Here is a 255,147-nt window from a genome sequence, read left to right on the forward strand (position 1 = left end):
TCTCCCAGTCCGTGTAGTTAGCTGCCCCGCAGCATTTAAACTGCAGGAGAGAAGAAATACGGAGTAGAAGGTTAGTATGTGCACCTCCACCTACAATACGAAGATAAGACTCTTCTTCCCCCTCTACCCCTGCTCCCAGCAACCTTCACTCACATCTTCCTGCATCTTGTCTAGGGCCAAAGTCGTGCGATTATCTTTCCGGTAATTCTGCATCTGCTGCCGGAAGTCCTTATTAAATTCTAACATCACCTGGGAATAAGAAGGGGCACTATTGAGGTCACACTCCAGGGCACACGCATCCCAGAGCAGCGAGACCTCTGAGGCAGGGCCCTCCCCCTTTTCCCCTGCTTACCTTGTCTCTAAACACATAGCCAGCAATGGCTGCGGCCACCTCCACCAGCATGATAAGAGACAGGAAGATGGCAAACTGCAGGCACAGTGGACAAGGGTCAGGCTGGAGTCTTGGTGAGAGTGGCCTGCTGTGGCCCAGCCAGCCTCTAGTTCACTCATGAAGGTTTTCCTCCCCCTCCGTAGGGTACCCTCCCCGCAGTCCCAGATACCCACCCTGGCCCCACACCCAGCTCACCGTGATCATAAGACAGTAGTTCTCCTTGCAGGCCCCACAGCAGCCCACAAAGGCCACCAGGAAGAGGAAGGCACCCACTGCGATGATGACCACAGGCAACAGGGAGCCAGGCGTGGCCCCCTGGATAATAGTCTGACTCAGGACCAGCTGGGCCCCTATACCCACAGCAATCAGTCCCACTGCACAGGCCTGTGAGGAGGGCAGGTCAGAATTAGGCCAGACCCACAACCCATCAGCCCTCAGAGCACAGTGGGTACCCCCAGGACACAGTCTTAGCCCCATCCCAGAGAGACGGATTCTCACACCTCCAGGAAACTTGACTGCAGGGGAAGAGGATGGCCCATATTTCCCCACAATTTGATCAAATGCCAAAGGAGAAGTTCCCAGAAAGCCTTGACCCCAGGGCACGTATTCCTCATCTAGAGTGGTGCTTCCTATGGGCCTCTAGGGCTCCCAGAACTGCCCTCTATCTTCTAGTGCCCACTCCATCCTCATCAGCTGTTCTAGGGCTCCTCAGGCCCACTAGGCCAGGGAGGAGAAGGGATCAGAAAAAGAGACAGGAGTGGGGTGCCCCTCCGTGAATAAAGGGCGGCCTCTAAAGCCAGGAGCCCAGGACAAGAACAGACTGTCGTGGGTAGAGAGAGAGTCCTTCCCCACCCCCAAGCAGCTGAGAGGAGTGAAGAGGGATGAGGAATAGAAAGCAAGGAGGAGTAAGGGAGAGAGTAGGGAAGGGTGGGGAGGAGAGGGAAGCCCCACGGCGATAGCTATCAGGCCGGCCGTTGGCTGGTTGCCCCACTGCCCGGTATCACAAGTGGTTGGGTCACCAGACAGGAAGGGCCAGAAGGGGCGAGGGGGAGGGTGCTACGCACCCACGCTGTCCATTCTTGGTCCAAACAAGCCTCAGAGGACCCGGAAAGCTGGAGGGGGTGGGGTGGTCATGCTGTCTTCGGCCTGTTCCCTGGGCTCTCCTTCCACATCTGGTCTCCAGCTGCCTTCATTCTCGGCCCCTAAGCCCTCACCACTCCGGATCTCCCCGCACCCTGCCAGCGCGCCCCCCACCGTCCTCCTTCCCACTCACGCAGAAGGCCAGCAGAAGAACGTAGAGCAAGAACTTGACACATTTCATTCCTCCTTCCACCGCCATGGCTGCCGGGCCTGGGGTAGAGGGGAGCGCAGGGGGATGAGAACCGGGCAAGGGGGACCTCGGTTTCCGTGCTCCCTGCCGGCCCTCGAGGCCTTCCCTGCGCGGCCCCCATTCCCGGCCCCTCCCACCCGGAAACCCGCGGTCAGATCCACGTCTCCCAGCCCCCTCCTCTCCCAGGCTGGAGAGGGGTGGGGGCGACCGCCGCGAAGCCCGGACCCGCCCCGCCGCCACCCCGGCCGGGGCCCGCCGACCACTCTCGGCCAGCCAACACCCCTCGCGTTCCAATATCCCCTCCCCACCTAGCCAGCCCCTACAAACGGCCCTCGGCCCAAGCGCGACCCCCAGCCGTCTTCCCCTGCGCTCTGACCTTTCCCAAAACACAAGCGCAGCCCGCCCCCCACCGAACCCTCCCGGGCCTCCGGAACTCCACAAAGTTGCAAAGTTGCGAGGGCCTCGGGAGCGCCCGGGAGCGCGGCGGATCTTCGGGGACCCGAGGCGAGCCGCAGCGGAGGAAGCTACCCGCGACCTCCCCGCACCCAAGACAGAGGCCGGCGGTGGACCCCGCGGCCTCACCTGGGCTCCCCGAGGCTGTGCGCTCTTCTCCCGCAGCGGCTCAGGGGCTCTCTAGCGACGCCCCCCAGCTGCGGCCCCGCCCGCCGCGCGGCCCCGCCCCGGCCTCCAGCCACAGCCCCCTCCCCCGCCGCCTCCTCCGCCCAGAGGCCGCCCGCCTCCCTCATGTGACGCGGGAACAGCTGCGGCCTGAGTCACCCGGCCCATGAGGGGAGGGCCGAGCCCCCCGTCCGGCCGGGGCCACGTGGCCCCTAGCCGGAAAGCAGCGCCCACCCCCGCGGAGGGAAAGCGGCGAGGGCAGGATCTCAGGGTGCCTGGGGTCCTTCTGGTGCCCTGGTCCCCGCGCCATCTCGGGCTGGGAGTGCGGGACCCAGCGTCGCCTAGTTCTGCCCGGTTCGGGCAAGCGGAGGAAGCGTGTGCGAGCCAAGGTGGGGATAGCGGCCCGGAGCTACACTCTTAGGGCCCGCGCCGGGAGACTGGGCCGTGAAGGTGACGAGGTGGTCTTCAAGAGGCCTCCTCGTCCTCCACCTGAAGTCCACTTCTTTCTCTGACTCCCATCTCTGTTGAAGCCCCCCACCCCCATCCCCGAGTCGGCAGAGGGCGCTGTTAGCTCCCTGGGATCGGGTGGGTTCAGAACACTTCCAGAAAGTCCCTGGCCTCACATTCTGGGAGTCCCCCAGCATTCTGGAGTGGGTGTTCCTGTTCCCCCCTCTGTTAGTCCCTTCTCCATTTTCTGGGGCTCCGGAGTAGTGGGCTGAGAACAGGAGGAAGCAGTCACACTCCAGTCCCTCCCTCCGGGGGAGGGTGGACAAGGTCTATGCTCCCACCACTCCTGGATCAGCCTCTTAACAGATGGAGGACTGGGGAAGAACGCTGAAGCAGGCACCGATAGATCTTCTGGATTTCCCCATCCCGGCCTAGCAAGCAGCACTTCACATCCCAGGGGGTAAAGCAAGGTGAAGGCTGGAAAGGGAGGTGGCGGCCTCAGGTTGCTTCCCTCCCATGTGTGCCCTGGTGGTTCCCAGAAGTTGTGTGAACAGGCCAAGGACAGAACCAGCCACTATTCCGGGCTACCCAGCCTGGGGCCCACCCCTCAGGTTCTTCTAGTCCTGACTTAAGAACCACTTCCTGAATCTTTGTATGTGTACACAAAGAAGGAAAGAAACTGTAAAAGCAAAAGGAAAGCGATCTGGACTGGGCTAAGAACCAGTTTCCAGGATCACAACCTTCCAGCAAGGGACACCAAGCCCATTCTGGACTTTGCTCCCCAGTTATCACGTAGGCAAGCCGTGGGAAGAGGAGCGAAGATGCTAAAAGGAGTATTCATCAGTTTTTTAATTGTGCTGCCACTAGAGGCCAGGCACGTGCCACCCAGAGGTGATTGGGGAAGGGGGGGACAGGCAAGGGAGACAGTGGCCCTGCCCTCTGCCCACACACGGAGCCAAGCCCACACTGTGAACAGACACACAGTCCCCTGGTGGAGGGTAGACACTCTCAGAGGGAGGGACAGGTGCTGCTTCTGCCCCAGAGGAAAAAGAACAGATTTGGTATCACAAAGGTGGGTGATACTTTCGGAGGTGACTTTATAGAATAAAGAAACAAGCTCTCAGTTCCAGAGACAAGGAAAGACCCAAGTATAAAAAACTTTAAAAAGTATTTAAAAAAGTAGTTTTCAAGGTTGATGGCAGGCTGGGATTGGCTAGCTCAAAGGGTTCAGGAAGGATGTGGTGAAAAATGGACGGGAAAGTGTTCTGAAGTCAAGATTGAGAAACTTTAGGGGCGCCTGGGTGGCTCAGTGGGTTAAAGCCTCTGCCTTCGGCTCAGGTCATGATCCCAGGGTCCTGGGATTGAGCCCCGCATTGGGCTCTCTGCTCAGTGGGGAGCCTGCTTTGCTTCCTCCTCTCTCTCTCTCTCTGCCTGCCTCTCCACCTACTTGTGATCTCTCTGTCAAATAAAAAAACAAAATCTTTACCAAAAAAAAAAAAAAAGATTGAGAAACTTTAGATACCTAATAACCGAGTGTAATGATTACATTTTGTCTGAACAAGCGAACTGGGAAAGACATTTTGGGAACAACGGGGGAAATTTGAATATGGACTGGTAATTAGACACGAGAAAATATAATTTTGTTAGCTATGATGATAGTATGATTATATAAGAAAATTATTTTTTAAAGATGCATACTAGGGGCGCCTGGGTGGCTCAGTGGGTTAAGCCGCTGCCTTTAGCTCAGGTCATGATCTCAGGGTCCTGGGATCGAGCCCCACATCGGGCTCCTTGCTCAGTGGGGAGCCTGCTTCTCTCTCTGCCTCTGCTGCCTCTCTGCCTGCTTGTGCTCTCACTCTCTCTCTCTATCTCTCTCTGTCAAATAAATAAATAAATAAATAAAATCTTTAAAAAATAAATAAATAAAATAAAGATGCATACTAAAAAAAGATGCATACTGAAATATTTAAGAGGAAATGTCATATCTGTACTTGCTTTGGAATACTTCACAAAATGATGAAGCAAAAAGCAGAGAGTCTTGGGGCGTCTGGGTGGCTCAGTCGGTTAAGCACCTCTTGATTTTGGCTCAGGTCATGATCTGAGTCGTTAGATTGAGCCTTGCATCTTGCATCAGTCTGCTGGACGTGGGTCCTGCTTAAGATTCTCTCTCTCCCTCTCCTTTTGTCCCTCCCCTGCTGCTAGTGTGTGCATGAACTCTTTCTCCCTAAAAAAATAAAAATAATAAAAATTTAAAAGTTTTTTAAAAAATAAAAAGCAAAGAGACTACGTAATAGGACTATTGAGGACCTAGAAAGCTATGTTGTATTTTGTTGCTGTTGTTGTTGTTGTTGTTGTTTTCAAGCAAACTGTGCCCAATGTGCAGCTCAAACCCATGACCCCAAGTTCAAGAGTTCCATGCTCTACCAACTCAGCCAGCTAGGTGCCCCAAGGTTGGGAATGTCCTAAAGGCAGTGGGGAGTGGTGGGGTGTTTTGGAAAGGGTGAAGGATCTTGGGGTTTGACCTACATTGAAATAAGGGGGTGGTGCCTGGCTGGCATGGGACTTTTTTTTTTTTTCTTGAAGATTTACTTATTTTAGAGAAAGAGAGAAAGCATGATTGGGAGGGGCAGAGGAAGAGAGAGAAAGAATCTCAAGCAGACTCCACACTGAGCATGGAGCCCAGTGCGGGGCTCAATGTCAAGACTCTGAGATCCTGACCTGAGCTGAGATGCTTACATGACTGAACGACCCAGGTGCCCAGACCATGTGACTCTTGATCTTGGGGTCATGAGTTCAACCCCTATGCTGGGTGTGGGGATTACTTAAAAAAAAAAAAAAAAAAAAAAAAACGTGAGGGGCAGCAGGGTGGCTCAGTCATTAAGCATCTGCCTTTAGCTCAGGTCATGATCTCAGGGTCCTTGCTCAACAGGAAGCATGCTTCTCTCTCTCCCACTCCCCCTGCTTGTGTTCCCTCTCTCACTGTCTCTCCCTCTCCTCAAATTAAAAAAAAAAAAAAAAAAACCTGGAAGGAAGGGAAGGGAGATAGGGAGGAAGAAAAAAAAGAAAGGGGAATGAGGGGTGTCTGGGTGGCTCAGCTGGTTAAACATCTGCTTTTGGCTCAGGTCATGATCCCAGGGTCCTGGGATCAAGTTCCTCACTGGGCCCCTTGCTCAGCGAGGAGCCTGCTTCTCCCTCTGCCTGCGACTCCCCCTGCTTCTGCACTCTCTCTCTGACAAATAAATAAATAAATTAAAAAAAAGAAAAAAAGAAAGAAAGGGAAGTGAAAAGCAGGTGGCCCAGAAGATAGTTGAGACATTACAGCTGCCATCCAAGGGAGAGGTAATGAAGGCTGGAACCATGGAAGACAGAGAAGTCTGAGTGGTAGTTCAGAGAGAAAATAAAGGACGAGATGACTGCTTACCTGTGGAGGGGAGAGGAAGTAAGAAAAACCCAAGATGACTCAGAGCTTCTGAACCTGGATGCCCAGAGGAGAAGGTGGCGGTCGCCCAAGGCAGGAGGCCCGAAAGGAGCATCCACGTGGAGATGTCCACCAGGAACTGCGGGTGTGAAACGCAGGAGAGAAGTAGTCAGACTAGAGAGAAAAAGTGCTATCTAAATTCTTAGACAGGTGAGAGCCAGAGCAAGAGAAGGAAACCCAAGAGCTTCAGGGAACACTTACATCTCAGGAACAGGCCGGAGGGGTCAGTAGCCAGGAAAGGAGCGGAAGAGAAAGGAAGGTGTGGAGCTGGCCCCCACACGCTGCTGGGCTGGGGCCGGCATTATACCCATTAGCTCACTTAACCCTTAGGACAATCCTTCAAGATCTGTATGACATGTCCTGTTTTAGAGATGAGGAAACTGAGACTCTGTGACAGGGACTGACAGGCCCAGAAGCCAAGCCAGTAAAGGGCGGTGTTAGAATTGGAACCCAGGTCTCTGAGGGTTCCAAAGCCTGGGTTCTTCCACTCTCTCCTGGGGGCCAAGAGAAAAGAGAACGTCACGACAGGAGGACGGGACAGTGGCCAGGAGCACTGAACAGTATAGAAAGGTCAACTTGAGTGAGAAACAAGAGAAGGTCATCAGATGGTGTGGCCTTCTCCAGGGCGGTGTCAGGGCAGGATCCAGACTCCCTGCTAGGTCCAGGAAGGAAGGAGAGGAAGGTGGAGACATCCAGGTGGGCAAGGGCAGAGCTGAGGTGAATGTCAGGAGCATGGGGGCCTGGGAGAGGAGCAGCAGGGAAAGAAGCTCAGAGCAAACAGCGGTGAGCACAGAGTGGCAGCAGCAGCTCCATCAAGGAAGGGGAAGAAGGAATGGTGCAGGGAAGATGGGAAAGGGTAGGGCCAAGGAGACCCCTGGAGAATAGCCAGTGTGGAGCCAGAAGGGGGAAAAGCCTGCGCCTAGTCAAATTCATAGAGACAGAAACTAGAAAGGTGGTTGCCAGGGGCTGGGTGGATTAGTGATCAGTGGGGTTCAGTTTGGGAAGATGAGAAAGTTCTGGAGATGGATGGCAGAGATAGTTGCCCACCACTGCAATGTACTCTTGAAAATGGTTCCATTGGTAGATTTTATGTCAAATGTATTTTCACACAAACACACACACAAATAGCTCACTCCCCTAGTCTGGAAAATCAGCATAGAGCCCTGTGTCCCTCTGAGCAGGGAAGCAGCTGGCTGGGACCCGGCCCCTCACACCATGTCCTTCAGAGACTCCAGCGCCTGCTCCAAGTGCTTGGCATCCAGATATGCCATCCAGCTGGGCACCTGCCCTGATTAGCTCCTACCCCTGTCCCTTGGGAGCCAGACACTGCCTGCTAGTTAGTGAGCTGGGGTGAGCACCCTTGCCCCTCCCCTGCACCCAAGGCCTTCTGAAGCCCACATCCACACAGGGAGCCCAGCACCTGCTGCATGCATACCTTCTCCCCTCCACCCAGTAGGCCCCTTGCGCCTGCCTCCACCCCACTAGAAGGGGCCGCCTCAGGGATAAGCCTGATAAGTGGATAAGGACCACCCTGGTAGGCTGGTAGGAGAGGGTCCATGACCTAGGAGCTGCCACCTGCAGAGGTTGGGTGGGGGTGGGGTTCAGGAGGAGAGAGAAGGGAAGGGAAGAGCTGAGGACAGCTGGAAGATGCAGGGGAGAATAAGGGAAGGCACAGAAGGGATAGAGAGGGGAAAACAGATGCCTGGGAAAAGGTGGGGAGGAGGAAGAGGGAGGGAGGGGCAGGAGATAGAAAAACCAAAGGGTGACTTAGCACCAAGGCCATCTCTTCACTAGGGAGGGTAGGAAGGGTGATGGCCGGGACTTAAGGTCAGAAGGTTGGGTCTGAATCAGGGAACTGAGATTTTGGGGCACCTGGCTGGCTCATTCGGTAGAGCATGTGACTCTTGACCTCAGGGTTGTAAGTTTGAGCCCCATGTTGGGTGTAGAGATTACTTAAATATAAGAAAAATCTTGGGGCGCCTGGGTGGCTCAGTTGGTTAAGTATCTGCCTAGGGCTCAGGCCCTGATCTCAGGGTCCTGGGATCAAGCCCCCGCTTTGGTTTCAGTGGTGGGCTCTCTGCTCAGCGGGGAGTCTGCTTCTCCAGTTCCCCCTTCCTGTTCTATCTTTCTCTGTCAAATAAATAAACTCTTTAAAAATAATATAAATAAATAGATAAATAAATGAATAAATATCTGGACTCCGCCTCAGTTGACAAGATGGCCAATAGACAGGTTAGGAGGGAGAGCAGTCCTTCCCACCTTGGCCTTGGCCCAGGGTCCCATTTTAAGCCCTAGGGCTCAGCTCTGGTTCCAACCCAACCCCACCCTACCCCTCACTGCTCAGGTTCCCTCCTCAGCACTCTGCCTCTGTCCTTGCCTATCCCTTTCCCTGCTCCTTGGGCCCCAGCCCCTGACTTCTGGCTCCTCATTCTCCCCAACCTTGTCTGGCTCCTGCCTCAGCCTCCTCACTATTGCCTGTGGGGTCAGTCCAGGTGTGCAGCTGGTGAGTGAGAAGGGCAGCAGCCCCATCCCATGGCATCTTTAAGCACAGCCTTGCCCAGGAGGTCAGCTGCTGTGTGGTTCTGATCCGAGCCAGCTCAGGAGGCGGTGGTCTCCTCCTGAGAATCACAGACCCGCACAACAAAGTTTTCCCCTGGGATGGAGCAGATAGGAACATGGCAGTGATGAGAAGAGGCAATATTAGGATGTGGTGGTTACTTCCAGCTCCTGCTCCTTGGGGCATCCATCCATCTGTCCACCCATGCTCCACTGAAAGCCCTAAACATGCTGGGCACTGGGACTCTATGGAGATGAGTGAGACAGGGTTCAACCTTCGAGGTGATTACAACCTTTGGGCACAGACAAAAGTACAGTGTGGGGAAGGCTGTGCCAAAGAGCAGTCCTGGATGCCAGGGGCCACCTGACATAGGTGGGGGAATGCAGCAGAGCACAGAAGGCCTTGGGGAGCACTCACTCAAGCTGTGCACACCGTAGACTCCTCCTTCTGCAAATCGCCTTGCAGTTCAGGGAACTAGAAGTGAGGAGACAGGCAAGGTCTGAGTGGCCCGGGAGGGGGCGGGGGTGAGGTCCTTGGCACTGCCAGTCAGAGTCCAGAGAAGTCTTTTCTGCTCTCACATTACTAATTTCTGGTTCCCATTCCCAGACCTCAGCCAAATCTTCTGGCCACCCACACACCCTCACCATTGCTACACAAATACACACACACACACACACACACACCCCTCACTTGGCAACAACCTTGATTTTCACTGCCCTGCACTCTCTCCTGGACATTAGCTTCCCTCTAGGCATTCCTGACTCCAGCTCCCTTCCCCTGGCAGCCCACATCAGACTTTGTCACCTCTGTGGTGCAGAGGCCTCCCAGCGTTTTGAAGTCCCTGGAGAATGAGAAGCAGGCTTTGGGCTCAGACCTGTCCTTTCCCTTGACCAGTAGGTGCCTCCTCCTGGCCAAACTGGGCATGGGGACAGCCTTGACGACCACCCCCAGCAGGACCCCATGTTGGGCCTGGGCCTGGAGAGGGAGCAATTGGTAAGAAAGAAAGAGGGGAGAGGCCTGGGGAGACTGAGTGAAGGTGGGAAACAAGGTACACCTGTGGAGTTCAAGGGCTGGGCCTGCCCTAAGAGGATAAGGGAAGCTGAGGGCGGCAGGCAGGGCAGTCTTCCGGAAGGCCCAGGGCAAAGGAAGGTGTGACCCCAAATGATTCTGAGTTCCCCCAGTTGTACTCCACCTCCACCACCTACCCCCCAGATACAAGCTCCTTGACGCCCTCTGTCTGACCTGCAACCCCTCTTCGAGAGCCTGGGGGTTAAGGAGTTTACCAGGCCTGCTAGGAAATCCAGCAGGATAATTATAGGATTTCCAGCGTGGTGTGCAAGAGGACGGTAATTACACAGTGAGGTCCTCTCTGGGGGCTTCAGGATTTGTGGGCAGAGACCTGGGAGGGGTCCATTCCACTAACATTCCAGCCTTAGCCCAGAATAGCCTCTCCATACCACATTCCCAAAGGCTCAGGCTGGGAGGGCAGAGGAAGGGTGAAGCAAGCCTGGTAGGGAAACCCCTCAGCAGCTTCTCAATGACCCCAGGCCCTCCCCTCCTTGGGAAGACCTGCAGTGCCAGGGAATGAGCCACTGATCCTAGAAATAGGGACTTCAGGAGGAAAAAGAGAAAAGATGCCATTAGGGATACCAAGTTGCAGCCCACTGGCCCAGTTCTGGACAGTGCAGTTTGGGTGTGCGGGGTGGTCTGCGGGGTGGGGATGCATGGTAACAGGAGCCCCTCCTCCGTACTGAGATTCCCCAGTTCTGGGGTCTGCTGCTCTGAGAGCAGCCCAGGTGTCTCTGGCCTTGAACCCTGACGACCAGTTCCCAAGACCTATAGTTCCTCTGCCTGAGGATGGAACTGACCCTTTACCCGAGGCTACACAAGCCTCTCTTCCTTCCAGTAGCTCCTGAAACCTCATTCCCTCTCCCTGGGACACCTCCTGCTTCTCTCCTGGCGACTCGAGGTCTTCCAACCCTAACGCCTTCTCTTAGGTCCAGACCCACATTTGCTATGAACCAGTCAGGACCTTGAAGGAGGCGGGCCTTGAAGGTTGCCTGGGTAACGCCGGGGGGGGGGCACCCCGGTGGAAGACAGTTGCCCGGGAGACCAGCACAGTGGGCGGGGCCCTAAACCCCAGTTAGCTTGTATTGGGATGAGAAAAGATCTAAAGGTCCAGATCTCTCCCAGCTCCTTTCTATGAAGCCTGCAGGGCACCCCCTTGGGAACTGGGTCTAGGGCAGCTGGAAGTCCGAAGCTCCCGAAAGAGACCTCCCAGGGATTAGTTCCAGCAACTCAGGGAAACCCAACAGTAACCAAACCTGAGGGAATTAAGGAAAGAAGCAAGATGTAGGAGGGGATGGAGAGAGGAGCAAGGCTTAATGCATTTTGATATAGAACTTCTTGGAGTAGAAATCTAAAGAAGTATGCAAAACCAGTTTTAGTCCCACCTCCAAGAAGCTAAAATTCCGGATTCTACCACCAGATGGCAGTCTTGCCCACTCAATGGATTAAGTCCAGTCCTGGAACTAGTGCGGACGAAGCGGGGAGGTGGAAATCCTCTGTCTCACAAGTTGTTCCTGACTCTTGCTCTCTGGCATTTGGCAGACACCCATAACTCTTCATGACCATAAATACCCAGTTTTCTCTCCCCAACCCAGCTCTCACCAGATCCAGTTAACAGGATTCATTCATTCTTCATTCAAAGGAGCTAAGGAACACTTTGGTGGAAAAATTTCCTGCTCTCTCGGGTCCCACTCACAGTGTAAGGGTGATAAGCTGGGGTAATAGTAATGACTAACTCATTTAGGGTTGCATGTCAGGAAAAAAAGGAATTGCATATCGGGCAGTTAATCCTCATAACCTTATGAAAAAGGTACTAGGTACTATATTGTTATCCCCTTCAAGGCATACAGAGCCAAGTTCGCACTGCCAGAAATGTGGGAGGGCTGGACCTTGAACCCAGACAGCCTTGTTCTGGTTTGGAAGCTAGAGTAACTTCCATACCACACAGAATGGTACAGATGTAGCTAGGAAGAAGATCTACTCCGGGCTTGGGAGTTAGCAACGGATTCCTGGAAGACACATGTCCAAAATCTCGTCTATACTGAGACCTGAAGAAAGAACAAATTTGGCCAAGATACTGGGGAATGGGGGCAATGGAGGTAGGAAGGGGTGTTGTTCTAGGAAGAGAAAACTTATGCGAAGATTCAGAGATGATCAAGAGAAAGAAGATGAAGTCTACCTCTAGGTTTCTGGTCTGGATGATTGTCATTCAGTAAAATGAAAATGTGCCTCAGCAAGATGGGGCACATTTTCGGGGGAGAGAAGGAGTTCTCGGATTATCATATTTAATCCATGATGTTTGAGGTGCCTTGGGACATCCAGATGGATATCAAAGAGGCATCTATCTGGCATGGAGTTTGTTTGCTTTGTTTGTTTGTTTTGTTTTGTTTTGTTTTTTAAGATTTTATTTATTTAGTTGACAGACACAGCAAGGGAACACAAGCAGGAGCGGGAGAGGGAGAAGCAGGCTTCCTGCTGAGCAGAGAGCCCCATTCAGGGCTCAATCCCAGGACCCTGGGTTCATAACCAAAGCCTAAGGTGGACACTTAACAACTGAACCACCCAGGAGCCCCTGGCTTGGAGTTTTGGCTTGTACACTGTTTATCTAGTGTTCTGTCCAGTCTAAATGTTTCCTGAGAAAATTTGTCTTTGCATCTATCATATCACCTACCATTAGACACACACTTGGTGAGGAAGTGAAGGCTGAGCCACTGACTCCATGGAAGGAGAAGGAGGTGACACCACCTCTGCTCTCAAGGAGTTTGCAATTTTGCTGAGGAAATGACATCAGAGAAATGTTTTGGAGAACAGGCTATGCCAGAATATGTGGTAAAGGCAGTTGTTACTCTAAGAAATCAGAAAGGAAAGAAAAGAATCATAAGAAAGAGCCCACGGGGGCGCCTGGGTGGCTCAGTGAGTTAAAGCCTCTGCTTTCGGCTCAGGTCAGGATCCTGGGGTTCTGGGATGGAGCCCCGCATCAGGCTCTCTGCTCAGTGGGGAGCCTGCCTCCCCCAGCAGCCTCCCATCTGCCTCTCTGCCTACTTGTGATCTCTGTCAAATAAATAAATAAAAATCTTAAAAAAAAAAAAAAGAAAGAAAGATCCCATGAAGGCCACTATTGATTGATTATTATGTAATCCTCACAATTAGTTGAGGGGGACAATGTGATGCTCATTTTATAGACGAAGAAAGGTGATGAAATGTTGAAAGACCCATGTCTTGGTCCAAAGCAAGGGAGAGAACCCGCTGTCTAAATTTATTGCATTGTGCTGTGGTCTTAGTTCCTGTACTCCACAGAGATGTTCATCTCTTCAAAGCTCCCCAGCTTGGTCTTCCTGATCCCTACCCAACCTTCCTTTCTCATACCCGAACCTCCAGTTTCTTTCCTCATTTCACTCCAGCTCCCCAACCCAACTTTGTCCTTTTTTTTTTTTTAAGATTTTATTTATTTATTTGACAGAAAGAGAGAGAAGCAGCACAAGCAGGGGGAGCAGCCAGCAGAGGGAGAATCAGGCTCCCTGCTGAGCAGAGAACCATGCCCTCCCCCCAATCCCAGGATCCCAGGACCCAAGCCAAAGGCAGACACCCAATCGACTGAGCCACCCAGGCACACACCCCCAAACATGTTCAATCTATTGGTTGTCTATTGATCTCCAAGGCTTTGGACTCCAGAAATCAGCCTAGAGAAACTGAGGACTGGGAAGAGGACTCCAGAACCAGAAGTCAAGTACCTCGGGAGCATTTTAACACTCTTCCACTCTGCCCTTTGGCTGTACCCAGGGTCACACCTGGAAACTAGAGCTGGTCCCACAAATAGGTTTCTCCCTTTGTAACTTGCTGTCTGCAACTCAGGCATCTGAGGGAAGACCTCTCTCTCATTTTCACCCCTACAATTACAAGAGCCTTCTCAGACTTCTAAGACCCTCCAGATGCAAAAGTATAACTAGGAATTCAGAGGTCCGCAAGCATAGTGGTCTCCAGCCTGCTTCCTCCTCCCACCACCCCCCTCAGTGGCCCCCAGTGGTCCCTTGTTCCTGCTTTTTCTCCTTTTCCAGCCTACTGGCTCCCTTATCCCTCAATTTCAGATCACGCTCTTCCCAGCTCTAAGACTTGCTCTTGTCTCAGGGCTTCCCACCACTTCCCCACATGCTCCGATTATCTCTGGCCTCCTTCTCTCCTTGTATTCCTTGCTAACCCCCATGTCCCATCCTTCCATCTGTTCTGAGCTCCCAATGAGCCCAGCCTGATGCTGCCCTCCAGGGCTTCTTTAAACATTTTCTTTGGGCTACCTCCAGTAGCTGGGGCTCCTCTGGGCTCAAATTCCCCACTTTCTCCCCCTCAGGCTCTCCATACTCCCACCAAGTGACCCTGTCACTGTGCTGTCTCTCCTCTCCTCAAAAGTCTGTCTTTTCATCTCTGCCTTCCCCTGATCTTCTGTGTCTGCCTCCTCAGGGGCTCCCTTGGCATCTCCCAAGCCTTCTCTTCTTGATTTCTCTCCCTCTCTTTCCCAGGACTCTGGTCTTTGTCCCATCAGTTTCTCTGTCCCTGTTCCCATATCTCTGCACTCCTGACCTCTTGTGATCAGGCTCTGTGGACCTCCATCCCTTCTCCTGTCTAGCCATACCTCTCTTCTCCCTCTGGTCTCTCTCCCCTGTCTTTGTCCCCGATTCTCTCCCTGTAACTCTCCCACTAGTTTATACCAGTCTTTTTCCTTCTCTGTCTCTGTCTCTCTCCAGCTAAGTCTCTCCTCTGTCTTCTCTCATCTGACTCTCTCTTATCCCCCCTTTGTCTCTCTCTCTCTCCTCTTCCTCCTGCTTTACCTATCTCTGTGTCTCATCTGTCTCTTGCCCCTTTATCTCTCTGTCTCTCCTTGGGCTCTCTGACTCTTACTTTCTCTCTCTATCTCTCCTTTCCTCTCCCTCACCCCGGTATCTCCCTCTTCATCTCTCTCTGGGCCCTCGCTCCCTCTCTCTCTCCCTCTCTCTCTCTCTCTTTTCCTCGGCTCTCTCCGGCTCCCTCTCTCGCCTCGGATGACAGCGCTGCCTCTTTTGTTGGCTCCGCAGCCAATCGCGGCCGCTGACGACACGGGGGCCGGGGCTATAAAGGGCCTGGCCCGGGCTCGGGCCCCCCCAGCCGCCCGCCCCGGCCGCCCGCCCGCCCCGCCCGCGCGCCCGCCGCCCCCGGCCCCCCCGGCCCCCCCTCGGCCGGGCAGCCCCCAATCCCGCGCCGCCCGGACCCCCTCCTCCTCCCTCCCTTCTCCCTCCGCCCCCTCCCTGCGGGACTCCGGCGTCCCCGCCCCCCAGTCCTCCCTCCCCTCCCCTCCAGCATGGTGCTCGCGGCCCCGCTGCTGCTGGGCTTCCTGCTCCTCGCCCTGGAGCTGCGGCCCCGGGGGGAGGCGGCCGAGGGCCCCGCGGCGGCGGCGGCGGCGGCGGCGGCGGCGGGGGCCGGGGGGGAGCGCTCTAGCCGGCCGGCCCCGTCCGTGGCGCCCGAGCCCGACGGTTGCCCCGTATGCGTGTGGCGGCAGCACAGCCGCGAGCTGCGCCTGGAGAGCATCAAGTCGCAGATCCTGAGCAAACTGCGGCTCAAGGAGGCTCCCAACATCAGCCGCGAGGTGGTGAAGCAGCTGCTGCCCAAGGCGCCGCCGCTGCAGCAAATCCTGGACCTACACGACTTCCAGGGAGACGCGCTGCAGCCCGAAGACTTCCTGGAGGAGGACGAGTACCACGCCACCACCGAGACTGTCATTAGCATGGCCCAGGAGAGTAAGTGGGCGGCGGGGCGCGAGTAGTGGGGTGCTGGCTCGGGGAAAGTGAGCGCCTCCCGCTCCGAAGCGGGGCGCTCCCGGCTGCTCCGGCCCAGAATCTTTTTCTGCGAAAACTTGACGGATTGGGGAGCGGGGGCTGCTCCATAGAAGTTTTTCGAGCTTGGAGATGGCCGCGGAGTTGTGTGCACCCTCCGTTCCCCGAGGTGGGACAGCAAACAGTGAGAGGGTTCCGAGATACCGCCTCCCACCCGGGTGTTCAAAAAAGACCCGTGTTGCGGGGAGTCTGGGGAGGCTAGAGCCCAGTCGCAGCGGAGTGGAAGGGGCAGCAACTCAGTCCTGAAGGGCCATGGAGGAGAGGCTGGAGCACAGAATCGGGACGCTTCGGGACCCCCACGGTCCCAGGCGGGCTGCAGAGCTGTCTGCTACCGGTGCCCTTGGCATCAACTCTCCGCCCCTTCCACCTCTGGCTCCGCAACGCGCCCACCGGGCTGCCTAGAACTGAGTGCTCTTCTCCCTCTAGCAGGAACGAGGTCCCTCCCAGAGCCCAGTGTCTCTCCTCGCAGCCCAGCTGGCACCCATTTCACCAGAGCCCTTCTGACACCCGGTCTCCCAGGGCTGGGAAAGCTGTACTTTCTTGGTACTGACCGGGCTCAGAGAACTCAACTCCATTGCACTGGGGTTGAGGGCACCCGTTCGGCTACACTAAGCTTATCATTCCTTTCCCTATTCGCCTGCCCCTACTCAAAACTGGACTTGAGGAGAGAGAGGGAGACCTAGGGAGAAAAAGAAATCGATAAGGAGGGAGGGGGAACCCAGGCATTCAAGCTCCTGGCCAAACGGAAGATGAACATGTTAATAGACTTGAGCTGCTTTGAAATTTTATGGCCTGGAAAATCCAGGCCAACACCCCCCCACCCCACCCCCAGCTCTCCCTAGGGTCAGATGACTCCCTTTCCCCTCCCCCACTGAGGTCCCTTCACCCCTTCCCTGCTCCAACTCCAGGGAACCAGGCCCTCTCTTACTCCCTAGTGGTTTGGCAAAGTCGCTCCCCCACTCCATAGTTCAGTTTTATGGCTCTGAACAGAAGAGGGGGGGACTGGTTTATTGGCACATGGGTCATAAAAAGCTGGGGGCTGAGGTGGACTCCTAGTGGCCCACTCCCATGGGAGAGGCACAGGAACCCAGGTGTGCATCTGTGAAGCTGAGTGCCTCATACTGCCAACCAGTTTCTCTGCAGACCCTAACTCCACAATACTTGGCTAGGCTGATAAAGAAAAGAAAACCCCAAGGACTAGAAAACTTGCTGAGGGTTGTGGTGGTGGTGAAAGCCTGGGATCTGTCTAGGTTCCTCAGTCTCCCTTGTGTTCTTTTTTTTTTTTAAGATTTTATTTATTTGACAGACAGAGATCCCAAGTAGGCAGAGAGGCAGACATAGAGAGAAGAGGAAGCAGGCTCCCCACTGAGCAGAGAGCCTGATGCGCGGCTCTATCCCAGGGTCTGGGATCATGACCTGAGCCGAAGGCAGAGGCTTTAACCCACTGAGCCACCCAGGCGCCCCTCCCTTGTGTTCTTAAGGTTTCTGCTTTATAGAAGCTAGGGTCAGTCTAAGATTGACTGAGTGCGGGGGGTGGGGGTGGAGATTCTATGAAACAGTTGTGGAGGAATTCTGAAGAAGAGTATGCTGGAAGAAGATGAAGGGTACAGAGGAAAAACACACTCTGGTCTGTGTGGTTTGGTGTGTATGTGGAGTTTCAGAATGGGTGATGGACTTATGGACTTCCCCTTGTCTCTTTCTATCCTTAGCATCCCTTAACCAAGTGGCTTGAGCCCAGAGTTAGCCCTCAGAATGGGGATGCAGGGAGTGAGCACACTCTGCGTGCATGGATCAGACTTTGCAGGTTAGGTTGGGGGGGACCAGGAAGGACACCAGTAGGTGGGGTTCTACCCCAACTTCCGCCCTCATTCTACTTCAGGACTTGGATAACTAGGGAACTGGGTCTCCAGCCAGGTATTGTACGTCCCCTTTAAGAGCCAAGCTGAGCTCTTTTGAGAGGGAGGGGGAGCGGAGGGGAAGGGAGGGAGAGAGGGGAAAAGGAAAAAGAGACTTTTATAGTCTAATCCCCAGGGACCCGCTTTAATAAGAGACTTGTGCTCTGCTAATCGGGGGAGGTGTTTGTCAGCAGAGATGGCCTCCGCTCCCCTCCCCCTTCCTCCCCTCCCCCAGCACTCAGCCCTGGACCCCAGCCCCCACCTCTCCTAGGCTGCAGTGCCTGCCCTAGTTCCCTCCACCCTCTCAGGCTCTCCCACCCCAGCCTTCATCCTGGGAACCCAGCCCCCTTGCCCTTCTGGGAGCCAAGCCCAGCCCCTCAGTTTCTCTCTCCTTTCCTACACCAAGAGGCCCCTGCCCTCTCAGCCCAACCTCCTGCCCCTAGGCCTTCCAGCCTGGGTATGGAGAGTATGTAGGGGGTTGAGGGGGGACGCCATAGAGGAGGAGGTGGTGAGCTGCGAGGGGGTTGGGCTTTTGCTGAAAATAGTGCAATGACCTCTCTCCAGACCAGCACCGCCTACTAAACCTGACCTGCTGCCTGCCACCAACCCGATCAATCCAACACAGATGTGGCTCCTTCCCCTCCCCTTGGGAGCTGGGCCTATATGTGTGTGTTGGGGACTCTCTCAAGCTTCTTGTTTCCCTCTGTGGCACTACCTGCTTCTTCTTTGTTCCTCTCTCTGTATCTTTCTATCCTTTCTCTTTACCCCACAAGGCTTAGCTACCTTCCTTCTTTCACTTTTTATCCCTGGTCTACTCCTTTCACATTGCCCCTTCTCTCCCAATATTCAACTCCCAAGCTTATTTCTTTCGCCCCACCATGACCTTTCTCTCTCCCTTCCTTCTCTCTTCCAGTTCTCTTGACTATCTCTTCCAACCTGCCTTCATCACTAACAGTCTCTTCTCTATTCTTACCTCTCTCACCACCTCCAGTCTCTATCCTGTCTCTTCCCCTTTCCCTTTCATTCTCCATCCATCTTGGCCTCTTGTAGTACCAACTGTCCGCACATTCCCTGGGAGAGAAGTGCATGCTGAGTCCCTGGGGTAGGGTTGAGGGACTCTGAAGAAACCAAAGACTTAGAGGGATGGGGCCTTAATGTCCAATCCCCTAGGTCAGCTTAGGTAGGGGAGTATGCTTAGAGCTTACAAAACTAACAATAATCCAGCATTTATTGAGAAGCTACTACTATTTTCATTCTTTGTTTAATGCTCAGCACTCCTATGAAACAAGAATTATCATCTGTATCACTGAGACTGTTGGGTTGGAAAGGTCAGATACATGTTAATGAGGAGTCGAGCAGTGACTGAACCCACTTTGTAGTCTAAGAACAGTGTTTAGATGCCAGGAAGAACTTTTAGGCATTTGCCTGTATATTTTAAGATTTGGAGGTAAGGGGTTTCATTCAGCATGCATTTACTAAACACTGCTTGGTAACATGGGAGACACTAAAGCTATAATGGTGAGTAAAACAGAGTATTGACAAGTGTCCACGCTTGTGGAGATTAGTAGCTAATAACGAATACAGGTGGGAAAATAAGACAACCCTATGAAATTAGGCACAATAGCCCCATCTCACCAGCAGTTTCCCTGCCCCAGCTACTCTCCTAATTCTCCTAATCTCTGAATCTCCACTCCCTGAATCCTCCCTCATTGTGCCAGCATTGCAGCTCCAGCAGGTGGATAACTGGGAGGACTACCAGTGCCCTGGAACCTCAGAGAAGAACCAAGGGAAAGGAAGCTACCAGAGGAAATGTGTGTCTCATTCCTGAATATATGAAGATCATTGAGCACTTGCCTCCTCATCTCACTTGGAGGATCCTCCTTCTCCTGGGGTGGGGGAGTGCTGATGGGAGACAACAGATGCTAAGTCCTCCATGATTACACAGAACTCAAGACCTGGAGTGATACATAAGGGCTGGACTTCCTGATCATACTTACATAGCTCTGGAAGCTCATTCCTGACTCTTGTTCTCTCAGTCTATTTAGAGCGAGAATGGATATTCCTGTCCAGTGGAAACATGATTTAGGGCATTTCCAACTGACTTAAGAGATTAGAAAGGGAAACCCAGAGGACCTGAAATGGAAGCAGTGGCAGATGCTGAGAATCAGCCTTTTGACCCAAGAAGGGTCAATTTCTGGTCTAGAACAAGATGTAATGGGCCAAAATGTAAAGTTGGGATGTTAAACCTTTGTAAAGACTTACTGGCACTGGACTGAGAAACCAAAGGAAGCTCAGGGGAGAAAAGAAGACATTGCAGTTGATCTGATGTGTTGAATATTATTTCTGAAGCTTTGGGCAATGGGCGTAAACAACATGGAGGTAGTTTTTCCCTTCCTTAAAAACTGAGGCAGTAACGGTGATAAGTTGGAGGAAACACCTGAGGAAACTTGTTCTCAGGATTAAAGGGACTGGGGAGTCAGATATACAAGAGTCAGCACTTGAGTTGATCCATTCTTCTGAGTGTATTGTTTCTGGCAGGAATGGTTTAAGAAGCCTAGATCTGGATTCTGGCTTACCTCATGAAATACATTTAGCCCCTGCTCCCTATCTGGACCCTGGTTACCCACTCTTGAGACATCTGGTTGGGGGTGGGGGTTGTACCAAGGCTTCACCTGGCCACCACACAAAACAGGGCAGAAATGGGGCAAGGCGACCTGAGAAGAGCAGGTGTGATGAGGTTTGGCTTCTATGAAGAGCATCAAAGTTCTGAAAAATTTGGAGCCCTACATGCTGGGGGAATGGAAGGCTGCAGGTGGGAGGGGATATCCCTAATAACTGTCTGTGCAGGTTATCTATAGACCGGGGCCTATGTATTAGGACAAATGGACTAAGGAATGGATGCATATCAGAAAGCCCTGATAGAAACATCATCCTATAGGGAAAGAGAGGAGGCGCTGTTCTGAGTACCAGTGACACAGTAGTCAACAAGACAACACGAGAGAAGGGTAAAGAACTGGAAAACTCAGGCTGAGTCGTTCAAGTTGCCAGTGCCACCCAGGGCTGCTGACGCCCTTCACAAACACCCTTTGCTGATGCTGTGCCCCCTTCTCTCTTATCAGCGGACCCTGCGGTGCAGACAGATGGCAGCCCCCTCTGCTGCCATTTCCACTTCAGCCCCAAGGTGATGTTCACAAAGGTACTGAAGGCCCAGCTGTGGGTGTATCTACGGCCGGTGCCCCGCCCAGCCACAGTCTACCTGCAGATCTTGCGACTGAAACCCCTAACTGGGGAAGGGACTGCAGGGGGAGGGGGCGGAGGACGGCGTCACATCCGAATCCGCTCACTCAAGATTGAGCTGCACTCACGCTCAGGCCACTGGCAGAGCATCGACTTCAAGCAAGTGCTACACAGCTGGTTCCGACAGCCACAGAGCAACTGGGGCATCGAGATCAACGCCTTTGATCCCAGTGGCACAGACCTGGCTGTTACCTCCCTGGGGCCGGGAGCTGAGGGGCTGGTGAGCAGGGAGCCTGAGATGGTGCCAGATATGTATAACCTGGCCCTGAGGAGGTGGGATGTTGGAAAAGGTAGACCAGGAATGAGAAGGGGCTGGGCACCAGCGTTATTTCTTTGGGGCCAGGAGCTGATTCTAGAGGAGCAGTTTTGGGGGTGCAGATAGGGTGGGGAGTGGCAGCTATCACTTTTCAGATACAAGCCAGGCAACAGGTGGAAACTGGATTTGGGGTCGTGTTAATGGGAGATCCAAGAAAACACAAAAATGGTCTGTTGATGAAGCCTGGGGCCAAGGGGGCGATCAGGGTGAGGTTGCCAGGAGAATATTAGGGGTGAGTTGAAGGAGACATAGCTAGCTTGTGAGAAAAGTGAGTAGAAGATAGGGCTGGAAATAGGAGCAGGGGAAAAGCTGAGAAGGCGACTGTCTCTGTTCTGATGCCCCTGTTCAGGGGCAGATGAGAAAGGAAAGGGAGTAGGTGCTCTTCGAGTCTCTTATCACATCTCTTTCTCCTCTCCCTCACCCCCAGCATCCTTTCATGGAGCTTCGGGTCCTAGAGAACACAAAACGGTCCCGGCGGAACCTGGGCCTGGACTGCGATGAGCACTCGAGTGAGTCCCGCTGCTGCCGATATCCCCTCACAGTGGACTTTGAGGCTTTTGGCTGGGACTGGATCATCGCGCCTAAACGATACAAGGCCAACTACTGCTCTGGCCAGTGCGAGTACATGTTCATGCAAAAGTATCCGCACACCCACTTGGTGCAACAGGCTAATCCAAGAGGCTCTGCTGGGCCCTGCTGTACTCCCACCAAGATGTCCCCAATCAACATGCTCTACTTCAATGACAAGCAGCAGATTATCTACGGCAAGATCCCTGGCATGGTGGTGGATCGCTGTGGCTGCTCCTAAGGTGGGGAACAGAGGATGCCTCCCCCATAGACCCTACCCCCAGACCCCCAGCCCTGACCCCCCAACCCCCAGACCCTAGAGCTCCCTCCACCTCTTTCCATGAACATCACACCTTGTTCCCTGCCCAAGCAGTGTGCAATACAACAGAGGGAGGCAGGTGGGGACTGACGGGTGAGGGGTTTGGGGAACAGGGGGAAGAGGGGGCATGGTCAGGTGGGGAGTGTTTGAGGTTTGCAGGTGAGAAGGTTTGGCAAGAAGACAGAGAGACGTAGAGACAGAGGTAGAGCAGAGGGATAGAGACAGAGGAACAAAAAGAGCAGCAATGAGAAGGCAAAGGGAGAGAGAGGCAGAAGAGACAAGAGATCAGGCAGAGGTAAATGATGAGAAAGAGGCTGAAATGGAGTAATAAGAGAAAGCCCCACACCCAGCCTCCTTTCTTCCACTGGCAAAGTGAGGGGCTTGGTATAGTTTGGGGAGATCCCCTGACTACCATTCTCATTAGGAGGAAATCAAAAATCCATTCTTAGCTTCTTCCCTTTCTCCCTCCAACAGTGGCCAGGGAAGGGAAGTGAGGGCAGGGGCAAAAGTAAGGATTTGGGAATTTTATTTATTTATTTATTGTGACTTTTCATTTTTTGGTATTTGGCTTTACTGAAATAGAAGGGCCCCTGCCCACTGTGCCCCATTTCTCCCTTATTCCCCAAAGCCCTGTTCTCCCTCAATGCCCACCTACTTAAGCACTTGTATAAAGCCTCCAGGGTTGGGAATGGGAGCAGAGGGCAAGAGGGCTAATACATGAAATTTTCCAACCCATAATTACCCAACTTGACCTTCCTGAGCCAAATGGGTTGAACTAAATTCCAGCAGTCACAGAAACAGTATGAGGTTAGGGTTTAGGAGCTGGGGGTGGGGGGGAAGGGGAGGGGAGAGCCCTCAACATCCAGGATCTATGAGAGCCACTAAACTTACCCTCAGATCCAACCTCATAGTCCTGAGTTATTTAGCCAGAGGGTGTGGCCCACATATGCCCGAATTCCCCCCAGCCAAGAGAGACCAAAGAGCCTGTGGAATACCCCTACTCCCAGCCTCTATCTTCAGGTCAATAGAGTATAGAGATCCCAGAGTCCCAGGTCTGGGAAGGGTTAGGAGGGGTCAAGAAAGGAGTAGTAAGGAGATTAAAGGTTACAGGGCATTTGAATCCAAATCACTGCTCTGGGCTAGGGAATAGAGCCAGCAGACCAAGATGGAAGGGATTCCAGAGGGGGGACATTTTAGTTCCCCCAACCCCAAAGCTCAGGGTGGAAGCGGGGAGAGCAAGGGAGCAGAGTGTCTATAATTATTTTTATCTTTTATTTTTGGAATCTAGCAGTACCTGGCAGCAGGGAGGGAACAATACAGTGGGGAAGGGAAAAGCATCTGACAAGGCCAGTTAGAGCAGAGGACTGGAAGGATGGAGACTCCCTGGTTTGGAAGGCTAGGAAGCAGGCAAGGACTGGTCACCACTCCCAGTCACTAGCTAGGCCTATTCATCCCCCCCACAATCCTGACCCACCATCCTCTGGACTCACTGTGCCTCAGTTTCTTCCCCTCGATGGAATGAGAAATAGCAGCACCCGCCACAGCCAAGAGATGAATTCTGAGCACTTACCACGGGCACTTTATGGACATAAAATACCTCTCGCTGTGGGACAGATAACCAGGGCACCAGAGCAGTGGTGAAGAGATGTGAGGCTTATAAGAGTCACAGGCTTCAGAGTACAAGTTCCCCTCTGCCTCCCAGATGGACAGTGCCTGAAGCTAAGGAGTTGAGATATCTCCTGATCCACACCCTACCCATACCTCACCACCAGACCTCTTGGCTCTGGGCAAGAGCCTAGAGGATGTCAAGAGAGGAGGTCCGGAACCTTCAGCAAAACTGCCACTCTTAAGTAGAGCCTGCAGTTATGGGTCTGATGCAAACAGTACTAAAGCCTGACCTGGAAGGCTTGTTCTTCCCAAGAGTATGACTCTCCTGTCTGGCCCAGATGGTGGAAGGGGCAAAGGTATGTGACCACCCTTGGGAAGGTGATGTTGGTGAGCTTTAGTATCTTATTCCCATTCCCATTGTGAAAAACTAAGATGAGGTATTTTGGTACAGGAATGGGCAGGGGCTGTTAAGCGTTTCAACTTGCCTCCCATGTAACAGCTAATGCTAGCCCCCAGCCCCTCCTCTCTGGCCCTGTTCTTCCATCCCTCCTTCTACCCCAACCTTGGAGAACAAGATACACCTGACCATCAACAAACACCATTCACATTCCCTTGGTTGAAGGAGAGGAACAGAGAACAGAAGATGCCTCCTCCAAGATCAAATGCTCATGTCTCTTGATCTTGGCACAGGGTGGGGGTTGGACAATAAACATCAGGTGACTTCTCTCTACAAATTCTAGAGAGCTGGAGCATTAGACTTGGGGGACACCTACAATATCCCCCTTTAACACCACCAAATAAAGACCTTTGTCGGGGTGGGGGAGGGTCTTTTTCTTCTGAACATAAATTATGAGTCAAAGTCTCATTCCATTGTCCTCCTCACCCCCAAGAGGCATGGGGTAAAGAGGCTTGGGTGCACAGTTCAGCAACCTAGTGGGAACTAGCAACCCCTCTCCCACTTTATGATGTGTGTGGACCTGGCCAGTGCCCCTCTGATCATTAGTAGTGTAATTATTATTTACTTTGTGTATTTGTTACACCATGTGTGTGATTGCCTTTGTTTGTTAAGGGTGACTGAGGAGTATGGGGGTGACAGGGGCATTGGAATGCCGGGAAAGGACTTCTTCACTGAGATCAAGGCTTCCTGGAGGGAACCATTGCAAAAAGGCCATCAGGCAGTTTTCAAGTTATGTGACAGAGGGCAAAGATGGCCATAGGGTGCTCTGAGTTTTGGGATGGTCACATGACACAATCCAGCACTTGAACCTGAAAAAAATAAATAAATAAAAGCAAAGAGTTTAGAATTCAGTGATGAAATCTTCTCCCTAACCAAGCGCTACATTTATACCTTGGAGACCAGGAACAAATGAGGATCTGAGAGGGGATGAAACCCTTTTGTTCAAAGAATAAGAACACGGGGTTCTGGAGCAAGAAAAAAACACTAAGTGTATTTGGGATGAGGGTGGGAACATACAGTCCAAGGGAGGAAGGGCAGACAATGGGAAAGGGAGGGGACCTAGAACAACTCTTCTCAGGAAAACTTGATCCAAAACAGTCTCAAAGATTACCAAAACCCTCTCCCAGCCTCCACATAACAGAATCTAAAAGTTCTCTTAAGATGATCTAGCTAATGTCAGTCCCATTCTTACAGAGTTCCCTTAACTAAGTTTCACCAAAATCCACAAACCAAACCAACATAGCCAATCAAATTGTAAATGTACCAACATGGTTAAGCATCTCAAATGGTCTGATTTCCCCATAAAAATGTCTTCTGTGTAAAACAAAAGAATCTTGCCTAACTCACATTTGGGGGGGGGGGGGGGAAAGCTTCTGTCACAGTGACCTGATCCACGATGGGGGCCAGGGTCACTGTGGGATCAGTGTGCCACCATATTTTCCCTGCCCTGTCAGTTCTGTCAGTAGACGGACACCACCTCAGGCCAACTACAAGAGTGAGGTTGAGAGATGATCAACGTGCTACATACGGTATCTTCCCAAGGAATTGTCTTATCTACACCTACTCTTAGCTTTTCGCTTGAGCTAAAAATAGGTTTTCTCCCTCACTGCTCATTGTTTCCTATGTTGAAAGGACACCCAGAAGAGATTGCCAGATGACTTTTATCCCTAAACAACCTCCAACTCAATGCACAAGTAGCTAGCTATCCTATACTGTTCCTTGGCCTCTTTTCTGGGTAGCAGAGCCCCAAGCTAAGAACCAGCAGGCAGTAGCATTTACAACTTCTCATCTGTAGTGAGGCAGAAGCCCCAGGCTACAAGGTCAGCTTTCCTGCCTGTGAGGTGGGGGTAAAGGAGCAACTGGGGCTCTCACCTCTTCCCACTCTCAGAAGCCCTAAATTCACCTATACATGCAGTCCCCTCCTCCCCCATGTTCAAATGAGTCCTCTCAGCACCCTCTCTACCCTCTAGCTAGAACCTACTCAGGGAAAAGAAATATTTCCCCTGCAAATCACCTAATAAAATTAAGAGCTTACTGAATGATTACTATGAAAACTATAGTAAGCACATTGTACTGAGTATGTAATCTATTATCTGTCCTCAGAGCAGCCTTCACAATAGGGTCACTTGCTATTGGTACAGTATGGAGAGTCATGGAATGAGGTGCCCAGTCTCAGAGCCAGCAGAGCTAGTACTGGAGAACAAATTACACCTAAATACTATATAATATTCCACTCTAATCTACTCTATTAATAGTAATCTGAGAAGTCAAAAAACTAAAGGCAGGGAGAGCAAGGGACAAGAAAAATAAAGAGAAAGCTGGGATCTACCTTGGGCACAAAGGGTCTGCAAAGGTATGAAACCTGTTATTATTTTTCAGTTCCTTTGAAAGGAAAAACAAGAATGTGGACATGGAACACGAAGGAGAGGTTAGAGTTTAGTGGATTTCAATAATCAGAGGGAACAACATTGTCAGAGGCCCACATGGAAGAAAATAGAGAAAAAGCTATTCTCCCTTATTTACAGAAGTTCCTTCCTTTCCCCTCATCTGTTTCTCATGTCAGACATGGCAATGGAACTCAACCCCAAGAAGTCCTGCTCTTATTCACATCTTCCTTCCTATAGCTCTCACCCCTGCAGAAGCTTCTAGTGTTGTAATTCAGAAGTTCCCAGGAGTTGGGGTGGGGGAAAGGGGCAGTTTAGAGTGATGGTGGAGAAAAAGGAAAAGATCCCATGGTTCTTAAGAGAACCATAAAAAGGTGCAGATTTACCACTGAGGAAACTTGTTCCCTCCACATCTTTTATAGACTCCCTCATTAAGAGCTCCCAGGTATGCAGAGAATGTCACAGCTTCAGGATAAGGAAAAGACTAGAGTCAGCTAACTGCATATGAATCCTCGATCAGCCATACCAGGGCTACTGGGGGATAGGAAGGAAGAGTACTTGGATCCCAGATAAAGAACTGCAAGCCTAGACTTCCTATTTTAAGACTGAATTAGTAAAAAGACATAGGCATCCTGAACTTTCATACTCAGAAAGTATGCATGGAATGACTACCATGAGACAGGAAGAGGAGGATATGGTGATCAGGCTTGCAGGGGAGAGACTTCTGACAGAAAAACAGCTGCTGGAATGGGATGAAAAAAGTTATTTAAAAATCCACAGAAACTGAGAAAAAACACAGTACCAAAGATCTGGGGAAGTGAGCTGAGTGGGGAAAAGAATGATTAAGCTTCAGAAAGAGAATCAGAAGATAGAGACAAAGTACAGAAAATTTCTGAAGAACCCAGTGCTCTATTCCTTTACCTATTTCTTATTTTCCCATTCTTGGGTAGAAAACCCTTACTGAATCTATAATCTCTCTTAAGCTATAAACAACTAATTTTCCGTGGCTCTGTTTTCAGACAGAAACAGAATAGAAAAGTCAGCCTCAAGATCAGGGTCTGGAGAAAAAAAAAAGGCAGGAAAAAGAAGAGGCCAGAGGGAAGGGAGGGAAGGAACTGTTTAATCAGTGCTCCCTTTTGTTCACCTCTCCAAAGTCAAATTGGGGCAAAATTCACAATAAATGGGCAAACTTTGCTTCTGCTCTCCAAGGCAGTTTTCCTAAAGCATCAAAACTTGGGTTCCTGCCCTACTCAGCAATCGAAGAGACTCTACTGAAAAGAGATTCTTGTTAGGAAGGGATCAAACTATTACTTTTCTATTAATAAAAAACCAGACAGGTTGTAGTAGAAATGGAAATAAGGAATTAAATTGCAACACAGGATCTGATCCCTATAAAGTTTTCAGGTAAGGTGCCAGGCTCTTAAGTTTTATTCTCAAAACAAATAAAAACTAACTTTATAGAGATGTGCAGAAACAAAGATTAGGAGGAGAAACCGTACACCAAAATACCCAAAAAGAAAAGTAGCATGTCTCAGATCTTGGTGAAACATCAAATGCAAACGAGCAGCCTGCCTGGAGAAAATCAAACCTTTCTAAGTAGAAGGCTCAGCAAGGAAAATGGATTTTAGTAATATTTAAGAAACGCTGCCACCACAACAGTATACTTCTGTAATTGAGGAAGACAAACTAGCACAGGACTTGATTAGAAAGTAGAAACCTCCAGGGGCACCTGGTTCAGTCGGAATAGCACGCAGCTTTTAATCTCTTGATCTTGGGGTCGTGAGTTTGAGTCCCACACTGGGTGTAGAGATTATAAACACACACACACACACACACACACACACACACACACACACACACAGAGGCCTCCAGTCCACTGCTCATGTTCCCGGGATCTAGACAACAATGCTTAACACCTCTAACATCCTGTCATGCTCTGAATCCTTCCACTTTCTTCTAGCTCTGAGGAGTACCCAACCCATTTCCTTTCCTGAAATGCATAACCAACAGGGTCCTACATATTGGCCTTGGCTGAAACTAGACAGTGTCTCATTAGGTCATTCTTGAAAACAGAGTCCTTCTAGACTCCAGTCCATAACAGACTACCAATCATCAGTCCTTATATTTATATTCTCTATACCTAAAACTCAGTGTTCCCCCTATTGTACCCCAATGGGTCATGCCAACCTGCTGAAGCAAAGGTGCAGGGTGAAACGTGGCCTCTTCATGAAGGATAAAGAGTAAAAGGATGCCGGTGAGTATGAGAGAAGGGAATAAATAGGCTTAAAGGAATAGACTCAAATCCTTTTCCTTCTTCTCTTTTCTAAAGGATAAAGGCAGTATGGCTAATTCCCTGTAGTAATTGTCCCTGAAGCTCCCCTTATCTGGTCTAGTCTGGCTCTAAAAACTCAAAGAAGCACCTAATAAAACACAGTTTTCTTTTCTATTTGTTTTTTATTAACAAGCAAAATAATAATTAAAAAACAACACCACAAGAACAACAACCTTAAAGTTGGAACAGCAATGAGTCAAACTGCTGCTGAAGTTCCTGGATGTACCCGGGGTACATGCTATCTCTTGTAAGGCAGGGCCTAGGCACATGACTGTGCATTTATGTATATATATGACCAAGAAAAGTCAGAGAGATGGAAACCACTGGAGAACAGAAAGCATTTAGAGCTTTTCATCAGGCAATCCCAAAGCGCTCTGCCCTTTTCCTCTTCTTTGCCTGTGAAAAAGAAGCAAGAAGAAAAAAATTAGATTGCAAGACAACAGTGGCATGGGTTCCTGGCGGCTTTAATCCAAACTCACATGAACTATCACAAGGTCCAAGAAGGAGGGAAGACCCAGGCTTAAGCTTGGCAGTCAGAGATTTCATTCTTGAATCTCTCTAGTTATCCAGTTAGACCTGGGGAAGTTTGGTGGGAACGAAGGGGAGAAGACTGTGGGGAGTAGGGGTGGGGGAAGAGGAGGAAGAGAACAGTAGTAGATTCCTGAAGGAGAGAAGGCAACTCAGCCTTATAGCAAGTTAGTCTGGAAACAATGGACTCTTAAAAGATTGGTGAATCTTCCAGTCAGCGGGGAGATGGGAGATCTCAGAGGTCAAAGGGCTGGTGACTGCTATCTTTTCATAGAGGTGAAGGGGATGCCCTTCTAGGCAGTAAGGCCCAAGCAGGAGCTATTCCTTGGGCCTCCAAATCCACAGAGAGGTATATAAATCTTCAGTGCCAAAAAAATAAATGGGAAGGAGGGGAGTCCCTAACATGGATCTCTTCATGGGAGTCAGCACTGGAGAGAAGCACAAACTGAGAAGTAGGGGAGGAGAGAAAGAACTTTTTGTTCCCGGGAGTGACTGAAAACAGCAGTAAGTCCCTCAGGCTGATTCAAACCACTGCCCCCAGCAAAGACGGAACTTTTTTTTCTCTAAGAGAGAGAGGTGGGGGGAGGGGCAGAGAGAAAAATAATCTTAAGCAGGTTCCACACACAGCGCAGAGCCTGAAGCAGGGCTTGATCTCACAACCCTGAGATCATGACCTGAGCCAAAATCAAGAGTTGGATGCTTAGCTGACTGAGCCACCCAGGTGCCCAGGGACTCCCCCCGCTCCCATTCCATTCACACAGGTTTAGAGTAAAAAGAAAAAAGTGTGTATAAGCCCAGCTCACTCTACCTGGATTACTGACATAATTCTTTGGAATCAAATAAATTAGTCATCTGTTTCATGTAAACTCCATCAACATCTAAAGTTACTACTCCCTCATATGCACTGACTCTCCCAACAAAAGCTACTATTCGTTGCCAACCAACAAAATCATCTGCATTATCCTGGAGAAGCCAAATGTACTACCTTAGTAAATATGGATGGTTCAACAGTTTCTTTGGCAAAGGGGGAGTAATTTTACTAGAATTGAAACAAGCCTTTAAGTTTACTTCTAGCTCATCCTGGCAAGTCAATAAGTAAGCTGATACAACAGGTAATGCTTTATTCTGATACTAACTCAAAGAATACGAAGTCTTTCAAGTTTCTTCCTAATGGAGATCTAAACTGATCAAGGTTTTATTTACAAGGGTTTATTTATAAGACTTACTCTGGTTATCTATTCATAAAAATACTTCATAAGATTCTGAGTGTGTGAGGTAATAGATTTTCAAAGTTCATCTCCAGGGCTGCCTGGCTGGCTCAGTTGGTATAGCATGCAACTTCTGAAATCAGGATCTTGAGTTCAAGCCCCATGCTGGGCATGGAGACTATTTTAAAACAAAACAAGCAAAAGCCATCTCCAGAGGTATATTTAAAGGAAGAAAGAATACAGCAAATTCTTCACCACTCAAGAAATTTTCAGAATTCTAAACATATTCACTATTTCTTTTTCTTTCTTTTTTTTTTTTTAAGATTTTATTTATTTATTTGACAGAGATCACAAGTAGGCAGAGAGGCAGGCAGAGAGAGAGGAAGGGAAGCAGGCTCCCTGCTGACCAGAGAGCCCAATGTGGGGCTCGATCCCAAGACCCTGAGATCATGACCTGAGCCGAAGGCAGAGGCTTTAACCCACTGAGCCACCCAGGCGCCCCTATTTCAACTCTTCTTTATGTACACCTTAGGTGACATCATAAATACTCACTGCCCCCGGCTCCAAGTAATCTCTATGCCCAACATGGGGCTAGAACTCTCAACCCCAAGATCAAGAGTCACATTCTCTACCGAATGAGCCAGCAGCCCCTATTATAGATATACTCTTAAATCACCAAATCAATATTGGAATCAATACTGTCTGTCAAACCTCTGAGTAGTCTTGCCAATGCTCAGGGTCTCAGTTAATGTGAGTTACTCCAGAGGAAGCTGGGATATAGACAAACACAAATCTTTTAAAAACAACAACAATAAAACAAAAAAACACAAAACAAACAACAAAAACAAAATAAAAAAAGCCACTCTTTCATTTAAGAAACGAGTTATAGATAAAGTGATAAGAATAAGAAATCTCTTTTGAATCCATTGAGGTATTCCAGAGGGGAGTTAGGCACAACTATACTTGTGTCTGAGTTGGACAAGCCTTCATTAAATGATCAAAGAAATATGGCTAGCAGATAATCAGAGACACTGCTACTTACCAAATGTAATAGACAGGCTTTGTGTCTAGCATTTTACATAGTATCATCCCTTTTTACATAGAATAATTTCATGTTTAAAATACCACTTTGGGGGCGCCTGGGTGGCTCAGTGGGTTAAGCCTCTGCCTTCGGCTCAAGTCATGATCTCGGGGTCCTGGGATCGAGCCCCGCATCGGGCTCTCTGCTCAGCAGGGAGCCTGCTTCCTCCTCTCTGCCTGCCTCTCTGCCTACTTATGATCGATCTCTCTCTCTCTCTCTCTCTCTCTGTCAAATAAATAAATAAATAAATAATCTTTAATAAAATAAAATAAAATACCACTTTGAGGTAGGTATTATCTCATATCCCAGATGATGAAACAGGCTCAGAGAACTGACATAACTTGTAAGTAATACGAAGTGGCAGAGTCACTTTTTAAACCCAAGCTTTTGTGATTCCAAATTTTGTGCTCATTTCCAGGCTAAATGGCTCTAACACCAAATTAAGTATACTGATGGAATTCAGTGTGGCTATTTTACCCAGAGAACAGATATAAAGCAAAGAACAAAAAGATCTTATTATCTGGGCACTTAAGAAGCAGGCCAGGAAAATAATGTTTCTTCACCCTCACTTCCTTTCAAGAAAGGGCTCTATGAAGCACTCTAGGTATATTTTACCTCTGTATCCTCTGTGGTTCCTGTTCCGGCTGAACTTGTAACAATCCCAAATCGCTCCTTCCTCTTTTTCAGCTTCTCATCATCTTCAGACTATTTGGGGACAAAGAAAAGAATTGAAACAAGCTAGCCTCCACTCACGAGATGAAATTATAACTTAATGGTTACAATATACCAGCCAACCTTGTGCCAAAAACTAAGGATCACCACACAAAAAAATAGACAGGAAACTGATTAAGGAAGCATACAGTATGCTGGCCCTCAGAACGACTAAAAACTTAATTTTAAGTAGGGCTTCAATAATCATAAGAGACACGGAGTCAAGAAAACATAAGAACTACCCACAACAAATACAACAAATTTCAGCAGAAATTCTAATAGTTCAGAGATATGGAACATTGAGGCTTAAATGGGTAACACGTGAAAATAAAATGTTGGTAGAAGGCACCCAAACTATTTTTGAACACTGCTTACACATTCCATTTACTTGCCAATAGATGGAAGACAAAGAGGCCAGAGTGGTATTTCTGAAGAATGTACAAAGAAAGCCAAACATTATGAATGCCCAGCAAAGTCACAGAAGGCTCTCAACAGTTTGAAACTGGGGGGACAGAGAGAGAGAGAGAGAGAGAGAGAGAATTCTAAAGCAGATTCCCCACTGAGTACATAACCCAATGCAGGACTCGATCCCAGGATCCCGAGATCGTGATCTGAGTCAAAAATCAAGAGTCGGGGGCTCAGTCAGTTAAGTGTCTGCCTTCACCTCAGGTCATGATCAGGGAGTACCAGGACAGAGCCCAAGTCAGGCTCCCTGCTCAGAGGAGAATCTGCTTCTCCCCCTGTTCCTCTCTCTCTCTCTCTGGCTCACTCTTCCAAATAAATAAAATCTTAAAGAAAAAAATCGGGGTGCCTGGGTGGCTCAATGGTTGGGCGTCTGCCTTTGGATCAGGTCATGACCCCAGGGTCCTGGAATTGAGCCCTGCATCGGGCTCCCTGCTTGGCAGGAAGTCTACTTCTCCCTTTCCCACTTCCCCTGTTTGAGTTCTCTCTCTTACTGTCTCATTCTGTCAAATAAATAAATAAAATCTTTAAAAAAAAAAAAAATCGAGAGTTGGACACTTCATCGACTGCGCCACCAAGGCACCCCCCCAAATGTATTCTTGTTTTTTATAATCAGAAATTAAAATAATGATGATAATATTATAGTCACTAACATCTGAGTGTCTGCTTTGTGCCAGGTACTGTATGAAGTTTTTTACATGAAATATCTCATTTACTTATTTAAGTTTATTCATTTGTTTATCTTTTTATTAATCTCTACACCCAATGTGGGGCTTGAACTCATGACCCCAAGATCAAGAGTCACACGCTTTTCCAACTGAGGCAACCAGATACTCCTCATTTACTTCTTCTAATAATCTCAAACATAGCAGGCACTATGACATATATAGTAGGTACTATGACTAAACTCATTTCACAGATAAGAAAATAGAAACTTGGAGAAATTAAGTAACCCGCTCAAAGTCTCACAAATAGTAAGTGGCAGAGAGCCAGGAATGGGACCCAGGACATTTTACTCAAGAATCCACTTTCTTAGCTCTACCATCTCCTCAGGTATCTCACACAACCCTTTCCTTGGAAAAATAAAAGCAGAATGGAAGAAGTGCTTAATTCCCAAAGGAAGAGGATCGCAAGGATCCTTAGCCAAAGGTAGCTGTAAAACTAGTTCAACAACTTCCGTATCACTCAAATAACCTGGGTCAATGCTAGGATCCCACCCCCTTTCTGTATACCTCCACTTTGTAACTATCTGGGATCTAGGGAAAAGACTCCAGTCTGTAATCTTACACTAAAGATTTCCTCTAATGAATTTGTTTCTAATTTTGCCAACTGGCTATTCCATCTGTTGAACTGTAATAAAAGAATTAGGAAGGTTTCCAATGAAACACAGCCCTCATATAGTAACTAGGAAAAGCTTTCTTTAGTTTGTCTACCACCATTAAGATAAAGTGAGTAAGAGATAAAAATGGAACACTCAAAATGAGAATCTCTAGAGCATATTCTAGGTGAAATATCTCCATTTCACTAAGTCTCCAGGCCAAGCACAGTGTTAGGAGTAATAAAAGGAGCATCCCATATCCTTCTTGAGGAAAGGCTGAACTAGACCTTTATATTGCTGAACTACTACTACATACTTATTTTCATTCAATTCAGAGGTAGTGTTATTTCAGCCAGTTCAAATCAGAGAGACGGAGATGGTACTTTCAAAACCCAGCTGGTTTCGTGTGTGTGTGTGTGTGTGTGTGTGTGTGTGTGTTTCAGCACAAACCCTGGGGCCACTCCCTACACAAATCTCATCACAAAGCTTATGTCTATTTAGAATGTGTGGGACAGCCTTTTCTCTGGTTCTTTATTTTGCTACAACCTGAAACAGGATTTTGACTTCCAAATTAAATTTTCTGTGCTTCTTTTTCAGCTCAAAGGTGAGGAAAGATAGAGGGAGGGAAGGAGAGACGGTACACGTCTCTAGCCACTAAGGCTAGGATCAGAGAGTTCTCCATGAGCTTTCCTTTTTAATCAGACCTTTGGTGTCTCTCCTGGACATCCAGGCAGAGCATCTGCTGCAAATCTACCAGGGTCTCTAGGGAAAAGAAAAGAAAAGAAAACAAAACAAAACAATACAGATCCTCCCACCCCCCTACAAACAGCCTACCCACCCTTCACACGCAGAGGCCAGTGAGGGTTTTATTTATTTTGTGCATGCCTGCCCTTCCCTCCCCACCCAGAGCCCCTCAGCTTCCCTCCTAAAGCTTCTTTCCCCCTTGCCCTGGAGGGAAAGTGCACAACAGGCCCAGTAAATCAACACAGTTCTAATGATCTCTCTCACTTGACCCTTCTAGCGTGACGGTGTCGCATGGAAACAAACGTACAATAAACTTCACTCCATCTTTAGCTCCTTGCTGACAGGTTTTGATTCATGGGATGGTGAGACCCATCTGAGGGAAATTACCTCGATCAAAACGCATCTCTCTCTGCATTCATCAGGCCAATGCTCCCTCAGGCCATGCTCAAGTGCACAAATGGGGTTGTGCATCTGCAGGCAGCACTGACCCCTCTAGCTCAGTGTCATGCATTTGCAAACCTTTCCCTTTTTCATTCCTCCTCCACTTCCCTCCTGCGATCCCTTAACCACCAGCAAATATTTTTTTTCTTCCCATGTATGCTCCTGTGTGGGAAGAACAGTGCTGGAATCTGAAGTGCCCTTATTTCCTATCAAGTGGAAACTCTTCAAAACATACAACCTGCATTTAAAACCAGAGGAGGAACCCGTCCTCACTGACTAAACCCAGGCCTTGGATGTTCAGATCGATCCATATACTTCACTTGTCCGTCCTCTCACTCAAGATCTAAATAGCAACCCAACTGACATCAGTAATTTCAGCATACATAATCCTCCTATCTCCCAATAGCTGCCTTGTTTTTCTTTTTAGAAGATCATTGGTAAAAATGAGAGAGTTGTGCAGAAGAGGAGAGTACCCATATTCAAAGCACAGGATGGAAAGCAGAACGTATATTTAATAAAGCCAAGTACCCCCCATGAATCCTATCACTGTATTTCCCATCTTGGAATAAGATCATTCTAAACTGAGCTCTTCAGACAACGTCTTCAACTTTCAAGTTCACTTTTCTCCTTGTTTCCCTTTCATATTTGGAAAAATCCTCAAGCAACATAAAGAAAACAGTGCTCGATGCAGGAAAAGACTGAGATGTTCAAGGCTGCCCCAAGACACAAATCACACGTGTGAAACTGCAGCTCAGAATAAAGGGGTTCTCACAAAGCTCCTCAATAAATGGCAGCGAGGATTTCTACTGCAACCTTCCTCCTGGTCTTTGAAACAGAGTATGAAACCACCAACAAAATTCTGAAGCTAAGCTTCTACATTAGAAGCAAAGGCATCAAGGGGCATCTAGGTGCACAGTCAGTTAAGTGTCCGCCTTCCGCTCAGGTCATGATCTCTGGATCCTGGGATTGAGCCCTGCATGGGGCTCCCTGCTCAGCGGGGAGTCTGCTCGGTCCCCTTCCCTCTCCATCTTTCCCCTTGTTTGTGCTGTCTCCCTCTGTTTCAACTGAATAAAATCTTTAAAAAAAAGAAAGAAAGAAAGAAAGAAAAGAATGGATGTGGTGTGCTTATCTATGAAGGAATATTACTCAACCATCAAAAGGAATGAAATCTTGCCATATGCAACAACACAGATAGAATTAGAGGATATAACACTACATGAAGTAAGTTAGAGAAAGACAAATACCATATAGTTTTACTCATGTGGAATTTAAGAAACAAAAGATGAACATAGGGGAAGGGAAGGAAAAATAAAACAAGATGAAAACTGAGAGGGACAAGGGACACAAATCCGAAGAAATGCTGAATCCTAGCAAACAAACTTGAGGGTTGCTGGAGGGAAGGTGGGTGTGGAAAGGGATAACTGGGTAATGGGCATTAACGAGGGCACTTGTAATAAAAGCACTGGTGTTATATGCAACTGATGAATCACTAAATTCTACCTCTGAAACACACACACACACAAAAAAAGTCATCAAAAGTAGGTAAGAATCTTGGGATGCCTGGCTGACTCAGTGGGAAGAGCATGCAACTCTTGATCTCAGGGTTGTGAAATCTGAGCCCCATGTTTTGTTAGCAATTACTTGAATGAATAAATAAATAAAAAGTTAAAAAAAAAAAGTAGGTAAGAATCAGACTCATTACCAATACAAGGAAATTCCCATTAGCGGAAAGGCAAATAAGTATTTGGACTGATGAGCAGATTTAGGGGTAAAGTGTGGCAGAATAAGAAACCAGCCAAAACCATAATCATCTCCACCAGTGGTACTATTAAACCACCTTCTGCTTATGAAACTGTAAAAAAAAAAAAAATATGCTGCTAGGCTTTACTGATTTCATCAAACTAATAATGACAAAAAAAAAAAAAAAATCTAGGTAATATTCAAGGGAACAGAGCAAGGATCCAAACTCTAACTCTGCAGATCCAATTTAAGGTACTCTAAAGGCCCCTGAAGAATTGCTTTCAATGAGTTATAGACATCTGCTCCCATCAACATTTTAAATTAAACCATTAATCCATTCAAAATTAATCCATTCATCCACTAGTCTTTCAAATATCCACTGAGTGTCTTCCTTAGGTTAGGCAACTATTCTGGCATGGGGAATAAGAGAGGAGTAAGACAAAGATCCTTAACCTCATGGGACTTACAAATTTAAGACTGAGTAAAAGTAAAGATGCATGCCATTGTTCATTACTTTTTTTTAAGGTTTTGTTTTTTTTAAAAGAGATTTTATTTATTTGAGAGAGAGTGAAAGTGAGAGAGATCACAGAGGGAGCAGGAGAAACAGACACCCAGCTGAGTGGAGAGCCTGATGGGGGGCTTGACCCCGGAACTGCGGAATCACGACCTGAGTGGAAGGCAGATGCTCAACCAACTGAGCCACCCAGGAGCCCCTGTTCATTACATTACTGCATTATGAGGACCCACAGGGATATCTTCTTTCTGGTCCCCACATGTAATTATGGTTTTGCTGAGCAAATTTTAAGTTTTCATCTTCCCAACTCTGTGAATCACTATAAACACTTTTAACTGCTCTCCTCTTTCTTCTGACAGCTATAAAATTTGGAGCCAAATGTGTGGCCTGCCTCTGGCAAGCAGTTTTGAAAATATTTTCTATTAGCCAGATGTATTAAGGTGAGAGAGAAGTACTGAGGTGAGATCCAAAGACAAGGATCCAACACCTAGATCCCAAGGCAGAAACTTAGAAGATGAAGTACAGTTAGTTACAGGGTTGCTGCTGGTCCCTTAAGAACTTACTCCTCTCTAAATATAATGGGATTAATTAAAAAATACTTCAGTACCCCCAAGAAAGAAAAAGAGAGGGGAAGGAAGTACCAAGTTATCATTTGAAATTTTATTTTTTTAACGAAGATTTTATTTATTTGACAGAGAAAAAGACAGCAAGAGAGGGAACACAAGCAGGAGGAGTAGGAGAGGGAGAAGCAGGCTTTCTGCCGAGCAGGGAGCCTGATAGAGGGCTCGATCCTAGGACCCGAGACCATGACCAGAGCCAAAGGCAGACATTTAATGATTAAGCCACCCAGAAGCCCCTAGAAATTTTAAATTAAGGACTCTTGTCAATGGTTTCCAAGGCATATACGCTGTAGCCAGGAATTAAGTCCCAAATGGAAGATCAGCTACAACAACTGGCAGCCTGAACGTCACAGTTACTTTCTAAACTGACTGTTTTGTTCTATGGCAAAGAGTTCCAAGGATTAGATCTCTACCCAAGATGGGAGTAGACTGTGGCTTTGTTATCCTCCAAACCCAACTTGCTTCTTCAAGACAAAAATTCAAGAGAACATTTTTCAAAACTTACTGGTCTTATCCTGTAAAAGAACAATAAAGAATAAAATAAATAAACAATAAAGAACACCACTCCAAACTTAGTGTGCGAGGGTTATTTGCTCTGCCAAGAGGAGCCTACTTTGATTTACTTAGCACTCCATGGGCTATGTACTGAAAACATACACCTTTTTCAATTTTATTACCAGTGCCACGCTGGATCATAAAAAGAAACTAGGAGGGGGTGCCTGGCTGGCTCAGTCAGTAGAGTGTACACTCTTGTTATCAGGGTTGTTAGTTCAAGACCCATGAGGGTTGTAGACATTACTTAAAAAAATAAAATCTTATAGGCACTTGGGTGGCTCAGTCAGTTAAGCGTTCAACTCTTGATTTTGGCTCAGGTCATGATCTCAGGGTCCTGGGATCCAGCCCTGCCTTAGGCTCTTGGCTTGAGATTCTCTCTCCTCTTCTTCCTCTGCCTATCCCCCAATAAATAAATCAAATCTTAAAAAAAAAAAAAAAAAAAAAAAAAAATCAGGGGTGCCTGGGTGGCAGAGTTGGTTAAGCATCTGATTGACTCTTGGTTCTGGCTCAGGTCACAATCTCAGGGTCGCAAGATCCAGTCCCATGTTTGCTCTGTGCTCACAGTGGAGTCTGCTTGAGATTCTCTCCCTCTCCCCTCCCGTTTGTGCGCTCTCTCTAAAATGCAAAAATAAATCTTTAAAAAAACAAAATCTTAAAAAAAAAAAAGGAGGGGGACACCTGGGTGGCTCAGTGGGTTGGGCCCCTGCCTTCAGCTCAGGTCATGATCCCAGAGTCCTGGGATCAGGAGAGCCCGCATGGGGCTCTCTGCTCATCGGGGAGTCTGCTTCCCCTCTACCCATTTGTGCCTGCCTCTCTGCCTACTTGTGATCTCTCTGTCAATTAAGTAAATAAAATCTTTAAAAAAAAAGGAAACTAGGAAAAACAAAGCAGTGGCCCAAATGTAACTTAGGCTTATTTAAGAAACTATAATTCCCAAAACCCAAAGCTGAAGTACTTACTGAATTTAAATATGAGATATCCTCACTATTCTCAGAGGAGACCAAAAGAATTAACCAAGCCAGACATTCTTCCTGGTCAGTGCAACAGCTCAATCACTCATCATCCCTCCTTACACATGTGTAAGAAAAAGAAATTACAATCTAAAAAATTCAGTGAGAGATATCCTTATAAGCAGAAAAGAGCACTTCAGGGAAGCTCAACTCAGGTACTGCTATGAGTTGGAGCTGGGTGTTCTCCTATAACTGGTGTTTTGGTTTTTAAAATATTTTATTTATTTATTTGGGAGAAAGAAAGAATGAGAAGGCACAAGCTGGGGGAGAAGAAGCACCAGACGCCCCGCTGAGCAGGAAGCCTGATGCAGGACTTCAGTCCGGGACTCCCATGATCCTGGGAGAAAGGCAGAAACTTAACCGAATGAGCCACCCAGGTGTCCCTATAACTGTTTTTTGTTGTTGTTGTTGTTTGTTTTTTTTGTTTTTTTTTTTTTTTTGTCTTGTCTGTTTGCTTCAAGTAGACTCCAGGCCCAATGTGGAGCCCAACGGAAGGCTTGAACCAACTGAGCCATCCAGGCACCCCCTCATATGGCTGTTTTAATGACAGCTACTCTTCACATTCAACACTCTTCAGTGTAAGAGTCTGCTGTATATGTCCATCAAGACCTAAACTCTGCCACTTTATTTACCCCACTTTAACAGTTATTTTCTCAGAAGTCTTTCTCCTGGAATGATGGGAAAGAGACTGTTAGTGAGCTAAGATGGTCACATTTTACAAAAACCACAAGTTAACTGTCCCTTTTATTTTTTTTTTTTTTAAGATTTATTTATTTCACACAGAGAGAAATTGAGAGAGGGAACACAAGCAGGAAGGTGGGAGAGGGAGAAGCAGGCTTCCTGCTGAGTAGGGAGCCTGATGTGGGGCTCAATCCCAGGACCCTGGGATCATGACCTGAGCTGAAGACAGACACTTAACGACTGAGTCACCCAGGCACCCCTTTATATTTTTTTAAGATTTTATTTATTTATTTGACAGACAGAGAGGGAACACAAACAGGGTGACTGGGAGAGGGAGAAGCAGGCTTCCCGTTAAGCAAGAAGCCCAATATGGGGCTCGATCCCAGGACCCTGGGATCACGACCTGAATCAAAGTGTAGATGTCTAACGAATGAGCCACCCAAGTGCCTCTAACTGTTTCCTTTTATAAATGAATTAACGATATGAAGATGTTAATAGTACTCAGGCCAGTCTGATTTTCCAAGGAAATGTAAAACAGTGAGGCAAAATGAGGAGGATGGAGCTTTATGGTCACTTTTCTGACTCACTGCTACATGACTGATGGCAGGATGAAAAGCAGAGGCTGGGGGTTTTCAGGCGATGGTAGATTAATAATGATATGTCCTTGACTCCCTGAGGTAAAGGTTATGAAACACTCCAGGGTAAGTGGGCTTCCAATTTTATACTCTCAGGGTGAATGACAGCAACTGATGGTTTTTCTCTCAGAAACACTGCAATGCTTAAACACACAGCTGTCACCTCCCTGCCCCAGTTTCTGAAATTCATGTGAACAAGTTTATTCCTGAGCCTTTATGTCAGCCAGACCAAGGAACATGAGGTGGTCCTAAAAACTAATGCACAGAGCCTTAACTAAGCAAGACAAAAGCAAAAGGATGGACTAGTAAAAGGTATGCCATTTTAGCACATAGATAGTAAAGAGACACTCTAACACTCCCACACACGTAACAAAAAATCTATCTCCCAATAAAACCATCTTACCTACTCTCAAAAATTTTAACTGTGAGATCAGAATCAACTTTCTAGGGCCATCAGGGTGCCAGGAACTTTAAAGCTACATGAGATTTAGAGACGGCCAGGAACTGTATCTCCTTTATCTTTACAGGATTTAAAGCCCCAAAACACAATCAGCTCAGAACCAAACACTGTTCTCAGTCACTAGCTCCCAACACTTTTTCTCCTTCTCCAAAACAAGCTCCTTCCCCCACCCCCATTCCTCTCCAACCCCAGAGGAGGTCGTCTCGGTCTTGCTCTAGCTGATTGTAGGACAAAGCAAAGCAGGTGGAGGAAATGAAGGCTTTACACTTGAGACCCCCGGAAACCAAGTTTCTATTAAAAGTCCCCACCTCCCTCCCTTAAAAGCCAGGAAGCTGCTGCTTTTAAGGATAAGCGATGCAGAGCTACCAAAAATGTCAAGAAGTCAGTAGAGGGAAGCTAAAAACTTTGAAGGGAGGTATATGCTATCTTAACCAAATATATGAGAATGAAGGAGGACAGTTACCTAAGCATTCAGAAATTACAGTGAGCACTAGGAAAGCAGGTTCTTTTCACCTGTAAAATATATCTATATCTACCTGTTTTTTAATGTAAGCTCTATGCCCAGTACGGGGCTCGAACTCAAGACCCAAGTCTCATGGTCTACCAACTGAGCCAGCCAGGAGACCCACCTGTAATATTTTTTTAAAATGAAGATTTCTGGTTTCACCCAAACTAATAAATCTGAATCTCAAAAGGAAAAGCTTAGGGAGATGTATTTTAAAAAGGGCCCCCTGGTGACCCTTATGTGCTGCTATAGTTGGGAACAATTGCAAATGGCTTTGAGAAAGCACAGCCCAAAAAATCAATCAATCAATCAATCAATCAATCTCACCAAGTCCAAGCAAAGTTGCTACTCCACTCCAGTTTCCCCCCAAAGCACTTGGGGCCTTCCAAAAAGTTTATGCTCCCTACAAATAGGGTATCTCAGCCACAGGGATGAGAAGGGGAAAAGAAAACTATGAAGAAATGACAACTGGCTCTATGAAACACACCTGTATTGCTTGCCTTCATAGAATTCAAGTAGAGGAACAGAGAGACTCTTTGACAAGGGAGTTCAATATAGGAAAAACATGCCAAAACAAGATCAGGGAAAACTTCAGGTATGGGGGGCGGGGCACACAGTCAACTAGGTTCAAGCACACAAAGGTGGTTTGTTTGTTTGTTTTTCCCACTGCAGAACTGATACAGAGTACACGGGGGAATATCAACAAGGTAGAGATCAGAAAGAACAGATAGGATTTGTCTTAGGGCTTGTGTTTTGCTCATTCACTTTAACAGAGCACTAAAGAGGTCCATCACATAAGGCCTCTCTGATCTTACAGCTCTCTTCACTTCTAGTTGTACTTCCTCAACTACCTCATACCTAAGCATGAATATGGTAGTGAAAATTCTATAACTGCCTCCTCTACTCTATACCTCAATGAACTCCTCACCCATGTTTTTTTAAAATCCAGACAGCAAGCATTTCAAACACAGTATCTTTCCCAGTAACACATCTTCACTGCTAGGGATTTAAGGATTCAGTGTCTGATACGAATTTCAAGTGCAGAATATCTTGAAAATACATTTCCATTTCTGTCCTAAGAGTCTGCTCTCGGTATGAGAAGGTAAAATGTGGTTAAAATACTATTTAAAAAATTTGAGAAAATAGTAACAAAGGAAAGGGGTGGGGTGAAAGGAGTTAACATTTTCTAGATCTTAACAAGACACCTCAAATTTTATTAAAAACATGGGCTTTCGCAGTGCCTGGCTGGCTCAGTCAGCAGCGCATATGACCACCTCAGGGTTTTAAGTCCAAGCCCCAGGTTGGGGGCAGAGATTACTTAAAAAAATAAAAAAACTTAACAAAACAAAACAAAACAGGGCCTTTGCTAGTTTGCAAACATTACAAGCAAATGTCCCCCTATAAAATATCTCCCAATCTGATGCCCTGCCTCATCCCCATTCCTATCTCTAAAATACTACTGGATTTTATCTCATCTCCTATGGCTATCAGACATGAAAAGCAACTTTGCTATTAATAATGAATATGTAAGAAAATGAACTGCCATGTAATTTTTAAATTTTACTTGAAAAAACTTTACTTGAATTGAACCTACATATATTTTCTTTCTTTCTTTCTTTTTTTTTTTTTTTTAAGATTTTACTTATTTATCTGAGGAAGAGAGAGAGAGAGCGAGTGCGCACAGGGAGCCCAATGAGGAGCTCAATCCTGTCCTGGGATCACGATCTGAGCCAAAGGCAGAACACTCAACTGACTGAACCACCCAGGCACCACATGAACCTAAAATTTTCAAAAATAAAAGGTCACTTCTTCTTATCAATGTCAGCCCAAAGAACACTATTAGCTAAATGTTAGCCTCTCAAGTATTAAAATACATCCTATACATCCTTATACTGCTACAGCTCTCACATCACAAAGAACCTTTGAATACCAAAACTTCTTACCTGTCCCGCCCCAAAACTAGCAATACACACACCAAAAAAACACACACATAAAAACAAAAACAAACAAACAAAAAACCACCCACTCTCTTTTCTCTCATACAGATTCTGAAGAATGGACAGACTTGGATTCAGAAAGTGGGCTCACATTTCACCATAGGCAGGGAGAGTATCTGAGAGCAATCAGACAGAGATACTAGATATTGCTATAATTAGAAAAGCCAGGCCAGTTATTGGGTCATCCCCAAATTAGACACAGGTACTGGTAACCCCCAGATTAGACATACAACTAGATATACAGATATATTTACAAATAAATTTTAAAAATTATTTATCTTACGTACCATGAGTGGAACTTTTTTTTTTTAAAACTGACATTCAGAATGATCCCATCTCAAGAACTTGGCTGGCAAAAGCAACTAAATATATTTAAAAGTGAAATAGACTCATTCCCCTCCTTTTCCAGGCTGTATTTACTCCTAGGGAGAAGATTACAGGGGGACCACAAAAAGGCATAAAACTTTTTTATCAAAGTCATCAGTTCTGACATGTTAGAAGAAGGAATGCAAAGACCTAAGTGGGGGTGGGATTTTGAACAGGAGAGACAGAAAAGAGTGCATTTTTCTCTTACTACAAGCTTTCTTACCTCTTCTAGTTCTCTGGATTCAAACTCGATGTATAAAATCATGTAAAAAAAAAATAAAATGAAAAGGTCCAAGATCCTTAGTGTTTTCAACCATACACCCTAGGGAAGTATAACCCTCTACCAGAAACTTCTCAAAGGCCCAGATTACAATAAACAGGGCAAAACAACATAAATCCTGACAAGGTATCAAAATTTTCATCTTGCTTGCACAAATCTTTAAAGCTTTTCCTCTTAAGGTGTTCAATTTATATTCCTAACATTTTTTTCCCTCAAACAGAGCTAGTAAAAACTGTGTTTAAGGGTTAGAACATAGAGTGGGAGGGCAGAAGAAGAAATTAAGCAAAGAAAAACCTGACTCTTACTTCTCAAGTTAAAATTAGAATACATTTTCAAGAGCCCTAGGCAGGACAGAGAAAAATTCCATTCTGCCTCTTTGCTCTTCCAAATTCCTATAGCCAAGTGGCTCAACAGCAGTTGAATGGCACACATAATGACATCATTGATTGGAACTATAATAGAAGGGAGTGAGAAGAGCGGGTGGTGGGGGGGAGTGGGAAGGGAGGGAGGTGAAGATGTATTTGTGTTACAGACAAAAGACAAGTTCTGTTCCTCAGCAGGGACAAATGAAGAACCAGATGAGGGGATAAACTGAGGTCAGAGAGTTTTCCCTATTGTTTCCTCTTTAAACAGCTCCTTCACCACTCCCTCAAGGTTTGTTCCAATGGGCGGGTGGAGAAACAGCAGTTTTTATCTTAGAGGAGAGAAGGCAGAAAAAGACCAAATATTAATTTTCAAATCATTATTAACTAGAAGAAGATTTAAAGGACTGGTTAAATTTTAGTTGAGCCCCAAAATGCTGCAAGAAATGCTGAAACCTACATGGGTTTGGATCTTAGCTCTTCCTGAAATTCATCTTGACAGTCTCAACTGCTATCTCTATCTACTATACACACACACATACACACACACACACACACACACACCTCTCTCCCATTCTTACTGCCTTTTCTTATTGGTTAAATGTAAGTTAAGAGAAGTAATTTTTCAAATGGAAGAAGCATTTTTAGAAAAAACAACAATCTAGGATGAGGGGTGGGGATATTCCCCCCAAACTCTTGCTCAATGAAATGTCTAAGAAGAGCTACATGAAAGTTTTTCCCAACTACAATCCTACTATGTGCATTTCTCTTGGTTTCATGGGGCATAAGAAAGGGGAATAGAGACTTAAGTGGTGTGCTTGGCCTAGGTACTGCTACTTGAGTGTATTTTGGATGGAAAAGAACCCAAAACCACTTAGCAGACTACTTCTCCAACTTCTCTTGGGATCTAAATCTTCTACCACTACCCCTGTAAAAAAAATTCTGCCAAACTCCTCACCATGGTTTATGGTTCTTCAGGGTCTTACGGTAGGTACCATGTTGGCAATGTCCTATGCATGGCTGTCCCACAGTTCTTCCTTTGGAAAAGGTTTATACACACATACCTAAACTCTTAACAATTATAAACCCTCTGAGAAAGTTGGTGACCAACTTCTAAATCCATAGAATGAATGTTGTTCTCTCCACATCCCTCTATACCAAAACCCACTGCTGAAAGAGAAGAACAAACATTTCATTTATTTCAGATGGTGGAAGGGATTTAGATAAAATCAAATATGCATTCCAGAAGAGTGAATGGAGACCAGCTCACAATCAGTTAGCCACAGCAAAATCTGTATGCTAGGAGATACTGGTGCTCTCCTGTGCTTGGAAGTGACTCTGTCACAGCTGCTTCTTTGATATCTCAACAGATTGCAGTGACAAGATCCTCAAATTCAAGGGAAGTCCAATATCTCTCTCATTCTGAAGTGGTTCATCCCCAAGCAATGGTGAACAAAAATCTATAATTATATGAAAGGTTCCTGAAACAAATCATTGCAGCCACCTAACAATCTTCTAGCTACCAGCCTCAACAACAAAATAATGACCAATGAAGAGGTATTTAACTTTTTAACCTTTTTATAGGTTTACAGGTCTGTATAACACAGACCACAATCATTAGGGAAGAAAACTGATAAAATCACAACACAGGAAAAGCAGCTTTTATTGTTTATAGGCCTTATGATAACTCACTAGGATAGTTACCTTAACATGAGCTACAAATAGGGAAACACAATAATATTGCAGCAGAGAAGTGGGGAAGATGTACTAACGTCAATAGGGATAAAAGATGCCTATATTTTCTACTACTAATCAAGAACCAAGAAGCAGTAACACATGCTCCTCACATTCTCAGGGCGGGGGGGAAAAGAGTATAAACCACATTTCCGTTTTCTACTTAGTGCCTGGGCTTGGGTTTTGTTTTGTTTGTAATACTTACTTAGCTGGATGTCCTATAACTTCCTGAAGTATCAAGTTTCACTTTCCCAAATATGCCAATTTGGCGGGGGGGGGGGGGGGGGAGATGAAAACAAAACAATCCAAATTAGCTATTACCAGTTTACATCCTAACTCAGATCTGGTTTTTATAAAACTAATGTCCTATGACCATCACCTACTAACTGAGCTGGCTTCCCATCTATTCCCTCCATCCATCTCTCACTCCTTTCAAAGATGAGTTTATGTTTCAAGCCAAGCCCTGTCCTTCACCAATAGGACTAACCCAAACACTACTTCTCTTGGGAGGCACGGAAAAACTGACAGAGAGAAGGAAAAACAAAAACAAAACAAAATAATAAAAACAACCAGTCAAGCACAAGACTGAAAACCTAACTGGTGATCAATCAGAACCAACCAGGCAGAGATTATTTATCTGGGTTTTGTTTTGTTTGAGGGGGTGGGAGGTTTCTCAGCCCATAGTCACCATGAGGCTTATATGAGAAAAGGCATGCCATTCTATCCTCAAATAGTCCAAAGAGTTGGAGGGGACAATTTACAGCCTCTTGTGTAAAAAATGTCTATAAATGCCAGTGCCATTCTTTGCCCTGTCACTTCCCATTATCCTAAACCAACAGGATTCTATTCACTGAGACTTGAGTTGGAAACATGAACGGACAGGCCTTTCTTGGGCAGGGGGAAAGGAGGAAGATGACTGAGATAGGGGGGGTGGGTGCGCAGATAATTCTTTAAGTTTCTGTGTGCCGCCTAACATGTATAGTATACTAGTGGAGCTGAGCGTTGAAATATATGAGCAGTCATGCAAAAGTCAGCCTAGGAAGAAGAGCAGTGATTTGGTAACCTCAAATTTGTAAAATGCTCAAAACATAAATCCAAAATATAAAGAAAAGATGACCAGACTATGACACCAATAAATCAATCAATCAATCATAAACACTATTGATCCATGGCTCACTTTCTCTCACACACTTTCTCTTTATCATACACACTGGTCTGCAGAGGAAATCTACCAAAAAGAAATCACAAGAAATCTGGGCCTTAAGCTGGATCAAGCAAAATCATGCAACAGACACAACAGAAGGTGCTACTTCTCGTTGCCCCTTTTGGGATACTAGAATGAAGAGAAATCTCTACCCTACCTGCTAATCTCCACCATTTGCATCTTATCTAACTGAAAGAGATCTGTGCCTAGAGAATTGTAAAACTTAAAGACGGTGACCGAATTATATAGGAGGAGTCTATACTGGAACCCAGGACGAGGTGGCAACATTATACTAACCTAGTTGTTCCATAAATACAAACTTAATCATATCACTAACCTTGACCAACCAAATACTAGGTAGCAAATCATCTCTGGTGATAGACAACAGTTAAACACTAGATTTTGAACCAAAGAACTTTCACTGAGAATGTAGCCAGCTGCAATTTCAGGATTTGGATCTAGAATAACTAACTTCTGGGGAAAAAGTTACTTTACAAAAAGAACACTGGGGCGCCTGGGTGGCTCAGTGGGTTAAAGCCTCTGCCTTTGGCTCAGGTCATGATCCCAGAGTCCTGGGATCCAGCCCCGCATCAGGCTCTCTGCTCATCAGGGAGCCTGCTTCCTCCTCTCTCTGCCTGCTTCTCTGCCTACTTGTGATCTCTGTCTGTCAAATAAATAAAATCTTTAAAAAATAAATAAATAAATAAAAAGAACACTTCCTTTTCTTATCTTTTACTACTCCCTTTCCTCCAATATCAAAGGGTCTCTCCTTCCATATTCACTCTGAAATTGCTTATATTCTACAGGCACTAAAAAACTCTGGTCTACAGAAACAGTTGTCCAAATATGTGGTCTGATCAAGGATTTCTACGCTACTTCAAGCGTGAAAACTGTATGAGAGATACAAGCTAGGCTTGAATTGCCCAATATACATGCAGCTATTAAATTTAATTAAAAAATTCAGTTCACACTAGCTACATTTCAAGTAATCAATAACAACATGTGGCTAACGACTACTGTATTAGATAACACAGACTTATTCAATGGAACAATATTCTGTTAGATATTTCCAACATCACATAAAATTCTACTGGACAGTGGCAGACAGCAAAACATCAGCATTTCTGGGACATTTTAATGGTTGATGGGGCAAAGTAGAACAAACTGTTGAAATCAGGACGATTCTGAAAATCAGGATTTATGATGAGTACACATGGAGTCTATACTCAGAGTATCTCAAAGTTTCAAGTCTCCAAGCAAAGTGGTCCCTGGAAGAAATCATACTACACCAGTACAGTGTTACTCAAAATGTGATCTGCCTCCTCATGCTGATCCCCAAAGTGTTTTACAGTCTGCAGTAACTCCAGAAATTTCAAGTGCTTGGAAACTTCCAGAGTAATTTAGCACCGCTGTGGCACTTTTATTGTATTTTACAAAAGTACCACTCTGCAGTGAATTAGGGGAAAAAAAAAAAAAAAAAAAACCTCTCTGCCCAATGTGTGGCTTGCACTCACTCATGACCCTGAGATCAAGTCTCATGCTCTTCCAACTGAGCCAGCCAGGAACCCTAATAAATTAAAAATTCAAAAAACTAATCTTGGGACGACTGGGTTAAGCGTCAGTCGGTTAAGCATCTGCCTTCAGCTCAGGTCATGATCCCAGCGTCCTGGAATTGAGTCCTGCCACGGGGCACTTTGCTCAGCAGGGAGCCTGCTTCTCCCTCTGCCTGCCACTCCCCCTGCTTGTGCTCACTCTCTATTTCTCTCTCTCTCTCTCTGACAAATAAACAAAATCTTAAAATTAAAAGAACAAACTTGTCTTCTGCTACAGAATTTGAGAAGCACTACTCCAGAACATATGTATGGCAATGAATGCCATCTGAAAACACAGCTCATATAGTCAGAATTTTACCAATTACATTATCTGATTAGAACCCTTCAGGTATTTATTTTCCTTAAGTTTATTAATTTTGTTTAGTAATCTTCACACCTAGCATGTGGCTGGAACTTACAACCCCAAGATCAGGAGTCACACACTCCACCACCTGAGCCAGCCAGGCACCCTAACCCTTCAAGACTTAAAATGGGAAATGAAATCTTATCAATGATCAGCTAAAACACTGAAGTTAATTGACTCAATTAAATTGACTCAATTAAACACAGAAGTTAACTGACCTCATAAAGTTAGGTGGCCAACATAACTGAACTAAGAAGAAAGAAAATTTATCAAGGGTCCAAGTGTTAAAATGTTAATTTCATATACACAATTACTTACTCTTCACAAACACAGTGTTAGGTATTATTCCCAGTTTTACAAATGAGGACCAAAGAAGTTTAGTAATGTGCTCAAAGTCACAAAGCTAATAAACGTATCTCTTCATGCTTCACTTAGCTTCCTATGGACTAAAAATGAAAGGAAGTCAAATATGGAGAAAGATTCTAAGGAAGTGCAGTGAAAAGGCACTAAATATCCCTGTAATGAAATACTATGAAAGTAAGTCAGGTGGGCAGTATAAAGTGAGGGGCAAATCTGTCTTAGTGAAGTGTCCATATGAGCTACATAGTTGGAGATATGATGCTCAATTTTGTTAATTTTGATGAGCACATACAGTTCTCTACAGAAAGTTACTGCTGAGATTCTCAGATACATAGTCTTCATATACCAAAGGAGACAGACGAGAACTGGGGCCACAGATCCAAGCACCCTTTCCCTTGGCGATCCAATCAATCAAAACACAAATGACTTGGTTTATAGTATAGTCTTCCCAATGAAGCTGCATGTGGCTTGGGGCACCTGGGTGGCTCAGTGGTTTAAGCCTCTGCCTTCAGCTCAGGTCATGATCTCAGGGTCCTGGGATGGAGCCCCACGTCTGGCTCTCTGCTCAGCAGGGAGCCGGCTTCCCCCTCTGTCTGCCTGCTTCCTTCTCTCTCTCCCTGCTTCTCTGCCTACTTGTGATCTCTCTGTGAAATAAAATCTTAAAAAAAAAAAAAGCTGCATGTGGCTTAAGAAACACATACTCTGTCTACTCTGAACTCCTGAATTTTTAAAAATTTCACATAAACTAGGAAATATTCCTACTGAACACCTACGGTCTCAGCATCGAGCTGGGCACAAAGACCTAATGTTATGCTTCAGTAAACATAAAAAATGTAACCTAAACGGAAGGAAAATGTAGCAGTTCTGTATAAGGTTAGAAAGTCCCATTGGGGCATACGTGTTTGTACTTTTTAGTGCTCAGTTTTTCTCCTGAGCAAAAATTTTAACAGCCACTGTCAGAGGACAGTGTTTCCCAATGGATTTCCAGAGAGCTAAATGTTTCCATACTCAGTGGGAAATAATGACCCTTCAAAAAGTTTGTTTATTTACTTAAACAACCAACGCGGGGCTCAAACTCACAACCCCAAGATCAGGAGTCATATCTGCTTCCAACGAGCCAGCCAAGTGCCCCAATGACTTTTTTTCTTTTGATAGTTCCTCTGGTTTGAAAGAGTCTTCCCTTAACCCTGCCCCCACTTCCACAACCAAGAAACGTGCTTTCATTCTCACAGAACACAGATTAAGAGACTACCTGCTCAAAGCAAAGGAGAATCCTCAGCATCTTCTCCAAAAGAACGTGCCTGGCAAAACTCCAAACACAACAATGCCCTATAAAATTCATCACTCCACGCAGCACGGTGTCAACAAAGTCACTGGCTTAATAGACTCAATAATGTCAGTTAGCAGAGGGGCAGAAAGAATGAAATAACTTTCTTATTTTTGTTCTAGGGAACTTTGTTTTTAAGTACCTTTGACCCAATGACAGGATTTTCGTCTCCTGTTTCCATTAAGACTATATGAGAGGGGCGCCTGGGTGGCTCAGTCAGCTGAGCAACTGCCTTCAGCTTGGGTCATGATCCCAGGGTCCTGGGACAAAGCCCTGCATTGGGCTCCCTAATTGGCAGGGAGTCTGCTTCTCCCTCTTCCTCTGCCCCTCCCCCTGCTCATGCTCACTCCCTCACCCACTCTCTCTCAAGTAAATAAATAAAATCTTTGGGGGGAAAAAAAAAAGACTATATCAGAAGTTAAAGTAGATGTAGTAAGTTTTTACCATCAATGACTACAACATCTTAACCAAGAGAAATATAGACCATGTTCTAACAGCTTGGGTGGAAGCTATAGAAAAAAATCTACAAGAAATAAAAACAAAACCTATTTGCTATGTGAAATAATTCCTATAACGTAATCAACAGTGAGCGAGTGGAGGTGACAGTCAAAAGACTTCATGAAATGAAGTGCTGAATATGAATAGCTAGCTATATTCTCAGGACTGTCATTTCCAGGCTATGTAGTCTCCCAGCTGCTCTTAAGGTGGCAAAAACAGTACTTTACCTTTCTGGAGATTGAAGAGACATTCAAACCAAATCTTTGAGCTCTTTCCTTTAGTTTATCCAGGTTAACCTATAAAAACACAGGGAGAAAAACCCATATTCTAAAAAATCAAAACAGAAGATACAAAAGGCAGAAATTATAGTCCAAAGCTAAGATTCAAATAAGCCTACAATATCAAAGATACCCTATATGGTAAATCAGGACACTAAGGAGCACCCATTCATGCCACTAATTATTAAAAGACCTCTTCTGGAATGCAATAGAACATTCAACTCAGCCTCCTTTGTTCATCAAAGGTGGCAAGGGCCTAAAGAGAGTTTAAGATAAAAGCAGGCCAAACACTGCTTAAAAAAGCAAATAACTGAATAATCACCTCCAAACAAGTCCACTATTCACAGTTCAAAATCATTAAATCCAATACATAGTCTCTTCAGTAGCTCTTAACTCTATACACAGCTCTCCTTTCTTCAGAAGACAAATCTACCACTAGAACCCAACTCAATTTTCTGCTACTCCTACATTTCAGCTTCATTTCCCATACTGCACTATAAACTCAAGAGCAGGATTTCATAAAGTCAGAACTCATAAGCAGCTTCCAGAGATCTGTTTGTGGCAACTAAGAATTAGACATTTTTCAGAGCCATTAGACAAGGCCTAAACTACAGTACCATAAAACAAAGAATTGTATGAACTGTCCTCTAGCTAACAAAATCTGCTCATTTTTTCAAGAGGAATGACAGGAAGGAAGATATCTATAGTGACTTGAAATATATAGCAATTTTCCTGACCTCTTAGTACTCAATCCATTTTATTCAGGACATAAAACACTGTATTGAAAACATATGATCTCAGAAATTCCTCTGATCTGGGGAGCTATCTCCAACTTTAAAACCAGAGTTAAGATTTGTCCCTCAAGGTATAAAAAAAGATTTCTTACCATAGGCTTGGCATCAGATGACAGACCTAAAGAAGCAAATGCAAGTTTTACTTAACATTTTTAAAAATCATAAAGGGAGCTAACAGTCTTCAAATCAAATTAGTATAGAAAAAGTATAAAGTACAATTATCCTTTATCTTAAAAGGGGGGAAAAAAGCAAACATTGCACCTAGAGATCACGTCTGCATTCACTGCTGATGGGAACACAAAATGTATAGCCACTCTGGAAAGCAATTTGGCAGTTTCTCAAAAAGTTAAACAGAGTTTACCATATGACCCAGTAATCCCAACTCATAGGTATACACACAAGAGAAATGAAAACATACATCCGCACCAAAACTTGTACATGAATGTTCATAGCAGCATTATCTATAGCAGCCGAAAAGTGAAAACAACCTAAATGTCCATCAGCTAATGAATGGATAGGTAAAATGTGGTATACCCAAACAATGAAATATTATCCAACATTAAAAAGAAATTAAGGGGGCGCCTGGGTGGCTCAGTGGGTTAAAGCCTCTGCCTTCAGCTCAGGTCATGGTCCCAGGCTCCTGGGATCAAGCCCCACATCGGGCTCTCTGCTCGACGGGGAGCCTGCTTCCTCCTCTCTCTCTGCCTACTTCCTCTGCTTACTTGTAATCTCTGTCAAATAAATAAATAAATATCTTTAAAAAATAAAATAAAAATAAATTAAGTACTAATGTATCACACAACATGAACAAACCCTGAATATGTTAGTGCTAAGAAGCCAGTACAAAAAACTATGAATTGTACAATTCCATTTATATGAAAGCAAATTAATATGCATAGAAAAAATGAGTGTTTGCCTGGGTGGGGGTAGAGAGAGAAACAACTGCTTATCAGTATAGGGTTTCTTTTTGTGGTGATGAATATGTTTTAAAATTAGACTGAGATGATGGTTGCAGAATCCTGTAAATGTATTTTTTAAAAACCACTAAATTATAAGTATATAATTTTTTAAAAAGATTTTATTTGTCAGAGAGAGAGTGTGTGCACACAAGCAGGGGCAGTGGCAGGCAGAGCAAGCAGAGGGAGAAGCAGGCTCCCCACTGAGCAAGGAGCCCGATAAGGAACTCGATCCCAGGACCCCAGGATCGTAACCTGAGCCAAAGGAAGACACCCAACAACTGAGCCATGCAGGCGTCCCTCAAATAAATAAAATCTTTAAGGCAAAAAAAAAAACTTTTCAGAATTTTAAGTCATCACAATCTTGTATAATTGGTTCCCTAACTCTCCATTATAAACATTCAGGTACAGATTCAACTTTTGCCACAACCCATGTACTAGGAACTGTTAGATGTTTTTCTGTTCTTACTCATAAAAAGCATTTCCTTTCAAATGTTGCCAAACTCTATTCTTTTAAGAGATACTCTATAGGTTAAAGATGTCAGAATTACATGAATGATACTGTAAATGTTATCAATACGTTATTTTATTGATCAGGTTTCCTTTTTATTTTTTTTTTCAAGATTTTATTTACTTATTTGACAAACAGAGATCACAAGTAGGCAGAGAGGCAGGCAGAGAGAGCCAGGGAAGCAGGCTCCCCGCTGAGCAGAGAGCCCAATGTGGGGCTCGATCCCAGGACCCTGGGATCATGACCTGAGCTGAAGGAATAGGCTTTAACCCACTGAGCCACCCAGATGCCCCTAAGTTTCCTTTTTAGACTATTAATTTTAACTTTTGTCTTTCCTCAAATAGCACCATCTAAGGTCTTTAATAATTTTTGCTGTACTACCACCAATCCTACTGCATCTTTCTTGATATCTGATATAACTAAAAGCCGGAAAATATCTTGTTTCTAAAACATGTAGTGAGGGTACTTGGATGTCTCAGTCAGTTAAGCATCTGCCTTCAGTTCAGGTCATGATCTCAGGATCTTGGGATCGAGACCCACAGTGGGCTCTGCACTTGGTGAGGAACCTGCTTCTTTCTCTACCTCTGCCCTTCCCCCCAGCTTGCGCTTCTCTCTCAAATAAATAAAATCTTTGGGAACAAAAATAAAATAAAACATGTAGCAATAGTGGCCAGAATTTGCTAGTCTTTTATTTATTTATTTTTAAAATATTTTATTTATTTGACAGACTGAGATCACAAGTAGGCAGAGAGGCAGGCAGAGAGGAGGAAGCAGGCTCCCTGCTGAGCAGAGAGCCCAATGTGGGGCTGGATCCCAGGACCCTGGGAGGCTTTAACCCACGAGACACCCAGGCGCCCCTTGCTAGTCTTTTAAAAAGCAGAGCAAAATGCTACATTTTTAGAGGACATCTTAATACACTTCAAATGGACAGATCACTAAGAAAACTAAATTCGATTAAGAGATTACATTTAAAATTTAAGTCTCTAAAACTGGACTATGTTCTTTTTAAAAGTAACTTTCAAATAAATAAATAAATAGATAAATGTAACTTTCTTCCTAATTTATTACAAGATACTCATTGCAGGAATTTAAAAAACACAGACAAGCAGAAAGCAGCACTCAAAATTCCAACTAGAGACAATGAGTATTAAGGATTTAGCACATATTCCCTCCAACCATTTTTTAAAAAGATTTTATTTATTTATTTGACAGAGTGAAAGTAGGTGCACATAAGCAGGGGATGCGGCAGAGGGAGAAGGAGAAGCAGGCTCCCCACCAAGCAGGGAGCCCAATGCAGGACTTGATCCCAGGACCCTGGGATCATGACGAGCTGAAGGCAGGTGCTTAACCAACTGAGCCACCAGGTGCCCCCCATTTTTTAAAAATGTTTATTTTTAAGTAAACTTCACACCACACATGGGGCTCAAACTCACAACCCTGAGATCAAGAATTGCATGCTCCTCCAACTGAGCCAGTCAGGCACCCCCCCCCAAACCTGTTTTTGTTGTTGGTTTTTGTTTTAAGAAAACTTTTTTTTTTTTAAGATTTTTTTTTAATCTGAGAGAGAGAGAGAGAGAGAGAGTGAGGGAGACAGCATGAGTGGGGTACTGGGGGAGCTGGGTTGGGCAAAGGGAGAGGGAGAAAGACTCCCCGCTGAGCAGGGAGCCCGATATGGGGCTCAATCCCAGGACACTGAGATCATGACCGGAGCTGAAGGCAGACACTCAACCAAGTGAGCCACCCAAGAGCCCCCAAACCTATTTATCTATAAATATATGCACTTCTATTACCAAAAGGGAAATATACTGCTAATTTTATAATTTATGTTTGTTTAATATTTTTCTGACAAATACTCTTCAATATCATTTTAAAAACCGCATAGTCTACTATACCATGGTAGACATTTATTTAACAAATTCCCTACTGTGTATTACATTATTTCTACTTACTGATCACAAAAAATAATGCTGTGATAATCCTTACGGCTAACTAGGTCTTTAAGCACATCCAACATGATTTCCTTGGAAATTCCTAGAAGTTAAGATTGTTGAGGTAAAAGATACTTTCTTTTCTCTTTCACCACTTACACAAGGCAGTGTAACATGGGACAGGTACGTAATAATTATACACTGACTTGAGACACCAGAATAAGCAGGCAAGGTACCAGAAACTTCTCTAAAGATGTCCAAGAAAAGGAAAACAAATGTCGACACTTCCTCCCACTCTCTCATAACTTCAGCACCTTCTCTAAAGTGCCAAGGAAGCCTTAAGTATGGTTTTATGCAAAGCAAAAAGGTGACCGTTTTGGAGAAATGAAATCTGGCGTGACAGAAAAGTTAAAATATAATTTTTTTTTTTAGAAGAGTCTCTGTATTCTTACCTTTTGATGGAACTGAAGAAATCCCAAATCTGTACAAAGAAAAACAAGCTAAATTTTAGGAAGCTGTTCACACTCCTGCTTGTCTGTCTCCGTGTCAAGTGTACATATGGCACTTCTTGCTTGTGATCTCAAGACTTGCAATCATTAGCTAATTCTAACAACCCCATGAAAGAGGTTCAGTTTACTCTTTTTCTCACGAAGAGACCAGAGAAAAAGCTAAAAGGAAACCTTATCAAAACTGGGAGTAACAGTCAGTTCCTGACTTTCACCTATTACAAAAATCCTGCTTGATGAGACCCAATCTATAGCTACTACATGCAAATCAGCGGAGAATTCTGAAGAGAGCCAAAAAAAGCATTTCTTTTCAGCAACGTCTCTATTCTACTTAAAATTAACAATTGTATTTAAAACCTAGAGCCTTCATACTATCACTGTCTCAGATCCAAAAGTCTAGGACACTCACCTTGCTGCCCGGGCAGCTTTCTTACTCTCCAAGCTCACAGGTACATTGAATCGTTCAGCTCTCTTCTGCATTCTCTAGGTGATAAAGAGACAAAAAAAGGGTAAGAGAAAAATTAATGTGTGGTTTCCTTCTTTAAGGAGAAAAGTTGTTTAGAAGTATGTAGCTTTCGAACATGAGGAGTATATCTCATAAGGTCTAAACTGAGAATACCGACAATTCTAGAGGATTATCAGGTTGTATCTATCCAGGGCTTAACTCAACAGCCCTTTCCAGAATGCAAACACAAAAGACTATTATTACATTCATGTCCTCAAAAACAAAAGGAAAGGAATAAAATAAAACCCACATTCTGCACGAAGCCAAGAAGACAAAAGCTGTGTTTGGTTGACCTTTGAAAGGGGATCAAAGGAACAGCTTGATTCCAACATTAGTGGTACTCTTTCAGTTAGAAATGAGACAGCATTGTCCTATGTCAGCTCTACTTAAAAGGTACAAAAAAACTCCACAGAGATCTCAACTGGAGACCTTCAGAGATACTGACACAGAATCCAGAAAAATTTCAGTCCTACCAGCTATGAAGTAGTGACATCTTCCCTTATTACTTTTCATCTCTTCTAAGGAATAATCCTCCCAAACTCTAATCTAGTTTGTAAACATCTTAAATAGAGTTAACACTAAGGCCTTAGGACTATATACAAAAAAACTAGGACTTCAAAGGTGACTATGCCAGCCCAGGTATTTTCCCAAGTAAGGTGGTAGAAAAATATATCAATACCAAAACCTGTCAATACTGATTTTCTGCCTATGAGTCAATTTTTTAGTGATCATACAGGTAAAACAAAAGGTAAGAAATAGAAAGATAGAGAGAGAGAGACTGCTGGTCTTCTAGGGAGCAAAATACTTACCTCAGTCTGTGGTATCTCAGATGTAATTTTTACCACCTTCTTCTCTGCTGCCCTGGAAAAGAAGAAATTTTTTTAAAACCAGAAAACTTGATATGCTAAACCACAACTTTAGAATGTGTAAGAATTCACCTGAATCATGTCCTCTGTCCCGTATCTCTCCATTACCCCTTAGTCCAAAAAAAAAATACGAAGCCCATTAGAACTTCAGTTCCTTGAGCTGCCATCTATTGATAAGAGTTCAGAGAGTAGACTAACCTACTTTGCTGAACTATAAAAAAGTAATCAGGAAAAAGTCTGGTTAAATATACTGGTTTGAAAAGGAAACACTCAAAGGACACCGGAAACCACTTCTTTTACTTTTAGGAACCTTAAATTTACTTCTGGACTAATGACTATTTCTCCAACCCTCATTTAAATGGCAGCTCTCAATTTTCATCACAACAATTAACTGAGTGCTCTACAAGCTCTGGTTTCCTTCTTTTACAAATGCCTTATTTCTCCCACAGGGAGTGTAGCTCGAGCTGGAACAGTCAAATTGAGACAAATAAAAATGCCAGAGGGAGTGGGAAGAAAAAAGGCTAAGGGAGTTTGAATTAGGAAAACATGGTTAAGTTACTAGTCAAAAGGTTTAAGAGAAAACAAAAGAGGGGGGACCATCGGGGCGGGAGACAAAGTTCGGAAGTACCCAGGATAAATGGAAGGGCATTAACCATCCACCAAACAACTCCCATAAAACTGTGGGTCATAACCAGTCTCATTAAGGTCCCTCATTTAGAGACATGGGCAGCCTTTGTTCCAATATCCCGGACACTTTTCCCATTTGATGCCCTGAAAGGTAGTAATGGTTTAATGGCATTTTCAGAGGAAGCAATTCTGGAACAGGAACTTATTCTCTCCATCCTTTTGTTGGAGATCCCTGGACTGACAGATAAGCAATGGGTGCCCCCTGCTGACTATAACTACATCCTACAATATTTAACTACCCTGGTTAGGGGTAGGGGAGTGAGAGGAATCAAACTAGAAAGAGTAGCATATTTTTGGAGAACCTCAAGCCAAAGATGAAGGGCATCTCCTTTTGAATGTTCAAAGTACCTAAATTAGCCCTGAATATTGTTAAAGAAATTCCTGAATTCTCATTTGCCGGTCATCCATACTTCCCCAACCCTCTCTCTGTCTTATTCAGATAGAAAAGGACACTGAAGTTTGATGTTTTACTTTAGGTCCAGTGCCATTAAGACAACAGTCTTCTCCACCAACCCCTAAGCTAATAACTTTCTTCACATTCCCATCTTGAAGCACAATCACTGCAGTACACCTCGTGGCAGAAAGGGAACCCCAGAAAGGATGCTTCTTTCTGCTGTGTTCCAGCTCCCTCAGGTACAATTAAGCTCAAGCAATAAATACAAATCACATTCTGGAACTCATGGGAAATTTATTCTCTTTGCTGAGAAATTTCTCGCCTACCCACAGTCACATATGAGACATTCTCCAAACTATCGGGACCCAGAACCTTTCTTAACATACATAGTAGTCTAACCACTACTATCACTCTAAAGAGAAAATCACCCTCCCAGCATAAACATTTTCAATTTCCTTGTTTAGAAATTCTTTAATAAAATTTAAGCACTCTAAATAAGGGAATCACACATTTTACATATTCTAAGGATAATGAACTTCTATAAAATTTTCAAACTTCACTGTTAATCCACACAAGCCAATTATCATTGTATTCACCTCATCTTCCTTTTTGCTCCAGAGGTCCCCAAAACATCGCTACTTTAAAGGTATTCCTAAGCATTTCCTTAAGGCATTATATCTAACCATAAATCTCCTATGATGGAAGATAATTACCTGGCTTTAAAAAGCAGTATTATTAGATGTGCCTAGGTGGCTCGGTCAGTTAAGCGTCCAACTCTTAATTTGATTTCAGTTCAGGTCATGATGTGAGTTATGAGATCGAGCCCCACATCAGGCTCTGTGCTGGGCATGGAGCCCACTTAAGATTCTCTCTCTCCCTTAGCCCCTCACTCCCCTTCCTTAATAGGGGTGAGGGGGAGGCAGTATTATTAGACAAAATCTAAAGAAACATTAAATGTACATCTCCTATGATGCAGCAAATCCACTGCAAGGAATTTATCATATGGACATACTTGCAGGAGTATAAAAATAGTTGCATGAGAACATTCAGCACTACATTTTCTGCTATTATGCATTATCTAAATGTTCATCAACAAGAGACTGGTGAAATTACTGTTCATCCATAGAATGAAGTACTATTAGCTGCTAGAAAGCGTAAGGTGCTGAGCTGAAAACTACTAAATCTGGGTGATAGGTATACGTGGGTCTACTATACTTTTCTCGTAACTTGTGGAAATACTTCCAATTTCCCACAATAAAAAGCTAAAAAAAGAGACCTACTACTTACAAAGATAATTACCCCACTTTATGTGGTTGATGTGAGGACTAAATGAGAATACATGTAAAACACTTAGAATCCTTCCTTGTATATAACTAACACTTAAATAAAAACATTACTGTATAATGATACAAAAAGATCTGAGAAAAATCAAGAAACCCACAATACACCTAGTGCGTCTATGTATCTGTACATACACATATACACAAACTTCCCATGTAACATTCTAAAAGAATATACTGAAAACCTCTTGGAGGTCAGACAGGGGGTGGAGACAAGGGGTACATAATTTTTAATTTATATACTCCTCTGTGTAGTGTTTGACTTTTCACTAGCACATATACTGTCTTTTATAGTGCATAAATACAGCTATGAGGAACAAAAATGTTAACAAGGATTCAACTGTTACTAATGTGCTGGATTTGAGAGCCCCCCTCCCCAAGAAATGTTTATGATCAACCTTTAGTTTGTGATCAACCTTGTGGGACAGTTTAAATAAATCAAGGTCCACTTTCCAGTCTAGTACTCTGTCCTCCCTTCCTCCACTGTAAATCAAAAAGGAAGAAAGAATACAGTGTTACCTAAGAGACATCATCTCTGCTCAGCACCCTCCTCCCTTACAAAATTCCTTATACACAGAGAATCTAGACGATTCTCTACAAAGAAAAAGAATCATCTATTATGGTACTACAACAAAGACTAGAACTAAACTCAGTCTGGGATTGAAGTCTCCCCATCCTAATTATCTATTATATTACCCAGAGACAAACTACCTTGCTTCCCTGGGACCATGTATTTGAAATGAAGTAGACTCTTCTGAAAATTTATGATCTAATGAGAAATGAAAAAGCCAATGGAATGTGTAAGAGGTAAACAGATGAAAGACTGAACCCCTCCAAAACCCAGAACTATCTGCCCTGTAGTCAGATCATAAAAAAGGGATAGTTACACATCAACAGTTTTCTCGGGGGGTTCTTCCTCTTTGACAGGCAGTTCTATGGGCTTTGGTTCTTCTTCCTAAAATCAAATGAAACAATGGTTAATATAAATCAACAGTAAATACCCATCAATAAAAGAATATGAGAACTCAAAAATGAACCAGTTTTCCAGAACCTTCATTCCCCCTCTATGCTCCCCTAACAAGTTAGCATTTAAGGCCTCTACTGATTGATGTTAAGCAATATGGCCAAGGTAGCAGCACGTTGCCAGGCCAGTGACTAACCTTACTCTCTCCAACTCACCTCTGTTTCATCTCCCAGTACATCTTCTTCATTTGCCTCCTCTTCAGCTAAAGAATATTAAAATATTCAGGTCAAGCCCTGCTAAAAAACCATCTTGATCACTGTACTTAAGCTAAATTTATAATCATTTTGCTTTCCCAAAATAAAATTCAATAACGGAAGGCAGAACTGATGCTTATAAAATCTGCTCCACATGGAGATGATAAGACTATATTCTCTACCTAACATTAATACAAAATTGAACTCCAGCTAGACTAAAAAACTGTAATGAGGACAAACTATAACATTAATAAAAAGTAATGTAGGAGAATCTCTTTAAGATTTAGTGGTGGGGAAGGATTTCTTAAAGAAACAAACATACAAACAAATAAAACCCTGAAGCAAAAGTAATATATGAAAAATTGCAGATTTTCCAAAACTAAGGACACCATGGAAAAAGAAATGACGAAGAAGGTATTTATTTCTAAAACCAAAAGGGACCAGTTACTAGGAATACAAAATGTCTACATTCAGGGGAACCCCACTGAAACCACAGTGAAGAAAAAACCCTAAGAACCATAAGCACAAGAAATGTCCAAACTTTATAATAATTAGAGGAATGTAAATCGAACCAAAAGATTAGCAAAAATTAACTCACTTGATAGGATAGTGTCAAGTTTAGGTATGTGGAGGAGATAAAAGAACCCCTATGTACTGATGATGAGAGTGTAGATTTACAGAGCAATTTTGGAAAACAATTTGGCAGTGCTTTATCATACCAAGAGTACATGTATGAACAGATATTAATTAGCAATCCCATACGTGAGCATATACCCCAGAAAGACACTCACACAGAAATATAAAGGAAGATGAAAGAAGTAGTCTAGGAGGCAATATAGGTGTTTGTTGCCAGGTGAATTAAGTAAAATGTGGTGGATTCCATACATGATAGAACACTATGCAGGAATTTGAATCAATAAACTAGATGACTACAAAGCCACAGGCCACATGAATATGAATATATCCTAAAAACACACAGTACTTAGAGAAAACAAGTGAGAAGCAAAGTAAGGCTATGGCCTCACTGCCAATTATAAAAAAATACTGTATACCAAAAAATACCACAAGGTTTATACAAGGACAAAGACAAAAAATACATATCAAACACATTAAAATAGCTGCCTAAGGAGGTGGGATAAAAGGAATGGGTACAAAAGGAAACAAAAATTAGAACGGGGCCTTGTACAACCTGAGATGATAATATGCCTTAAATAAAGTTGGTTCTGTTGGGTTTTTAAAAAGGTAGAATTATAGAATGTCAGAGTTAGGACCAGAGATTCCTTATGTTTATGAATTTCAAGGGTGGCAACATTTGTCTCATTTCATAGATCAGAACAGACACCTAGTGAAGTAAATCTCTGGCATAAGAGGAATCAGAATCCAAATTCTCCAATTCTCAGTCTATTGATACTTGTTTTAGCATACTTTCTTTCAAACAATTTGCTGATATAAAATTTAATGTCTTAAAAAAAGGGAAGGATGTATTTCTTTGCTTTATAATCACTGTTTTGGATGATCAAGAGTTTTCTGATAGAGTTGAGAGCTTATATCACCAACAACCTAAAGAAGGAAAAATCTTCTATATGGCAGAGCCAAAAAAATTAAACCCTTCACTCGTATCACTCTACCTCTACAAAACACTCACCATGCTCTTCAAGATATGCCTGGAGCCTGTTGATGAGATCTTGTTTTATTCCCTTGGTCTCCAAACCACGAGCAAGACATTCCTGCTTAAGTTCAGCAAGCTGAGAAAAAAGAATAAAGCTTTTCCTTAGTTAACAGAATGAACCTGGTGATTTAAAAAAAGTTCAATCCCAAACTACCACTCTTAAACCCACCAACCCTCCAGATCCACAAAGTTGGATCTCTCTAATGATATTCAATATGCAAGAAGACTTTTCTAAAAGATGATGAAGAATAAATGTCCTACTTTAATAGAATTCTTACCTATTCATACAACTATTTATCATCACAAATCCCTAGGTATTTCTGGGGATGGGATGGTGTCTGCACCCCCCCCATTACTGTACAAGCTAGTATATAGAAAAAAATGAATCTTTAAGTAGAACTAATTATCTAAAAGCAGATTCTTCGTACTATTATCCCAAATCCCTTACGGCAATTTACTATTTACATGCATATAAGCCTTACCACTAAAGAATTAGGTAGTCGTATATATTAGCTAGTTTAATGTCAACAATGGATCAACTAAAGGATCTATTTCAAAATGAGAAAAATATCTAATGGCATGCTATCAAGTTCTGTGGAAGTTTTAAATCAGTAACTTAACTAAACATATAACAGCTATGCTTACCAACTTTGCAGACAACAGAAGGAGGAAGGAAGACTTGATAGATTACTGATAGAACTAAAGGGCAGGGAGGGCAAGAAGGGGAGCTCCTCAGAGAACAATGAGCCAAAAAGAAGATTCAATTTGGAAGGACTAGGTATCCCTATAAAGTATTACATTTATATTCAAAACTTAAATTGTTCAAAAATCAGATGAGCAAGATCTGACTCAACAGTAACTCAAAGGATAAAGACCTCAGGATTTTAGATGATTACAAGTACAAAGAGGGTTAACAGTACGATTTGCTACCAAAAGTAATTCTATGTTACGGTAACCGAAAAACACAATCTACATTAAATGATTATTTATTTGATTCTTATTTTAAGAAGCATAATGACACGCTGATCCAAGGAGAACAAGCAGAAAAGGGAAAGCTCCAGAAATACTATATGCAGATCAGTGCACAAATAGATGGGCACTGAAAGACAACTTCACTGGCTTTGAAGTACAGATCTAAGATCAACCAGGAGAAGTCAGAAAGCAGATCCCTATAAAAGAAAGAACTTTACAATTAACGGAATATGCCAGGCGTCTCTGAAAGGCTTTCAACCAAGGGAGCATCTGAAAATGGAGAGGGGCGCTTTTTCCCCCAATACAATGACTGGGCAGGTGGAGCATTCAGTGAGTTGGTCAGGCAAGCAGAATACTGTGTGGAGAACTATCCTACTCAACAAACAGCACCCTCTACTGAGAAACATGGTAGTAAATCGCCCATTAAAAGCATAGCATGGCCCCTTCTAAAGTCACTTGGGTTCAAATTTCAGCTTTACCACCTATCGCTGTGTAACCCTGGATGACTAATTTGACCTCTCTGTGCCTCAGCTGCCTATGAAATAGGGATAAGGCAACAGTACCTAGTCCCTAGGGCTGTTAGGATGATTAAATCAGTGATATCTGTACAGCTTTTACAATAGTGCTTGGCAGCTAGTAAGCAATTCATAAGTGTTAGACACTGGGTTAAAGATTAGACAAGATTAGACAGAATCACTGCTTCACAGGTTTCCAAATTTCACAGATCAATATATTTTTAATTAGGCAGACTGATGGGGCTGCCAACTTTTTAAAATATTCCAGCTAGGTGGGCTGATACGTTTGTAAAAAAACAATAAAAACCAGTTACTGGAAAACGATCACACACTTGGATGTAGCAGTGATGCCAAACTGCTATAAAAGTTTCTAAAAGCTTACTCATTTTTTTTTTTAACTTATTGCTAACCAGTAACAGCTCATGACCCTACACTGGCCTTCAGACCATATCCTGAATATTATTAATCTAGAATGGAGACTCTAAATGATCTCTAAGGTCCATTTCTTAAGAACCTGGATCTTTCCTACATTGGTACCATGTTTCTTCATTTTCTTTCTGCTTCCTGGAAAACAAGGCTTTTGATCTTAGTTACACTTTAAAAAGTTTCATTCGTGGGGCACCTGGGTGGCTCAGTGGGTTAAAGCCTCTGCCTTCGGCTCGGGTTGTGATCCCAGGGTCCTGGGATCGAGCCCCGCATTGGGCTCTCTGCTCAGTGGGGAGCCTGCTTCCTCCTCCTCTCTCTCTCTGCCTGCCTCTCTGCCTGCTTCTGTCAAATAAATAAATAAAAATCTTTTAAAAAATTAAATAAATAAAAATTAAAAAATAAAAAGTTTCATTCGTTTGTGGTACCTGGGTGGCTCAGTCAGTTGAGCACTCGACTCTTGGTTTGGGCTCAGGTCATGGTCTCGGATCGTGGAATCAGGCCTCATGTAAGGGTCATCACTACGCATGGGGTCTGCGTAAAATTCTTTCTCCCTCCCCTTCTCTTTCTGCTCCTCCCCCTGCATGCACGTGCATGCGCATGCACACTCGTGAACGGTCTCTCTCTCTAACTCAAATAAATACAATCTTTTTTTTTTTTAAGCTTTTTTGTTTATTTGTCAGATACAGTGAGAGAGGGAACACAAGCAGGGGTAGTGGGAGAAGGAGAAGCAGACACTCTGCTGAGCAGGGAGCCCAATGCGGGGCTTGATCCCAGGACCCTGGGATTATGACCCAAGCCGAAGGCAGACGCTTAAAAGACTGAGCCACCCAGGTGCCCCAAACATAATCTTTTTTAAAAAGTTTTCTTTTTTATGAAAGTATTATGTTTACTGTAGAATAGTTTTGAAAATTCTGAAAAGTACAGAAGAAAATAAAAGTCTTACGTAACCCCAGCAAATGGACATCATCTAACATTTTAAGTATATCATTTGTGTGCATGTGCTTAGAGGGTGCTGTTGTTTACAAAGAATATAACTTCTTTATCTCTTGTTACCCCTAATCTTTCTCAGAAGCCTCCATTCCTCCCCACCACCACCCTGGGTTTAAGTTAACGCTTGCTTGTAAATATTCAGGCAATTCAAAGCTCAACATTCTAACGGAGTTGTTCTTCCCTTCTCTTTCCTTCCCCAAATTGTGCCTACATAAAGCCAAGGTTTAAAAAAACTCCCTGACAGGGAAATGGACAGTGATGGTTTCTGCATAGGTTACTGATTTAGACTTGGGAGCTGACAGATTGGTACAACTGGTAGCGTAGCGTGGATAGCATCCATCACTGCTGGCCACTGGCCCTGCCATTGCCTTTGGTCACTGAAATCTCAGCCCCCACCAGTTTTGAGTCGCTAAACCCCGACCTTTGGCTCATTCATAAGATCAATAATAGCCTAACATTATGTCACAATACCTATATCATTTACCTCACTTCATCTCATCACGTAGGCATTCACAGCATCACAAAAAGGGTGGGTACAGTATAGCAGGTATTTTGAAAGAGACCCCAATGTTATTGTTATCAATCTGTTACTGTCTCTAATTTATAAACTAAATTTTATTATAGGAAAAAATATAGTATACATAAGGATTCAGTACCCTAGGTTTGAGGCAACCACTGGGAGGTCTTGGAACATATCCCCCATGAATGGGGTGGAGGACACTACCATATAACCAGAATCTAATTCCTTCTGGTCTTTCATACAGATTACTGTAACTCTTAACCCCTGCACTTCATTACAGTTTATTCTCCACAAAGTACCCAGAGTGAACTTTTAAAAATTTAAGTCAGAAAAAAAAAAAATTAAAGTCAGAACATGTCATTCCTCTTTTCAAAATCCCTCCAACTCGTTTCCTATCTCAAGGGTAAAAGCCAGAATCCTAATGATCACCTTAAGGTCTTCTTGTAACACTTTGCACAAGACCTACTCCTTGGGGCGCCTGGATGGCTCAGCTGTTAAGCCTTTCCCTTCAGCTCAGGTCATGATCCCAGGGTCCTGGGATTGGGCCCCAAATCGGGCTCCCTGCCCAGCAGGGAGACTGCTTCTCCCTCTCCCATTCTCCCTGCTTGTGCTCTAATATATATACAAAATCTTTAAAACAAACAAACAAACAAACAAACACCCCCCTCTTTTACCCCCGAGTCTCTGCTTTAACATCACCTTCTCCATTAAGGCCTTCCCCCGTCACCCTATTTAAAATTTCAATACCCAAAATCGCAGAGTACTACTACCTAACACCTCTCCTATTTTTTTCTACAGACCTTACCACTATTTAACATACTGTAAATTTTACTTATTTATTGAGCCTTCCCCTAGTAAAATATAAACTCCATGACAACAAGAATTTTGTCTGCTTTGTTCACTGCTCTATGCCCAGAACCTATGGCAGTGGCACATGGTAGGCACTCCATAAATACTTCCTGAATAAGTCTCAAACCTTTACTATTAGCTCTCAGCTCTTGAAAAGGAGACCTATATTTCCAACTGACTATTAGACATCTCCAAGTGCAAACCTCAAAGACATTAAGTACAAAACTGAAGTTACCTTCTCTGTTGCCCAAAACTGGCTTCTCTCAACCTAGACTACTCACACCTTGGATTCATCTTTCATTCTCCCATCTAACTCATTTACAAATACTTACAATTTTATATCCCAAATTCTTTCAAATTCATTCCCATTCTAATATCCACTACCTTAATTTAGGTCTTACTAAGTCTACTCACTTGACAGTGATTAAGCACTCACTCCATCAAGCATTATCCTAGACACAAGAAAAATAATCATAAAGAAAGGAGAGAGAGTTCTTGCTCATGTGAGGTTTACAATCTAGTAAGAAAACAAGGCAACCAATGATCACATACTTAATGTTTAATATAAAAAGGTACAGGGTCCTACAGAAGTTTTTAAAAAGTAGTCTGATCATGTGTGTGGATATGGAGAACTTATCTAACCTAAGGGTTCCTTGGGTAAATGATGTTTGGCTGATATCTGAAGGGAATTAGTACTTAATTAGACAAAGGTATGGGGGATGGAGGTGGCAAGGAACACTAAAGCTGAAAGCATGTGTAACAGTTCTGGGTTCTGAGCTAAAGAAAAACGGTAGTGCAGTGATTAAGAACATGACCTTGGAGACAGACTACCTGGATTTGAGTCACCACTTCTTATTAGCTCTGCAACCTAGGGCAAGTTACTTAATCTCTCTGAGCTTCCATTTTTCTTATTTTAAAGCAGGAATAACAAAGGCATTTACCTTAAAGGTTATTATGAGAATTAAATCAGGTAATGTATGTAAATAGATTCGACCAGACCTTGCCACATAGTAAATTCTAAGTAACTGTTAGTAATTAATGAACACAGCTATTCTGAGGAATGAAATGTAGTAAAGCCACAGTGGTTGGGAGTGTGAGAAACTAAGCTGGAGAGATTGCCAGGGGTATAATTAAAAGGTTTTAAGCAGCACAGTGACTACTATAATAAAAATCTAACTGGTAAAAAAAATATCTTGCTCTCCAGACCCCATCCTTCATACTGCCAAAAGAACACAAACTGATCACATCAGCTCTTCCTTTCAAATATTCAAAGGCTCCTCACCTTCTGCCTATGTGACAAAAACCAAACACCTTACACAAATTAAGAGCCCCTTTTCAATATCATTCCGTTCTACCTTTATGGTCACACAGTTCTACCTTCGCTTCCAAATTATCATCAACCACCAACATAAAAGTACTTATGCTTCAATATTACAAATGTCTCACTGTTCTCAACACTCTGACACTAAATATCCTTGTGGTTCTCTGAAAAGAGGTAATCCCTCTTTTCACCATTGAATGGAAATCTGGTATCACTTCAGTTCAAGACATTTTCACCCACATTCAGTCTCTCTCTCCCACTGTTAGAATGACTACATTTCTACAAAACCTTCAGAAATTTGCTGTTGATATGGAGTTACATATCAATTCAGATAATATTTTCCCCTCCTATTTCACAGCTTGTTCCTTCCATCTGAGACTCTACACTAAAGCCACGAATTCTCTTTATAAAACTGGGGTTTTTAAAAAAGAGATAAAAGTCTGGTCAATGCAAAAGTCAGGATCACTCCATCAAGATTAACAGTGGAACCAAGCATTAACTATCCTGGAAGTCAGAATTAAAGGCATAGGTTCTTAACCAGAGGTCCACGGACTCCTCAGGGCTACAACGTAGTTTTATGAAGCCCCTCAAATCGCATGCAAAGTATATGTACATGCCTTTTTCTGGGAAGAGGGTTCATACCTTTCATCAGAGTTTCAAAGATATCTGTGACCTCCAAAAGGTTAAGAAGTGCTCTAGAGAAAAAGCAAAGACAAGCAAACGTGATTAAAAGAGTGAATCCTTTTCAGGGGCACCTGGGTGGCTCAGCTGGATAAGTGTCCAATTCTTGATTTCAGCTCAGGTCATGATCTCAGGGTCAGGAGACTGAGCCCGGTATCCAGCTTCCCAAGAGTCTGCTTACTCTCTCCATCTCCCTCTCCCTCTGCCCTTCCCCCTGCTCATGCTCTCTCCCCCGCCCCTCTAAAAATAAATAAAACCTTAAAAAAAAAAAAAAAAAGTGGATCCTTTTCAGGCTGTCAGGAGGGTCTCATATTCTTTCAGACTATAATACCTGAAAACACATCAGAGGACATTATCCTATCAAAATCAAATTAATACAGACCTGACAAACAGATTTTATGGAAAGAATCACTCCACAAACCAACACAAAATCCACAAAGGCAAGTCACAAGACTAGTGACTTACTCTAGGGACTTCAAAAGTGGAATTAATAAAAAGAAAATACTAAATCTTCTATTCGTATTTCCTTTTCATCTCACTCAAAACTTTTCTTTTCAGGGTGCCTGGGTGGCTCAGTCGGCTAAGTGTCTGACTCCTGATTTCCGCTCAGGTCATGATCCCAGAGTCTTGGGATGGAGTGCTGCATCGGGCTCCCTGCTCAGGGGGAAGCCTGCTTCTCCCTCTCCCACTCCCCCAGCTTGTGTTCCCTCTCACTGTCTCTGTAGAATAAAAAAATAAAATCTTTAAAAATATTTTTAGGGGCGCCTGGGTGGCTCAGTGGGTTAAGCCGCTGCCTTCGGCTCAGGTCATGATCTCAGGGTCCTGGGATCGAGTCCCGCATCGGGCTCTCTGCTCAGCAGGGAGCCTGCTTCCCTCTCTCTCTCTCTGCCTGCCTCTCTGTCTACTTGTGATCTCTGTCTGTCAAATAAATAAATAAAATCTTTAAAAAAAAAAATATTTTTAGTTTTTTTTTGTATGTTTTATAACAGATGAAACAGTATGGCAGAACATAATTTATTTAAGTAAGGAGACATATAACAGAGGTAATTACTCAATTTTTACTTGTTGATTTAAGAGACCACTGATACAATCTACAGATTTCAGTGCTACCAACTTAACAGTAACTCCAGGATACATGAAAACCCACTAGAACAGTTTAGAATCCATGGGTGAGAAATCAGATTTCACAGAAAGACTAAGTGGTATCAACCAGCATGTGTAGCATGTGTACTCCCTACCCGCATTCTCTTTACTCCTTTTTTTTTTAAAGCTCATCAAACTTTAAACGATCAGTTTTTGGCTTTGGCTAAATCAGCGTGGTTTGTCCAGGTTCCCAGGATGATACGACCAAAACATCTGATGGGAAAAACTACTTGTGAAACCACACATGGACAACTAATCAAGATCTTCTCTTAATTCACCTCAAATAAACTACTCATTTCTTCTAGATTAATAATCTCAATGTGAGGAAGCTACCAAGATTCCCAAAAGATACAACTTAAAACCGCCCCGTGACTGAGAGTATCACCCAGTGGTGACACCAAGAGATGCAGGGTCCATCTGCGATATGAAATGGGAAAAGATAAACCTAACCTAGGAACTGCCTTTCCAAAATATTACAGTTACGAGTGAGTTGTCTTTCTAATGATAAGGTATAAAGGGTAGGGGGTAAGGCTGGCGGGCTGAGAACCGCGTGAGAATTCGAAAAACTTTTAAATCTGAGGTATCTATGCCTTTACTAACCCTTAAGGTCTCCGAAATCCCTGGCTTCTCAGGAGAGGCCTAGCTTCTGAGGCCTCTCCTCAGGTTTCAAAGTTAGCTCCGAGGGCGTAACCCCACCTAAAAAAAAAGGAGTGGAAGCATTCTCTGGATCCTCTTTGAAATGTGGGTAGATAGAAATACACAATGCTGCCATCGTTTGCTAACGGGAACCCCAGCTTTGGACAACAGACTGAAAAGCATCGACCCAGGAAAGAAAAAGGGGGTCCTAGCTCCAGCATGGGGCAAAGAGGAGGGGACCACTGACGTAATGCAGCTCTGACGAGAAACGTGAAAGGAGTATAACAGGTTGAAAGCACTTGCATATCCGGTGGGGAAGTGACGGATGATACAACGATGAAGAAAGGGCCGAAATAACAAAGAATACTGTAAAACCGCACGGAGAAATGGGAAATTAGGGAAGGCGTAGTGGGGAAGAAAAGAGGCACAAAAGAAAAGAACTACGGCGGGAGCCAGAAAACGAAGTGGGAAAGCCTGCAAGATGAGCATGCAGTAAAAACAGCAAGCCACCCAGCAGAATTCAGTCCCCAGAAAGGTCTAACAGCCTTTCCCCGCCTCACGGTACCTTCAGTTTATGGAGCTCCACCGTCTCCGCCGCCATCTTGTTACCCCTCCAGTCCACTAGGCCCCCACCCACTGCCTCCGCTTCCAGGAGCTCCCGCCTAGGCGCAGATAACCAAGGCCAACCAATCGCTGTCACTCTTACTCCCACCTCACACTATCAATTCTTCCCATTAGTCAATAGCGGACGCCGTTCTCACTCCTCCTAGCAGCTTTCCCCACCTCTCTCAAAAGGTGGGACAGGGAGAGGGGCGGGTTCTGAACGCCATGAACGGCGGAAATGGCGACCAATTGCGCATCACCATTGCAAACTGCCAACCAATGGGTGGCGGCAGCGCCGATTCTGTTCCACGAATAGGGAGAGCGCAGATGGGAGAGGGCGTGTGCTTCCTGGACACCACAGGTGTGTAAGCGAACGCCGCTCTTCGAGTCGGACGGGCTTCTGAAGCCTGCAGGTAGGGGCTGCCGGGAGACTAGAAATGGGGCATAGGAAAAGTGGTGCCGGGCGGAAGATGGAGGGCGGGGGCGGAGGGAGGTTGGAGCGTCGGCAACCTAAATACCAAGGGGAGCTCTGAAGAGACCCCTGAGAATAACAGAACGACAAACTTGAGAGGGAAGCTGGAAGGGGCATGGGGCGGGTTCAACACTAGGGTTTAAGGAATTTCAGGTAAAGACGGGCGAGCAAGATTTGCTTCCCAAGTTGACATCAACAAGCACGATTTTAAAGGGCCAAATTCAGGCAATCAGAGCCGCCCCTTGATTCGGGAATAACGCTCCGTGACTCGAGATGCTGAGCTCAGGTTCCTTCCTAGCTCAATCCAAAAGCCATTGGGTAAATACTTAGCAGCGCCCTTCGCTTGAGAAAGGGATTGGGATGCGGCCTGCTTACATGCCAAGGGGATGGGAGACTGGACGGGCAAGCCGCATAGGAAGAGGTGGGGATTAGAAGTAGTTTTGTCGCCTTACCCCTTATTGGTGGTTGTTAATCCCTGCTGTCAGAAGTCCCTGCCCCAAGCCTAGACCCCTTAGGTTACAGTTGAAGTGTAAGGATCAGAGTAAAGATTACCATTAATGTCTCTAAAAGTAGAGAGCACCCGTCTTGCCTTTTAAGTTTTCTTTCCTAAGTCTTCAGTTTTTCCTTTGTGCACAATGGGGAAGTTTTTTTATTCCCAATAGAGTTAAGGGGATTTGGGCTATCCAGGAGACAACTTGGGGGAACTAATTCAAAGAGGGGTTAAGAGGAAATTGAGTTGGACTCCTGCCTGATCCCCCCACGGCGGTAGGATGAATGTGGGGGTGGCACACAGCGAAGTAAACCCCAACACTCGAGTGATGAATAGCCGGGGCATATGGCTGGCCTACATCATCTTGGTAGGACTGCTGCATGTGGTTCTACTCAGCATCCCCTTCTTCAGCATTCCTGTTGTCTGGACCCTGACCAACGTCATCCATAACTTGGTGAGCACTAAACCATACCCTTATACCCAACCCAGGCCTTTCCGAACCAAAACCCAAAATCACTTATTATTTGGGAATTTATGTCTTCGTTTCGCGATCTCCGCATAATTCTGGGGCTGACGGACTACTTTCTGCCTCCTTCCACTGCACCCGCCGCCCCGCCTTTCCCTCCTCCCAGGCTATGTATATCTTCTTACATACGGTGAAGGGGACACCTTTTGAGACCCCTGACCAAGGAAAGGCTCGGCTACTGACACACTGGGAACAGATGGACTACGGGCTCCAATTTACCTCTTCCCGCAAATTCCTCAGCATCTCTCCTATCATACTGTGAGTCTAGGGGGAGATACAGGGAATGCTCCAAGCATCAAGGAGAAACCTACATAGGGAAGCTTTAAAAAAGCAGACTACTCACTTAGACCCTTTGAAGATATTATGGTATGGTCTGAATCAAGGGAGAGCAATAAAAAGTAGAAGATAGTAATCAAGCATTCCTTGCTGCCCGTTGGTGGTAGGGGAATGGAGAAAGGACTGAGAAAACACTCAAGCAAAACCAAATGGTTTTACACTTCAAAGGAAATGAATAAATAAAGCAGAACAGAAATAAATCTGTGAAAACTGTGGGGAATTGAAGCAAAAGCACTCTAACAGCCACATAGACTTCAGCTGTCATTTGCCACATCATTAACAATGAAAAAACTCTAACTTATAAATCTCCAGCTAAAAGTGCTGATTATCTCCCCAATCCCAAAGTAAATACTATTAATTTAACTGGAATATTTTCAGATATCCTAGGACTACATGCAATAAAATTGGTCATTTAAAAATAGAAAAGTCACTGCAAAGCCATAAATAACAACTAGGGAAGGCCAACTTCACTTAACCCATTTCTTCTCTCCCCAGCTACCTCCTGGCCAGCTTCTACACCAAGTATGATGCTGCTCACTTCCTCATCAACACAGCCTCATTGCTCAGCGTACTGCTGCCTAAGTTACCCCAATTCCATGGGGTTCGACTCTTTGGCATCAACAAATACTGAGGGATGGGGCTGGGAATAACACTGGACCAAAGGGCTGCAACATCCTTTCCTTCTCTGTATTGTCTTCTGTATCTTGAAACCCTGAGAACTACATAACCTTTCCCAAACTCCCAGGAAGAAAACAGACTGGAAAATGGGGCTCCCTGGGCTCAGCCCTGCTAAAAACAAATTTTCTTTGAATCAGGAAAGGTGGCAAAGATAAGGGCCAAATCAGTCTCCCTCACAGCAGGAAGTCATGTTTGAGCAGTTTGTTTGGTGATTAAGTTTTTCCAGATCTTCTACCTACACCACTTGCCAGCTCTGTTTTGCTGTGTATTTTCCCTATAATAAAGTTTGTTTGTTTGTTTTTTTCAGATATGGCTATAGTTTGGTCAGCAGGAAGGGTAGGGAGATGTCCTCATAAGGTTGGGGAAGAAACAAGGAATAGCAACTTATTATATAAAACTTTTCTTAAGGTATTGTTTTAATCCCCTCTCCCTTGATCCAGTAGGAGGTGCCCTTCACTCAGCTAACACTTAGGGAAAGGATTCTCAAATGAGAAAAAGGGCAAAGAAGAGAGGAAAGATACAGGTTGCCAGTTTATATATTTATAGAAAGATAATCCCCTGGCTTTAAATAGATATGTACATACAAATATGAACAAACTTAAAAAAATACAAACCCTTGGATCATAAGGGGGCTTCTGGGAGCCCCTTTATCCTTCTCCCTCACCCAAGGGCAGAGGGCATGAGTCTTCTTTTTAAAAATTATTAGTTTGGCCATCCCTGCAGCAACAAGCATGAAGTTGGGTGATTACCCACAAGGTGAATGTCAGAGGAAAAATTCAAAGTTCCCACTCTCTGAACTCTATGTATAATCTCCTATAATTAGGGCTACATGCTTTCTTGTTCTCTTTTAACTAGAATGTTGGGGTAAAGGAGGGGGCTCCCTCCTGAAATGGGTCAAGAAATTATAAGATAGACTCGTAGTTTAAAAAAGGGGGGGAAAGTGTCATCTGCTCTAGAAGCAAGAGACAAAGGCATACAGACCCCAGGGAAATACCAATTCCCACACTACCATGGGAGATACTGTCCAGCCCAGGTCCAGGCTCTAGGATCTTTGCTTTAGCCACCCCCTATTTCTTTGGTATTGTCAAAAGACAAGATTCAGTTCCTAGGTGCTGGTGGAGGAGGGAGAGTGGTTCTGGGGCTTCCTACAAGTACTGAGTGAACAATTTGAGCTTAAAATTTTCCCTTTTTTAAATATTTAAAAATAAACAAGTCAAAACTCCATCCTGTGCTATACACAGCCCTTTTGACTCCCTGACATTGATCTGAGGAAAGAAGAGAAGGGGTGTCAACGTTGGAAGGGCCTCCTCACTTTCTTCCGCCGCTTCGGTTTGGCTTCTCCCTTGGGTACTGTGCTGTTGGGCTTAGAGGCTGCAGTGGCCCCAGGGCCAGGCTGAGGAGCTGCAAAGAAGTTCCCATTGGACATCTGGCCTGGGGGTACTTGAAATATCCGGCTCAAGAAATCCTGAAGATCAGCAGGAGGGGCATCTGGGGTTGCTCTGAGAGGAAAACATAAGACATTATGAGGCAAGAGCTATTAAGAGTTATATGGTTACCTCTGTTACCTGTTTACACCTAAGTTAAAGATACACTGGAGGGAAAGAAAAAGATATACTGAGTCAGCTGCCAAACTTAAGGGTAAGATCTCTAGGTGTCCTAAGCAGCATGTCATCTGAAATCATATTCAGAACTACAACAGTAGGTAGATTGTTGAAAGAAGTAACACCTACCTCTGCCGCCCACTGGTGCCTGGAATCCGAGAACCAAAGGAGATGTGATAGGGGACTCTGTGAGTATCTGGGGAGATTCCCACACGCTGGCATCCAGCCCACTCTACAAGCATGAGAAATAATTAGCCAAAACATCACAGTTTTGAGCATACATGAGCCCATATTTCTAGAGAACAGAAGTATACCTGTGATGTCATACACTTTTCCATCCATCAGTGCAAAATAGGTGATCTTGAGGCCCAACATGCTTGACTCTGCCCAAAAGTCTCCTTCCTCAGCAGGATGCAGTCTATTACACTCAGCACAGTATCTGGCACTCTTAGGTTCCCGGTCCATTTCAAACCTCCTACAACCCAACAAAAGGAAAAGTTCCTTTTCATCTGTCAAGCCTACAACACTGTTATACTATCATCGTTATAATCACTTCTTGGCCTTTTGGCTAAGATCAAGTGTTTAGTGTCATCATTATTGACAAATAGCTAATATATCTAAAATTATCTCCACTCAGTTGTTACATATGTCTACAAACACCCGTACCCTCAACCTTCTCTCTTAAAACTAAAAATATTAACTTTTTTTTCTTAGTACAAATTCAAATTTCCAATCTCTTGACACTATGGCAAAAGCAGAAACCTCAGGGTCTTTTTACTCATCAGCTGTATCCCCCAACTACCAGTAATACTCAAATGGACGTCTTTGGCTACCCAATGGCTAATCTGTGACTGTCCCATCCCTGCCCTATTTCATACCTATGCTTTCCCTGGCATCGGCTGCACATCATAGTATTCATTGCCTCTTTGAGGTCATCCTGCAGCTTAGATAGAAACTCATTCACTGACCGGCTCAGCTCAGTCTCTGCCATTCGTTTCCTAAGAGAAGAAAGCCTTTGTAAATCAGAAGGTATTGATCAAGGGACAAAGGGAGATGAACCTTTAACCCTCTTGAGGCCCCTGGCCAGCTAGAAAGATAAGCAACCCTGTTCTCTCCACCTCAGAGAGCTTCACCCACAAGTCCAGGGACCTCTACTTTGAAGATTATTCATTCATCCCACCTGACAATTTCCCATTTCCAACTTACATTTCATATTCCTTCCGCCTTTCAGGGTTGCTGACAATGTCCCAAGCTGCCCGCAAAACCTTGAAGGCCTCCTCTGCCCGGGGATGATGATTTTTGTCAGGATGAACCTACCAAGACAAAGATTTCATCCCAAATCCATTCCAACCCTCTCCCCATCTTAGATCAAAATAACCTCATTATCAGGATGCCTGGATAGTTCAGTGGGTTAAGCATCTCATTCTTGATCTCAGGGTTCTGAGTTCAAGCCTGGTTGGGCTACACACTGGGCATGGAACCTACTTAAAAAAAATAAATAATAATAACCCTTGTATCAAATGGCTCTCTTTCATCACCCTTTTAGAGAATCAATACAACTTAATGACTAATTGCTCTGGCTCTGCAGACACATGTATAGGATCAAGTTCTAGCTCTGTCACTATTAGCTATTTATCATGAATTACTGGGAGAATACTCACAACATATATACACAGAATTTGGCACTAGGGTGATCCATCCTATCAGTGTGCCTGGGACTGTCCCAGTTTTAGCACTAAAAGTTCATGTCTCAGGAAACCCTCAATCCCGGGAAGCAGGGATGGTTGGTCACCCTACCTGGTAAATGCATACTAAGCCCTCACATTTTAACTCTATCATCAACCATAAAGTAAGAGTTCCAAAGATACTACATCTTCAAACTCATTCTAACTAGAAAATTCTAGTATGTATTTCCCATAATGGTTTGCCTTTCTGTCGCAGAAATGAATTAGCATATTGTGATCCTCACAGGCTTTTTATCCACTTTTCAGCCTCTCCTCTAAGACAAATAGTATCCTCAACTCCTACAGCTTCCTGATTGTTCCCATCCTCCTTTTCCAAAAGAACAGAATAAAGCTAATCTCCTGATGATGCCAAATAAAGAGAATGCCGTTAATACTCCACATACCCAAGCTTATAGAACAGCTTTCAGTCATGGTCACTCTGAGGCTTCATAAGGACAGTGAGAGGTTTTGTAAAAGAAGCCCACAGACACTGGCCCAGAACAAGGGAGTACTTTGAGGTGCAGGGCAGGTATATTGAGGATCAGGGAACTTAACTATATCTCTACTCCAAGAAAGTAAGTTGAAAACGAAATTTTCTTCTAAGAATGTTATTCCCCAAGAGAGGATGTCTGCTAAAAGACATGAAAGTGAGAAAAGAGCTCTACTGCTAGTAACAATCTGAGTGTAAACTGCCATTTCCCACTCTTAAGAATATCCCAGTCTATCCACTAAGGGGCATGCATTTCCCACCAAACTTAGTCCTCTGCTAAGTTATAGGCCTGGTACCTTACTGTGTCTTGAATGGTTAATGGACACCTTGGTTAACCCATTCCTTTTTGTTTCCATGCAGTCACTGGCGTAATTTGCACACCATAATTTTACCAGTCCAGTTCCATACACTCAAATCAGCCTCCAATGGAATTTACACACATTACTTATAATACAGTTTTACTTACAGAAAAAGCAATAAAAATCGTATCTAAAAATAGCAAATTAATATCTACTAATAGCAATTTGCATGCTTGTATTAAACATTTCCCTCAGGCATATGGGGGCATCACAACTCCACCTGTACCACCCCCTCCCGCCCCCCATCAATAAAAGCAACCATATCATGAGGCACCTGGCTGGCTCAGTCAGTAGGACAATGGGACTCTTGATCCCAGGGTTGTGGGTCTGAGCCCCGTATCAGGTGTAGAGATTACTTAAAAATGAAATCTTTAAAAACAGCCATATATATGACATACAGATGCACATGCCTCTCCATGGTTTATGTTCCATTCTCTTTCCCTTTTCCATTCTAGACTGCTGGTCTTGAAATACTTTTCTTTCACCTAGTCCTAGAACAATCACATGCATTCCCTGAACCTTCCCACACTAAGTCCACATTTGCCTATCTGGGACAGATAGTTGGATATCCCCCTGTTCAAAAAACCCTCATTAGTTCAGGGTACAAAACTGACAGGCTTTCTAATGAGGCCTCTTTTCCACCCTAGAGGGTGGTTAGAGGGACTTCACCTGGATATTCCAGGGTGAGTGGTCTAACATCCTGGGGTTCTGGGACCAAGCCCCTGCACCCAGCTCCCTGCTCAGCAGGGAGTCTGCTTCTCCCTCTCTCCCACGCCACCCGTGCCCCTCCCCCTGCCCTGCAGACTCTCTAGTGCTCTCTCTCAATAAATCTTAAAAAAAAAAAAAAAGAATCTCAAGACAAAACGCTTAAAATGAAGGAAAAGTCAGATGCCACAGCAGAGGGGGAAAAGTCTTTATGACTATTTCCTAAGAATTAATGTTGCTCCAGCTTCAAGTTGACTTTTTACTCTGCCTTCTCTTTATCCTACTCTTCCTAAAATTGGAATAGAAAATAAGACAACAAAGAGGAAGAGGAAACAGGGGAAAGATACTCACCATCACTGCCAGCTGCCTATATGCCTTCTTCAGTTCAACATCTGATGCTGTGGCTTCAACCCCCAACACATGGAAAGGGTTTAGCTCATCCTCAGGAACCCCAGCCATGGTCAAAAGTCGAGCCACTTCTTCTTCAGGCTGGCAGTAGCGACCACCAGTTACAGGTGCATTCCCCTGCCTATTAGTCCTTGGCTTGACCCAAGGCAACTCCAGCCAACCCCACTGAAACATTTTTACCAACTGCTGCCATGGCCTGCTATCTCTCAGCAGAATCAGGCAACGCTGCAAGGTGGGAAAATCCAGCCAAGAAAAGAGCCAAGTGGCTTTACCCCTCCAGCCTAACCGGTCACCCAGTCCCACCAGAAACCGCCAGCCCAACTGTAGACAGCCCAACGAGAGGGCCAGAACCAGAAGCAGCAAAGCACCTAGTAGCCTAAGAAAACGGGTGAACAGCCCTGCCCCATAGCAACATCCTTGGCTCAGAAACTGGAACATTACCTGGGCCCAGCCTCCCAGCCGCCCTGCCCAGACTCCCAACCAGACTCGAAAAAGGTCCAGATCGCTGCCTTTCAGCTGCCTGCATGCATAGATGAGATGGCCACAAGTTTCCACGTACTCTCCCACCAATACCAGCAATTCAATCAGCCACCAGAAGCCTGCCTGCCCAAGCTGACACAGTTCCTCTGCTCCCCATAATCCCAGGCCTTTGCGCTTATCTGCCTGACTTCTTTTCCGGCCCAGCCTATGTCGGCCAGGGGACCTGGGATCTCTGCGTCCACCCTCCCGAGTATCCTCCTTGGCCGGGATGCGGTGCCGCTGTCTCCGGGGTGGTTTCTTCCCACTGGGCGCACGTGAAAAATCACTGGGGAACTTAAGAGGTTCCTCATCATCATATTCCTCTTCCAACTCTTCATCTTCCCCCAAAACTGGAGAGGTACAATGGTGACAAAAGTTGCTAGAAGAGCTATCTCCTCCCTCAGAGTAAGGCCCTTCAGGGATTCCAGGGATTCCCTGGCAGTTGCAAGCAGATGGAATGGAAAGAAAAGAAGGGTTGCCATCCTCCTGGTACCCAGCCTCATTCTCTCTTGAGAGTTCCTGGTCCACTCCTGATTCTTCTTCTGAAGATGCCTCACTCTGATCAGGGTCCTCTCCATCCCTAGGGGGTCCTGGACCCCTTGGGGGGCCATGGCTTGGATCCGACCAGTGGGCTGGGTTTGGGGGCTGTGTGTACTTAGGACTAGAGTGCTCTGTGAGGCAGCGGGTACCATTAGAAGCAGGCCCCGCTGAGTCCCTGAGTCCTGAGAATGAAAGTATTTCAGGGTCCACAGAGGATCCTAAAGTCCTGAAGGAGGCACCACCACTGTGGTGGGCTCCACACAACCCTCTTTCTCCGGGGTGCTTCTGGGCCATGACCCCAGGGCTTCCTGAGGATTTTAGGTCACAGCCATCATGATAAGTTCTGATGCCTGCAACAAAGGTATCAAGGTGGGGATTATCAGAATTGAACCGAGAGAGGGATTAAATAACCTTAAATTGAGGATATAATTAATGCACCCACCTCCCTTGTTTTCTCAAATTCTTCTGGGGCGTTCGTTATCCCTACCAATAAGCCAATACTACGTTAACCACAACCGTGCTCCCTTCCCCCCTCCAAAACCCCTTAGTTTTTCTTCTTTCCCCAGAAAGTCATAATCCAGAATGAGGGAAAGAGGGCGGTAACTCAAAGGGTGTGGTCCGGGGGTCACTTTTGGGTAAAAAGGGAAAGACTGGAAAGGGGGGGCCGCAGGCTGCCAGAAAAGGGTGGGGATCGTGCGGCTCTCAAAGAAAACCTGGGGGCGGAGCTTGGGGTTGCCCCTGAGAAAGACAGCCAGGAAATCCTTGGGCTGGGTAGAGGGGGCGAAGGTAACGTACCCGAAGAGCTGCGGTAACTCCTCCCCCTCGAGCAGCTGGGCCTAGGGCCAGGGGGAGCTACGAGAGCAGCTCCCCCGGCTCCGCCTCCCGCTCACGCTCTGCTTCCGCCTTCCGTCCCCGCCGTGGCCGCCGACCTACGCCCACTTCCACTTCCGGGGTCACCAGGGAAGAGACAGGAAGGAAACGAAAAAGCGGTTGGCGGAGGCGCGAGCCAGTCGAGCAAGCGCTGACTCAAATCAGAGGAGGAGGTCCTGAGGAAGAACTGGCCCCGCCCCTTAAAGGGCTCTCTGCTGCCACCCTCCGCGTGCTGGAGTGATAGCTCCGCAGGCTGCACCACTGGTGGGCGCTGTAGCAGTGCCTGTGGACGCGGGACAGATTTTTTTTTTTTTTTTTTCGGGGTTCCTCTGGCTGTATTCTCAGGCTTGCCCGAGACTGGGAGATTGAGGACAGCCACCGAGCCACAGTGTTTCCCTTGCAGACAAAACCAGAGAGCGTAGAAGAGCCACCACCCCGATCCTTTTCCTGCTGCCTGTAGCGAGGACAGAGACCCTTTTGTATCATGCGGAGGTGGAGCAGAAGGCAGGACGCCCCGGGCCAGCCCCCACCCTGGCCTCCCTGCACTACCCCTTCTTTCCCAGCAATCCTCGGCCTCCCCTGCGCCCGACCCAGCTGGCGAACTGCCCGGTATAACTGCAGCTCCCACGGCCCGGATCCGCCCCTCGGGACGCTGCTCCAAGGTACTATCAACGGAGCGGTTCTGGGCGACTAGGAGCGTACCTCCGCTGGGCTCAGGACCCGAGCGGAGTGCCAAAAAACACTGCATTCATCTACATGCTGTTTTGCGTTCCATTTGCATACCGAGCAGCTCTCGGTCAACGTCGACACGCGCCCCCGCCCCCACGCAGACCCAGCTTGGGTCCCCTCCTCTGCTCGCGCTTCTCTCGTTAGTCCCCCTTCCAGACCCCGTCTTGCTCCGCAAGTTTTTCCGCCCATGAGCCCCTCGCCGGCGCCCCCAGTCCTGTAAAAGCCCCTTCCCCGGGTCCCCGATCTCGACCACCAGGTTCTCCAGAAGACAATACTCCAATTCTCTGGGAAGTGGAAGAAACCAAGCCCGGGCTAGGGGGGCGCTGGGACCCCAGTTGGGAGTTTGAGAGCGTCTAGTTGTCGAGTCATCGCCTGAGCATTCAGAGATCTTTCCCCAAACGTCTTGTGGTGTCCCAGAACCTGTCCCTGATATGGGTGGGGGATCTCTGGCCCCAGCCTAGAGCAGTGGGCAAACTGGGTCCCCCCCCCCCACCCAAAGGGAAAAGAGTTGGAGGGGCCCGCCCCGTGATGTCACCCCCCACACACCCTGTCCCCTTCCTCCACCCCCAGGCTGGTTGCATTTAGCTCACGGGGCTAGGGCTTCGGCTTGCAAGAGTTTAGGGGGCAACGAACAGAGTGACCCTGGGGGTGCCCAGACCCGACAGCCGCCCCGACGCCTAGGACCTCCGGGCAAGGATGCAGCAGGGGGGTTAGGGAAGCACTTCTACCCCCTCCTCTCCTGAGCCCTGGCAGGGTGGTGAGTAGTTAACACTCCTTCCCCAATCTGTCCTTGTTTAGAGTCCCTAGACTTCCAAGCGGATGGAAGAGAGGAGCCCCAGGGAAGCCCCACGCCAACTCTCTAGACTGTTAGGACCTTGGTGTCCAAAAGAAGACGGATGAAAGTGCCTGCATCCCTCCTACCCTACTCCCACAGTGCCCCCAGTACCAGCCCCTCCTTGATGTTCTTTCAGGAGCCGAATTCAAATTCTACTGGCAGCCGCGACACCCCGGGGGGGAGGGGGAAGAGAGGGGTAGGGAAAGTCCCACCAATGTCCTGAGAGGAGGAGCAAGAGGCGGTGTACCAGGATGTGAGATGTCTGTGGGCTAGGTGCCTGCTTAGTCCAAGAGGGACCATGGGAACTGGACTGTGGCCAGATGCCCCTTCCCCCCAACAACTCCATCTCCACATGAGCTGGGGCTTCAGAACTTTGGCAAAGTGTGGGGACTCTCTCTACTCTATTCCTTGTCCCAAACTCTTTTAATGTCTGTTTCTTTTCTCCCCTCTTCCTTCCCTGGGGTTGGAACAGCTGTCCAGAGACCCCACCATGACTCATTCTCTTCTCTTTCTCCTCCTACCCCCTCAATTAATCCCACCTTTCCCAGTCCAGTGAAGTAGTATTGAGTCCCAGCTGCAGATGGGGCAAGCTTTCTTTTAGCTGGAACAAGCTGCTGGCCTTTAGCGCCCAGTCTCACTAGTGTCCCTGGGCCCCTCCTTCCACCGACCTAGGACCTTCTACTCTCTCCAACCCACCCTGGGAAGCTAGGGATCAGATAAAGTTTCATAACCTTAAAAGATTTATAAGATAGTTTAAGTTTTACTTCGTGTCCTTGTTTCAGAGGGTAGTAAAAAGACAGCTGGTTCCCCTTGACCCAATCCTGTGGATTTTTTCAGTTACTCCAGCAAGGCCATACTCCCTCCTGAAATTGGCCTTTCTTCATAAGAAGCAGAGGTACAGAATTCTCAAGATTCATGGGCACCTGAGTTCCTGCCCCCTACCCCCTTGCAGGTTTCCCATCCCCCTCAAGACATTCATGGATGGATGAGAGGAGCTGACACTGATCTTCCCCTCTGGGATCACCTTTTCTTCGGCCATAGAGGAAGCCCTGTTGCCCCTGGCCATGACTTCTGACCCCAGGCCCTTTAATCAACATCTCCCAGAGCCTCCAGACCCAAGATGTGTCTTGGAACCCCAGGACAATCCTGAACTGGCACCCGCCCTGGTGTGTGCTCTTTGCTGCTGCTTTGGAATCATCTACTGCTGCTTCGGTGAGGGCAGGGCCAGGATTCTGGGGGGCAGCTGCCCAAAACTGTCACCCTCAAGGATGATGCCAACTTTCTCCTTTGCTCCTGAGCCACCTCTATTCTTCTGTCAGGGGATCTCTACCTTCAGTGGAGCCCATGCTGCTCTTGCCAGCTCTTCTTGTCCACACCCTATATCCATGCCCTCTAGCTCTGACCCCTGCCAATTCTCACTTGCCTCTCCCTTCCCCCTACCTCAAAACTCCATTCCCACATTATCCTCCATGTTTAAGTCTTCTTCAACCCTTCCCCAATAACCTGAATTGGCCTGTGCTGATTTCTTCCTGTCTACCATCCCTGGAAGTACTAAACCTTCCTTCTGTATTTACTCCCTGCAGTGTATCCATCTTACCTCCTCATTTTTTTCCTCCCACCTCCTCACAGTTTTTGGAAGGTCCCTGCCTTTCTTGAGATGATCCCTTTCTGCCCCTTGCCTTGAGGTCCCTGGGCTGCTGCTCCTGTCTTCTGCCCCTCTGATTAGCCACTCCTCTCCCTTCTAATTCATCAGAGCCGTCCCTGTAGATGTCTACTTTCTGTCTCTCAGTGCCTCCTGCCTCCCTTCCAGGCTACCGCTGCTTCAAGGCAGTAATGTTTCTCTCGGGCCTGCTTTCGGGAGCTCTGGTGATCTTCCTGCTGTGCCACAAGGAGCGAGTGCTAGAGACACAGCTGAGCCTGGAGGTGAGCGCGGGCATTGCGCTGGGCATCGGACTCCTCTGTGGCCTGGTCACCATGTTGGTTCGCAGCGTTGGGCTCTTCCTGACTGGTCTCCTGCTAGGCCTGACCCTGGGTGCCGGGGCCCTGCTGGGCACAGAGCCCATCTACCAACCACCTTCAGCCTGGGTGCCAGCTGGGGGGTTGGTGGGGCTGGCACTTCTGGGAGCCCTGCTCACGCTTCGGTGGCCACGTCCATTCACAGTTCTGGGCACAGCCCTGCTGGGTGCTGCGGTGCTGGTGGCCTGTGCTGACTACTTCCTAGAGGGGCTGGCACTGGGCAGTCGGCTGGGCCAACGCTTGCAGGCACTTCCAGCCTTGCCTCCTCTCTGCTGGTATAGCTGGGTCTTGCTGGGCACCTGGCCAGCCCTGGGGGCCCTTGGGGCCCTGGCCCAGTGGAAGCTCATGGATGAGGAACATGGAGGCCACGCCAATGGTGAGTTAGTGCCATGGTACAGAAGCAGCCAACCTGTGCCTTCTCATGTCCCCAGTTCCCAGACTTGACAGGGCGGTGGCGGGAAGGGGGGTGGGAAGGGGGAAAATATATTTAAGGGTGGCGGTGTCCGAGATGAATGGGTAGGGCATTGAAAGGAAGTTAGAGTTGGAGGAGCCAACGGTCTGGGTAAGAATGAGGAAAAATTGTCAGAGGAAGCAGAGAGGAGTTAATTCCTGGGGACTATTATGGAAGGAAGGAAGGGTCTCAGGGAAGCCCAAGAGGAAAGTGCAGGAGGGTTCCAAAGAAGAGTTTCTTTCAGAATAACCAGGGAGGAAATGAGGTTTGAGAGAGATTCAATAGGGAGATCAAATGGGTTTCTGTAGAGGGTAAAGGTGTTGGGGGTAGAATTCAGGGTCTCAAGGGGCCTCCCTGAGTCCATATGGCCCCCTCCCATGCAGTGGTCTTGAGCCACCAGCGAAGGCATCTTCAACTCCTTCGGATCCGCCAGCAAGAGGCCAAGTTGCACCGAACATCTGCTGGGGTGGGGCTCTGTGAAGGCAGCTACCGGCGGCGCCAGCTTCCCCCCAACACCCGGAGCCCCGCTGATAGTCTGGCTCCCGTGAGTGAGGGGAGGGGCACACCTGGGGATGGGGCAGAGGGCACATGGGGATGGTTGGGGTCGGGGATGGGGGGTTCTGACCCAGGCCCTACCTTCTGCCCTCTCTGCCCTGTGCCTCTCCAGAGTTATCTCCAGAGCCTTCGAGAGCGCCAACTGGGACCAGGCCCCCAGGCCACAGCCCCCCACACCGTCCTGGACCTGGATTCTGACTGTGGTTCCACTGTACCCCTCACCACACCTTCTGGTTCCACCCGGACCTGAGCCTAAACCTCCACTGATGCTTTGACCCCTAGCAAGGGCCTTGGAACACCAAGTGGGCAGGGCCTGACCCCACAGGACCCACACACAAACTTCCCCACCTCTGTCACTGCGGATAGAATCTGTACTCCAACCCAGACCAGTCCTGTAGGGATATGTTTCAGGGACAGATAAAGAGGAATCTTGTGAGGAGGGTAGAGGAATGGAAGGATGAGTACCTACTTCTGTCCACTAATAGAGGTGCTCTGCCCCTAGAATAACTGGCTTCCTAATTCCCTCCAAACCAAGGAGGGCCCTTACCCAAAGAGCCTTTTACATACTTGCCTCAGTGTGCCTCACGATGGTCGAATAGGGGGTTTTGTTGTTGTAGGACCTACAGAAAACCAGGTAGCTCCCTAAAGCACTTGATAGCTATTTGATGGGGAGAAGGGCACAGAGGAGCTCCTGGCTTCCATAGGCTCAAGTCCTGTTCTCCTACCTCATTTGGGAATACCGTCCTCCATGGTGCTTGCCTTTCTCTCCTTAATGTGGGGAAGACCACGGGGCAATGCATGGCACAGAACCTGCCTCCCCCCACAGCTGTCTACTTCTCCAAGGGGAGACCATTGGCACACATGCCAGAGTCTTGCCCTTTTGCCCAAAGCAGCCTGGTCTTCACCGCTGCATGGGAGACAAGTGCCTTCTCTGCTTCTCATTGTAGGTGATGCTCCTCTCCTTCACTAGAACTTTATCCCAGCCACTAACCCATTCTAACTCCCTCCTCTGATTTTCCTGCTCAGAGTCTGTTCCCTGGTTCCCCGGACAGCATGAAGGAAGATGTGTTCCTCCCCTGGGCAACAAAGCTATGATGGGAGGGAGGAAGAACATGGAGCATGTGAATAAAATGGCATTGAACATTGAACCAGGGAGTCCAGCCTCTGCTGTTGCTGCTCTTTTCTTTCTCTGCACCCCCAAACAGTTAGCCAGACTGATAAGTCCTCTGTCCCCTAGAGATCTGATACGGCTATCCTCACCAGACTGGACTACTGGACTCACAGCTACACACACACATAGCCAGAGGAAGAGCTGTTCAGTCCTCTTTAACAAACATGGAGTTAGCCTTTATTAAGCACAAATGTGCCAGACATTGTACCCTGCACTTCACAAAAAGTATTTCATTTAATGCAAACACCCTGCAGGACCAGTATTAACCTCATTGAGCAGATGGGGAATCTGAGGCTCAATGAGGTTAATTAACTTGCCCAAAGTCATAAGCAAGTAAATGTGATTCTTAAAGGGTTCCAAAGCCCTTGCTCATTTTACTGGCCATGCCATTTTCTTGCACTTTGTCTGGGAAGAATGGGACCCAGGCATTTAGCTTCCCAGCTGTTGCCACCTGTCAGCCAAGGTCCTGAGGGATGCCTTCCTTCTACTGCTGTCTTCCAGACAGTAGATAACACAGTTGGAAGGAGCTATGTAGGATGAGCGAAGGAATGTATAGAGTTGGGAGCTGACCCAGAGTTAGGGAGTCACTGCCCAGGAGGTCAAGAGCACAGAGGAGTGGTGGCTGGAGCTGGGACCTTTCAAGCCCTGAAGTTTATTGTTCATCCCCCTGCTGCAGCCCCGCAGCCTAGGGAGCTGACATTGGACTCCTCTCAGGCCTCCGGGCAGGGCTGGTGACATTACCAGGGAATGGAAGGGTGGGGGAGCCTGTGGCTGAGGGGCTAATGTCCAAGATAGGGTCTCTGGGTGGGTGGTCAGTGTTCAAGGTGGTACCTATGGCTGAGGAAGTGGAACCCAAGGTGGTTCCTATGGCAGGGTGGTCAGTGTTCAAGGTGGTACCTATGGCTGAGGAAGTGGAACCCAAGGTGGTTCCTATGGCAGAGTGGTCAGTGCCTGAGGATAAAGAAGTGGCATCTCCACCTGACAGAGTGGGGACTGAGGTCTGGGGATGACAGTGCATCCAGTGGCGGGCAGTATCTCTGGGATAGCCTTTCTCTCCTCGTAGCTGCCTGTTGAGGCGCCAGTATTGTTTACCCTTGAAGAAATAGACCTGGCCATCCCGCCAGCTCATAGCAGCAGAGGGCTGGTTTGGTGCTCCCGTAAACAAGCCTTTGATTGGTTTAGGGTAGTGGCTGAAGTCAGTTCGGGCCAGCTCGTCCCACTGCCAATACCCGGAGCCCTAGGAGTAGGGTGGGTAGGGAGAAGAAGAGGATAAGGAGAGAGCTTAAGGATCCCCAGATCTACCCCCAGCTGCAAATGATCTCCTTTCAAGGGCAAGTCCGCTTCTCAGTGTGAGGCAGCCCACCTCTCCTAAGAAGGGATTTGCCCTTGCTTTGAATTTTGTACCTTAAAGAGGAACACCTTTTGGTTGAAAGGCCAATAGAGAGCTGCATCCAGATTGGGTTCTACCCTGTTCAGCTTCTTGGGGAAGCCAGGAGACATCTTGAAATTAATATAGCGCCACACCTTGTCTCCTGAGAGCCGGTAAGAAAAAATCAGGTTATGTCTGTCTCCAGGTGATAGCTTTTGGTTCTCCCATTCTGCCCTTCCAGAAACTTCTCATCTCTCCCTCCCTTTTATGGCTTCTTTAATCGTAGGCCCTCCTCAGGTAACACACTGTAAACCATTCTCTTTTACCCTTAAAGAAGTGAATCCATTGTGTTCGAGGAGAGTAGACAGCAGCATCTAGGTTTCCTGGGAGCCCCTCCCAAAGGGCAGACACTTGGAACAAGGGACCCAGCCCTGAATCGGTCACCGTCCACACGTAGTTCCCCTTGAAGGCATAAGTCTTCCCGCGGGGCCCTGAGGGTAAAGTGCGGACAAGTCAAAAAGACTTGGGTCAAATAAAGACTTACGGGCACTGCAGGCAGGCTGATAATTTGCTCTCCTCCCACAGGCTGGGCCTCAAAACTTCAACTTTAATTTAAAGAGAGGATTAAGGTAGAGAAGGAAGACTCCATGTTCAGCCTCTTTGTTATTCAGACCAATTCAGCTCTGATTCACTCAATAAAACAAAAACCCTGCAGATAGCTCACCCTTGGGGACCTCACCTCCTATTCCAAGTAGCTTCCAAGTTGTCCTTCCATGCAGGTATGATACCTTCTCTAATAGACATTCTAGGAAATAGAGTTTTCTTCACCTTGCTATATTACCAGATATGTTTTGCTGGCCCTTATAGGGAAGACACTGAGGTAAATGCCCACCTAGCCCACCTTTAATTTGGCTCTGAAGCCTTCCTCTCCATGCCACGTGCCTTCTTCCATGGCCACTCACCCCTGTCTGGTATCTAACCTCTTCTGCTCATGCTGAGGTCCCACGTCATTCCCATCTGTCCAGGTCTCAAGATCAGTGGGCTGCTGCCACTGCCTGCCTATAGCCTGGAGGGGAAGGGCCTCACCCAACATCATGGCATCCAGTTCACCACTGCAGGGGTCTGGCATGGGACTGGGTTCTGTGGGTACATGTGGTATAGTGGGGAACTCCATCTCTTCTTCCTCATCTTCTATCTCTGGGTTCTTCTTCCCTGCAAGGCCACATAATGCTGCTCAAGGAGAGAACTCACAGCACCTGGCCTCCCCACTCTTCTATAAGTTTGCCTCAGAGTCCCCATAGAAAGTGGAAAAGGGAATCCTAGAGAATTTCTCTTGGTGGGAGGCAAGATCATATTGATATCGACAGGAGACACATTTTAGTTTTGAGAGGCACCAGAAAGGAGGAAGGAAGTTTGCTGGAACACTGATTCTTCTTCATCCCCAAGAATGGGTAAGAGGAGAGAGAGGCCTGAAAGGAAGGTCAGACATGGAAGTGTCAGAAAAACAACTCCTGAAAATGAAGAAGCCTAAATAACTGGGCAGGAGGAAGAGAAAGAAGCCAAGTCATTTCCCACCATGGAGGTTAGACCAGTCTCTTCAGCCTGAAGAGATGCTGGTCACACTGACCTTAGGATCACTAGGGGTCATGATTAGCCATAACTTGAGGGAAAAAACTAACCGTAGAGAGCCTGAATCCCTGCCACATCATCTGCATGAAGCTTGAAGTGGGGCCGGTAGCCAGCATAGACAGGGGCCATGAGGGCCTGGGTATATCGAGAGTGCCCAAGCCCCAAGGCATGGCCCAGTTCGTGGGCTGCAATGATGCGCAGATTCACCCCCTGGTAAGTCCTCTCAGTCCAGAGTTCATCTTCATCAAAGTGCACACTGCCCAGCTCTGGGATGTCAGCATGGGCCAGGACCCTCCCTGGACAAAGACAAAGGTGGACAGGAAGGAGGTCAGAGTCTTCTAGGCTAAAGTATCCCCTGCATGTTATAAACCCCAATTTCTCCATTCCCTTAAATTTCCAACTGTATTCAGTCTCTCAGATGCCTCTCTCTCAATTTTCACCTCACCTTGTCATCACCGAGTTCTCTCTGCGTTGCCCATCCCTCTGTCTCTATACTTCTCAACCACTCTCTTCTCTCTGGCCCAGTCCTCTCTGAGGGGTGTCTTGAGCAGGGGAACTTAAACCAAGGACTAAAGCATAAGCTTCAAAGAGGAAGCTTGATAAGACCCCAGGGAGGTGACCAGATGCTTTCTAAGAGAATATTAGAAGGTGGTTAGAGAGTGTGGGGTGCAGTTGGGCATAGGGAGCAGCCTGAACATTAAGGTTGCAGAGTCACTGGCTCAAGGGGACAGAGATCATCTCAAATGTCTGTAAGGTGGGAACCAAGAGCTGGTGCCTACCACGCCCATCAAAGGAATTGGAGCAGTATGGTGTCTGACGGCCATGGAAGGAGAGGCGGATGTCAGCGAAGCCAGCCTGCACCTCCCGGAAGGTCAGGGGGGCCACATTGCTCCAGTACTGGAAGGCTTGAAGCAGGGCAGCCCGGGCTGTGTGGGGCGGGAGGGTGGAAGGCAGGTTCAAGATGCGGAAGGTCAGGTGCTTCTTTCTCCAGCGGCCTGATTATTGGACAGAAAATAGGTTAGAAACAGAGATCCTCTGCCAACCCCAAAGAGCTCCCCTGAGTCTAGGCATTCGCTCAAAAAAGTTATGTCTCCAGGCAGGCAATGATCAGTTAATCACCAGGTGATCATCCATTCAACACTGAGCTGGACCAGCCTGTCCCAATGCCACCTGTACTCCAGAGCTATGCCACAGCCTCCTTTCCCTCCCTTTCCCAGTCTCAGTCCTCACCCAGAAGGAGGTATTTAAGGGTCTTCTGGTTGAAGGGGTCCTCCAGGCCACAACGGGGCTGCCCCATGCGGGCCCTTGTGGCATCATCCAGCTGACCTGAGACTGGCAGCTCAGATGCTTCCTGAAAAGCTCTGAAAAGAGGGAGAGGGATGGGCCCAGCAGGGCAGGGGAGTGTGGAATGACTGGAAACTGGGGATAGCTCCTTGGCCCCTTCTGCCCACAGTGGTAGGTGAGAATGGCACAGGATCTCTGAAACTGATGGGGTCACTCCCGTATCCAGTCTTCATAATTAGGACTTTCTCTTCTGTTCTGCAGAGATAGCAATACTCCAGCTTCACCTCCCCATCTTCAGTCTCTTATCTGTGTAAGGTTTCCCTCAGGTGTAGCCTTCTTCCCCTATTGCAATTTCTAAACTTCTTCTGCTCTGGGGAAGTGCCCCACCCCCTGCTCTGGAGACTCTCCCACCACTGGTCCAACCTGAGAGCCTGTCCTCCCTCAGCCTTCTCCTGATGGCTGGACTCCCCTCCCAGCCCAGCCTGCTCTGGGGCAATTTCGAAGCTCAGGCCCTGCAGGCACTGCGGCTTTTCAAGGAACTGTGAACACAGCTGAGAGCAGAAAGAAAAACTACCCATTAGATCCAAAATAGGAAAAGACAACTTCAAAATAGAAATAAATCCTGAATTAAATGTCCACAAAAAGCAACATCATCCCAACAACTCAACTCCAAATCAACTCGATTCATAGTTTTATCTGTAAATTATGCTTCATGTGGGATGTCGCTAATAGTGTATTGGATACAATGTGGAATGGAGCCTCCAAAGGGATGCTCAGGGTCTAGGAAGATTCAATGACTGCTCCTCATCTTTGAATCCCCATCTCATTCTATGCCCCACCCCCCTAAGAGTGATAGCAACCCATTCCCTAGCTCCCCAGCATGGATTGGGGTCAGGCAAAAGTGGGCCTGGTGAGAGGAAGGGATGGAAAAAGCAGATGGAAAGATAACCTTGCAACCTTGACCCTTAATAAGGCATGTGCCTTATGACCTCTCACCTCAGAGCCTCTATAATATCTTCTGGCCTGAAGTCATCAGGTCCTTCTAGAGGCTTCTGCAGGTACCCATACTGCAACAGGTAATCCTATGATGGGGGTCACGGTAAGCAGAATAAAAGGGGAATGAGTCTCAGGGTAAAACTTCTCAGTGGCCTAACAGACCCATGAGGATAGGAGGGGGCAGACATGGAAGGACTAAAGGAAGGGCATCTCAGGGAAGGGGCTCAGGTGGAACAAAGGCAAGAAGTGTGAGATGGGTAGGAGTAGATCATGGAGCAGAAGAAGGAAGAGAAAGGCAGGTTGAAGGTCAGGAGGGAGGCTTGGGTGGGACTGTGGCATAATACCCCAATCCCTTCCTGGGCCTGGGTCCCTCCTTCCCTGGAGGACTCACCACTGCTGTCTCTTTCCCTGCAGGCCCCAGGGCCCGGCCTGAGACTGTCATAGGGAGTAATAAACCCAGCCACAGCCACTGCCAGTCCATGGTCGAACCAGGCAACAACTCCAGAGGCTGTCTGGGCCTTCTGCCCTGAGATCTCTGGGAACCTGGGGGAGAAGATTGGGTCAGGGGACCTCCTGCCTCCAGTTCTTTCCACTCTCCAGTCTCTGGCCCTCTTTATAAAACTTCAGAGGAGGGAAATTGGGGGGAGTGGCAGTGGGAGGTGACTCAGCCCAGAGATATGTTGCAATTCACCATTAACCCCTGCCCTGCCACAGAGCTTCTGTCAAGAAGAGCCCCCAGCGGAGTCCATTCCCACAGAGTCCTACCCTGGAGATGGGAAGACTTTTCACACTGTCCTGGGGGTGAGCATCCTGGCAGGAGGAGAAGCAGAATCCCAGCAGAGACCAGGGTAGGGACCATGACTATCCCCTGGAGTTGGACATTCTTGTGCCCCAGGAACCTGGGGACAGCAAACTCCTCATCTTCAATCTTCATGGGTCCCTGTCTGTACAACAATAGGGAAAAACAAAACAAAACAAAAACCAAAGGGGAAGGGAGCAGCTTAGGTGCTCGGGTTTCAGGACCCTGGGATTATGACCTGAACCAAAGGGAGCAGATTCACCGACCAAGCCACTCAGGCATCCATTTGTTTGGTTTTTGTTTTGCCTCTTGTTTTTTGGTTTTGGTTTTGGTTTTTTGGCCATTTTTTATAAGAGGAAATGGAGTCCCAGAGAGGGAACTTGACTGAGCACATGAAGCTCCCAATTGATCTGGCTAGATTCAAATCGCTCTGCTGACTCCATAACCTATCATAACCCATACTCTTTCCAGCCACCACACTGATGACTCTCAGTTTTGTTCTTCAAATGTTTAGGAGCCACTAAGGGTCCACTCTCATTTATGCGTCACACATTTGCATATCCTTCAAATGCACAAAGAAGTAAGGATAGGACTGGGAGAAAGGGTTACTGAACTCACGTTCTCAGTAGGACCCCAATGCCAAGCCCCTTTGCATATGCTATGCTATAAAACTGGCAGGCTTCACAGGGGAACCCTTCACACTCCTGGGTCATGGTGGGGGATACTCCTGACTCATATTGTTGCCCTCGATGATGCTGAGCCCTTGACCCACCCAGCCCTCAACTGGGTAATAATCAGGTGACTAGGTCCCAAATGGCCATTGACAGGCAAGGAAGGACAGAGACCTTCTGACCGATAAGTGACAAAGGCCATGACTGAGGCCATCATCAAGGCTGATGTCCCCAGGAAATGACGGGGTTTAGGAACCAGCTCTCCTCTCACTCAGCCCACTGCAGGGTTCTTTCGCAACCTTGTTCTTCTCCCCCTCTTTCCACCCTCCACCCCTCACTCCCTCCTTTTTTGAGAACAGGACATGGTCCAGTTGAAAATTATAATTTTTTTCTGATTAAAGTTTCCTCTTGGGTGCCTGGCTGGCTCCGTCAGTTAAGCGTCTGTCTTGGTCTCAGGTCATGATTCCAGGGTCCTGGGATGGAGTTCCACATCGTCGGGCTCTCACTTAGGGGAGCTTGTGCTCTTCCTGCTTGTGCTCTTTTGTTCTCTGTCAAATACATAAATAAATAATATCTTTAAAAATAAATAAATAAGTAAATTTTTCTCTTTTTCCTGAATAAAAGTTGTTCTTTGCTCATTGTAGTAAATTTGGAAAATACCAAAATAAACAAGGAAAAACATGAAAACCACCACTAAATGTTACCCAGAAGAGAATCACTAGTAACAATTTGACCCATTTTCTTGCAACTCTGTGGCTTTGAGTTCAGCTCTAGCTCTAGCCTGTCCAGACTCAGCCCCTAGGGACTGGGGCTGGAATGGAAGAGAAAGCAATAAGAAATAGTAAAATAATAATAACAACAATAATAATAGTGATGATGATGGTGATGATGGAGGAGGGACAGGAGTTGAGACTGGGGGAGAGAGGAGGATACAGACAGGGAGAATGTGAGAGAAAGAAGTAAGATGAATGTGATAGCTGATCTCCTTCCCTTTAGGCACCTCATGTGAGGGGTAAAAAAAAAAAAAAAACAAAAAAAAGAGAGCAGGGAGGACACTTCAAAACCTGTGACAATATATTAGTGAGAGATGATTACAAAAGGTGGGCACTCACTCTGGCATGGAACCACATCTAGATACTAAGGAGCCAGGAGAGAATAGAGTAAAATAGTAAAAGCTGCGAAATAGTTTACCTCATTTACCCTCAACAACAGGGATGGTATTAATACCTTCTTATGGAAAAAGAAACTGAGTTTCTGATAGGTTGCTTCAGGTCACACAGCTAGGAAGCAGTTGAGCCTCAGTCTCAACCTGTGATGATCTTTGCAGCCTCCCAAGAGTTTCCGCAGGCACCCAGACAAAACCCCCTAGAGCCAGGAGCTGCAGGGGGGCACATGCGGAAGGACAGATGACTAACTGGTCCCATAGTGACATCATGGCCACCCCTATCCACCAACCCCCCACCCCTTGAGCCAGGCTGACCCAGCTCTTTTTCCCTCTGAATTTGTCATCTCTCGCTGCGGGAGATATGGGGATGTGTGCAAAGGGTTAGGACATGTGCTCTGCCTGCCCCAAAAAGAGAACTTGATTCCGAGGGAAAGAACTCCTGCATTCTTTGGCTTGCTTGCTCCCTTCCTGCAAACTAGTTTCCCTCTCTATCCACAGAATGTGGTTGTAGGGTTGTGTATGGAAATATTTTTAGTTAAAATATTTTAAACCATAACAGGAGGAAGTAGGTTATATTCTTAGAGTATTTTCTAGTGATGGGGGTGGAGGGGGGTAATGGGGCTATGGGTTGTATGGCAAAGGTTTGTCAGGAGTCTCTTAGTCCAAGAAAAGTGGGTCTCTAAAACCACCACCAGCCCTCTCTGACAGCCACCCTTACCCGAATGGGGTGGCCCCTAGGGGCTGGACATCCTGGTGTAAAGAGCAAGTCTGGGACCTGAAACTGGAAACTGGAGGTGAGAAAAACACAAGTTATAACTCACCAGCCCAGACCCTGCTCCTGATTTAGAGAAATGCGGTCTTAGCTTCTGGCCTGTTTCCTCTGAGCCCTGAGGGAATCAGGAGAGAGGGAACTTTCCCTGGCTGAATGAGATTGAGTTTTCCAAGCTGTTACCCTGGAAACCTCTGTTTTTAAGAGGACCCTCCCCCCAACACACACTCCTTTAATTAATCATGAGTTCCTAGAAGCCAGATAGGAAACGATGGCCTGGGTTGCGCACAGCTGGAACCGGTTAGTGACGAGAGAAGTGGGAGGGGTTTGGGGATGGCTCAGGGGCTGCACTAGTACATTCTGTTCCCAGGATGCTCCAGACTTCCTGAGGCCCCCTACAAGCACTTCCCCATCACAAACATTTCCACCCACCTACAGCTCCTCAAACACACACATACTCAGGCACTGGCCCGAACTGGCTCAGCTGAGAGGATATCAGACCAAATCCTTACGTTCTCCATTCTCCAGTTCCTGTCGAAGTGTGAGGAAGACCAAGATCTGCTCCTTGTTTCCAGTGTGCAGGAGAAAGTATCATCCCGCAGGACTCTTCTAGAGATTGCTGGAGGCTTCTGCTGGTTATCCCATTACCCAGTACAGTGCCAAAGGCATGTTTGAAGGGATCAATTCTAGCCTCTGGAGTAAGGAGGGAGTAGAGGAATAAGAAGCTCAAGTGGGGGCACCTGGGTGGCTCAGTAGGTTGGGTGCCTAACTCTTGATTTAGACTCGGGTTATGATACTGGGGTCTTGGGATCAAGACCCTGCCTCAGGTTCCATGCTCAGTGTGGAGTCTCCTTGTCCCTCTCCCTCTGCTCCTGCCCCCATGTTCACACTCTCTCTCTTTCAAATAAATAAAATATTTTTTAAAAAGTGATTAAAGGAGAAGGGGTGCCTGGTGGCTCAGTTGGTTGAGTGGCTGTCTTTGGCTCAGGTCATGATCCCGGGTCCTGGGATCAGGCCCCTAGTCAGGTTCCCTGTTCAGAGGGGGAGTCTCCTTTTCCCTCTGCCTCTCCCTCCTGCTTGTGCTCTCTTTCCCTCTCTCAAATAAATAAAATCTTTTAAAAAATAATTAATGAAAGGGGAAAAAACTTAAATGTTCTTGCAGCATCTAGGATGATAGGGAAATGATGGTAACACAAAGGATTTTTGCTCCTTCTGGAAATGACTGCCTTTTTCTTAATGAAAACCAAACTATCTTTATTGTTTTTCCCAATGACAGTGGGATGTGGGGAAGTACGTTGTCTTCCTGCCCTCACATTGTGACCCCAAGAAACAGATCTGTCCTCATGTTTGGGAACTGTCATGAGCCTGGAGAATTCATGTTTGGATCCCTTTTTTATTGGCAAAAGGCTTTGGTAGGAGGTTGGCAAAGGAAATAGTTCAGCACTGACTTCCCCTTTTGAAAAGGGTAGTAACTGGATGGGGGAAGGAGACCTAGAAATAACCCAATTCTGCTTCTGCCAGGCCAGCAACTGCAGAGAGGACTAGTGGGGTAAGAAAGCAGCCCTTAAGCGTGGAGGCACATAGGGAGAAGGTTCTCCTTTGTGCCCCTTGTTTTGTTCCTAACTTACTTAAGAAGGATAGTGGAGGGTTGACCAGTGTGGTTATATTTTTGTTTTTTAGTGAATTCATTAATTTGACAATGGGGGAAGGATCAACATAGTAAACAAGTGTATCCTGCATATAGTGAGCAAGAAAGAGATAAGGATTTTATTTTTTAAAGATTTTGTTTATTTATTTGACAGACAGATCACAAGTAGGCAGAAAGAGAGAGGGAAGCAGGCTCCCCACCAAGCACAGAGCCCAATGCGGCGCTTGATCCCAGGACTCTGAGGTCATGACCTGAGCCGAAGGCAGAGGCTTAACCCACTGAGCCACCTAGGTGCCTAGAAAAAGCTAAAGGATTATAAAGCATCAAAGGGGCAAGGGGCACCTGGGTGGCTCAGTCAGTTAAGTGTCTGACTCTTGATTCTGGCTCTGGTCCTGATCTCAGGGTCATGAGATTGAGTACCGCAACGAGCCCCATGTTGAGTTCCCTGATCAGCACGGAATGGGCTTGAGAGTCTCTCTCTCTCTCTCTCTCTCTCTCTGCTTCTGCCCCTCCCTGATCCTGTGCTTGCTCTCTCTAAGGTAAATAAATAAATCTTTAAAAAAATAATAATAAAGCATCAAAGGGGCAAAGTTCCAGTCTGAGTTCAAGCTGCAAGCAGGTTTGGCATAATAAGCATTATCCGTAGGCTGTGAAAGAAGTTTTTGAAATGGGAAATAGAAAAAGATAATTGAGAAAGAAGACTGTTGATCCTAAAGAACATTATATATAGTTTTTTGTTTTTTTAAGATTTATCTATGCACTTTTATTTAGAGAGAGAGCACACAGAAGAGCACAGGGGGAGGGGCACAGGAGAACACAGAGGGAGAGGGAGAAAAGCGGACTCCCCACTGAGCATGGAGCCCAACATGGGTTAGATCCCATGACCCAAAGATCATGCTCTGAGCTGAATTCAAGAGTTGAAGGCCCAACAGACTGAACCACAGCCACCCCATGTATTCTCAGGTTTTTTATCCAGAAACTATTCTTAAGGATGTGTCTTCTTGCTTGTTGCCCACTGTCCACTAGGAGTGTGTGTGTGTGCTGGGGGAGGGGGGGATTGTTATAGGAGTGATGCTTCCCTGTTGTAAAAACTTGAGATGATACCTAACTGCCTGCCTTCAAAAAGGAAGCCAGATATTGATGGATAGAAGCACATTGGGAGGAAAGATTTGAGAGATGTTTGGAGAGCTGGAACAGATGGAGAAATATCTAGTTGATCACTGGCCACAAATTAAGGCTGATCCCTGACCAGAGTAGCCATGGTGGTCAATAAGATAAGAGAAAGAAATGATAAGCAAGCATGTTAGCCCTCTACTATGAGGTCAATGGGAAAGGCCAGTGACAAAAGAGTGTGAAAAAGAAGTGAGTAAAAGATTGGAGAGTTGAAGGAGCATAAGAAGCTAAACCAAGCTTGGGTTAATCTGTCATTCTTTGCTTCACTTTTTATCAGTGAATTTATCAGTGCTTCTAAAACTTTTCCACCAATATTCCCCAGGTAGATAATGAAAACATATGGTCAGAGGGTAAAGGTATATGTACATAAATGCAGTGGTTACTTCTTTGGGAAATTTGCCCATCTCATAATGATCACCTTTCTCTGTCCCCCTTCCACATGGTTAAATGGGTGACTGCCAGCAGCCATATTTATGCTATGTAAAAACTCTGCCGTACAGACCAGCTAACTGAACCAGAGATAGATAACTGAGTCAAGCAGATTTATTCCCCCTCACCCCCTAGGAACTGGGCCTGACAAAGAAGTAAGTTAGTCTCTTCTTGTGACTGGATCTGAAACATGTAAAGCTCACGCAATGAGTTATGGCTATATTTCCCCCCTCTGAGGACACAGAACTAGAAGAAGCCTATTGTTAGGAAAGCCCAAAACAGAAGGTCAGAGGCAAGATAAGAGGAGAGAGAGAAAGAACATGCCTGGATTCATGGTATTATCTCTTTGATGGTCCCACAAAACCAGAGGCATCCTTACTCTTGACTCTTTGTAACCCAATGTGTATGCTCAATAATGGCCCCAAAATATGTTCATGTCCTAATCCCCAGAACCTCTAAATATGTTCCTTTACATGGCAAAAAGGACTTTACAGGTGATAAAATTAAGGGTCTCGACATGGGGAAATTCACATGAAAAAGAAATGAATCTAGACACAGATCTTAATCGACTCAAAATGGATCATAGAACTAAATCTAAGCATAAAACTATAAAACTCCTGGGAGAAAACATAGATGACCTTGAGCATGACAAAGCTTTTCAGGGACAATGCCAAAGGCATGATCGATGAAAGAAACAATTAATAAGCTGAACTTCAGTAAAATTAAAAACTTCTCCTGTGAGAAAGACAATGTCAACAGAAAAAGAAGACATACCACAGGGTGAGAGAAAATATTTGCAAAAGACACATCTGACAAAGGACTAGTATCCAAAATACACACACACACACACACACACACACACACACACACAAACTCTTAAAATTCAGTAATAAGATTGGGCGCCTGGATGGTTCAGTCAGTTAAACTTCCAACTCTTGTTTGCAGCTCAGGTCCTGATCTCAGGGTCATGGGATCAAGTCCTTGAGTCAAGCTCTGCATTCAGCGGCAAGTCTGCTCAAGACTCTCTCTCCTCTCCCTCTGCCCCACCTCCCCTCAAATAAATAAATAAAATCTTTTTTTTTTTAAAAGACCTCAATAATAAGAAAACAAACTACCTGATTTTTAAAAAAATGGGTGAAAGACCTAGACATCTCATCAAATAAGATATACAGATAGCAAGAAAGCATATGAAAAGATGTTCAACATCCTATATCATTAGGGAATTACAAATTAAATCTACAAGTTAATACTACATACCAATTAGAATGGCCAAAATCCAAAATACTGGCAACACCAAATGCTGACAAATATATGGAGCAACAGGAACTCCCATTCATCCACTGGTAGGAATGCAAAATGGTCCAGTCACTTTGGAAGACAGATTGGCAGTTTCTTACAAAACTAAACATACTCTTACCATACAATCCTGTAATCACACGCCTTGCTGTTTATCCAAATGAAGCCAAACTTATGTCCACACAAAAACCTGCACATGAATGTTTATGTGCAGTTTTACTCATAATTACCAAAACTTAGAAGCAATCAAAACATCCTTCAGTAAGTGAATGGATAAATAAATTGTAATACATCCAGACTATGAAATCTTTCAGTGGTGAAAAAAATGAGCTATCAAGCCAAGAAAACACATGGAGGAACCATGTTATTACATGTTAGCATATTACTAACTGAAATAAACCAATCTGAAAAGGTTACATATTACATTCTGGAAAAGGCAAAACTATAGATACAGGTTGCCATGGGTTGGGGGAAGGAAGGGACAAACAGGCAAAATACAGATGACTTTTAGGGCTGTGAAACTATTTTGTATGGTACTACAATGGTAGATACATGTCATCATACATTTGTCAAAACCCGTAGCACATTCAACAGCAGGAGTGAACCCTAGGGGCGCCTGGATGGCTCAGTGTGTTGAGTCTCTGCCTTCGGCTCAGGTCGTGATCTCAGGGTCCTGGGATTGAGCCCCCCATCGGGCTCTCTGCTCAGCGGGGAGTCTGCTTCCCCCTCCCTCTCTGCCTGCCTCTCTGCCTACCTGTGATCTCTCTCTGTCAAATAAACAAATAAAATCTTAAAAAAAAAAAAAGAGTGAACCCTAATGTAAACTATGGACTGCAAGTGATAATAATGTGTCAATATAGGTTCAACATTGTAATCACTGTGATTAGGATGTCAATAGTGAGGGAAGTTTTGCATGTGTGGGGATAAGGGGTATATAGGAACTCTCTGTACCAAATCAGCCTTGCTGTGAACCTAAAATTGCTCTAAAAAAATAAAGTTTATTAATTTAAAAAATTACTAGTGTATATATGGGAATAAATATAAGACGGCCCTTCCAAAGTTAGAAATAATATTACCCATTAATCAAAGAAACAACCTTTTTTAAAAAATTAGCACATATGGGGCGCCTGGGTGGCTCAGTGGGTTAAGGCAGCCTTCAGCTCAGGTCATGATCCCAGGGTCCTGGGATCGAGCCCCACATCAGGCTCTCTGCTCGGCAGGGAGACTGTTTCCTCCTCTCTCTCTCTGCCTGCCTCTCTGCCTACTTGTGATCTCTGTCTGTCAAATAAATAAATAAAATCTTTTTTAAAAATTAGCACATGATAATAAATAGGATATTTCAAGTCAGTGAGGAAAGAGTAGATTTTTCAGTGAGTAGAATTAGGGTAACTATTTGCCATTGAAAAAGAAAAGTTAGATCTTATGTCATTAAATGAACTCAAAGAAATTGCACATCAAGCAGTGATTGAAAGGCAAGTTATTGAACCATAAAAGTATTCTTTAAAAGTGTTCTTAAGCATGAAGCAAAACCCAGAAGCCATTATGATCAAATAAACATTTAAAATTCAGAAATAGAGGGGGCCTGAGTGGTGCAGTTGGTTAAATGTCCAACTCTTGGTTTTGGCTCTGTTCATGATCTTGGGGTCCTAGGACTGGATTCAGGGTGCTCAGCATGGGGTCTGCTTTTGAATCTCTTTCCTTCTCCTTCTGCCCCTCCTGCTCATGCTCTCTCTCTCTTTCTCTCTAAGGGAAATAAATGAATCTCCAAAAAAAATTGTAAATTCGGAAATAGAAAAAAAATCAGTTTGAAAAGTTAAAAAAAAAAACAGTTAAACATGCACATAGAATACTCTCTCCTCAAAAATGCTAGTAAAGGAATAAAAAAGAAACAAACCCACAAGGACAAAGAGAGTAGGAAAAAAGTCAACTGTCTATGGGAGATGACACATTTTGGAAGAAGGAAATCCAATAGAGGAGGGACAACCTCACAATTTGGAGCAAGTTGAAGCCTAAATACCCACAGTGGATGAAACCAATAAGAAGCCAACCAATTTACAACCCCACCCTACCCCTCATTCCAGAAGCCTCAGAGCTTGGAGGCACCAGTCTCTCGCACGGCAGTGAAAAAGGACAGTTTAGGGGTGCCTGGGTGGCTCAGTGGGTTAAGCCGCTGCCTTCGGCTCAGGTCATGATCTCAGGGTCCTGGGATCGAGCCCCGCATCGGGCTCTCTGCTCAGCAGGGAGCCTGCTTCCTCCTCTCTCTCTGCCTGCCTCTCTGCCTGCTTGTGATCTCGGTCTGTCAAATAAATAAATAAAATCTTTAAAAAAAAAAAAAAGAAAAAGGACAGTTTATATAGTTTACATAAGATCCCCTTTCCCATGTTTCTGCAGCCAGGTAACTTCCTCAGGGAACTTCCCAGGAGGAAATACGAAGTTCTTCCTCCAGAGAAATTGAGCCAGAGGACCCAGAGGAGAACAGGACATGAAATCAGACTGAAAACAGGGGTTTAAGTGAAGGTCACTGTATTCATTTCCCAGGACTGCACTCTCAAATTACCATAAATTTGGTGGAATTAAAACAACGGAGATTTATTCTCTCATAGCTTGGAGAACAAAAGTTCAAAACCAAAGTGTCAGCTGTCACATACCCTCCAAAGTCTCTAGGGAAGAATGTATTCCTTGCCTCTTCAGCTTCTGGTGGTTCTAGATGCAGCTTATGGCTCCATCACTCCAATTTCAGTCTCGAGCTTCACATGGCCTCTCTCCTATAAGGATATGTGTAATTACATTAGGTCCACCCAGATAATCCAGGATAAACTCTTCTTTAGATCATTCATTTCCTTACATCTTTCCATACAAGGAAATAGTCACTCTTGCTATATAATATTGACAGGTTCTGGGGACTAGAAAGTGAATGTGTCTTGTGGGGGGTGTATTTTTTTGTGCCTACTGCAGTTGCTACACTGAAGCGTTGAGTTCCCCTTTTCCTTCCCAGCTGCTGGGAAGAAAGCCACAATTTTACCTACAACACAGAAAACTGGAATGTTCTCTGGAGAGATTGAGTAGCTCCAGAGAAACTTACAGCTACTGATACTTGGGATCCCCTCAACAAAAAGCCAACTCATTGCCTGCTCACCCCACAATGAAACTTATCTATCAACATACCTTTGAAACACACAGCTTCTAACCGTTTTTGGTTGTTTCTCTGTTTTTTTTTTTTCTTCAGTTCCAAACTCTCACAGATAAATGGACAGTCACAATTCATACTTCGCAAGGTAATCTGAGAAAAGCTTCCCATATGGAAAACTGAGACCAAAACAAACAACAGTAAAGGAAGGGCGGGATTTGGGAAAAAAAGAGACTAAACAACAGGAAAGTCTTTTTAAATATATTTTTATATAATTCATATCTTCAGAAAGATTAAAAAAACAATACCATGAAACAAGTACAGGATACAATTTTTTAAAAAAAGAAGGCAGAGGTTTTAACCCATTGAGCCACCCAGGTGCCCCTTACTTTTCATTTCTGATAAAGAAACATTTCACATAGGAAAACAAAGATAACAATACAAGTCAGAAGACAATGGAATGACATCTTTCAAGTACTAAAAGAAAAACCTAGAATTCTACATCAAGTGAAAATTGAATTGTCTTCTTATTTTTGACTATGACAAAGTAACTGGCTCAGACTAGCCCTCCCACCACACACACACACACACACACACACACACACACACCCCTAGAAAACTGCACAAAATATATGAAACTACTGTTTTAAGATATTGGGCAAAGGCAGCATAAGATTGTGATCCCCAAGAGAAAAGGAAAAACCAAATTATGTGTACCTTCCAATTATTCCAACTATCTGCCCATAATTTCTCATCAGATTATATCTATCACCTATCTATCTATCTATATCTATATGCATATCTCACAAGGATGGGAAATCCAAGCAAAGTACACTGACTTTGTTAAGGTGAGAAGACAGAGTTTTTATTTGGAGGAGTCTGAGGAGGCTGGATTGTGTGGGAGAGTACTGGAGAGAAGGGAACTATGCAAAGAAAGAGCTCCACAAATTTACATAGAGGTCCTGTGAGTCTTTGGCTGAACAGTAGGCTGCACATGCATGGCATGAGAGGGGAGACTCCTTGAAACTGGCCAAACTCAAGAGTAAAGCTACTCTAGACCTGCCCTAACAAAGTTTAGAAACTTGCCTCAAAAGTATCAAGTTGATATGCAAGTAAAATAACTGCCTGTCAGAACGAAGCCCAGTACGCTTCAAGAAAGACAATAAAATCCAGAAATTCCAATGTAACATTTAGAATGTCCAGTGTCGGGGCACCTGGGTGGCTCAGTGGGTTAAAGCCTCTGCCTTCGGCTCAGGTCATGATCCCAGGGTCCTGGGATCGAGTCCTGCATTGGGCTCTCTGCTCAGCAGGGAACCTGTTTCCTCCTCTCTCTGCCTGCCTCTCTGCCTACTTGTGATCTCTGTCTATGAAATAAATAAATAAACTCTTAAAAAAAAAGAATTTAGAATGTCCAGTGTCTAATAAACAAGTTCCATCCAACCATCAAATTAATAAATAGATAAATAAGCACTTTAAAAAAAAATGTGATCTATAGCCAGGAAAAAATTAGACAGTAAAAACAGACCCAGAAATGATAGAAATTATGCAATTAATAGGAAAAGTTTTCAAAACATCTGTAATAAGTTCAAATATTTAAAGAAAACCATGAATCCAATGAGGAAAGATACAGAGACTATACAAAAGAAATGAAAAATATCATTGTATGGCCTTAACAGAAAATTAGATGATGAAGTTGAAAAGATCAGTGAACTTGAAGACATAGAAATAAGAACTATGTTAACTGAAGCACAGAGAGAAAAGAAAGCTGGAGGGGAAATAAGGAGAGCCTCAGTGATCTGTTGGATGATATCAAGCATTCTACCATATATGTAATTTGGAGCACTGGAAACAAGGAGAGCAGAAAAGAATATTCGCAGAAATTATGGCAAAAAGTTCACAAGATTTAGTGAAGAAATATCAACATCCTGATCTAAATAATGTGATGAACCTCATGCACGATAAACACAAAATTATACCTAGACACATAGCATAATCAGATTGCTGAACACCAATGATAAAAAGGAAATCTGAGAAGAAGACAGTGAAAGAGATACAAATACTGAAGCAAAATGGGGTGCCTGGGTATCTCAGTGGGTTAAGCCTCTGCCTTCGGCTCAGGTCATGATCTCAGGGTCCTGGTATCAAGCCCCGCATCAGTCTCTCTGCTCATCGGGGAGCCTTCCTCCCCCTCTCTCTCTCCTACTTGTAATCTCTGTCAAATAAATAAATGAAATCTTTTTTAAAAATAAAAATTAAAAAAAATACTGAAGCAAAGACAAGTATAAGCATTAACTTCTCCTCAGAAACATTCAAGACATGGGGCACTTGAGTGGCTCAGTCATTAAGAGTCTGCCTTCGGCTCAGGTCATGATGCCAGGATCCTGGGATTGAGCCCTCCATCCGGCACCCTGCTCAGCGGGGAACATGCTTTTCCCTCTCCCACTCCCCTTGTGTTCCCTCTCTTGCTGTGTCTCTCTCTGTCAAATAATAAATAAAATCTTTAAAAATAAAACAAAACAAAGATATTCAAGACAGAAGACGATGGATTGACACCTTTAAGGTGCTAAATGAAAAAATATTGATTTATGATAGTATTTTCAGTGGATGTAAAAATGAAGACAAAAAAAAAATTTTAAGACAAACAAAAGCTGAAAAAATTTATCACTTACATTACCAGAAATGTCAAAAGAGTTTCTTCAGATAGAAGAAAGTTACAAATGGAAACTGAGATCAACACAAACAAATTAAGGGAATGTAAATAGTAAATATGTAGGTAAATATAAAAGACACTTTCAAAAAGTTGTTTAAAAGATAATTGAGGAGTGCCTGGGTGGCTCAGTCATTAAGACTGCCTTCCACTCAGGTCATAATCCCAGGGTCCTGGGATTGAGCCCTGCATCGGGCTCCCTGCTCCGTGGGAAGCCTGCTCCTCCCTCTCCCACTCCCCCTGTTTGTTCCCTCTTTCATTGTGTCTCTCTCTGTCAAACAAATAAAATCTTTTAGAAAAATAATAATAATAAATAACAATAATAATAATAAATAATAAATAAATAAAAGATAATTGACTCTTTGGGGCACTGGGCTGGCTCAGTCAGTAAAGCATCCAACTCCTGATCTTGGGGTTGTGAGTTTGAGCCCTGCATTGGATGTAGAGATTATTTAAAATAAGTAAATAAATAAATAAAAACAATAGATTCTTTAAGACAAAAATAGTAACAATATAGAGTGGGATATATGTAGAAATTAAACGTATGACAACAATAGCAAGAAGAATGTACAAAGGGAAAATGGAAGTATACTACTATACATTTCTTACATTACACATGAAATCATATAATATTATTTGAAGGCAGTCTGTGGTAAGGTAAGGATGTGTATAGTAAGCCTTAGTGCAGCTACTAAATAAATATTCATATAGTTAGTAAGGGAAGATAAAAATACTCAATCCAAGATTAGCAAGAAAACAGGAACAAAATTAGATAGGACAGGGGCACCTGGGTGCCTCAGTGGGTTAAAGCTTCTGCCTTCTGCTCAGGTCATGACCTTAGGTCATGATCCCAGGTCATGATCCCAGGGTCCTGGGATCAAGCCCCGTATCGGGCTCTCTGCTCAGCAGCGATCCTGCTTCCCCCTCTCTCTCTGCCTGCCTCTCTGCCTACTTGTGATCTCTGTGTGTGTGTGTCAAATAAATAAATAAAATCTTTTTTAAAAAATAGGGCAAATAAAAAACAAACAGCATGGTGATAGATTTAAATCCAACCATATCAACTGGAATTGTTTATGTGCTTTGCCATTTTTTTCTGTTGGAGTGGCTGTCTTTCCTTGTTGATTTGTAAGAGCTCTTTATATATTAAAATATAAATTGTCATGTATGTTTTCTGCCTTTAATGTTATCTGAACATAGAAAGCATCATAATAGCGAACTTAGACACTGAGGTAGAAAAGCATAAGCTAGGGCGCCTGGGTGGCTCAGTCATTAAGCGTTTGCCTTCGGCTCTGGTTGAGATCCCAGGGTCCTGGAATTGAGCCCAACATATAGGGCTCTCTGCTCAGAGAGAAGCCTGCTTCTCCCTCTCCCACTTCACCTGCTTGTGTTCCTGCTCTCACTATGTCTCTCTCTGTCAAATAAATAAATAAATAAAATCTTTTTTTTTTTTAAGCATAAGCTATATTCAGGAAATAAACATTGAGTGGATGAGTTTGGCTGTAAAAGGCATAAGGGAATCATAGAATATAGAGTCATTCAGGACCAGAACAGAGAGCACTGTCTTAAACCATTCAGGCTGCTATAACAAAATACTACAGACTGGGTAATTTATAAGCAAGAGAAATTTATTGTTCACAGTTCTGGAGACTGAAAGCCCAAGGTCAGGGTGCCAGCATGGTCAGGTGAGGGCCCTCCGGCAGGTCACAGACTTCTTGTTACCTCACATGGTGGAGGGATCTACGGAGCTCTGTGGGGTCTCTTTTATAAAAGCGCAAATCCCATCCAGGAGGGCTCCACTCTCAAATCCTATTCACCACTCAAAGTCCTGACTTATTAAATCTATCACTTTTGGGGGGTTAGAATTTCAACATGAATGGAGAGGTGTGGGGAACACAAATATTCAAACCACAACAACTAGCTTGACTGTTGGTTGAAGGAGCTTGGTCTCCATTGGGTAGAGCAAACAAAACCTCTAAAGGTTGTTGTTCAATGAAATGATAACATAAACATTGGACTTAAGGAAGATAAATCTTGTTGAAGATCTAAGTATGTAGGACAGACTGGGGAAAGGTGTGGTGGAGAGACAACCAAGCTGGAAACCAGTTAATGTGCTTTTGAAGTAATTCATCCAGGAAGTGATATCCACCCATATAATGAATAAGGATAAAAATTATATGATTACTATAAAAATCAAAGCCTTGGGTCTCTTCCAGTGCTTGGTTTTAAACAAGTTGAATTTGAAAAATGACATACAAATAGGAGACACTGGATGGGCAGGTTTTGGAGATGACTGGGCTTGGGAAACATTGAAAGTTATTAGCACAGAGGTAGTTGTTGAAATCACAAAAGTACATGAAGTCACCAGGGGAGACCTGAGTACAGCAGAACCTGGTAGATTTGGAGGACTCCTATTCATCTTTGTAGGATGGAAGCCTAGGAGTCATCTTCTCTGGGAAACCTTCCTGACCACCATCTCCCTGCCCCCACTACCACAACTGACGTAGGGGGTCCCTTATCTGCTTCCACAGTGCTCTATGTATTCCCCTATTTATCACACTGTATTATTGTTGAATGTTGTCTCTTTTTCTAGAGCTTCTAGAAAGTAGGTACCAAAATTTATCCAACTTTGTGTTCTCCTAGCCTATAGAAAACTCTTGAAAAATGTTTGCTGAATATAATCAAATTCTATAACTTGTTGCTTTCTTAAGAGATCCTTTTCCAAAAATTTTTGTGTTTTTTTTTTAAGATTTTATTTATTTATTTGACACAGAGAGAGAACACAAACAGGGGGAATGGCAGGCAGAGGGAGAGGGAGAAGCAGGCTCCCTGCTGAGCAGAGAGCCTGAAGTGGGGCATGACTTTAGCTGAAGGCAGACTTAACCCACTGAGCCACCCAGGCGCCCTGAGATCCTTTTCTTAAAATATATTTGTTTCAGGGGGACTCCTGGGTGGCTCAGTTGGTTAAGCATTTGCCTTTGTCTCAGGTCATGAACCCAGGGTCCAGGGATCAAGTCCCACATCGGGCTCCTTGCTCAGTGGGGAGTCTGCTTCTCCCTCTGCTTGCTGCTGCTCCCCCTGCTTGTGCTCACTCTTTCTCTCTGACAAATTTTAAAGATCTTTTTTAAATAAATAAATAAATAAATTTTTTAAAAGATTTTATTTATTTGAGAGAGAAGTGAGACAGAGATAGTGAGAGAGAGCACAATCAGGGAGGAGAGGGACAAGCAGGCTCTCCGCTGAGCAGGGATTCCCACACGGAACTCCATCCCAGGATTCCAGGATTATGACCTGAGCCAAAGGCAGAAACTTAGCTCTGTTTAACCAATTGAGCCACCCAGGTACCCCCAAAGAAGAGATCTTTTAACAACTTCTCCCTCCCCTCCTCTCAGCCAATTCCAATACCCCCACTAAGCCAGTTATTGTCTTGGGGGATATAACCTCCAGTCCTTCCACTGCAGTTAAGCATCTTCATTGATTTCCACGGGGGAATGTAAAGCATTTCTGATCTCTTTGGAGAGATGGCAATACTGACAAAAAAACAAAAACAAAAACAAAAACCTTCTTGATCCCAGATTCTCTACCCTCCTCAATTTGTAGAACAAGGTTATAGTTGGGGAAGGGAGGGAGATCTAGACATCCTGTGCTGGAATGCCTGGGAACCTGAAGAGAAAAGATTTCCTGCCTAAGTAAACCTATCTGCTAGTTTCAAAACAAGCTGGAGTCTAGAGACAGCGTAACTTGCGGATACCGGCCCCTCACAGCACCACCTAGTGGACTATAAGAAGCTAACACATGGGCTCTGAGCCCATGAGGGTAAATGGCAGGTTTTAAAATAACTCACTTCCAGATTCCTAGAATCTTTGCTATTTACACATTAGGAGGAATCATCTGCAAGGGGGGATATTTTTCCAAATAAATAGTAAGATAGCCTCAATAGTAAAAAGAAATAGAGGAGCTAATTTATTTTGCCATAACTACAAGAGCCTGTTGAGGGAAATAATTAAACTAGTATCCTTCTACCCCAACCATTCCAAATAGAGTGACTAGACAGTGTGTGATGCCCTAGCCCCTTACTACTGATTTTCATTCGTGGCTTTCAAATTCATTTTCCTGCAAATCAAGATAAGAAATACATTTTATATTTTCACTCAGTACTTATATATATATATATATATAGTGATACACATACATACTGAAACAAAATTATCCTGAGACCTATTTACTCTTATTATGCATCAGTCTCTGCTATTTTCTATTCTACTCCATTTAGAAATACCACAAGTGGGATGCCTGGCTGGCTCAGTCTTAGAACATGTGAATCTTGATCTCAGGGTTGTCTAAGTCCCAGCCTCACTTGGGCATAGATTACTTAAAAACAAGATCTTGGGGCACTTCAGTGATGCAGTCAGTTGTGTCCAACTCTTGGTTTTGGCTCAGGCTGTGATCACAGGGTCGTAAGATTGAGCCCTGACTCTCTTTCTGCACTCAGCTCAGAGTCCACTTGAGACTCTCTCTCTAAAATAAATAAATTTCTTTTTTAAAAGACTTTATTTATTTTGAGAAAGAGAAAGAGCATGCAAGCAGGGGGAGGGGCAGAGGGAGAGAATCTCAAGCCGACTCCGTTCTGAACGTGGAGTCCAACACAGGGTTCCATCTCACAACCCTGAGATCATGCATGACCTGAGCTGAAACTAAGAGTTGGACACTTAACAGACTGAGCCACCTAGGCACCCCTAAAATAAGTAAATAAATGTTAAAACAACAATAACAAAACTTGAGAAACAAAACACACTACTAGTCACCACTTTCTAAATCAGTTTCATGACCCACATTTTGAAAAACACTAGTTTGCCAATTTTTATCCTATATCAACACTAATTTTTTGGTAAGGAAAGATGTCCCTATAGAATTGAAAGCAAATTCACCATATCCCTTTCATGCTGCCATACTTGCTCTCCCCTATCTGCCTTTCTTGAGATGTGAGTCATAATCTTCAAAATCCAACACCACAATTAAGTCTTTCCATTCCCCCAACCAGAAGAAATGGTTTCTTAGTTCTCCCTCAAAACCAGTGCTGCCTAGCACTTAATTAAATCTGCCCAGTACTTAACTAGTGAATTATACAACTTAATAGTTTCCTTAAATGAAGGCTCTACAATGTATTCATTATTGCATCCCTCTGGACTGGCATAATAACTAATAGGGCCCAACAAATATCAAAATGAACTTTAATCAAACTACTTAAGATTCAGGAAATTTAAAGCTTTACTGTGGCAAATCTTTTTGCAAAACAATCTCTCCTTAATAACAGTTTTTAAGGTGTAGACTCCCCTAAAGCGGCTGAACTTATAAAACATCAAACATCTGTATCTAAGCCAATTAAGTTGTATTTATAAAATCTTTACAGTTGTGCAGGGGTCCAGCATAAGGGAACTCGGGCTTTTAGTCTCACACTGAGGTGCCCAGGCAAGTCCTCGTTAACTGAGCTCAGCTGTTCAAGGCACAAATTATCTCTCATCTTCTGTTTCTACACATGGCTTGTGGCCTTATTCATTCAAGCAATTATTTGAGAATTTACTGTTTGGGGGACTGGGATGCAATGATGACAAACAGTCCCAGAGCTCAAGGAGTGCAATGAGCTGATGAAGAGGAAGAGGGCTAACAAGTGAGCAAGGATAATGTAATGTAATAAATACCATTACAAACCTAAGTAAGGAAGCAAGTTTAGAGAGGCACCTAAATTAATATTTGAGTGTAATGGAAGTCTTCCTAGAGAGGATGACATTGAGATCCAAAGGCTGAGAAAGATTTGACTAGGCAGAAGGGGTCAGGAAGAGTATTATAAGCAGATGGACCCGTAAGGGCAAATGACTGAGGGTCAGAGAGAATAGGGCTCATTCAATGAATAGGAAGTAGTCAGGATAGTTGGAGCAGTTTGGCCAGAGTTGAGGAATGGCAAAAAATGAGGCCAGATTGTGTGGGACCATATGAGTCAGGCTAAGAACTTGGAACAATGGGGACAGTTCATTACAGTGGACTTCCCCTCCGTTGGTCTCTATACACTAGCAGCTGGATAGAAAGAAAGATTGTGGTAAATTGGGGGGAGGGGTGAATCACATATGCAAAAACTAAGTGAAAGCTCTTTTTGGCTGTAAATGCTTCTTGTGTTAGTTTGTCCCACAATACCATCTTGAGGTGGCATCTGAGAAGATAAAATCTCAAAAGAGTTTCAGAAAGAAACAATAAGGGAGGTACAAAGTTCCCATTGCTATGCAGCAGAATAATGACACATGGAAATTAACATGTGGTATTAAATTTGTTCTAAGTTTCATTTTATTATGACCTAATTACTATTCACTCAAGTTTGAGCAAACAATACAGAAATCAGTGTTGCTAATTTAGTCATACACTCATAATTCTTAAAAATTTAAAGAAATAGGGGTGCCTGGGTGGCTCAGTTGGTTGAGCGTCTGCCTTTGAATCAGATCATGATCCTGGAGTCCCAGGATCAAGCCCCATGTCGGGCTCCCTGCTCAGCGGGCAGTCTGTTTCTGCTTCTCCCTCTCCCTCTGCTCCTCTCCCCGCTCATGCTTGTGCTCTCTATGTGTCTCTCTCGCAAATAAATAAGCTTTCAAAAAATTTTAAAAATTAAAAGGAATATTACTCCCAACACTTGTCTTCTAGTACCAAACTGAAGAAGATAAAACACCTACTAGAAGCCTAGATGCTGAAAAGAGAGGGACAAAGTCAGATATGTTGCCTACTTTTTATTCTGTTCTTTAAAAAAAAAAAAAAAAAAAAAAAAGGAGGTGAGGAATGGAGGGAGAAATAACCCATAAACACTGTGAACAGGAACCAAGACTCCAAGACTTGGGTGTACTCCCCCTATCCTCGACCTCAGTTCTCCAAGAGTCCCACCCACCCAATTCTCTTTTAAACAAGACACCCAAATCAGCAGCAAAGGTACCTGGGGTAGTCACTGAGATTTTCAACACTGGGAATGGGAGGGAGAAAGTCCAAAAAATAGGAGTTGGGAAGAAGAGGGAAGGAATGACGGCGAGGCTAGGCTCTGGAGGACGGAGTTGGACCGTGAGAGGTGGAACTGAGTCAGTATGGGGGGTTCCCCCTCCTGACTGCTGCTGCCCATATTCCCCAGGACCCCAGAAAGCCCCATGGTTTGTTCTGCAGTCCATTCCCTACTCCCCAAAGGCCTCACAGGCCCAGCTCCAAGTCCTCGAGCTCCTCCTCTAGCGCCCTCCTCCTCGCTAGCTTCTCCAGCTGCTCTTTGCTGGGCTGGCTGATCTCCCCAGCCTGGATCCGCTGCTGCAGCTCTTCTACCTGCCGAAGCTTCTTCTTTAGGTTCTTTATCTTCTTGGCCTTCTCAGTGGTGACAGCTGAGTCAGGCTGGTCAGAGGAAGCTGTAGGGGCTGCCCGGGAGCCCTGCAGAGCACTGGGGACTTGGGCAGTCTCTCCCAAAGACACCTTATCGAGAGTCCGGCTCAAGGCCTCTGCCTCCCCCTTCTCCTGCTGTTGCCGCCGCTTCTCCTTCCGCTTCAGGTTGCGTTTGGCTGTCTTGGAGAGGCCCGGTTCCCCTCCTTCAGGCCTGGATGGGGTGACAGGAGCAGTGGCCTCGGGGCTCAGACCTGGGGGCAGTTCTGGTTTACTCTTGAAAAACTTCACATACTTGTTCTCATACCTGCAGGGAAGAGAGGTCAACAGTTTCAAAGAAACACTGACTTCTGGAGCCCTTTTCTTAACCTTCTAATCACTTCATCCATTTCACTTTCTTGCTTCCTTCCTCTCCTGTGGTCCCTTTCCAATTTCCCCCTGTTCTGCAGTCTGTGGGAGGGTCTCCAGGTCTCAAAGTTCTCTCTATCTAAATGCTGTTTGGAGGTTCCAAAGAACAGAAGCCACAGGAACGAGACTAGGCACTTTAAACCCCCTCACTCATTCCTGAATCCCAGCACCCTCTCTTCTTCTTTCTCAGATAGTTGCTCCTTCCTTCCGTTTCCTAGGGTCTTGGGATCAGGAGATTCTTCTTTTCTGTAGGGACCCCATTAAGTACCCCCTCCTCACGCCTAACCACGCACACTGGGACCTCCTCCTGGGGCACATAGCCTTCTTTCACCCTCCGTTGCTTGCGCCAGGTCCCGTCAGGTCGTTGTGTTGAAGCGATGTACTTGCCTGCAATGAGAGAATTAAGTTAAGCAGTTATTCTTCCTAATTTTCAAATATTTCTGAATCTGAAAGAATCCATGAATGCACACAGCTGTCCTCAGCCCCCATCCAGCCACTAAATGCAACCATGAAGACGTCCTTTTCTCTCATCAACCTTCAATTCCCCATCTCATCATTATTCATTGAGTAACCAAACACTGTATCATACACCAATCCTGTACCCAGGAGTTTCTTTCTTTTTTCTTTTTTTTTTTAAAGGATTTTATTCATTCACTTGAGAGAGTGAAGAGAACATGCACGTCAGGGGAAGGACAGAGAGAATCTTTAAGCAGACTCTGTGCTGGGCGCAGAGCCCGATGTGGGGTTCGGTCTCACTACCCTGAGATCATGACCTGAGCCAAAACCAACAGTTGAACACTTAACCGACTGAGCCACCCAGGTGCCCCAAGAGTTTCTATTTTTACACTATCTTCTATTTTTAATTTGCTGGCAAGATAGGACAGGCAGAGAAGAGGAGTTTAAGAAAGAAAAAAAACACAAGACAATACCATGGGGGCACCCAATAACTGAGTAAAAAGCCAAAACGGGCAAAAACAAGAACTATAGGAAGCAGAAATGACTGGAGATGTAGAGAGGGTAAGTTTAATTAAAATGGGCCATGAAAAACAGGTCAACTTTTAAGGATCCATACTTCACATGTAAAAGCACCAGTACATAAGGATATATGTAAAGGATCTTTGTTGCTGCGTAACTTAAAATAGGAAAAACTGAAAGCAACTTGTCTGGCCATCAACGGATGAATGCCTGAATACATACAGACCATCCACATGATGGAACACCATGCTGTTACGAGAAAGAGTGTCAGATATAAATGCGCTCACTCTGGCTTGAATGGTGCTTATGATATACTAAGTGAAAAAGCAAGTTGCAGGGCAATGTATAGAGAGTAATTATCCTTAAAGTTTTTTCTTTCAGAATCCCTTCCACTCTTATTTTGTAATATTATCCATTTTACTATGCAATATTAAAAAAACAAAAAACAGGGGTGCCTTGGTGGCTCAGTGGGTTAAGCCTCTGCTTTCGGCTTGGGTCATGATCTCAGGGTCCTGGGATCGAGCCCCGCATGGGGCTCTCTGCTCAGCAGGGAGCCTGCTTCCCCCTCTCTCTCTGCCTGCCTCTCTGCCTACTTATGATCTCTCTCTGTGTGTCAAATAAAGAAATAAAATCTTTAAAAAAAAACAAAACACAGCAGTGCCTGGGTGGCTCAGTTGGTCAAGTGTCCAACTCTTGGGTTTGGTTCAAGTCATGCTCTCAGGGCCATGGGATGGAGCCATGTGTCAGGCTCCATGCTCAGCAGAGAGTCTGCTTGAGATTCTCTCCCTCTGCTCCCCTCCAAATAAATAAATATATCTTAAAACAAAACAAAACAAAACAAATAGGGTGCCTGAGTGGCACAGTCAGTTAAGCATCCAACCCTTGGTTTTGGCTCGGGTGGCAGTCTGGGGGTCAAGAGATTGAGACCCTACATCAGGCTCAAAGCTCAGCTTAGAGTCTGCTTGAGGTTGTCTCTTCCTCTGCCCCTCCTGGTCATGGTCTCTCTCTCTTTAAAATAAATAAATAAATCTTAAAAAAAAATTCATTAATCTGATCAGAAAAGTCTTTACTGGGAAGCTGTCAAGCTCACAGTGGCAAATACAAGTTTTCCAGAATTCTTATTTTTACTTGAAGGCTTGAATTTTACCACTAGCAACAAAGAGTGTCAGTTGTTTTCCTTGAAATGACAAGCTCACTTCCTTCCTTTCAGGAAAATGCCTAGCAGATACCCAGTTCTCAATTATGAGTTTGTCAGCGGTTTTTTTATGTAAAAATGGTGTTCCACGGAAAGGAAGCCTGTTTAGCTTGCAACTTATGGACAACTGTGCCAGTGCTTTTCCTTAAGACCCCACCTTACTTCAATATGCAGCCAAGTGTTTCATCCTCCCTTCCCATTTAGTCCACAGAGAACGTTAAAAAGATGAGGAACTTTCAGTTATAAAACGAGTAAGTTCTGGGGAATCTAAGCATGGTAACCATCCTTATCAGAGAACCGTAAGGTATACTTCATAGTTGCTATGAGAGTAGACCTTAACAACAACAAAATGGTAATTTTGTGAAGGATGTGATAACTAACCTTATTGTGGTAAACATTTCACAATACATACATGTATCATATCATTACATTGCATACCTTAAACCTACACAATGTTCTATGTCAAATATATTTCAATAAAGCTGGAAAAAAGTAAAAAGATGTGTATTCAAGGGCCAGGGTTTAACAAAATTTGTAAATCTTAGTGTATAATCAAGGCTATTCTTAAGTGAAACTGGCCTTATTTACTGCAAGCATGTGGCAGTGAAGAGCACAGTGAGTGGGAGTTGGTATACCCACCTTGATTAGTGCCATGGTACCAGCAGTTTTATCCACCTATGCTTTTGTACCCTCAGAGCAAATGTCAACCCAGAAAAAAAAAAAAGGACAACTAACATCTTAGTATATAATAAAAATAATTATGCTTGCAGACCTCTTGAAACTGTCTTAGGGAACCCCCAAGGGTCCTGGACAACACTGTTGAGAACTGCTGGTGTAAGGTACACTCCCAATCTTGTTGGGGCACGGAGCAGCACTTAACAGTCCATTCAGTTTACACACAGGGGCAAGGAGAAAGGTGTGGAAGGACACATACCAAAGATACCAAGCCTTTAATGCTGGTTATCTTAAGAGGGGCAACCTGGAAGAAGAGGTAATAGAAACCATTAACCATTTATATATATACTTTCTGTCCTCATAGATACCTTTATTTATACCATTAGTATGTCTTTAAAAATCTTATATATACACATATATCTTATATTATGTGTTGTGTTGGTTTTTTTTGTTTTGTTTTTTAAGTAGGCTCCACATCCTACATGGGGCTTGAACTCACAACCCTGAGAGGAAATCACATGCTCCATCAATTAAACCAGCCTGGCGCCCCATACATTACTTTTTTTTTTTTTCTTTTTAAGTATTACTTTTGTAAAAAGAAAGATTTGTAAAAGAAAAGTAAAGAGTCAAGCCTAGAGGCGCTTGGGCGGTTCAGTAGGTTAAGCATCTGCCTCTGGCTCAGGTTATGATCCTAGGGTCCTAGGATTGAGCCCTAACCCCATGTCAGGCTTTCTGCTCAGTGGGAAGCCTGTTTCTCCCCCTCTCGTTACTTGCTGCTCCCCTGCTTGTGCTCCCCCTCTATCAAATAATAAAATCTTTTTTAAAAAGTCAAGTTTAGGTCTTTACATATGGATTATATATTGTTCCATGAATTGGCTTTTTGTTCAAAATGCAAATATCATTAATTAACTAAAACTAAAAAAAAATTGTTAAAGAAAATGGGTAAGATCTGACAAGTAGAAGAGACAGGACAAAGAACAAGCAAGCAAAGAAAGTCATGGATGTGGAAAGGCACATGGAGTATTTAGAGAACAGAAAGAGGAGTCCGGGTGAATCAGACAGTTCATGTTAGGGCATAAGAAAAAAATGGGGCCAGATCTTGGAAAGCCTTCAACACAAAATCAAGGAATTTAAGGTTTACCTGGTGAATAAAAGAAAGGCACTGAGGATATTTTTTGCTTAAATGCAACAGTTTAAAGAGAAGAGTATAAACTGAAGAATGAAAAAGCTGAGGCTTCGTGGGGGGAGGACTGACTGGAGCTGGGCTTTAAAGAAAGAGACAAACTCACATAAGTAAACAAGGAGGCAGAATGGATTCAAACTAGATGCTCATCCTAAAACAAATGCACACGTGGGAACGGAGATGGCATGTTCAGGACATGGTGGCTGAGTCAGAGGGCTGGTGTAAAGCTAATGAGCGGGGGATGTTCAGACCTTGAAACGCCAGCTAAGGAGTTTAATATCTGGTACATGGCATGCATTCAATAAACATTTGTCCAATGAATGACTCTTTTATCCAAAGCAGTGTTTTAGGGCAATTAATCCAGCAGGATGAAAAGGTGAATTGGCAAGGGAAAACCCTGGAGACTCAGGAAACCAGTTAGGGGGGGAAAGGGTGCGATAACCCTGGCATGAGAGAAAGAACTGGCTAAAACAGTGAAAAGGGAAAGGGAGAGACCGCCAGACAGATCTATTAGCAAAGAATCCACAACACCTGGGAAGTCACTGATAGGGGAGGGGTAAACGGCTAAAGCAAAAAATAATTCAACACATTTAGTAATTCCAACCTTGAGAATACAGCATAAGGAAATACTTCCAACAGTAAAAAACAAAAACAGAAAAAGAAGAAAGGGAGAGGTAATCATGGGTAAATTATGGCATTATCTATAAAGAACTAAAAATTAAAAACAAACTTCAAGTCCAGGTATACAGGAACAGTATAGAATACATCCAATAAAAATGATAATAGGGGCACCTGGTTGGCTCAGTCAGAAGTGTGTACTCTTGATCTCGGGGTGGCAAGTTCAAGTCCCATATTGGATGTACAGATTACTTAAAAATAAATAAATAAACTTTAAAGAGACATGATGTAATTTTAACGAATGATAATAAAATTTTAAATCACATAATGTGACATAATATGAAACACAATGAAACTATATAAATATACCATGATTTCAATTATTAAGTATGTTTTGTATATTTTTAAGTTTAGAAAAGAATGTGCAATATGAAAAGTTGTCGGGTGATTAGATTATAAATAATCTTTTATTTTTAAAGATTTATTTATTTGTCAGAGAGAGAGAGAGAGACAGGCAGAGGAGGAAGCAGGCTCCCGGGTGAGCAAGGAGCCCAATGTGGTACTCATCACAGGATGCTGGGATCATGACCTTATCTGAAGATGGACAGTTAACCCACTGAGCCACCCAGGCATCCCATAATCTTTCTTTCTAAGAATGCCCATTAATATTGTTATATTGTAGGGGTTTTTTTTTTTTAAGATTTATTTATTTATTTATAGAGAGAGAAAGAGAGCATGAGAGGGGAGAGGGTCAGAGGGAGAAGCAGACTCATGGCTGAGCAGGGAGCCCAATGTGGGACTGGATCCCGGGACTCTGGGATCATGACCTGAGCTGAAGGCAGTCACTTAACCAACTGAGCCACCCAGGTGCCCATATTGTAGGTTTTAAAAATCTCTCATTTTGGGGTGCCTGGGTGGCTCGGTCATTAAGCCTCTGCCTTTGGCTCAGGTCATGATCAGATCAAAAGCGTACAACTTTTGATCTTGGGATTGTGAGTTCAAGCCCCATGCTGGGTGTGGAAATAACTTAAAATCTTTTTTTCTAAACTTTATATTCATTTGAGGTTTGTTTTTTTTGAGATTTGAGAGAGAAAGAGCATGCAAGAGCAGGGGATGGGGGAGGGGGAGAGGGAGAAATGGACTCCCTGCTGAGCAGGTGCCTAAACAGGGTTGGGGAGAGGGGGGCATCTTCATCCCAGGACCCTGAGAACATGGCCTGAGCCTAAGGCAGATGCTTAAACAACTGAGTCACCCAGGAGCCCCCCAAATAAAATCTTTTTTTAAAAATCTCATTTTAGGTTTCAAACCTAAATGGTTTGGAGAACAGGTACACAACAGAGAGTGAAATTACTTTTGACCCCTGGTGATTTAAAAAGATTCTGTGGAGGACACAGACCTGTTGTAATCTTTGCAAGATGAGAGGATTTAGACAGGGAACGGTGAATGTGGTTACGAGAAAGGGAAGTATTTTAGGCATGCGGGACTAGGCAAAGGGCAAATCAAACTAGTCAGGACTCTGCTTAAAATTCTGGACTCCTATTGCCTTCAGGGTCTTTACATGGAGGATGGGACTACAAAAAAGGCCTTGCTAGTCTCCTCTCTCAGCACTTAGTCACTTACACTCTGCTCCAGCCACTGAATATTTATTCACTAATCTTACTAGACCTGTGTCTCTATTTTCTATGCATTTTTGCTTTTGCTTCCTTTGGCCTGGAATAGATTTTCCTTGATTCTTATCTTAGTTAATTCCTATTTGGTCTTTAAAGGTCAAGTTCAAGTATATACTCCTCAGTGAAGTCTTCCCCGACCTTCCCATCCCAAGCCAGGTTAAAAGTAGCCCTTTGTGCAACACCTTGGTGCACAGCACCTGTTTTGGCCTTTATCATGCTCTAATGTTTAACATAATTGCATTCTTCCCTGAGAGCAGAGACTTTGTCTTTGATCTCTGAGGCAAATGGACTAGTCTATAGAAGGCTGTAATTAATTCGGATTAATAAATAAAGATGGGCGCCTGCCTGGCTCAGTTGGTAGACCATGTGATTCTTGATCTTGGGGTTGCAAGTTCAAGCCCAACACTGGGTACAAAGATTACTTAAAAATAAAATCTTAAAAAAAAAAAAAAAAAACTCTTTTAAAAAAATAAGTAAATTTAAGCATCATACTAGAGAACAAGAACCTAGTATACTTTGGGCAAAAAGCACATGTATTGGGAAAAGAGACTAGAAGTAAATTAGTCAGAATATGGAAAGTATCCAATCTCTCTTGAGTTTGGACTTAAGCTTCAGACTGTGGGAGAACACTGAAGGCCAAAAGCAGAGTACACAGGATCTGCTCAAAGCAGTGCTTAAGGATTAACCTCAAAATGTATAATAGAAACTAAAAGTAGAATAAATGAAAATAATAGTCACCACAGAGAAAAACTGATTTAGATCATCTCTATGGGTACTGAAAGGAAAATGAAAGAGAAATTCATTATGAAGAAGTCAATAGGGCCAAAAGACTGCCAAGATTTGAATTAGAGAGACAAGGTAATTGAAACTGCTATAATGGGTTTAATCTGGTGCTTTTCACGTGTATTCTCTTATTTTTTACAACATACCTGTGGGTAAATTGGGCATATGGTAATATTTATTCACACATGGATTTTAAATGTTTATTGAGCACTGGGTGTTGTGCCAGGCACTGTAACAGCAGTTAGGGATACAACAATGAACAAAGCATGCAAGGGTCCTGCCTTTTTGTACCATGCATTCTAGTGAGGAAGAAAGGTAATAAAAAAGACCACAGGGGCGCCTGGGTGGCTCAGTGGTTAAAGCCTCTGCCTTCGGCTCAGGTCATGATCTCAGTGTCCTGGGATCGAGTCCCACATCGGGCTCTCTGCTAAGCAGGGAGCCTGCCTCCTCCTGTCTCTCTCTGTCTGCCTCTCTGCCTACTTGTGATCTGTCTGTCAAATAAATAAATTAAAAAAAAAAAAATCTAAAAAAAAAAAAGACCGCAAATAAACTAATTACAGTATCACTTGTGAATGTGCAAAATTTAGAGGATAAAAATCACTGATCCAATACCTGAAACTAATACAACACTGTAAATTATACTGGAATTAAAACAAACAACAAAAAACCACAAAGAAAGTCTAGAGAAGATGACAACTTTGTGAAAATAAGTAATTCAATTCTAGACAGGCAGTGTTTTATGTGAAATTAAGGAGGAAAGGACAATACTCAAAACATATATTTAAGATAACTGCACAAAGATTATAGTTCAAGTCTTAAGACAAGTAGCAATGGAACGTGAGTAAAGACATGGCAGAAGCTTCTTGAATGGCCATCCTAACTGGAAGCCCTGAGATGCAGATGCCCGTTATCACAAAGGAGAACCTATTTTATGTCCTCTTGGTTCCATTCTCTGTCCTTCATGTCCTTTCATTCAGAGGTAAAGTGAAAATGAAGGGAGTGGTTTGGAGATTCCTACCCCTAGAACTCGAAACCAAGTGCAGGCTATCAGGATCGTCAGGTAGCCCCCTTGAGAATGTCAGAACCACAGATTAGGGATTGCTACCATAAGAACATGGTAAATTCAGCTATTCTCCCACATCCGCTGTTTTGTAATCCTTAATCTGTTGCCTTAAACTGTAAAAGGGCCTTATTTGGGGGGGTGGCAGGAACACAGTGAAGAAACATAACAGAAAACAAGGCCTGGGAGAACTCTAAGGCGTTAGGTTGAAGCGACTGTTCAATCCCTATGACCTGTTTGAATAAAGAAGATCTGTGTGACAAATCTGAGCCTGGGGATGATCTTAGGGCCAAGAATTATAACACAAAGATGTGGTTTCTAAAACCTGGGGAAAATACAGAAAGATAAGATCCAATATGGAGAAATGACCTTGGAAAAACGGTCATGATGATCTTCCTCAAGAAAGAAAAGGTGTCAGCAGTCACAGAAAACAACTGTAGGAGAGCAGAACCAGGACAGTGTTATGCCATGGAGACCAAAAGAGTTTTAAGGGCAGCTGATTAAGGGTATTAAATAATGCACAGAGATTAAGGAAAAGGAAAACTGATAAAAAGAAAAATTGGCAGTTTGGAAATTTCTAGTTATCTTTAAGAATATAGCTTCAGAAAAGTAGAGTAGTCAGAAACCAGACTACATATTTATTAAAAAGATAAACACTTACTGAAAGCTTCCTATGAGAAAAGTATCCTAGTAAGTGCTACAGGGATTATCAAGAGGGAGTAAAATGGTCCCTATTTTAAAGCAATTTGGACTCCTGGGTGGTTCAGTCGGTTAAGCGGTTGCCTTTGGGTCAGGTCATGATCCCAGGGTTTGGGACTGAGCCCCACGTCGGGCTCTTTGCACAGCAGGGAGCCTGCTTCTCCTTCTCCCTCTGCCTGCTGCCCACCCCCGCTGCTTGTGCTCTTTCTCTGTCAAATAAATAAATAAAATCTTTTAAAAAAAAATCAAGCAATTTACAGTCTAAGGAAGAGGGTGGACAAGTTAGGTAAGGACTAAAACAAAAATATAAACATCTTAGGTATCTTAAGAGACACTGATACATACTGGTACCAGATTTCAACAGACTAAATAATCATACTGTGTTTGATGGGGGAAGATGACAGAAAATCAGGAGAATCTCAGGGACCCAACCTTAAATACTAGGTAGTAGTAGTAGTAGTAACAATAACAAATCAGTGGCTGATATTTCTGTGGGCAGAGAAAGGAAGGGAAAAGGCCTAAAAGGAGTAACAACAAGCAAAATCATAGCAGTGGAAAACTCACAGTATGCTAAGAACAGTTAGGAAAGAGCATTTATTAATAAGTGGCTCCACTGCATCAGAAACTTTACATATATTACTCTATTGAATCTAGACATTGGGTAGATATTATCATCTACAGCTAAGATTAAGAGTCCTTAAGAGGTTAAAGATGGGTCCAAGATCACAAAGGCACAATGCTATTCTACCTGTCTTACACCACATAGCCCAGTTTCACTGGGAATTATAGGCAGATACCTAGTATGTGATGATACTATACTGAAAAGTGGCTGGCACTCATATTAAAGAGTAGCATCTAAGAGCAAATGGTATATATGTAAATTTCACGGTCAATTCCAAAAAGAGAGTAGCAGCTACCAAAGGATGAGAAATTTAATAGCTTGTCCAAAGTTATGGTCAGTAAGTTACAGAATTCAAACCCAGGCTATGCTCCAAAAGCTGTACATTTTACACTACTACTGCATATTGTGTTATAAATGAAAAAGATACAAAAATGTTCAATCTCACTAATAATAAAAGAAAAAATATAAAACAATAAAATAAAATTTCCATTTGTCAGAGTAGTAGAATTTTTGAAGATAAGAACATCAGTGTGGTCAAAGATGTCATTAAATCAGCATAGTCATATACTGCTGGTGATAAAACCCTTTAGAAAGCAATATGGCTAACACAGAAAGACAATAAAGGTAGTCCTATCGTTTCCAAGCATTTCCCAAAGCTTTTGTTATATAAAATACTATCTCCATATGATATTAATAAAAGTTACCCCCCAAAATCATTAAATAAGTTTGGCCAATTATGGGCTAAACATAGGAAAGCAATTTTGTTTTTATCGGCAAGACTTAATGTGTTCTTATTCACGTGACTATTCACAATGGGAGTGTGATTTACAGTTTTCCCAAATTTATTTGACCAGAGGAACCTTATTTATTTATTTGCTATTTATTTTGTTTTTACTTATTTTGTAGCATATCTTATAGGACTACTAAGCATTCCGAGGATCATATTTTGGGAAATATAGCTATTTGCTTTGATCCCAATTATATAAAATATAAATAAGCTACATAGGTACACAGAAAAACTAAAAGGAATTGTAATTATAGTTATCTTTGGGTTCTAGAATTATCAAATATGTGTGTAACTTGTATTTTTATACTGCTTAAAAAACATTTTCCAAGGTTCCTACAATCAATATGAATTAACTCTATAATTAATAATAAATCAATAAATGCTTATTCCCTGTAACCCAGTAATTCTATTTCTGGGAACTCAATCCTAAGAAAATAACCCCAAATGCAGGCAAAAAATTATGCACAAAAATATTCACAGAATTCTTCTAACAAAAATACTGGAAACAATCTAAAGTTCAGTAACAGGGATGACTGCGTGGCTCAATCAGTTAAATGTCTGCCTTTGGCTCAGGTCAGGGTCCTGGGATCCAGTCCCACATCAGGCTCTTTGCTCAGCACAGAGCCTGCTTCTCCCTCTGCTCTTTCCCCCGCTCATGTTTTCTCTCTTTCTCTGACAAATAAATAAAATCTTTAAAAATAAATAAATAAAATAAAATAAAAGTTCACTAACAGAAGAAACATAAGAGAAAGCGCATGCCCAAGCAATAAAACACTCTGCCAATATTTTAAAAAATTATAGTTTACAAAGAATTTCTAATAGCAAGGAAAAATATTTATAGCATAAGATTAAATGAAAAGGCAAAATATAATTATATATACCATCTAATTAAAAAATGTGTTAAAGGGGCACCTGGGTGGCTCAGTGGGTTAAGCCTCTGCCTTCAGCTCAGGTCATGGTCTCAGGGTCCTGGGATCGAGCCCCGCATTGGACTCTCTGTTCAGCAGGGAGCCTGCTTCCCCCTCTCTCTCTGCCTGCCTCTCTGCCTACTTGTGATCTCTCTCTGTCAAATAAAATAAATAAAATCTTAAAAAAATAAAATAAAATAAAAATTTTAAAAAATGTTTTAAAAATGCACAGAAAAGGGGCACCTGGGTGGCTCAGTGGGTTAAGTCTCTGCCTTCTGCTCAGGTCATAATCTCAGGGTCCTGGGATCAAGACCGCATCAGGCTCTCTGCTCAGCAGAGAGCCTGCTTCCTCCTCTCTCTCTCTGCCTCTCTGCCTACTTGTGATCTCTGTCAAGTGAATAAATAAAATCTTAAAAAAAAAAAAAATGCACAGACGGGCACCTGGGTGGCTCAGTGGGTTAAGCCTCTGCCTTCGGCTCAGGTCATGATCCCAGCGTACTGGGATGGAGCCCCATATCAGGTTCTCTACTCTGCCGGAAGCCTGCTTCTCCTTCTCCCACTCCCCCTGCTTGTAATCCCTCTCTTGCTGTGTCTCTCTCTGTCAAATAAATAAATAAAATCTTTTTTTAAAAATGCACAGAAAAAATAAAGATCAGAAGGATATGTTCCAAATTAAACAGGAGACTCTGGGTGAATGATTTATATTGAACAAAAATTACATAAGTAAATCTGTACTTAAGGAACAGTAATCTGGCAACAGTGTGTCATATGAACTGGAACAGAGAGAGAGAGAGAGAGAGACTGGAGATAGGACAACTATTTAGGAGGTCACAGCAATATTTTCAGGATAAAGGAAAATGGAATTTTATCAAGGTTGAAGAAGGACTCAAGTACTATGCTTGATACTTTGGATATATAATCTCTTCTGATCCATATAATAATCCTTACAAACAGTAATACTTACAGAACCATTTGCTGGGCACTTTGTATGTGCCAGAAATGTATATCCTTTCATTTAAATTTTAATTCTCACAATAATACTATGTGGTAGGAGTTATTATTCCAATTTCATTGATGAGTGCTTGCTTTGGCAACACATATACCAATTTCATTGATGAGAAAACTAAAGCTTAGATTCCTAAGGTTTAAAATTCCCAAGGCCATGTACCTGACAAGTATTGAAGATGGGATAAGGATATCGGCAGTAGGAACAGAAGAATGACATTTTGACAACTAGTGTATGGCAGGGAATGGGGAAAGAGAAGAATAAAAGATGATGCAACAAATAAAACAAAAATACCTAGTGCTCTGATCTTGGTTTCTTGATACTATTCTCCAGTAAAAGGAATAGGGGCTCCTTGGAGAATGGCTGATTCTAGGACTGGGACAGGAAATAAAAAGATGAGCCTGGAGCATCTTCTAGGCCAGAAAGTAAGAAAGAGTTAAAAAAACAAAAACAAAAACCTACACTGTTGGGGGTATGTCAAAGGGACACAGGGCCAACTGAAATTTTCCAATGTCCAAAGCTGGAACATTTGAGCAATAAAATAAATAGTGGATTATAACCCAAAGTCCATATTGCTATAAATAAATGATTGAATAAATAAATGGAGAAGAGATAAATCTGCAGAAAAATTCCAAATAACATGTGTAAATACTTCATCCTTAAGGAAGGAAGTGTAACTTCCCTCTTTACGGGCCATGAATAGAGACTTCTATCTCAAGTGCAGTATGAAAAAGATAAGGGAAATAAGGGTAACTTTACTGTGGAGAAACCTTACAAACACTACTTCAGCCAAGTGATCATGGTCAGTATCAACAGTAAAAAAATTGTTATGATAGGTACCCCTGACATGATGAAAATGTCACTTTTCCTCTGAGGTTGTACACCAAAAACACATAACCCCAGTCTAATCATGAGAAAAACATCAGACAAATTCCAAAAGAGAGGCATCCTATAAAATACTTGACTAGTATTCCTCAAAACTATCAAGGTCATCAAAAACAAGGAAAAAAGTCTGAGAAACTGTTCACAGCCAAAAGGAGCTTAAGGAGACGTGAAAACTAAAAGCAATGTGGTATCTGGGATGGGAACCTGGAATGGAAAAGAAAGTTAGGTGAAAACTAAGGAACTCTGAATAATGTACAGACTATAATTAATAATGTATCAGGGGCACCTGGGTAGCTCACTCGGTTAAGCAGTTGTCTTTGGCTCAGGTCATGACCCTAGGGTTCTGGGACAGAACCCATCAGGCCCCTTGCTCAGCAGGGAGCCTGATTCTCTCTCTGCCTGCCACTCCCTCTGCTTGTGCTCTCTTCCTTTCTCTGACAAATAAATAAAATCTTAAAAAAAAAAAAAAAGTATCAGTATCAGTTCATTAATTGTAATAATGGCACTGTACTGATGTAAGATGTTAATAATAGGACAAACTGAGTGTAACATATATGGGAATTGTATCATCTTCCCAAGTTTTCTATAAATCTAATACTGTTCTAAAAAGTAAAGTCTATTTAAAATTAAAAAGGGTGGGACGCCTGGGTGGCTCAGTGGGTTAGGCCTCTGCCTTCGGCTCGGGTCATGATCTCGGGGTCCTGGGATCGAGTCCCGCATCGGGCTCTCTGCTCAGCGGGGAGCCTGCTTCCCCTTCTCTCTCTCTGCCTGCCTCTCTGCCTGCTTGTGATCTCTGTCTGTCAAATAAATAAATAAAATCTTTAAAAAAAAAAATAAATAAAAAATAAAAAATAAATAAAATTAAAAAGGGTGATGGTGAAAAAGTTGATCTTGGTTTGGCTAAGTGTCATTAACAGAAATAAGGAAGGAAAAAAATACATTGATTTTGGGCAGACTGACTGTAAGGTATGACAGTATATTTAAGAATGAAAGTTATTCGCCCACCAATTAGAAAAGAGAATAGGCGACCAGGAAAAGAGGGTGGCACTAGAAACAAAACTAAAGAATTAAGGGACAAATAAGCAGTAAGGAAATGAAAACATTATGTGGAGACCTGTTATTCAAGAAATCAGGCTGTGAACAGGAAAGAAATGATAGGCCTTGACTTTTCAATGAAACAGAAAGTTGGGGGGTGGTGGAGAGTGACGCCATCTGCCATAAGAGAGAAAATTAGAAGGGAGGGTCACAGAATGCTGGAAAAGGTTGGGGGAAAGAGCCATGACAGAATGTAAGCAAAGGAAAAAGAACTGGAGAGAAGCCAGGATCTTGATAGAAATTAACACTAAGTTTTATTATACTGAATGTGCTAGTTTTGTGCTTTTTCTCTAGCCATGTGCTATGGCCTAGACATTAGAAGCCAAGAAAATAGGTGATGGGTATGACTCAAGATAACAAAAGTGCTTGCTAAGTATAGATCAAAATAAATGAAGAAAAGCAATGAAGATAGTATCAAAGTGGCTAGTCACCAAGAGCAGCATCAAAGGTAGTCATGAAGGTACTGGTAGATGTAATGAAATGGGAAAGGTCAAGAACCGAAGAAGGGCAAAAAGCAGATTCTGTGGATACCAGAAACAGGTATGTGAAATAGGATGTGAAAAAGGTAACTGGTACGGAGGCTAAAGTAAGTGATGGAGAGCACCTAAAGGGGAAGAAGTGTCACAGAGGAGGTCCCGATTACAGTGATTCTGCTGTGCAGCTACTTTTTTCTTATAAGAATTTATTCATTTATATGAGAGAGAGAAAGCAAGCACTGGGAGGAGCAGCGGGAGAGCAACAAGCAGACTGTGCTGAGCCCAAAGCCTGATGCCAGGCTGGATCTCACAGACACTGAGACCACCACCTGAGCTGAAACCAAGAGTGGGACACATAACAGATTGAGCCAGCCAGTCGCCCCTGATGTGCAGCTACTTTAAAAATACAAAGAAGGGGTGCCTGGGTGGTTCAGTTGGTTAAGAGACCGACTCTTGATGTCAGCTCAGGTCTTGATCTCAGGGTTGTGAGTCCAAGCTTCAAGTTAAGCTCCACACTGAGCAAGACCTACTTAAGGAAAAAAAAAAAAAAAATACAAATGACAGTCAACCATCTTGTGCTGAGGAACTATAAGATCAGAGTATTCCAAAGATGCTGGAGACACTGAGAATAAGAGCAAGAAACACTGGAGGAAAAAGTGTGATGCAACAAGGTCTGGGCCCTTGTGGGCAATAAATGATGGCCCTGAGGTTTTAGAGAAAACGCTATAATTGCATGGCGATACCTTCCATAAAGATTAGAGAGACCGTGGTAGGTTAATGATCTAGAAATAGTAAGAGAAAGCAAAAAAGCAGTGTGATTCCTTCTTCTACACAGCCCCAGAGAATAGAAGATACCTCTTAGTAGGAGGGTAGGGTGAAACGTGGTTCCTGGATTTTCATGAAATCAGTTTAAAAAGAAAATAGTTGGACGCCTGGGTGGCTCAGTCGGTTAAGCCGCTGCCTTCGGCTCAGGTCATGATCCCAGAGTCCTAGGATGAAGTCCCACATGGGAGTGGAGAGCCTGCTTCTCTCTCTGCCTCTGCCTGCCACTCTGCCTGCTTGTGCGTGCTCGCTCGCTCTCTCTCTCTGACAAATAAATAAATGTTTTTAAAAATCTTAAAAAGAAAATAGTTAAAAATAAAGAAAAGTGTACTGGACAATGAGTAATATTTTCAAAGCACACATTAAAAGGAGCCAGTAGATGAAGGACCCACTGAGTAGAGAACTGGAGAAGAGAGGTTCTGTGTACCGCTTTGAAATGTGAGGCTGGGGAGAAACAGCAGAGTCCTAAAATACCATAGGAGAGGTGGGCTGAGATGTAAGGAACATGCAAGGTAGCAGAGCAAGAAGCATAAAGGGCACATTTTAAAACACAGCATACACAGTGTCAGTTCTATAGAAGATGCGCATACACAGTGAAGGCTACAAAAAACAGTTAACACCTTGCCTTGTAGATTTTATAAATTGCTTTCACATATGCTATCTTATTTGATCGTCACTACGTAGATATTCCTATGCACATTTTTCTAAAGATGAGGAAATTAGGATGGGACAAAACCAGAATGAAAACACTGATTTCAGTTTTCAACACATAAACTTCCATACACAATGGACACTTCAGCACCTCAATCAGCCAGGCCAGAAATTCTTCTCTAACCAGAAGTAACAATGGATTCTATGAATTTGTCAGAGGGCTTGAGAGGCCACACTAGACACCTCCTGTTTGCCTTCTTCCTTCTCAGATCCCTCAACTTTTATCACCATCACCACCAGAGAAAACACAGAAGAGTGATGCCATCAGGAAGAAAACTCAAGCTGAAAGTTATATTAGGTTCTTCTTCCCTTCACACCTCTGAACCTCAGTGACCCAAAAATGAAAACGAGGAAGAGAATGGAAAAAGCATTATATAGCAATAAAGAGGTCTTTAACAGATACAACTTCGAGAAAGAGAATCAAAACGAAGCTGGGGTAGGGCAGGAGGCAGGTACAGCAGATAGATGGGGGAGGGGAACAGAGAAGGAAAAGCTGGAATTGGAGGGAACTGAGCGTGTAGGAGCTCCCAAGACTGGAGAAACCAAGAGATAGGGGATCGCCAGCTACTGGAGAAAAGCTAAGGGCCCATGAGGGTTCTGGAGCAGGGACTTCCACTGAAGGACCCCAGGGTTTGGGTGACCGGAAGCAGAGACCCCTAAACACGAGACCAGAAGGGGGCGCAGGTGACACCCCATAGGAGAGAATGAATGGGGAAGGCGGTCCGGAGGGCGGGGCAAAAGGAGGGGCCCCGGGATGGGCGGGGCACAGACCCCTTTCCACGTCCGAACCCCTGCCCCGAGAGCCCGGGGAGAAGCGGCTCCGCGCCTCCCGCACTCACCGCCGGTCTCGTCAGTTACATAGGGAGTCGCCATCTTGAAAACGCAAACCACTTCCGGCGTGAGCGGGCTGGGGTCCCGCCCCCCTCCCCACCGGAAGTGGAGTCCCGCTCATAGCCAGACACCATTTTAGTCTTAAAGGGAGAGTACACCATTTCGTAAGGAGGTGGAGGAGGCAAAAGGTAGAAGAAGCTAAAGACTTCAATAAATAAAAGCCGTAGTCTCTGTTACTGCCACGGATATCAATATTGGGTGCCTGCTCCGTGTAAAGCAGTCCTCTGGGCCCCGAGAGAAGTTCCGAGGCACGGCGCCTCTCCGTCGTCCAGGACCTTCCAGGGAAAAGGGGGCAAGGCCCACCTGTACCCGGAAAGTGGGGCTGAAAACTGAGTTAGAATATTCAAGCCTTAGCCTGCATCGAGGTCCCAGAGCGGCTTGGGGAATGGGGCGCGCAAACTCTGGGAACGCACTAGGGCGCACCAGTGTTGTCAGGGGTGAATGGAAGACCCCCAACTGACCCTCTCTTAGGAAGTGGGGTGGTCGAAATCGCGTGTCGATTGCCCTCGGCTACCCAGCTCAACCCTCGGGACAGAGATCCGCGAGAGGGGTGTGCAAGGCAGAGGGTGCTGCCCGTCGGTCACCTATCCCCAATGCCTCAGGGCTGCTGGCGATTTCCACGACCGAGCAGGCGGTGGGCCGGGTTGGGCGGGCAGCCCTGGCTAGCCCTGCCCCTGGGGCGGCCCCGAGGATTCGGGCGGCGTAGTGAGGACGGACCAAGTTTGCTCTGGCCTTCGACCCCCGGAACCTCCTCAGGCTGGGCCCCGGGGTCAAAGGGCAGAGTGAAGGCTTCGGGGCGGAGCCAGTTAATATTCTAATGAACCTCGTCCAGGTCTGGGCGCTGGGGATCCAAAGCCGGGCAACTCGCCAATAATGGGGCTTGTACGGTCACTCTCTTTGCAGTCCGGCCCGCCCCGTGCCTCCCTATTCTTTAGAGGAACCCAAATGTTTTCCCTCCCCCGCTCTTTTCAGCAGCTGTTGTTCCTTAAGGGCTAAATCCTGCTAAACTAGTTTCCCCTACAGCCTGGGAGCGGCCGGCTGCAGGTTCCTCCCCTCAGGTATTGGCTCTCCCAACTACGTTGTTGGTTGTTTTTGTTTTTTTTTTTTCCTTATTGATTGTTTTACCTTCCTCCAAATCCCCCACTTTGGCTTAGGTTAATGTCCAACTGTACCGCTGGAACCCGTAGAGAGGGGCAAATATTAGTGACTAGCTCTAATACTGGCTGTGTGCCCACTTAAAAAATAAAAAGGTGAGCGTAATGACTGACCAGGAACTTCCTAAAGCTTTGACATGAAGCTTTTGAAGTTTTCTCAGGTCACAGCTTGTCTTCCATCCCATGCTTTACCTTCTGACTTCCACCAGAGGCCCAACTCAAAAGGTCTCAAAAAGACTCATTTTAAAACTGATTTGCATCCCATACACACTTATTGCAAGTGTTCTAACACTGCCATTCTTAATCCCTACACTCTGAACAATGTGCTTCGGTCTCACTGAGTCAGCATCCTGTCCTTAGCCTTGTTACTAATGATTATCACAGGTGAGAGTGTGGGCTGAAACCTTTAGAAGGATACGTTGCACCTTTCTGCAAGAGTGAATCCTGAAGTGGCCCCTATCCACCACCAACCTTAACCCTCCCTCCCCTTGTGCCCCCAGACATTTTGCCTCTGTTCTGGGTTTGACAGGAAGTGAAACTCAATTGTCTGCCCAGCAGACCTGACTGGGACCCAGCCCTGGGCCCCGGATGTGCCCCCCCACCCCACACAAACACACACCCTGTGAAGGAAGAGGAGAAAGAAGAGGCTGGGGAGAGCAAGGCTGTTGTTTTTTCCTTTCCCTTTGTTCATTGCGGTTTCTTTCTTTCTGATTTTTGTGATGTGGTTGATTAAAGAAATGAGCACCTGGAACAGTAGGCATTATACGCCTCCTCCTTAGATGTTTCTTGGCCTTTCTTCCCCTCCTACCCTCACCAATAACTGACGATGTATGATGGACCACAGATCCTAAAGAAGACATGAAGCTTTGGGTATGACCAATTTCATCCTATTCTTTAGAGAGATCACCCTGGGCCCCACTTTGAAGTCTCAAAAAAAAAAAAAATATCTTAACATATCCAAGGATGGAGTGAAAAACACAGGTCATATGTAATGTGTTATCACCACTAGCATTGTTTGCAAGCAAAGCTGAGTGCCTTAAGGCTTAGTATCATTCTAGATGAGAGGTCCAGGGGCAGAAAACTGCAGGAGGTGCTAGGAGACTTGTTCTTTCTTATATTGTATGTTTAGGATGGCTTAGAGTGGGGAGGCTTTACACATACACACACACACACACACACACACACACACCCCAAGCCACTCTTTACTGCAGTCCTTAAGTTGTGCTATGTCTTTGGCTGACTACAGAACTAAGCACAGGACCTAGTGCATAATGGGCCTTCAAGAGGTTATAATTCCTTATGACTAAAGAGGTTATATAGGTAGGGGACAGGCTCAGTGGGTGGAGCATGTGATTCGATCTCTGTGTTGTGAGTTCAAGCCCCATGTTGGGTGTGGAGATTACTTTAAAATAATAATTTAAAAAAAAAAGGAAGGGGAGAAAAAGCATGGGGATAGCATGGCCCTTGTCTTTTTTTTTTTCTTTAAGATTTTATTTATTTATTTGACAGACAGCGATCACAAGCAGGCAAAGAGGGGAGGAAGCAGGCTCCCCGCTGAGCAGAGAGCCCGATGTAGGGCTCAATCCCGGGACCCCGGGATCACGACCCGAGCCAAAGGCAGAGGCTTTAACCAACTGAGCCACCCAGGTGCCCCGGCCCTTGTCTTTTTAAGACTGGGAGACAGGAGCAGAGAGACAGACCTTCTCCAACCCCTGCCTCCTTCAGATCTTCAGTTCAGGTACAACAATACTCCCAAGCCCTATTTCTCAGCAGTTACATTTCTGATAAAAATGAAGGTTTTTTTCCAACAAGCCTGTATGGAAACATTCAAGAACTGCTTAGATCCCTTCATTGCCACTAGAGGGCCTCATGTATTCATGCCTTCTCTCCAACCCCCACCAAATGTCCGTCTATATTATGTGTGTATATGTGTGTATATGCATATACACACACATACACACATCACACAATGCAACCTTCCAGTCAGAGCTCTCCCCTCCCTCTCTCTTCTATCACCAGGTTTAAGAGGGAAGATTCCAGGAACTCGAGCCCTGTTACTGTGCCCTAGTTCAAGGACGGGTAGGAGGGGGTTAGCCTGGGTTGGGGCGGGGCCAGGGAGGAGGATGCCTGGGTCCCCAGTTCCTACCAGTAAGTCCTAGGCCTCTGTCTATCTCCGTTGTACTCACAGTCAGTCCCGCCATCATCCATGCTGCCCCAAGAGCCTTAACAACTTCAAAACAGATTCCAGACAGGAGGAGCTGAAAGGATCTTCTCTCACCCCTACTTCTGGCGGGGGCTTTTTACAGCACCTGCCAAGGTCAGCAGGTAAAGTGGGAGGGTTAGAGCATGGAGAAAGAGTGGACACCGACCTGAGTGCTCCTCGCACCTGAACAACCTGAGAATTAAGGGAAGGCCCTGAGTCTTGAGAGAAGGAGGTGTACTTATATTGGGGAAAACAAGTCTGAGCCCTCTGGGGTTTGGGTTTTAGAGGGGTGAAAAACCTAGAGGCAAAGGTGGGCCTCAAACAGTGTTAAACACTGCGGAGCCCATGGGAGGAGGGAGGCATTTGTATCTCACGATGCAGTGTCTGGGACTCTGGGCTTGCTGCTGTGGAATCTTCTGGGTATGAATTCTGTCAGTGGTGGATGGAAAGGAGTTGGGGAGGGAAATCCCTGGATGGCGGCAATTAGGAGAGGGTCAGACGTTGCCTGGGTGGGCCCCTGCCAAGCTGTGCCATCAGCGGCCCTGCCCTCTATCATGACCTCCCAGGGCTGGGATGAGGGGAGAGGCTATGGATTGATTAGAAAGACTGGAAGATGGATAGAAACCGAGCTTTCCCGAGGCTGGGAAGAAGATGAGAAGCGCAGGATGTGGAGAAAGAGGCACAGGCCAGAGCTCTGGAGATATTGGGGGCGCTGGAGGGGGTGCGGCTCAAGCTTGGTGAACTGGAAACAGGGGCCTCTCCAGACCGGAGTTCCCGTAGTCGGGGGCGCGGGCACTGGGCGCGGGCGGCCAGGCCGGGGCGGGGGGCGGGCAGCTGTGTCGTCAGGAACGGGGCGGCCTCGCGGCGGCCGCGCCTGCCTGGTCCGTCCCCTCCAGCCCCGCTCGGGCTCCAGCTCCCGTGCCGGCGCTTCAGCTCCCACCGCGCGCCCTCCGCAGGCAAGGTAGAGACCCGGCGAGGCCCCCGAGCCTCCCACCCTCCCTACCCCCCGGAGCCGGAGGGGGCGGGGGCCGCCGGAGGGGCCGCCGCCCGGCTGGGTTAGGGCTACTGGGCGGAGAAGGAGGAAGCCCCACAGCTGGAGCGGGTAGCTAGAAGGGTTTGCGCCAGGACGCGGGGGGCAGCTGGAGAGCTGGGCCAGAGCTCGGTAGGCAGCGTCTCCCCCAGACCTTCCCCTCCATCACCCCTGTCACTCGGAGGGATGGTGAAGCTTGGCTCCTAGGGGCCCGAGTCAAGCGAAGTCCGTTTTAGAACCTCCACAGCTCTGCAGGGGTGCACAGGGGTTCTTCTTTGGCCTCCTGGTGCCCAACTTCCCACCCCTACCCTTTCCACACCTGTCACCGGGAAGTTTCTGAAACTACCTGGGTCTGAATCCCACTTTTCACCTCTAAATGGGGGAAGTGAGCTTTACTGAGGAAGAAATGTGACTACTACTGGGCATCTCTTCAGCCTCATTACTATGAGCCCACATCCCCCAACCATGCCAACATCGTAACTTCCTCCTGTACTACACTCTCTCTCTCTCTCTCACACACACACACACCCTTAATCAGGCAACATTACCATCTGCAGTGTTTGTGGAGGCTTAATGAATTTTGAGACTTCAAGGCTAATGATTCCCTTGCCAGGGCCACTGACGAGTAACAGGGATGAAAAGAAAAATAGACCCTCCCTCGGTCCTGGGAAAGAGGAGGAGGATGCAGGCCCTGGTGTAGTTAAGAGATTCAGAGGTCCAGGTAATCAGGCCTGGACCTGCCTCTTGGGTTTCTTGATGGGTCAGACTGAATGTTCTGGGGGCATAGTTGATTCTTGAGTAATGATGAATTTATATGATTTGGAATGGGAGTGACAAATATTGAAGTGGAAAAGGAAACTTTAAATGTTGGCACTAGCCTTGGAAATCATATTTATTTCTTGGTTATGAGCAATTTTGGTATTTACTGTTTAAAGTAAGATCTAGAAAGTAGAGGCACTACAATTTAATGGAATGGACAAAGGATAGGATGTCTGGAATTTGGGTATGACCCCTAAGATTGTGGCTCTCCGTCTGGGCCTCAGTTTCCTCCTCTGAAAGTTGTACCTCCCAGCTCTGAGGATGTTCCAGGAGTCTCTGCCTCCAAGTCAGCTTCTTACTTTCTCACCTCAGGTTGGTAGGGGTGGGCAGGGAAGCCAGAGGAGGGAAAGGAAGGGTGAGTCACAGATAGCTGGCAGGCGGGCAGCAGACCTCACCCGCCCAACCCCGGCATTCGCCTGAACTAGCCCAGGTTATAGCCTCAGGGCTGGGATGGAGCAGGGAGGACAAAATTGGACTTGTTACAGTTTGTAAGGGTCCAGGATCCTAACAGTTTATATGCCTTTCAGCAACACAGGCAGCAAAACTTTTGGTGAGACAAGTCAGGAGGACAACTGAAAAGATACCAGGAGCCCTTTGTCTGAGGTCCCAGCCCAGAGGTGTCCTTGGACCTTGACAGTCTAGCTTCTAATCACCTCCTCACCCTCCCAAAGGCAGAGTGCAATATCTCAATACTCCATGTCTATGCCTGAGATGACACAACGGGGCAAAGGGTATGACTGGGCTTCCCTGCTCTTGGGAGCCCCTAGAACTGATGACTTCCTGGCACCATTTTTCCTAATGTCCAGATGTGTTTCTCCATGTAACACCTTTGTATAACAACAACAACAACAGTAAGAGCTAACATTTACTGAATTCTTTCTCTGTGCCACACAACTGCTTCTTCCGTGCCTTACAATAGCTAAGTTTATTGCATGTATTATCTTACTTAATCTCCATGCTGTGACTGATTTCTCCAGGTACACATTTTACCAATGAGGAAACAGGTTCAGGAAGATGAAATAACTCACCCAAGAGCCAGGATTCTAATCCACGCCTGTCTAGTTCAAAAGTCCATTCGCTTAAATTCTGCTATAAATTACATGCAAGATCTGGGGGAACTAGGAGGGGTCATTGTGAAAAGAGAGATGTGTCTTCTCTCCTGTTCATCGTCCTTCTTTTGCTCTCTCCTTGTCACTTTCTCTCTCAGATTTCATTTCCAAGAACCTTGGAGCCATCCAAGAATCCCCAGGGGTAATCAGAGAGACTAATTAAGCCATAGAGGCCCAATTAGCCCTAAGACTATTATGTATTCATTAGATCTGTTGGCAGTAGAAGTTGGATTATAGTCATTGAAAAGAACCAGATGGGTGGAGTCCTTTCTCCAGAATATCAGTGTCCTAGGATCCCCTTTTTAGTGTTCCCTGAGAGCCCGCAGAGGAGGAGTCGTATACTACATAGATGTGGACAGCAGAGATGTCCCAAGTGCAGAGGCTGCAAAGAAGATTCTTGCACCATCAGAAAGGAAATTCTTGTAGGCTGTAACTGCCTCCTTGAGCCTTACCCAACAAACCCTTAATAAATGGGCAAAAAAGAGGCAGAAGCCCCAGATGGAATGCCACAGTAAGTGCTTTTTAGCAAAATTCATTCATTCAACAAATATCTATTTAGCACCTCCTATATGTGTTACAAATTATTTCCTCTTCCTGTCAGGATGGAGACTCTGGCATCCCATTTAAGCATATTTGGACTAATATTTTCGAACCTATGGCTCCCTAACTTTGCACAATGATTTGTATAAACAATATGGAGCACCTATACCACGCTGGGCACAGGCTTAGGAATTGGGGATATAGTGGGAATAATACTGACAATTCCTGCCCTCGTGGAACTTAGCTTTTGGTAGGAGAAGACAAACAGTAAACAAAGAAACAAATAAATTAGCAAGGTAATTTCCACTCACGATAAGTTCTATGAAGGAAACAAAGGAGGCTGCTGTGCAAAAGATGGGGGGGGTGCTTTGGGAGGGAACGATCGGGGAAGGTCTCTTGAAGGAGCTGACACTTCAGCTGAGGCAAGAAAGCAGCTCTGCCAAGAGCGGGGAAGGGTGTTCCAGGCAGAGAGAACAGTACGTCTCATGGCCCTAAGCAGGGGAGAACTTGGCTTGAGGAACAGAACGGAGGGCAATGAGATCCGAAGGCAGTGTGTGGAGGGGAGAGTGGAACAAGAGGAGGACAGAGAAAGGCAGGGGCCCCATGACATGGTTCTTGGGGTAGAGCTTTGACTCCCACTTATCACCTGCCGTGGGAAGTCCCAACCTCTTCAAACTCCAGTTTCTTCCTGTGAAGAATGGCTCTACCAGGAATTTCTTATCTCATAAGATCTAATTGTAATTGTTAGTATAATAATAAGTACCATTTCTTGTAGGCCTTCTATATGCAGGTGTCATACTGGGTACTTTTTATAGGTTATTTGCCTTAATCTTCACAGCTGTGGCAGATAGGAATCATTCTTCCCATTTTACAGATGTCATGTGTCCCAGTCACACAGCAGTATCAGAGCTAAGAACAGAACCCAGATATGACTAACTAGTTTTGCTGGACTCCTAAACACTGCTGTACTACGCCAGTGTGAGATATTACTGCTATTGCTGTTGTTGAATCTTCCAGTCGAGTTGACCTCTGAGACTTGGCCCAGGGCCATTGGGCACCGCGATCCACGTGATGGCTCCTCCTTGCTCCCTGGGTCCCCTAGCTGCAAGTTAGGACTCATTGAACACTGCTAACCTAGCAGGGAGCAAGGAAAACCCCGCGTCTGAGATTCCCGCACTCAGCTCACTCTCCTACTAGTGGGAAGCGAGGCAGATGCTCAGAGCCTTCTTCCCCTACCTCCTCCCAATCTCGCGCGCCTGGGTCCCCGCCCTTCCCCAGTGGAGCTCTGAAGGGTGCTGGTGAGGCGGGGCCGGGGCCAGGGACCTGGCCAGAGCTGGTTCTGTGTCGCGCGTCAGAAGCGCGCTAGAGGTCGTTGAGGGGCGTGGGTGGTTCGGGAAGTGGGTGGCTGAAAGGGGCTGGGGACAGAGGCTGGAGGCAGAGCAAGATGGGATCGTGGCCGGGGAGGCGTGCCACAGAAGCAGTGAGAACCACCCGAAGGGCCGAAGGACCAGGACTGCGGGATCTGAGAGGGGAGAGATCGCAGAGGCTGAGGGTGGCAGGAGAAAAGGTAGAAACGGGGGAGGGACACACCCACAAAAACACATATAGACTGGTAAAGCCAGGTGGGGGGAGGGTGAAGAGAGGGGAATGGGGAGAGTCAGAAATGAAGCAAGACAGATTCGGGGAGAAATCAGAGAGATGGAGAAGGATCCAGAAATGGAGGGGAGAGAGTCAGAGATGAGTCAGAGAAACAGACACAGAGGACAGACTCCGTTAGGGAGAGACAGACATAGGGGAGAGGTACAAGGGGAAAGGAAGTGACTTGGGAAAGAACAGAAATAATAGTGGGAGTGGAGAATTAATGGAGCAGACAGAAGCAAAGTCAGGCAGACAGATGGCTCTTCCTGCCACATACTCTTCCCATCTCCCTCCAGACCTACACTCGGAAGCGCAGGTTCAGACGCCAGAAGTACTACCAAGCTGCCTTTTTGGTCTTCCTTAAGAAAAAAAGAAAGATGGCCAAGGAGAAGGGCCTAATCAGCCCCAATGATTTTGCCCAGCTGCAGAAGTACATGGAATGTGAGTCTTCCTCTCTCTCCTGAAGTTCGGGAAAAATTATCCCAGACAATCCCTACTCCTCATCCCCCCTCCCCCTAGTTTCCCCAGTGGTCTTAAGCCAGTTGGCTCCTGACATAATGCCAGGGAATATGTCTGGGAAACGGAGGAGAGGGAGATGGGGCGATGTCTGTGGTCTGGGCTTTCCACCCACCTTCTCTGAATCTCAAATGCCTGCTCCAAGTCTCAGAGAAGAGATGTAAACAGAGGTACCACTCTGGAGCATTTGAAATGTTAGTCTTTCGATATTTCTCTCTGCATTTCTGTGTTTATTCCTGGAATTTCTTCTTTCTTCATTTGACTAGAATCTTTTTTCCTGTTGGATGTCTGGGTGGGACTCTATCAGAGGGCAGGGAGAGCCAAACCAGATTAATGCTCTTCCCTCATCCTCTTCATACCCCAGACTCCACCAACAAGGTCAGCGATGTCCTAAAGCTCTTTGAGGATGGTGACATGGCTGAATATCTCCAAGGAGATGTGAGTGGCAACTGGGAAATCCTCTCCTTGCCCAGCTCCTCCCCTCTTTGATTTTGCTACTCCGCTGGGATTCCCAACTTCCAGGGATTATTCTGGGCCCTCCCTTTTCTGTTCTCCCTCTAGATACCCCAGTGTCCATTGTTACCACAGCTATTGCTATAGGAGAAAGCAAGAGATTCTAATTGAGGACTCAGCCTTGAGAAGAAACCGTAGTCTGCCTTGGATGCTTCTTAGCCCTACACTTGTCTCTGTCCTTGCTACTCCTAGTTCTTCAGTCCCTGCCTCCCATCCTGCACACTCCCTAGGGTAATGCTTGCTCTCATCATAGGCCATTGGGTACGAGGGATTCCAGCAATTTTTGAAAATCTATCTGGAAGCAGATAACGTTCCCAATCACCTAAGCCTGGCACTGTTTCAGTCCTTCAAGATGGGTCACTTAGAAGACACTGTGAAAAATGGTATGGTCATGAAGGTGGGACTGGGCTGGACTTCCGGAAGAAAAATCAAAGTAGTATGGGTTTTGGGGTGAGAGTTGAATTGAATTACATTTTGGAGGCAGGGTTGGGGAAGAGAGGTGAAGGATGGCCATTCTGGTCTAGGAGGTGGAGGGAGGAAAGTTAAAGGGAAGAGTTGGAACAAAGGAAAAGAGAAGAGCCAGAGTGGAGAGACCCCTAACCTCAGATCTACTGTCCTTTCTGTAACCAGATGTGGTGTATCTCAGTGATGTCTCCTGCTACTTTTCCCTTCTGGAGGGTGGCCGGCCAGAAGACAAGCTAGAATGTGAGTTGCCATCCTGGACTGGGAGAAGGAAAGAAAGGAGAGTAGAGGGGAGGGGGTATTTCCCAGCCTTCCTTCCCTCATTTTTTCAGGACTCCTAAAAGCTGACAGGGCCAGACAAAGGTGGGGCCAGAGTATGGGCTCATTTCCTCTGTTTCCCAGACTTCTTATCCCTAATGCCATGCCAGTTCCCATGTCCTGTATTTTTTTATGTGGGTGGCCTGGGTTTTTCTGGGGTCATGGGAGGTGTGTTCTGTCTCCCCTATTAGATTCACCAAGGGTTGAATCCAGACCTGTTTCCCCTCCCTTTTTGTCTCCTCTCTCGGTCCCAGTGCCAGGCTCTGGGCTCTTCATCTAAAAGATGTCTCCCACTTCTTTATTTCCCCTGTATTCTGTTATGAATTTGGGGGGTCTTCCTCACAAACTGACCCTGGCCCCCTAAAACACCCTACAGTCACCTTCAAGCTCTACGACACGGACAGAAATGGGATCCTGGACAGCTCAGTGAGTTGGGGGACCTGTATGCTGGCCAAGGGAGTATGTGTCCATTTGTCTGTGCCCTCCTGTCCCAACTCTTCCAGGATCTTAAGAAGCAGAGGAAGCTAGAGGGAGAAGCCAAGTCCTCCAGGACTAAATTTGGGAGTGGGTCCCCAGATCTTGGCTCCTTAAAGAGGAGGCTAGAGACATGAATTGGGAGCTGCCTTGCAAACATACCAACACATATAGACACTCATTTACTTGGCAGAGATAACCTGAGAATGAGAGGTGGCTCTTGGGGGGCCCAGGAACCCTGATTTCTAGAGAAGAGTTTGAATGATGGTAGTGAGGTGGGATGTGGCTGTGGCTCTTACCTCTGGCCCCCAGGAAGTGGACAGAATCGTCATACAGATGATGCGAGTGGCTGAATACCTGGATTGGGATGTGTCTGAGCTGAGGCCGGTAAGGCAGTTTTTCCTTCATGTCCCTCCTTGTGCCTTCTCTCTGGTGAATCCTGCATCTATCTATGCCATTTCTGACAGGCGGCCGGGTTCCCTTGGCAAGGATGGCTGGGCTGGATGTCCTAGGGGGCAGAGGTGTCAGACCACACCAAAAGTCCCCTCAATTCCCGGCTCAGATTCTTCAGGAGATGATGAAAGAGATCGACTATGATGGCAGCGGCTCTGTCTCCCTGGCCGAGTGGCTCCGGGCAGGGGCCACCACCGTGCCATTGTTAGTGCTGCTGGGGCTGGAGATGGTGAGTAGGAGAGACTTGTGGAGACGGGTAAGATAGCTGCCTTGGGTTGTGTGTGCCAAGGGCTGGAGCTCTAAGGGCTCAGGCTCTCCCTAGCATCTACTTTGTCCTCCCAGACGCTGAAGGACAATGGACAGCACCTGTGGAGACCGAAGAGGTTCCCCCGACCAGTCTACTGCAACCTGTGCGAGTCAAGCATTGGTCTTGGCAAACAGGGGCTGAGCTGCAACCGTGAGTGATGGAGCTGGGGGGTGTGGGGGCAAAGGGACAGCCCAGCTACCTGCAGGAGCATGCTGCTTTGACCTTTGAGAGATCTGGGTTCAAGTCCTGGGCTCTGCCATTGGCTAGTTAAGTGGGAAAGCCACACAACTTTCTCTTCCTTCCTTTCTTTCTTGAAATACAGTTGACACGTAATGTTACATTAGTTTCAGGTGTACAGCATAGCCACAGAACATCTTTAAGCCTCAATTTAAAATGAGGTTTCCTTGACTGAAAATGAGATAACTGTGAGCATTGAATAAGTGGATGCAAGAAAAGTACTTCACATGGGGCATGTCCATACTGTTAAGTCTGCAATAAAAATTAGCTGCTATTATTATTGTTATTGCTGTTGTTAGATCTAGGCCTCCCTTGCATCTTCCAACTGAGTTCCTGGCATTTAGAAGGAGTGGGAGTAGGCATGGGGTAGCCATTGCTCTTTCACGGGGAAGAGTGAGCAAAAGGCACAGGTCTTGGAGGTGAGCCCCCACACTCTAACAGCAAGGGCTTATATATCTTGTTTAAGTGAATAATCCCACCTTACACCAAGGTAAGGAGGAGATAGGGGAGGGGCTGTAACTAAGGCTCTGACCCTTTTCCTTCTCGCCCAGTCTGTAAGTACGTCGTTCATGACCAGTGTGCCATGAAGGCCTTGCCTTGTGAAGTCAGCACCTATGCCAAGTCTCGGAAGGACATTGGTGTGAGTGATCCCATGCCCACCCCAATACCAGCTGCATCCTGGCCCTGCCCCTAGCCAGTTGCTGCCCTCTGCTCGGACCCTCTCAGACAAGGGATTGCCTTTCTCCCCAAGGTCCAGTCACACGTGTGGGTGAGAGGAGGCTGTGAGTCTGGCAGATGTGACCGCTGTCAGAAGAAGATCCGTATTTACCACAGTCTGGTTGGATTGCATTGTGTGTGGTGCCACCTAGAGGTCAGTTTGGGAGCTATCCAGCCTCTGCCTTGGATCACCTCCCTAATCTACCCTCTGCGCTGGTCTCCCTGACAGCAGCTCCCTCATAGCCACAGTTGCCCTTGCTCCCAAGGACTCTCTTTCCAGTACCAGACCCTCAGAGTTGAGAGGTGACAGGTTCCCTCCATGATGTCTGTATGCCCACCTTGTCTTTCAGATTCATGATGACTGCCTACAAGCCATGGGTCATGAGTGTGACTGTGGTCTGCTCCGGGATCACATCCTGCCTCCATCTTCCATCTATCCCAGTGTCCTGGTGAGACCCTTAGGCAGTGGCTAGGAGGGGACAGGAGGAGTGCATCCCTGATTTAAACACACTTACACACATACACACACACACACACACACACACACACATGCACACGCATGCCATGGCCTTTATAGCAGAGAGCCTATACTTTCAGGATTCGAGTCAGACCTTTATCTGTTTAGGGATTCACATACAATCCAATTTTCCTTCCCTTTGCTTCTCTCCCTTTCTAGGCCTCTGGACAGGAGCGTAAAACTAGCAAAACAAGCCAGAAGACCATGGATGACTTACATTTGAGCACCTTTGAGGCTCTGCGGGTACATGAAGGGGGTGGGTTTTTCTTGGCTGGAGCCCTCATAGGAGGGAATGAAGTGGGAAAGGTGGGGAATGGCACTTGTTCTCTACAAACCTCACAAGCATCTCTGGGGACAGGCCAGCCTTCTGCCACTGTCTCTGGGGCCCACCTTAACTCTGAGAAAATCCTGTTTTCCTTATCCTTGTTTTTGTTTGTTTGTTTGTTTGTTTGTTTTTTCCCCAAAATGCAGATTGACCCTGTTTCTAACACCCACCCACTTCTGGTCTTTGTCAACCCTAAGAGCGGCGGGAAGCAGGGGGAGAGGTGAGAAGAGACATACTGGGTCTTCTAAGATGGAGAAGGAGGACCCATAGAGGTTGGGAATCTGTGTGTATGGAAGAGGCACCTTGAGAAAGACATCAAGAGTGTGGAGTACAGACTGTCCATCCCTTACCATAAACTCTCCTTTTTCCCTCATACAGGGTGCTTTGGAAATTCCAGTATCTACTCAATCCTCGACAGGTATTCAATCTCCTAAAGGATGGTCCTGAGCCAGGGTGAGTATAGGTTGGGGGCTGTATTGTAGTGTTTGTATGTGTCTGCCTGTGTACGTTGGAGGAGAGCAGAAAAGAACACATGTCGGGAGAACAGGGCTAGGGGACCCCAAGAAAACAGAATCCAGAATGTTGCTTTTACTAGTGTCACCGGCTATCCCCATACCCCTGAGTTCTCTGGTTCAACTTTGTTCCGCTCTCAAAACATGAAAATACCAGTTTCTCCCTAACCACTGATGAGTGACTATAACTTTCCCAATTGTATTTTTTTCTCTGACCTTAACAGAAACAAGTCTTTTGACAAAGGGAAAGGGGGTCCTAAGGAATAAGAAATAAGTAATCTGGGCGCCTGGGTGGCTCAGTGGGTTAAAGCCTCTGCCTTCAGCTCAGGTCATGATCCCAGGGTCCTGGGATCGAGGCCCGCATCAGGCTCTCTGCTCAGCGGGGAGCCTGCATCCTCCTCTCTCTCTGCCTGCCTGTCTGCCTACTTGTGATCTCTCTCTCTCTGTCAAATAAATAAATAAAATCTTTAAAAAAAAAAAAAAAAGAAATAAGTAATCTGCCTGTCCAGGAGTTGGTAGACTCAATCCTATTGTCCTTCCTCATCTTCTCTCTTCCCTTTTATCTCAGGCTCAGATTCTTCAGGGATGTCCCTGGTTGCCGGATTTTGGTGTGTGGTGGAGATGGCACAGTAGGCTGGATTCTAGAGACCATAGGTACAGGGAGAGGTACAGGGAGAGGCTCTGGGAAGGGCACTGGGGCACTGGCCTTCTAGAGCTAACTCCCTCCATCCATCCCCTGACCTGCTTCCCTAGACAAAGCCAACATGCCTGTTGTGCCTCCCGTTGCTGTGTTGCCCCTGGGCACTGGAAATGATCTGGCTCGTTGCCTAAGATGGGGAGGAGGTAAGTGGTTAGAAATTATTTTCCTGGGAGAGGGAGGGAGTTGGGTAGGAAAGGAAAGGCACATAGAGAAGGTGTCTAGGCATTGTTATAGAAAAGAGGGTTGGGGAAGAAGAGGGACATGGATGGGTGGTTACCAAAGTGGATTGTCCCCAAGGAAGAAAGCTTGGGATGAAGCAAAGACCACAGTCTGAACCTAGAAGGGTCAGGGTGACAGTCCTCTTCCCTATACACCTAAAAATATCTTTCTGTTTCTCCCAACCAATTCTTAGGGCTCAGGGGATCCAGAAATACAGAGGACAATGTGGGAATAAGAAAGGTTGTAAAAGAGCTAAACCAGATGTTCAGTGATGGAGCTAGCAGGGAGCTTGGCCGTGATTCATTCAGCCACTCAGCCAGTTAATCCGGGGTCATTCATTCATTTATAATCATTTCTTCCTAAGTCAATTGCAACAGTTTCTCAAATATACTCTGGTCTTAAATATACTCTTCAAATAGAAAGAGTTCAAAGGATGGTCTTAGTAGATAAATAGGTCAGGGTGGAGCAGGTTGAGTCTGAGTTGTCTTTTTTTGAGGCTGTTGGACTCAGAGTCTAGCTCGGAGATCTTGCAGAAGTTTATAGAATAGGGGTCTGCTAAGGAAATTGAAAAGCACTCTAGATAGAAGTTGTGTAAGGCCAAATGAGCCACCAAACAGCATGGTAGTGCATGTATTAGGGAGTGTGAGCCATTGGTTATGAATGGGACATGCAGTACAAGATGGGGAATCGAGGGAGGAAGGACTGAGTTGAACCGAGTCCAGATTACGGAGGGTCATGAATGCTGTGCTGAGGAGTTTTTTTGCTTTATCCTGACAGATTGAAAGCAGACAGCCCACAGAAATGATTTGTATTGTTTTGCATTGTTTGCCTTGCAGTGTTTTCAATTTTTTAAACCTTGCCTATTTCTAAGAAGTGGGTCACATATTCTTCAGTTCACCACGATCTCTTCAGCTCTCTGCTAGTCACTCGTTCACTTTACCTTTCTAGCCGCTGAGGCATTTGAATGTGCAAACCCTGAACCATACGGAACTCTTGAGCTTATGAAAAATGTAACTCAAAGAAAAAATAGGCATATATAAGTACATATACATATATAAGTATATGCAAATAGGCATATATAAGTCCTCTATATATACGTATGTAAAAAATTATTCCAGAATTGTGTATATAAAATATTATTCCAGAATATAAAAATATCTAATACCTATTATTATAATCTAAATCTCATAGTAGGGACACCTGAGTGGTTCATTTGGTTAAGCATCTATCTTTGGCTGAGGTCATAATCCCAGGGTCCGGAGATGGAGCACCAAGTCAGGCTCCCTGCTCAGCGGGGAGTCTGCTTCTCCCTCTCCCTCTGCCCCTACGTCCTGCTCTTGCTCTCTCTCACTCATTCTCTTTCTCAAATAAATAAATAAACTCTTAAAAAAATAAATCTTGTATCTAAACATAGAACCAATTTTTTTACCAGTTTTTTTTTTTAGATTTATTTATTTGAGAGAGAGAGAGAGAGAGAAAGTGGACAGGAAGAGGGAGAGAGAGGGGGAGAGAAACAGACTCCCTGCTGAGCCCAGAGCCCGGGAGCCCCTCTCAGGGTTCGATCCCATTACCTAAGATCATGACCTGAGCCAAAATCAAGAGTCAGACACTTAACAGACTGAGCCACTCAGATGCCCCTGGCCTGTTTTTAAATCTTCATCATCTATTTTTGTGTTGACTTAAAATACTAGACACTTTGAAATTATGTATTTTGGGTCTTTACTGTGTGTTTTGCAAATGAGACTGTCATAGTAGTTTCTGCCAACTCAGCCTAAATCATGAAATAGTGATATAAATGCAACACTAAATTTGTTTTTGAAAATTTGTGTTGATACTGAAAAAAATCATAAGATTTGCAGAAGAAGAGATGAAAGGAGTACCACAATGGGATCTCTGTGGAGGGTGGATTGGAGGAAGGAGACAGGATAAAAAATTACCTGTATTGCAATAGTCCGGTCCAAAGACACTGAACCCCCAAGCAAAAACAACAGCAGCGCAGTTCATGACACTTGGTAACCAATGGGTTGTGGAGGATGAGAGGACAAGTCTAGGACATTTTCTGATTTGTGGACTGAGCATATGGGTTGCCACTTAAGATAGAGCATACAGGAGGAGAACCAGTTTAAGGAAGATCGATTCCATTTTGCACATGTTAAGTTGGGATGTCAGTGGAGCACCCCGATGGAAATGTGTGCTGAGTAGTTACAAATAGGTATTAGAAAGATACATGTTTGAGAGTCATCTGCTCCTAGGAGATAATTGACATCCTGAGAGTAAATGAGTTACCTCAGGGAAAGAAGAGAAGAGGGACAAGGATGCAATATCTGATTTGAACACCCTATTTAACCGTTGAGCAGAGGAAAATCCATTATTAAAGATGTCTGTGTTAATGTACTATTGTTACTATTAGAAATCAATATAAACAGTGGCTTAAAACAATACAAATTTATTGTCTTACAGTTCTGGAGGTCAGACATCCCAAATAGGTCCCACTGTGCTAGAATCAAGGTGTTAGCAGGGCTGTGGGGTTTTTTGTTTTGTTTTGTTTTTTAAAGATTTTTATTTATTTACTTGACAGAGATCACAAGCAGGCAGAGAGGCAGGCAGAGAGAGGGAGAGGAGGAAGCAGGCTTCCTACCAAGCAGAGAGCCTGATGCGGGGCTCGATGCCAGGACCCCAGGATCATGACCTGAGCTGAAGGCAGAGGCTTTAACCCACTGAGCCACCCAGGCGCCCCAGGGCTGTGTTTTTCTAGAGGCTGTAGGAGAGAATTCTTTGCCTTGCCTTTTCCACTTTCTAGAACCTGCCTGTATTCCTGGGCTCATGGCTCTGCTTCCATACCCGCAGCATTATCACTCCAACCTCTGTTGCAGTTGTCACATTGCTTTCCATACACTTATTTCTTACCTTCGTCTTTCACTTATAAATAAGGACCCTTGTGATTATATTGGACCTGCCCAGATAATCCAGGATAATCTCCCCACTTAAAAATCCTTAATGCCAGGGTGCCTGGGTGGCTCAGTGGGTTAAGCCTCTGCCTTTGGCTTAGGTCATGATCTCAGGGTCCTGGGATCAAGCCCTGCATCAACCCCCGCATTGGGCTCTCTGCTCAGCAGGGAATCTGCTTCTGCCTCTCTCTCTGACTGCCTCTGCCTACTTGTGATCTCTCTCTGTCATATAAATAAATGAAATCTTTTTAAAAAAAATCCTTAATGCCTAGAGTAGGGGCAGCTGGCTGGCTCAGTCAGTAGAGAATGGACTCTTGATCTCCAGGTCATAGAGTTCAAGCCCTGTGTTGGGTGTAGAGCTTACTTAAAAAAAAAAATCCTTGGGATGCCTGGGTGGCTCAGTGGGTTAAAGCCTCTGCTTTCAGCTCAGATCATGGTCCAGGGTCCAGGGAGCCCCACATTGGGCTCTCTGCTCAGTGGGGAGCCTGCTTCCCCCTCTTTCTCTGCCAGCCTCTCTGCCTACTTGTGATTTCTATCAAATAAATAAATAAAATCTTTTTAAAAAATCCTTAGTTTAATCACATTATCAAAGTCTCTTTTGCCATGAAAGGCGACATATTCACAGACTCTGGAGATAAGAATGTAGACCTCTTTGGGGCACCTGGCTGGCTCAGTCGGTAGAGCATACAACTCTTGATCTTGGGGTTGTAGTTCTAAGCCCCACATCGAGTGTAGAAATTACTTAAAAATAAAATCTTTTTTTAAAAAAAGAACTCAGGGGCGCCTGGGTGGATCAGTCAGTTGAGTGTCTGACTCTTGGTTTTGGCTCAGGTCATGATCTCCAGGTCAGAAGATCTCAGGCTGGGCTCCTGGCTCAGCAGGGAGTCTGCTCCCCCTCTCCATCTGCCCCTTCCCCATACTCACGCACAAAGGTGAATGTGTGTGTGCTCCTTCTCTCTGAAATAATTTTTTTTTTTAAAAGGTCGTAGACATCTTTAAGGAACCACTATTCTGCCTGCCAAACACACTAAGAAAGGAACAGTCGGAGAGGGTCCTCTTTAGCTTAGAGAAAGGTATTTTAGCAAGTTTTTTTTTTTTTTTTTAAGATTTTATTTATTTATGAGAGAGAGAGAGAGGGCGAGCACAGGCAGACAGAATGGCAGGCAGAGGCAGAGGGAGAAGCAGGCTCCCTGCAGAGCAAGGAGCCCGATGTGGGACTCGATCCCAGGACGCTGGGATCATGACCTGAGCCGAAGGCAGCTGCTTAACCAACTGAGCCACCCAGGCGTCCCGAGAAAGGTATTTTAGAGGCCAAATGAGTTTCATGAGTTAAAAAAGAACTAAAGATATACTGTTGGTTTTGGCAGGAATTATTGGCAATCTTTGCCAGAAGAGTTTCAGCAGGGTGGCATGGCAAAAGGCAAATTACAGTGGGTTGAACCATCAGTGGAATATGAGAAAGTGGAGACTTAACTTTTTTTAATCTTTTTTTTTTCCTGATTACAAAAATAATACATGCTTGTGGTAAAAAATAATTCAAACATTTCAGATATAAGTGCCCAAGAAATTCCCTGTGATCTACTCTCTAAAGTTTTGGAATCCATTCCTCCATGTTTTTCTTTCTAGATACATACTAATATGTACTTAAACAATGAGATCATTCTATTGATGTTTTTCTTCTTTTTTTTTTAAACTAAACAGTTCATTGTGGTTATCATTATATTTCAATACAGTCAGATTTACCTCACTCTTTTTACTACTGAGTAGTATTCCATTGTGTGATTATGTCATAATTTATTTAACCAGTCCCCTATTGATAGACATTTGGGTAGTGGCCAGTTTTTTATTACCAGCCATGCTGCAGTGAACACCTTGCACATCTATCTCTGCACACAGATATGAGAATTTCTCTAAGTGATATTTCTAGAATTGCTGGTTCAAAGAGTATGAACATTTTACATTTGGCTAGTTATTTCCTTTTTAAAAGTTTTACAAATGGGGTGCCTGGGTGGCTCAGTGGGTTAAGCCTCTGCCTTCGGCTCAGGTCATGATCTCAGTGTCCTGGGATCCAGCCCCGCATCAGGCTCTCTGCTCAGCAGGGAGCCTGCTTCCCTGTCCCCCTCTGCCTGCCTCTCTGCCTACTAGTGATCTCTTTCTCTCTGTCAAATAAATAAATAACATCTTTTTAAAAAGGTTTTACAAATAAGAAACAAGTAAAAGTTACACAAATAATAGATCAGTACATTTTCACTGTAAAAGACTTTACAAAGTAAAATATGTAAGTGTTCACATATAGATCTCTTCCCTCTACTCCCTACCAAATCCCATGTCCTTCCCCAAAAATAACCACTGTGTCCTATTTGTATTCATTTTCCTGTTTTTATTTGTACACACACACAACTTTTAAGCAAACATAAATGGGAACATACTATAGAGATTGTTCTGGGACTTTTTTTTTAAGATTTTATTTATTTATTTGACACAGATCACAAATAGACAGAGAGGCAGGCAGAGAGAGAGGGGGAAGCAGGCTCCCCACTGAGCAGAGGGCCCAATGCGGGGCTCGATCCCAGGACCCTGAGGTCACGACCTGAGCCGCAGGCAGAGATTTAAACCATTGAGCCACCCAGGCGCCCCTGGGACTTCTTTTTTCATTGAATAATATGTCCTGGAGATCTTTCTGTGTTAGTACATATAGATTACATTGTAAATTCAACAGTTGTACGTTATTTCTTGGCATGGATTTGCCATAATTTATATAACCTTCCCCTGCTGAAGGGCATTTAGATTGTTTTCAATTTTTTGTTGTTTTCAATTTACATGTATGTCCATTTCTGTAGGAGAAATACCTTATTTTTTAAGATTTTATTTATTTATTTATCAGAGAAAGAGAGGGAGCACGCACACATGCGCAAGCAGGGGGAGCAGCAGACAAAGGAAGAAGCAGGCTCCCACTGAGCAAGGAGCCCAAAGTGGGACTCGATACTGGGACCCTGGGATCATACTGGGACCCTGGGATCGTGACCGGAGCCAAAGGCAACCGCCTAACCAGCCGAGCCACCCAGGCGTCCCTGTAGGAGAAATTCCTAAAAGTGGAATTGCTGCATCAAAGTGTTTGTTTTGATAAAATTTGATAACATTTTGATAAAAATTGCCAAACTGCCTTCCAAAAATGGAATACCAATTTGTGCTCCAACTAACAGCATATGAGAGTGCTGGTTTACTCATAATCACATTAACACTTGGTTTTCTCAACCTCTTTATACTATGTCCATTCAACAGGCAGCAAAAAGTTAACCAATTGTTTTAATTTAAAATTGTTTTAATTGTTAGTAATATTGAGCATCTTTTTTTTTTTAGTTTTTATTTATTTATTTGAGAGAGAAAGAGAAAGAGCAGGAACAGGGAGGATGTTAGAGGGAGGGGAAGAAGCAGACTCCCCACTGAGCAGGGAGCCTGGTACAGGGCTCCATCCCAGGACCCTGGGATCATGACCTGAGCCAAAGGCAGACGCTAAATGACTGACCCACCCAAGTGCCCCAATACTGAGCATCTTTAATCTGCATATTCGTCATTTGTATTTCTTTTTCTATGATTGGTTTATTTTTGTTATTTGCCAGTTTTCTACTGACTTTCTAGATTTAGTGATTTATAAGCATTTTTCAGATGTTGGTGAAGTTAGCCTGTTATATGTGCTAGAGATAATTTTTCCGATTTGTATTTTTTTAGGTGTGTATTTATTTAACCATACAGAAGTTTTAAATTCTAAAGATTTACTTTATTTATTTATTGGGGCACCTGGGTGGCGTTCAGCATCTGCCTTCGGCTCAGGTCATAATCCCAGGATCCTGGGATCAAGCCCCGCATGGGGCTCCCTGCTCAGTGGGGAGTCTGCTTCTCCCTCTCCCACTTCCTCTGCTTGTGTTCCCTCTTTTGCTGTCTCTCTTTCTGTGTCAAATAAGTAAATAATATCTTTATTAGAAGAAGATTTATTTATTTGAGAGAGACTGCGTGAGTACATGTGCACTGGGGGGGAGAGGCAGAGGGAGAGGAAAGAATCCCAAGAGACTCCCCACTGAGCATGAAACCTGATGTGGGGCTCGACCCCACAACCCTGAGATCATGACGCTAGCCAAAACAGAGTCCAATGCTCAACAGACTGGGGCACCCAGGAGCCACAGGAAGTTTTAAATTTTAATATAATTGTATTTACCAGGGACACCTGGGTGGCTCAGTCGCTCTGCCTTCAGCTCAGGTCATGATCCCAGAGTCCTGGGATTGAGCCCCTCATGGGGCTTCTTGCTCAGTGGGGAGCCTGCTTCTCCCTTTGTCTGCCACTCCTCCTGCTTGTACTCTCTCTCTCTGATGAATAAATAAATAAAATCTTTTTTAAAAATTGTATTTATCAGTCTTTTCCTTTTTTGGCTCCCAGTTTTGTATTGTGCTCTAGAACAGCCTTTTCCACTCACAGATTTCAAAAACATGCACTCACGCTTTCTGCTAGTCCAAATTCTGCTTCATTTTTTGCACTTAAATTCTTTGCTCATCTTGAATTTATTTTGGTATAAGGAGTGACTTCTACATCCAGCACCCTTTATTGAATAATCTTTGAAATGCCATCATATAGTAAATTCCCATGTATATTTGAGGCTATTTGTAGGCACTCTGTTCCTTACTACTGAACTTTTTATTCTATTCATTGTGCCAGTGTCACAGTGTTTTGATTCCACTGCTGCATGCTGCATTCTCTCTGGTAGAATAGGGAAAGAAAGTGTGTGTGAGAGAGAGAAAGGGAGAGAGGCTCCTTATTAATCACTCATCATTTTCAGCATTTTTTATTTTCCTGGACGTTATCTCTAAACTTTCAGATGAACTTTGGTTTTATTGTTAGATGCATACACACATTGGAAACTTGGACTCTCTATGACAGTGTGGAGAAAAGGGTCCGGCAGGGGCTGACCTTAAAATTGCTCCATGGGAGGGGCGCCTGGCGGGTTCAGTCAGTAGAGCATGCAACTCTTGGTCTCAGGGTTGTGAGTTTGAACCCCACGTTGGACATAGTGCTTACACTTAAAAAGAGAGAGAGCTATGGGAGTTAGGACAAAGCACCTTACCCTTTCTTTTTTTAAAGACTTTGTTCATTTAAGAGAGCACAAGCAGGGGGAGCTCCAGGCTCCCCACTGAGCAAGGAGCCTGATGTGGCACTCGATCCCAGGACCTGGGATCATGACCTTAGCTGACGGCAGATGCTTAACCAACTGAGACACGGAGGTGTCCCATACCCTACTGTTTCACTGGCTGGGGCTAGGAGGGTCTGGTCTGCAGAATCAGGGCAGAGGATCACTAGGAATCTATGGGATTGGGAGCTGAGAAAAGGGCCCTCTGAGACCCCTGGTTCAGTTCTAATCTGTCTTCTCCCCCATCCTTAGGATATGAGGGACAGAATTTGGGGAAGATCCTCAAGGATTTAGAGATGAGTAAGGTGGTACATATGGATCGATGGTCCGTGGAGGTGATTCCTCAACAAACTGAAGAAAAGAGTGACCCAGTCCCCTTTCAAATCATCAATAACTACTTCTCCATTGGTGTGGTCAGTGAAGTGGGGTATGGGGGCTAGGGAGGAAATATGGGTTAAGCAATAAGAAGCTAGAGCTGGTTAGAAAGAGGAGGTAGAGGTTAAGGGGGCTGTGACACAGGGAAATGGTGGGTGGGGTACAGTGGTGAGAGTTGCAAGAAAAGACCATGGGATATACTGCTACCAAATGGGGGAGTTAAAGAGAGTGTTCTGTGCTGAGAGAGGAGGCAGGCCTCTGATCCTACATGCCCTGAACTCCCCAGGATGCCTCTATTGCTCACCGATTCCACATCATGCGAGAGAAATATCCTGAGAAGTTCAACAGCAGGTGAGGGAAAGGAGGGTGGGGGTGGACATACACAGTGGCAGGGACCAGGCTGTGGCCAGGTTTGACTCAGAGCTTTTACATGGCCCGTGGCACCTCTGAGAAGCCCCTTAGCCAAAGCCATCCTCTTCCCTAAGGACCAGAGTCAGGAGGTTGATGTCCTTCCCTGTCACTTAGCCTTCCTCTGCCAGCACTGTGTAACTTGTCCCCTCCCTCTTGGGCCTTTATATTGGCACTGACACAGAATGAAGAACAAGCTATGGTACTTTGAATTTGCCACTTCTGAATCCATCTTCTCAACATGCAAAAAGCTGGAAGAGTCTTTGACAGTCGAGGTGGGTATGATGAGACCCAACCCTACATGCTTCTCACTTATTTATCTTAGTCTCTCCCTCCACAGGTGCCCTCAGGAACTTCCCCCATTCTTAAACCTATTACTTCAACCTCCCAGCTCTCCAATCCCAATGTCCCAGGTTTTCAATACAGTGGTCCCTATTTCCTGCCATCCTTTGCAAACCCCCAATTCCTGGCCTTCCCAGTTTGTCATCTGGTGGGGGGAGGAATGGTGTCCATGATGATGCCAGGGCGGAAGGACTTATGCTCTCCTCTTTCTCAGATCTGTGGGAAACCACTGGATCTGAGCAGCCTGTCACTAGAAGGCATCGCTGTGCTGAACATCCCTAGCATGCATGGTGGTTCCAACCTCTGGGGTGACACCAAGAGACCTCCTGGAGATACCCATGGGATCAACCAGGCCTTAGGCACTACAGCTAAAGTCATCACTGACCCGGATATCCTGAAAACCTGTGTACCAGGTGAGCAGCCTTGGGAGCTGAGTAGGCAGGACTAAGGGGAAGGTGTGGCTCCCTTTGGAGGCACGCTGCTCCTCCAAAACCCATCTCCTTACTTCCCACCCACAGACCTAAGCGACAAGCGGCTGGAAGTAGTAGGGCTGGAGGGTGCAATTGAGATGGGCCAGATTTATACCAAGCTCAAGAATGCTGGACATCGGCTGGCCAAGTGCTCTGAAATCACCTTCCAGTAAGGAAAACTCTGGCCAGGGGCTCTGAGGGAGGGAGGAGGGCCAGGAGAGCAGAAGGGTCATGGGGATGGTAGGAAGGAGCTGTACTAGGACTAACTCAGTAACAAAGAGTCTTTCAACCAAGCTAAGAAACAGAGTTTTGGTATTCAGTTGGTAAAGAAATCTCCACCAATCTGCCTTGGCTTCCCTCAGCACCACAAAAACCCTCCCCATGCAAATTGATGGAGAACCCTGGATGCAGACACCCTGTACGGTGAGTGTTTCTTCGCCTGCCCAAAACTGAACCCTCAAGCTTCATGGATCCTAAACCTGCATTCCACAGCTTCCTTACGCCATCCCATCTCAAGTTCCCCTGTGCATCTTTCTTCCCAAATCACGGTTTCTTAGCCCCTGGCCTTCCTGCCATGGCCTCTCTAGGACCCTGGTAAGTCCCCTTCACCCCACAGATTTACCCTCAAATCTCTACTGCTCCAGTCCCAAGGGAACCAGGTCCTGCCTCTGATCTTGACCCCTTCCCTTCCAGATCAAGATCACCCACAAGAACCAGATGCCCATGCTTGTGGGCCCACCCCCTCGCTCCTCCAATTTCTTTGGCTTCTTATGCTGAGGGGAACACCTCAGCCTCCAAGCCAGCCTTGAACCCACCTCTGCGTTCCTGGACTCTACTCCTAGGCTCTGTACATTGCTGCCATGCCCTCCTGCCAGCTCAGGGGAGTGTTCCTCCACCCTCACGGTATTTATTATCCTTGCACCACCTCTACTATTCCTCACGCAAACGTACACGCATGCGTGTGTGCGTGTACACACACACACACACACACACCCACACACACACATTGAAAGTGCCTCATCTGAATAAAATGACTTTTTTCCCCACACTGGGATATCTGTTAAGTAAATGGTACACCTCCTTCCCATATACCTCCCCTCCTCAAATGACATAGATGCTCCCAGAAGCGAGAAAAAAACCAGCATCAGGTTCTGAGTATTTATTTCAGGTAATGGTAGTCTCCAAGGGAAGACTGGAGAAAAGATAGGCATGGCTGTCCACCCTCAGCAAATCACAGCATCACGTGAGACTACTCAGACCTGCTGCTGCCCACTGAGGAGGGGCCTGTTCTCACCAATGGGGCAAGAGCGGAAGACCCGGGGCAGCCGCAGCCAATGAGTGCTACCATGTGGCAGCTGGGGAACCGGGATCGCTGAGCCCTGCTTCAGAAGTCTTCGCCTGAAATTGGGAGAAGAAGGCAGAAACTGATTAGCAATGGACAAGGGAAGCCTATCTGTGCTTCTCCAAAACAGAGGCCCCCGGTTTACTTGACCTTGATCCTAGCTCCCTCCCATTCTCACCAACAAGTTTCATCTTGTCTTGTTTTTATGGTAACCTCTGTCCATTCCCCTCTTACCCTACAAGTTTCCCGGCTTTGAGGACCTTGGCATTCTAAGCCTGAGGATCTGCCCTTCTCACATATGGGCAGAGGACTCAGGTCACCCAATTTCCTCCACTCTTTTTTTTTTTTTTTAAGATTTTTATTTATTTGACAGAGAGATCACAAGTAGATGGAGAGGCAGGCAGAGAGAGGGGGAAGCAGGTTCCCTGCTGAGAGAGAGCCCGATGCAGGGCTCGATCCTAGGACCCTGAGATCATGACCTGAGCTGAAGGCAGAGGCCTAACCCACTGAGCCACCCAGGCACCCCAGTTTACTCCACTCTTGATATTATTTTTTTTAAAGATTTTATTTATTTATTTGACAGAGAGAGATCACAAGTAGGCAGAGAGGCAGGCAGAGAGAGAGGGAGAAGCAGGCTCCCCGCTGAGCAGAGAGCCCGATGCGGGGCTTGATCCAAGAACCCTGGGATCATGACCTGAGCCGAAGGCAGAGGCTTAACCCACTGAGCCACCCAGGTGCCCCCACTCTTGATATTATTAATAACAATAGTCATCAGTATCATCACTTATTATACTCCTGCTTCAGAGCTGGGTGCTTTACCCACATTATCTCTAATCCTTACAACAGCCCCCTATGGCAGATACTAGTTTTCCTACTTATTAGAGGTTCAGAGATGTTAAGCTACTTTCCCAAGGTCCCTCCAGCCAGACTACAGCCCAGGTCCATTTAACTTCCAAGTTTGGGCTCTTTCCTTGGATACCATGCTTCTTCAAAAGAAGTGGTGGTTTCTTCTCCTCTTGAGGAAAAATGAGTAGTGGTAATAAGGGAGAAGGGGGTGTGAACTAGACAGTGGGACCCTCACCTATATATCAGAGATACAAGCACCGTAGCCATCAACACCAGCAAGATGCCCACAAACAGGGGAGCCTGTCCAGGTCCCGCTTCTTGACCTGTGAGCAGAATCCCAGGCTTCAGTTAGCGTCTGCTCCCTGCCACATAGCCTCTGCCCATTCCCCCTCTTCATCCTAACTCTTGTCCAGGTACCTACCAGGCATTACAAGCTGGGTGCTGACCATTGCCAGACTGTTGGCATCGGCCAAAGACACATTGAGGCAGTAGGTCCCTGAGCCACCCTTCAGGACTTGGTGTAAAACCAGCTGGCAGGCGGGGCTGGGTGGCACAGGCTGACAGAGCCGCTGGGCAGGGGGCCGGCAGCCTGGTGAGGAGATGTCCATGCAAGCTTCCTTGGGCAGCCTGCAAGAGGTGTCCAGCTTAAGTCAGGGCAACTGGGAAGGAGCACTAGACAATGGGGGAAATGGTGTGTAACCTTAAAGGGGCAGAGCCAGGAAGACGTGGGCAATGCAACAGTCAACCTAAGAGTTCTCAGGACAACTAGTGGAACACTCACCCTCCTTGGCAAGAAACTGTCAGCTCAAATGCATCCCCTTCGCTGGATGGCACAGCCTGCAGGATCTCAGCTCTCTCAATACCCCCTGCAAAGTTGCAAGAGTTTAGGTCTGGGATGCCTCTACCAGGCCTCTCCAAAGGCCCACAGAGAGGAGAACCCTAGGCCTGCTTCCCCAATCCCATCCCTGCCTTCAAAAGAAAACCCCTGGGATTTGAGTGTTCTTGTCCCAATGAGTAACTCCCTCCGAGGTATGCTTCCACTGGCCGGCCTTAAGCAGTACACACCTCCCTCCACCAGCCCCCAAAGCAGTCAAGACTCACGGACAATGTCCAGGGTGAGTGAAAAGGAGCCGTATCGATATAGAACACAATCCAGGGGGGTCTGTCGCTTTGCCAGGATTAAGGTAGCTGCATCATCCAGCAGGGGACTCTGGGAACCTGGCAGGAGAGGATTGAAGAAGAGACAAATGACTCACCTGGAAGTAGAGGCCACACAGGCATTTTTCTAGGTAGACCCAGAGCTGGTGGATCCTGACCTGGAATCAGACAAGACCTGGAAAACCTTATTTTAAAGATAAGGAAACTAGAGCCCAGAAGGAGGAATGGGCACCCTAGAGTCACACAGTTAGGAGTAGAGTTGGAGTTTTAAGAAATCCCAAATGTTTCTCTCCCCCCACATCGTGCTGGGTCCTTGGCTAGACACAACAAAAGTGCCACCCTGTCACGCCTACCTTTTCAGCGTTCCTACCACAATTTCAGGTTGACCTGCTTTAGGATAGAATCCAGGGGTGGGAAATGGTGCCAGAATCTAAGACAGAATATTATGCATTTATACTTGCACAGAAAAGTGAGATCCGATTATTATGTAAATGACCACAGTGTGTTCCCTGGCCTTCTCCTCAGGAAATAGCTCTCCTCAGGGATAGAGAAGGAGCAAGCACTCGCTCCATGGCCCAGGGGAAGACACTGGTTTCCTGAACTCCAGATCTATTCCATGTTACTAAGAGGGACTTGAGGGCCGAAAACTAATGGGAGCTTTGAAGAGCTTTGAGCTCTTCAGAGTAGTGACAAATGCCCCACCCCAATGAACCTTATTCACACTGGCCCTCTTACCTGTAATACCTTCCGTAGACACGAAGGGGTTGGCATCTGGACCCTCAGGCTCAGGTGTGGGCATCTCTCCAGCTGTGGGCTCCACCGACTCTTTTGTTGTTACCTGTGCAGCTGTGGTTCCAGAGTGCTCTGTGGTTGACCCTTCACGGGTTGTACCTACAGTCTCTGCAAGTGTGGTACCTGTGACCTCTGAGCCTGGCACCTGCTCAGCTGTAGTACCTGTGCCCTCTGTGCTTGACACCTGTACGAGTGTAGTGACCTCCATGGTCGGCATCTGCACAGCTGTGGTTCTGGAAGGCTCCGCAGTTGGCACCTGACTACGTGTAGTACTTCTGACTTCTGCAGTAGGCACGTGCCCAGCTGTGGTGCCAGGGGCCTCTGCGGTTGGCACATGCCCATCTGTGGTGACTGGAACTGGGGAGGAGCCACAGGATGTGAGAGGAATGGCAGCCTGCAGCACCACCTGGGCAGTGATTGGGCCGGATTCTAGGTAAGTGTGAGTGACCACAAGGGCCCGAGAGATCAGGGTCCCAGTATGGTCTCCAAAGTCCCAGGTGTAGGAGAGGTCGGCCCCGGACAAATAACCACTGGGGTCATGAAGCTGGAGGGCAAAGGTCAAAGGATGATTTCTCAGGAAGTGCTTGTTCCCTCCATCCAAGGCCTGCAGCTGGGACACACTCACGGAGAAGGGCACCTGGTCTGGGATTGGAGCCAGAAAAGGTGAGAACTAGACCTGGGCCACAGCTGCTTTCACAGCCACACCCTCCAACTCAAGCTAACTGGACCTTCACTGGCTCCAAGCCCCACATTCTTCCGCCCACATCTTCCTGGCTCTGCCCCTTTAAGGTTACACACCATTTCCCCTTTCCCCATTCCATTTTCCCCTTTCCCTTCTCTCCCTTCCAGTCAGGCCAGGCCTCCCCATCTTTCACCTCCTTGCAACTGGCTCTGCCCCTTCCTGAATCCTTACCCGTAATGGTGAAGGCTGAGCAGGAGTGAGCAAGGGGCACGTAGCTCTGGGACTCCCTGCGGTGGTAGACAGTCACTTCCATGGTATGTGTGCCCAGCATTGCCTTGCCTGTCACAATGCTCAGTCCTGACACTGGGCCCCCCAGAACTTGCCAGTATTGGCCTGAGGTTTTTGAAAAGAAAAGCAGGGGTTGGGGAGGTACTGATCAAAGGCAACAGAGGGGAAGGATTAGAGACTGGACATCAGAGAAGGAAGGTCAAGTAATCTATTAAGTATGGTTATTTCAGATAGTATTTGGAAGGTTGTCCTATGAGGGTCAGGAAAGGAATCCTGGTAAGGGGCTCCATGGGATAGGACAATAATTGGGGAAGGGCCCCCAGAAACAATTATATTATAGAGAGTTGGAGGGGGCTAGGTGTTATAGAAGAGGAAAGAGCCATGGGGGCAATGAAGATTAGGGAAACTCACAGAGCAAAATGAAACGGGATCAGGTAGAAAGAGGTGAATCCAAGTATGGATGACTCACCCCAGGTCTTCCAGACATAAACAAAGCTTCTTGTCTGAGACCAAGGGCCAGATGGGCAGGCTCTCCCATCAGGGAAGATGCAGGCATCGTCAGATACCTGGGGATACACTGGCTGTCCTCTCCACACCTGGCTCCCTGAAGGGTAGATACAGAGTCATCCTTGAAACCTGGCATTCCTTTCTATGCATCAAAACCCCTACCAGGGCTCCCAGAGGGGAGCTGTGGGAATACTCCTTAGCTACATAGTATGTTCCCTTTGCTATCACCCATTTGGGGTGGTAGCAGAAAGAATGGAAACTGGAATTAAAGATCCATATGTACTCAATGACAGAGGAAAGAGACTAGAATATCACATATCAACATGTTTACAGTGTTTTGCCCTAGCTAGTGGGATAAAAACAATAAGAGCATCAGCTAACATTTACTGGGCCTCACCTTAGCCTAGGGTAGGTATTATGCTCAATTCTTTATATATTATCACATTTTAATCCTTACAACAAATGTTCAAGGTGAGTATCCTTGTATCCCCATCGTACAGAGAAGGCAATGGAAGCACAAAACAGTTAAGTAATTTGCCCAGGGAAACATACTATTTATAAATTTAAATCTATGTCTGTCTAAACTCTAGGTCCATTGGGCCTTTTGTCCCCAATTTTGCATACTATATATATTTTTTTGCTTTATCTGTGTTTTTAATTTTTTTTCTACAATGATTATTATAGAATATGTATATAATTTGCTAAAAAAAAAAAAGTAGGGGGAAGGGGGACACTCCTTGAGCTCACAGGGGACGCCAACCAATCTGAGCCCTTGGAATAAGGGCCTGGAGTAGAGAGGTACTCACCATTGATGATGGTGTTGTTGGCCCAGACGACCTGACCATCTGGCAGCACCTTTTGGCTTTCGGGGAAGTGCAGCGCAATAGAGAAGGAGGCATTTGCCCCAACAAGTGTAGGCCCATCATTACTGACCTTCAAGGACACCTGGCCACCTGGGAAAGACTAGCTGCATTAGCTGGGACTCCTTGGTTTTTCCTCCCCTTATACCTTTCCCCTTCCCATCTTCCCAAGCTCCATTCAACCCATATCTTGCTCCTCTTGGCATCCCATGCCCCCCTGGAAATTGCCAATTTCCCACCTCTCCAGCAGTCAGGCCTCTGTATTTCTGCCCACTCTGGATACAGCTGCCTGTTCCAGGCTTTAGTTGTAAGCTGCCTTGGGACACCAAGCCAGTCCTGGTTTCTGGGTCCTGTAAAGAAGGTACCATGAAGGCTCTAGGTTCACCCCTCAGTCCCTTGTCAGGGGATTTTATTTTTTTAAAGATTTTACTTATTTATTTGACAAATACAGATCACAAGTAGGCAGAGAGGCAGGCAGAGAGAGAAAGGAGGAAGCAGGCTCCCTGCTGAGCAGAGAACCCGATGTGGGGCTCGATCCCAGGACCCTGGAATCATGACCCAAGCTGAAGGCAGAGGCTTTAACCCACTGAGCCACCCAGGCGCCCCTGTCAGGGGATTTTAAATTACTGAATAGCCACCATGTACCACTCACTGTGCTAGGTACAAAGGACTTAAGAAATGAATAAGATACGGCCCTGGAGGGATTCAAGACATGTCCATACAATTCTAATAATTCAAGGCAGTGCTTAATATAAGCCATAACAGACATGCACAAAGTGCAACAAAACAACAGACTAAAGAGATTGGTTCCACTTTGGCAGATTGGGAAAGACCACTGGAGTGAGGAGTTGGCCTGTGGGATAGAGCACTCTGGGCAGAAGGACCAGCACAAGAGGATGCATGGAGGCATGATAGAAACTTCCCGTGTGGTTGATACACACTGTAAGAGATGAGGCCAAGAAGACAAGTAAAGGCCCTGAGTGCCAAGCAAAGGAATTTGGCCTTTATTCTGTAGGGTAGGCCACAGCAGGAGATTGTGTTTGTTTCATTGAGACATAATTCCTATAGCATAAAATTTACCCTTCAGAAGATTTTTGAATATGACCAGATCCGTGTTTTTGAAGGACCACCATGGCAAGCAGTGTAGAGGATGGATCAGAGGCAGGCAGAATTTCGGAGTGGGGACCAAGCAGACAAAATTATAACTGACCAAGAGAGAGGGCTGAGAAAAAAGGACATGATCTGATATGATCTTATTTCAGGCTTCTCCTACCCATTTGATTTAGCGATGGCATGGGCATCTGAGCTCCCTCATAGGGTATGAAAAAAGGATCTAGGGGCGCCTGGGTGGCTCAGTGGGTTAAGGCCTCTGCCTTTGGCTCAGGTCATGATCTCAGGGTCCTGGGATCGAGCCCCGCATCGGGCTCTCTGCTCGGCAGGGAGGCTGCTTCCCCCTCTCTCTCTGCCTGCCTCTCTGCCTCCTTGTGATCTCTGTCAAATAAATAAATAAAATCTTAAAAAAAAAAAAGGATCTATATACGCCTCACCCAGGTACAACAACTATCAACATCTTGCCACATTTGCTTTATCTGTCCTTTGTCGTTTTTGTTTGTTTATTTGTTGGCTAAAGTATTTAGAAGCAAACTGCAGACGTCTTTTTATTTTAACTCTACAATTTCAGTACGTATCTGTAAAAAATATGAACATTTTCTTGAATAAGCACAATGTCTTTTCACAATGGACAAAATTATAGAACCCAATTCATATAAAATTTCATGAATATCTAAAAATATCTTATGATTGAAAAAACCAGTATCCAAAAAGTAAGCACAATCTTTTAAGAGGCTCAGGTAGACAGGTGTGAACAGAATGTTTCCAGAATACATTAAGGAAATAGTAAAGAAAAAGACTTGAAACTGCAGCATAGAAGAGGGAAGTCAGATCAAGGAGAACTTCCCAGAAGTCTGGAGACCAAGGATCTAGAGAGACAAAGGGGAGAGGGGGATATGATATCTATATTTTAGCACAGGAGAAACTATCTTCACTCCATTTCTAATGTGTACTGGAAACCTAGCTGAGTCTGCGGGGGGTGGGGGGGCGTCTAGAATCATCTCATTGAGCATCTCACCACAAGAGTAAGAGAATCATAAGATATCCCTTTCTTTCTTCACTCCCAACCCTCCCTCCTCAGAGCAGCACGGGACATTCCAGACCCTCTCACCACCCCCACCTCCACCCCTTGCTCCTGTCACGAGGCCCCAATCCCCCAGAGCCTTTTCATGTGATGCTCAGCTGAGACCCCTCTGCCTGTCTCTTCCAGCCCTAGAACAAAAGCATGAGCTGTGTTCACCCATCCCCATCCCAAAGAGGGGAGGTGGTACCTCCTTACCTTTTCTATCCAATACCATATTCTTTAAGTCCTCACCCTATCCCAAGTGCCTGAGTCATTCCCTAAGTCTTCCATGTATTCCCTTTTGAAGCCCCTGCTCCAGCTCATTGTCCAGGGAGCCTCAGAATTAGGGCCACAATGACCCACTATCCTTTTGCCCTTCCAAGCAGATGGGATTATTTTCAAGCTCAGTCCCAAATCTCCGCATAGTGAGGGAGCTCAGATGCCCATGCCATCGCTAAATCAAATGGGTAGGAGAAGCCTGAAATATTGCTGGTATCTCCCATGAGGAGGGGAAAAACCAGAGCAGGTGTGCAACCACAAATTCACACTTGTTCATGTCCACACACCCCACACTCACCTTCTGTGGCCCCCACAGCCAGAAAAGAACTCATCACAGCCATAAAGAGAAGGCATTTTCTCAGGACCAGACTCATCTTGTTCTTTCTTCCAGCAACGAAAGACGCTGGGGGGCTGGGACAAGCCCCTATATAGGAGAGGGGTGCTCATTTGCATAGCCCTTCCTTCTCTCCCTTCAGGAGAAGCTTGGGAGGGGCAGGAGGACCAGAGAAAGGCAGAACTGACAAGGGATCCTGGTCACTGGACATCCGCTACTCAATGACAGTTTTTGGTTTCACTAGGTCACACCCTTCTTGACTGGGAAATCGGAAATAATTGGTGGAAGGTCAACTACGTAACATGTACCACACATAAAATTCATCATAGGCTAGTGAATCAATCTAGTTTTTGAGTCAAGCCAGGAAACCTCTCAGAAACAGAGGCCGTGCATCCCAAACCACAGAGACAGAATAAGGTGGGTAAAAGAGACGGGAAGAACCTTTTTGAAGCCCAAAAAACCCACACAACGAGATTCCTAGCTTCCTGCTGTTAAAACAGAGCTTCTGGGCCAGGTGTAATTTAATCTTAGGACGAGACACATTTTCCCTAGGGTTGGTGAAACGGCAAATTAGAGATCAGGAAATCCCTACAGATTCAGAAACAGGTGAGAAATTCGACTTCAAACCAGGTACTTGGAAAAAGCATTTAGCTTCCCCACCGAGACAGAAACTTGCGTTAAGTAGCCTCCGAACTAAACTTGCGTGAGGTGGAGTCATTTGCGGCGGGTAGGGCGCTGGATTCACCCTCCGCTCTGACGTTAACCAATAGGAAGGGTTAGGGGCGGAGCTAGGGAAACGCGGGAAGGAGGGGCGGGGCCTCTGGTGGCGGTAGGGAACTGGAGGGGAGGCGGCAACATTGTTTCAAGTTGGACAAATTGACAAGAGCGAGAGATACACTCCGTTCCATCCCGACCTGGGGCAGCAGAGCTGGGCGGGTTTCCCCCTCCTCCACTCCCCGAGAGCCGGGGCCCGCCTTTTGCAGGGTTCCCAGGCCCCAGCTCCAGGGCCGGGCTGACCCGACTCGCTAGCGCTTCATGGAGAACTTCCAAAAAGTGGAAAAGATCGGAGAGGGCACGTACGGAGTTGTGTACAAAGCCAAAAACAAGGTGACGGGAGAAGTGGTGGCGCTTAAAAAAATCCGCCTGGACACGTGAGTGGCCTCTGTACCCGGGACTCCTCTAACTCGGGAGCTCCTTGAGTGCCCCCCGCCCCCACCCCAAGAGGCGGGTAGCCGTCCAAGGACCGGAAGGTAGCAGGGAGGGACTTCTTTTGAAGTGGAGAGGTGGGTTGGAGGACAGTGAAGGGTTTCCCTGTGGAGAGTATAGGGCACTGTAGAATCTACGGGAAACTTCCTCCCCAAAGCCGAGTGATGCCCCCAAATGTGCAGTCAGAAAGACTCAGAAAGAGGAAGGAGGCCTCAGAGATGGGGTCCAGGACTCCGTAGAGTTGGGTTTTGTGGGAACCGGTGAAGAGCACCTTTCTGAATGAAGAGCCCTCCTCACTGCCCCAGCCCCACCCTCATCTTAGAATTCTCTACCTCTTTCAAAAGAATGGCAGTTGAACCTCACTGGCCCCTCTAGGGAGGCTGGGTGCTGCTACTCCTATTTTTTCCCAGTTACTTTCTCTCTTCTTGACCTCCACCAGAAGGCTTTACTTACCTACCCCTGGGAAAAGAAGAAATAATGACATTAACGTATCCAAAAGCCACTCCCTGTCCACCCATGAATTAACTCCTACAGCACCCTTTTTCTTTTCTCACTTTCCTAGGGAATGCTGGGGTGGTCTCTCATTGGGAGGAAAAGAATGACTGGGCTGGGAGGAAAGGAGTATTTGTAACCACATTCCTATCTCTGCTTTCTCAACCTCTCCAAGTGAGACGGAGGGTGTACCCAGTACTGCTATACGAGAGATCTCTCTGCTTAAGGAGCTTAACCACCCTAACATTGTCAAGTAAGTATACACCTAGAAAGTGCTCTGACAGTGAAGGAGGATGTGTTCTGTCTGTGTAGCCTGGGTCTTACTCTAACTCACCTCCATTCGTGGACCTCCCTTACCTAGGCTGCTGGATGTCATCCACACGGAAAACAAACTCTACCTGGTTTTTGAGTTTCTGCATCAGGATCTGAAGAAATTTATGGATGCCTCTGCTTTGACTGGCATTCCTCTTCCCCTCATCAAGGTAATCCTTCTCATCAACTCCTCCCCAACATGGGCAAGTTTTGTGGGTACTGAAAGGGGGCAATTCAGACAGAGTGATGATTTTTAATCTTGGCTTCCTTCCCAGCCCTCATCCCCCTACACACACACACACACACACCTTTCTTTTGTGGCTCTTTCACTGCTCATTATGCTTATTAACCCCTGGGCTGGTCAGGAGAATCAAAGAAGTTGAAACTCTAGTGAGTCAACTTTGTAGCACAGGTGGAAAGTCAGATGAAACTCAGATAAATGGGATGAGGGCACTTGGTAGATTCCTCCAAAAAGCCTTCCACTTGTTTGGTAGGAGAAATAGTGAATCACTGCTGTCTGTTCTAGGGCTGGGTTCTTTACTCCCTGAGCTACTTTCAGTCTGTCAACAAGCGTTTATTCAATGCACATTGAGCACATTCAATGTGCTAGGCACAGGATATGGAAAAGAGATGCAAAACTAAATAAGACCTGGTCCTTGTCTTCACTGGAAGGGCCTCTCACTCCATGGGGAGATACAGTTTATAAACATGTCATTATAATCCAATACAGTAAAAGGCTGTAGTCAAGCTTTGCAGTCAGAGAGTAGACCCTAATAGCTCACTGTGGTAGAGAAACAAAGTCCTCTCTCTCTTCTTTGTCAGAGCTATCTGTTCCAGCTGCTCCAGGGCCTAGCCTTCTGCCATTCTCATCGGGTTCTGCACCGAGACCTCAAACCTCAGAATCTGCTTATCAATGCAGAGGGGGCCATCAAGCTAGCAGACTTTGGACTAGCCAGAGCCTTTGGAGTCCCTGTTCGTACTTACACCCACGAGGTGAGACCCTCTCTGCATTTCTTCTCTGAGCTTCTGGGAGGTGTTAACAAGGACATTCACAAAATTACTAAACCTACCTGGCCAGCAGTTTCTCTCTCCATTAGATGGAAAGTATCTCTGGCACCCCAAGAAGTTTTAGAGTATGCACTGAGTTCATACTGTGGGGCTAATTGGGCTTTGATAGGTACCAAGCCAGGAAAGCTGGATGGCACACTATTAAAATTATGACCGCTTGTCTCAAGTTTTCCAGGAGGGTTGCAAATTGTGGGTTCAGAAAATATGGTCCTCAGAGTCATGGGCGAGGCTAACTCTGGTCTAAGAAGTTGTCTGTAGTCATTTAATGAGGGAAAGTCAGAAATATGGGAAGGATGAAGGGAAAGAGAGTTAGCAGAGTAACACTGAGGAGCTGAGATGTGGGAATCACCATGCCCTGTGCACCACCCCTCCTCTTCCTGCTCTTGTCCCCAGGTGGTGACCCTGTGGTACCGAGCACCTGAAATCCTTCTGGGCTGCAAGTACTACTCCACAGCTGTAGATATCTGGAGTCTGGGCTGCATCTTTGCTGAGATGGTACGGAGGCAAGCCCAAGTTCCACCCAGCTTACTCTTCCCCATATTCAAGAACACCAGAACTATTTCTCTGCCTAGACCTGTGGCCCTTCTGTTATCATAGGACTTCTTTCTCTAGAGTAGCACCAAGGCGGGTAGGGGGGAAAGGACAGGACTGTTGTCCCTGATGTCAACCACAATGTTGGTACAGCCTCAGACGGCCTTAGCCCTCAATACACATCTCCTATCGACAAATTGAGCTAAATCTGTAGCTGTTTTAGCTTTAGTTTGCATTTATTTGGGAGAATGAGTACCTACCATTCGGTGCCTCCTTCATTTGGCCTGTAGGCCTTATTGTAGGGTTCCAGGAATACAGCAAAACCAACTGTATTCACCTTATCCATACTGTTTATTTAAACTACAAACTTAAATCATGTCCCCCTCGACTTCTGGCTCTTCAGAATAAAGGATCCCCAAGACCCAGCCTTTTATAGGAGCTTTTGTCCCCTTTAATATAACAGTGGAGTGGGCTGCATTTTCAGATCAAATCAAAAATTTGTTTTATGGTCTTTTATTTGGGTTGTAACTGGGGGCTTAAAGACCATTAGCCTGTATATAAAATATGCATTTATCCCCCAGTACATTACCTTACAATTGCCCATATTCCTCTCTCAATTCATCAAAAAATATTTGTTAAGCACCTAGTGTGTACCCAGCACCATGCTAGGTGCTGTGGGGAACACAGAAGAAATGGAAGACACAGTCTCTGCCCGCTGTGCTCCTATCTAGAAGTGGCTGCATCACAAGGAGGGGGGATGACCGCAGTGTCTACCCCACACCCCGTGAGTGGCTTGGGATCCCTTTGCTACATGTCAGTGGCACCCCAGACATTCACCCCCTCCCAGCCCCACCCAGCCTTGGGGATCTGCAAAGGCATGGTTGGGGGAAGGAAGGAGGGGGCGAGGAGAGAGATGAAGGGACTTCATTGTCTCAAGCTCTGTGTGACTGACCCCATGAAAGGCCCTGGGGAGGGAGTCATGGGGCCCTGCTGACCTTCCACTGCCTGTGGGAACCTCCATTGCACAGGGAGCAGCTTTGACTGATGTCAGTGCGGGTCTTGGCCTTTTCTCTTTCCCCATTTTCAGGTGACCCGCCGGGCCTTATTCCCTGGAGATTCTGAAATTGACCAACTTTTCCGGATCTTTCGGACTCTGGGGACCCCAGATGAAGTGGTTTGGCCAGGAGTTACTTCTATGCCTGATTATAAGCCAAGTTTCCCCAAGTGGGCCCGGCAGGATTTTAGCAAAGTTGTTCCTCCCTTGGATGAAGATGGACGGAGCTTGCTATCGGTGAGAGTTGGGGATGGGCACCCATTTCCTCTCATTTACTCCCCTAGGGCAGTTTTTTTTCCAGGATGAAGGAAGATGAGACCCTGGACTCTGGGTCTTGGCATTTCCCTAGCCCCTGCTTCTCTCTCTCCCTATTGGCACACCCATTCAAATATAGGGAGGAGGGAATTGGGTGAAAGGAATCTGGTTTCCTGATTTCTTGGAACACCTGCTGCCCTTGTAGTCCACTGTCATATCACTGAAGTCAGCATACATCTCTCCCTCCAGCAAATGCTGCACTACGACCCCAACAAGCGGATTTCGGCAAAGGCAGCTCTGGCTCACCCTTTCTTCCAGGATGTGACCAAGCCAGTACCCCACCTTCGACTCTGAAGTCTTTCCTCCAGCCCCTACCCCAAGTCTCACCCTCTCCTCCAGAGGGCCCTCATTTGGCTTGGCCCTGGGCTATTTGCCCTCTGTTCTGGTCTGGCTGCCTTCACACCCACCTCCCCTTCTTAGCCAGCCAACTCGGGATATAAGGGGTAGGGGGAGAAACAGGTGAAAATGAAAGGAAGCTTCAGTATTAGATGCACTTAAGTCCCTCCACCACCCTCTCCCCCTCCTCTTAGTCATTGCTGAGGAGGGCTGGTATTTAAAAAAAAAAAAAAAAAGGACTGACTCTTTCTCTCGCCCCGCCCCCCACATAGGGTTTGCCATCCCAATCTCTGAAAGCCCTGAAATTATTATTTCCTATGTTTAAGATGACAGACATACCAATCCTTCTGCGGCCACTGTGTAAGACCAACTGATAGCAGAGGACCTAAGTTGGAACTTTTGAAAACCAAGCAAAACAAAAACATAGGGAGGGCCCTGTTTTAAATAATTAGGTTAAAAAATAGACCAGCCAGTTTATACCCTAGTTATAGTGTTTCATCTCACCTAACAGTCTAGGAGACTCAAGACTCCCAGTCTCTGTAGCCCTGATGGGACTACAATAGAAATGATTGCCCCTAGTCCCCCTATCTGTCCCTCTTATGGGCAAGAGGTGTCTAGGAAGCTCTAGGACAGGGACTGTGCTTTACCGTGGCCTTATGAGGCAAGGAAAAGTTGTCTGAATGTTTCTCTTCCTTTTAAGATTCTTAGTTCTTAATATCCTAGGTCCTATCTTCCTCTGAAGGCCAACCCCCACGGGAGTGGAAATTAGGGTTTAGACATCATTTTGAGAATGCTGACACTTTTTTAGGGCTGGGACTGAATGAGGGCATTGGGAAAATTTTTTTCTTTAAAAGAAGGATGAACAATTATATTTATATTTCATTCAGGTTATAGTCGTTTTTTAAGTGGGAATGGGTGGATGTGTTGCCATGTGCACCTTGGGATTTTGTAATGCAAATGTTTAAAAAAGAGTATTTTTTCCTTTTTATGATTTTGTCTCTCTTCTCCCACCTCTTCAAGTGTTCTTGCTATTAACGTTATTTGTAATTTAGTTTGTAATCATTAAAAACAAAAGTTCCTAGTTTTATAGTTTATCACTTTCCTCCTTTAATTACATATTTATTTACCGAAAGAATGATGTGAGAGAGAGAATATGAATGTGTACATGTGATAGCTGGTTTCAGAGCTCCCCTTTCACTAATCTCTCTGCGCAGGGCTACCCACGTCACCCTGTTTGGCCTCTTTTATGCAATTGGGATAGTGCTGAAAGTGGGCAAAATGGGAATTGTTGCCCCCATTTTATTGCTGGGGAAACAGAAACCTACTTCACTTTCCCCACAAACCTGAATCATCCCCTGAAAACACACACACACACACACAACATACATATACATACAAGGTGGCAATTCCAGAATTTCAGAGACTTAGGAGGGCCTTAGGAGCAGCAACGCGGTTGGTAGTGGGCTCCATGGGAATTCGCCTGAACACTGAATTTCCCGGTAAGCTCGTCGTTTTTCTTTTTTGTTGTACATCACAGTTTTCTAACGATACTTTACTCACATCTACATACGACTCAGAATATATCAGTTGTCTGTATGAAAAATTATTATGGAGGGTGCTAAAGTCTCCCCAAGCTACCACTTACTGGAGTTGCCTCCGTCTCAACCCCACCGAAAAACATCCCAGACCGCCGGCACCGGCCACCCCAAAAACTGCTGTCCTCTGAGGCCCCACAAAAAGGAGGCCGCATCGACGAGGGTGCCACTTAAATTCCCAGGCTCTGGGTCCTTAAGTGAGATGTTTCTTTTTACGCCGCCAATTTGTCATAGAGGGCGGGGCGCCAGGGTCAGCCCCCGCCAAATCCGGGGGGAGGGGCGAAGGTCAGCAGCGGCCTTCCTAAGGCTACTTTCAACCCCGCCTTGCCTGCCATTCAAGTTCCGAATCTTCCCAGTACTGGTTAAAGCTTCACTTGGACCCGCCTCCATCACTCACCTGATTAGATGTTTATGAGTCAAAAGGCGGGGTCATGAGGTTGTCGAGATATTATTGGTTGACATGTACGCCTGTCACCAGTGCACCGCCCCCTGTCTCAGAAAGCTCGCTCTTTAATGGCTCCTCACCTCGTCCATCTTCAGAGTTTCCCTCTCTATATTGGTCTGGGGCCCCGCCTATCCAGTCCCTCGCTCGTACTCGTTGGTAACCGCGCCGGAAGAGGCCCGCCTTTCTCCAGAGGATTGGCGGATTAGTGCACACATCGCCCACCCTTGATGGTAGGCGGGTAACCGTGCTATTGGCTGGGGCCCCCGCCCAGGACGAGGAGGAGGAGGAGGGGCAGGAGGGTTTGGTTGAGCTGCAGCTGTTTGTCTGTTCGACACAGGCTTCGGCCCGACGGGGGAGACGGAGCCCCAGGTACCGGGATGATGGAGCCCACAAGGGCAGGGGCGGAGGAGCCCGGGAGAGGAGAGCAGCCTGGCCGAGAGCAGAGGCGGATCTGGGCCTCAGCAAAGGGTCAGAGTGGCCCACTGGAGAGGGAAGCAGGGGGCCGGGCCCCGGCAGGCCCAATGGGGGCGCTGAGGAGGGGGTCGGGCGGGCTGGGAGCCCAAAGTTGCTGAGGCCCAGGAGGCGGCCGGGCTGTGTTGGCGGGCCAGGGGCTGGCTCGGGAGGCCGCGGGCTGTGTGAGGGCAGGGGCAGGCCTCATTGAGCAGCGCTGAAGAGGGAGGAGCTGGGGGAAAGGGACGGGGCCACGAGTGAGGTAAGGCCATTTGCCAGGAGGTGAGGAGGGGTCAAACCTGACGCCGGGCTGCGAGGGTAGCCGGGGCTGGGGCTCTCGAAAGGTCTAATTAGAAGGGCCTGAGAAGGCTTCCTAGTTGGGTAAGGGGCATTCTCTAAAGGGAAAGTGACAATTATAAAAATAACTAGGGTGCCCCTGAGTTGAGCCGAGAGCGATTTGGGTCCATTGAGTGAGAACGGAGGCAAAAGAGGAAAGTTTACTAATCTAGAAGACTAGTTAGTTGGAGAAGTAGGGCCTGGTATCAGTTACGGGAGCTTCTGGGAATGCTCAAGGGTGGGCCAGAGGATCTGGGTCTTGGAGGACCCACTCTTTTGTTCTTTTAGTATTGAGATGTGGTAACCTGAAGTTTTGGGGTACTCCCGGGGTAGCTAATGAAGACAAAAGTTAAAATTTTTTTTTTTTTTTCTGTGGCTGTTGAATATTCCAAACTCAGCCCCTGCACTTTCTTTCCCTTGGCGTGAAATGGTTTATGGTGCAGTCTCTCTGTTTCTTGTTACCAGCCTCAGCTGGGTTTGGCTGCAGTCCTGTGAAAGAGCTAAGAAGTTGGATTTGAGGGGTGTTTGTTTCTTTCTCACTTAATAATCTGGTCTGTGGTGGATACTGTATCTCTGACTTAGAAGCAGGGGATCAGTGATTTTATTATCCACACTTGAAAGGGGATTAGAGATCCCCTGTGATCTTCTGACCACAGTTGGTGAAACTTTTGTGGAACTTAAACTTGGGTATTTCCCAGGCAGGTAATGGTTAGGTGGAACCAAGCCTGGAAATGAGAGGTGATATCACTGAGGAAGGGATTTGAGGAAGAGTTAGAAATTCCATTTTAGAAGGTTGGCATCACCCCCTGTTCTTTGTGTACTTCAGAAGCCCCGGTTTCTGTGCTGTTAGGAAGTTGAATCAAATGCCTCAACAGTAAGGCATTTGAGGAAGGGGGTGAGTAGAGAAAAAGAAGATGGATGACTAAGGCATAGGAGGCCCCCTCCCTCATATATTTTTAATGGTCTGCTGACCTCTTTAGTCCCCATAGATTGAAGCTTATTGGATTTTCCCTTATTATACTTCCTCCTTTTACCTTTTTTTACAACCGTGTTTTATAACCACATTTCTTCTTAATTACAAAGGTAATATGTACATATTTTTAAATATTCAGGCTGTACAGAAGTGTAAAAAGTGTAAACCTTCCCACCTATTCTTCCCTCATTTCATCCAGAAAGGTCAAAGACTAGAGATAGATCAGACTAATCTCACTTTGCTTTAGGGGATGTGCTACAAAAGGCAATTCTGTTTTCATGTTCTCACCAAACTCTGGTCTCTCATTCTTTCCAATTTTCCCTTCTGGAATGATGCTCTGTTATTTATTGTGCTCCTTTCACTGCTCATTTTGTCTTCCTTCTATCAAAATCAACAAGCAGAGAGGTATACTCTAGGTTATCCCTCACCTTCTTAAAACTTAACATGGAGTGCTTTCTGCCCCGACCTGTGCACTGGACATCCTAGGAAATGCCCAAATAGATGGCCAATACTTTTTTCTCTTTTATGGGCAGGAAAGGAAGATTAGGTAAATCATTTGTTTGGGAGAATTATTGGATCTCTGCTAACGTGAGGAATTTGAGACCTCTATCTTCTGGTTCATGGTCTCTGCATGTTCAGATTATATCACTGACCTTTCATTAACCTAAAAGATGATGATGGTTCTCCTAAAGGGCCTCTGGATCTGTCTTTCTGTAGTGATGTGAGAAAAGTCTCAAGTTTCTCTGGATTTGAAATTGTTTTCCTCTAAACCTCAGTACAGTTGGGACATTTCATTCTGCCGCCTTAATTGAATTTGTCCTTACTGGCTTTAGAAGCCTCTAGTTTGCCCAGCCTTTGTACAGTGCCCTCAGAAACTTTATGTACCTCAAGGAATTTTTATTTTCCTTCTGCAAAGCCAGTTCAAGAGAAAATTGTGTGTGTGTGTGTGTGTGTGTGTGTGTGTGTGTTAATCGTCTCTGTAGGTTTTGCCATTATTCTCTACATTCTTGTATACCTGTCCCTTTCTTCTTTACTTTTTTTTTGCTTTTCCGCCTTCCTTTTTTTTGTTGTTGTTTTAAAGTAGGCTCCATGCCCAGCAGGGTTGAACTCAATGACCTGAGATCAAGACCTGAGCTGAGAGCAAGAGTCAGATGCTTGGGCGCCTGGGTGGCTCAGTTGGTTAAGAGGCTGTCTTCGGCTCAGGTCATGATCCCAGGGTCCTGGGATCAAGTCCCGCATCGGGCTCCCTGCTCTTCGGAGAACGCACTTCTCCCTCTCCCACTCCCTCCCGTTCTGCCTACTTGTGCTCTCTATCTCTGTCAAATAAATAAATAAAATCTTAAAAAAAAAAAAAAAAAAGGATGCTTAACCCGATGAACTACCCAGGTGCCCCTCCACCTTCCTCTTAATCAAAGCCTGACTTCAAGAAACAGTCTTACGCAGATCCTGAGTTAAAAACTGTATTTGGAGAAGAGGGCTTTCTCATTATTCTTCAAGTCATACTTGACTACAAGTCATACTTTGTAACTCTTAGTTTGCCCAGGGAGTAAGGATTGCTTTTCTGTAGTTTGCTTGTTTGTATGCATTGATACAAATTTGACTTCTGAGGAGACATAGGGTAGGAGAAGCAAGGGTTCTCCCTAGGACCCTTGGGAGGTAGGCTGCTCCCTAATCTTAAAGCATTTCAGATTGGAAACCAAAGTGTTAGAGAATGAACTTAAAATAAGGAAATGTAACAGCCCTCTAGGAGGAAGAATAACTTAAAACCCTACACAGTACTCTCCCACTTCCCAAGAGTGTTGTAGGAAAGCTTTAGTCATTGAACAGTAACTGAGCTAAGTAAGGAGCCAACCAGGTGAACAAAGTGTTTGCAGATTTCTGGGCCAGATTGTGGCTGTGGTTTAGGGGTAGTGGGTACCTTTTCAGAATGTCCTCTAGCTCTCATGGTTTTGGGTTTTCTTAACTTGAGTTTCTCAAGCTCAGGAATTAATAGAGATAATGACCCAAACTTTTTCAACAATTAACATTAGCTGAAAACTCAGGGAACTTTGTTTTAAGCCACAGTTGCTTCAGTCTTAGGGTGGGAGGGCTGCATATGGGGTGTGATTAGGCCATCTGAGCATAGTAACGGGTGACAGGAAAAGCAGTTAGCCCATGTGAGTTGCAACAGTACTTTGTGGGCTGGGTCCCAAGAGGGCCCTGCATCCAAGGGAGATCACAGAGAAGCCAGGGAGAGAATTGGTTTTCTGAGGACTATTAAAAACATTCCCAAGTGGAACTGAGTAAGAAACTATCCAGATGACACAGGGGAGGAATAGATGAAGGAGGGAAGTAGGACTGCTTTAGCCTTAATTAATTTAGGGAACATTTAATGAACACCTACTAGGGACCAGACATTGTGCTGTGCTCTGGAGAGTCAAAATGACATAGAAAAAATAGTTACACTTCTTGAGAAGTTCATAGTTCAGCAGAACAGATACACACAATTAACTCATGTAATATAAGGGCTGTGATAAAAGTATCATCTTAATACTGTAGGACCCTAGAGGAAGCAGTGATGAATTCTGCTGGGGTGATAGGGTAATTATGCAATTTTACAGAGAAGGTGACATTTGAGCTTGGCCTTAAAAGATAAATTAGGAGTTTACTAGGCAGACAAAATAAGGAAGGGCATTCCTATCTTTTCTAGGTCAATAATAAAGAGCTTGTACTACCATGCTGATAAGAGATAAGCATGCTTTTTACCTCTTGGGGAAATATAAGGGAGAGTGGGGAGAAGTGGAAGGACTCTCTCATTTAAGACTGCAACTCATTAGTTCATCTTGAATCAACACAATAAAAGAGCTGAGCCAAGTAGTAGAACTCTCAGTTCAAGATTTTAGTGTTTTGGGGTCTAAACAAAGTTGAGAGTTGAAGGTATTTACTGGCTTTTGTCCTGTCTTCCCTAATTGGTAAAGCTTTTAGATTAGTCCCAAGGTCCACAGACTCCTGTAAAAATTAGCACTCTTTCCCTATCATCTTCCATTAAATTATTTCCATTTCAACTATCCTGGCAGAGTTGGTCAAGACCTTCTAGAGAGGCATAGTGTGAGTTCTTCTGTTAGAAGAATATGGAACTGGATTCTGGTTCTCAGGGAAGGCCTACCTTGTTTTTAATCCCAAAGGAAGTACTTACCTAAACTGAATAGAGGCAGAAACTAACCAGTCTAAACTCCTGTTCCTGTCCTGGCATCCTCTCCAGAGCTCAGTTCAGAGTTAGCATCTCCTGCTTCCTTAAAAAGTGTAGTGATACATTATTACTAGCAAGAGTACATGACTAGGAGTACTTGCTAAAAGATTTAGCTGTCTGTATGATAACACCTGGTAAGTTGATTAATGTTTTTTTGAAAGGTTTTATTTATTTATTCTTGAGAGACAGAGAGGCAGAGGGAGAAGCAGGCTCCCAGAGGAGCTGGGAGTCCAATGTGGAACTCCTGACCTGAGCCAAAGGCAGGTGTTTAACCGACTGAGCCACCCAGGTGCCCCAAGTTGATTAATATTATTTGTAGTAGCTCTCTATGTGGTAATACTTGGCAAGTTGATTAATATTATGTGCTTCAGTTTCCTTACCTGTAAAATACAGAGACTGGACTAGATCTCTAGACTGCCTCTTATCTGGGAAACTGACCTTATGGGGCTGACATTTGGGTGTGGGCTAGACTCCAGTGCCTATATATCTGGAAGTTAGTCTCTGTTAGTAGGTAATAGACTTCTAAAGTCTTCATAATGTGGTTGGCATAAAGACTCAAAGATGCCAAGTGGAAGGGGGCCTGAAGAATAGTTTTGCTCTAGCTGGGACCAGCAAGCTAAGAAACCTTTCCTGTTCATACTTTCCTGAGCTGCTTAGACGTGCTGCCCACGATAAAGAACTTGCCCCTTCATCCTCCGCCTTGCCCCTCCCCGGTGGGCTGATGCCATTGTCAGCCTTCAATCAGGAGGATTGGCCCTTATTAATGGTCATTGGATAAACCATTTTTGTGGAACTACACTTCTAAGGGAAGTTAAATCTGATTTTTTTTTTCTCTTACAAACTGAAAGCATTGAAGGGAAGAATAACTTCCTTGTCCTCCCTTTTTTTTGCCTCAGGTTTGAAGGTAATCATCACACCATTTGGCCAGGTGGCTGTGGTTTATTTTTTGTCTTTGAATGGATGCCTATTGTCAACTCTTACCCAAAAAAAAAAAAAAAAAAAAAAAAATCACTAGAAATAATTTGATTTTTTTTTTTTTTTTTAAGATTTTATTTACTTATTTGACAGAGAGAAAGTGAGAACAAGTAGGGGGAACAGCAGGCAGAAGAAGAAGAAGCAGGCAGGGAGCACGATGAGGGGCTCGATCCCAGGACCCTGGAATCATGAACTGAGCCAAGGCAGACACTTAACAGCTGAGCCACCCAGGTGCCCCAAATCATTTGAATCTTATGTATATTTCACTTCTGTACCCCTGATCTTTTGAGAGCCTGGCTATTGCATAAAAAACATGATACCCTATATATACATTGGGATTAAAGATCAAGGCACAGTGATGGGCAGCCTATCAATTACTGTGAACAGGGAAGGTAAGACATTATTGAGGTGACACATTGGGGTAGGAAGTAATTTTTTCTAATAATTCCTAATCTGTGACAACCCAAGGTTGCTTGGTAGCAAGAAAGTTTGCTGATTGTGTCTGGGCTCTGGCTTAATTTACTGTCTGGAGGGGGTGACGGATTTTGCAACGTGAATGTGTCTGTGATTATTTCCTATCTCCACATTTCCCGTACTCCCTCCTGTTTTCCCAGGCCTAGAGCTATGTGTCTGCCTATGAGAATTCAGTCCATGCTAACTCCCTTGTTTTCTTATTGTAAAGTAGGAACATTGAGGCTTAGTGTTCTGCCCCTTGGATCACATGCTTTGAAATGGGTGAAAATATGAGCCAATAATTGGGGTGCCTGGCTGGTTCAGTGGGTAGAGCATATGAGTCGCGATCTCTGGGGTTGTGAGCTCAAGGCCCACCTTGGATGTAGAGCTTACTTTAAAAAAAAAAAAAAAAGGAAAAAAAATGAGCGATTAAGTCAAAGAATCCAGTTAACTTTTCCTGTTGTGTCTTAGAGTATAGCATATATATGTCACCCAAAGGAAACTTGATCAGTTTATCATCTGTAGTTTTCTTCCCCTCTCTGGGGTCATCTGTTTTCTAAAGTGTAGCATTATGGTGGCCTATCTTTTGTTATGAAACGGTGTATAGGAAGTGCCACATAAATATGTTTTTAAAAAATAATTCCTCGGGGCCCCTGGGTGGCTCAGTGGGTTAAACCTCTGCCTTCGGCCTAGGTCATGATCTCAGGGTCTTGGGATCGAGCCCTCTCCTGAGCAGAGAGCCTGCTTCTCTCTCTCTCTCTCTCTCTCTCTCTCTGCCTGTCTCTCTGCCTACTTGTGATCTCTCTGTCAAATAAATAAAATCTTTAAAAATAATAATAATTCCTCACAGATTCTGAGACACTCTAAGAGAAAAAAATTTCCTAAATGTATTCAGAATTTTGGAATTGAATTCAGTTCTGTTCTTTGCTACTTTTTCTTACTCCCCTCCCTCCACAAAGATCCTTACAGATAAGGAAACAGAACAGCAAAGGGAATAAGGAGCCTAAGATCACAGTGGCTTATAACCGGCAAAGCAGAGAATAAAACTCAACCTTGCTTGATTCCAAAGCCCTTCCCAACACCACACAGGACTGCCCCTATCTAGTTTGGCTTCCCGTTTTCATAATTACGTCATAACTTTAGTAGCAGGGTTGGAGAATCCTCTGACCCCTGGAGAGCTATATTCAGCCCTCAGCTTAATTTCATCTAGAAATGCTGTAATAGTAACCATAGGCTATACCCTACCCCAAAACTAGACTTTTTCCCATCCTTATTAACCCATCCTTCATCGTCAGGCCTCTCCAAAGCAGTGTTTTTTAAACTTTTTTTTTTACCATGACTCATATCATAATTCAGTGTGTACATAAAGTGAAACATTTCCACAAAACGATTCTTATTATTTGCAGTAGACTTGTTATTTTTTATTCTGTTTCTTCTTTTCTTTTTCCCCCAAATATGATCCACCAAGTGATTTCAAGGTCACTGTTGGTTTACAGTTCACAGTTTGAGAATGAAAAGAGCTAAAGAACTGTGTGACTAGTGGTTAAGAACCTAATTAAGGGGTGCCTGAGTGGCTCAGTTAAGCTTCCCACTCTTGATTTCAGCTCAGGTTGTGATCTTGGCTTTGTAGGATTGGGCCTGTGTTGGGAGTCTGCTTGAGATTCATTCTCTCTCTCTCTCTCTCTCTCTCTCTCTCTCTCTTCCCCCCCCTCCCTGCCCCTCCCCTGCTCCCATGTGCGCACCCACGTGCTCTCTCTCTCAAATAAATAAATCTAAAGGAATAAATAAATAAAATAACCTATTTAACTGATTCTTACAGTACTGATTCCCAGAATTTAGGATTTTGTGGGCTAACTAATTTATTTTTTTGTTAAAGGTTTTATTTAGGGCACCTGGGTGGCTCAGTCCCTTGAGTGTCTGCCTTTAGTTCAGGTTGTGATCTCAGGGTCCCGGGATCTGATCTCACAGTTTGAGAATGAAAGCTAAAGAACTTTAACTAGTGGTTAGGAACCTAAGTAAGTGCCAGGGGGGCACCTTGGTGGCTCATTTGGTTAAGCTTTCCACTCTTGATTTCAGCTCAGGCTATGATCTCGGCTTTGTAGGATCCAGCCTGTGTTGGGCTCCCCATTCAGTGGGGAGTCTGCTTCTTCCTCTGCCCCTACCCACTCTTGCTCATGCTCCCTCTCTCTCACAAATTTAAATAAATGAAATCTTTTAAAAAATAAAGATTTTATTCATTTATTTGAGAGATAGCGAGAGAGAGCAGGAGCAGTGGGGAGAGGGAGAAGCAGGCTTCCCGCTCAATCCCAGAACCCCGGTATCATGACTTGAGCTGAAGGCAGACACTTAACTGACTGAGCCACCCATGTGCCCTAATCTTTTTTTAAAGATTATTTATTTATTTATTTGATGGTGGGGGGGAGAGAGAGAGAAAAAAAAACATGAGCGGGGGAGGGGCTGAGCAGGGAGCCAGATACAGGCTCAGAACCTTGGGACCACACAACCTGAGCCAAAGGCAGAGGTTTAACCAACTGAGCTACCCAGGTGCCCATGGACCAGCTAATTTAAATTTGAGAGTTTTTGCTTTCCCATAATATATGGGTATTTAGAAAGCTTACTACTGCCTGTCAACACCATTATTTTTTAAAGCATTAAAAATTATTTAGAAAGCTTTTAAATACATTTCATAAAAAAATTAAAAATGTGTATTTACTGTTTAAAAAAAAAATTGTTTAGGGGCACCTTAGGTGGCTCGGTTAAGGGACTGCCTTCAGCTCAGGTCATGATCCTGGAGTCCCAGAATCAGGTCCCACATTGGGCTCCCTGCTCAGCTGGGAATCTGCTGCTCCCTCTGACCACCTCCACCCCCCTCCCCCCAACTGCCAACCCATGTGCTCTCTCTCTCATTCTCTCTCTCCCTCTCTCAAATAAATAAAATCTTAAAATACATGAATAAGTTAAATAAATAAAAATTGTGTAGAAAGAAAAAAACTGAGTCCTTCACTTACTACCCTTCTCAGTCCCACTCTTCTCAGAGGTAACCATGTTAACAGATGAGTATGGATCCTTCCATACTGTTTTGGGTTTTTTTTGTTGTTGTTGTTGTTTTGTTTTGTTTTTTTTTTTAGAGATTTTACTTATTTATTTGACAGAGATCACAAGTAGGCAGAGAGGCAGGCAGAAAGAGGGGGAAAGCAGGCTCCCTGCTGAGCAGAGAGCCCCATGCGGGGCTCCATCCCAGGACCCTGGGATCATGACCTGAGCTGAAGGCAGAGGCTTTAACCCACTGAGCCACCCAGGCGTCCCTCCATACTGTTTTCTATGCAGAATTTTGTTTTACAGAAATAGGAGCTAACAGGAGCTAACCATGTGTTTTGTTCTACAATTTTTTTTTTTAAGATTTATTTATTTATTTGAGAGGGAGAGAATCTCAAGCAGGCTCCACACTGAGTTGGTAGCCCAACATAGGGCTCGATCCCACCACCCCAAGATCACCAACCCAGCCAAAATCAAGAGTCAGGCACTTAACCAACTGAGCCATCCAGGTGCTGGCCTCTCTACATCTTTTTTTAAAAATAGGTCTTAGAGATTTTTCCATATAATATATATATTTCCCTTTGAGAATTAATACTAAGTAAGTAAGAAGTTAGGGACGCCTGGGTGGCTCAGTCTGTTAAGCATTGGTCTTCAGCTCAGATCATGATCCCAAGGTCCTGGGATGGAGTCCCACATCGGGCTCCTTGCTCAGCAGGGAGCCTCCTTCTCTCTCTACCTGCTGCTCCCCCTGCTTGTGCTCTGTCTCTCTGACAAATAAATGAAATCTTAAAAAAAAAAAAAAAAAGGTAAGAAGTTAGAAATCTTATTATAAAGAATATTCTTTTAAATTAGATAAATTTAGGGTCATCTGGGTGTCCAACTCTTGATCTCAACTTAGGTGTTGATCTCAGTGTCCTGGGTTCAAAGCCCTGTGTTGGCTCCATGCTGGATGTGGAGCCTACTTAAAATTTTTTTTTCTTGAATAAATTTAGCTTTTTATGAAAAATTTGCTATATTGTCTCTATTTTTTTTTATCATTTCATCAGAAATCACTGAAAACTTCAGAAAATAGCCTGTGTATTTCTGGATTCTTAGGACTTACTGGCCTGAGGAATATAAAATACCTAGTAGAATCAGAGTAATTTCTTACATTCCTCTGTCTTAATCAAGTTTACTTTGGGACTTTTCTGAGGTCTTGCTTCTCTCTCATTCCCCTGTGTACTTCCTCTTTACACTTGTTTTTTCTGTTTTTTCTCTACTTCTTATCAAGCTTGCTTTTTAGGAATATATTAGTTAAAATTAATATTGAGATATATTTTAGTATGTTAAGTTGATCTTTTCTGTTAATCAGGGCCACTAACTAACAATACTTATTTTTTTAACACTATGCTAAACACATCTTTTCCTTAATCTTCACTGCTACTCTATGAGGTAGGTATTTTTTCCGTTTTATAAAGTTGGAAGGCAAGGCTCTGAAATTTCTTGATGTCATTAATAATGATTAGTAGCTTAATATTCATTGAACTCTTGCCAAATACTTAAGTTATTTCTATTACTTAACTCTCACAACAGCCTTCTGAAGTAAGTGCTCATAAGGCTATTATCCCATTTTACAGATGTAATGAATGCACAAAGAGATTTAGTAACTTGCCCAAAGCTTCACAGCTAGTAAGCAGAACTGTAAAATAAATCCAGGGAACTGGACTTCACAGTCTTTGTTCCTCTGCACTGGCTCCTGTATGATTTTTCTGTTTTTTTGTCTTTACTGTCTTTCCTAGCTTTACTAGAATTGCAGATTGTTACTAGAATCAACCTTGGAGAAAGAAAAGATTAATTTGAACAAAGTATAACCCAAGCAAAGCTTAGGTTTTAGACAGAGGTTTTGTATGTGCTGATCATGCTCACTCCTTTGAATCTCATAGTTCCCTTCCCCTCAGAGTCAGAATGGTGAAATATATTCAGGTTCGGATGATTAGACTCTCAAAGTCTCAACCTCTCTCTGTCTCTTCCTCCACCACCAGCTTTCCAAGCCTCTTGAAAGGTAAAGAAGTTCAGTTTATTTTCATCAAATGTTTATTGCTTGAAAATTTACCCTTATGGGGCATCTGGGTGGCTCAGTTGGTTAGGCATCTGAGTCTTGATTTTGGCTCCGGTTGTGATTTCAGGGTCCTGGGATCAAGTCCCATGTCCACCTCTGCACTCAGCGCAGAGTCTGCTTAGGATTCTCTCTCCCTTTCCCTCTGCCCATCCAAACCCTGCCCCCCCCCAAAATAAATAAATATTTTAAAAAAGAAAGAAAGAAAAAACTTATCTCTGTATCATCCTCTGGAGACTCCTGTGTGTTTAGAAGGTACACCCTCTTTCTTTGCCTCTAATACTGAGGGCTGCAGCTGTTAGGCCCATTTAATGTGGAGGGTTATCTAATCCCTAGACACCAGGAAGACAGCTGCAAATTGAGAGTAGGTGAGGCCTACAGATTTTTCAATTTGATACATTCTCAGACTTGGAGAGGTAGCAGGAGCAAAGTGAAAGAATTGGTGCTGAATGTGGTCTGTTGGATGTCTGTCTGCTGGCAAATGGACCCTGGTTAGAGTTTCAGAAATGTCAAGAGGATTACTAGATTGTATGAAGGATATGGAACCAGAAGGAACCCCTCTGCTCTTAGGGAGGGTGACTCATCCCACACCCCTAGAGTAAATCTTTCATTTTGAAAGCTAGAAAAAAGGTGGGAGCCGGGGGAAAGGCCAATACCAGGATACTGGGGATCTAGGGCACACGGTGCATTTGGGGGATGCCTGGGTAGCTCAGTTAAGCATCTCACTCTTGATTTCAGCTCAGGTTATGACCTCAGGGTTGGGAGCTGGAGCCCTCCTCAGGCTCCATGCTGGGCTTAGAGCCTGCTTAAGATTCTCTCTCCTTCCTCCTCTGCCCCTCTCCCTCCTGAAAAAGGAAACAAGAAGTCTCAAAAGTTGATCGGTTTGCTGTTTTTTGAAGACCTGGGGTGAGCATCTGGCTCTTGGTTTTGGCTCAGTTCATGATCTCATGGGTCATGGGATCGACCCCTGTGTCCTGCTCCAGGTTCACTCCCCTCCTCCCACTTGTGTTCTTTCTCTCTCAAATAAATAAATCTTAAAAAAAAAGAAGAAGAAGAAGACCTGGTGGGGAATTAATGGGAAATAAATGTATTTCACACAGTTTTCAGTCTCTCCATATCAATTCCCTTGGCAAATGAGAATTATGTTGTATGGCAAACTCCACTTCAGATGCAATTGTTTTGTTTTTTAAGATTTTATTTATTTATTTGAGAGAGAGAGAATCTGAGCAGGGAGCCTGCCACAGGGTCTGATCTCAGCACTCTGGTATTGTGACCTGAGCCGAAGATAGATCTTTAACGAAGATAGATCTTTAACCGACTGAGACACCCAGGCTCCCCTAGGTGCAATTCTTATTTTATTGCTCCCCATTATTACCACTGAGTGTCAGCTGCCTGGGACCCTCTCAGTGGGATAACCTTTTAATGGTGGATGATTTTAATTGTTAAGTCCTCATAAGAGCAAAGAAATGAAGAAATTTTATCTTTTTTCTAAAATTGATTGCAGCTGCAATGTCCTTGTGTTTAATTTTACCCACTTTTTTCTTGCAGGACTGTTGAAGCCTGAAGTCCCCTTCCCTTTCCCCCTCCCCCCTTTGCCGCTTTGTGGCATCCCCCTCCCTCCACCCTTTCCCATTCTCATAATCTAGCCATGACTAGCAGAAGCACAGCCAGGCCCAATGGGCAGCCCCAGGCCAGCAAAATATGCCAGTTCAAATTGGTCCTGCTGGGTGAATCTGCAGTGGGGAAGTCTAGCCTGGTATTACGTTTTGTCAAAGGGCAGTTCCATGAGTACCAAGAGAGCACCATTGGAGGTGAGTACCTCAGGGAAAGAAGAGGGTCAATGTTGAAGGGAGATGTAGGGACCTGACTATGGAGCTGGCCTTTTTAGCTGCTTGGAATGGAAATCCTTTATAAAACAGAAAAAAAAACCTGCCATGATGCCAAAAAGAAGGTATATGTTTGCCCCTTGCTTCCTAGAAAAAAAAAATGAGAAAGGTTGATTGCACACCTAGAAAATCACTCATTTTTTAAAATCTCAGTTTGTCATCTTCCCACGTTTTTCTTAAGTCATTTGAAGTTCATTTGAGTGTCACCTTGAGCAGGGTTGGTTTGGAACAGTGATTCGTAATAACAAATGTGTACCAGAATCACTTGGAGAACATTTTCATCCTGACATGCTTGGGCCCTACTCTAGATCTACTGATTAGTATTGGAAATAGAGTGAGGTTGGTGGAGGTATAGACATGTGTGTTGGGAAAAGCTCCTTAGATGATTCTGATAAACATACCTGGTAAAAGAGAGGCTGGAACTAAGTACAAAAGATAAAAAGGCATCTGCCTTTCCCATCTTTACTGCCTTCTACCTTCTCCTACCCCCAAAATAGGGCCCTAGTTCAGTAAAAGATCTTTTATGAGAACTCCCATGTTAACTCCTTCCCCGCCTTTACTAGTCACCTTGGAAATGTGGTGTTCTTGGACCAGCAGAAGATTATATAAAAAAGTAACAGCCAAATAATATTGATAACTATGGGATCTGCCATCAGGCTGTAAAGTCTTCTAACTAATTATTAATGTGAACTTTACCTGAAGCCTATTTTCTGTCATCATCTCTTATTCCTCTGTTTTGGTTAGAAGCGAGATGACTGGTATTAAGTGTCAGTTCTTCTCTCTAATCTTCATAGTTTGTGTGCCCTCATTCCTTAGGCAGAGAAACTTCTGGCAGGAAGGTCTTAGCCGAAGGCAGTCTTAATCCTGGTTCTAGGACCTGTACACAAGGAGGGGAATGTAAAACCTTTTCCGTAGCTCAATGACCTGGGTGGTGACTGGTCTTAGAGAATGGAGATACTGTGAAGGGGGCTGGGATTTGCCCATTGATCCTCCAACTTACAACTTCTTCCCCTCCATTCTCTCATCCGTAGCGGCCTTCCTCACCCAGTCTGTTTGTCTAGATGACACAACAGTCAAGTTTGAGATCTGGGACACAGCTGGGCAGGAACGATACCATAGCTTGGCCCCCATGTACTACAGAGGTGCCCAAGCTGCCATTGTGGTTTATGACATTACTAATCAGGTAAGTGGGCTGAAAAGATTCTCCTGCTTTTATTTATAGGAATTAAATTAGGTGGGGAAGAGAAAACCAGGTCTTAGCAAAATAAAAATATAAATTATACTTCCAAGTGCTGGTGAGACTGAGGTAATGGAAGTATCAGACACAAGTGGTTTCAGTGAGGGAAGGCTGTCTAGGAGAGGTGAGTTTTGAGACTGGGTTTTGAAGATGATGGGCCTGGATTGGCAGTCTTTCCAGCCAACCCTTCTCTTCCTCATGTTTTTCTAGGAAACCTTCGCCCGAGCAAAGACATGGGTAAAGGAACTACAGCGACAGGCCAGTCCTAGCATCGTTATTGCCCTGGCGGGGAACAAAGCTGACCTGGCCAATAAGCGCATGGTGGAGTATGAAGTAAGATGGCCTGGAGAATCCCTCTGTAACACGCTCCCTCTGTGCTTGGGACCTTTTTTCCATAAACCTGCCCTCTCTGAAAACCTCACCTGAGGACATTTATCATCTCATTTCCCAGTTCCACACCAAGTTAAATACAGCAACACTGTGACCCTAATGACAGCCAGGAGATTTTAGAGGAGACAGAAGAAAATTCCAGAGCAGAGGGGTAGGGAAGTGCCAGGTATGGGATACCAATGTGAAAACGGGAAAGAGGGAACAGTTGAATTTTAGGAAAGGGACTATTCAAGTGTCACAGCTTAAAAGCCCCCAACCAACTTACATTCTCCCTCATAATTAAGATTCCTGGCACCTGCTGGTTGGATTAAGCTGTCTAGACCACCAGTTATCCTTAAGGGAGTTGTCACCAAAATATGGGTCCAGGGCCAGCTGCCCCAACCTAGGATATTGCCTAGCTCTGGTGCTACATGGGAGTGGAAAGGCAATACTTCTTCCTACCCTACATTCTGAGTACCGGTACACCCACCCCTTGCAGGAGGCCCAGGCGTATGCAGATGACAACAGCTTATTGTTTATGGAGACTTCAGCCAAGACAGCTATGAACGTGAATGATCTCTTCCTGGCAATAGGTAAGGTCAGAGCAGCCTGGGGTCTTCGTCTTTCTCCCTTGCCTCTAGACAAGATCACTAACCCAAGTCATAAAGGTGGAGGGGAGTATCTCCTCTTGTGAAAACTTTAGGTATAGAAATATCTTAACTTTCCATTATGACCTCAACCCTTTGGCTGCAGTTTTAGGCCCCCCCCACCCCCCATCTTCAACATAGTTTACAGGTGAACCTTACCCTCTTCAAAACATTCTTTTAATCTTCCATATTTCCCCCTTCCCCATCTCTCCCCCACCCATAGTCCTTTGGAGGGATGACTAAAATCTACCATACTTTTTTCCTTCTCTTTTTATCTCTAGCTAAGAAGTTGCCAAAGAGTGAACCCCAGAATCTGGGGGGTGCAGCAGGCCGAAGCCGGGGTGTGGATCTCCATGAACAGTCCCAGCAGAACAAGAGCCAGTGTTGTAGCAACTGAGGGGGTGGCTAGCAGCAAACAAGTATGGAGCTAGCACGAGAGCTAAGAAATAACCTCCATCCCCACCCCTCAGCACACAGCCCCTACGGTAACAGCACACTGAGCCCTGGCTCCCAAGGGCTGCCTCCTGACAGCTCCGTCATGGCACTTTTTAACGCTTCAGCAACCAACACCAGGCAGCTGTTGCCACTGGCCGCCTACCCCTGCTCTGGGGCTTAGGGGTCAGAGCCCCCAGGACTTACCTTCCAAAACCAACTTTCTTCACTTTGTATTATAGGTGCAAGACAGTGACCTACTTATCTTTCCTCCTCCTCCTCCTCCTCCTCCTCATTTTTTCAGAAAACATTTTTTTGTCTTCTGCCCTTTCCCTTCTGCTTTTGGTCAATCCCTGTTCTTGATCCCCTTTTCCTCCTCTCCCCAGGATGGAGAAGGTGATGAACCCAGGAACTGAGGAAGGAGATTTCCAGTTCAGACACATTAAGGGCCCTGGGGGGAGAGTAAGGCTCAGAGCAGGAGGGAGTAAGGAAACAGTTCCTTTTTGGGAGAGGGGGGTTGGAGATTCTCATATGAAACACTGCAGTCTCCACAAGTTGGCCTTGTGGAGGGTGTTTCTAGGTAGAGGTGAGAAATGGAAGGCAAGCTCTTGGGTACCAGATAGGAGTTGTGTTAGTTAACTGGGCAGAGGTGGAGGAGGTGGAGATGTAGTGTCACCTGTGGCTCTGGAACTGTTCCTAGGCCTAACTACCCCCCTCACCCAGCCTCTTAGGTAGCTCCTCCCCCATAGTGGGGGAGACTCTGGACCCCAGAGTCCTCCAAAGAATCTTCACTGGTTGCCTGCATCTTTGGCTCTGCTGTGATCTAATTAGAGGAGGGACCAGTTTCTGATACCCATCCTCTGATTTATACATATGCATTTTTTCCCCCCTCTGGCCCTTAGATGGCCTCAGCCCCAGCCACTATATTCCCCTGCAGTTTGCACTTTAATTGGTGGTAGTTCAGTTGGGATACTTGTTTTATGGGGGTTTTGATTGATTTACCTGCCCTCTCACCTTTTAATTAAATGGAACCCAAGGTAGTATATATATGAGGTTTTGGGAGGGGCTGTAGAGAACAGGACCAGTGGCAGCTACTCAAGCCCAGTCTCCACTGCTTGCTTCCTCCAACTCTGATTCTTAACCTATATTCTTGCCAACCTAACTCTCGAGTATAGGTTTGCTTTTCCTGGGGAATTAACTGAGCAACTGGAGAGCGGTCTCAGGATAGCCTAGGCCATGGTATGGGAATAAAGAGGGGTCAGGCAAGAGGGAGGAGTTTTCTGTCCTTTCCCAAGGTTCATGTTCAGTGATCCACCCATTACCATGTCTTTTCTACTTCCCTGTAAATAGATATGATCTTTATTCCCACTGTACAGTCTGTTCTGTCCTCCACCTCCTATCAGGCCCCATATCTTTTTCCCTTTGTTAGTATGTTTGGTTTAGTCCCTCCATCCTTATCCTTATACCCACCCCCAGCCAGTGGTTTAATCCACATACCACTAGGGGCTAATACCACAGAGGCCTACTTGTGGCCCCCTCATACTGTAATACCTGTTCCTGTGGATAGGGAACAACTGGCACTGAAGGTCCGTCACAGCTGTCTCACATCACCAGGGGACGTGGGTCCTTTCTAAATCTCTAGCCACTCCTCACATCCCTCATCAGGTATTTTAGGATGTCTTTGGGAAGTCATCAAGGCAAGAGAGAACTCTAAACTCCTTGTTCCAGCCCAGAGTTTTGGGAAAATTGGGGAAAGTAAGATAGGAAAGGTCACAGTGACCTAGGATTGGAACCTTTCTACCCTTTGATTTGCAGACTGCGTTCTGTCCCAGAGCAGCTGAAAAATCCTTGGAGCTGAGACTCTGAAGGACCCAGCTTAGGTTCTTCCACTTAGGACTCATTTCCCTTCCTTTTCCAGGGGCAGCCTTAGTTCCCGTGGCCCTGAAACACATTTTCCCTTTCCTTTCCCAGCACCTACCAGCCTCCCAAAGCACCCAGTGCATCTTTGTAAGTGGAAGAACTAGGATAGCTCTCTTAAATTCCTTAGAAATGAAGTTTTTTTGTTTTTTGTTTTTGTTTTTGTTTTTTTTCTCTCTGCATCTTTCCCCATGGAACAGGAGTGAAGTGTTTCATTGCCTTGGCGCTGGGAAACCATTTCTCCAGGCTTCTTCTCCCCTCCCCATCCCCCTATGGAACAGGATTGGCCTTAGCTTCTGGGCCTATCTGCTGCCTTCCTTCTATTTCCTACTAGCTCCTCTGCTTTCCTTTGAGCTCTCTTGGGCTTGGGGATCTTAGTTTTTATTTCCCAGCTCTTCATTTTTTTTTCTTCTGATCAGTTTTTTTGGGGGGTGGGGTATCCTTTTCTTTTCTTCTAAGAAAGCATTTGCCTTTTTCCCCTTTTCTTCCTCTCCCAACATAACAATCGTGGTAACAGAATGCGACTGCTGATTTACCGATGTATTTAATGTAAGTAAAAAAGGAAAAAAAAAAAAAAGAAAAGAAAAGTGTATTGGAGTGTTGCTTATTTTTTTCTTTTTTTCCCTTTGCTATCCTTTTTCTTTTTCTTTTTTTTTTTTTTTTGCTATTTGTCTGATACAAGAAATTTGGAAGAAAGGGCATCCAGTGTTTTTGTTTGTTTGTTTGTTTTTAAAGATTTTATTTATTTATTTGACAGAGATCACAAGTAGGTAGAGAGGCAGGCAGAGAGAGAGGGGGAAGCAGGCTCCCTGCTGAGCAGAGAGCCTGCCATGGGGCTCGATCCCAGGACCCTCGGATCATGACCCGAGCAGAAGGCAGAGGCTTTAACCCCCTGGGCCACCCAGGTGCCCCGGCATCCAGTGTTTTATCGAATCAGAAACGCACCCTCTTTTACATCTTGGTTATCTCCTTATTCCCTTTAATCTTTTCTTGAATAAGGACATAGCCCAATTTGGAAAATATTCCCTTTATTGCTGTGAAACTCTATTCCCAGGTCACTAGAGACCTTATCAAATCAGACCTAGCTTATTCTTATAGGCTTCTTAATATTGGTGGGGGAGGGAGAGATCTCTGGGCAGACAACTGATGAGACTGGAGGGAGAGGTCATATTTGTGAATCCTTTTGAAGAAGCAAAAGTTTATGTGCATTTCTACATGGAAAGGGTGCATTGCCTTATTGGTATCACAGAGGGGTCCATGACCTAAAGAAGGTTAAAGAAATCATTAAATTTGTGTTTGTGATTGATCATGTGGCTTCTACCCCAACAGGAAAATTTCTCCTAGATCTGATCTTGTTTGCTACAGTACTTGAAGCCCTTCAGTCCATCACAGTCTAAGTGGGGGAGAAAGATTGGGTATGGTTGCAGGACAGGAAACAGGACTGGTGTCAAACAAAGCTGGCAGTGCAGTCCCATCTGACAACTTACCAGCTGTGGCCTTGATCAAGTTTCTTAGCTGCTCTCTGCCTCAGTTTCTTCTTCTGTAAAATGAAGAAAATTTGAGGTTTAAAGGTCAATTATGTTAAAGTATGTGTAGGGCACACAAGGTGACACTGTTATTAGGGAGAAGTCTTATCCTGTGGCTTCAGACGGTCCCTAACTGATTTCTCTGTATCCTTGGGCTGAGCCTATTTTTCAAGGCTGGTAGGATAAGTTGGGCATCACACCTCTCCAAAGACTTAATTGAACACAGCTGAGTTAGAAATCTATTTCCAAAAACCTCTAGGCCAGAATCACCTTTTCTCTGTCGAGTCCCCTTTTCCTCTGTCTCCTAGTACTCCCTCCAAGGTTCCTTGATTCCTGGCAAAAGCTCTAGTTCGCTTTAGGAGAGCAGAAAGGGAGAGGAAATGATCTTCCAAAATTAAAGATGAAACCTTCACTTAAAGTAAGGTTGTAGGTCAACCTTCTGAACTCTAGGGGGCAGTGTGGGTACGTTTGCCCCAGGTTCACAGCCAGCCAAATAACAAAATAAATTTTCAGCCCTGCACCAAACGATAAAGGGTAATTGCAAACGTCTTCTTAGTGCTCTCTACTCTGAGATTATGAGCGATTATAATCTTCCTACTTTGGAGTGTTAAAAAGTTACTGCTCTCGTTATGACCAATGATTTTTTAATTGAGTTAACCAAGGAAAAAATTGCTATTTATATTGTTGGTTCCAGAATTGGGGACGAAAAATCAACAAGTCCAAGGGATCTCAAAGTCTTTGAACCACTGTTTAGGCCTCATTTCTGCTTTTATTGTTGGATATAAGAGAATTGACTGCTTGACCTTGTTTTCACTAAAAGACAAGGCTGTTGTAGTTGCAACACAGAGGTTTGTCAAAAACAGGGTAGAGGCGGAGCTCACAGCCGGGAGAAAGGCGGCTGGATTTCAAGGCCTCTTCAGTAAACGCACCTTGTGTCTCAGCTGTTAGGGGCAGGGTGGGGGCATCTCAAAACTTCCCACCTTAAGCCCAGCCTTTGGAATCCTCGACACCTTCCATTGCCCGGTTCCAGACAACAGCGAGGGTCCCATTCCATGTCTAGCGGGGATGGAAACAGAAAACAGCCAGTCTTAGCCGGGAGCCTTCGTGGCGCCTCGCCTGCCTCAGCCTCCAGGAGGCGGGCACAACAGCTGGGAGGCGGCCCGCGGCCAGCCAATGGCTAGGGGACGAGCTGAGAGGCGAAAGTGGTCCTTCACTCCGGGCCAACGTCATGGTGCTGGCCCCGCCCCTTTGCCCCCAGTCGTCTGGAGCCAGGCGGGTAAAGCAGCCGCCAAGCGGACCGAGAGGACTCCGAACCCGGTAAGGTGGTTGGGAGCTGAGAGAGGGAGGAGGTGGAGGAAGGCCTGGAACGCAGGCGATGGCCGGGGTGCTGGGACCCGGGAATGCTCCAAGGACCGTGGGTTTGAACAAAAACTGCCGATACAGCCTCCGCTCCCGCTGTCCAGCTGCTCCTAGGGGCGCGGTTGTTGCTACGAGACACTTGTGCCAGCAGCTGGGCAGTGGCATGGAACTGGGTGCTTGTGCTTTAGAGCTGGATATATCTTACTCTACCTAAAGTGCCCCTGGGGAGTGAGGGGCCACCACCCGGACAAGGGGTGTGGCATCTGTTTTAGAGCAGAAGGTTGCTTCTCCCAAACCTGGGACACTGAGCTGACCGAGTTCACCTGTAAGACAGCCCTACTTGCACCACTCCAGCCTGGTTATTCTAAGTGGGCTGCTGGCATCGAGGGCAGGTGGGAGGGAAAGGGAGGATCCCATGGCCCCGGGGTAAAATGCAGACTCTGTTCCTGCTCCTGTCACCCTTGCAGTTTCCCTGTCTGCCCCCTTCTTTAGCATTTCGCCAGCAATTGGGGCTTCTCTCACTCTTCCCTATTTTGGCATTCCTGGAGTCTGCGATCTATTCAGTGCTCTGAGGAAGGAACTGCTACAGGGCAGAGTGGAAAAATTACTTCTCTAGCCCATCCCCTGACACCCTGGCCCTTAACTTCCCAGTTTGCTGAGTTCACAGGCATGACCTAGACAGGGCAAGGGTGGGGACCCTGGGCTGGGGTTCAGTTCCCAGCTGGATTCTATTTTCTTTTTCCCTAAGGTTGGTAGAGGAAAGGAGGGGACTGAAAGGTCTTCAAAGACAACGTTATTACCTGTTTGCTCCTCACAGCTACTCTGCTAGATACCTCTCATTCCACAGACAAAGACAACAGTTTTGAGAGGCTTGGTATCTTGCCCAGGCAATGGGGCTGGTTAACAGCAGGTCTGGTTTCACAAACAGTTCCACTCCAGAATCTGAGCTCGTTCATCTCATTAGGCTACCACTACCTTTTTCACCTTTTTGTCCCTATCTAAGTTAATCTGCCCCTCAGTTGTCCTCTGCTGACTTTGGAAATAATAAACCAGCAAACTGGACTGTAGATATTTTGGCTTCTGTCCTTTAGGCCCTTGGCCCGGATCACTGTTCCCTGTAGTGGACAAAGTAGAGAATGGAGGATGGGAGATAGGAGATAAGTGATTCTAGAAGACCAGCCCCCCTCTCTCTGGCCCCTTCCCTTCCAGCCTGTCTCCACAGTCTCTCTGAAGTCCTTTAGGTTTTCTCTAAGGGCCAATTTGGACACACACACACACACACACACACACACTTCCATCCTTTGGCTTCATTACCATGATAAAGTATCCTTATTTGCCCAGGGAGTTCCTTGCTTACCTTCTGTCTTCCTTCCACCCATTTCCTCAAGTTGCCCTAATATCATCCCCTTCTTGATCCTGGAATCTTTTTCCCACAGGTCTGCCACAATGCTGCTGCACAGGGCTGTGATCCCATGTCTCCGACAGGCCTGCAGGTAGGCCAACCGATCCTAGAACTTGCCTCCTGGCCCTTATCTGTCACTACCAGTATCTTTATGATGTTTAATCTACCAGATAAGGTGGTAGGGAAAGCCATAACTCACGCATGTGCCCCACCCATCCGTAGATGAACAATAGTCCCAACTGAAGGAACCAATGGCCAACCTGATAAACCCCAGGTTTTCACTTTCTCTCCTATATGATCTGAACTGTGCTACTAAGAAGACCTCTCTCTTTTCCAGGCTCCAATCAGTCCCCTCAAGGCTCTGCATTCGGGCCTGCTCTACAAATGATTCACTTCAGCCCCAGTGCCCCAGCCTTGACTTCTCTGGTGCTAACTCCAGCACTAGGGGATGGAGAGTCATGGGGACTCTGCTAGGCCTCGGTGCAGTGTTGGCCTATCATGACCACCGGTGCAGGGTAAGTGGGGAAGGGAGGGACTTCACTGTCAAAGCAGAGGGGCCCTAGTAAGCTCCACAGACAACCCAGTCTATTAACACAGAGCCCATGGTGATACTGTCTTCCTGAAGACTAAAGATGGAGTCTGCTACCTCTGTTTCACAGTGGCCATGACTTTATGGGTTGGGTCAAGGTGAGCCAGAGTGATTCCTTCTTACTATTTATGTTTCTTTGTGGCTTACCCCTGCCCTGCCTGCAGGCTGCTGAGAAGTCACCACGCATATATACCAGAGAGGAAGTAAAATCTCACAGCAGCCTTGAGACTAGGATCTGGGTAACTCTGGGCTGTGAGGTGTTTGATGTTACAGAATTTGTGGATCTACACCCAGGGGGGCCATCAAAGCTGATGCTAGCAGCAGGTGGTCCTTTAGAGCCTTTCTGGGCCCTCTATGCTGTTCATGACCAGGCCCACGTGCGTGAGATACTGGCTCAGTACAAAGTTGGGGAGCTGAGCCCTGAAGACAAAGCACCCTCCACCTTGAAGACCTCTGACCCTTACGCTGATGATCCTGTACGTCACCCAGCCCTGAAGGTCAATAGCCAACGCCCCTTTAATGCAGAGCCCCCCCCTGAACTGCTGACAGAAAACTATATCACACCTAACCCTATCTTCTTCACCCGGAACCATCTGCCTGTACCTAACCTGGAACCAGAAACCTATCGCCTGCATGTAGTAGGGCCACCTGGGTGTCAGTCGCTGTCCCTATCCCTGGATGACTTGTACCAGTTCCCCAAGCACGAGGTCACAGTCACTCTTCAGTGCGCTGGAAACCGACGCTCTGAGATGACTCAGTTCAAAGAAGTAAAAGGTCTGGAGTGGAATGCAGGGGCCATTAGCACTGCACGCTGGGCTGGGGCACGCCTCTGTGATGTGTTAGCCAAGGCTGGTCACCAACTCCATGAAACTGAGGCCCACGTCTGCTTTGAGGGACTGGACTCAGACCCCACAGGGACTGCGTACGGAGCATCCATCCCTCTGGCTCGGGCCATGGACCCTGAAGCTGAGGTCCTGCTGGCATATGAGATGAATGGGCAACCCCTGCCTCGTGACCATGGCTTCCCTGTGCGGGTGGTGGTTCCTGGTGTGGTGGGTGCCCGCCATGTCAAATGGCTGGGCAAAGTGAGCGTGGAACGAGAGGAAAGTTACAGTCACTGGCAGCGGCGGGATTACAAAGGCTTCTCTCCGTCTGTGGACTGGGACACAGTAGATTTTGACTCAGCTCCATCTATTCAGGAACTTCCTGTCCAGTCAGCCATCACAGAGCCCAAGGATGGGGAGACCGTGCAATCAGGGGAGGTGACTATCAAGGGCTATGCATGGAGTGGTGGTGGGAGGGCTATAGTCAGGGTGGATGTGTCTCTGGATGGGGGCCTAACCTGGCAAGTGGCTGAGCTGGATGGAGAGGAACAGCGTCCCCGGAAGGCCTGGGCCTGGAGGTTATGGCAGCTGCAAGCGCCTGTGCCAGCTGGGAAAAAGGAATTGAACATTGTTTGTAAGGCTGTAGATGATAGCTACAATGTGCAACCAGACTCGGTGGCCCCAATCTGGAACCTGCGAGGTGTGCTCAGTAATGCCTGGCACCATGTCCACGTCCGTGTCTCCCCATGAAAAGGTGAAGTGGAATTACCTACTCCCAGAATCATTTTCTCAACCCCTTCCGTAACCATCCTTTTCCCTCATTACCACAGAAAAACCTTTCCTTTCATCATCACTTCTTGGATCACCACCTTGTACTATGCCTTCCTAAACCTCACATAGATAACATGCATTGCACATTTCCAAGCAGGCATCAGCTCTCCTTTGACACTATGTTACATAACTCCTGTTGTGCCCCTTGTTGAGAGCTGTTGGGGCTAGAAGGGGGGGGAATTCTGTAAACAAGCACTCTTCCTACCCAACCTCCACTGCTAATGTATACCACCACTTTATTCTACTCCTCTTTTTGGGAGTTTTCAGAGAATGTGGATACATGTGAGAAAAGTGTATATGCAACTTTCTACTTTAAACTTTATACTTTCCACTTTCTGGGTTGCCAGGGAGGCAATCCTGGTGAAATCCTACCCCTTTATAGTTCCACTTTTCTAAATACATCAATAAAGTGTTTTAAGTCCACAACTGAAGAAATGATTATGACTTGGGACTTCTTGAGGCTGGAGCGTCAGCATGTTGCAGGAGGGAGGTGCGCTGGTACTCGGATGTGTAGTGAGATAATCCAAAACAAGGTGGGGAGGAGGAGGGAAGGGAAGCTGGTGCAGGGACGTCAAGAAGTGGGACTTCCTTCTCTGCGGTCAGCCGGCATCTGTAGCGTTGCTTAGGTGACTGACCTCAGAATACCTCCAAGAGAGTTTTTAAAAATTGACATTATTAAGCTCCTCCCCGCCCTTCCCCATTCCTACACTTGGAAGGAAAGACAAAGAATGCTGAGGTTAAAAACAGTATTCTCTTAGTAGGGGCGGCGCAAAATTTGGCACTAGGGGCAGATATGTCAGGGCACGAGGGGGGTGTCCAATGTGCGCCCAATTGGCAAATTAGATGCAGATGAAGGGGCATGACCGCGCCTCTCCGACTTGAATCTTTCGGTGCTCGGCTACTCTCCCCTAGCTCTTCTCCCTTTTCCCCAGCAGTCTCCCCGGCTTAGGGACGCTCGGTGTTCGGCCACGCCGCCTGTCGCCTAGTAGTGGGACCGGAAGTTGTTCGGGGGAGGGGGGACGGCTGTGATGGGGGGGGTTGGTGGGGGGGGGCCGGTCCCTTCTCAGGTGAAGCCGCTGATGGAGATGGACCCGCCGCCGCCGCTGAGCGCCCGGGTCCCGGGTCCGGCCCGGTTGCCGCCGCCTTAGTGACCCCACTCCCCCCGCACTGGGCCGCCCGGGCCAGAGTGGGGGACCCCTGCGGCCCCGCCCCCCTCTTCCCCAATACAGTCCCCTCTCCCACACCCGCCCTAGCCTGCGCGCGCGCGGAGCTGCCTCAGGTGAGTAAGGGGCGGGGCTTGGGCGACGCGCTGGGGGCGGGGTCTCTGTCGCCGGGGGCGGGGCCTGAGGGGCTTGGGCGAGAAGCGAGGGGAGACTGGGGCGGGGGGCTGGCGGGAAGAGGGTATAGCTTCCTGGGCTGTGGCTCAAGGGGAGGAAGCTGGCCCGGGTGCTGGGGGAGGTTGGCGCGAGGCTTAAGGTTTAGGGGAAGGTAACTGGAAAGTCAAGGGGTCCTAAAAAGGCGGGAGATGGGCCAAAGCAGAGGACGGAGGACAGCCAGGAGCTGGGTGCGTGAGGCACCTCGGTGAAGTATGGCTGGGGTAGAACAGAGAAAGAGTGGAGAAAGAAGCAGAGGGGTACCTGGGCAAAAATGCGAGGGACTCGGGGTTTTGTCGAGAAGGTTAGAGAGAAGGACATAGGCCTAGGTGAGGAGATCTGGGAGGCAATGGAAACGTGGTAGAGAGGAAACTTAGAGTGGAAGTGGAAAGTGCTGTCGAGGGTACCATGTAGGGTGAAAAGTCTATGGAACCTGAGAAGCAGGTTCCTTCCTGGGAAGGGAGAGATTCACTGCATATGAGTCCTAAGAAAGAACTGTAACCGAGGAAGCCCTGGGACTGACAACTCTAGGGAGACACAGACTTGGGAAGTGGTTATATGCTAAAAGAAGCCTCCATGTACCTCCTCACACAGCCCCATCCCCAGTTATTTTCTTAGCCCTTGTCTGCTAGAGTTGTAGATCCTCAACTTTGGAAATTTCTGTTTGATGTCTATGCTTTAAAAAAAAAAAAAATATATATATATATATATATATATATATATATATATAGTAATTGGTCCTGCCTGGAGACAGTTGGGAGTTTAATGGAACACAGACCTTTAGATATGAGATGTTCAGGAAATAAGGTACCCCATTTCTTTCTCCAAGGTAAGAATTTACTAACTCTGCTTCCAGGAAGATCTGATGCATTATCAACCGAAATGTGTCGAGTTTTGTACACCTTCTTTCACTTCAGTCCCTCCTCCCATAAACAAAACTGTCTACTATTGTGGCTCTTACAGATCCCCCACTGACATGTTTCATAGCTCCACCTGTGTCCTAGTCTACCCCTCCTGAGCCCTCAAAGCGTCAGTCATGAGCTGCAAAAGTTCCTGGCTTGCTCACATGTCAGCTCTAGGCCTTCCATCATCATGGCCAAGCAGAAGACTGTTGAGGCCTGTTGTTTCCCCCTTACTGCTACTTATGCACTTTACCTGTGTGAAGGTACATGTTTATATTCTTAGGAAGCATTAAAAAACAGTATTTCCACTTAAGATAACTCAGATTCTGAGGATAAAATCAGGACAAGGACAAATCAAACAATCTTTGAAAATGTAGCTTCTTATTTGGTAGGAGTATGTGAGAATGCCTAACTGGGAATCCCACATCTCCTCATGGGTCTGTCAGTAGGTCAGTGAATCTTGCTTTATCGCGTCGGGGGATTTCAGCCTTCCTTACAACCACCTAAAGCCGGAGAATCTGGACAACTCCCTGGGTCATGAGAATAGTCAGAAGAGTGGCTCATGAGATAAAAATAAAGTCTTGAAAGAAGAAAATAGTGTTGCATTGGGAAACAGGATAGGTCTCACCAGAGTTTCTGGGGGTGGGTCCCAGGGTGGTGGGAGCTGCCCTCAGTTTGGCAGGTTGAGAATTATGTCTTGCCCTAGTCAACAGATGCTGATGTCTCAAGCACAAAATATAATGTCTTTCTTGCCCACCAAGTACAGTTAGTTAGTTCAATTGTAGCTCCTGGGAAATCCCCCTTCTCTTAGTAGGTTAAGGGTAGAGGACATTTTGGGACTTGGCTCAGAAAGAAGTCCTTTTTTCCAGTGAAAATGCAACTGAACATTTCTTCTTTATTTTCTCTTAGTTTAAATCTGCAACTTGTACTTCCCAGCATGGGAGGAACATTATCCCACCTTTTACCTCCTACTAACATCCACAAAGGAATTATTTTCTCCCAAACTGGCCATCTTTCTTCCCTCAACATACACACAAAATAACCAAGGAAAAAATTAAGATAAGTTATTGTTGGGCCAGTATTTCTAGGCTCCTTTTACTCTAGTGGGACAAATAAGAATGTGGAGCCCTGTGGGTATAGACAATGCTATAAGCAGAGGGACTCCCTCTTTTTGTTGGTCTCTTGACCCTGCCAGAAGAAGATTGATTTCTAAGCTGTTTGATTTTCCTCCTCTTCTCAAAAGAATTGTGGATTCTGTATTGGGAACGGGGAGACAGTTTCAAGGTTTATCTGAAGAAAGCATCTAAGAAAGGACAGTGCTGATATGAATGGCCTGTCCCTTCCCACCCCACCAATGGGAATAGCATCAACCTTACAGACTCTGCTGGAATACATATGCTGGTGTAATCCTTAGGTCAAGGAGTCCTGTTTCTACCTTAAAGAGACCTAATGAGCATCTAGGTTGGCAATTTCCTCAGGCTCAGATTCTCTAAAAAGAGACATGGGAGGGAGAGGATTATTTCTCTTATCATCCATAAACCTGTGTTTCTAGTTCAAGGGTTTACGTCACTAAGATGCAGACCCCCAAACTGTTCAACACCCAAGAAAGAAGGTAAGCATGGTGACCCCAAACCTTCCCACTGTGGCAAGATTTAACTTTGTACTATAATGGAAAAAGACTGGTTACCAGCCTGGTAACCTGGGTTCTATTTGTCTTAATTCTGTCACTGACCAGATGGGTGACTCAGCTTAATTTCTTCTTCTGTTAAAAACCAAGAGATTGGATGGGGTGCCTGGGTGGCTCAGAGGGTTAAGCCTCTGCCTTCAGCTCAGGTCATGGTCTCTGGGTCCTGGGATCGACCTTCTTTGGGCTCTCTGCTCAACAGGGAACCTGCTTCCCCCCACCCCACCTGCCTCTCTGCCTACTTGTGATCTCTCTCTCTCTCTGTGTCAAGTAAGTAAAAATAAAATCTTTAAAAAAACAAACAAGAGATTGGAGATCATCTCTCAGCTCCATTCTAGCTCCAAGATTCCCCAGGTCCTACAACATTCCTGCCCCGGCCCTCCACATGAAGAGAGGCTTACTAAATTGGATTGTCATGGCAAGATTCTCTGTTAGTGGAGGAGCCCAAAAACATCTTTCTGGTCCAAACAACAGTGAACCCTTTTGAATAGCATGCGTTAGAGACTTCCAGTCAGGATTGCCACCAAAGGAAATGGTTTCTGTCTCTTGCACCTTTTTGCTACCCTACCCCAGTCAGAATAGTTCATTGAGAATTCCATGTAATTTCAAACCTCACTTGATAGAGCTAACTTTGTTTGGGGACATCTTTGTCTTCAAAACTAATTATTATAAAATTCAAATTGAACTCTGCTGCCCTACTTCCCTCACCCCTGCCCAAACATACAGCTGAATAGCAGTGACTTTGTGGGGCCTTTCTATAAACACAGAGCTCAGATACTCAAGGGTATATCTGAAAAACCCAGAGAGTATTATCTCATGTACATCATACCTAGTGATTTAAACTGTTTAGTTTGGCCCTTTCCTTAGTTCCTTAAGTCCTAAGATGAGACATGGGAGAGGTAAAATTGTTTCTCCTCCACCCATAAACCTTAGCCTTCTCTCTCTCCCACAGTCTACATGGGGAGGACAGGGAAGCACAAAGGATAAGAGAAAAGATGCATCCATCTGAGATCTAAAAGGAGACAATGAGATGATATTTTCTCACTGTCCAGGTGTTGTGTTTCCAGCTCCTACCCCTTCTTATTTTAGAGACTGGCCATTCCTAGGATGACCTGAGAATTCATCCCCTTAGCCCTGCTCCCCAAGCACTTGGATAATGAAGTCGAGCTGTCTTCATCACTATTATATTATACATAGAAGGTCAACGTCTATAGCCTGGTGAAAAAATGAGTCAGATCTTTCTGCTGTAAAGATAGACACATGAGCTGAGAAAAGGTTGGTGGGTTTCCTTCAGAGGGCACTAGGTTGACCCTAAAGATCATTTCAGAGCTGCAGGCTGCTGGACGTCAAGGTCTGTTTCCTGGAAAGGGGCAGGTTGTCAGTCAGGCTGCTGACAATGCCTCATGCCACCTCCTCCCTCAAATCATTTACCTCTTTCCCCTCCCCAGTTATGCTGAGCTCTGAAACACAGCCCTGGCTGCCAAGAGACTCCAGTACGTTTTCATGTTGATTTCATTCAGTTCACAAAGGTAGAGACAAGAGAGGATGATGCTGTGGGTTTGGTTTACTTGTAGTACCTGAACTGCTGACTCCCAGGCAGGTAGAAAAGTTCTGTCTTGTTAATAATCACTGCACTCCACTTCAGGTCCCAGGTCCTAAGGGAGACTAGAGAAAAGATGTCTGCTTCTCCCTGCTGTAGTTCGAGAACAATAACCAAAAGGATGGCACAGATCCTTGCCGCTCTCTCCACTTCCACTCTCTTTCCCAACAAGATCTTCCTTGCTACCTTTCTACCCACTAGACCACATGGAGTGTATTTTAAATTCCAATTGTGGAGTGTCCCTGGATCAAACAGGATTCTTTAGAGGATTTGAAGAGCCTTAAATACTTGTGATGTCCATCTTATTTCAGGCGTTCAGAGCCACTACATAGAGAGAACTTGACTTTCTGACATTTTTGTCACCTAATAGTGAAAGCGATAGGGATATTTTTGTGGAGATAGGAAGTTGGGGGCGGGGGTAGCTGATGCGTGACCTGCCCTTAGAAGTCAGACCTTGGATTGTTTGTGACACGTTGCTTGTCAGGAAGTGTGGTGGGAAATCATCTGTCTAGAGGGAATGTCCATTCCTGCCCTTTCCTGTTCAGACGCAATATTGTGCTGATGGGAGAAAGTCAGGGCCGTAGAGGATTCTTTTTTTTTTTTTTTTTTTTTTTTTTTTGAGGACTCTTGTTACAGTGCCAAATGGATTCAAAAGAACAGGGAAGAAAATCTTTGTCTCCAGAGGTTACAATGACCAACCTTTCCTCCCTCCTCACAGAGACACTTCCTTTTGAATTGGGAAACTAGCTATTTCTAGTTGCTTTGTATTCAGCTCGCTGAACTGAATTTACAGTACATATGTGCCTACCTCCGTCACTGAATGATGCCTAGGTTGCTATAAAGCCGATTTCTTTCCAAGATCTTTGAGCCAAACCTGTCTTGTGTAACTAACTTCTCTCTTTTTATACCTCCTCCCCGCCGCGGTATGTCTCCAATTGGCAGTGCCTAATTTGACCCAGTTCCTCTAAGGAGACACTAAGATCTGCCTGCCTGGCCAGGCAGGGGAGGAGGTACTTTGAGGGGCGGGGAGTGGGAAGGTTGGGAGGGATGTGCTGCCTGGAGACTTGAACAGTGAAGTACGTCTACCGATTTGCTCCTGGCTCTCAGAATACCAGGATTGGGAACAGTAGAATCTCCGTCCGCTCTCACTTCCAGGGTTACCAACTTGGCATGAGGACCTGCTAGAGGCAGCCAAACACTGATTTTGCCCAAGATGTGTCATGGAGCACCTGTTAAGAGCAATTAAGAAGCAGAAGAGCTCAGTTTACTGCTAGGAACAAAGTCCAACTCAGAAAACAACTCCTTCAGACCCTTCTGGAAATTGTTTTGGGACCATTTGGGCAGGTGTCCAAGAATGAGATGCACTTCCTGAGCCAGTGCTCGCTGAATGCTCTGCTTCAACTGTTTTGCCTACCTAGTGCTTATCTAGCCCCTGGTTCGTTTGTGTTCTCTCTCTCTGACACACACACACACACACACACACACACACACACACATATCACACACATTATATTACATTAGCATATTTCTCCCCTTAGAGCCTGCTCAACTTGTTCTTCTTTTTAAGTAACAGACCCCACTCCCGTGGGGGTCACACCAAAGAAAGAGATGCCTTAATTGATGTTAGAAGCAGCGAAAAGCAAGAAGATCCATGACTTTTGAAAGGAAGCAAGATGGTTTAATGGGAAGAGCACAGCTCAGAGCAGTGGGAAACCTGTGTTCTTCTTCCAGTCTCGCCATGAGCCCGGAGACAAGTCACTTAACCTCTCAGAGCCTCAGTTTCTCCAAGAGAAAATGGAGGCAATCTTGCTCATTCTTGCTTCTCCTGCATGGAGCATGGGGAGGAAGGAAGGGAAGTCACATGTGGCATCTTAGCTTTGCAGTTTCGAAAAATCCCAAAGGGCAATTATGGAGCTAATGATTCGGAAATGAAAGGGGCCCCATGAGTACCAGACCGCCCTTCCTCATTCTTTGAATCTCTGCCCACCACAAGTTCTATGGCTAGTTCCAGAGGGTATGGGTTTGCTAATCACTATGGATTTGGGGTCTTCTAATCATTACCCCTAAGGGAACCTTCACGGAACTACTCATTATTGTGGCTTGCTCTAGCAGTCTGATCCCAAAGCTCAGTACATCCCAGGGAGGATGTGAAGAAAAGAAGAGCTGAAAATAAACTTAGTTAATTTTTTCTTCCACACCCGGGCTTCCCGGGGTGAGACTAGGATTCTCTAATGAGACCTAAGACACAGCTGCTTTGTGAAGCGAAGGAAACCCCATATTTCGGGTTTTCTCTTGAGACTTTTCAGAAGAGTATGATGTCTCTCAGCACCCAAATGACCTGGGGGAGAGGGGCAAGAGGATAATAGATACTTTTCCCCTGTGCATCCCCCAGAATCCTCCACCCTTGCCTCTAACAGTATAGTATTACAAGCCAAAGATTTTCATCCATCTGCCTGAGAGAGATCTTTGAAGAGACCAGGAATCCTGATGGCAGCTCAGGCTGTTCCCTTGCCCCACTCTTATGCCCCCAAATCTGCCCTGGACTATTTATTTTTTATTAGATGACTGGTGAAATCAATTTTGGAGGTATGTAAATTTCCACCAAAGAGATTTTTTTTTTCCTCCTCCCACAGGCTCCTAAGGAGATAATTCATTGGAACAAATTATCACTTTTAATTGTTCTCAGTTCTTGAATTGTTTAATACTCTACTGCCAATTACTGCTCGCTTCTCTTAAATAGACTAACCTGCATTTTAAATTCAGTCTTCCCCCTTTAAAAAAAATAAATAAACATAGTGAAGTAATTGACAAGAAGGTGGGGAAAAGCCACTTAAAGTTTTAATTTATTAGACCTTCAGTGGAGGACTCCTCGCTGAACCTGAGGTGGGCTGCTCTCCATCTTCTACTTTCCTGTCCCCCTCCCTCCCCTACACACCCCAAAAAAGAATCCCTTGAGACAGAATCCAGCTTCTTCCCCTTGTTACTACCCTGTTCTTAAGGTATAGAGCTTCTGTGGGGCTGGGTTTTTTGCCTCCAGAAGCTGGGCTATAACCTGTCTCCTTTCCCACAGCGTCAGCTCCACCTACAGGAGGAGGGTCTACTCTCCAAACACCGCAACTGGGACCACTCTGGAGTAAGACAGTGTTTCCACTCCAGAGGCTGGGGAAGCCTGCAGAAGTTGTAGGTTGGAGTTTGTAAGTCGGCGTACGCTGTCTTTCTCATCAGGACCAAGTAGGAGGTTTTTGTTCTTTAGGCTAGGGTTGGAGCAAACTTGCTAATTCCAGAATGTTAGAGAGAAACCTCCTCCCTTCCCAGATCTGGCTTCTAATCACAGCTATTTTCTCTTTCAGCAGACTCTAAGATGGACATAGAAGACTGCAATGGCCGCTCCTATATGTCTGGTATGCCCTCTTGTGCACTGTGTTTGTAAGGGGCTGGGAGCAGCCGCTCGCCTGTGGAGCAGAGCGGAGTCCAACCAGCCTAGCACAGGACCTCAGGTGCCCCGGTCACAGAGCTGCCAGTCACGCTTGGTAGTGCTTGGTAGCATGAGTCTATTTTGGTCATTTTATATTCCCTAAATAGAGATTCTCTTCCCAGACTTCTTGGGGGATAAGGGAAGGGGAACGGAACAGGAGGGAAATACAAGTGGGGACTGTGAGGCATAGTTTGAGAGGAATGATCTAAAGCAAAGAGATAGAAGGAAGATGTAGGTCCTTCTCCTATACTCTGAGGTCACCAGCCCAACACGATACTCTGTCCCAGCCAGGTGGAGAGTGGGGCAACCTTGGGGTTTCAAACCTCCAAGGCCTGTAGGGGCCAGGTGGGTATGTAAATGAGCGAACGAGGAGAGGGAATTCGGGGGACTGTCAGAGAGAACACATATCCTACTTCAAGAAGCAAAAGCTCCTCGTTGTGCACCAGTCACAGTTGTGCCAGAATGTGTATCCAGTGTGGCCAAAACTTGCAATTTTTCAAGAGAAGTCAGGAATCCAGATTTTATGTGAAGTGTCTCCATTTTAGACTAAGGACTCAATATTTTCAAAAATGTTCCAAGGAGCAAGCCAAACTTGTCTATGGGCTGAATTCAGCCAGTGGGCCAACAACATAGAGCTTTTGAAAGAAAGATATAGAGCCCAACTCTTATTTCTCCCAGTCCTTTCCCATGGTCCTTTCCCATGCTGTGTGGCTTTATATACCTGCCAGATACTCTTACTGAGGCAGAAGAGATCACTGCTCGTATGAATGGCTTTTAGAGATAGGAAAGTAATTGGGGTCTTCTCAGAGTTTAACAAGGTGAAAAGAAATGAGGATCTTTATCGGGCTCTCTCTCTGACAGTGCAGAGAAGGGCTGAAAACAGAGCTTGTCTCTAAGACGGAAGGAGTCATTTTTTGGAGCATTAGAACGTCAGGGCAAGAAATGATCATAAAAGGTAAGGGAAGCCAGAATTGAGCTTTGACATGATGAGGATGCCCGTCAGAGATCCAAGCACCGCCGTAGAAATGACCTATAGCTTATTTTTTTTTTTTTTTACCCTGAAGTGGGACCAATGTAATTATGGGCATGTTCAAAGGATGATAGCAAGATGGGTCAGACACACATAGCAGAGTCATTGGGAACACCTGGGTAATGTAAGGTAAGACATTGACTCTGACCCCTTTCTCATTTAAGGAGGGAAGGAGTTGGAATGGGTAAAGGCATTTGATATCTGCTACATGCTGGTCCGAGTGACAGGGATCAAGTAGACTAATGTAACTGAAAAAGATCTATTGGAACAAAAGTCACGGCCCTTCTGAGGAATCAGCCAGTCCTTCTCTGTCCCGCTCAGTTAAGCCTACTCAGAAAATCACTACTGAGCAACAGCCACCCCCCAGACCTTGTTTTATTGCTGGGGAACGGGTAGACGGATAAATACCAGTCCCTTTCCTAACTTAGGTAAATGAGAAACTGAGAACGTGGCGGGGAAATATCCCGAGCAGCTCTGTCTCTGGAGAATGTGGATTAGAGGAAAACCTCTTAGGGTGTTTGCTTCACGTGCATGAAACCAAATTGTCCCTGCTTTCAGCAGATTGACATTTCCGAGGTAAGGGAAGCCTCCACACAGGATGGTTTTTGGAATGAAGGGGGAGGCCAGAAACCCCTCACCTGTGTTTTGAGAATTCTAGATGCCAGCATCTACCCTAGAGAATGGGAAAAGGGAAAGCCAAGGGAGGGCTAACATTAGTTCTGAAGAGTAGCCCCTGCAGGGCTAGGCATGGCTGAGACAGTCCACATGAGGGGCATCTGAGAGCCCAGTGCTGACCCATCTCTCCTGGGCCAGTATGCAAGCAGTGGGAAAGCCTGTTGTGTGTACCCCTCCTAAAATACACTCCGGCCCTTGAAGATCATCACAGCTCTTCTGTCTCCTCACCTGGCCACGCAATGAAGTGGGTATCTCTCCTGTTCTTCAAAGAGACTTTCCCACCTCACAGAACCCAGTTCAGAAAATCCATCCTCTCTCCCCTTGTCTCTTTCTAAATGGGCAGGTCCCTCCCTCCCGGGGTCTTGAGAGTCCATTAACTTACCACACAGATTCTCTCCCCACCTCCATTCCCTATCTTTCAGGGGAAACTGAGTTGCTCAAACCCAGCTCATGCAATTAATTGACTGAGCAGTGCTTGTCCCAAGTTTTCTGGGACTCTGAAATGTTTAAGGGAACCTTAGAAAGGGACCCGGGGTAGGCAGCCCAAAGTTTCACGGCCCCTCCCACCCCCAAATTCTTGGAATCAGAAAATCTAGTCTCCAAAGTAGGTCAGCACGTCAGTGAGCAGCTCCTCTGGAAGGGAAGGGAGCAGAGGCCTTGTCTTGATAGAAGGCGGATTCATCCAGGGCTGTCGGCTGCTGGGCCCCAGGGGCACTGGAAGGGAGGCGAGCTGCGGAGGTGGGGAGACTATACCAGGATTTTGCCCGGGATCTGAAAAGCCTCAGGGACACAGAGCAACACTAGCCTGAGACCAGACTGCTGGGTCTTCTCGCCGCTGGGAAGGAGGGGGCTGTCAGTCCCCAGATCTGGAAAGCGACCTCCCTCCTGGAGGAGGAGGGAAAGGAGGGAATCTGAGTGCCTGAGTTTCGTGGGGGAGGGGCTTTCTGCCGGTTTGAGAGCCTTGAGGCTGCCCCATGTCCTGGGCCCCATGACCTCTGGGGCCTTGGCTTCCCCAGCTGGCAGAGGATTGGGCCTTCCCTGGGGGCCCCCCTTTCTCCCTCCCACCTGGAGGGCCCTTCCATCTCTCTCTCTCTCACACACACACACTCTTGCCTCTCTCAGGCATTTGTTGTGCAGTTCCTCTTTGTCTGCTGGGCACGAGGGCAACGGCATCTGGCTCCCCCTCCCTGTGCACACCCCCCACCCCCACCCCTTACTGGCTTGGGAAAGGGATGCTGTAGCCTAGCATCCCCCCCAACCAGACACACATATACATTCTCTCCAACCCCCTCCCCAAACACATCCAAGCGTGCGCTCGCTTGCGCTCTCCCTCTCTCCCTCTCCCTCTCTCTCTCTCTCCCTCTCTCTCTCATACACACACACACACACACACACACACACACTCTCTCTCTCTCTCTCTCTCTCTCTCTCTCACGCGCACACACACACACACCCTGGGCTGAGCTCTTCTTGCTGGCTGCAGCCGTGGGCCCCTGCTCACCGTGCCGCTGCCTGCGAAATGACGGCGGTTCCCCTCACTTCCAGGAATCCACGCTTCCTGGAAGGTGAGTGGCTGGGCTCACCCCTGCCTGCCACCGAGACGCAGACATGCACACACCACCCGCACTCCCTCGCCGTTTCCAAGGCGGCGGCCGCGTTCGCACCCCAGGGTCTCACCGGCAAGGGAAGGATAATGTAAGTTCAGGCAGAAGGTGGCTAGTGGAGGGGGAAGGGGGGGTTGCCGGGGCTAGGGAGCCAATTCAGTAACAACTCCCAAGCCTGAGGAGAGGGAGAGGATGGGGGCTGTGTGTGTGTGTGTGTGTGTGTGTGTGTGTGGCGGGGGAGGGGGCGTTCCTCCCTATACTTGCGGAGGATGGGAAGGGTGTTTGGTGTTGCTAAGCAAAGACTGCGACTTGGACAGTGGGAGCTTGTGGTGACATCTTGATTAGGCCTTGGGGACAGATGTAGAGCTGCCCGGGATGAAATGCCGAGACAGGCCCGGGTGGGAATGGGTAATAGAATCAAGGTAAAGAGGAGCCTTGGCAGCGGACGCCTCACCCTGGAAGAGAGATCTGAGGGGCCTCAGCCTCTTCCCCACAATAGAGCTGGGGATGGGCGTCTTTCTTCGCTCCTGGACCCACTGTTCCCTGCTAGCAGGTTAGCATCCTGCCACCCCGGAGCCCATGGTCAAGAAAGGGAAAGCAGTTAGGATGAGAGCAGAGAAGTGTGGAGGTTCTTGAACCTCATGGCTGTTGCCTGGAGGCAGCCACTCTTTGAAGGGATTGAGGAAGGGCAGCAGGAGTGGAGGGCTAGTCTCCTTTAGCATATGAAACACATTTACCTTGTGGGACATTGCCCTGTTTCCTCTCTCCCTCCTGCTTTTCTGCCCTGGACCCACCTCCTTGTTCCTCTGATGTCAACCTCATGATTTGGCTTTACCCTCTGGGGGTTCAGCCAATCTATGATGACTTTGACCAAGAAAATTTCTCTGAGACCCGAGAGTGGCCTTAATTCTTGGCTCTGACAGTCTGGGATTTCTTGGGAGTCCCAGGCATTTGAAGTTCCCTCCCTGGGGTTTCTGGGACTGACAGAGGAACTGCTGAACTTCCTAAATCTGTCTCTAGGCCCCTTTACCCTCCGGTTAGAACTCAAAATCCCTGGGTCCCCATAAAGACTTTCTGGCCCCTGAAACAGATTCATTTTTATGTATTAGCCCCATACAAGCAGACTTGAGTCTATTTTCCCTAGGGAGGGCAATGGCATCAAAGAGCCTCTCGAACTACTAGTGTGGTTCTCGAGGCACCTGCTCTTCCTCCCGTTCCCAGGCCTTAATAACGAAAGGCACAAAGGATGTTTTCCTCTTATTGCTCCTAAATATCCCTTTAAGCATATTTTCCTCATGTATCAAGCCTCCGGCTCCAAGAGGCGGTCTCAGCCTAGTAGGCTGGGACTAGAAATGGATTTCTAGCAAGTTCATTCATTGTTTAGGGGCAGGGACTCAGCACCAGGGCCCAGAGCCCAGTTCTTCCCCTAGTACTAATATCAAGTGATTTAGGGCAAGTCAGCACTAACGTCTGAAAAGGAACAAAAAGTTACCGTACCCTTTTAGCCCCTTTAACTACGGAAAACCCTACCACTTAATTGAAGGACGTATTTTAAAACTAGGTCTGAGTCTACACATCTCAACCTTCAACTCTGAGATGCTTACTTCATGACAGGTGTGTGGTTCTGACTGGGGCAACTTTTCTAGATAACCATGGCTCATCTATAGGGCCCCAGCTGGGACAACTCAGTTTCAAGCTATAAGACATTTTCTATAGCAAGTGAACAAATTTCCTCAGGCTCTGATGGGAAAGAATGGGGGAAGTGGGACTTTTAGAAGAGGATATGAATGGGAAATGGTCCCAAAGTCCTGAGTGGTTGTTTTCTTCCCACTGACCAAAGCTGGAGAGGGATCCCTCAGGAGGGTGTGTTCCGGATTTCTTGCCTCAGGCCCAAGACTCCAACCATTTTATAATGGAATCTTTATTTTGTGAAAGTAAGTATGTGCGTAGCTGGGAAATTGGGAAAAGTACTAATAGGTGGACTTTAGGGATGACTTTTAGGGCTCGTGTCTCTCTCTCTTTCTCTCTTCCATATTTAGGCTGTGTGTACACATCCATGCATGTTCACGTTAGCAGATAATGTAGAAGGCTATGGGTGTGTTTTCCCCTGTAGGTATGTTCTCTTTATATGTATCTACATCTGTGATATGTGTCTGTGTCTATGTGTGTGTTTACCTATATGTGTTTTATTTCACCTATAAATTTGTGCAGAAGATTGTGGGGAGGAGGGATTTTTTTTTTAAAAGACTTGATTCATATCTCCACGTATGTTAACTAATTTTTTTAAAGATACAGACGAAACTCTTAAAACTCATTTTTATAAAGCGGTTTGTCAACACGTTAACAATGAACATAGTGAGAATAAACTCATTGTTTTACTGTCAAGGAAACAGCAAGCCGTAAATATGTGACTGGAATCATATCAGATAGGAGGCGTTCTAGAGTAGTCAAATTCATGCTGATTTCAGAAGGCCGAACAGGCCCAACGCTCCTCTGCTAAAAGACAAGTGACTCCCCACTGGCTGTGGAGATGGGCTCAGGACATGGGTGCTTACAGTTTCTGATCTGTCCAGGTTCTGCCTCTACCAGCTCTGTGACCTTAGACAAGTAGCACAGCCTCCTTGGTGCCTCAGTTTTCTCATCTGCAACATTAAGTTCGTATTGGCACCTGCTTCATAGGGTCGTTGTGAAGGTGAAATGAGAGAATTCGTATAAAGTGAATGGAACCATGCCTGGCACAGAGTAGGCACTCAATAAATGTTAGCGGCTGTCATTATAATTACTATTATTATCATTAGATTCAGGGACCATTCCAGCTGCCCTTCCTGCAGATCCCGAACCTGGTGTTGGGGGCTCCGGAAAGGAACAGTAGGGAAGAACGTCTGTCCTGAACTGCCTCTCTCCTGAGGCCCCCATTTTCCTCTCCACCCTGGCCCGCCCAGCCCCAGCCCTGCTTCCTGTGGACGTCAGGCAGTGATGTTCTTCCCCTCAGGCCTAGATAAAGGTAGGGTGGGCAAGACGCAGCCATTGAGCTCGCAGAAGTCTGCACCGGGCACCGGGGCTGACGAGGGCACAAGGTATGGTGCCGAGCTTACAACGCTGCCTTGTACGTGGCTACAAGATCAATGTTTGTGAAACATCGTACAATTTTGAAGAGGTGAGGCAACAGATGGTCAAAGGCTCCAGCCGCAGCTTCACCTGTCCTCTTGTTCTCTCCTCCAAGGTAGCGGGGACTCATCTCTGGAGAAGGAGTTCCTCGGGGCCCCAGTGGGGCCCTCGGTGAGCACCCCCAACAGCCAGCACTCTTCTCCCAGCCGCTCACTCAGTGGTAAGTGCGACTGCCCTGCCCCTGCCCTGGCACTAGGTGCCCCCCACCCCGCCCGTCTGTGTTTGGCCCTCAGCTCACCCTCCATGGGCAGCCATTGCCCCTTTGCTGCCTCCCTCTGGTTTTCTGCTTCAAGCCTCTACACATCTACAAGAAGTACGGACCTCAGCATCTAGGGTCTTCCTGACTTCTGAAAGGAGAGTGAACGGTGGCTGCCACACTAGGGTAGAATTAAAAGAGGCCTGGCTGGGATGAAGGCAAAGGCTCCAAAGAGAAATCCTGGAGTTGGAGAAGCAAGGAATGGTCACAAGTAGAGCTAGATAGGAAACAGAGATGAGAGGGATCTCCTTATCACCCACTCCCTCCTGCTCCTGGGCCTCATTCTCCTGCCCGGATAGGTCCCCATGACTGCCTCTTCTTGCTGGCCCTAGATCTGTGACATTCTCTGAATGGTTGGAATAGCCAGGAATATAGGTCAGAGCTAGAGCCAAGGCTTTCTCTTCAGTGGCTCCTCCCTCCTTCATCCCCCTCTCCAGATTTTAATGGAGGGGTTCTATCTTATGGGGAGGGAAGATGATGTGAGCCATCTCTGTCCTCCATTTTTGCTCTCTCTTTAGCCTGCCATCTCTTTGGTCTTCCTAAGACCATTTTCCTGCCACTGTTACTTGCTGGCTTCCTGCCCAGGGCCAAGCCCGACATCTTTCTTAACGATAAGAGAATGGAGAAGAAGACTCCCCTTAGCCTCCTCCTCTCCCCAGTGGAACAGAAGACCTCCCATGTACCCCAACTTTTTTCTCTTGGAGCCTATTTGCCTTGGCAGTGGGACGGGAGGAAAAGGTTATTGCAGGTCCCAGCAGGACCACCATATCACCACCCGGGAGACTTCAGGTGTTGGCCTCTTTTAAAGCCTGTGTGTCTCAGGGCTGGGAGAGGGCCTGCTGGACATCAGGAGGACCATTCTGGTTTGCGGGCAGGTTCCCCCCTTTGCCTGTTTCTGTCCTAAACACCATCCCACCCTCCAGCCAACTCCATCAAGGTGGAGATGTACAGCGATGAGGAGTCAAGCAGACTGCTGGGGCCAGATGAGCGGCTCCTAGAAAAGGATGACAGTGTGATCGTGGAAGACTCGTTGTCAGAGCCCCTGGGCTACTGTGATGGAAGTGGGCCAGAGCCTCACTCTCCCGGGGGCATCCGGCTGCCCAACGGCAAGCTCAAATGCGACGTCTGCGGCATGGTCTGTATTGGACCCAATGTGCTCATGGTGCATAAGCGCAGCCACACGGGTGAGTAAGCCAGGGGCTCCAGAGGAGCTCCCATGCGGGCTGGACAGACAGAGGCATAGGACACCGTGTCTGCAGTGGGGCAGCCTCAGAAAGGGAAGGGTCTCTCCCAGCACACCTTCCAGCTGATGGAAAAAAGAAGCGATGCCATTTGGATTCCCTCAACACTCATACTTCTCTGGCGCTTTCATCAGCTGTCGTTCGTTATAAAGAAAAGCTGATATTTCTCTCAGGAGGTGAGGGAGATAATGGCATAGCCTCCAGAAGGGTCCTAGAGTCCAACAGGGACAGGACTCCAGGGTATTATCTGGGCCCTCCGGTGTGGAGATTTAAACACACAAACAAATAAACAAAAACAAAAAAAGGAAAACAAAAGCCTCGTCTCAGCTTTCTGAGGCTTTGAAGGCTCCTGGAGCACAGTGGGTCTTGTAGGACTCAGTTTTGGGTTCACGGGCTTTTGGCCCAGAGTTGCAGGCCTGGTGCCCTTTGCCCTACCATTAGTCTCTTCTCCACACCTTCCCAGGGTAAGACTGTTCCTGAGGGAGCTTTAGAACACAGGAATCTTGTGTGCGTGCCTCAGCTCTGCCCCTCAGAAATCCTCCTGAGCACCTGCCCTCAGGCAGGGTGGGGCAGAGGGTGCAAGAAGAGGTTGAACCTTCAAAACTCCTCTCCCCCAGTCCTCAGTGATCTGTTGCTTCTCTTGCAGGTGAAAGGCCATTCCACTGCAACCAGTGTGGTGCCTCCTTCACCCAGAAGGGGAACCTCCTGCGCCACATCAAGCTGCACTCCGGGGAGAAGCCTTTCAAATGTCCCTTCTGTAACTATGCTTGCCGCCGGCGTGACGCGCTCACCGGCCACCTCCGTACACACTCGGGTCAGTGATCTGTTCGGTCGGAAAGGAGGAGTGGGACCTCAGTACCCCAGGGAAATAGAGCTCAGTGACTTCTCTTGTGTTCAGGGAGTTACGGTGTCTGTCACTGAGGAGGCCAGAGCACCCACAGAGCAGATAGGGCCCTGCCTCTCTAACCCCTCGTCTGGGCCCCATGGGAAATTTGGGGGACTCTTTGATGAGGTATTTTACATCTGCTACACTCTGTGACGTGGAGCAAAAGGAGCATGGGTGATGTTCTAGGCTCTTAACAGTCACCCACCCTTTGTTCTTTAAAGTTCATGCTACTGCCAGAACCATCTGTACCCCACCCCCCCCATACTTCTGAGCACCAGAAAAACCCTTCCTCACATTTCCATGTGCTCGAGGTCCCACGCCCATCACCCATCATCACCTTCCTCCATGATACCAGAGGTCTTGGATCACCACTGTCTTGTCTTCTCCTTTACTTCTTACTGGTTCCTAAAAATATCCATGGGCCTCCAAACTCCAGAGAAAGAAAGGAGGCCTAGGAAAAGCCTCTGTTCCCCATCCCAAGAGGTTGTCCCCTTCCCAGAGGCAAGAGCAAGTTGCCAGAGTGTCTAGAGGTTAGTGTTTGGATCCGTGCCAGGGGACTGGACTATCCAGTTTTCATAGCCCCAGCCAAGACTCTTGGAGTCGACATCTATCTGAATCGCTGCGCAGACAGTATTTTTGAAGTATCTTACTAAGTTTTAAGCTTGGCCTTGCGAAGAGACCAGGAGTCAAGCTGGTGGGAAGGAAGAGCTCAAGACTGGGAAAAGACAGGAGGAAGGGCAGAGGGGAAAAAATTAGTAGGATCTGTCCTTGGCAACTTTCCTTGCTACTTTTCTCTTTTCCTAAACTCTCTTGGGCCAGGATTTCAAGGGACAGAGTAATCACCTCAGCAGGCTTTCCCCAGCCACCTACCTTGTTCTAGGTTCTCTCACCTTGGAGCAGGCTTTTTGATCTATAAAGCTTTTCGCTTGTCTCCTTGTGTGATCCTCATAACAATTCCAAGGTACATGGTATTATCCTCACTTTGCTGACAAGAAAACTAAAGGTCTGGGGGAGAAAGAAAAAAAAATTGCTAGTCACAGAGCTATTCTGCAGCCTTCCTGGACCTCGTTAAGGTTCTGTGCCACAGAATCATACTCCTTTTCCTTAGAAAAGGGGTGGCCTCCCCTACCGGTTTGGAACAAGGATGGCTTGATCCCAAGAATTGCTGAAACAAAAACAAGGCCCCCAGGGTAGATTTTGGATGTTGTTCTGTAGGATATTATTAGGAATAGAATTAGATACAGGTATCCCACTAGGTTCCATCTCTATGAGATGCTTTCTATGTAACCCACACTATAAGAAAAAAAAGGGTCCCTCTCCCAGATGTTAAACCGTTTCCCCAAAAGTCTTAGGTGGACAGGGACCATGGCATTTACCTCATCCCCCAAAGACTAGGTTTTACAGAGTAAGGTCAAAATGGCATGGATAGATTGAATCAAGGCCTGGTTTAGGTGTGTACATATAGGGTGGAGGTAATTACCAGCCTCCTGGAGACACCTCCTGCCTCCCTGCTCAATAGTAGCTATATACATAAAATAAGATTTTTTTATTTATTTGTCAGAGAGAGAGAACATAAGCAGGGGGAGAAGCAGGTGGAGGGAAAAGCATGCTCCCTGCTGAGCAAGGAGCATGATGTGGGGCTTAATCCCAGGACCCTGGGATCATGACCCGAGCCAAAGGTAGATGCCTAACCAACTGAGCCACCCAGATGCTCCAAGATAGTAAAACAAGATACACAATACCTTGTTCTCTCACTTTTCTCTCTCCTCTCACAAATATTAACTCTCAAAAGTTGTCTTTAGGGGCACCTGCATGTCTCAGTTGGTTGAGCATCTGACTCTTGATTTTGGCTCAAGTCATGATCTCAGGGGGGTGAGATTGAGCCCCACATTGGGCTTCATGTTCAGTGAGGAGTCTGCTTCCCCTCTTCCTCTCCCCCACTCACTCTCTCTCAAATAAATAAATCTTAAAAAAAAAAAAAAAAAGTGTTTTTTAAAGGAAATATCCATCTCAGTTTTCCCAACTTCTTTTCTTTGGGAGAAACAAAAAAAATATATATATATATATATTTTTTTTTTTTAATTTGTCAGAGAGAGAGAGAGAGAGAGAGAGAGCGAGCACAGGCAGACAGAGAGGCAGGCAGAGTCAGAGGGAGAAGCAGGCTCCCTGCCGAGCAAGGGGCCCGATGTGGGACTCGATCCCAGGACGCTGGGATCATGACCTGAACCGAAGGCAGCTGCTTAACCAACTGAGCCATCCAGGCGTCCCTATTTTTTCTTTTTTAAGTAATCCCTACACCCAGCGTGTAGCTCTGAGACCCTGAGATCGAGAGAGATCAAGAGTCTCATACTCAGGATGCCTCGGTGGCTCAGTCGGTTAAGCATCTGCCTTCGGCTCAGGTCATGATCCGGGGTTCCTGGGATCCAGCCTCCTGTAGGGCTCCCTGCTCTGTGGGAGGAGCAGAGGGAGAGGGAGAACCAGACTCCACACTGAGCAAGGAGCCAGCCGTGGGGCTCATCCCAGGACCCTGAGATCATGCATGACCAGAGCCGAAGGCAGATGCTTAACCAACTGTGCCACCCAGGCGCCCCTAAATAAATAAAATCTTAAAAAAAGAAAAAGTCTCTTGCTCTTCTGACTCAGCCACCCAGGCACCCCAGAAACTAAATCTTTATAATTTGTTCTTTCTTTTTTTTCTAAAGGTTTTATTTATTTGACAGAGATTGAGAGAGAGAAAGAGCATGAGCATAAGCAGGCGGAGCGGCAGGCAGAAGGAGAGGGAGAAGCAGACCCCCTGCCAAGCAGGGAGCCTGCCAGGGGTCTGGATCCCAGGACCTCTGGATCATGACCCAAGCTGAAGGCAGCACTTAACCGACTAAGCCACCCAGGCGCTTCTAACTTGTTCTTTATTTTTAAAAAATTTATAAGACCCTCAAAGTTGATATTCTCTTCCTTTTACTCATCTCCTTTATTTCCCTCTCTCTTATTCTTCTTCTCTTCTCAGAATTTCTCTGTCAGTGATGGTTTTTCTGGGGCTCTCTTGGTAGCTCAGTGTAGAGACACAGAAAGAAAAAGAAGCAGTAGAACGAGGCTAGGGGTGGAGTAAAGGTCAGTGAAAACTGCCCCTCCCCACATTGCCAGATCTAAGGGCTCTCATTTCTGTCACCCCAGCCTACCAATTTCCCCCAAACCAAAGCAGATAGGTCGTAAGCAAAAAATCCCCTTGTCTGATAAACAGCACTTGCACCCGCCTGCCACATGGAAAGGTTAAACCGCAGTCTGGGCCCCAGAATCTGAGACCCTAGGGTGGGGCCAGCATGTCTGCCAGGGATGATCCTCTACCAAGTCCCTGACTCCTCCTTCCTGTGAGCAGCAGTTTGGCCGCCATGAGCCCTACTCCCCCACCACGCCCCCGCAGTCCCAAGCTTTAGGCCCCGGGTCCCCTCTCTCTTCCCAGGGCTGTACACTGACTGGCCCCTTTCCATGTTTGCCGCTGAAGGTAGGGGAGGAAAGACTAGCAGAATTCCCTCGAGCCACACCCCTTCCTCCTCATGCTGGGGTCCATTCACTCCCAGAGGGCCTTGTAGAGCCCGGGGCACCGGGAGGCGTGACCAATGTGGCGTCTCTCCCATCTCCTCCACAGTCTCCTCTCCCACAGTGGGCAAGCCCTACAAGTGTAACTACTGTGGCCGGAGCTACAAACAGCAGAGTACCCTGGAGGAGCACAAAGAGCGGTGCCACAACTACCTACAGAGTCTCAGCACTGAAGCCCAAGCTCTGGTGGGCCAACCAGGTGGGGCTGTCAGCAGGCCTGGGGGGAGGGGAGGGGTGAGTGGAGGGCAGAGCCAGAGGGCCTGCAGGGCAAGGATGATTCCAGCCCCCCCCCACCTGCCCACCCCTGACAAAGGGATGAGGTCTTTGGAGAAAGGACGGTTCCCTCCTTGGTCCCGGAACTCTCCAGTTGGTGCAGAGCCCTGTGGTAGGTGCTGCAGGAAGGTCCAGGGGTCAGGGACGTTCTGATCTATGTCCTCAGTCTAAGGGGAGAGAGAGAACACAAGGGAGTATAAAACCGAGGGTCAGATGCATCTGTAATTGTCCTCCCGATTACCTGAAATGTTGCTAGGATGAGCTCTAGATAAGGGGAAGTGAGCGGAACCCAGTTTTCTAGGTATCGGGGATGCCCTTCCTTGGCTACCGACTGGCTGATTCTCTCCAGGCAAAGGCTGCTGAGCCAGTGCTGCTCCGCTTCAGCTGCTACTATTGTCCCCACTTCCTTCCCTCTAGGTGACGAGATTCGTGACCTGGAGATGGTGCCAGACTCCATGCTGCACTCATCCTCGGAGCGGCCAACTTTCATTGATCGGCTGGCCAATAGCCTCACCAAACGCAAGCGCTCCACCCCCCAGAAGTTTGTAGGTAAGAGTCCAGCTGGAGAGAAGACATCAGCTTTAAGCCACAGCTCCTCTAAACCTGAGCTCTGGTAGCCATCAAACCAGCTGGGCCTGGAGATTTGATGGAAGGGAAAAAGTGGTCTGGTAGGCTCTGGTGCTCAGAATCCATCCCCAGAACAGAAGGGGCATGAAAAGGAAGAAGGTACCTCGAGAGGGTGTTGAGGGCTCTTGTGGTGGTTGTAAGAGGAGGGAGGTCAGGGAGCTCAGGTTCTCCCAGGTTTTGAGAACAGCGAGGACTTCCGCCTGTGGGATCTGAGACAATGGCCCTGACAGTCAGAGGGAGGAGGTATGAGTATGGGGTCCACCCACTTGGCCTTGAGGTTCGATCTATAGCTTTATAAAGGGCAATGAAGGAAGTGTTAAAGATCAGCAGGGGCTGGGAACTCAGTCCTTCCCTACAATTATAGCTGGAGTTGGGGAGTCGCCCCACAGAGGTCCTGACCTTGAGGGAAGTGAATGAGGGCTGGTAAATAATGTTACAGCCATCCCCAGGGTAAGCAAACAAAGAAGTCATCCTGGGAAAACTCAGGAATTCTCCAAACCCAGCTCTGCTGAGATCCTCTCCTCCACAGGTGAAAAGCAGATGCGCTTCAGCCTCTCAGACATCCCCTACGATGTGAACTCGGGTGGCTACGAGAAGGATGTGGAGTTGGTGGCACATCACGGCCTAGAGCCCGGCTTTGGAGGTTCCCTGGCCTTTGTGGGGGCAGAGCATCTGCGTCCCCTCCGCCTTCCACCTACCAACTGCATCTCGGAACTCACACCCGTCATCAGCTCTGTCTACACCCAGATGCAGCCCCTCCCTGGTCGGCTGGAGCTTCCAGGGTCCCGAGAAGCAGGTGAGGGACCCGAGGACCTGGCTGATGGAGGCCCCCTCCTCTACCGGGCCCGAGGCCCCCTGACCGACCCTGGGGCATCCCCCAGCAATGGCTGCCAGGACTCCACAGATACAGAGAGCAACCACGAAGATCGTGTTGGGGGGGTGGTATCCCTCCCTCAGGGTCCCCCACCCCAGCCACCTCCCACCATTGTGGTGGGCCGGCCCAGTCCTGCCTACGCCAAAGAGGACCCCAAGCCGCAGGAAGGGTTACTGCGGGGCACCCCGGGCCCCTCCAAGGAAGTGCTCCGGGTGGTGGGCGAGAGCGGTGAGCCCGTGAAGGCCTTCAAGTGCGAGCACTGCCGAATCCTCTTTCTGGACCATGTCATGTTCACTATCCACATGGGCTGCCATGGCTTCAGAGACCCTTTCGAGTGTAACATCTGCGGCTACCACAGCCAGGACCGGTACGAATTCTCTTCCCACATTGTCCGGGGGGAGCACAAGGTCGGCTAGCCACCTACCTACCACCCTCCCTTCAGTCCGCCACTCCACTGCCTCCCTACAGGAGTCTAGCTCTTTCCCCACTTCATCCCAAGGAGCTTGGCTCCGTAGCCTCCTCCACTGGCTACCAGACTTCACACTTGACCCTGACCCCTCCTCACCTATTCTCCTCTACCCTGACTGACTTAAGCATTGTGATGAAACAGGCCTTTTTGCTTATGTTTCTCCTCTTCCTCTTCTCTCATCCCAGCATAGTCAGAGTTATTTATTGATATAATTTGTGGATTTTTCTTTTGGCTTTTTCTCTTTGATCAGTCACCTGCCACAGCCCACAGACCGCTCCCACTTTAGGCCTAATTTTTCTTTCTTTGATGCAGCTTTCTCTAACAGCCCTCGGGGTAGGAAGCTCCTCTTAGTCCTAAGAGTTCTGAGCTTCTCATGTTAAGTCCTCACTTTTTGCATTATCTGATTCTTTCCTTTTGATGCTGATAGCTCCCTCTGGCCCTACCTGAGCTCTGTGGCATTATATCTCCTCTCTGGGACCCTCCCACCTGGTACTCCATACCTCTTGTGCCCTCTCATGTTAGGCAGCTTGCACTATGCTTCAACAAATGAAGAATTTCCTCATTGGGAAGTGGGAGGGGCTGAAGAAATTCTCCCCAGGCACTGTGGGCTGAGGGTCCTCTTGACGTTCCCCTAGTAATATGAGTTCCTCAAAGCCCACATTTGGGAATCTCCCTCTGGGATGTGATCTGTCTCTTCTCTCCTCAAACAACCCCCAACACTGCTACTCTCTTCAACCTGCCAGTCTACTCAGTGGTGGTTTTCTCTTCTTGGAGTGCCCCAATTTTATATTCTCAGGGGCCAAGGCTAGGTCTGCAATCCTATCTCTGACATGTTGGGAGCCACAGGTGCCTAACTGGGAACCAGGGCATGGGAAGGGGGTGGGTTAAAATTCTTCTCTTTCTCTTCCACCTCTGATCTTCTTCACTCTAGTGACCTTCCTAGGCTCTCAGGGGCTCCTGCCGTCCCTCTCCTATGAGAAACTAGTGGGTTGCTGCCTGATGACAAGGGGGTATCTCAACCCCTCAGTCATGCTGCCTTCTTCTTCTCCCCGCTCTAGGATTCACCCTCATTCCCAGGCTTCTTGGCCCTGTTCTTAGGATCAGTGGCAGGGAGAAAAGGGTGTCTCTTTTCTCTCTCCTAATTGTCAGTATATAACCAAAAATTATCCCAGGACGAGGAAGGGCATTTGCCCCTCACCTCATTCCATTCTTGTCCTGGCAAGAATGGGATGGGCGCAACTGAACCGGGGGTCATCCTCTACTGCCCCCTTCTACACTCAGTTCCCAGATGTAGGGCAGGAGGGGCCTTGCTCCTCCTGGCTACAGCAGAGACCCCTGGCTTTTTGGGTAACCCAGTTAGTGAGAAGGGGGCAGGAGGAGATACGGCTCCACTGTGAGTGGAGTTCTCTACAAGCGTTTTCTGCCCAAGGCCACAGCTATCCCATTCTCTGCTTCCTTGAGATTCAAACCAAAGGCTGTTTTTCTATATTTAAAGAAAAAAAAAAAAGAAAGTAAAAACCAAACACAGCACCTCACAAGTTGTAACACTTGGTCCTTCTCTCTCTCTCCTTTTCTCTTCCCTTCCATCTTTCTTTCCATATGTCCTTTCCTTATTGGCTCTTTTGCCTCCTACTTTTCTCACTCCCTATCAGGGATAATTTAGGGGGATGGTGAAGGGTTGGCTAAGGAAAAGACCCTGGGATGGGGGCTCCTAAGGGCTCTAAGAAGAGTCTACCTTACCCTCTATGGGAAGGGAGACCCTAGAAAACCTTTTCTCCCTTCCTTTTCTCCCCCATTATGTAGTCTCCCTAAGAGAACCAGATTGTCAAGGAGGGGCATTGTGGGTTGGTTCCTTCCTGACAATGTAGCAATAAACAGACGCTGCCAAGGGCAGAGGATGGGGGTGGGGGCTACCTGGAAGGAGCGTAGTCTCTAGAGAAGGGGAGAGGCTTCTCAACAGTACCCCAGGGAACTGGCTCCTTCTTTCAGGATGGCAGCAGAGCTGAGATTAATATCTAGGGTTCTCCTCAACTGTTCTGGTTATTGAGCCCCTTCCTGTTAGACCTACCCCTTACCACCTCTTCTGCGTCTGCTGTGTATCTGGTGACACCTCATAAGGACTAGTCCCTTCTGGGGTACCAGAGCCTTAGGGTGCCCCATTCCCTCTCCCAGTCAGCTCTGGCACCTGTAACCTCCTGGAACATGAAGGACTATGCTCTGAGGCTATACTCTGAGCCCATGAGAGCAGAGACTGGAAGGGCAAGACCAGGTGCTAAGGAGGGGAGAGAAGGGCACTCTGTCTCTCTCCAGACCATCACTGCACTTTAACCAGGGTCTTAGGTACAAAATCCTACTTTCCAGAGCCTTCCAGCTCTGGAACCTCAAACATCCTCATGCTCTCTCCCAGCTCCTTTTGCATAAAAAAAAGTAAAGAAAAAGAAAAAAAAATTGAAACCCACATGGAGAAAAGAGGTGTTTTCCTTTTATATTGATATTCAAGACCAACACCACACAAGAAAATTTCTAAATAGACACTTTTCCAGACCTTTGTTTTTTTGTGTCTGTGTCCAAGCTGCGGATGGGATTTTGTAATACTTTCAGCAGCTTCTTTCCTGTGTACATAATATATATATATTATATATATTTTTAATCAGAAGTTATGAAGAACAAAAAGAAAAAAAAAATAAAACACAGAAGCAAGTGCAATACCACCTCTCCTCTCTCTCTCCCAGGGTTTCATTTGTAGCCTATGCTTGGTGTCTCCCTTGGACCTTACCCTTTCACCTTCCCCTCCTCTTCCTTTGGTTCTCCCTCCCCCTTTTTTTAAAGAGTTTTTCTCCTTTCTCAAAGGGAGTTAAACTAGCTTTTGAGACTTATTGCAAAGCATTTTGTATATGTAATATATTGTAAGTAAATATTTGTGTAACGGAGATATACTACTGTAAGTTTTGTACTGTACTGGCTGAAGGTCTGTTATAAATAAACATGAGTAATTTAACAACCCCTCGTTGTTTTTTGCAGACTTTACTGTAATTTTCTGCTGGGAGGGAGGGGGATCTCCTTGCTGCACATTGTACCAACTACTGAATGTTCTGAAGGTGAACAAGTCTAAGACTAAGACAAAGCCAAACAAGAATGCTCACGTTGTTGCTACGGAACAGAATTTTCGACCTACAGTGGCAAGTCGAGATTTTCCTACCAGGAGTCCCTTCAGGATAGAGAAAGCCCAACTTGACTATCCATCCAAAGCAGAGGTTCATCAAACATTTTTTGAGTACCTACTATATGCAAAACATATTATACGGCCAAGGAAATGCAGGTTACAATAACATGAATGATGATAATAATAGGTTCTACCTCTTCTTGAGCATAAGTGCCAAGCACTGTGCCAAGTATTCATGTAATTGTAGAAACCACCTAAAAGTGAATGATCCACTATTACTAGTGAAGATATAAAAGGCCAAGAGAGAATAAACAACTTATCTGAGACTCATCAACCAGACCATCTTGGGTTTGAATTTTGGGAGGTCCCCTTGATACTCTAGTTTTTTCAATTTTGGAGACAACTGGGTGGTTGACTGCCCATGGATAGCACTCCCGCTCAAAGCTAAAGACTTTCTGAAGGGTTTTCAAGGTAAATGGAGCTTATATGTAGGAAAGTATATATCAGTCACAGACCAGACTCAACTGAGTGGTGAAATCACTTCAGTGGGGCTTGATCAACATTTTTTTTTTAAAGATTTTATTTATTTATTTGACAGAGAGAGAGATCACAAGTAGGCATAGAGGCAGGCAGAGAGAGGGGAGGAAGCAGGCTCCTTGCGGAGCAGAGAGCCCGACACGGAGCTCGATCCCTGGACCCTGGGACCATGACCTGAGCCGAAGGCAGAGGCTTTAACCCACTGAGCCACCCAGGCGCCCCTTGATCAACATTTATTAAAATAAAGCAGGAGGGACGCCTGGGTGGCTCAGTGGGTTAAGCCTCTGCCTTTGGCTCAGGTCATGATCTCAGGGTCCTGGGGTCGAGCCCCGCATCGGGCTCTCTGCTTGGCAGGGAGCCTGCTTCCCTCCCTCTCTCTGCCTGCCTCTCTGCCTACTTGTGATCTTTCTCTTTCTGTCAAATAAATAAAATCTTTAAAAAAAAATAAAATAATAAAATAAAACAAAGCAGGAAATAGAACATATCATTGCACTTTATGGCCTAAGGGCAAGTACTGTTTCCTGAAGTTGTGTTTCAGTTTTGTACATTTGTGTAGGTACTGAGAACCAGTGTAAAATATATTTCTGCTATGGGTTGGAATCAAAATCGTTGAAGTTACTCTGCCAGGTTATATACCTCCACCCATTTTTTTGTTAGGCAGAAGGCAGAATAGCGTAGTGGAACCAGGACACCTCTTGCTAACTCTGTGCTTTCCAGGGGCACCTGGGTGGCTCAGTGGGTTAAGCCTCTGCCTTTGGCTCAGATCATGATCTCAGGGTGCTGGGATCAAGCCCAGAACGGGATCAAGCCCAGAACGGGATCAAGCCCAGAACGGGATCAAGCCCCTAACCACCGAGCTCTCTGCTCAGTGGGGAGTCGGCTTCGGCCTCTCTCTCTGCCTGCCTCTTTGACTACTTGTGGTCTCTCTCTCTCTGTCAAGTAAATAAATACAATCTTTTTTTTTTTAAAGATTTTATTTATTTATTTGACAGATAGAGATCACAAGTAGGCAGAGAGAGAGAGAGGAAGAGAAGCAGGCCTCCTGCTGAGCAGAGAGCCCGATGCGGGACTCGATCCCAGGACTCTGGGATCATGACCTGAGCCGAAAGCAGAGGCTTTAACCCACTGAGCCACCCAGGCGCCCCGTAAATAAATACAATCTTAAAAAAAAAAAAAAAAAAAAAAAAACAAAAAAAACACTGTGTTTTTCAGCAATCTCAGTTTTTCAATCTGTAAAGGGAGGATAATAATAGTACTTACCTTATAGGCTTGTTGAAGGTAAAATGAGTTAATATTTATAAAGCGCTTACTACAGAGTCTGGCGCTACGCTAACAGGAGCCAGGGATGTTTAAAAAAAAAAAAAAAAAAGTAAGTAAGAAACAGCGTTAACACCCATGTACTTGCCCAAGGCCCTTCGTAGGTTTTGTCCATACTTGAAGGAGGAATTAACAAAATATTTTGTTTCCCCCGGGTCCCCGCTCCCTCCTCTCCCCCCGCCCCGCCCCGCCCCCGTCTTCCGTTTCTCAATCCTACAAGTAACAATACTGTCGGAGAAACAAGCCGAGAGCGACCCCCGGTGGCACAGCGCCGCCTTCGGTCTAAGAGCTTGGGGGCTAAGGGCCCACCAGCTTCGCACTACAACTCCCACGCATCTCCCCGACTCTGACCTCCGATTGGGGTGGGTTGCGACATGTGGTGCTGCGCGGGCAACTTCCGCGCATAACGTCGCAAAAACCGGATAATTACAGCGCCCAGAATTACTTCCGGGGTAGGGAGTAATACTCCGGTGGGGCTTGCTGGGATACGTAAACCCTAGTTTTCTTCCGCCATCCGGCTAAATAGTCCCATGGTCACATCCTACCACGGATAACACAACCCGAGAAGCGCCTTTCTACACTTACATTTCAGCGTAAACGCTGAATAATAAAGAAAATCTGAGTAAAGTGGCCTGCCGCTCTCGCTATACGTCTCCTAAAACAGTCTTCCTGTGTGCGCGTAGGGATCTCGTGCTTTATAAGAGAGTCGGGGCCGGTTCTACATTCTTTCTCTGGTCCTGCTTCGAAGATGGTGAGTTGTGGCGCGAGGGTAGTGGTAGGGGTCCGCGTGGGGGCCTGGGAGGAACAGATTCTGAGGTTGTGGGGACTTGAAAACCTGGACCATGGCGGAGAGTACACAGAGTGTCTATTTGCTTCAACCTTGGAGGGATGTGCGGAGGGGCTGAATGTCTTGAGTATTCATTCTGGGGGCTGCGGGCACGATTGTAGCCGGCAGGGGGCTAAGGTTGGGGAAGCTGCGCCCTCTTTGTAACAGGATCTTAATTCTGATGCAGACCAAGAAAAGGAGGAATAATGGTCGTGCCAAAAAGGGCCGCGGCCACGTGCAGCCTATTCGCTGCACCAACTGCGCTCGTTGTGTGCCCAAGGACAAGGCCATTAAGAAGTTTGTTATTCGGAACATAGTAGAGGCCGCCGCTGTCAGGGATATTTCCGAAGCCAGTGTCTTCGACGGTGAGTGAGCTTCTGGAACAACCCATCCACACCTGTAGGCTCTGTTCGTGGGCGGTTCCCAGGCAATTTCTGCGGGCCTTTAGGATTACTGTTGGTAAAAGAGACCGGTGTTTAGCTTCGTTTGTTTTAGCCTTGTCTGGACAGAGGGGGTCCTTGTGTGATAGTGCAGTCTTTGGGTCATGATTTGTGGTTATCTGTTCAGAGATTGAGATTGCGAAAGCGTTTTAGAGTTTATTTATATCATCATTTGTATCACTAGCTATAAATATGGTAAATGGAGCACCCTTTCTGGGTTTTTGAAGTCTGGAGTATACCTTATAAAGATGTACAGAGTGGGGCGCCTGGGTGGCTCAGTTGTTGGGTGGCTGCCTTTGGCTCAGGTCATGATCCCCAGGTTCTGGGATCAAGCCCCGCGTTGGGCTCCCTGCTCAGATGATGGGCCTGCTTCTGCCTCTCCCCCTGCCTGTTCTCCCTCTCTTGCTGTGTCTCTCTTTGTCAAATAAATAAAATCTTTAAAAATAAATAAATAAATAAAAATGTACAGAGTAAGTCCTTTTTTTTTTTTTAAGATTTTATTTATTTATTTGACAGACAGAGATCACAAGTAGGCAGAGAGGCAGGCAGAGAGAGAGGAGGAAGCAGGCTCCTTGCTGAGCAGAGAGCCCGATGCGGGGCTCGATCCCAGGACCCTGGGATCATGACCTGAGCCAAAGGCAGAGGCTTTAACCCACTGAGCCACCCAGGCGCCCCCAGACTAAGTCTTAATAAGGAATGTTTCAATAACGAAGGTGGTCTTACTTGGTCAAAGGTGATACTTGGAGCAGTGTGCTTTCTGTTCTTTTGATCATTTATTTTTCTTAAGACAAATTAGTTTTCTTAGGCAAGGAGAAGGGGCCCAGGAACAGGCATTAGGACAGGTGCAGCTTCTGAAGAAGTTGGATTGTTGGTTTATTGCCAGTAGGCTGTGGATTTAGTACCCGTGGTGAAAAGGATTAGTAGAGAATTAATCGCTTGTGAAAATGTACGTGTTATCAGAAACTGAATGCTTGCTTTGGAAATCGAACTTTGTAGGCGTGCCTGAGAGACACTTAAGTCTCTTTTGACTGATAGAATGGGAGGACAAGTGCAGTGTGGGTATAATACCTACTGTTGTGCCTTTTTCTGTTTCTTAGCCTATGTGCTTCCCAAGCTCTATGTGAAGCTACATTATTGCGTGAGTTGTGCCATTCACAGCAAGGTAGTCAGGAATCGCTCTCGTGAAGCACGGAAGGACCGAACACCCCCACCCCGATTTAGACCCGCGGTAAGTATCTTTATTTTTTGTTTTTTTAAGATTTTATTTCTTTGAGAGAGTGAGTGAGAATAAGCAGGGGAAGAGGGAGAAGCAGGCTCCTTGCTGAGCAGGAAGCCCTTGACACGGGTCTGGATCCCAGGACCCTGGGAACATGATTGGAGCTGAAGGCAAGTGCTTAACCCATTCAGCCACCTAGCCACCCCCATGGTAATTACCTTTTTAAAAAAGAGATGTGGAAGCCCAGAGGGGTGATGGATGAGAGACAACATGAAGACCCAAGAAATCTCAGATTAAGGTCTGAATAGGTAAGGTAGGTGGAACTCACATCTAAAACATTTGTTTGGAGACTCTTCTAAGGAAGAGCTGTTAGAATCTATTTCAGATGGAGTTATGTGTGCCATCCACACGGACCAGTTTTCCATGCATGTATGGCCCAGATGCATTGGTAGTGATAGGAGGATAGTAGTCAAGTTCTTTGAGGGGGGATTCTTTCATTAACGTTTTTAAATTTGCTGTTCTCTTCTTTTCAGGGTGCTGCCCCACGACCTCCACCAAAGCCCATGTAAGGAGCTAAGTTCTTAAGGACTGAAGAAAAGCTGTTCTCCAGAAAAAAAAAATAATAAATGGCAATTACACTTCATACAGCATGTTGAGTGTATGTTTTGTCAGTGTAGGAGTTGTATGTGTCACGGGGAGTGTAATTAAGTTTTACATTCAAGTGTGAAGTACCACAAAGTCTTTTCATGGGGGAGAAAGTTTATCCATGTAAGTAAAACCTCCACTTGGGTTTCTTTTTTGTGTTCTTGGCCTTCCCAACTTGCATAGCTGTGAGGGGGGGGTGGTAAGGTACCTGTGTTAGATGTTAGGTTAATTCGACCTTGCTAGTAGATTAAGCTGGTGTCTTAAAAATAGAGGTAAGGAACTAGGAGGGTCAGGAAAAACTTGAGTGAGGAGCACATCAGGAGACAATTTATAGACTGAGGTGTGCCTAACCCTGGTGGGGGACACGAAGACTTCAATAGAAAGTGCATGACTTAGCCTTTTTTTTTTTCTTAGATTTTAGTTATTTGACAGACACAAGAGAGGGAAAATAGGCAGGGGGAGTGGAAGAGAGAGAAGCAGGCTCCCCACTGAGAGGGAGTCAGATGCAGGGCTTGATCCCAGGACCCCAGGATCATGACCTGAGCCAAAGTCAGATGCTTAACGACTGAGCCACTCAGGTGCCCCACGTGACACAGCTTTTAAGGAGATCTGTATTCAGGGGTGCCTGGGTGGCTCAGTGGGTTAAGCCTCTGCCTTCAGCCCAGGTCATGATCTCGGGGTCCTAGAATCAAGCCCCACATCAGGCTCCTGCTCAGTGGGGAGCCTGCTTCCCTCTCTCTCTCTGCCTGCCTCTCTGCCTACTTGTGATTTCTCTCTCTCTCAAATAAATAAATAAAATCTTAAAAAAAAAAAAAAAAGATCTGTATTCAGATCTTCCACTTCATAAAATTCACTTACTTGGACTTGATCTGTTGCTAAACCTGTTTCTGGCCAATTTGCATCTTTCTGTGGTCAGTTTCTCTATGTAATAAAGATGTTCAGTATACCAGAAGCACTCCTAGAAACTTGTGGTAGTCCCACAAAAGGAAAGTTTCCACACAAAGTATGGAGGAGGGCTATATCTAATTCTGTGACAATGGTTTGTTTTTTTGTGGAGTTCAGAAATTAGTTACTAGGTACAGTTATACATGTTTGAAAAACCCATTTGGGAATTGATTGATAATGATTGGCTTTGCTAGTGAGGTTAAGGATTCCCCCTTCCCCAAACTAAGCTAAGCCCATAGTTTGGAAATTTTGATTGAAATACACATTTCAGCTTGGTTTCAGCTCAGGTCTTGGCTCTTATAATTGCACTGCATCAGCCTAGGCTTCTGCAGGGAATCCGCTTTCCCTCTCTCCCTCTGCCCCTCCCTTCCTGTGTGCACTTTCTAAAATCTTATTATTAAGATTTTTTATTAAAGAGTATGAGCAGGAGCAGAGGGGAAAGCAGACTTTCGCTGTGCAGGGAACCCCACACAGGGCTTGGTCCCAGGACCCTGAGATCATGACCTGAGCCAAGGGCAGATTAATTGACTGAACCACCCAGGTGCCCCCTCTTTAAGATTCTTTAAAAAAAAACACATTTTAAAGGGAGGGTCCATGGGTGACTCAGTTGGGGTATTGGTTTTGGTTCAGGTCAGGATCTCTGGATTGAGAGATGGACCTCCGACTTCAGTGTGGAGTCTTGCTTGTCCCTCTCCCTGTGTTCCCCCACCCCCACCCCATGCATGTGCTCGCTCACTGGCTATCTCAAAATCAAAATACACAATTTTCTGAGTGTCTATCCAAAGGAATATGATAACGGGGAGTAGAGTATTTTGGAACCTAAAGGTGGCTCTATTAATTGAACTCTAACTGAAAAATAGCAAAATGCAGACTCCCAACTTGCTCATGGTCAACATACTAATGCATGTGCTGGAAAAGCTGGGGCAAATCCTGAATTTGTGAGAACACATTGTTGGTAGGAGTCCCATCATTTCAGGAGGCCCAGCCCATGAGGCAAATACGCCTTCATCCTTTATGCTGTAAGGACCTCTTTAAACCAGGAGTAAACACTGGGTAGAAGAAAAAGGTCTGAGGTAAAAACGCTAAACCTGGTTCTCTCAAATATCAGTTTATTCCATAAAACCAGATTCAAGTAGTAAATCAGGCCATGTAACCACTAATATTTCTTGAAATTTTGTTTATAGGCTTAACTTTTTTTTTTTTTAAGAGATTTGATTTATTTGACAGAGACGGGACATAAGTAGAGGGAGTGGAAGAGAGAAGCAGGCTTCCACAGAGCAGGGAGGCTGATGCAGGGCTTGATCCATGGACTCCAGGATCATAACCCAAGCTGAAGGCAGGTTTGTTTTTTTTTTTAAGATTTTATTTATTTATTTGACAGAGATCACAAGTAGGCAGAGAGAGAAGGGGAAGCAGGCTCGCCATCTAGTAGAGAGCCCGATGTGGGGCTCGATTCCCAGGACCCTGGGATCATGACCTGAGCTGAAGGCATTAACCCACTGAGCCACGCAGGTGCCCCTGAAGGCAGCTTCTTAAGGACTGAACCACCCAGATGCCCTGTCTTTTTTTTTGGAAATAAGGTTTTTGGGTTTTTTTGTTTTTTTTTTTTTGAGATTTGGTTTTTTTTTTAAGGTTTTATTTATTTATTTGTTAGAGATCACAAGTACGAAGAGGCAGGCAGAGAGAGGAAGGGAAGCAGGCTCCCTGCTGAGCAGAGAGCCTGATGCGGGGCTTGATCCCAGAACCCTAGGATCATGACCTGAGCCAAAGGCAGAGGCTTTAACCCACTGATCCACCCAGGCACCCCTTGAGATAAGTTTTAAATGGCTCTCCCAAGACTGGGAGTTTAAAAGTTAATTTGTGGGGTTTGTTTTTATTTTTGTTTTGTCGGAGAAGAGTGAGCACAGGCAGACAGAGTGGCAGGCAGAGGCAGAGGGAGAAGCAGGCTTCCTGCTGAGCAAGGAGCGCAATGTGGGACTCCATGTGGGACTCCATGTGGGACTCTATCCTAGGATGCTGGGATCATGACCTGAGCTGAAGGCAGCCGCTTAACCAACTGAGCCACTTAGGCGTCCCGATTTGTGGGTTTTTTTTTTTTTAAAGGTTTATTTTTGTAATGTAATTTAAGTAATGGGACTTGAACCCACAATCCCCCAAGATCAAGAGTCCCATGCTCTCCTGATTTGTGCTTTTTTTTTTTTTAAGAGAGCAGTTGTGGGAGAATGGTGGAAGGACAAGCAGACTCCCCCTGAGCAGCTCTATTCCAGGACCTTGAGATCATAACCTGAGCCAACTCAGGCACTCAACCCACTGAGCCACCAAGGTGCCCCAGTCTTAAAAGTGTGATCCAGGGGACCTGGCTGACTCACTTGGAGTATGCAAGTCTTGGTCTTGGGGTTGTAAGTTCAAGTCCTACATTGGGTATAGAAATTACTTAAAATCTTAAAAAATGTGATCCTGTCTCCAGGGAGCATATATGCCAGAGCCTAACAGCTAAGAATTGGTTGAGCAATTTCTCTACTTGCAGATAATCCCAAATTCATTGAGATTTTGGAGTGCCAGAGATGACAAAAGAGATTTTCATGTGCTTCAGGCTCTAAAGTAGACCCACCTCCCAACCAAATACCCGTTGCAAATAACTCAGACCTTGTCTTGTCTGATGGGCAGCCAGGACAGGATTTCCAGCTAGGGAGAGGCCTCATATCATGGCATTAGAAGTGGCCTACAAGTCAGCTTGTGGTTCTCTGATGTTTGGACAGTAAAATGAATGGCTTCCTCTGCTAAGCTATTGTGGACTAAAGTTCTGGTAGTTGGTCGCAAAAAAGGCAGTATAGACACCTGAGTCTCCATCTCCCACTCCCACCTACTTTGACTGGACTTGATTAGGTGGGGAAAAGTCAGTTGCAATCTCAACACCTTCCTAACTTTCTGAAGTGTGTTCCAGTCTCAATGTATAAAGTATTCAAGCCAGGTAGAAGTCTCTGGGCTAGTCAGTCTCTGTTCCAATGCCTGCCTTTGAGGTAATTGGATTTGAGGTCAGTTCCCTGTGGTAATCAGGGTTTCCCTAATGTCCTGGACCACCCTTTGCCTCAACCCCAAGTCTTGTACTTCGTTTTGTTTTTGCCTACGTCTCCGTAACTTACCATGTAAGAGAACAAAATTATTCATTGTCTGTCACACTATGTTAATATCCTGCTTTATACATTTAGTTTATACATTTATTCTTTTAGTAACTATTGGTATAGAAGGGTGTTGACTTCGTATGCATTAATAAGCTAATAGGTTTGTTAAAGGAAACTGAGCCAGTAGATAAAAAACAGGCTAGAATCTAAATTTGTTCATTTTTTCAATAAGTTTTACTTGCCAGTGTGTTTGGCACTTAGTTTCTCGGTCCAAGTCTCCCATTAAACAGAGCTGTCAGGTTAAGAACCTAAGAGAGTGGACTCTTAGATGTAATTCTCACATCTGATAATTCTGGCTATGTGAACTTGGGTTAGTTCCTTAACCTCTACAACCACTTTCTTTTTCTTTTTTTATTATTTTTTTTAAGGAGGCTCCATGCCCAATGTTAGGTTTAAACTCAAAACCCTGAGATAAGAGTCCTATGCTCTACCGACCAAGCTAGCCAGGCACCCCTCTCTCCAATTTTCTAATCTTTAGGTGATCATTCCTATTTCACAGTATTTTTGTGAGGTTTGAGTGATATGAAACAATCACTTATTCAAGAAATAAAATGTGTCAACCTACAATGTGCCAACCATTTCTAAATACTGGAGATACTAGCAATGGCCAAGATAAAAATACATAGAGCTTAAATTTTAGTGAGGGAGCAGTGAGAGGGTGAGAGGGTGTAAAGAAAGACTATAGTTTTATATAAGTTTTATTTAAAATGGCCTTATGTCTATAAGGTTGATAACATTTGATCAGAAAACTAAAGAAAGAGCAAGCCATTTGGATAAATGGGGGAAGAGCAAATGTCTTCAAGAAAGAGTATGCCTGGCACATCACAGAAAAAAGCAAAGCAGTCTGGATAAATTTAAGTGAGCTAGGGGAAAGTGGTTCATGTCTACAATCCTTTATATGAAATCCTTGACACCTTACTTGCTTTGGAATTTGTTTTGACTTTAGAGCAGTAATAAAGAGCATATACTGCTTAACATAGAACATCTTCAAAGGGATCTGGAGTAGTACCCAGGATTAAAACACATTATTATTTCTGTAGCAATATATAAGAATAGTCATGTAAATTACCCAATATGAGTTTCAGATCAGGTTTTGTTGCCATAGGAGTTCCAAAAATACTGGGTTTTAGAGTTGCTTTGATTTATCTACTGCAGATAAAAGATTGTGTACCTACCAATGGTACACAAAGTTAGATTATGTGGGGCCCTGTAGGCCCTGGCCAGCTCTGGACTTAACTCAAAATGTGATGGTAAACAATGAGATGCTACTTCACACTCTCTAGGATGGCTTTAATATAAAAAAAAAGACAATAAGTTCTAAACAATGTGTGACAAAGTTGGAACCCTTGTACACTGCTGGTGGGAATGTGAAATGATGCACTTTGGAACACAGTTCTCAAAAGTTACAGTTAACATATGACCCAGCCATTCTACTCCTAGATGTATACCCAAGAGAACTGGAAATATATATTCACACAAAAAGTTGTTGTATATGAATGTTCATAGCAGCATTATTCACACTAGTCAAGAAGTAAACAATGAAAGTGTCTGGTGAATGGATAAACAAAATATGGCATATCCATACAAAGAAATATTTGGCCATGAAAAGAAATGGGGTGCTGCTATATGCTACATTGATGAACCCTGAAAACATGCTAAGTGAAAGAAGCTAGTCATAAAAGACCATATGTTGGGGGCATCTGGGTGGCTCAGTGGGTTCAGGCCTCTGCCTTCGGCTCAGGTCATGATCCCAGGGTCCTGGGATCGAGCCCCGCATCAGGCTCTCTGCTCAGCAGGGATCCTGCTTCCCTCTCTCTCTGCCTGCTTCTCTGCCTACTTGTGATCTCTGTCTGTAAAATGAATAAATAAAATCTTTAAAAAAAAAAAAAAGACCATATGTTGTATGATTCTATTTACATGAAATGTCCAGAATATGCAGATCTATAGAGATAGAAAGTAGAGTAGTGTTCACCTAGGGATAGGAAGGTGGGAGGAGAGAGGAGTGACTGTTAAATGCATGGGGTTTCTTTTAGGGGTAATGAAAATATTCTAAAAGTGATTAGTGATAGTTACACAGCTTTGTGGACCATACTAAAAGCAGTTGAATTGTATACTTTAAATCATTGAATTATATAGTATGTAAATTATAGCTCAGTGAAGCTGTTATAAAAATAAAGCATGAAAAAATAAAGTGTGATGGTAATCCGTGAGAGAGTTGTTTTTGTTTCTTTGTTTTTTCCATTGGAGACTTTTATTTATTTGACAGAGAGAGATCACAAGTAGACAGAGAGGCAGGCAGGCAGAGAGAGAGAAGCAGGCTCCCTGCCGAGCAGAGAGCCCGATGTGGGACTCGATCCCAGGACCCTGAGATCATGACCTGAGCCGAAGGCAGCGGCTTAACCCACTGAGCCACCCAGGCGCCCTCCATTGGAGACTTTTGAGAACAGCAGTGACATGATCTGACTTAGATCCATGAGTTCAGGATAAATCTTGGCTATTCATTTTATTATACCACAACTAGCTCTGAAATGCTAGATGAGTATTTCCCAACTTCAAGAACCTGTGTGCCTCTTTTGGTATTTCTCCCGTACGTACACTGAATTGACTCACTTCTTACATATATTTATCATGAAAAAGGAAATCATATCAATATTCTAAATGGAAAACAAATTAACTTTTGCCATAAATAGAAGGTAATTTAAAAAAAACTACTTAAGCTTTTAAATTAAAAAAAAAAAAAGTTGGGGTGGGGCGCCTGGGTGGCTCAGTGGGTTAAGCCTCTGCCTTCGGCTCAGGTCATGATCCCAGGGTCCTGGGATCGAGCCCCACTTTGGGTGTTCTGCTCAGCGGGGAGCCTGCTTCCCCCTCTCTCTCTGCCTGCCTCTCTGCCTACTTGTGATCTCTCCCTCTGTCAAATAAATAAATAAAATCTTAAAAAAAAATAAATTAAATTAAATTAAAAAATAAATTAAAAAAAAAAAAAGTTGGGGAACTTGGACGGCCCAGTCAGTTGAGTGTCTGACTCTTGGTTTTGGCTCAGGTCTTGATCTTAGGGTCATGAGATCAAGCCTGTGTCAGTCTCCACATTCAGTCTCCTTAAGAATTTTTCTCCCTTGCCTTCTGCCCCTCCCCCACATGCTTGCTCTCTCTCTAAAATAATAATAATAATAATAAATCTTTTAAAAAGTTGATTGCTGGGTGCCTGGGTGGCTCAGTGGGTTAAAGCCTCTGCCTTCAGCTCAGGTCATGATCTCAGGGTCCTGAGATCGAGCCCCGCATCGGGCTCTCTGCTCAGCAGGGAGCCTGCTTCCTCCTCTCTCTCTGCCTGCCTCTCTGCCTACTTGTGATCTCTCTCTCTGTCAAATAAATAAATAAAAGTCTTTAAAAAAAAAAAAAAAGTTGATTGCTATTTTTTATCACCAAAATGATTTTTATCACCAAAAGTGATACTACCCGGAGTCATCCTATATATGTCCATTGGAAATGTCTCTTGAGCTGTAAGCTTATGAGGTCAAGGACAATGTCTAGATGGTCAATTATGTTGCCTGACATACAGTAGGTGCTCAACATTTGTGGATAACTAAATACGCTGGGCTTATTGAAAAGTCAGGGATGAATGAAGTCTCCTTTGTGTGACTAAGAATCACCTGTGCCAGTTGAATAAATTTCACTCCTAATCCTAACTCCACAAAGCAGGATTCAAAGATCTTGAGTGTATGGGGCACCTGGCTGGCTCAGTTGGTAGAGAATGTGACCCTTGATCTTAGGGATCCTGAGCTCCATCCCCATGTTGGGCATAGAGTTTACCTATAACAACACAACAAATGTCTTGAGGGTAGAGTTTGGGAATCTGCATTTTAATAATTTCCCAAATGATTCTGATACAATGGGTCTACAGACCATACTTTGAAAAATATTAAAGAATTGTACTAGAAAAGAAAAAGAATATGCATGATTAGGTTTTCTCTAGTTTGGGAATAGAAATGTGGAACTTATGGAGTTACTTCAGTCATGATTGGTGGTGAAGGAGTCCAAGAGTTGAGAGAGAGGGGAAGCCAAAAAAGAACTGATTGGGAAAAATAAGGGTGGCTGAGGGACTGAGGGTGTTGAGCAAGAGGGCAAGGTCAAAAGGCATAGGGGATGTGGTAAAACATATAAAGAAATATTTAAGACCTATAACAAATACTTTTATATCCACCTCCCAGCTTAAGAAAGAAAGGGTTACCTATAGAGTTGGATCTGTCTGTGAACTCTCCACTGATTGCATCCCACTCTCTCCCTCCCAGTGGTAACCACTACACTGAAGCTAACTTCATCATTCATGTGAATTTCTTTGTGCTGATATTTTATATATATATATCATTTCTTGTGTTAATGGCTATAACTGGAGCCAACTGTGGTTAGTTTAACTCGAGACAGAGACTTTAAGGAATATTCCCAAGGAGCTACCGAAACTGCTTTTGTTTTGGGGAAGTTCCCTATCTTCTCTGGCCCGATATGGACTGCCTAACCCCTCCCTCCTTGCTGGTGGGAAAGCATGGCGTCTGCTCCTCTGTTGAAACTAATGAGCTCTAAAACTGGAATCCTTTCTCCGCCTTCTGGCAGCACTTTGTTCTTCTATCTCCCCCTTCTGTTTCTACACCAACTTGGGTATTGCCTGCATAGCTGGCCTCTAGACCATCCTCGGTGCTTCCTGCACCATGGCTCCTTCTCTGTCAAGGAATGAGAAGAGCACCCCCTGGACCTAACACCCCCCACTCCAGATCTTCCCACCCATGTCTCAGGTAAACATTCGAAATGGAGGGGACCCAGGTGGAACGTAAATCTGTATTTGAGCTAAGTTAAGTTTGTTGGTTTAATTAAGATAGACATGTCTTTGAAGTTACAGCAGTAAATGTGGAACTTTTAGTCTATCAAAGTTTACTTAAGGTCAAATAAGCTCATGTTATTTGTTAAAATCTGTTAGCAAAAAATGACTGGACTGATGGTTAATTGTCTGTCTCAAAGTTTTAATGGGCAATTGTTAAAGTAGCTTTCAAAGTCTTTGGTAACCTGAAACTTTAAAGTTTTGGATGACAAATGAAATTAAATTATGGACATCTAGGTCTTAACCAAATGGGATAAAATGCTAAAGCATTGAGTACTCGATATAGGTTTGTGCCTTTGACTTCCTACTGCAAAAAACCTAAAATTTTAAATCTCTTGCTAAACATGTTTTGTGCTTAACTGATTCATAATTTGCCTTCTAAAGAATTCTGTTATAACAGTTCACAATTGGTTTAAATTTAGTCTTCACTAGAGATTAAGATGTTTCTAAGAGTACAAAATGCTACTAACTGTAAGACTGATGAAAATTAAAAAAAAAAAACAAAAAAAAAACAAGCCTGTATGTAGGAAAGTAGGAGATATGTAAGAAAGATTTAAGAAATAAAAATGCATTTTGTTAAAGATAAAAGAAGGTAATTTTGTCCTAACTGAGAAGGCTGTTTGGAAGAAAATGGCTTGGGACAAAACCTAAACGCAAAAGCAAGTTGTAGAAGGTTTGTGAAGGGAAATCTTCAGAAAAGGAATTTTAGGTATGGTCAGGACAGACTAAGATTAACTATACCATGAAAAAGAGGGCCTAAGAAAGTGAATAGTTTTATCTTAAGGTAAAAATATCTGGTTGCACCAGAACATGAAAGGAGATAAACTTGAGGGTATGAAATAAGTCATAGAAGGCTTAGGGAAGGTAACTTTTATTTGCCTTGGTTTATGGGTTTAAAAGAAAACAATAAAATATGTTGAAAATTTAACCATATTAAATCAGTTTTTGTGGATTTATTCATGAGAGGAAAAAAGACTAATGAATCTTTTCCTGTAAAATGTTTCTGTTCAAATGAGACATAGTATTTTAAAAAGAAAGACTAAAGCCCTGTGTCATGACAAATCTATATTGGTGATCCACTCAAGTAAAAAGTTTTCCTAGATTAATTGATCTACTGTTAAGAAGAAAATGTAAATGGTTTTTTCTTTGCCTGCCCAGAAAAACCAGTTTCTATGTTTTGTTTTATCAGGTATTTAACATTCGTAATCCTATTTAGGCATGTACTTCAAAAGATTTCAACAAACTTCCTCAAGATTAAAATCTTGAACAAAATCTTGATTCTCTTATAAAATGAGTTTTGGGGGTGCCTGGGTGGCTCAGTGGGTTAAAGCCTCTGCCTTCAGCTTGGGTCGTGATCCCAGGGTCCTCTGCTCAGTGGGGAGCCTGCTTCCCTTCCTCTCTCTCTGCCTGCCTCTGTGCCTACTTGTGATCTCTGTTTGTCAAATAAATAAATAAAATCTTTAAAACAAATAAAATAAAATGAGTTTTGTCTTAAAGGAGATTCACATAAAGAACTTTCAGGACAAATACAGGTCTTTGATATGTTAAAAATCCTAAAACTGAAACAGGTAAAATTTCCAGGAGTAAAAACTGCATTCAAACTAAACCAGAATTAGTAACATGGGAATAAATGAGCTAAAAGATTATAATGTTATGTCTCTTAATGTTTTATCTCATTTTAAACATTTCAGGTTCTCTAATGTTTGCTCTTCCAGACTAAGGACAATTTTTTCTTAAGTTATCTGTAACTTACAGAAATGTAAAAATACTCATTTGTAAACAAATCAAGACATTCAACTTTTCTCTCTCTCTGAACCCTCTGAAGCCAAAGGTCTCAGCAAGTATTCTTTCTTCCATGGCAATCAGTCATTTGCATAAGTTCAATAAGAATCTGTTCTCCTTGTTACAGGACAGTATTAACAACTCTAGTTATTTTACCAAGACTTTGACTGGAATGTCATATTTAAAAAAGACTCAGACAACTTTAAGGAACTAAGGTTGACTTTATAAAACGTGGAGCCATAAAGCCCCTTGAAACTGTTGGCCTGATACCTTGCTTACAGAGTTCCCAGCAGCCTCACCAGGTGAATAAAAAATGTCACTTCCTGGCAGGTGCAGGAACCTCAGGATACTTTGGGGACCTCAGGAAGAGAAATTCACCCAAATCAACAAGTATTGCTGATTGCTAAGCATGTCTCATAGCAAATATATGGCTTGGCTTCTGGCCTAGAGAGATTCCTTAAAAAAAGTTCCAGAAAAGCAGATTCTAAAAGATCTATATGATCACTCGTTGTTCTTACTGAACTTATGTAAATAATTAGGCCAAATTTGTTAAAACTGGAACTGTTTTTCAAATAAATTGGTCCTGATTTGGCTATCTCTAAAAATGAGGGTTATTTTAGAAAAAAATTATGTTTTAATAATACACCTTTATGGATGTTAAATTCTAGATATGATTGTCTTTAAATGTTTGTTTAACTAAACTAGACAACTTAAGGTAAACTTCAGAAAATTACACAATAGCTTGTTGAGACGATCTTGCTTTTACCAGTCAGTCAGCCCCAGATATAAGAAAGAAACTTCAGAAAATTAAAGAATTTAAAGAAAAAAAATCTGACTGAGTTAATGGGAATAGCAAAAAGATGTTTAAGAACAGGAAAAATATGGACACAAATATATGTTAGTTTTTATGGATACCTTTTCAGGCTGGGTAAAGCCTTTTTCCGACAAACATAAAACGGTAGAAATAGTAGCCAAAAGCTACTAAAAAATAATTCCTAAGTTTGGACTATCTCTCATGATCGGGTCAGACAACGGCCCTGCATTTGTGAGTTCAGTCTCACAAACATTGGCCAAGGCCATGGCACTAATTGAAAACTACACTGTGCCTACCGGCCCCAAAACTCCAGATAAATAAAAAATAATAAACCAAACTCTTCAAGAAACCTTGACAAAGTTAATTCTGGAGACTGGCGGTAAATAGATAAATCTCCTTCCCTTCACCCTCCTTAGGGTGCAATATTAAATTAAATAATACATATGATATTTCTTGACAAGTTTTCTCCCACTTGCCAGTAATCCTCTGTAATCAGAATATTATTACAGATGATCCTTACCATGCACAGAGACATTTCTTCACTGTCAACACTGGATTCAGCTGCCTCCATCTTTCGTAACTCCCCTACATTCCTCAACTGATCAATGTTGACCCAAATAGGTAGGGACAACTCTACGCCCCTATTCAGCAGGAAGAAGTTACAGAAGATGAGACCTTCCACCTTCAACTACCTTAAAGATTTAAGGGTCAAAATTGTTCAGGCAAAATAATAAAAGAACGAAAAACTAACTGAGGACTTAACATACTATTCCTAAAAAAGGGGTGTTCTGCATAACCCTAAAAAAGAAATGCTGCTTCTGGATAAATCACACTGAAGTCATTAAAAACAGTATGACAGCTGTTAAAAAGATGAATGCAAACAACAACAAAACTCCCAGGGATAATATAAAAGTTTGTTCAACTGGTCTCTGTAAATAACTTCCCTAATATCAGCAATTGCAGGCCCCTGGTTTTACTATTACTAATGTTACTTTTTGGCCCCTACATTATAAACGCCCTAATGTCATTTGTACAAAAAATTGAAACGATAAAAATGTTAGTCTTACATGCTCAATATAACCCCTTACAACAGGAGGACATAAAACTGACTGAAAAATAAAAAATTTGACTAATATCCAAAGAAAAGGGGGGAATATAAGGACCTATTTAGCCAGAGCGACTCCATCTTGGTTAAAAGCCATTTTGTTGTTTGTGCAGTAAAACTTAAACTGACCCTGCCCTCCCCCCGCCCCCGCCCCTGCCCCGAGAAACTTACTTAGAAGCAAGTCTGGGAAACCAGTAAAATATGGTCGGCTAGTTACTAATAAGAGAGCCCAGAATACAAGGCCAGGTCGGTCAGTTCCTGATAACAGAGCCCAGAATACAAGGACAAGTCAGGCCAGGTGGAGACATCCAATCAGTAAAAGTACACATGCTGTCTCCCTAACCACCAAAGAATGTAAACTCCGCCTATTGGGCGCCAAACTTAAGCGCCAATTCTAACCAGAGTAACAGGTTAGTTCAAACAGCTACTAAAGGGTAAATTGTAATTCAATTGACCACCTGCGTGTGACCTAACATGGCTATGCAACTTTCTCTATGTGTTACAATCTTATTGGCCACCTATGTGTGGCCAAACTTTTACTCTATAAAAGGTAATCTGTAAGATGGGGAGTGGTCACTCTCTTTGGAGGCGGCTCTGAGTCAGTCAGTTCTTAAACCTGTAAACTGGGGGTGGTCACTCTCTTTAAAGACGGCCCTGACCGGTCAGTCTGACTTCAAATGCTTAGCATAGAATAGAACTTTGCATAACTTTCACCTTGTCTCAGTCTCGTTCCCCTGGCCGATCAGTCTAACTTCTAATACTTGTCATAAAATAAAGCTTTAAATAACTCACTTTGTCTCAGTCTCGTTGCGTTTAATAACGGACCTAACAGTTTGTTTGCTACTTCTTCTCAGTGAAGTAGGAGGCAAGGTCATCAGCTGAGAATGAGAATACAGGGAGGGGGAGTCGGAGGTTTGAAGAGAGAGAGAAGAAAGAGTGGAATAGGCATCTGGGGAATGGAAAGTGAATGGGCTAGGAAGTACAGACTGATGAAGTATGATTGCTGAGTAGCTTTTGAGGTTAGAAGGCATGAATGTAAAGTGAGACCAGTTGGCATGATTACGTATTTTTTCCCCAACTCTTCTTCTCTATCCAAAATGGAGAGAGAATTGGGGCACCTGCGTGGCTCAATTGGTTAAGCATCTGAGTCTTGATTTTGGCTCAGGTCATGATCTCAGGGTCATGAGATCCAGCCCCGAGTCAGGCTCTAGGCTGAATGTGGAGCCTGCTTCAGATTCTCTCTCTCCCTTACTCCACTACCCCACTCCTGCGTGCTCTCCCTCTCAAAAACAAAACAAAACAAAACAATGGATAGAGAATTGGATTTAGCCAGAGCTGTAGGTTAGCCAAATGAGCACACTAAAGTGAAGGGGAAAAAGAATTGAGAGTATATTCCTGGGAGTGATTATAATGACTGACCATGGGAGTTAAGGTGGATCAGAAGGAAGGATAAGGACACCTGGGTGGCTCAGTGGGTTAAGTAAGCATCTGCCTTCGGGCTCAGGTCATGATCTCAGGGTCCTGGAATTGAGCCCTGCATCCTGCTCTCCGCTAAGTGGAGAGCCTGCTTGCCACCGCCACTGCCCCGCCCCGGCCTACTTGTGATCTCTCTTTGTCAAATAAATAAATAAAATCTTTAAAAAAAAGAAGAAGAAGGAAGGATAAGGCATGAGGAGGGTGAGGCCCAAAGGAAAGGGGGTAGGTATGATCAACAGGTTTGAGTTCTGGTTGGTGTTGATGACAGTAGAGCTGGTAGAAATAAGGAAATCAGAGAGTAGGATGTTTAAGATGGAAAATACAGTGTGCTTGGGTGGCTCAGTTGGTTAAGCATCTGACTCTTGATTTTGGGCTGTGGTCTCTGGGTCATAAGATTAAGCCCCTCTTTAGCAGGGACTCTGCCTAAGGATTCTCTCTTCCTGTCCCTCTGCCCTTCCCCCCTTCTCTTTCTCTCAAATAAATAAAATCTTTAAAAATAAATAAAACAGTGGCACCTGGGTGGCTCACTCTGTTAAGCATCTGCCTTTGGCTCAGGTCGTGTGGGATCAAGCCCCACATTGGGCTCCCTGCTTGGAGGGGAGCCTGCTTCTCTCTCTCCCTGTGCTGCTCCTACTGCTTGGGCTCTGTCTCTCTCTTTGTCAAATAAACAAATAAAATCTCTCTAATTAATTAATTTATTAATTAAAAATGGGAACTATCCAGGGTCTTTAGTTACTGGTTAAGCGTCCTTTGGGGAGAGCCCATGGTGAAAGGAATGTTGAAGGTGGGGATTTTACTGATGATGAACTCTGACTTCAGAGGGCCATGAAAGAGGAAAACAATCAAAAGGAACAAAGCGAAGTGTTTTTTTGTGTTTTTTGTTTTTTGTTTTTTGTTTTTTTTTTGAGTGAGAGAGAAAGCTTTTGAGCTGGGGTGGATGTGGCCAGAGAGAGAGGGAGAGAATTTTTTTTTAAGATATTTTTTATTTTGGGGCACCTGGGTGGCTCAGTGTGTTAAAGCCTCTGCCTTTGGCTCGGGTCGTGATCCCAGGGTCCTGGGATCGAGCCCCGTGTTGGGTTCTCTGCTCAGCAGGGAGCCTGCTTCCCCCCCTCTCTCTGCCTGCCTCCCTGCCTACTTGTGATCTCTCTGTCAAATAAATAAAATCTTAAAAAAAAAAAAAAGATTTTTAAAAAAATTTTATTTATTTATTTTTGACAGACAGAGATCACAAGTAGGCAAAGAGGCAGGCAGAGAAAGGATGTGGGGAGCAATCTCCCTGCTGAGCAGAGAGCCTGATGCGGGGCTCAATCCCAGGACCCTGGGATCATGACCTGAGCCAAAGGCAGAGACTTAACCCACTGAGCCACCCAGGCACCACAAGGGAAAGACTCTTAAGCCTACTCTACACTTAGCACAGAGCCTAATGCAGGGCTCAGTCTCACAACCCTGAGATCATGACCTGAGCTGAAATCAAGAGTTGTGTGCTTAGCTGACTGAGCCACCCAGGCGCCCCTGAAGGGAAGTTCTGAGGATACATCCTTTTCTCCAGTAAGCATTACCTGGCCTCCTGGATCCAGCCCATCTGGATTAAAGGTGGGTTAAAGATGATGGGGCAGGGGCAGGAAGCCAGCTTCAGTACTAAAAGTGATCACAGAGGCAGCATAGTGCAGTATTTAGGAGTTCAACTTTGGAATCCGACAGACCTGAGTTTGAGTCCTTCTTTCGTTGTGCTCTGTGACTTGGGGCAAAGTACTTACTCTCTCTGATATTCCATAACTTTATTTAAAAATTCTAGGGGTACCTCTCTGGCTCAGTTGGTAGAGCATATGACTTTTTTATTTTTAAAGACCTATTTGTTTATTTATTTCAGAGAGAGTGGGAGCAAGGGATGGGGAGGGGCAGAGTGAGAGAACCTCAAGCAGACTCCTCACTGAGCAGGGAGCCTGATGTGAGGCTTATTCCCCAAAACCAAGAGTTGGAAGTTCAACCCACTGAGCCACACAGGCACCCTGAGCATGTGACTCTTGATCTCAGGGTTATGAGTTCAAGCCCCACATTGGGTAGAAATATTGCTAAAAATAAATAAATAAACTTAAAAAAAGATATACTAGTTAGGGGGTGCCTGGCTGGCTCAGTCAGTAAAGCATGTGACTCTTGATCTTAGGGTTGTAAGTTCAAGCCCCATTTTGGGTGTAGAGATTACTTAAAAATAAAATCTTTAAAGGGGCGCCTGGGTGGCTCAGTGGGTTAAAGCCTATGCCTTTGGCTCAGGTCATGATCCCAGGGTCCTGGAATCGAGCCCCGCATCGGGCTCTCTGCTCAGCAGGGAGCCTGCTTCTCCCTCTCTCTCTGCCTGCCTCTCTGCCTACTTGTGATCTCTGTCAAATAAATAAATAAAATCTTTGAAAAAAAATAAATAAAATAAAATCTTTAAAGATTTTATTTGTTTTTTTGTGAGAGAAAGAGAAAGCAGAGGAGGGAGATGGACAAGCAGATTCTGTGTGCTGATCATGGAGCCTAACACAGGGTTCAACCTCACAGCACTGAGATCATGACCTGAGCTGAAACCAAGAATAGGGTGCTCAACAGACTGAGCCATCCAGGTGCCCCTAAAAATAAAATCTTTTTAAAAAAATTGCAATAGCTATATTTCATAGGACTGTTTAGAGAATTAAATGAAATAACACATGCAAGGGACTTTGCATAGAACCTGCTAGGTAATGTACAATTACAAATGGCAGTAGTTATTATTCCTGGCCCAGTCATCAGTTTTGCTAGGTCTTAAAAGCTCAGTTTTAAAAATTTTTTTATTGTGGGTAATTGATAAACGGTAAACTGTAGATATTTAAAGTATACAATTTAAAAAGTTTTGACATGTGTGTATACCCATAAAACCCTCACCATTCTCAAAATAATGAACATATGGATAACCCCAAAAATTGCCTGGGAGTGTCTGCTTCCGCTGAGGTCCTGATCTCCAGGTCCTGGAATCAAGCCCCATGTCGGGCTCCCAGTTCAGCAAGGAGTCTGCTTCTCCCTCTCCCTCTGCCTCTCCCCATGCTTGTGCTCTGTCTCTGTCTCTGTATCTCTCCCAAATGAATAAATAAAACCTTAAAAAAATTGCCTCGGGGCACCTGGGTGGCTCAATGGTTAAAGCCTCTGCCTTCGGCTCAGGTAATGATCTCAGGGTCCTTGGATCGATCCCTGCATTGGGCTCCCTGCTCAGCAGAGAGCCTGCTTCTCTCTCTCCCTCTGCCTGCCACTCTGCTTACTTGTGCTCTCTCTCTGTCAATTAAATAAATAAAATCTTTAAAAAAAAATTCCTCTTACTTCTTTGTAATCTCACCATCCTGTCACTCCAAGCCCCCTCCCAAGGCAACCACTTATCTGCTTTTTGTCACCACAAATTAGTTTGCATTTTTCTAGAATTTTACATAAATTAAATCATATAATATAAACTTTTTAAATCTTGCCTTTTTGCATTCTGCATAATTATTTTTTGAGATTCATCATTGTTGCATGATTGCTTTTTATTGCTGAGTAGGATTTCATTATGTAGATTTACCACAGTTTATTTATCCATTCATCTGTTGATGGGCACTTGCATGCCTTTCTAGTTTTTGGCTATTATAAAACTGCTATAAACATTTATTTACAGGGGTGCCCGGGTGGCTCAGTTGGTTAAGCCTCTGCCTTCAGCCCAGGTCATGAAATTTGAAAAAAAAATGTAAACCTTTGCATAGCTATTAAAAAAGAACATTTATATACAGAGTCTCTGTGGACATGTGCTTTTTTTTCTCTTGGGTAAATACCTAGGAATGGAATCACTGGCTGGATGAGTCACACTGTAAGTGTATACTTAACTTTTTAAAAAACTGTAAAAAATTTTTTTTTCATTTTTTAAAAGATCTTATTTATTTATTTATTTGACAGAGATCACAAGTAGGTGGAGAGGCAGGCAGAGAGAGAGAGAAGAGGAAGCAGGCTCCCTGTTGAGCAGAGAGCCTGATGCAGGGCTTGATCCCAGAACCCTGGGATCATGACCTAAGCCGAAGGCAGAGGCTTTAACCCACTGAGCCACCCAGGCGCCCCATATTTTTTTTAATTAAAAAAAACCATTTTATTTATTTATCTGACAGAGAGAGAGCACAAGCTGGGGAAGTAGCAGGAAGAGGGAGAAGCAGGCTTCCCGTAGAGCAGGGAGCCTGATGCAGGACTTGATCCCAGAACCATGGGACCATGACCTGAGCCAAAGGCAGATGCTTAACCAACTGAACCACCCAGGCATCCCGGAAACTGTCAAAAAAATTTTCAACGGGATGCCTGGTGGGGCACCTGGGTGGCTCAGTGGGCTAAAGCCTCTGCCTTCGGCTCAGGTCATGATCTCAGGGTCCTGGGATGGAGCCCCTCATCGGGCTCTCTGCTCTGCAAGGAGTCTGCTTCCTCCTCTCTCTCTGCCTGCCTCTCTGCCTACTTGTGATCTCTGTCTGTGTCAAATACATAAATAAAATCTTAAAAAAAAAAAAAAAGGGATGCCTGGGTGGCTCAGTCAGTTGAGTGTCTGTCCTTGGCTGGGTCTGTGATCACAGAGTCCTGGGATCCAGTCCTGTGTTAGGCTCCCTACTGCGTGTCAGGCTCCCTGCAGTAAGCCTGCTTCTCCCTCCGCCTGCTGCTCCCCCTGCTTGTGCTCTCTCCCTCCCTCTCTGACAAATAGATGAATAAAAACTTTGAAAAAAAAAAAACCTTAAAAAGATACTGCTGAATTGTTTTCCAAAATGGTTGTACTATTTTATATTCCTCCTAGCAGAGTGTGAGAGTTCCAATTTCTTCACATCTTCTCCAACACTTGGTTGTTTTTTCAATTTTAGCCATTCTAATAGGTACATAGTGTAACCGAACCAACATGAGTTCACACGAGTTTGCTCTTTGGTGAATCAGAAATTAACCAGGTTGAGTTGTCCCACAAAGAAAATTTATTTGTAGCAAATAAAGAGATCATGGGAATGGCTTCCCAAGCCATGACTCCCCAAGTAAGATGAATGGGTTCGTTTTGTTTAGGGTCAGAATGAACATATATTTTTGAAGATTTTACTTATCTGTCAGAAAGAGAGAATGAGAGAATGAGCACAAGCAGGGGGAGCTGACTGCTGAGGGAGAAGGAAGCTTCCCACTGAGCAAATAGCCAGATGCAGGACTTGATCCCAGGACCCTGGGATCGTGACCTGAGCTGAAGGCAGATGCTTAACCAACTGAGCTACCCAGAATTCCATTCAGAATGAATATTTAGATAGGGAAACGTTGTCTGCATAGTACCCGGCATAAGGTCATGCATATGCCCTGAGGAAACATGCCTATACATTGTATGTTATGTAAAGGAGGCTGAGGCTCCTCCTTGGACAGAGATTTAAGAATTATAATTTAAGTCATTCCAGAGGTCACACCATGATCCATCTGCTCTGGCACCAGTCAGGCTTAGTTCAAAAGGTCTGGGTGGGGGCACCTCGGTGGCTCATTCATTAAACGGCTGCCTCGGCTCCGTGATCCCAGGGTCCTGGGATTGAGCCTAATACCGGGCTCCCTGCTTGGTGGCAGGAAGCCTGCTTTTCCACTCCCACTCCCCCTGCTTGTGTTCCCTCTCTCACTGTGTCTCTGTCTGTCAAATAACTAAATAAAATTAAATTAAAAAATAAGATCTGGGTGGGAGGTCTTGTCAGGGCAGTCACCATCACCTGGAGGGTGGGAGGTCTTATCAGGGCAGTCACCATCACCTGGAGGGTGGTTTTGGGTTTCATTTGTCTGAGTTAAGGAAAGCTGGAAAGAAGAGGTTAGGAAAAAAAAAGGTTAGTGAGTATAAGCAGGTGGACAGTAAAGGACTGGTCATGGGGTGTAGCTGGTGACAATAGTGCTGTCTTCTTATGGTTTTTAATTCATTTTTCCGTAATAACTAATGATATTGAATATTTTTTCAGGTGCTTAACTTCCAGATATATCATTTTGGTGACATGTCTGTTCCAATCTTTTGCCCATGTTTTTAAAATCGGTTTGCTTATTTTTATTGAGTTGGTTTTTGGTTCTTTTTTTTTTAAGTAATCTCTACACCCAACATGGGGGTTAAACTTACAACCCTGAGATCAAGAGTTGCATGCTCCACTGACTAAGCCAGCCAAGTACCCCTTTACTGAGTTTTGCGAGTGCTTTATATATATATATATTTTTTTTTTAAAATAAGCTTTTATTGAGAGGGGTGTTTTTGTTTGTGGGGGGTTTTTTGTTTTTTTTTTTAAAGATTTTATTTATTATTTGTTTGACAGAGAGAGAGAGCACAAGCAGGGGGAGCAGCAGGCAGAGGGCAAGGGGGAAGCAGGCTCCCCACTGAGCAAGGAGCTGGATGAGGAACTTGATCCCAGGACCATGGGATCATGACCTAAGCCGAAGGCAGACACTTAACGGACTGAGCCACCCAGGCATCCCAGGAGGGTTTTGTTTTTGTTTTTGAGAGTTCTTTATTCTGAATGCAAGTTATTTCTTAGGTATGTAATTTGCATATTTTTTCTTCTACTTTGTGACTTATCCTTTTATTCTCTTAACAGTGTCTACCAAAAGTAGAAGTTATTAATTTTTTTGAAACAAATTTGCTTTCTTTTATAGATCATGCTTTTGGTATTGAATCTAGAATAGTTTCTTTATTCAAAGTCACTGAGTTCTTCTCCTGAAAGTTTATAGTTTTAGGTCCGTGATGCACTTAAATTTTTTTTTAAGATTTTTTTTTATTTATTTATTTGAGAGATCACAAGTAGGCAGAGAGGCAGGCAGAGAGAGAGAGAGGAGGAACCAGGCTCCCTGCTGAGCAGAGAGCCCGATATGGGGCTTGATCCCAGGACCCTGGGATCATGACCTGAGCTGAAGGCAGAGGCTTTAACCCACTGAGCCACCCAGGCAACCCGCACTTAAATTTTTGTATGTGCTACGAGATGGATCAAAATTCTTTTTTTTTTTTTTTTTTTTGCTTATTTCCAATTTTCAGTTGTTCCAGCACCCATTTGTTAAAAAGACTATCCTTTCTCTATTGAATTATCTTTGCACTTTTGTCAAACATCAATTGACTATATATTTCTAGACTTTATTCTGTTCCATTGATATATTTGTCTATTTTTATACCAATATCATTATCTTTTTTTGAAGATTTTATTTATTTGTTAGAGAGAGAGAGCACAAGCAGGGGGAGCAGCAGGCAGAGGAAGAAGCAGGCTTCTCACTGAACAAGGAGCTCAATATGGTACTCGATCCCAGGATTCTGGGATTGTGACCAGAGCCAACGACACATGCTTAATGGCTGAGCCACGCAGGTGTTGCCCAGTATCATTATCTTGATCACTGTAGTGAGTCTTGAAGTCAAGTAGGGTAAGCCGCCAATTTTGTTCCCCTGGCACTTTATGCAAAAAAAAAAAAAAAAGAAAGAAAGAAAGAAAGAAAGAAAGAAAGAAAGAAAGAAAGAAAGAAAGAAAGAAAGAAAGAAAGAAAGAAAGAAAGAAAGAAAGAAAAGAAAGAAAGTTTGAGATTTGGGGGATTGCACTGAATGTATGGATCAACTTGGAGAGAATTTGACATCTTAACAATATTGAATCTTTCCACCAAAGAGTGCAGAATATCCCTCCATTTGTTTAGTTTTTCTTTAATTTCTCAATATTTTATAAGAAAACTCAATTTTGAAAGCTCACTCAGAGTCAAACTAGGCGTACACTATGGGTCAGAAAATTAGCCAAATCATTGAAGGAGTAGACTCAAGTTATAAAGGCCTGGGTTGAAATCCCAAATTTTACTATCTACATTATATTGAGAAGTTATTTAAACTTCTGGTGACCTAATGTCCTAATCTGTAATGTGAATAATACTAGTAAATTCCTTATGGTGTTTTGAAGATTAAATGAGGTAATAGGAGGGCACCTGGCCCAGTCAGTAGAGTGTGTGACTCTTAACTCCAGGTTCTGATTTCAAGTCCCACACTGGGCCTAGAACTTACTTAAAAAACAAATTAAATGAGGTAATATGTTCAAGACACTTAGGATAGCAGCTGGCACACAGTAAGTACGCAATAAATGTTACTTATTATCACTATTTATAAGGCATCTCATTTACATTTCAATTCCTGAGACACCTCTCCTTTTATTTATTTATTTTTAAATATTTTATTTATTTATTCGACAGACAGAGATCACAAGTAGGCAGAGAGGCAGGCAGAGAGGCAGACAGAGAGAGAGGAGGAAGCAGGCTCCCCGACGAGCAGAGAGCCCGATGCGGGGCTCGATCCCAGGACCCTGGGATCACGACCTGAGCCGAAGGCAGAGGCTTTAACCCACTGAGCCACCCAGGCACCCCTCTCCTTTTAGATCCAATCTTTGATGATACATTCCTAGCATTTCAGACATTCCCTTTTTTTTTTTTTCAAATATTCCCTTTAATGTTGAGCCTCCCGTTTACACTAAACACAATCTACCAGCTTAACTCCCACTGAAGCTAAAGGCTCACTGCTCTTTCATTTATTTCTATTGATTTTCCATCACAGGATTGGAGTTTTTATTTTTCTGTTTTTCACTATTTTTTTCTCTTTTTTTTTTTTTTTAGAGAGAGAGAGACATGGACATAGAGCACAAGCAGGGGGAGGGACACTAGGGAAAGGGAAAAGGGATTCCCTTTTCCCTTCCCCTAGGGAGAGAAGGGGATTTGGCCAGTGGACCAGTCCCAGGACCCCAAGATCATGACCCAAGCTGAAGTCAGCTGCTCAACCAACTGAGCCACCCAGATCCCCCTGTTTTCTACTACCCTTAAAAGTTTAATAAAATTGCAAAATACAATGTAACTATGGTATTCCATTTTTTAAGTGGGCAGAATCTTTTCTTCAAGTGAGCATCTCTCAGAAGCTTAATATTGTAACTGGTTAAAGTTTGCAATTGCTGGAGCAGGATGTATATGTGTCTATGAGGTGCTCACACCCTTCCCTTCTCTTCTCTTCCTTCTGCCAAAAACCCTGAAACACCTCCAGGGTTCCAGGAACACAGAAAAATACTTGGGGGGGGGACAAAGAAAAGGAAAGAAAGAGAGAGAGAAAGAGAGAGGAAGGGAAGAAAAGAAAAGAAAAAAAGACAAGACAAGACGAGACAAGGCAAACACTTCAATGCTATAATTGCATAACAGCTCCAAAAACAAAGAAAGTAACCAGCAGAAAGCAAGCTGTTGGCTGTTTCAGGAAGCATCTTCATATAACTATATGATGGGAATAATTTTCTGATGAAAGGAGGTTGAGGTACAAATATATAATGTGCAAAAGCACTGGTGTGGAGAGCTGAGCTAGAAAAGCTAACCCCTATGTTATCCATCAGAAAGCCCTCCGGGACAGAGGCTTAGAATTCTGCTGCCTAGTTTCCTCTGAGGACTTTCCTTCCTGGCCTCTCTGTTCCATGGGCACACCACCCTCAGTTCCTGTATGTCCCAACTCTTGCCTAGTCCAAATGTACCCTGCCTTCTGTATGAAGGTCATGGTTTTCTGGTCACTCATGCTCCCCCAATTCCGTATCTTTAAACACAACTAAGTTGCAAACTCCAGACTTGGGCTAATTCCAAATTTTGTCTTCTTTATTCTTTCCCTAGTTGCCTTCTAAAGCCAAGATGCCAATCTCTGAATTTTTTTTTAAGATTTATTTACTTATTATTTGAGAGAGAATACAAGAAAGGACAAGCACAGGGTGGGGGGGCGCAAGGCAGAGGGGCAGAGGGAGAGGGAAAGAGAGAATCTCAAACATACCCCATGTTGAGTAAGTGCGGAATCTGATGTGAGGCTCTGTCTCCCAACCCTGAGATCATGACCTGAGCTGAAAGCAAGAGTTCCACCCTCAACCCACTGAGACACCCACACACCCCTAATCTGTGTATTCCTGATGGCACCTATGTCTAGCAAAACAATGAATTCTAGTCACTCCCTTGGAACAGTTTTCCCTGCCAGGTGAGTTAACTCAGGAGACCTATAAACTAAGGGTTTAACTATAAACTAAGGGTTGTTTTCAGCACAGGATTAGGACTGAAGTGGTAAACTGCCCTCTTCTACTCTAGGGACAGTTTTGTCCAGGAAAGATCTTTTCTGTATAAATACAACATACCCTCTTATGACTCTGTAAGTAGGCCATATTCCTACTAACATTTCCCAAACCTCATTAAAAAAAATTTTAAATGCATTTACTATGTTTGTACATGGAACATTTCTAGAAGGATCGCCAAGATTAAAATGGATAAGGAGATAACAGTGGTTGCCTCCCGGGGGCGGGGGTGGAGAACTGGGTGACTGGAGGACAGAGGGAGGAAGGTTTCTTTTTCAGTTGCTGTGACACTAGTCCCAGCCACTGTTGTTGCCTCTCACCTATATTACAGCAATGACCTCATCACCGGTCTTCTTGCCTCAACTATTACCCATCACTCTTCATCGCCACATAGCAATATTCATATTAATGAAAAAATAAATCCAATCTGTCACTTCCCCCACTTAAATCTGTGGATACAAGCCTCCGCCTGATCTGGCTCTTCCCTTCCTCTCTGATCTCCTCCCCATTATTCTTTCTGCTCCAGCCACATGGGTCTCCTTTCTGTTTCTCAGGCACTCCGAGCTCATTCCTTTCTCAGGGCCTCAGATCAACACACAACTGGCTCCTTCTCATTCAAGACTTGGTGCAACATCACCTCAGAGAATCTCCCTCTGATATTGTACCTAAAGGAGCTCCTCCCCACACACACCAGTGATCTCTTCCCAATACTTTGTTTTGTTTTCATCATGCCACTTACTAATGAAGCTATTTCTTGAATTATCTGTTGAATGTCTTCCCTTCCTAGAATGTAGGCTCCTTGAGGGTAAAGGACTAGTCTCTCATTTTACCACTGTTTTCTCAGCATTTAAAGCAATGCATGGTACTGAATGAATGAATCTGTGTATGAGGTCATGTAGGAAGGTGTCAGGTGGTGGACGGTTGTATTACTGACCATGGTTGCTGTAACAAATTACCACAGACTCAGGGGCTTAAAACAAAACAGGTTTATTATCTTCCAGTTCTAGACATCAGAAGTCTGAAATGGATCCTACAGGGCCAAAATCAAGATACCAGCAGAGCTGAGTTCTTTCCGGGGGCTCTAGGAGAGAGCTCTAGGAGAGAATGCATTTCCTTCTCTTTTCCAGTTTCTAAAGGTTATCTGCATTCCTTGGCTTGGGGCCTCTTCCTTCATCTTCAAAGTCAGCAGCATAACATCAAATTTCCCTGACAGTCATGCCTCCCTTTTATAAGGACCTTTGTCATTTCACTGGGCCAACCCAGATAATGCAGGAAAATTTCTCCATCTCAAGATTCTTAACTTAATCGCATCTACAAAGTTCTTTTTGCCATGTAGGTAACATCACCACAGGTTCATGGATTAGGGTATGGACATCTTTAGGAGCCATTAATCTAATACGACAGCCATAAACTTCTGCCCTGGAACC

At 45.5% G+C, this 255,147-nt stretch overlaps 15 protein-coding genes and 2 long non-coding RNA genes across 44 annotated transcripts in view; 10 read left to right on the plus strand and 7 right to left on the minus strand.

The window, feature by feature from the left end:
- CD63 (CD63 molecule) overlaps positions 1–2,381 on the minus strand; it is a 3,147-nt gene extending 766 nt beyond the window's left edge. The window contains exons 1-6 of the mRNA XM_032874388.1: positions 2,304–2,381; positions 1,665–1,741; positions 587–775; positions 353–427; positions 154–249; positions 1–40 (exon numbers count right to left, since the gene is read on the minus strand). The exon at positions 1–40 is cut by the window's left edge and continues 101 nt beyond it. Of these exons, the coding sequence (XP_032730279.1) occupies positions 1–40; positions 154–249; positions 353–427; positions 587–775; positions 1,665–1,730 (466 nt within the window). The 5' untranslated portion in view covers positions 1,731–1,741; positions 2,304–2,381. The remainder of the gene's footprint in view (positions 41–153; positions 250–352; positions 428–586; positions 776–1,664; positions 1,742–2,303) is intronic.
- A 10,079-nt stretch (positions 2,382–12,460) lies between these two features.
- On the plus strand, positions 12,461–25,053 carry LOC116877626. The gene is made up of 3 exons (XR_004384675.1): positions 12,461–12,471; positions 12,648–12,649; positions 24,034–25,053. It is a non-coding gene; the product is annotated as an uncharacterized LOC116877626 (long non-coding RNA).
- On the plus strand, positions 15,182–25,043 carry GDF11 (growth differentiation factor 11). The gene is made up of 3 exons (XM_032874389.1): positions 15,182–15,651; positions 20,762–21,159; positions 21,683–25,043. Exons 1-3 carry the CDS (start codon positions 15,216–15,218, stop codon positions 22,061–22,063), a joined length of 1,215 nt encoding a protein of 404 aa, XP_032730280.1. The 5' UTR covers positions 15,182–15,215; the 3' UTR covers positions 22,064–25,043.
- A 3,971-nt stretch (positions 25,054–29,024) lies between the features above and the next one.
- On the minus strand, positions 29,025–72,625 carry SARNP (SAP domain containing ribonucleoprotein). 3 transcript variants are annotated; one of them, XM_032874400.1, is made up of 11 exons: positions 72,490–72,625; positions 63,848–63,947; positions 62,164–62,210; positions 61,872–61,939; positions 58,507–58,558; positions 57,602–57,675; positions 57,139–57,167; positions 53,384–53,409; positions 52,447–52,515; positions 32,355–32,444; positions 29,025–29,318 (listed from the first exon to the last, which is right to left on the minus strand). In XM_032874400.1, the coding sequence occupies exons 1-11, from the start codon at positions 72,523–72,525 to the stop codon at positions 29,277–29,279; spliced, it is 633 nt and encodes a 210-aa protein (XP_032730291.1). In that variant the 5' UTR covers positions 72,526–72,625; the 3' UTR covers positions 29,025–29,276. The 3 variants fall into 3 exon arrangements, with proteins under 3 accessions (XP_032730291.1, XP_032730293.1, XP_032730292.1); XM_032874401.1 differs by lacking the exons at positions 29,025–29,318; positions 32,355–32,444 and adding exons at positions 34,674–34,992; positions 38,795–38,804 and having other exon boundaries at positions 72,490–72,597; XM_032874402.1 differs by lacking the exon at positions 52,447–52,515 and having other exon boundaries at positions 72,490–72,597.
- Positions 72,626–72,663: 38 nt separating this feature from the next.
- On the plus strand, positions 72,664–76,253 carry ORMDL2 (ORMDL sphingolipid biosynthesis regulator 2). The gene is given in 4 exon segments (XM_032874399.1): positions 72,664–72,940; positions 73,769–73,943; positions 74,122–74,273; positions 74,847–76,253. Coding segments are annotated over 4 exon segments (651 nt in total). The 5' UTR covers positions 72,664–72,752; the 3' UTR covers positions 74,983–76,253.
- DNAJC14 (DnaJ heat shock protein family (Hsp40) member C14) lies at positions 75,548–82,540 on the minus strand. Its single transcript, XM_032874390.1, has 7 exons — positions 82,171–82,540; positions 80,260–81,725; positions 77,837–77,943; positions 77,509–77,628; positions 76,945–77,105; positions 76,760–76,862; positions 75,548–76,528 (listed from the first exon to the last, which is right to left on the minus strand). The coding sequence occupies exons 2-7, from the start codon at positions 81,667–81,669 to the stop codon at positions 76,318–76,320; spliced, it is 2,112 nt and encodes a 703-aa protein (XP_032730281.1). The 5' UTR covers positions 81,670–81,725; positions 82,171–82,540; the 3' UTR covers positions 75,548–76,317.
- Positions 82,541–82,568: 28 nt separating this feature from the next.
- LOC116877630 (transmembrane protein 198-like) lies at positions 82,569–87,979 on the plus strand. 4 transcript variants are annotated; one of them, XM_032874394.1, is made up of 5 exons: positions 82,569–83,731; positions 84,762–85,021; positions 85,620–86,201; positions 86,657–86,820; positions 86,944–87,979. In XM_032874394.1, exons 2-5 carry the CDS (start codon positions 84,874–84,876, stop codon positions 87,079–87,081), a joined length of 1,032 nt encoding a protein of 343 aa, XP_032730285.1. In that variant the 5' UTR covers positions 82,569–83,731; positions 84,762–84,873; the 3' UTR covers positions 87,082–87,979. The 4 variants fall into 4 exon arrangements, with proteins under 4 accessions (XP_032730285.1, XP_032730288.1, XP_032730287.1 ...); XM_032874397.1 differs by having other exon boundaries at positions 86,660–86,820; XM_032874396.1 differs by lacking the exon at positions 82,569–83,731 and having other exon boundaries at positions 83,999–85,021.
- A 162-nt stretch (positions 87,980–88,141) lies between these two features.
- Positions 88,142–93,842, minus strand: MMP19 (matrix metallopeptidase 19). 3 transcript variants are annotated; one of them, XM_032874393.1, is made up of 10 exons: positions 93,672–93,842; positions 93,281–93,366; positions 92,231–92,361; positions 91,780–91,995; positions 91,051–91,296; positions 90,458–90,583; positions 89,698–89,862; positions 89,407–89,534; positions 88,921–89,239; positions 88,142–88,854 (listed from the first exon to the last, which is right to left on the minus strand). In XM_032874393.1, exons 1-10 carry the CDS (start codon positions 93,759–93,761, stop codon positions 88,688–88,690), a joined length of 1,674 nt encoding a protein of 557 aa, XP_032730284.1. In that variant the 5' UTR covers positions 93,762–93,842; the 3' UTR covers positions 88,142–88,687. The 3 variants fall into 3 exon arrangements, with proteins under 3 accessions (XP_032730284.1, XP_032730283.1, XP_032730282.1); XM_032874392.1 differs by having other exon boundaries at positions 88,142–88,833; positions 88,900–89,239; XM_032874391.1 differs by having other exon boundaries at positions 88,142–89,239.
- Positions 93,843–113,848: 20,006 nt separating this feature from the next.
- Positions 113,849–131,976, minus strand: PYM1 (PYM homolog 1, exon junction complex associated factor). The gene is made up of 3 exons (XM_032874416.1): positions 131,871–131,976; positions 115,155–115,248; positions 113,849–114,760 (listed from the first exon to the last, which is right to left on the minus strand). Exons 1-3 carry the CDS (start codon positions 131,902–131,904, stop codon positions 114,277–114,279), a joined length of 612 nt encoding a protein of 203 aa, XP_032730307.1. The 5' UTR covers positions 131,905–131,976; the 3' UTR covers positions 113,849–114,276.
- Positions 131,977–135,205: 3,229 nt separating this feature from the next.
- On the plus strand, positions 135,206–157,391 carry DGKA (diacylglycerol kinase alpha). 7 transcript variants are annotated; one of them, XM_032874407.1, is made up of 25 exons: positions 137,656–137,979; positions 139,205–139,207; positions 140,712–140,856; positions 141,296–141,369; positions 141,698–141,827; positions 142,075–142,149; positions 142,601–142,650; positions 143,011–143,085; positions 143,261–143,380; positions 143,494–143,608; positions 144,247–144,335; positions 144,447–144,566; positions 144,763–144,861; positions 145,089–145,172; positions 145,401–145,474; positions 145,633–145,707; positions 146,335–146,420; positions 146,520–146,609; positions 155,063–155,223; positions 155,472–155,536; positions 155,778–155,868; positions 156,150–156,348; positions 156,454–156,574; positions 156,768–156,828; positions 157,099–157,391. In XM_032874407.1, exons 3-25 carry the CDS (start codon positions 140,793–140,795, stop codon positions 157,180–157,182), a joined length of 2,202 nt encoding a protein of 733 aa, XP_032730298.1. In that variant the 5' UTR covers positions 137,656–137,979; positions 139,205–139,207; positions 140,712–140,792; the 3' UTR covers positions 157,183–157,391. The 7 variants fall into 7 exon arrangements, 6 of the variants coding, with proteins under 6 accessions (XP_032730295.1, XP_032730297.1, XP_032730299.1 ...); XM_032874404.1 differs by lacking the exons at positions 137,656–137,979; positions 139,205–139,207 and adding an exon at positions 135,206–135,401; XM_032874406.1 differs by lacking the exons at positions 137,656–137,979; positions 139,205–139,207 and adding an exon at positions 135,206–135,393.
- A 164-nt stretch (positions 157,392–157,555) lies between these two features.
- On the minus strand, positions 157,556–165,942 carry PMEL (premelanosome protein). The gene is made up of 11 exons (XM_032874410.1): positions 165,631–165,942; positions 163,120–163,230; positions 162,827–162,973; positions 161,983–162,117; positions 161,457–161,618; positions 160,487–161,185; positions 159,695–159,811; positions 159,375–159,459; positions 159,015–159,220; positions 158,829–158,916; positions 157,556–157,803 (listed from the first exon to the last, which is right to left on the minus strand). Exons 1-11 carry the CDS (start codon positions 165,704–165,706, stop codon positions 157,659–157,661), a joined length of 1,971 nt encoding a protein of 656 aa, XP_032730301.1. The 5' UTR covers positions 165,707–165,942; the 3' UTR covers positions 157,556–157,658.
- A 530-nt stretch (positions 165,943–166,472) lies between these two features.
- On the plus strand, positions 166,473–172,072 carry CDK2 (cyclin dependent kinase 2). 2 transcript variants are annotated; one of them, XM_032874412.1, is made up of 8 exons: positions 166,473–166,817; positions 167,540–167,617; positions 167,726–167,846; positions 168,499–168,669; positions 169,138–169,239; positions 169,916–170,059; positions 170,363–170,566; positions 170,834–172,072. In XM_032874412.1, exons 1-8 carry the CDS (start codon positions 166,702–166,704, stop codon positions 170,936–170,938), a joined length of 1,041 nt encoding a protein of 346 aa, XP_032730303.1. In that variant the 5' UTR covers positions 166,473–166,701; the 3' UTR covers positions 170,939–172,072. The 2 variants fall into 2 exon arrangements, with proteins under 2 accessions (XP_032730303.1, XP_032730304.1); XM_032874413.1 differs by lacking the exon at positions 169,916–170,059.
- Positions 172,073–173,276: 1,204 nt separating this feature from the next.
- On the plus strand, positions 173,277–191,647 carry RAB5B (RAB5B, member RAS oncogene family). The gene is made up of 6 exons (XM_032874415.1): positions 173,277–173,389; positions 186,116–186,378; positions 187,485–187,636; positions 187,901–188,023; positions 188,559–188,652; positions 188,988–191,647. The coding sequence occupies exons 2-6, from the start codon at positions 186,216–186,218 to the stop codon at positions 189,101–189,103; spliced, it is 648 nt and encodes a 215-aa protein (XP_032730306.1). The 5' UTR covers positions 173,277–173,389; positions 186,116–186,215; the 3' UTR covers positions 189,104–191,647.
- On the minus strand, positions 187,243–193,611 carry LOC116877639. The gene is made up of 3 exons (XR_004384677.1): positions 193,511–193,611; positions 192,543–192,595; positions 187,243–187,330 (listed from the first exon to the last, which is right to left on the minus strand). It is a non-coding gene; the product is annotated as an uncharacterized LOC116877639 (long non-coding RNA).
- Positions 193,612–193,691: 80 nt separating this feature from the next.
- On the plus strand, positions 193,692–198,017 carry SUOX (sulfite oxidase). Its single transcript, XM_032874411.1, has 4 exons — positions 193,692–193,898; positions 195,377–195,433; positions 195,680–195,857; positions 196,096–198,017. The coding sequence occupies exons 1-4, from the start codon at positions 193,810–193,812 to the stop codon at positions 197,503–197,505; spliced, it is 1,734 nt and encodes a 577-aa protein (XP_032730302.1). The 5' UTR covers positions 193,692–193,809; the 3' UTR covers positions 197,506–198,017.
- A 532-nt stretch (positions 198,018–198,549) lies between these two features.
- Positions 198,550–221,554, plus strand: IKZF4 (IKAROS family zinc finger 4). 14 transcript variants are annotated; one of them, XM_032874419.1, is made up of 11 exons: positions 204,623–206,339; positions 206,496–206,546; positions 207,685–207,774; positions 208,079–208,226; positions 211,770–211,863; positions 213,153–213,257; positions 214,277–214,537; positions 215,241–215,408; positions 219,124–219,273; positions 219,765–219,896; positions 220,504–221,554. In XM_032874419.1, exons 4-11 carry the CDS (start codon positions 208,182–208,184, stop codon positions 221,262–221,264), a joined length of 1,716 nt encoding a protein of 571 aa, XP_032730310.1. In that variant the 5' UTR covers positions 204,623–206,339; positions 206,496–206,546; positions 207,685–207,774; positions 208,079–208,181; the 3' UTR covers positions 221,265–221,554. The 14 variants fall into 14 exon arrangements, with proteins under 14 accessions (XP_032730312.1, XP_032730316.1, XP_032730315.1 ...); XM_032874421.1 differs by lacking the exons at positions 204,623–206,339; positions 207,685–207,774; positions 208,079–208,226; positions 211,770–211,863 and adding exons at positions 198,550–198,865; positions 199,923–200,124 and having other exon boundaries at positions 206,499–206,546; XM_032874423.1 differs by lacking the exons at positions 204,623–206,339; positions 207,685–207,774; positions 208,079–208,226 and adding an exon at positions 198,552–198,865 and having other exon boundaries at positions 206,499–206,546.
- Positions 221,555–227,035: 5,481 nt separating this feature from the next.
- On the plus strand, positions 227,036–229,459 carry RPS26 (ribosomal protein S26). Its single transcript, XM_032874432.1, has 4 exons — positions 227,036–227,085; positions 227,348–227,525; positions 228,698–228,828; positions 229,350–229,459. The coding sequence occupies exons 1-4, from the start codon at positions 227,083–227,085 to the stop codon at positions 229,383–229,385; spliced, it is 348 nt and encodes a 115-aa protein (XP_032730323.1). The 5' UTR covers positions 227,036–227,082; the 3' UTR covers positions 229,386–229,459.
- The last annotated feature ends 25,688 nt before the right edge of the window (positions 229,460–255,147 follow it).

The sequence above is a fragment of the Lontra canadensis genome, unplaced genomic scaffold (genome assembly GCF_010015895.1).
Source record: "Lontra canadensis isolate GAN:19392208 unplaced genomic scaffold, GSC_riverotter_1.0 scaffold53, whole genome shotgun sequence".
NCBI lineage: Eukaryota > Metazoa > Chordata > Mammalia > Carnivora > Mustelidae > Lontra > Lontra canadensis.

Bases quoted from the DNA above. Each gene is read 5' to 3' on its own strand.
- GDF11 (XM_032874389.1), top strand. From the start codon at position 15,216: ATGGTGCTCGCGGCCCCGCTGCTGCTGGGCTTCCTGCTCCTCGCCCTG. The intron at 15,652-20,761 runs GTAAGTGGGCGG...CTCTCTTATCAG, and splicing joins CATTAGCATGGCCCAGGAGA to CGGACCCTGCGGTGCAGACA. The intron at 21,160-21,682 runs GTGAGCAGGGAG...CCTCACCCCCAG, and splicing joins GGCCGGGAGCTGAGGGGCTG to CATCCTTTCATGGAGCTTCG.
- SARNP (XM_032874400.1), bottom strand. From the start codon at position 72,525: ATGGCGGCGGAGACGGTGGAGCTCCATAAACTGAAG. The intron at 62,211-63,847 runs GTGAGTGTTTTG...AATATTCTTTAG, and splicing joins GGCATATCTTGAAGAGCATG to CTGAAGAGGAGGCAAATGAA. The intron at 61,940-62,163 runs GTGAGTTGGAGA...ATTTGATTTTAG, and splicing joins TACTGGGAGATGAAACAGAG to GAAGAAGAACCAAAGCCCAT.
- DNAJC14 (XM_032874390.1), bottom strand. From the start codon at position 81,669: ATGGCCCAGAAGCACCCCGGAGAAAGAGGGTTGTGTGGAGCCCACCAC. The intron at 77,944-80,259 runs GTGAGTATCTTT...TTGTCTTGGTAG, and splicing joins ATAGGCAGCTGGCAGTGATG to GTTCATCCTGACAAAAATCA. The intron at 77,629-77,836 runs GTAAGTTGGAAA...TTCTTCTCTTAG, and splicing joins AGGCGGAAGGAATATGAAAT to GAAACGAATGGCAGAGACTG.
- LOC116877630 (XM_032874394.1), top strand. From the start codon at position 84,874: ATGACTTCTGACCCCAGGCCCTTTAATCAACATCTCCCAGAGCCTCCA. The intron at 85,022-85,619 runs GTGAGGGCAGGG...CCTCCCTTCCAG, and splicing joins AATCATCTACTGCTGCTTCG to GCTACCGCTGCTTCAAGGCA. The intron at 86,202-86,656 runs GTGAGTTAGTGC...CCCCCTCCCATG, and splicing joins ACATGGAGGCCACGCCAATG to CAGTGGTCTTGAGCCACCAG.
- MMP19 (XM_032874391.1), bottom strand. From the start codon at position 93,761: ATGGACTGGCAGTGGCTGTGGCTGGGTTTATTACTCCCTATGACAGTC. The intron at 92,362-93,280 runs GTGAGAGGTCAT...CCCTCTTTTCAG, and splicing joins GATATTATAGAGGCTCTGAG to AGCTTTTCAGGAAGCATCTG. The intron at 89,240-89,406 runs GTACAAAATTCA...CCCTACTCCTAG, and splicing joins AAAAGGTGTTCCTCTTTAAG to GGCTCCGGGTATTGGCAGTG.
- PYM1 (XM_032874416.1), bottom strand. From the start codon at position 131,904: ATGGCGACTCCCTATGTAACTGACGAGACCGGCG. The intron at 115,249-131,870 runs GTGAGTGCGGGA...CTCTCATTGCAG, and splicing joins TGTAACTGACGAGACCGGCG to GCAAGTACATCGCTTCAACA. The intron at 114,761-115,154 runs GTGCGTGGTTAG...TCTTCCCTGCAG, and splicing joins CCCCAGGAGGAGGTCCCAGT to GTATGAGAACAAGTATGTGA.
- DGKA (XM_032874403.1), top strand. From the start codon at position 140,222: ATGGGATCGTGGCCGGGGAGGCGTGCCACAGAAGCAGTGAGAACCACC. The intron at 145,173-145,400 runs GTACATGAAGGG...CCCAAAATGCAG, and splicing joins GCACCTTTGAGGCTCTGCGG to ATTGACCCTGTTTCTAACAC. The intron at 145,475-145,632 runs GTGAGAAGAGAC...TCCCTCATACAG, and splicing joins GGCGGGAAGCAGGGGGAGAG to GGTGCTTTGGAAATTCCAGT.
- PMEL (XM_032874410.1), bottom strand. From the start codon at position 165,706: ATGAGTCTGGTCCTGAGAAAATGCCTTCTCTTTATGGCTGTGATGAGT. The intron at 163,231-165,630 runs GTGAGTGTGGGG...CCTTCTTTACAG, and splicing joins GGCTGTGGGGGCCACAGAAG to GACCCAGAAACCAGGACTGG. The intron at 162,118-162,826 runs GTGAGTACCTCT...TCTACCCTTCAG, and splicing joins CAACAACACCATCATCAATG to GGAGCCAGGTGTGGAGAGGA.
- CDK2 (XM_032874412.1), top strand. From the start codon at position 166,702: ATGGAGAACTTCCAAAAAGTGGAAAAGATCGGAGAGGGCACGTACGGA. The intron at 169,240-169,915 runs GTACGGAGGCAA...ATATTTGTTAAG, and splicing joins GCTGCATCTTTGCTGAGATG to CACCTAGTGTGTACCCAGCA. The intron at 170,567-170,833 runs GTGAGAGTTGGG...CTCTCCCTCCAG, and splicing joins ATGGACGGAGCTTGCTATCG to CAAATGCTGCACTACGACCC.
- RAB5B (XM_032874415.1), top strand. From the start codon at position 186,216: ATGACTAGCAGAAGCACAGCCAGGCCCAATGGGCAGCCCCAGGCCAGC. The intron at 188,024-188,558 runs GTAAGATGGCCT...CACCCCTTGCAG, and splicing joins AGCGCATGGTGGAGTATGAA to GAGGCCCAGGCGTATGCAGA. The intron at 188,653-188,987 runs GTAAGGTCAGAG...TTTTATCTCTAG, and splicing joins TGATCTCTTCCTGGCAATAG to CTAAGAAGTTGCCAAAGAGT.
- SUOX (XM_032874411.1), top strand. From the start codon at position 193,810: ATGGTGCTGGCCCCGCCCCTTTGCCCCCAGTCGTCTGGAGCCAGGCGG. The intron at 193,899-195,376 runs GTAAGGTGGTTG...TTTTTCCCACAG, and splicing joins CCGAGAGGACTCCGAACCCG to GTCTGCCACAATGCTGCTGC. The intron at 195,858-196,095 runs GTAAGTGGGGAA...CCCTGCCTGCAG, and splicing joins ATCATGACCACCGGTGCAGG to GCTGCTGAGAAGTCACCACG.
- IKZF4 (XM_032874417.1), top strand. From the start codon at position 209,934: ATGCACACACCACCCGCACTCCCTCGCCGTTTCCAAGGCGGCGGCCGC. The intron at 214,538-215,240 runs GTGAGTAAGCCA...CTTCTCTTGCAG, and splicing joins GCATAAGCGCAGCCACACGG to GTGAAAGGCCATTCCACTGC. The intron at 215,409-219,123 runs GTCAGTGATCTG...TCTCCTCCACAG, and splicing joins CCACCTCCGTACACACTCGG to TCTCCTCTCCCACAGTGGGC.
- RPS26 (XM_032874432.1), top strand. The intron at 227,526-228,697 runs GTGAGTGAGCTT...TCTGTTTCTTAG, and splicing joins CGAAGCCAGTGTCTTCGACG to CCTATGTGCTTCCCAAGCTC. The intron at 228,829-229,349 runs GTAAGTATCTTT...TCTTCTTTTCAG, and splicing joins CACCCCGATTTAGACCCGCG to GGTGCTGCCCCACGACCTCC.